This window comes from Balaenoptera physalus (assembly GCF_965194825.1).
Source record: "Balaenoptera physalus genome assembly, chromosome: 1".
NCBI classification, from domain to species: domain Eukaryota; kingdom Metazoa; phylum Chordata; class Mammalia; order Artiodactyla; family Balaenopteridae; genus Balaenoptera; species Balaenoptera physalus.
In genome coordinates, this window is record NC_138882.1 from 187,999,276 (window position 1) to 188,243,133 (window position 243,858).

Genomic DNA, 243,858 nt, shown 5'->3' on the forward strand with positions numbered 1-243,858 from the left:
AATAAAATGTGACTATGGGATTGCTAATACAGACAGACTAATGTTTCCATCGCCCGCCTCTTTTTTTTGCGTCCTAAGCACTTTTGAAAAGGCTCCTTTTATATTCCTAATAAAATTATAGCAAAATACATCGATTTACTGGAAAAGAGTTTAGGGTCGAGGTTGAGTTTTTTTCTCCCCCTCCCCCTGTGTGGGCTTCTTCCTCCCTCCCCAAAGGCTGATGAATATTCCGAATCAAAGCTTCTAAGTGCTTTTTGACCCTTGACCCCAGGTTGCATTCACCCGCAGTTGGACAGACTGCACTGATCACCTGGCCCCCAGCCAGCTTCAGGACAGGGCTGTGCGTGTGCTGAGGACTTGGGGTGTCAGGAAGCGGGGTGTGTATCTGTGCCGGGGCGTCCATGTGTTGAGGTGTGTGGGGCTATGTGTAAAGATGATTGCGGTCTGACTGTGTCTGAGGGTGTGTGCTAGCGTGTGTGCCCGTGTGATTGTTTCTGCGTAGGAGAGCTGGGGAGTTGTGGGTGTCGAGGTGTGTGTGCTTGTGTGTTACATTATTGGGAGGGGTGCGCTGGGGGCGGGATGTGGTGAGCGCTGGGCTGTGGGGTGTTTGTGGGCTTATGGATGGGGGGTCATGAGTCTATTTGGAAGACACTGAGGCCACTGATCATTAGAGTCAGGACTGTGTGGCAGTGCGGGGTGGGCTGAGAGGTAGCAGCTTAAGTCAGGGATCGTAACTGTATTTCTGTATTTGGTTCTTTTCAAATGCATGTTGCATGTTTTCCAAAAGACTACAAATCCAAGAGTCACTTTCCATCTGAAAAATGGGCTGTCACCTCAGCTGGCCACTGGTCCCTTTTCACTCTAGTGGTGTGTATATGTGCGTGTGTGTGTGTCTACACAGGGCTCTGTAAGGTCTCGGCGTATATGAATGGAGCATGCCGAGGGGTTCCGCATGTACGGGGACCACTGCCAGCTGTGGCTGTGCCGGGCTGGGGTGCTGCCTAAGCCGACAGGCAGACATCAAATCTCTGGAAGGACGGGGAGGGGCAACCCTACAGCTGCAGGTGGCCTCCTGGCAGGGGTGGCATCGGGGCAGCAGCCAGGGGAAGGGTCCCGGGCCACACAAAAGAGAAGCTGTGGATGAACAGAAGGAAAGGGGGCCCAGGGCGGGTGGGGGCCGGCACACTCATCACCTTGGCCAACATCAGCACCCAAGTCTGGGCAGTAGGTCCTGGTGGCCTGAGCAGGAGGAGGTGGCCTAAACCTGCCCTGGGTATGCACCTGGGGGCCCGACCCAGATTCTGGGGGCAGGGGCAAAGGCTCTCCTTCTAGCTCCTTATGTCTTGGTTTCCTGGGGCCAGACCCCACCAGCTTTCACCCTGCCCCAGAATCAAAAGTCTGGGAAATAAAGAGACCTTCCTACACCCCCTCCCCAACCCCCATGGTATCTCCCTTTAGGGAGTCGCAGCAGCAGATTCCCTGAGAACCTCAGGAGCCCCCTGGCCAGAGGGCTGCTTCCCGGGCATGGAGCGCAGGGGAGGAGCCCACAGAGAAGCCTGGATCCCCGGCGCCCCAGCCGGGATGAGCTGAGTGCCCGCAGCCCCGCCTGCCACTCCAGCTGAGCTGCCCTCCCTCCCCAACTCTGCCCCACCGCCCTCTCTGAGTGTATGTGGATTTGCACAATTCAGAAACAGGGAAGGAAAAAAAAAAAGGAATTGGGTTTTGTGTACTAAGCACTTTTGAGGGCAATCTGGGGCCCCCTAATCCAGAGGTTTATAACCTCCCCAGCTAATGCTCTCTGACACTGTGTTTTGATATCATTACTACATTATACTCACAATTTTTGAGTGAAAAAATACAGTACTTAGAAAGTCGAAATTCATAAATAAATTCATGTCAAACCGCACTTAATATTGATTTTGTTAGTGTTCAGATTCAATAATAAGGTACTGCGTGCATGAATATTTAAATATAATCATCATTTCTGCATCTCCTAATGGCCTCTGCTCCTCTACACTCAATTTAAACACAATTTAAAAACTATAATGTATTGAAAAATACTAGGATTTAGCAATAAATCATCATCGGGAGATTCCAGGCCTCTTATAGGGTGGCTCGATATGGGTTTCTCCGGGGACTGTACAATTAGATTCATGTTTTTAAACTTCTCAATTATCCATATACCATAATTTTATGTGAAAGTTTGTTTCGCTTCCCCCCCGGCCCGCCCCTGCCCCCTCCCCCCTCCGCCCCCTCCCCCAACCTCTCTCTGTAGGAAGCGGTAGGATATCGCTTAAGTGTTCTCTTAGCCAGAGTGGAGTGGGGTCAGAGGTGGCCGTCCTCAAACTGAATTAGAGGCCAGGCCTGCCAGAGGCAGCCGGCGCTGAGTCACTTAATCACATTATTTGGGAAAAATATAGGGGGGAAAGAGATAAAATGACTTAAAATGAACTTGCCAAGGAGGAAGTGGAGTTTTTTAGATTTACTTAAAAAGCAATCCTTGGCCTGATGAAATAGAGGCAGGGCTGCGGCAGGATGTGGTAAGAGCCAGCGGACGGGCTGGCCGGGCAGGCCGGGCGGGGGCCGGGCTGTGGGAGCAGAGGGCCTTCCAGCCTGGTCCCTGGGCCCCAGGCCTTCGTGAGGAGCCCCTGGGGATGCAGAAGGCCCTGGGGTGAGGATAAAGGGGGTGCCCTTGGGATGGGGGGAGGCTGCTGGGGTCCCTGCATCTGAGAGCCTGAAGGTGGGCTGGGGCAGTCAGCGGGGGAGGACAGGGTGTGGCGGGGTCCCTGGGGCATCTGGGGCCCGCAAGGTGCCCTGGTGGCGGAAGGCAGCAGCTGGTGCTGACAGATGGCTGTAGAAGCGGCACAGCAGCGTTGATGGATGACAGGAGTGGACGGGACCCAGGGGCCTGGGGGTGGTGCCCGCTGGCTCAGAGTGTTGAACTGCACCCCCAGTCCATAGAAGCGGTCATCCTCCACCCCACTTAGCCAGCACCTACTGGGTGCCTGGTGCTTTACACATAGCCCACGTGAGTCCCACATCCACCGTGCGATATGAGGCACGGTCATGCCCGTTTTATAGATGAGAAAGCTGGAGTTCAGAGTGGTGAAGCAATTGGTCCAAGGTCACACAGCTGGGACAACAGGAGGATTTGAACGCAGAGCCAGCTCACTCCAGAGCCAATGCTCTTTTTGCCTGGCTCCATGTTCGCTTGGAAGATACAGTTGGAGGGTGGGTACGATGTTGGCCCTGAGCCATGGCCTCTGACACGCTCCAGAGTTGCTATGCAGCTGTTTACAGCCCGGGGAGACAAGACCAACATCTGCCCATATGGCGAAGGGGCAGGGACTTGGCCCATCTTGATTCTGGAAACCTGTCTGGTCCCTGGGGAGCCAGGGAGGGTCATTCAAGGGATTCCGGAGCTGGACCTCTGGCCTTGTTGCTAAGGAAACCCACGTGTTGGACAGTGAGGGATGCCCTATGACAGTGATGTCCTTGGGACCACTCTGGAACCGACGGACAGGCAGCTGATGGGAGTGGACACCTGGTATTCTAGGTGAGGCTTTCCACACTGGACAAAAATGCCAGGACAGCAGCTTGAACTGGGGAGGGGAGGGCCACGAGAGGAGTAGCGCCCTGCTGCTTCATGAGCCCGGAAAGGACTGGCAGGAGGGTCCAAGTCATCACCAGGGATGTTTTCAGGTACATGGGCTGCAGTCCCAACCTGCCTCTCAGTCTCTGAGTCTTATTCTACATCTGTGAAATGGGGAGAAAGACAGCACTTCCCGGTGGTGTATTGTCCCGGAGAGGAAATGACACAAGCATGGTGCGTGGCCACAGTAGCCGCCATTACGATGTCATATCTGGGATCCGACTTGGGCTCTAGACCCCCAGAGAATAGGGTTTTTTTTCTGCTGGTTTGCATTGCCCCAGTCCCTTTGTGTGGGTTTGGGGCTGTGGGGCTGAATGACAAGAAACCTGGCCTCTGATTGGGTGACAGCCGGGTTCCCACCCCTGTCAGAGGCCTTTGCCGCGGGGGAAACCCGTAAGGCTGTGTCAGCAACTTGCCTGCTCCCAAGCCGAGGGCACAGGGAAGCAGGGAGGTCAGGAGAGGGGGCATCAAGGGCCTGAGCGCCTGGACCCGTGGCCCAGCCTCTCCAGCAGCCCACAGCTGCCGAGGCCATTAGCTCATTCATTCATTCATTCATTCACTCACTCTTTCAGCAAATACCTACTGTAATCCAGGCACTGTTCTAGGGACAGGGATATACAGCGAGCAAAGCAGCGCTCACAGCCCAAGACAGAGTCCCTGCCTTTTGCCATGAGCACTCTGCCTCAGTTTCCTCACCACTTTCCAACTCGCCTCCAGCCAACACACTTTCATCAGCTTCCCTCTTCCTGCAAACCTCAGTTTGCATATCTGTCAAGTGGAGCTGCTCAAGCAGAGTCCCTCCGTAGGGCTGCTGGGAGAACCTCACACGGCAGGCAACACGAAGGGCCTGGTGAACAGGAAAGGCCGTGCGGGACCCCTGAGAGCCCCGTGGACGGGTCCGGTTTCGAGGCCACTGACAGGCCGCTGAGGAGGCAGGCCATGCCCTGGTCCTCAGCCAGGGGAAGGGCCGGGCGCCTCCCTCCACCCTGTCACTCTGCATCCAGAGCCCGTTTTTTTCTGGAAAACAAGCGACATTCATCAAGAGTGACAGCCAGGCCCTAATGCAATCTCAGCTGGAGCCATGAATTGTAAATATGCTGCAGCGAGGAGGCTGATCCGTTAGGCCCCCAGGGAGGTCACACGCCCTGGGCCCCCGGGGGCGGGAGGCTGGCTCCTGGTCAGCGGTGGGAACACCTCGCAGACCCGGCGGGTCCGGGGCTCCCCGCAGTCACCCTGGGCCAGGCCCCAGCTGCCTCAGGGTCCTCGGGTCCTTGGGGTAGGGGCAAGGGTAAGGCTCCAGAGTGGGCGGAAGCGGGGGCTGGTTCCTGGTGACTCAGAACCTGCTTTTGTCCCTCTGTGAGATTCACAGGGAAAAAATAAAACTCCCAGGCAATTAACTGGAGCAAGTCAGGTGAGTGGGGCAGGGCGGGTGGGGACCTGCCTGGCAATCAAAAGGGCCCTGTCCAGGCCAGGAGCACTCACGTGACTGGGGGAGCCCTGCTCACTGCCACCCTGGGGGGCCCTGGGGCTCTGCCCCTCACCCCAGCAGACCCTGATCCCCCACCCCCATCTGGCCTCCTTCTAGCTGCCCACACACGCATGCCCGCATCCTCCACCAGCGAGCCCGGGCGGCGCTCCGTTCCCAGGGCTGTGCCGCCTCCGCACGTGCGTGCCTGGTGCTCCCAGCTCTGCACAGGTCTGTGCTGCCGCTCTCCATTCACTTGCGTGTGCCCGGGCCTCACGTGTGTCCCCAGCTCACTGCCAGCCCAGCCCTGAGTCAGGGCGTGCCAGCCTGCCTCTGGCACCCGGTGTAGCCTGTGTAGACTGTGTAGACGGGTGGGTTTGTTTTTCCCTGTGTGTTTTGGGTTCAGGAAAAAAAAAAAAAAAATCCCTAGCTGAGCTCCCCCTGGGGCGCTTTTCCCTGCATTTTTCTGCCCAGGTGTCAATAAAGGGAACGTCATTGTCTGTTTCGAATTCATTTGCACTTAACTCATCTAGAAGTTTTGCAAGAGCTGTTTGATGTCCAAGAAGCCTCTGAGCCCCCCACCCGTCCTCCCCACCCCTGTAATGAGCCCTTTAACCCTTGGAGACCCAGAGCCGCCTTTGGGCCTGAGTCAAAGATCCGCTTTCCCCTCCCCTCCTGGGCAGGGGAGGAAGAGTTCGGGATGGGGTGGGCTGAGGGAGTGCCATGGGTGGGGAGGCTCTGTCCAGCTGGCCGCTCCACCCCACATACCCACCTGGGCACCTTTCAGCACCCTCATCCCACGGCCCCAGCTCCTGCTGGGGGCAGGGCCTGTTGGGGTTCTGAGCCTCCCCCACTAATTAATGGGTGCCGGTGAGGACCGACCCAATCTGGCACCCAAATTAATCTCAATTACAGCGATTTGGTAACTGCAGCGCTAGCCAGCCCGACTGAGCTGGGATTTCATCACCGAGAATGGAGCCGGACAGCTCAGCCTCGATGTTCTCAGCGGGGGTGGAGTGGGGGGCTGGGTGGGGCTCAGGGGCTCCAGGCAGCCCAGCCTTTATCAGCACCATCAAATTAGTTCACACCAGCTAATATTCACACTGGCAGCCTGGACTCCCCACGCCCCCTCCTCAACCCAGGATCCGAGGAGGGTGGAGGGAGCTCCCCGTGGATCTCGGGCTGCCGTTCTCTGTCGCCACCTCAGCCCTCGAAGCCTGGAGAAGACAGTGATGGGCGAGCCAGATGGGGCTCAGAGGTGTGTGGCTCTGAGACTCCAAGCCGGGAAAAGTTCCAGGTTCTACGACCAGGGTCCAGCTGGGTTGCCTTCTTCTGGGCCCAGAGCTGCTGGAAAGCAGACGTGGGCTGATTACTCCTACAGGCTGCCAGCTCCCTGCAGTTTCTAAAGCCAGTTCCCAGCCAGTAACACTGGTTTGATCCCTGCAACATCCCACAGGGCAGGGCTGGGCAGGGATTATTAACTCCATTTTACAGAGAGGGAAGTAGAGGCCCAGGGAGGAGATGAGGCTTGCTCAGCGAGCCAGTGCAGGAGCCAGGGCTCAACCCAGGCTGCAGGACTTCTAGTCTGCTGCTCTTCCCAGGAGAACACATCTCCTGGGAGCAGGTCCCCCAGCCCCTTCAGCGCCCCACCTCCCACCACATGCCCCACCCTCTCAGGCTTCCTCCCTGCGCCTCTAGCTGTTCTAGCCCATTGCCATTTGCTCATTTGTGCAAACAGGTGGACTTCCCTGAGCCTCAGTTTCCTCATCTGTAAAATGGGTGTGAAAATAATAGTGCCTGCTCCCCTGCCCATCCTCACAGGGCACTTTTCACCTGCTAAAGCCCAGTGTAAATGTTAGGCGTTAATCGTGGTCTTTACTAATAGTGATGATGGGAGTGGAGGGTGTAGTCGAGCTGACAGCTCCTCGTCTGTTCCCCAGCCATGGGGCATTCCCTGTAACCGAAGAGGAGCAGGGGTGGTCACCCTCCCTGGGGTGGGGAGATGGCTCTCTCATGGTAAAATCCAGGCAGCAGAGGCCAACCGCCAACCGTGGAGGAGGTGCCTGGGGCTCTTCCTCCTTATCCCGGCCCAGCCCACGCCCACAGTCGAGACTTCTGGGTCATAACCCGCCAGCTCCGGGAGGGTGGAGAGGGCTCCTCGGTCTGCCAGGGCGTGGGGAAGACTCCTGAACCCATGAATGAATGAATCTGATCTAACTTCCCACTCGGGGGACACCTAACACGGCTTAAGCAGTTACACTCACCCTTCCCCTCACCTCCCTCCAGCCCCGCCTCCTGGGGGGCCTGTTCTGGGTCCAGCCTGGTCTGCCCCACCCTTGGCCACACCCCTGGGGTAACTCCCACCCACTCCTCTCCTTATGCTCAGGGTCTGGTTCCGCCAGCAGGGAAGGGGCCCAGAGCCGGGGATGCGGGTCTGCTGGGAGTGCTGGTGCCCGTGAGCCCCGTTCACTGCCCCCACTGGGCTGCCACCCCACTGGGGAGCAGGTACCCTGCAAGCCTCCTGCCCCACCCCACCCCCACTTCCCGCAAACACAGTGGCAGGTTGATTGATTTTGCGGGAAGAGCGGCCACAAGGCGGGGAGCCGGGGCGCCAGGGGTCCTCACTGCATTTGCTTGTGGCTGCGAGTCAAAGCTAGGTCCCTGTAGGCAGGGTGGAAGGTGTTCCCCAGCTACTCAGCCCAGCTGCGGGGGGCAGGGAGGGCCCTATGGGACCCACCACAGTGAGTCCTGGACCGTGTGGGGGACCCAGTAGTATTGCCCAGCCTCTGACACCTTGGGCTCCTGGTCAGCCCCTTAGAGGACGTGGCTGGCTGGGTTCAGGGACCAGGTTATGCCAGGACACATGTGCATTGGGAGGGGTGGTCTCCTCAGCCCTCCCTTGCTTGGTGGGAATTTTGTAGTGTCTCTCTGGGCAGGGCGTGGAGGAGTAGGGGGTTGAGGTTCTGCCTCACGCCCCCCTGTAGACCCCAGCCTGGCTGGGACTCTGGCCTTGTGATCCAGGCCCAGAGACCTGCAGAGCTCAATAGGGACCCAAGACACACACACACACACACACACACACACACACACAGCACAGCACAGCAGGATTCACAGGGACAGAGTCAGGTCCTCAAGGCATCACAGCCACAAAAATGAACACTTTACACAGATGTGCTCTGTTGCAGGATGGCACTCAGACAGATCCGTGTACCCCAAGAAGACACGTGGCGGGAATAACTGGCCCCCTCCAGACCAGTCTGGGTATGTGCACACAGACAACAGGGTCTTCAATGACTAGAAATGGGATTTTTCCTCCCTGTTCCTACTGGAGAGACAGGCAAACCGAAACCTAGGAAAGGGAAGTGATTCAGACTCCGGGTGAGTCAGCTCCAGAAAAACAGGCCAGTGCCCCTCCGTGTGTCACATTTGTCTCGGTGCCCCTGGACCTGGCACAGGTGTGCGTTCAGAGAAGCAGCTCTTTCTAGCAATGACTGAGAAGGGGATGACTTCTGCCTGCCCGAGGATCCTGGGGGACTTTTTGAGGAGGGGGTGGGCAGGGGGTCTTCAGAAAGGAGGAGAGCAGGAACTGGGGGATGGGACCCTGCGAGAGTTGGTGTCAGCTGAGTGCCTTGGCTTGGGCAAGCAAATGGAGGCACCCTCAGGGAGCGGTGGGCAGCAGGGATGCAGTGGGCTTCCTCATGGGGCATCTGCACCTGTCCAGGCTGTGCTGGGTGCCCTGTAAGACCTGGGGAAGCCCCCAGAGGCAGCCTGGCCTCTGGGGTTCTTGTAGGTCATCTGGGAGGACAAATCACTTCCCTCTTCCAATCATGAAACCATTGTGGAGGCATTGATAACCGCCCAAACCCAGTCTGGTAACTCAGTCCTTGTCACTGGCACTCAAGGGTGCTGGGCAGCCTTAGGCTTCCAGGGGGAGAGAGGCCCTGAGGATGGGGAGGGTTGGGGTTAGTGCAGAGGAAGGACATTCCAGATGGACAGAGGCTTGGCAAAGGGACCAAAAGAGGCAGACCCAGGCCCAGGCTCCAGATCCTGTGTGGGGAGTCTGGAGAGACCAGCACAGAGGCCCCACAGCGGGTAAGGGTGGCACCAAGCCCCCCCAGTGCCAGTTCATACCCAGGTATTCACCATGAGCTACTGTGCAGCAAAGGGCCCCCCTCTTACTGACAGCCATCACGGGTGCTACAGTAAGGGCTCTGAGACGTCCTGCAGGGGTGAAACTGCTTGTACTCCCTTTACCCTACCGTTGTCTCCTTTCTCTGACCCTGCAGAACTTATGTTTCAATGATCACCTATTAATGTGCTATTTGGAAAACTCTGACCTGAATCTTTAAAAACCCCCTTTTTCCTGATTACTAAAGCATTTCAGTTTTTCACTTTCATTGAAAGAAATCTAAAAAATAAAATAAGGAATAGGAAAGATTGTTTAGCTCTTTCAATACCTGATCACCCAGAAGGAGCAACTGTTAACACTTTGGTCCATTTCTTTTCAGTCTTTTTTTTTTTTCTCTGAATGTGTAGGGGTGTAGGAAGGTGCATAAAAACATGTAAATCTAAATTGGGATCATGTAGTTTTGTGTCCTGCTTTTTTTCCTGCATTTTTATGAATTAATACATATGAAAGAGTATATGTACATTTTAAAGAACAATAATAAAAAAAACCAGCCAGATATCCACAACTTAATTTAAGAATTACATCCTGTTTTTTCACTTAGCATTAGGCTCTGAACATTTTCCCATGCCATTAAATATTCTTTGAGAACTTGAGTTTTAATGGCTGCCTGGTATTCCTTCAAAGGGTGTACCATATTTTATTTAACAAATCTTATCTTCTTAGAAATTTAGATTGTTTCCAACTTTTTACTATTAAAATAACACAGTGATGAACACAGTCATATGTAAATCTTTGCCCATAATCAAAACAACCTCTCACTATTTCTTCATTTCAGTAGATAGAAGTTGAATTGTAGGGTCAATGTTTTAAAATAGTAATAGCCAACGTATGCCAAGCATTTCTTTGCCAGGCATTGGACAGCTTTAAATGCATTAGCTCATTCAAATTTACAATTCCACATGGTAGGTACTATTCTATTCTCATTGTACAGATGAGCAAACTGAGGGTCAGGGAAGCTAAGGGAATTGCCCCAAATCACATGATAGTAAATGGCAAAGCTGGGTTTTGAACACCAGCAGCCTGGTTCTAGAGCCTGAGCTCTTAGCCACTATGCCGTGCTTTGGTTTGTTCATTCATTCAACAATGTTTGCTGAGCACCTACTATATATGCCAGGCACTATTACAGATAATAGGTACACAGTAGTGTGCCAGACGGATAAAAATCTCTGCCCTACATTCTAGCTGGGGAGACACATGGTAAACACAATAAGTGAAATCCTTAGGTTTTTGGCAGTTAATAAGTTTCCTGGCCAAAAACAAACAAACAAACAAAAACAATAGAATGGGAACGCAGAGGTGGGTGTGCAATTTAAAATAAGGAGGCCAGGCAAGGTCTCACTGAGAAGGGACATTAGAGCAAAGTCTTGAAGGAGGAGGATGAGGGAGCTAGGCTGGGATCTGAGGGGAGGGCACGCCAGACAGAGACCTGCAAGTGCAAAGGCCCTGAGGCAACAGTGAGCTGACTGTCCAGGGAGTAGCAAGGAGGCCAGTGAGGCTAGACTAGAGTGGGAGGTAGAGGGTGGGAGCAGTGAGGTCAGAGAGGTAATGAAGGGGGTACAGATCTCGGGGCTCTGAGGGCCACTGTAAGGACACTGACTTTTCTCTGAGGGAGGTGGGAGCCATGAGGGTTCTGAGCAGAGCAGTGATGTGGTCCAGCTTACATCTAACGAGATCCCTCTGGCTACTGGGTGAAGAATCTCTGTAGAGGGCCAGGCTGGCGGCAAGGAGGTCCCTGTGACAGCTGGGCTGGAGATTATGGTGGCTCAGACCAGGCTGGTGGTGTGGGGTGGAAAGAAGTGGTTTCCTTCTGGATATATTTTGAAAATGGAGTTGACGGGATTTGCAAATCGCTTGTCTATGGAATATTAAAAAGAGAGAGGAATCAAGGATGGCTCCAAAGTCTGGAGCTTGAACCCTGGAGAGGGAGAGATGCATTTAGCACAGCTGAGAAAACCCTGGGAGGAATTCGGTTTGGGGAGCTAAGGCAGCCATCACTGCCAGCCTGATATCCTGTTCTTCTCCATTGGGTGTACAGGAGGATGGCACTTCCTGCCCCCTTGAAGTTAGATGTGGCCAGGGGATGAACTCTGGCCAGAGAGTTATGGGTGGGAGTGATATGTGTAACTTCCGGGCTGGGGCTTTAATCACTTCCGGCCCTGCTGGTCCCCTGTTGAGAATATCTCCAGAGCTTGGCCGAGGTAGAAGCTCTATCAGCCCGGGACCCTGAGTGACTCATGGAGGAAAGCCCTCTGTCCACCTGCCCTGGACATGTGTCATCACAAAGAAATAAATGTTTGTTGTTCTAAGACACTGAGATTTAGATGTTGTTTGCTAACACAACATAATTTATCCTATCCTGAATAATACAGGCACCTGTTAGTAGGACTGCCATGTAAGGTTGCACAGGTTGTACACTGTACAACGGCAGCATCTCCGAGGAGGTTTCATTATGATCATAGACTTGTCTAACTTCTAGATTCTGCACACGTGTGAAGGATTATGTCCTGTTGCAATCATGCTCGGGGCATCCCCTGAGGCTGCTCTTCTTGTTTACCAGACTCAGAGGCCTGATTTCCACTCCCTACCCCTACCCAACTCTAAACAGGCAACAGCCACCTCACAGAGCAGGGGCAGTGGAAGGACTATACACTGTGTGACTTGCCTTAGCGCCTGGGTACAAGCGAGCAAGAGTGTGGATACGAGCCCCAGCCAGGGCTGTCGCTCCCAGGAAAGTCTTCTGGGGCAGATCCAGGCCAAGCTGAGGGGATGAGCAAGGGGGCACAGCCACGCTCCAGAAGCTTCACTGCTTCCTAACGGGAAGCATATGCTCTGGCCACAGATTTAACAAGAAGTCTGATTTATGGACCTGCCATTCAGATGAATCTAAGCTGGATGCTACTGATTAAACCCCAGACCCAGTGCCCCCTCTACCTCTCCCCGTCCACCTCTCCCCCTCCTGCCTCTCTTCCCTCTCCTCCCATCCCCCTCCTTTATACAAGAGCCAGCCTGGCGTTCGATGCCTAGCAGGGCCTGGAGCGGGCCAGTGCATTCTGCTTTCTCCTGGCTGGCCTGCCCACAGTTGGACAGAATAATATGTAGTATGAAGTGGTTTTTTTTGTTTTTTGTTTTTTTAAATTACTTAAGAAAAGCACCTTCTCCTAACTTGCATGGGGCTGTACGAGTTAGAGGCAGCTCTGCCTATTACCCAAGTGAAGATGTTGAGTAGACAGATGTACAGACAAGCGCGGAGCTCTGGGGAGAGGGCTGAGCTAGAGATATACATTTGGGAATTGTCAGCATATATTGGCGTTTAAAGAGCCATGGCACTAGGGGGGATCACGGAGGGAGGGGGGCACATGGAGAAGACTCAGAAGACCAAGCCTCTGATATTGCAGAGGAGACAGGAAGGAGAAGCTGGGGAGAAGGGAGAGAACCAGCGGAGTAAGGAAAGCATTCCAAGGAGGACAGAGGGACCACCTGGGTCCAGGGCACTGAGGGGCCAGTAAATCGAGAGCTGAGAACTGACCGTTGTTGGACTTCACAATGTGGAGTCATTGGTGTTCTGGGCCAGAGCAGTTGCATGGGGGTGGGTTCAAGAGAGGATGGAAAGGGAAGAACCAGAGAATAGTGGGCTCAGGGGCACCTCTCACGGAATCTTACTGGGTAAAGGGCAGAGAATAGGGTGGTAGTTGGCAGAGAAGTGGTGTCAAGGGAAAAGCGATGCACGGGAGAAAAATGAGGTTGATGAGAAAGAGCCCTAAGAGGGAGAGTCACTGCGGCCAGAAAGTCCCCCATCCCTGACCCCCACCAGCAGCAGCATGTGAGGATGGCCTGTTTCTCCTGCATGCTCTACACCCCCGTGAAGCACTTCATGCCCCTTGCAGCCACCCCTTATGGGGTTTCCAGTCCCCTCCCCAGCTTGGGTATAGATCTCTGGGGGTCTCCTGTAGGAGCAGGAATTAGAATACAGACCTTGATAAAGCTGCAGATGGGGAAATGGAGGTCCAGAGAGGTTAAATAACCTGCCCACGGCCATGCAGCCGTTAAGTGGCAGAACTAGATTTCGACCACAATTATGCCCAACACCGTCCTCCAAGGATAAGTAATGGGGGACAAGAGGTCCTTGTCAAAGGTCCCCGTGGGCTCTGCAGGTTTTGCCTCCTGACTAGCTCTGGTGTTTACTCTTTCATTTACAGGTGTGCCAGTTGGGGCCACTACTGGTGCCAGGATCCCCAAGATGCGACACAGGGAGAAGCCCCCAAAAGACTCACAGACCACCCGGGGAGGTCAATCCTTGATCCCTGTGACTAGCCCCCAGCTTTCATGGGGGCTGTTCAGGAGGCCGGTGCAAAGGTGGGCACCCAACTGGGTCTGGGGGGTTCCCAAGGAATCTAGGCTTCCTTAGGAATCTACTTCCAAGCAAGAGCCAAAGAATGAGCGAGGTTCAGCTGGGTGAGGAGCGATGGGAGATCGGGTCCCTGCAGAGGGCACAGCACGTGCAAAGGCCTAGAGGCTGGAGACGAGTTCAGGAAACAGAGGAAACCAGCTGTTCCGAGCGGGCAATGGGGCGAGGTGGCGCTTCGGAGGCTGCTGCATCCCCTCCCCGCCAGCCTCGCCCCGCCCACGGTGGTCGCGCGGCCGACCGGCCAGGGCTTCTAATGGGCTGTCCGGCCCGCGTTCCGGGGAGTGGTCCCCGGCCGCGCTAATGTGCGGTCGCCTCTCCCGCCGGCAGCTGGTGCCCCCGCGCCGACCCCGGGCGCCGATCGATACGCATCAGGCGGCGGGCGGCCGGGAGCGCCCCCTTCCCCTGGGCGCCTCTGACGGTTGTTCCGGGGCCTCCCGCGCTGGGGGTGGGGCGGGGGCGGGCTGGACGCGGGGAGGGGCGCCCCGCGGTGGGACCTTCGGCCCCGCGCCCGCCCGGCTCCTCTCCGCCTCCCCCGGCTCGCTCAGACTCTCTCCAATCTCTCTCTGTCTCTCTCGCCCCCTCTTCAGGTTCCGTTTCCCCCTACATCTCCTATCTCTCTGTGGTCTGAGTCTCTTGGTCTCTGTCTCTCCGTCTCTCCCTATACAGGTCTTGGGGGGGACGGGTCAACCATCGCAGGCGGGAAGCTGTGGCCTTTGTCCACAGCCTGGGACAGTGGCATTGCAGCCTCCCACCCCCAGGCTCCACTTTCTAGCCGCTGGGAGCCTGGGAGTCCCAGGTGGCACCTCTGGGGACAAGGGCAAGGCCAGGGGCACTAGTCCTGGGACCCAGGACAGAGACAAGGGTGGGGGGAATGAGGCACTCGGGTGCCAAACTTAAGGAGCGCCCCCAAAACCTCTCAGAAACCAAGATAAATGATACTTTAATGCAATAGTCTTAAAAAGAAATATTAATGCCAAAAATTCAGTGGTGAACAAAATATCAACACTTTAAAGACAAGATCGGTAACCGCTGAACTGAGCCATGTTGGAGCCTGTGACAAATGAAAAATCAGGAATATGATCCTGTTTTATTCAAAATGTTGATATTTTGTCCATCATGGTTTGTTCACCTTGATTTTAAAGGAGACTGATAAAGGGGGTACTGCGACTGTGGGCAAGAGTCTATGGCCATGATCATGGTTAACTAGTTAGAAAGTATCAAATGCAAGCATCTTAATTATCTTTTTTTTTTCTAAACAGCTTTATTGGGATATAATTTGCATGCCATATGATTTATCCAATTTAATGGCTTTTGGTATATTCAGATTGTGCAACCATCACCACACCAATTTTGGAACATTTTCATCACCCCTAAAAGAATCCCTATACGCACTAGCAGCCACTCTCCATTCCCCTCAATCTCCCCAACGCTAGCATCCACTAATCTTTCTAGCTCTATGGATTTGCCTATTCTGTGTATTTGATATAAGTGGAACCATACAAGAGGTGATCTCTTGTGTATAGCTTTTTCACTTAAGTATAATGTTTTCAAGGTTCATCCTCGCTGTAGCATGCACCAATACTTCATTCCTTTATATTGCCCAGTAATATTCCACTGTATGGCTACACCACATTTTACTTATCCATTCATCGGTTGATGGGCATATGGGTTTCTACTTTTTTGCCATAATGAATAATGCTGTTACATACATTCATGTACAAGTTTTTGTGTGGACATAACGTTTTCATTTCTCTTGGGTATATACCTAGAGTAGAATTTCTGGGTCATATGGTAACTCCATGTATAACCTTTTGAGGAGCTGCCAGACTGTTTTCCAAAGTGGGTACACACGGTTACATTCCCACCAGCAACGTATGAAGGCTCTGATTTCTCCGCATCTTCACCAACACTTGCTATCATCTGTCTTTGATTATAGCTTTCCTAGTGTGTGTGAAGTGGTTATCTCATCGTGATTTTGATTTGCATTTCCCTAATGACTAATGATGTTGAACATTTTTTCACGTGCTTTTTGGACATTAGTATATCTTCTTTGGAGAAGTATCTGTTCAAACCCTTTGCCAGTTTTTCAAATACCTTAATTATCTTAAGTGGCATCACACCATGTTTATTGTTGTCACTTGCTTCTATGTACTTGACAGTATGCTATGGCGATCTCTCCATGATCTTTACATATTTTTATAGATCTACCTCACTATTTTTAAGTACCTATTCAAGGTTTCATAGTTCGGCTGTGCCATAAGTATTTATCCAATCTCTGATTGATGGAGATACATTTTTTCAAAAATGTTTTCTATTGCAAACAAGATAATAACCATCCTTATACACATCTTTGTGCACCCAAGTGAGTCTTTTTGGTAAAGAAAGCCCTAGAAGTAGAACTGCTGGGTGAAATTTTTTTTTTAATTTCAATAGATATTAACAAATTTTCTCTGAAAATTTGACTCATGGACCCTTCATCAGCGTTGCATGACAGTGCTTTTTAACTGCATCTTTACCAACTCTTGATATTATCAGTCTCCTTAATTTTTGCCAATTTGTCAGGCAAAAAACAAACAAAAAAATCCATTGTTGTTTTAATTTTCATTTGCCTGTTACTGAGTGTGAACTTTAAAAAAATATGATTATTGGCCATTTAAATTTCGTCTACTGTGAAATGTCTGTTTATATCTTTTGTCCATTTTTCTAACGGCCTATTTTTATATATTCTGGCTAGGGATCATCTTTCTCCCAGCCTGCTGATGATCTTTTGTGACATAAAAATGTTAAATTTTGATTGCAGCCCTCTTCCTTTTTGGCTCCTGGGTTTCATGTCTTGTTTTTCCTACTCCAATTTTGTGAAAATATTTTCCTCTAATATTTTTATATTTAAAAAATGGAGAGATATATTTTGGATGTGATGACAATATTGAAATATAATAAATCCTTAAAAGAATTAATAAATCTAATGCAGTCTCAGTGAAGTTCTTGACATAAATTGTTGTCAAACATGATAGTCCACTTGTAGAGTTTGTATGAGAAAGAAAATGTGTAATAATATTGAAAAAAAATTCAAAGGTGAGTAGCCCTAACAGTTGGCAAAACATAAAGTCATAGTAATTACAACAGTGTAGTATTGGAATGAGATTAGATAAATCAATCAATGGAAAGAAACAGATGCATGTTTATATGAAAGTATAGTTTATGATAAAGATGACATTTCAAATAAACAGAATTCAATAAATGGTCTTGGTTCAAATGGCTATCCATTTAGTGGTGAATGTTTATTCATTTCTCCATCAAATATTTATGAATGCCTAACACAGGCTAGGCACCATGCATGTGGACGCTGCTGAGGTGGAATAGTGAATAAAATAGACAAAAGGACAAAAATTCCTGGCCTTGTAGAGCTAACATTCTCGTGAGAGATGCAGTCAGTCAAATAAATAGGTAAATTATATGTATTAGAAATAAAGGAGAAAATAAAAGAGGGGTAGGGGATGGGGAGAGAAATGGCAGTTTAAAGTAGAAAGATCGAGAAAGACTTCAATGAAAGGGTGATATTTCTGCAAAAACTCAAAGGAGATGAGAGCATTGGCCCTGTAGATATCTATAAGAAGGGCCGTCTGGGCTGAGGGAACAGACAGGGCAAAGGTCCTGAGGCAGGAACATGTTTATGTGTTTTCTGCTTCATGGACTTGAACTTTCACCCTGAGGGAGATCGGCAGCATTGAAGGGCTATGAACAGAGGTGTGACAGAAGCTTACTGATGCTTTCACCGGACCACTCTGTGATCTGGGTGGAGCATTGTTTGTAGCGTCCAGGGCAAGAGTGGGCTTGAGAAGACCAGGGAAGAGGCTATTTCATTTATCCAGGTGAGAAGTGTTGGTGGCTTGGACCAAGTGGCAGCAATGGAGGGAGTGGGAAGTGGTCAGATTCTGGATGTATTTTGAAGACAGAACAGACAGGATTTGCTGATGGATCGGATGGGGGACCAGAATTGGCTGGGAAGAAGAGTCAAGTGTCACTTCGAGGATTTTGATCTGAGCCTTGGAAGGCTGGAACTAACATTAATAGAGGCAGGAAGGCGGTGGGTAAAGCAGGTGGGGGGAAGAACAGGAGCTCAGCTATGGATGTTTGGAGATTGCGATGCCTCTCAGACCTCCAAATGAAGACTCTGGGTAGGAGTAAGTGTCCACCACTGAGACGTGAGATCTGGGCTGGAGATACACGTTGGAAACGGTCAGCGTAGAAACCTCTGCAGCCCCACACAGTAGCCAGGAGCCACACGTGGTTACTGAGCACTTGAAGTGCAGCTGGTCCGATCGAGATGTGCTGTATGTGTAAAATGCACACCAGATTTCACAGGCTTAGATGAAAAAAAAGGTACACTAGCTCATTAATGATCTTTTTATATTGATCATTTATATTGGAATGACAATGAAATAATTTTGGATATATTCGGTTAGATAAAATACAGTTATTTACCTTACTCTTTTTTTTTTTCATTCTTAAAAAATGTAGGGACAACTTCCCTGGTGGCGCAGTGGTTAAGAATCCGCCTGCCAATGCAGGGGACACAGGTTCGAGCCCTGGTCCGGGAAGATCCCACATGCTGCAGAGCAACTAAGCCCGTGTGCCACAACTACTGAGCCTGTGCTCTAGAGCCCTCGAGCCACAACTACTGAGCCCCCATGCCACAACTACTGAAGCCCACGTGCTTAGAGCCCGTGCTCCGCAAAAAGAGAAGCCACCGCAACGAGAAGCCTGCACGCTGCAACGAAGAGTAGCCCCCGCTCACCACAACTAGAGAAAGCCCGCGCACAGCAACGAAGACCCAACACAGCCAAAAATAAATAAATAAATTAATTAATTAATTAATTAATTTTTAAAAATGTAGGTATCCAAAAATGTTAAACTGCCTAAGAAGCTTACATGCTATTTCTATTGGACAGCATTGGTCTAGATGGTCATTAAAGTGCGAGCAGGATGGGGTTGCCGTGGGAGTGACTATGGGAGAGAGAAACCCCAAGGACGGGCCCTGGACCCCCTTAGGTGAAGAGGGTGAGGAGGAAACGCACCAGAGGTGAGAAGGAGCAACCTAGGACGTTAGAGGAAAAGTGGGAGCCGGGAAGCCAAGGCAAGAAAGTGTTCCAGGGAGGAGGGAGGCGCCCGTGACCAGGGCTGCTGATGGGCTGAGAACTGACCATTGAAATTAGCAAAGTGACCAGTTGACCAAGCATTTCTTTTTTTAAAAAAATAAATTCATATATTTTTGTTTATTTATTTTTGGCTGTGTTGGGTCTTCATTGCTGCGTGCAGGCTTTCTCTAGTTGCGGCGAGCGGGGGCTACTCTTCATTGAGCTGCTCAGTTTTCTCATTGCGGTGGCTTCTCTCATTGCGGAGCTTCAGGTTCTAGGCGCGCGGGCTTCAGTAGTTGTGGCATGTGGGCTCAGTAGTTGTGGCTCACGGGCTCTAGAGCGCAGGCTCAGTAGTTGTGGCCCATGGGCTTAGTTGCTCCGCGGCATGTGGAATTCTCCCGGACCAGGACTCAAACCCATGTCCCCTGCATTGGCAGGAAGATTCTTAACCACTGCGCCACCAGGGAAGGCCGACCGAGCATTTCATTCATGCAGTTTTCTCGAGTTCCCACAATGTGCCGTTGCTGAAGGTACAACAACAAACAAGGAGAGCTGGCCCCTGCCCTCCGGGGGCTCACGATGTAGTAGGGGTGGCAAGAGGGTCCCCAAATAATGAGCTACCAGTCATCTGGGGAAGAGGAGTGTACAGGAACCAGGAAAGCCCAGGACAGAGGTTTGGAGGCCGTGCCCTGAGGGTGCAGGAGAAATCCCTACCCACATTTTGAAAACCCCTGTTGCTGGGCCCAAAGCCCCCCACCCCGACCCCCAGCATAGACCCTGGGCAAGGGAAGATCAGAAATAACATGCTAGGGGCTTTATAGTGGTAGAGAGTCCTCATAGCACTATAAGGGGACCAGGATTTGAACCCAGGGTATCTGGCTCAAAAGCCTGTGTCCTCAGCCACTCTGCTCACTGCCCTGAGGTCCATGGGAATGCAGTTCCTACAGGCTCTTCTCTGACAGCTGGAAGCTCTTGGGCTGCAGAGTACCCAATTCTGGCTTTGCAGCCAGCACCCCAAACCCCCACTTGTTCCCCAAGTGACTTTAGGGGAGTTCCTTCAGCCTTAGTTTGCTCATCTGTATAATGGAAGAGATAAAATGGAGCAACAGCATGTTAACAACCTCACCACACTACCTATGATGGGCAGAGTTAGGCTGGGAGGCTCAAGTGAGACCATGCAACTGCAAGGTTTTGGAAACGCATTCCCCAGGGAAGGTGGGCAGAGGAAGTGGCCACAAGCTCAGACAGTCCCTCCCTGGCCTGTGTCCTGGAGAGCGCCGAGCCCCGTTCCTGTGCCCCTGAAGGTCAGGCACCCCCTCTGGCCCCCACTGCCCACTCCTGCCTCTGACTGTCCCCTCTGCACTGGATAAACAGCACCTCTGCCCGCCTGCCTCCTCAATCCCTCATGCTTCACCAGAATTAAATTCATCATTCATTTTTTATGGTTTATACATGGTGTAATTTATGTCTTCAAATATATTGAGGTCAAACTTTAGCAGAAAAAAAGTATTTCACATTGAAATTGAAGGCATGTGTGTTCCATTAAATGGGGATGTTTGGGATACTTTTAAAAGGCTAAAAGTAGTAGAAAGTAACATTAAAATAAAATTTGAGAGCTGTAATTACCCCTAATCGCACCATAAAATAATCAATACTGCATTCCATTATTTCTGACTTCCCTAGTTATAGCGTTTTTTGTTAAGCTCTTGAATATTGATGAAGTGAAAGGGTCGTGTCTTCTGGCAGAGGTCTGATGGAGGTGGAATTAAGGTGGTGTCCTCTCTGATTATCCCAGGGAGACCGTGAGCGCCGCTTCTTCTCAGCTACAAATCCCTGGGGGCAGCACCAGGCTCCCTGATCTGTTCGATGATCTTCCGTCCAGCTCTTCCCACGTGGGGCTTGGTGGGAGGCCAGGTTTGTTTGGGCTACATTTTTGGAGCACTCACTGTGTGCCAAGCTCTGTGCGAGCCTCCTGGATACATTAACTCATTTAACCCTTAAAGCAACCCTCTGCAGTGGGTGTTGGCAAGACTCCCCATTTTACAGATGGGCACACTGAGGCTCAGTGGGATAAAGTAAATTACCAAGGAGTGGAGTTGGGATTTTCACTCAAGTCTGTGCTCTTGCCATTATTTATGCCACCTCCCAAGACGTCCAGCTTCTGGCTGAGGGATGGAGATGCTAGCAGGAGAGTGCAAGGGTGCTAAGCGCCCTGGGAGAGGATGACTTAGTGCCAACCTCGAGGTCAGTTGCCACTGGCCGCAGTGGCGTGAGTTTAGCTGGAAAACCTCTGGTTTCCTTTGGGGACACCTGAGAACTTCTGTCCCTTCCCTACATTTCAGACAGGGGTTCACTTCCATGAGCCTTCAAGTTCCCATCTGTAAAATGGGAATGACATTAGAACACCCCTTAAAGTGTACGGTTTAAGGGAACTTATGCTGGGAAGTGCCAGTCAACGGGAGCTGTGAAGGTGTTGGCGACACAATGAAGAGGTCTCGTCTCTTCTCTGGCTTCAGTTTCCCCATCTCTAAAATGCCCAGGGTGGGGCACTTGAACTGGACAACAGCAAGACCTTGTCCATCTCTGACATTTCATGTTCTATGCTCTAGGCCCCAAGGTCTGCCAAGTGGGCAGAGACTTCTTCCTGTGTGCTAGCCTACAAGGGTCCTCAGAAGGTCATCTCATCCAGCCCCCACCATCCCACAGGGTCACATGTCCAAGGGGTACCGCCTGCCCCTCTTTTCCCCACCTCAAGGAACCTGCACTCTTTCAAGCTGTGGATAATTTCCCTGGGGGCCTGGGCCCTATGGGAGCCCACCTTCCTAATGAGAGCACCAAAGTGGTCCTTCGGGCCCCTGAGCTGGGGGTTTGAAGCTTGGACACACTCATGTACAGTATAAAAGGATGACCTTTTATTTGCTATCCGGACATCTGTGCACGAGAATCGAGACATCTCCCTACTCAGAATGCAGATAACCGTGTGCTCAGAATCTGGACGTTATTCACGGTAGCTAAAAGGCGGCAACAACCCAAATGTCCATCAATGAATGATGGGTAAACAAAATGTGGTCTATCCACACAGTGGAATATTATTCTGCCATAACATGGAATGAAGCACTGGTACATGCCACAACATAGATGAACCTTGAAAACATGATGCTATGGGAAAGAAGGCAGACACAAAAGGCCAGATGGTGCATAGTTCCATTTATATGAGGTACCTGGAATAGACAAATTCATAGACACAAAAGTGGACGAGAGGTTACCAGGGGCTGGGGGGAGGGGGAAATGGGGAGTTGATGTTTAATGGGTACAGAATTGGCAAATCCAGAAAAGGCAAATCTATAGAGACAGAAGGCAGATTCGTGGTTGCCAGGGGGATGGGAAAATGAGGAGTGACTGCTCAATGGGTATGAGGTTTCATTTTGGGGTGATGAGAAAGTTCTGGAACTAGACTGCTCAATGGGTATGAGGTTTCATTTTGGGGTGATGAGAAAGTTCTGGAACTAGACAGCTACATAAAATGTACTTAATGCCACTGAATTGCATACTTTAAAAGGTCTACAATGTTAAATTTTATGTTCTGTGTATTTTACCACATTAAAAAAAACTTTTTTTTTTACTTGTTCAGTAAGTTTATTACTGTCTTTATCTGAAAAATCTTCGTAGAAATTGTGGTTTGGTTTATTAACTCTCAGCAGCCCATTCCTGAGCTCTAAGGAAACTTGCCTTCTTCTGAGCTACCCGATCTTTCTTCTGGGCAAGTGACATTTCAGGATGTTTCCACCTCTTCTTTTTAACTTCTTTCTTAGGCTTCTTCTCGTACACTGGATTCTCTTATATTGCAGCATGAGCTTTCTTATACATCTCCTCCATCATGTCTGGAGTTACGTTTTTCTTTATGTATTGAGAGAGTTGTTTTTTGTAAGTATCTTCATCTTCTTCAATCAGGTAACGCATATAATCTGCAACATTCTGCCCCATGATGTGCTTTCGGTGTACCTCAGCATTAAATTCTTTGCTTTCTGAATCATAACCAGGCAACCGTTTGGTACTGTGAGGGATAGACAAGCCTCCATCGACAGCTCCCTTCAGGGCCCCAAAAACTTTATTCCCAGTAGTACTCCTGGCAAGCCCTGCATCCAGGTAACAGGTAAAGGCACCAGGTTGACCATCAATGCTTTCCACATTGTATTCATCTCCCGTCACCTTGACTTGGCCTTCATAAATTTTGTCCATACCAAACCTATTAAGAAGCCTGCGTGCCAGCAGCAGGCCAGTACAATAAGCTGAAACATAATTTGCCAGGCCAACCTTCACACCATACTTCGGGAGTTCGTGAGCATAGGCTGCACAAACTATCATATCTCCTTCTATACGAGCATAAGCGATCTGACAAATGTTATCTGTGTTAGTTACATGACCTGTCATTCTGTATTTGGGTGCGTTGTACTTATGTTTACCTTGGATTACCAATCGTTTCCGAGCATAGTAGTCAGTTTTGCCCTCTCGCCGTCTTCTAAATTTCACTCGATATCTCTTGAAGTAGGCCTTATTCTTTTTTTTTTTTTTTTTTGTTATTTATTTATTTATGGCTGTGTTGGGTCTTTGTTTCTGTGCGAGGGCTTTCTCTAGTTGCGGCAAGTGGGGGCCAGTCTTCATCGCGGTGCGCGGGCCTCTCTTGTTGCGGAGCACAGGCTCCAGACACGCAGGCTCAGCAATTGTGGCTCACGGGCTTAGTTGCTCCGCGGCATGTGGGATCTTCCCAGACCAGGGCTCGAACCTGTGTCCCCTGCATTGGCAGGCAGATTCTCAACCACTGCGCCACGAGGGAAGCCCCTAGGCCTTATTCTTGACAACTTTAACAAACCCCATCCTGTAGAACAGAGGCCCTAGCCGCCACCGAGCTGCAGAACCAGCACGGCTCCAGGGGGGAAAAAGCAAAAAAAAATTTTTTTTTAATGTCTGGGCACCCCGGGGTCCAGTCCCGTGCCCTGAGTCCAGCTCACGCTCACGCAAGGCCCTGGGTAGTGACTGTTCCACGCAGCACATTAGAAGCCGGGGACAGTAGGGAGCTGATGAGCCGCCTCGCTCCCTGTGTCATTACCATTAATAATAAACAACAATAGAGTGTATTTTTAAAACTTGCCCTAATGGAGATTCCCAAGCAGCAACCAAACCACTCAGATTACCCACTGGTCCCATAAAGATACTGACACACAAAAGCCACGTATGCCACGGAGAGCTGGGGCGAGGTGGATACTTCCTGGCATCTGGGAGACGTCCCTCACTTACCTCCTTCCCCACCGGTCCCACTCCCCAGCTTTGCCCAGGTACCAGGGACAAAGGCAAGGGAAGGGGTCTTCCGTATCCTCCGGGTCCTTGCCAATGCCTTGGCCCTTTGACTCAGTTTCCCCCACAGGTTCCCTTTTCTGCCTGTCTCCCCAGAGGCTGTGCTTAGGGGTGTCGGGAGGGGACGCTAGGCCTGTAGCTGCAGGAGTGGAAAGGGCAGTGCTGACCGTTGTGTGCACCCTGGTGTCTTAGACTGGCCTGCAGAGACCATCAGTCCCCTCTGACATATTTCAGGTGGGTCCTGGGCCCTGATTGTGCAGGGGTCATGCTCAAGCCCCCCCAGCAAAGGAGCTGCAGAGCAGGGACTCGAAGTCCTGGCGGCGTGTCCACTCTTAGTTCTTCCATTTCATTCTCAGCAAAGGCAGAGCAGTTACCAACTCAGACTCTGGAGTCAGAGAGACCTCCCCCAGGGAACCCCAGGCCAGGCAAATCCTGGACTTCCCTAGCCTCAGTTTCCCCATCTGTGAAGGAGGCAAAGACAGCACCTCCTCATCAGCTGGGAGAATTACAGAGACGACACATGTGATGTCTCAGCGCTGAGTAAATGGTGACCATCATTCCAAACGTGAAGCCAAGCCTCGGCCTGCATGGGCTCACCCTCTCCCAACCTCCCTGGGTCCACCTGCAGCCCAGGCCGGCACTGGCCAGAGCCCTCTCCACACTGGGCTCTGACATGATGAGGCCCATCCTGATATTGGGCACTCACATGCTTTGTCAGATAACCCTCCCAGCAGCCCTGGGAGGGAGAGGCTGCTGTTCCATTTTACAGACAGGAAGACTGAGGTCCAGAGAGGCAGAGAGCTTGCTGGATATGGGATTCAAAAGCGGTAACTTGTGATCCGAGAGCCATTGCTTTTAAGCACTACACGATGACTGACTGGGGTCGGGGATTGCCATGGTACAGAGCAAGGTCCCTGCAATTATGTGATCCCTGTGCACATTTTTCTGGAGTGAGGGCACATAGCTCATCAAGTTCTCAAAGGGATTACAGGCAGATCTCTGTTTAAGTCCCAGCTTCTCCACATATTGACTCTGTGGCCTTGAGCATGTCACTTCCTCCCTGGTGCCTCAGTTTCCCCATTTTTCAAATGAGGGCTTTGACTGGAAAAATCTCTAAGTTTCCTCCAAGCACTGGCATTCGCTTATTCCTGGATCCTCCTATTAGATTCTCTCTTCCCTCCACCTCCCTCCTCACTCCTCATCCTAATCCTGGCCTCCCTGACGTAGCCTTGCAAACAGCTACAGGCCCAGCCGGCAACCACATCAAGGGCCAGAGGAAAGCCCATCCCTAACTAGGGGAGGTCAGAGAGAAGGCAGCTGACACCCAAGAGCTTGGGGCTGGGCCTACTCTGCCTCTTTCTCCCCAGAGTTCCCTGATCCCATTCCTCTTCTGTGGTCAACAAGGACCCCCGCTAGACCCTGTCCAGAGGCCCCAGATCCCCTCGGTGACCCCTGAGCCAGCCACAGCCCACCCATCCGGTGAGATTTAATTGATTTCAATTGACAACCATAACAAGAAATCTCTTTTGGGAAACTTCGGAAATGGACTGGAGGCCATTAGGAAATTTACTTTTGCGAATATGATGTTTAATTAGCAATACCAATAAATTAATAGGAGAATCTTGCTGCGGTTCTGGGTTCATAAAACACCAGCCTCAGTCGGCAGGAGAATGCAGCAGCCCGAGGCTGCCTGAAGGGAGAGGACAAGGCCATCGGCTCATTGCCAGCAGCGCCCCCGCCCCCTCAGCCCCCAGCCCATCCCTTGATGGAGTGGGGGGCGGGGCAGGAAGAGGCCAGCATGGACTGGGGAAGCGGGAGGGTCTGAGGTCATAGCCCGGCTCAGCCACTTATTCCTTGGAGAAACCACTCAGCTTCTGAGCCTCTGTGTCCTTATCTGTCAAATGGGGACATTGATCATAATATCCACCTCCCAGGGTTGTCGTGAAGATTAAAGGAATTAATATGGGTAAAAGCACAGAGAACAGAAAGAAGCTGGCACAAAATAAGTGTTACTTATTACTGCTGCTGCTGCTACTATTATTATTATTAATGGGATAACAAATGGGAGGCACCTGGCATGGAGGAAGGGCTTGATAAATACTAGGTGTTACTGGCTTTTAATTTTTCTTTCCTGAGCCTAACCCGCTCTTCTGGGCTCCTGGGTACCTAGCATGGTCACCCTGATGGCGCTTTTACTACCAGAGTCACTGGCTCTCCACGGGCGGAGACCATGTCTTGCTTATTGACGTATCCCCGGCCCTGAGCAGGCATTGGAACACATTTGTTTGTTTTTTTGTTTTTTTAAAAGTCTGTTAGGATATTTTTTTTTAAAAAAAAATATTTACTTATTTGACTGTGCTGGGTCTTAGTTGTGGCATTCGGGATCTAGTTTCCCGACCAGGGATGGAAGCCAGGCCCCCTGCACTGGGAGCACGGAGTCTTAACCACTGGACCGTCAGGGAAGTCCCTGGAAGATGTTTGTAAACAAGCACAGATACTCAGCTCTGACAGTCGCCTCCCCAGCCTGCAGACCGTCCATGACTGCTGATTACTTCCAGGATTTCGCTCAGGCTCCTCGGTGCCGCCCCCGTAGCCCGTGTGATCCGGTCACCTGTCTCCCACCTCCTGGGCCTAAGGCTCCATCTTCTGCCACGAAGCCAGGCTTCCCTACTCCATGCCAGCTCCCTCCTGCCCCTAGGTCTCTGCACGTGCGGGGTACTCTTGGAGTGTCCTTCTCTGGCTGATAAACTTCTGTTCCTTCACCAAGACCCAGCCTTATCCAGTCCCCTCTGACTCCAAGCCCTGGGGGGGCTTGGAACCAGGAGGTCTTAGTCACCAGACCCCCTCCCCCTCCTCTCTTTCCATGCCACCACCACTGTGCGCAGCACTTGTAACGGGGACTTGCTGGTCCATCCCTTCAGAGGAGCTGTGCATGGCCCCTGAGCCTGTCCCCTGGAGGCTCAGATGACTCACCTTCTCTGGGTCCTGGAAGACCCGCTCCATGCCTCCTCTCAAGGAGAAAACTTCCCTGGCTGTTTCTCCAGCTTCCACGCTCCCACTTGGTTCCTACCTCTACCACCATGTTTCCCACTGTGTTGTAATAATTCGGCCGCCAGTTGTCTCTCCCCCTAGGTCTTGGTTCAGAACTGGGCCTTCTATCTCTTGTTCTCTCCAGGAATAGAGCCTGCTCTGCCCAAATGGATGAATAAACAAATGAATGAAACAGGGAGTGGGTTTAAATGTTGCCTCCTCCAAGAAGTCCTCCCTGGTCATCCTGGCTCTATTTGTATTCATCGCATGTACTTATCGTCTGTCTCCCCCACCAGATTGCCAGCTCTTAAAAGGCAGGTACCTTCTTGTTTTATTTACCATGACCTTCCTGGCCTCTCTCCTGGAGGCTGTCACATGGCTTTGCTAATACATATTCACTTGATAACTGAATGAATGAATGAGTAAATGAGTATCCGAATGCATGAGGGACTGAGTGAATGAATCAATGACAAACTGACTGGAGAATGAATGAACAAACGCGTGAAAGAATGAATGGATGTGACCATGAATGACAGGTGGAAAGTGCTTCCCAGGGCTGGGGACAGAGCCCAGCTTCTCCCGAGCCCTGGCCGCCATGAAGATCTTGTTTCCCCAACTGTTTATTAAATTGTGTGAAGTGTATAGAAAACACAACAATAATTAAAGCAGACACAACAACAGGTAATTAATTGCATTTCCAAAATTTGATCCAGGCATATGAATGAATGGGAGGTCACCGATTCAGCCACAGAGGAGCCCCCATGCTCCCCCGCGCTCTCCAGGGAACAGAGGTGGGGGGGGGGGGTCTCTGCAGGGTGGAGCTTGCAGAGGTAGAGAGGACATCCCTGGGGAGACCGTCTCCTCTTTCTCACCCCTTCTCCTTGGCAACACAGATCCAGGTCGCGGGGGATGATTTAGGTGATGGGGAAGATGAGTACGGCGGGAGGGATACTCCCAGGAGATCACAGCCACAGGAAGTCCCTCGCGGGGGGAGGTGACCACTAGCTCAGCACAGAGCAGCAGGTGAGTCCCCAACCCAAGTCCACTGGCAGCATGAGGAGACCCTGGGGTGCGTGCTTAAAAATGCAGAAGCTCAAATCCTCAACCGGATACTCTGAGCCGGAAGGTCTGAATTAAACCTGTATCCAAATTTAAAGCAAGCTCTCCAGTCATTCTGGAAGCTTTGGGAACTTCTTGCTGGCTAACCTCTGGCAGTCCCTCAGGTCCTAGGCCCAGAACTACCCTTTCTCCTCACTGCCTGCTGCCCACCCCCCCACAGTGCCAGGGGCAGGACAAAGTCTGGTTTGGAGGACAGATGGCCTGGAGTCCAGGATGATGGACGGCGCAGAGCTGCCAGCCCCACCCAGCCATTCAATATTAAGTTACCACGGCCGGAAGGAAGTTTGGACAGTGTGGGGGGGTGAGGTCCCTCTAGGCCCCAGGACAAAGAATTGAGTTTCTGGCTCAAGATTCTGCTAGGAAAACGGCCCCTCCTCCAGGAAGCCTTCTCAGACCCAGGCTAAGTTGAATACCCAGTCTCTGGGCTCCTAAAAAAGACCAGGAGACCTACCTCTCTCTCAACACTCATTCTGTGGAAAAGTGAGCTTCCTTCCTCCCCCTTGACAAGGCTGGGGCTGAGTCTGGCCCACCTCTGACTCCTGAGCCCGGGTGTGGCCTAGAGTGCGCACTGGTGCTGACAAGTGTAGCAGGCAAAAGGAAGGGAACTGGGGTGGGCACTGGGCCCTGCCTTGTCCTTCCGCCTGCCCCAGAGGGCACCCGCAGCTTCTGCCAACAGCCCCCATCACTCCGACTTGAGCACCCCGAGGACATCTCTCTGGCCAGAGGAGCAAGCTTGGCCCCCTGTGACTCTCATTCAACCAATGAACCAGTGACAGATGGGAGTTGGTGGATAAATCGCACCCCGCCCCCTCCGCCCCAACACTCTCACCTTGGGACAGTTCTGAGCTGTGCTCTAGTCTCTGCAGGAGTCTTGAGCCCTGGCTGCTCACAGTGGCAACTGCTCATTGACACATTTTCCTCGTCTTCTGCACCCCCCCCCCCCGTTCTCCTTGGAGATCCCTCTCAAATGGCACTGATGGCAGAGACCTTCAGTCCTCTCTGACATATTTCAGGTGGGTCTGCAGGGTCTGCAGATCCCTGGTCTGCTTTTGGGGAGACCCAAACTAAAAGAGCCACCAAATGAGGACCCCAACTTACTAACAAGAATTATCCTGGGAGGACCCTGGGTTGCCCTACAAAGCCCTGCACATCCCTCCACTCGCCTGGCCCATGCAGCCCCCTGTGATATGGGTACTGCTTTTATTCCCAGTCTACAGATGAAGAAACAGAGGCTCAGAGAGGTCAGACTTGTTCGGTTGAGGCAACAGAGCAAAGCAAAGGGAGACAGGGGCTGGAACCCGGGCCTCACTTGAAGGAGCAAGATTCCAGGGTGAAGGTTGCTAACAGGTTGTCAGGTTTCATCACCCTGAACTGTCGTTTTCTTAAGAGTCAGAACTATTTGGGAAACTATTGGAGGACCATATATTTCCTGTGTGTGGTTATACCTGCCATCCCTGGGGCACTTAAGCTTGCAACCCATTTGTAGTGAACCAGACCAAGTGCTGCCCCAAGATTCCACAAGGAGGGCTGTGATCCAGCTCAGGATTCAAGTCAGATCTCCTGGGGGTGGGGTCCAGGACACAAGAGGACTGTCTGGGAAGAGGCTGGAGTTCCTCCTCCCAGCTCCAGGCCTCTTGGCTCATCCCTGCCTCAGGCTCTGAAGAGCGTAAGCCTGGGTTCAGATCTGAGCTGTGTGATCTTGGGCCCATGACTGTACCTCTCTGAGCCTCGGTTTCCTCATCTGTAACATGGGGCTCAGAGTCCAAGTTCCCAGGGCGTTGCTGGGACTAGAGATCCTAACACGTGCCAGCCTTTCAGCAGGTGCTCAACAGATGGGCTGGAGACACTTCCCAGATGCCCAAGGTCCCGGCCTCTGGAATGGTCGCCCCTCCTTTCTGGCTTATTAAGGCTGGGCAATGGGTCAGGCGACAGGAGGAATGACTGGGGGTGAGGGGGTGTCAACAGAGTCTGTTCTCAAGGAGGAGAGGCTGTGAGGCCCTGCTCCCCAGGGGCTTGCATGACTGGGAGTAAAACAGCCGCTCAAGCTCAGCAGAGACCTCTGGCTCCCTTCTCATTACCTGCCTGTTAGGACACAGTGGGCCTGGGGAACAGGCAATCGTGGTGGTGGAACCCCAGAGATCACAGCCATTGGGGGACACTCCAGGCCTGGTGGGGACCTGCTCTTGATTATCACCCTTGACCTGTGCCCTCTGCCACCTGGCATCTCCAGGTGGAGGGCAGCCAAGAAGGTCCATTCCTCCCCAAAAAGAGGTTCCCAGGAAGACACTTCCAGGACCCTTATTCTAAAATGACAGACACCCACATATACATAGTGGGCTTTCCTGTATTTCAACTTAAAAAAAAAAAAAAAAGCACCTCAATGTTCTAAATGTTCTACAGAAACTTGGAAACACTTGTGATAGTGTTGGCATTAATTTTTTGATAACATTAACTTAATCAGATAATTATATATTTAGATATTTACCATGAGCTATAGAGACCAAAATGTCACCAAATAATTTGCACTAATTTTTATAAGCAGATTAAGCCGCGTTCTCTGCTCTCCCTTGCCTTCCAGCTGGTCTTTCCTGAGGCTGCACTCCCGGCCCAGCCCAAATCCGGGTGCGGAAGCCCTGGGGTGAGAGGGAGTGGGCTTCTCCATCCCACCTCCACCCGGGGATCGGATCCCTAAGAGACCACGCAGGCCTGCCCCAGGCTCTGTGCAGCCTCCCCGACCGCCCCAAACGCCCCCAAAAGTGGCCCTCCGTCTTGGGGTGGGTGGAAGCTGCTCCCCAGACATGGAGGGAGGGAGGGAGGGTGCCCTGGAGAGGATGAGGACTCGGCGGCTGGATCCCGGAGGCAGGACAGGGAGGGAAGTTCCCTCCCTGGATGCCCTGGGCGGGGAAGTGAGATCTGCCTGGTCCCGGCGAGGTCCGGGGCGCGGCGGGGCCGTGTCCCCGCGGAGCCCGCGGCCGCCGGTAGGGGGCGCCTTGGTCATGCATTATTCATCGCCGAGCCGCCCGCCCGCCGCCTCCCTCGCTTTCCCGGCGCAGGCTGCGGGCTTCGCGGAGGAGCGGGAGCGCGTAGCCTTCACAATATTGTGGCAGCTCCGCGAGTGACGGCTCAGGGGAGGCGGGGGTGCGCAGCCTTGGCGGCAGGCAGCGGGCGCTGGGGCTGGGAGGGGTCCGGGGGGTGGGGGCGATGCTGGGTCACACGGCTCAAAGGGGGCTCAGGCCGGGAGGGGGTGGTGAGCGTAAGGGCACAGCCTTTAGCGTCTGTCGCTCTGACCGTCCATCCATCCTTCCATCAAGTCAACTAACGCCTAGGAGCATCTGCTCTGTGCCTGGTGTAGGGGATATAAAGGTGAACGGGGCAGGCAAGGTCCCTATCCTTAAAAACTTAATCTCCAAGTCGGGGGAAGAGAGATAAAAAGCACGTAAACGCAAATTAAGATAATCCCAGTTACTGACAAGTGCTCTGCTTAAAACACGCAGGCGTGATAGGGAGTGTGTGTCAGTGGCTGTCTAGGTGGCCAGGGAGGGCTTCTGTGAGAAGGTGACCTTTGTGCAGAGATCTGAAGAACGGCAAGGAGGCGCCTGACCTTGGCCAGTCCCTGGGCCTCCGGGGCCTCTCCTTGCCCCGCCCCTGGCCTTCTAGGGGTGCTATAAGGGTCGACCCCCCACACACTCCAAGAAGCAAGGAGGAAGGTGAGGCTCCAGTTCCGGCTGAGGGCTCAGTCAGGGGGCACCCCTGCTCAGCCTGCATCTGGGCTGCAGGTACCAGCCCAGGGGGAGGCAGGAGGCCAGGCAGCCAGCCCTGGAGCCGTGGGCATGGGTGTTGAAGGGAGCGGGTTCCAGGGGTGCCCTCCCTACCCCGGCGCGGGGCCTGGGCTGGGGAAGCTTAGAGTCACGGAGCCTTGGCATCTCAGCCCTGTATGGGGGTCTCACCACTCCACACCCCTCCCCCCAGGCCTCCCAGGTCTCTGCTCCAGGCCGGCAGGGGGCATGGAGGGCGTGGGCTCCAGGTCATCACCAGCATCGGATTTCCTTTCACTTGTGCAAAGACTGGTTGACGCCTGAGCACATCAATATCCTTAATGACAGTGAGAGGAACTGGGACTCCAGTCGGCCGGCGCCCCCCTCCGCCTCCCCTCGCCCCCTCCCCTCCCCGCTCACTCTTCCCCTCCTTTCCTGCCTTCCTTGTCTCCTCTCCCCTCTCTCCCTCCTTTCTCACTCACACCTCTCTGTCTCCCTCCTTCCCTCTTTCCTCTTTCTCTGTTTTGGTATCTTTCCTCTCTTCTTTCTTGCCTTTCTCTCTGTCTCCCTCTTCCCCCCTCCTCTCCCCTCCCCTCCTTTCCCCTCCTCTCCTCTTCTCTTTCTCTCCGCCCCCCTCCCAGGACCCCACAGCCCTTGTGCATTCACAGACTTTCACCCCACACCTCTGGGGGAGCCCCAGCTGGGCCAGTCCCTCTATCTGTCTGTCCATCCCCAGCTGGGCCCCGATGCCCCACGTTGGGAGGCAGCCAATGCCTGGAGGCAGGGCCCACGTGGTGAGGCCCAAGGAGAGGAGGCTGAATCTCGGCAACCCCGGCCCCAGAGGCACACGAGCTTCTGCCTTCCGCGCCCCACGCCACGCTGAGAAATTAAAAGGCCAAGTTAGGGTGTGGGGCACCACGGGAGAGGGGAGAGTTTGGGGAGGATCTTCTGTTTTGTATTTTTTATGACCATATATAATTTCGCATTTCTCCCCTCAGCCCCCTGCCTCCTTGGCTCCCAGATGTGTCCCACATTGAAGAATTATCTCTCCTCCCTAGAGTGAAATAAATGCAATCAATATGAGTATTGCTCTCAGGGCCTTGAAATATTACATTAATGTTCCATGTGGTGACATTTTAGCTGGAATTTTCAAATACATTATGATGGTTCAAATTAATATTTATCAGATCAGCTTTTATATTTTGCAAAAGAGAGAGAGAGCGAGAGAGGGAGAGAGGGAGAGAGAGAAAAGGAAAGACAGAGAGAGCATTATTAAAATACAAAATGCAGATCAAGTCTAAAATCGATGGTCCATTTTCCCAGCACTTTCCAGGGGCTGTCTTTAGCTTTCTGGGTTTGTTTTTAAATTTATTGGTGTTTCAGGCAAATCTATTGGGCTCCCTCAGCCCCCTGGTTGGCCTCCCCTCCTGACTGCCTCTTGCAGGCTTACCGGCCCTTCCTTTTCTGCCTTTCTCTCTTTATTATCCTGAAATGTAAATTACGACATTAGCCCGGTCCTTATTTTTTTTTAAACTCTCCGATGATTAAATCTGCTACACGACATCCTTGTCCTTTCTATAAATTAAATCATCTTGGCTTTGCACCTCCAGCTCAGGGCAGCCGTTGCCCGGGTGTCACGGCACCGGGCAGCTGCGGCTGAAGGCTGGGTTCCTCGTCCCTCTCTGGAGCGGGACACTGGGGGCCTTTGCGGGGGGGGGGCAGGGAGGCTGCCTTCCTGGCTCCCCCTTTTTCTGTAAATAAGAAACGTGGACTGGAGAGAGGAGGTGGTGGCAGTCGTGGCTTCCACTTTATTTCAGTCACTTCCAAACTGATTACTCTGTGAAGTGGAAAATCTGGGCAGATTAATGGTTTAATTCTCCTTTTCTTTTGCTTTTTTCCCCTCCGCCTCCAGTTTTGTTTTGGTTTGGTCTGGTTTTTGCCCCGTCTTCTTTTTGCATCTTTTCTCCCTTCTCGGAGTTGCATTCATAAAATGACTCAGAAGCTCTTTTTCACGAGGCGCACGCGTGGCAAGCCAGCTGGGAGACGTTCCCAGGCCCGACCCGGCTCTGCCTGGGAGCTGCAGGGGTTAACAATGCCCGCTCCAGCCCTCCACTTTTTCTCTTTGATGATTTTCTATTTCCTCCCTCCTCAAGTTCTGGGTGAGAGTTTGAACTAGCATGAGCTTTTATGGTCATGTACACAAAGGTACATGCACACACACACACACACACACACTCATACACTCACCCCCCCCCCCACGCACACCCAATGGCAGCTCGCACGTGTGCACGCGCAAACGCGCACACAAACCCAGCAATATAGACCTCTGAGAGGATCTGCATAAGAGAGCTGCCCTCCTGATTTCTCTCCGCTGCTGATCCGGCCAAAAGAACGACAGGAAACTTAAAAAAGAAAAGGAGGAGGGATCGATTATTCGACCTGTACTTGAACCCGACTGAAAGAGATAAAGCAGAATTTTCAATAGGTCCCCTGCCCTTTTCACCAGGAGGGAAAGAGGAGAAGAAAAACAAGAGATATTTATATGACAGCAGCTGCTGAAAATAGCATTTCAGAGCCATAAAAAAAGGCAAAAAGAAATTCAACGGTAGAAAAGGCAAGAAACTCCTCGTCTGCTCCCCAAAAGGCCAGGCAGGCAGCGAGTGTCTGTGGCTGGAAATGCACGCATGCCTTCTATAGATCTGTTTGAAATTATACTTGTCATTGAGGGGGAATTTATGCTTCTATTGATCTGCAAAAGGAAAATATTAAATGGTTTGGTTTTGATCTTTCGGTGACCCCAAGGTCAAGGGTAGTAGCGGATTAGTATTCATAGAATTCATCACAGAATTGCAGCCTGCATCCACTTTATGCAAACATGCTCAAAACACGCCTGGTGAAGCAGGCAGCAAATGGCCAATGACAAGGAAAGAGTCAGCGGCACCCCCTCCCACGCTGTAGGGCTTGCCTGCTTCCCACCCCTCGGGGAGAAAAAGAAAGGACCAGCACTGGCCCGCTATCCCCTTGGATGGATGAAAACACCCCGGGACGCAGGGGCTTGTACAGAAGGCGGGGTTCCCCTTTGGAACACAAGGAAGTTCAGAAGATCACCTGCAGTGGGGGTTGTGGTGTGGGTCTGAGAGACCCAGGAACACCGATAGGGGGGGTCCAGGCAGGTAGGAAAGGGCACCCATACCTGGAGCAGGACACCGCCCAGAAGGCGATGACCAGACACACAGGTGACACGCGTGCACACACACACTCAGCCCGTGGAAACCCGGGTCTTTCCTGGAGGGACGGATACGGCGTGCTGGCCAGCAGGCTGAGAGCTCCACTCCTCTCCAAGGGTGACATTGCGTCTCGTTCCGCGCTGAGGAGCGTCCTTAGTGAAAAGGAAGAGAGAAAGGCCAGGCACACGTGCTGCCCTGCTCCACCCAGGCCCTTCTGCTCTCCGCCAGTGGCCACGGAAACTGTGTCCAAATGTGTGTGCAAGGGGGACACGCGTGGAGCCCCTGGGGACGGGCCACAAACACCCCTCCCCACCCTGAGCTCAGCACACAAGTGCCCTCTTAGCAGAGTCTGTCCCCAGTGGTGGGAACATTTGGTCAGTAACAGTCACTTGCCAACGAACTAAAAATAACCCACCCAGCGTATCCCTGCAATGGCAGGAATTCTGGCTGGCCCTTGTTCTGCCGGCTGATCGGCAGAACCCCGCCGGTGGGGCGTACAGATCCCGACTCCCATGGGGGCCAACAGAGCAGACCTCTGGGGGCAACCTAACGACGCTTGCTGTCTTGACGGGGATGCTGGCTGCTTCTGCGCTTTACCAGCTTATCATCTCACTGACCACTCACAACAACCCAGCAAGGCAGGGGTTGTTAATATCCCATTGTATAGATGAGGAAACTGAGGCTCAGAGAGGCGGAGTCACCTGCTCAAGGGCTTGGCTCTGTCCTGACGCCAAAGACCACACTCTCTTAACCGCTTTGCTCTAATGGCCTGGCACCATTTGGGCAAATTCCAGGGTTGGTTCACATTTCAGGTTCAGGAGGAGGGGAGTTTGGGATGAGGACGGGGGCGTGGAGGCCTTTGGGGATCCGGGGGCTGTGGGGAGGGAGAGGTAGAGTGGCCCCCAGCCCTGCCGCCCCGTCCCTGCGAAGGAAAACAGCGTTCTGCCTATTAATCATGTTTCATTTATATTAGCTTGACTCGATCTACTGTATATTTGAAATGGATTTAATTTTAGATCACGCACTATGGAAGGGGGCCAGTTTGGTGTAAGGAGCATTATGAATATTTTCCATAAGCTGGATATACATTATCCAGGGACAGATATACGAGCAGAGGCCCAGGGCTCCTGGCTGGGGGAAGGGGCTGAGTTCTCCTGCTTCCCCGCCACTTCCCTGCAGCCCAGGGTCACAGGGCTTCAGAGGGAGCCCTCTCTGGCCCTTGTCCCTGTGAGGGTGATGGGGGTATCTCAGCCCCATCTTTCCACCGCCCATGAGCTCATCCCCACTGACCTTGAAGTCGCTGCTTCTCCTGGCTCCTGGTGGAATTGCCAGCCTGGGAGGTGTGTGTAAGGAGGGAGGACCCCAGAGCCGTGGGAGACGCAGGGCCCTGCCAGAGGTACAGGAGAGGGTGTGGGATTGGAAGGAAGGGGACCTCCGGAGCCCCACCTTCAACCCCAAGCTCTGATGGAGACAGAGGAAGCCCGGCTCCTGGCTACCCAGCCAGTGGGTGGGCAGGTCCAATCCAACCTTCCCCAGAGCCCCACTGAGCCTGGGCTGAGGCCCTCCCTTTCCTGGGAACAGGCCTTGGGCCTTGCCCCTTTTCCAAGGGCACCAGCGCCAGGGGGCCCCCCTGGAGGAAACGAGAGCTCGTGGGGGTCAGGGGACAAGCCCATGGACACACAGCGGGGGAGCAGCAGAACGGGGTCACAGCCTCCTGCCCTGCAGCTCTGGGTTCTGCCCTCCCCCTGCCCACCCTGCGTCCCCTGTCTCCCTCCCCTACCCCAGGGCTCCCACCCCTGTTCGTTCTCTCTGCTCCAACTTCCCCGCCTGGGAGCCAGGCATCGCGCAGCGCTTTACAGATGGAGGAAACTGAGGCTCAGGTGGGTTGTGACTTTTATACTCAAACTTAAACCTGTTCCCTCCCTCCACCCTCCAGCCTGCATCCCCACCCGGCCTGCCCATCCAGGCTCCCCAGGCTGCACACGCTCCAACTCCAGCATGCTCACCGCCCCCATCACCACCACTGCTCCATCCTGCCACAAATACCACTCAGGGCGGTCCCTTCTCTCCAATGCCCCCCGCCCTCTAGTCCAAGTGGCCACCGTCTCTCTCCTGGAGTACTGTGAGGGCCTCCTGGAGGGTCTCCAAAGCCCCCTGCCAACTCCAGTCTGTTCTCTGCACTGTGTCAGGAGAGACCTTGTTCGAAGCAGCATGGTTACACTGTACACTCCTCCCGGGCGCCTACCATCAAATCCCAAATCGTACGCTGGCCAAGAAGGTTCATCGGGGAGTGGACCCTGCCGACTTCCCCAGGGTCACCCCCTCATCTACAGCTCCATTCCCGATCTCCATGGTCTAGAAAGGCTCTTGACCTGCCATGTGCTGTGGTCCCTCCACCACAGGACATTGGCACAAGCCAGGCCCACTGCCTGGATCACTGCCCTTCCCACTTCGCCTGCCTAACTTCTCTTTAACCCTCAGGCTCTACTTCAGCTTCCCCAGGAAGACTCTGATCACACACCTCCCCCCCCAATACAATCTAGGTCAAACCCCACTTTTGCCTTTTGCAAATCCTACAGCCATAGGGGATATGTGGGGTCCACACCCAGCAGGCAAGACTCTGGGTGGGCACTGGGCCCGTGCCATGGGTGGGTACCAGCTGAGCCGCTGCCTCTCCACCATCCCCACATCCATAAGTTCCTCCATCAGCTTGGCATATAATACACCCGTCACCCACCCCAGCCCGTCTGGCAGCCTTTCAGAAGTGGCATGCGACGCTTCCCTTATTCACTCTTAATTTAAGGTTTTGTGAGTTGTAATAACCCCCCTTTCCCCCAAATCACTGGGGATGGGACCTCCACGTCAGCCCAGGGCCAGGGGAGCTGAAGGGTAATTGCATTGCACATATGCTAATGGTTGTCTGGAGAAGACAATGGGGACTGGGATGGGGCCTCACTCCACCCAGACTGCCTGCCTGCATGGTTGGAGGGGGGGCCTGGCGGGGTTGGGGGCTGGAGTCATGAGCCAGCTGGGAGCATCTGGGGGACTGTGGGCCCACAGTCCACAGTAGAGGAGAAGATGAGAGGGACTAGCGTCCCAGTCTAGAGGGCTTGATGGGGGACCGATGCCCTGGGAAGGGGGGCAGAACACTCTTCTTCCCCCAATTCCTCCTGCCCCACCTGCTCCCTCTTTTCTGGGGCCAGAGATGGCTCCCAAGGAGAAGGAGAATCTGGGAGAATGGACATGGGGGAGGTGGGGGGTCACACAAATCCTGCTTCTGCCTCCCACAAGCTGTGTGACATTAAACAAGCCACTTAACCTCTCTGAGCCTCAGTTTTCTCATCTTTAAAAGTCTTATTTTATGAGTATCTGCCTCTAGCTTGTTCCGTATATCAAAAGAGATAATACATAGAGGTAAATTGCAGAGGGCTTGGCACACCTAGGTCCTCAACAAGTTAACTTATCGCTGAGGTTTTTATACTATTAATCCACTGTGGATCTGCCCACAGTCTGTGATGAGGTAGAGTGTGGGATCCTGGCTTCCTACCTGGAGAGGAGGTGCCTCCAGGATGGAAGGAGGGTCTTGAGGCTCAAAGGTCACCTCCTCAGAGAGGCCTCTGCCACCACCCCTCCAAGGAACCTCCCTTTTAATCTCCGTGGTGGCATGCTCTTGCCTCCTTCGCTGAGCTTATTCCAGCATGTACTGTAACTAAATATTTGTTTTCTCGCTTCTTGTCTGTTCCTGTCTCTAGACTGTGGGTCTATCAGGGTACCTGGAACAGTGCCTGACACATAGTAGGTGCTCAATGAATATTTGCCAAATGAATGAGTAATTGAACGAGGCCCGGGCAAAAATGTGGGAGGCCAAGGGTATGTGGATAGGGGGTTCACGTGGGGTGGGGAGCGGTCTCTTGGGCCCACCTTACCTCTGTCTTTGGCCTCAGGAGCAAGCCTTGCCCACCCAGGTTCCCGTCCCTGTTCTGTCACTGGAATAGACCTTTCCTGCTTCCCTGTGGTTTCAGGAGCTGGCGAGAAGGGCTGGTGGAGAGCTGGGATGACCTCTAGGTATGAGTGTGGGATGGAGGGCCCTTTCCAGGTTGGGTGCCCCCAGTGTTCCCTCCCAGGCTCTTCCAACTGCCTTAGGCCACACAAGGTGTCTGAGGCCCCTCACCTCCCTAGCTCCTGAGGCTAAAGCATCCCCAGGGTGGCTCAGCTGTCCCTCGTTAGGGTCTAAACAGAGACATGACATCCCTTCCCTAGGGAGGCTGCAGCCCTTGAAGGGAGAGACAGGGCCCAGTATTTTAAGCAGATTTCACAGGGTCTGGGCACGCCTGGGCGGCTCATTATGGTGGCCAAGGATGATGATGAAGAAGCTTTGGCTGTGCCCCCTCGCACGGCCCCTGCCCCACTGCCATGGTCTGCTGGGTACCAAGATACCCAGATCTCACACCCAGGGCCTCCCCGACTCCAGCACTCTGAGCCAGGCCAGCCTCCGCCCGCCAGGTGGGGGAGGCCTGTGGGTCCTCCGTGGGCCACGGGGACACCAGTGACTCCAGAGAGCTGCCCGCTCCACCTTACAGGCCCCACGGCGAGGCCCAGGCTGAAGTGTAGCTCCTCTCAGAACTTCTGAGGAGTGGGACTTCCCTGGTGGTCCGGTGGTTAAGACTCCGTGCTTGCACTGCAGGGGCCATGGGTTCGATCCCTGGTTGGGGAACTAAGATCCTGCATGTCGCGTGGCTTGGCCAAAAAAAAAAAAACAAAACAATTCTGAGTAGTGAGGCTGAGGGAGAACACAGATCTGATGATGATGACTCCGGAGGATGTGCTGGAAGGGTGGGGGTTCTGTGCCAGAGAAAGAGCCAGAGGGAGTGGGGAGAGACAGGGAGAGGAGAGAGGGCGAGAGAGAGGGACAAAAAGAGGCAGATCTATCTAGAACAGGATAGGGAGAGAGAGAGCAAAGAGAAAACAAGGGAAACAGACACACTCTGAGAGATGGCAGGGAGGAAGGAGAGAGAGAGTAGGAGTCACTCAGAGACAGAGAGACACACGCTTGAGGAAACCGAGGCAATGAGCAGGAGGGGGAGGCCAGCGGGGAGCCTGTGTGTGCGCGAGGCAGGCTGGGAGATGGAGTGAGCGTAGGGCCCAGCGTGTCTGGGCCTGTGCACGAGGGGTCTAGTACCGTCTGAGCACGCTGCCAGGCACGGAGTCGTTTGGACGACCCTTGCCGGATTTGATGGAAAATGGAGCTGTGGGGGAGGCAGGTGTTTTGCATCCAAGAGAATGCGTGCCCTCCTCATGGGACTATTCCTGCGTGTCTGTGATCACACGTGCGGCCTGTGCACGCGTGTAAGTGTGTGACGACGTGCAGGAGGGCAGGGTTCCGTTCCCCCTCAGCTGTCCCCACGCCCCCTCGGTGAGGAATCCATGTGTTGTCGGCCCCGGCTGGTGGGCTGCAGGACCAGGATGGGTGGGCAGCCTGACACGTGCCCTCACGGGCTGTGGGGGGAGGAGGCCAGAGAGCTGTCAGCAGCCAAGAAGCGGCGGGCAGCGAAAGTGAGCCATAAAAGGGCCACTTCTCCCGGCCGCTGTTCACTTGACACTCTCTAACCCAGAAGCCACCTGTTCAGCCATCAGTCACCCAAGGAAAACACAGCTTTCCTGAAAACGGGAATTGGACAGACAGTCCCAGGAGGGGGTGAGCATGGGGGAAATGACTGCCCTCTGCCACTTCCAGGGGGCCCCCAGGCTCACCCCTAGGTAGGGTCAGGCGGGGTAGGCTGGAGGGTGGCATCGGGCCTCAGAGAGCCAGAAAAACCAAACACACACCCCACCACTCCCAACTTGGCACCAACGTGGCACGTTTGGGGGGCCCAGAATTGCTCACCTTGGGGTGATGAAGGAACGGCCCTGGATGGAGTGGCTTAGCAAGGGCTGTGCCCTGGAGGAGCTGTCACACAGGCTCTGCGTCCCCGTGTGGGGACGGGTCAAGGGCAGGCGTGGGGTAGGGGTGTCATGGAGGGAGGCTGGACCTTGGGGGGCGGGCAGGGCTGCTGGGGCAGGGGAGGGACCTGGCTTGGAGGCAGGCCTGGGGCTCTGCCCAGCAGTGGTGCCCGGCCAGTGGAGGCCCCGCCATGCCCCGCCGTGCCCCGCCTCGTGTAGCTTGTTAATTTCATCGTTTAGCCCGTTTATGGTGTTCCCAGTTGCTGTTGCTTTTATAAACAAGCATTTTGGTGACCTTCCCCTCCGGACATCAGCTCCGCAAGAATCCCGAGCCCTGAACATTTATAAATAAGCCTTCTCTCAAGTTCCACAACAGGTGTGACCTCCCCCCCGCCCCCCTCCTCTGTCCTGTCCGAAAACTGAACAGTTTCAACCAGCAAAGGGAGGCCGCCCGGGCTGTCTTAAAGGGGTCGAGTGGAGGCCACGGTGCATGTGGCTGCGAGGGGGGCTGGCCTGCCTCCTCCCCCTCCGCTTCCCCCAGGCTGAGGGTCTCCAAGGAGAGGGCCAGGCTGGTGGGCAGTTGAACCCTTGACCCCACTTCCCCAAACATCCAGCTGGAGGCAATGGTCTGAGAGGGCATCTCAGCTGACAGAACGTATCTGAGTCAGGCCTTCCCCAACCAGGGAAGTTTTACCAAGCAACACCCCCATTCCCCTCCACAGTCTGATCCCCCATTTTCTCGCCTCCTTGGAGGAGTAGAGAACATTTCCCCCTCTTCTTTCCTGCCAAAAGCTCTCTGATTCATGATTTGCAACATTTCATTTGTTTATTTAACAAGCATTCATCTATTCAACAAATATTTCTGGAGCTCCCACTCTGAGCCAGGCTCTGCGCCAGGAACATAAAGCTGCAGAAGCCTCAGCCCTGCCCCCAGGGAGCTCACCATCGAGGGGGCAGACAGAAGAGCAGTAAGACAGGGGCACCACGGGTGCCGAGGTTCCCGATCTAAGGCAGCAGAACAGGGCTTGGGAGCAGCGAAGGGGATTCCAACCCAGACTTGGGGCTGATACGCTTCCTGGGAGTGGGGGCTGGTTTTCGAGTCAAGTCATCCCCATGGAGGTGTCAAGGGGAAAAACACGCCAAGCAAAGGAAACTGACAGGGCAGGGGCACAGAGGCAAACGAGCCTGGGCTGAGGATGGCGATGACGGTGATCATGTTGATCAAGGGTGGTGGTCCTACTGATGGTTGTCGTGGTGACGTCTGAATCAAACCACAAGGAGTATTTCCCTCGGTGTAGACCAAGGCAGGAAGGTGGTAGATCCTAATCGTACCTGGGAGGGGCCGTCAAGGTCACAATTTGTTCTACGTGTCAAGAGTGATGATCAAGGTAAGGATGGAAACATAGCAAGAAGCAAAAGGCCTCGAACCAGGGGGACTGGGTGCTGAACTAGGCGAGGACCTTGGGGCCCAGATACAAGTGTGTCGACAGGGGGCTTGGTGCACATTGTCTTTTGCCCAGTACCCAGTGTGGGTCCGGGGTGGGCCTGGTGACCTAGGGGACTCCTGCAGGGCCTGGACCCTCGGGTGGACAATGGCGTGAGCCATGGCAATGTGGGTCCTGGGCGTACCCAGGGACTCAGGCCTGGGGGCCGTCTAATGGAGAAACCTGGGGACCTCAGACCCCTACCTATATAAGGGCCTAAAGAATACTTCCTCGCATGCGCATGTGTCCTGTGATTCCCAGTTTCAAAGAACTTTCCCCTTCCTTCTTGTAAAACACAACACCCTTTGAGATGGGTGCTGTTATTCATTTTATAGACCAGGAAGCTGCTTTCCCTGAGATCTCCTTTCTCTTCTGCTTACCCTTAGTAACTCCGCTTGTCCTTCTGGCCAGCACAGTGGGTCACCTCCTCAGGAAGCGTCCCTGACCAGCCTCAGATGGTTGGCCATCTCCTCGGGGATGAATGCACCATGTTGTAGTGGCCTGGTCCTCTGTCTCCCTCCACAATTAGACTAATCATGAGCTCACTGAGGGCAGCAACCTACCTTTTACCTCCAGTCCCAGGGGCCCAGCATAGGGCCTGACTCAGAGGGTGCTGGGGAAATGTCGGATTTATTGACCTTGGTCACCAGCTGACTCAAGGACCCTCTGCTGCCCCCCGGGGCTCCCCAGAGTTGGCACCCCCGCTCAACTCTCACATGGGCACCTGCTGGGCCTCAGGAGGGAGTACAGAACGTGGGCAGGCCTGGCTCAGCTGCCAGTCTAGGGCCTGCGGACAGAGGATCTGGGACTGGGAATGGAACAGCTGGGCAGCTCCTGTGGGCTGAGCCCCTTTCAATGCTCCGACTTTCTGTCCTGAGGGGCTGGCACCATGAATTTAATAGCATCAGACCCAAACCAGCCATGTCTGCCCTTGACTCGTCCCTCACCACAGGGACTGGGGGCTCCACGGGGGCCTGCCTTGGAAGAATCAGCCAAGCTCTGGGCAGCTTGCGTTGGATTTTGGCCAGGAGACCTGGGGGGCATGAGAGGGAGGGCTCCCTGGGCCCTGAGGGTGGGTCTATCTGGGCCATGGCCATGAGCCTTAGGACGGACAAGCAGCTTTACCTCTCTAGGTCCTTGAAGGTCAGCTAGAGTCCTCCCTGCTCTCCTATTTCTCAGGGTTGTCTGTCAGTGTGGATGGATTTTAACCATCCTATTTATACCCTTTGGAAGGAAGTCCATGAAAGTACAAGTTCATAATGTCCTTATTATTGGTAGTGACAGTAAAATAGGGCCCTTCACCTTTTCCACTGTGCTGTAGATTCACAAAGAACAACGCACTTTCACACACGCTGTCACATCCAAGCCTTAGAACAACCCTGAGGGTAGACGGGGAAATAATAATAGTAATAGTAATCGCTCCACTGGCTGCAGCACTGTGCTGAGTGCTTTATCCTGGCACATGGGGTCTTCTGAGGCTCAGACACCCTCCTCTTGGTAGGTCTCCTGCTCAGTGGCTCTGAAGAGGTCATCCCCACCACCTCCCAGCCTCAGCTCACTAGAGCAGGTTGATGTGCTCCAACACTCAGCCCACCAAAATAAAACCCATTGTCCTGATGTGGAAACTGAGGCTCGGGGAGGAGGAGTGTGTGGCAGGGAAACAAGTCTGGGGTTCAAGCCCTGCTCTGCCTCAAACTCCCCAGGGGATCCTTGGCAAACCCCTCCCCTTTGTGGTCCTCAGCCGCTCCCCACCATCTGTGTAATGGGCTAGGCAGGGCACTTGACTGAATGATTGTTGAGGGTTCTTTGGCTTCACCCAGTTAACCAGTATCTTCTGAGCACAAAGACCCTGCCAGGCACTGCCCTAGGTGCTGGAGACACAGTGACGGAAGACAACCACGCAAGCGCTGCCTTCACGGAGGTTACAGTCTGTAGGGAAGACGTGAGGCAACGAGGAAAGGGAAACCAGGTAGTGATCAGCCCTGTGAGGCCGATAGGACAGGGAACAGTGACGGTAACCCGGGGCTTCCATGGGGGTGTGGTCAGGGCTTTCTGGGAGGTGACATTAGTCTGAATGACAAGAGTGACCATCTGAGGTCATGCGGCCCGGAAGTGACAACGGTAAGACTTGAACCCGTGTCGGGGGGCTCCCATCCCTTTCTAGGGAGCCCCTGGGCCAAAGCTGGCGGGGCCCTGTGGGACGTGGGTCAGCGTGCTGGTTAAGACTGAGGCTTGGTTTTGAATCTTGGCTCCGCTGCTTACGAGTTTTTTCCTTCCTCATGCTGTAGTCTGGAAGCTCTCCAGGCCGTCAGCTGGGGCAGTTGTGGGGCCCAGCTTGTTTGTTTTCCTTCTCTTTGGGGTCATTGTCCAGTCGAAGGGTGTGACCTGCCCAGGGTTTCAAGGGAGGCAGTGATGCAGCCAGAACTGGAACTCGGGGCTCTGGGCTCTTGGCACAGTGCTCCGTCCTCTGCCCATGACCCTATGGCAAGTGGTGGTGGTGGGGTCCCTTTGCTCTGGGCTCAGCTGTGGGGAGTCCAAGGCCTCTTGGGACAGAGGTGATGAACATGGGATGGAGAGTCCAGATCCCTGGCTTCACAGAGCCAACCCAGAGGCTACTCCAGGGCAGAGCTTCTGTCTCTTTCCAATAAAACAGCAGCCTGGGGCTTCCCTGGTGGCGCAGTGGTTGAGAATCTGCCTGCCAATGCAGGGGACACGGGTTCGAGCCCTGGTCTGGGAAGATCCCACATGCCGCGGAGCAACTGGGCCCGTGAGCCACAACTACTGAGCCTGCGCGTCTGGAGCCTGTGCTCCGCAACAAGAGAGGCCGCGACAGTGAAAGGCCCGCGCACCGCAATGAAGAGTGGCCCCCGCTCGCTGCAACTGGAGAAAGCCCTCGCGCAGAAACGAAGACCCAACTCAGCCAAAAATAAATAAATAAATAAAAATAAAATTTATAAAAAAAAAAAACAGCAGCCTGTAGGTCAGCATCAGGACAAGCCATGTGCCGTCTCATATAAATCCCACAACCCCCTAGTGGGACACCATCCATTTCACAGATGAGGAAACCAAGGCTCAGAGAGGCGAAGGAGCTTTCCCCAGCTTCCACCGTGGGAAGGTGGCTGAGCTGGAATTCGAACCCAGGTCTGCTGATGTCACACACACACACACACACACACACACACACACACACACACACACACACAAACATACTTATTTGACTAAGCACAGCTCAGTGCCAGGCAGGGGCACAGGCTCGGCTCTGGAGGAGCTCAGTCTGGTCAGGCGGCAGATGCTAGACCAACAGCAAATAAACCTCTCCCTTACTGTAAACACCAGGTAGCTCGTTCTCACAAGGTTTTGACACAAAAGTTACCGTCTCAGTGAGACTTACCTGGACAGACATCTTATCCAAGGCTTCACCTGCCTCCCCTTTTTGGCTTTGTTGTTGTCGTTGTTGTTTTTCTCCTTGGCACTTATTTAAAATACCATATTCTTAATTTATTTATCTTGATTATTTTCCATCTCTCCCACTGGATCAGGGGTTGGCAAACTATGGCCCATCAAATCTGGCCCGCTGCTGTTTATGGACGGCTGGTGAACTAAATGGTTTTTACATTCTTAAATGGTTTAAAAAAAGAATAGTATTTCATGACATGTGAGAATGATACGAAACCCAAATTTCAATGTCATAAATAAAGTTTCATTGGAACACGGCCATGCTCCTTCATTTATGTGTGTCTATGCTGCTTTCACGCTATAAGGGCAGAGTTGAGCAGTGAGCGCAGAGACTGTATGTGGTGTCCTCCACTGCTTGTGTGCCCGGCTTACTGCAAGTGGTGGCAATGTGGTTATGACTTGATTTTTCCTCTTGGCCCACAGAGCCTAAATATTTACTATCTAGCCTTTTACAGAAATTTGCTGACCCTCGCATTAGAATGCAAGCTTCAAGGGCAGTGGCTTTTTGTCTATTTACTCACTACTGTGGCCCCTGCATCTAGAACAGTGCTAGGACGTCTGCTGCTGGACGTGATGGAGCAACAGGACCAGATTTACCCTCTCACCTTAAAGTACTAGAAAACTGGACAAAAATCTATGAAACAATGGTTTTCAACATTGGGCAACAGGCAGCACAGAACAGTGATCCCTAAGAGAAGGAAAACATAAGGTGAGTCTTACGATTGCTCCCAGCTTGCCAGTTAGAGAAAGATACCAGGCCAGAGCATAGGGAAGGCAAAGAGGAAGGCAAGTGGAGCCTGTGGTCTCACTGAATTGAGGAGACACAACTAGAGTTCAGGGAGGCCAAGTGACCAGAATTCGTGGGGCAAAATAAAGAAGAGGGAGTTGCTGCACAGAGAGTACATGCAGAGATGTGAGAAGGGGTCCCCTCCAACACCAGCCAGAGTTGGAAGGACCTCCCACTACATGGGGCATTAGGTAGAGTCCTTGGAAAGGCATTGCCTTAGCAGAGGGGCCAAGTGAGCCCTAGACTAAGGCTGCTCTAAACTAATGCTAACAAAGTTAAAAACCAAGCCTTCTTCGATGGTATCAAGCCAATTCCATGTAACCTAGCTGCCTCTTGGAACTAAGCCAGCAATATTTAAAGGAATACAACCAAATCCAGTCCTCAACAATGTACACTTTTAAATGTTGGTTGAACAAATAAGTACATGGAAGGTGGATGGTGGGAGCCAGTTTTCTTGTGGTTGGAGAGGGACGTTACAGATAAGCAAGGAGGGGAAGTTAGAATGAACTCTGTGGGTTAGAGTTGGAGACATCAGTATGAAGTCATGTTTAGTGTAATGTAGATACAGATGGATAGATGCAGAACCAATTACAGACATGTGTGTATACATGGGTTATGTCTGCTGAGAGGGCCTAGAAGCAATGATAGGCTAGTAGCAGCAAGCAAGGTCCCAGCTGGACCTTGGTTTTTAATACCATTCTCCAATTAAAAAAAGGAAATTGAAATCTAGGACCACAGTGGGGAAAATATAAGATGAGCGACACCATCTTTCAGTACCGTAAAGTAAGGAAGAGCTCCAAAAACAAAAATATGGGGCATATCACAGGGACACAGGAACTAACCTGAAAGAACTCCCAATGGCCAAAGCTGGATCAATTTGGACAATAAAATAGTGTAGTATTGGACTGTAATTCAAAGTATAAAATAAATATAAATGAGTCCATATGGATGTAAACACATGATTGAATAAATAAATAAAGGGGGAGAACAGGGAAATCTGTCTTACAGAAGAATTCCAATAATATATGTAGATATTCTTCCTACAGGAGGTAGTTCCCATCCTCTTGAGGGTGGGTTAGACTTAGTGATTTGTTTTCAGAGAATAGAGTAGGGAAAGGAAAAAATAGTAACTTTACAGTGGAGAAACCTGGCCAACACCACCTTAACCAAGTGAAGAAGCTTAACATCACTGGTGACATCATGTGGATATCATCTAACTCCTAATATGATGTGATGAGAAGGGCACTTCACTTTGGTGGTATTCTTTCCCCAAACTCTAATCTAATCATGAGAAAAACAATGTAAAAATCCAGGTATTCTATAGGATACCTGGCAAGTACTCCTCAACACCATCAAGGTCAGGAAATAAGAGATTAAGAAATTGTCATAGACCAGAGAATACTGCGGAGACAAGACAATTAAATTCAATGTAATACTCTGGATTAGATCCTGGAATAGAAAGAGGACATTAATGAAAAAGCTGGTGAATCCAAAATGTAGTCTGAAGTTTAGTTAATAGTAATATGCCAATGTCAGTTTCTTAGTTTTGACAAATATATCATGGTAATGAAAGATGCTGACAGTGGGGGAAAATGAGTATGGGGTGTATAAGAACTCTCTGTACTATCTTTGCAACAATTTTGGTAAACCTAAAATTATTCCAAAGTTTAAAGTTTATTTTTAAAATGTCCAGCATCTAATAAAAATTACCAGGCAACAAAGAAGGAGAAAAATATGACCCATAACCAGGAGAAAAATCAATCAATAGAGATAGACTCAGATGATACAACTGGCCGACAAGGGCTTTAGAACAACGATTGTTAATATACTCTTCATGTTTAAGAAGGTAGAGGAAAGCATGTACACAATGAGAGAAATAAAAAATATAAGTCCTCATCAATATCAAAAAAACAAACTACCTAATGAAAAAATGGGCAGAAGACCTAAATAGACATTTCTCCAAAGAAGACATACAGATGGCCAAGAGGTACATGAAAAGATGCTCAACATCACTAATTATTAGAGAAATGCAGATCAGAAATACAATGAGGTATCATCTCACACCAGTCAGAATGCCCATCATCAAAAAGTCTACAAACAATAAATGCTGGAGAGGGTGTGAAGAAAAGGGAACCCTCTTGCACTGTTGGTGGGATGTAAATTGATAACGCCACTATGGAGAACAATATGGAGGTTCCTTAAGAAACTAAAAGTAGAACTACCATATGACCCAGCAATCCCACTACTGGGCATACACCCTGAGAAAATCATAATTCAAAAAGACACATGCACCCCAATGTTCATTGCAGCACTATTTACAATAGCCAGGTCATTGAAGCAACCTAAATGCCCATCGACAGATGAATGGATAAAGAAGATGTGGTACATATATATAATGGACTATTACTCGCCATAAAAAGGAATGAAATTGGGTCATTTGTAGAGATGTGGATGGACCTAGAGACTGTCATACAGAGTGAAGTAAGTCAGAAAGAGAAAAACAAATATCATATATTAACACATACATGTGGGATCTAGAAAAATGGTACAGATGAACCTATTTTGCAGGGCAGGAATAGAGACACAGACATAGAGAACGGACATGTGGACATGGGGTGGGAGCGGGGGGTGGGATGAAATGGGAGAATGGGACTGACATATATACACTACCATGTTTAAAACAGATAGCTAGTGGGAACATGCTGTATAGTGCAGGGAGCTCAGCTCGGTGTTCTGTGGTGACCTAGATGGGTGGGTTGGGGGGGTGGAAGGGAGGTCCAAGAGGGAGGGGATACATGTATACATACAGCTGATTCACTTCGTTGTACAGCAGAAAGTAACACAACATTGTAAAGCAATTATACTCCAATTAAAAATATGTATAAGTGCTCAAATTAAACTTCTAGAGATGAATAATGCAATATCTGAAGTGAAAAATACACTGGATGCAATTAACAGCAGTTTAGACACTGCATTGCTGAAGAAAATATCAGTGACCTTAAAGTCATAGCAATGCAATAGAAATGATCAAAAATGAAATATAGAGGGGGAAAAAAACGACTGGTGGGGGGAAACCCAACAGAGCCTCAGTGACCTGTGGGAAAACATCAAGAGGTCTAACATATGTATAATTGAGTTCTAGAAGGAGCTGTGGGGATGGAGAAGATATTTGAAGAAATAATGACTACATTTTTACAAAATTTGATGAAAATTATAAACCCACAAATCTGAAAAGCTTCATGAACCCCAAACAGAAGAAACCTGAAGAAAACCACACCTAGGAACATCACAGTCAACTTAACTGAGAACCAGGGATGAAAGAACAGTGCCTGGCAGAAATATTCCATAAATATTTGTCATTATTGAAATGAATGAAAATAACAAATACATAGAATGTCAAATAAAATTTATGGAGAGCAATAAACCAGGATAAGGGGAAATGGGAGTGCCAGACCCAGAGGAAGGAAGTATGCTGGTCTCTATAGTGTGGTTCGAATAACGTGACATTTGAGCAGAGCCTGAAGGAGGTGATGGAGCAAGTTGCGTGGATATCTGGGGATGGAGATCCCAGGCAGGAGAACAGCACCATAGGGGGTAAGATTGGAAGTAAGAGACTGTTTAGGAGGCCATTGCAATAATCCAAAGGAAAGTGACGGTGATTCAGACTGGGAAGCGTCCATGCGGATGGTGAGAAGTGGTTAGAGACACCAGAATTTGCCAAGGGTTTGGGTGTGGGTTAGAGAGAAAGGGAAGTAAAGGAAGACTGTAAAGTGTTTGGCCTGGGCGCTTAGAGGAACTGTGTTGCCATTTATAAGAGGGGAAGACCTGGTGATGAGCAGGTTTGGCGTGGGGTGAGGATCAGGGACAGCAGATACATGGCCATCTCCTCCTATCACAGTGGCAGACATCACTAATGGATCACTGCACTCTTTCTCATGGATCTTCTCAGCACAGTGCATGGAGTAGGCCCTTATTAGTTCACTTAGGAGGCATTGGGTGTAGCCATTGAGAGTTTGAGTTTGGGGGCCTGGTTCCCTGGTTTCAAATCCTGCCTCCACCACTAAATAGCTGATGACTTTGGGCAAATTACTTCATTACTCTGAGCCTCAGTTTCCTTATTTGTTAAATGTTTCTGAATTTCCTAGTTTCTTAGTGTATTAAGTGGGTACTACTTGGCACTTATTCAATTTTTGTGAAGGTTTGATAAGAGAATGTATAAAAACCCCTACACACAGCGCCTGCAACAGAGTAAGGGCCCCATAAATGGTGGCTGGCACAGGCCAGCATGATTATCTACCAGTTCACTGGTACTTTGCCTGAGGAAGGGCCCCAGGAAGCGGTGAGTAGGGGATAGGGGAACCCAGGAACAGGAGCTCAGGTTTGATCTCTGCTCTATCTAGGTCCTTAACCAGAGCTCTGGAGAACGCCGCGTGGGCCCAGATGAAAACTCTGCCATTTTTGGACAGAGTGGGCTGTCGTTGAAATACGAGAAGTCCCTGTTGAAAAATGTCCCTGCTGTGAGCACTGCTGGGTGGATTAGCTGGCATTCCTTCTCCTCCATTGAGTGGAGTCACAAGCTAATAAATATTTCAGAATTGGCTGTATTCAATCCAGCCCTCGTCCCGTTTGACGTCTGTTCTCTCAGCTTTCAGAAGGAGACAGGTGCAGAAGGATGAAAAGGGATTTAATTACTAAACATCCCCAATTCCCGATATGCAAACACATGCTGTCCTGTACACACACCTCCCCACACGGTCACGCAGACCCCATGTGCTCCCACATGGGTGTGGGCACAGCCCTGGGCACACGTGTCCCCTCCGGGCCCGAGGCGCACCCAAGCCAAGGGATGTGCCAGGGCAGTGCTGCGTTCACACATCATGCCTGCACACAATGCACACAGGAGCCACATATAAGCGCACTGGCAAAAAGGACATGTGGACAACCATGTGCCAGACATGGATACAGGGGCTGCGGGTGTTAACAGGAGTGTGTTTACAGTCGGTGTGTGTGGATGTCCATGTACACATGCATTTATCACACGTGCTCACACCTATGTGCATGTACCCAATAATATGGTCACGCACATGTATGTATCTACACGTATGTATGTGTGATGTGTTTCTGATAAAAGGAAAATTTAAAGGCCCTATCATTGTCAAGCCGTACTGTAGGGGAAAATGAGGTACTATAGGTAAAAAGACAAATGGAAGCGGAGCATATGGGCCTTTCACACTGGAAACCTCTATTTCCCTTGACACATTATTGAGCACGTACACACAACACATAAACTCACACCTGTGCAGCTGGGCCTGCAGGTCCACATCCGTTCCTGGCCCAGGATGCACGCCTTCTCCCCTGTTCAGAGACTATACCATGCACACTCACAGTGGTGAGTGACACGCACACACGCACACACACTCACCCTTCTGCTGGGCATCTCAGTTCTTTCCTTGTCTCTGAGAACTCACCCAGTCTCTTGCTGCGTGCACTTCGGGCTGCTGGGAGACTCAGAGGCCTGGGGAAACAGGGGTGTTTCCAAAAATGCTTGACCAGGCATCTGGCCGTGATGAGGAGAGAGGGGGTCATGCCTCCAGATCCCATCTTAGGTGGTGGGGAGGCAGGGGCAGGAGGGGGAGGGCTGGTTGGGATGGAAGGGCAGAACTCTGGAGTCAGGCTTCTGACTAGCAGCCTTCAGATTCCCCGACATCCATCCTCAGGGCTGGTCCCCGCTGGCCCAGGGGACCAGGCCCCACCTCAGGTTCTGGGGACCCCATGGCTAAGACTCCACCTGAGGATTTGAGAAGCCCAGGTAGCTAGCACCTGCTTTGTCCCCATCCACAACTTTGCTTATTCCTTGATGGAATAGCCAGTAAGCACCTTCACAGTGTCAGGCAAGACCTGAGGAATGCTATTTGCTCTGTGCTAGTGAGCAATCCCTAAGGGCCAGTATCTCAGTGAGCACCAAGTCCCACCCAGGCCAGGCCCATGGGTTACTTAGCTTCAGCCCTGGGTCAAGCAGAACCTAACCTTGATTTTTTTCCAGGCAGGGCCGTTGCAAGCTGACAGGGGTTGGGAAGGATGGGGGCTTTCAAATAACCAATCAGTGGGTCCTGTGGAAATGTATGCAAATGAAAGATGCAAATCAGCACTGAGTCTCTTTGCATCTGCAACTAGCTCCACCTGCCCTAGGTGAGCACTTCCTTCCCTTTGACAGGAAGGATGGGCGCTCCAGTGGCAGCAGGAAGCAGGCCTCTGGCTGGAGGTCTGAGGTTCCCGCCTGCTGGCCTGGGGGCCATCCCCCCCCCCTTCCCCTCCCCCTCACCACTGCCAGGCCCAGCTGGCTCCGCTGCTTGGGAGTGGAGGTCCCCCCTTCTCCTGTCCCAGCCTCGGGTGGCCGTGTCCGCACTCAGTCACACCCTCTCACACTTGTTTTTAGTCCAACACAAACTCAGCCATGCACAAATGCACACTGATGTATATACATCTATACACATCTGCACACTCATTTATGCAATCATTTGTGTTACCGGCTCACATATGTGCTCACAGACTCATTGTACACACTCATCTTTGCACATTCTCACTCGTATTAATATACACTGCGCTGTATACACATACACATTCATATCTTCGTACATTCTTATGCACTTAGACCTTAGTACACTTGTTCACAGATGTGCACATCACTTCCACGTGTTAACATACACCCCTACGTATGCCTGCACGCACCTCTCCTTGACCCCTTGAGAGCCCATGGATCTGGGTCCCATCCAGGCCCAGAGCCCAGGATGCTGGGAGAGGTAAGGGGGTGGGGCCGTAGGGCAGGCCAAGTGCCCCCGCTGGAGGGCCCAGTTCCTGAAGGCAAGGTCAAGGGCCCGGCCTGCCCCCTGCGGGCTTCCCTGTACGAATGGGGACCTCAACAATAACCCCCAAGAGCCCCTGGGACAGGCAGGAGGGCAGGATCTCCTGGGATAATGCCTCCCTCAGGAAGCGGTAATTGCGGGGTAGAGAATTAGATAATCAGCATCGCCAGGAAGTGGGGCTGTGCCCGCGTTGCCTTTGTTCCTAGAATGAGCCAGCGGGGGATGGGTGGGAAGGAACCCAGCCAAGCTTGGGGATGGCTGGGAGGGGGAGCGTGGCGCCCTCATCCCTCATCTGCTGCACGGTAGGTGCCACTAGCTGCTAAGAGTAAGGCAGCCCTGTCAGTCCCCGAGCCCACAGTCGGGGTGTCCCTGGGGAGCCAGCTGGGCCTTGGAGGGGGCTGGGAACCACCTCATTTCATCGCACCTGAGCCCCATCCCCGACTTCCCCTGGGCCTTCCAATCCACCACTGTGCACCAGAGAGAGCCCAGGAATGAGGTAGACCTGAGTTCAAATCCTGACTCTTTCACTTGTTAGATGTGTAACTTTGGTGAGTCCCTAAACTCTTCAGTCCTCAGCTGCTTCTCTGTGACCCTGCCTGCAGGTACGATGCTCCTTCCGGGCACTAAGGACAGTGCCCACACCCAGCGCTGACCCTGTGCCCAGGCTGCGAGGAGGACCTTGCATGCAGTTTCATTGAATCCTCCTCCGAACCCCATGAGGCCAGTTCCCATTCTACAGATAGGGAAACTGAGGCATGGGGAGACCGTATGATTGTCTGGGGTCGCACATTAGTAAGTGGCAGAGCCTAGGTTTGAGCCCAGGTGTCTGTGACTCCAGGGCCCATGAGTTCCACCTCCAGCAGCCTGTCACCCCTTGCCCGCCTGCATCTCCCCTCCTGGTCCAGGGAAGAGCCCCACAGTCTTCTTGACACCCCTCCAAGGAGACTTTGCTTGAAGAGCATCACCCAAGGAAATGAGGCAGTCACACTGGAGTTTAGCAGTGGGCGGGCCACCTTTTCCAGCTTCTCCTTGATCCCCATCTGCATCACCGCCAGGTGTACCGCCGTTTGCCTTCAGGCCTGCAGGCATACTCACACACTTGTGAGAGCTTCCTTGTCCCAAGGGCCCTCCTGTGTGTGCCAGCGTCCACAGCCAGAACGCCCCTTCAGACGAGTCTTCCCACTTGATCTCTCAGGCTGTCCCTTCCCGGCCTTGGATGGAGGGAGTACTTTCCACCCCTGGGGCAGTTGGTATTTTATATCCATTACAGCCCCAGTCCCATTGCACAGATGCAATCACTGAGGTCAGGGATGGGCAGAGGCTTTTCCGAAAACCTTCTCTGAGCCTTGGTTTCCACTTCTGTAACATCAGGGGTTTGAACTTTCCCCCCTCCCTTCTCAGAGCCTCCTGTCTTCACCCCCATAGGCATCTGGTGCCTCAAAGCCAAGTTCAGAGTGACAAGGAAGTTTTCCCGAAGCACAGGGGCACTAAACTCTCCCCCAGACCCTGCAAAGATGGGCCGAGCATGACCCGGTTGTGGGGCGTTTGCTCCTTCCCTGACTTCACCATCCTGTTCTCCACCTGTCTGGTATCACGTGGGCAGAGCACTGGAGCAGAAGTCCCAGCCAGGATGGCGTCCTGACTGTACCATGTCTCACCTCTGACCTGGAACAGGAGAGCTTGGCACCCAGCACACAAGGCGTGACTTATTTCCTTTCCCTTCGCAAGCCTCAGTGTTCTCATGCGTAAAATGAGGATAATGATGCTACTTTCAGGAGCTCAGAGGCTGCGGGGTAGACAAATAAACTGGCACAGAAGTGTGGTAAGTGCCATTGTCAGCTCTGCTCTTCGTGCATCCTTTGTGAGCCCAGACTGTGGGCCTGGCCCTGTTCTGAGCCCTTCACCTGCCCCCTCCTCCAGCCCCAGAAAAATCCTACAGGGCAGGTACTCTTAGCATCCATCTGCTGTTCCCTCTGCCTGGAATGTTTTTCCCCCACATCTGCCTGGCTGATAACCTCTTTTGGGGATTGACCTCTTGTCTCAAGTTGTAACCCCCTTGCCTACTTCCTCTACTACCTTCCATATCCCACTAAGTATTTAATTCTTTTATCTTGATTGTTGTCTGTCTCTTACACTAGGATGTGAGCTTCAGAGGTGCAGGGATTTGCATTTCTTTTGTTCACTGCTGCTTTTCTGGCACGCCCAGCACACAGCAAGTGCTCAGTATATATTTAGCAAGTAGACACCCATTTTACAGATGAGGAAACTGAGGCCCAGAGAGGTTCTGTGAGCTGTTCCAGTGGGTGGTAGGGCCAGAGTGCAGCCTTCTCAGGGCTCCCCAGCCCTATGAGAAGCCCACCAGTTCAGTCCTGGCCTGGGGACTGTTTCCCCTCCGCCCTGCTCTAGGTGGCAGTGGTGGTGGGCAGAGAATCCCCTCCACCCCCCACCCTGTCCCTCCCACCCTCCTTCAGGGACCAGAGGCTGGGAGGGGCCATAGGGGGGCGGGGAGGACCCTGATCCTTCCCCTTCCCCCTCCAGGGCTGCCTGCTCCCCCAACCCCAGGCTGGAAATCTGACACCCGAGGCCCATCTGCTGCCCTCCTGTCCTCCTGCCCCTGGAGGCCGCTAGGCCAGCGGCTGTGGAGCAGTGATTGTTCGGGGCTGAATGGCCAGGCCTGGTGCCCATGCCAGGTGCACCATTGTGAAGGCCCTGACACCTGCCTGGCGGGGCGCAGGCCCTGCCTGGCTGAGAGGAGCCGCCCCCCCCGCCTCCCAGGATGGGGCTGAGGGCCAGGCTCCTGTCGCTTCCCCCAGGGTAGAGCACCCACGACACCCGAGTCGCCACCCTGCTCGTGTCTGTCTTCCAGCTCCTCCACCCCCTCCACCTCTCTACTCCTCTCTTTGCCTCTCAGCCCCGTGGGAGCACATCCTGGGGTGGGGTGGGGGGAGTCAGTGAGGCCACTTCTTACTGTCTGTAACGGGCAAGAGCCACAAGTTCTCTGAGCCTCAGTTTCTCTCATCTGTAGAATGGGAATAGTTAGAACCCACCACATAGGAGCGTTAGGAAGATCATAGACTGTAGTCCATGGGCCACCCTTAACATATTGTGGGTGACAGAGAAAAGCGAGTGTTATTACTAAGACCTAGCAGTGTGCAGACGGGAACCCAGGGGAGCCGGTCTCAGCCCCCAGCAGGCCCAGCCCAGGGAGCCCCCAGCCCGCCCCGCTGCATGCCTCCCCTTGCCTGGCCTCCCGCCCGCTCTATGAAAATTTAATGCCGGGTAATGACAGTCTGGGCTAATGAAAGAGGCTTCTCTTCTGGCAAAAAGAGAAAAACAAACAAAAATCAACAACCTGCAAGGGGGCATTAACTTTTCATGAGATGCTCTCCCCGCTGACACCCCACCCCCCTGCCCTGGCTCACCCAGGCAGCGCCAAGCCCCCTCCTTCCTTCCTTCCCTCTGGGCTGGGCAGCCTGGGCTGGGGGTGGGGCAAGCTCAAGGGGGCCTGGCTCTTTGGGGGACATCTTCCCCGGGGCTCCTCCACGAGGCATCTGCCAGGCCTGGGGATGGGAGGGGAGCCCCTGAGGAGCCCGTGGAGGGCTCTGGGATGGGGCCGCAGCCCAGAGAATCTTCTCTGGGCCGTGGGCGGGGTGTGGGGTTGAAGGGGGACAAACCCCAGAATGGGTGGGAGAGAAGAGGAAGGACTCAGGGCCCCCCTCCCATCTGCCAACAGCCTCCTGTGCAGAGAGACACTTCCCCAGCTCGGCTGTCTCTGCTGCCAGCTGGACTGGAAGTGTTCGAGAAAAGGGCATGAAGCATCTCTTGCTCTCTTTCCCTCTCTTCGTGGTATCTTGGAGAGCCATTGGCTGCTGCCTGTGATATCCTGAGAGATGCGACAATTAATTTTCTTTTAATCAAGGTCGGATGAAGTAAACTGGTGCGGTTCTGCAGCCCTTCATTTTCTGTTTTTGCAGTGATGCAAAACAAATATGATCAAATTATGCTTCTTCTCACCTTATTGAATTAGGAAGCATGACCGATCAGAGGGAGTGGAAATGCTCTATACCGTGCAGTCCCTACCTTGCTCCCTCCCCGCCCTGGCCTTAGTCTCCCTGGTTTCACCTCCCCAAGGAACCCCAGGGCTTTGGAGGATGAACCCAGCATGGTCTGTGCTTAGCAAATGAGTGACTGAATGAATGAATGAATGAGTGAGTGACAGATACATATCATTAGACAGAGCCAGGTCAAGCTAAGAGAAGACTCACTTTGGTGAAGACCAGAATCACATCTGCTCAGGGTCTCTACAGAATATCACCTTGTTTGCTTCTTCATAGGATTGTCACCATCTGAAATTATCTTGTTCACGTGTCTGTCAACACATATATTATTTCTCTCCCCTTCTCGGATTTGTGCTCCATAAGCTCGGGACCTCATGTTTCTCATTTACCATGAGTCCTGGCACATAGTAGGTGTTCATTAAATATCGGTTGACTAGACGAATGATTCTAATACATCCCAACTGAGTGGCTGGACTTCTGGTTCAGCAAGGGTGACGGGTATCGACAATCCTAAGATCACGTCATTGGTGCGACACAGAGAGCTGAATGCAGGGCCACCAGAACTAATTCTGCGTGGTGGGGTTGAGGAGGTGACATTAAATCTGTGTCTGAAAAAGTAAGTAGGAGTTGGACCCAAGGACAAACAGAGTGAGAACTTTGGGGCAGAAGAACTTTGTTTGTAGAGGCTGGTGGTCAGCAATGGCAGGGCTGACTAGCTTACCTGGCAGGAGAGGCTGCCACAAATGGGACAGTGTGGCTCGTTGGTTAGGGCTGTGCCCTAGGGCACTAGCTAACCTGGGCTCAAGTCCCAGCTCCTTTCTGGGACATTTCAGATTTTCTCTGTTGCCCTCTTTACAGTGAGGATGACAATTGACACCCCATCTCAGAGTCATCCAAGGAATGAATGAAGTGACAACCATGTCAGGTGTCCTCAGGCAGTAGGCACTGGGTGAATGTCAATTACCATCTCACCATTGGTTTTGTTTCTTTGTTTGTGTTTGTTTTTGTTTTTTAACCATAGCTTTTATTTCTATTATGAAAGGCAGGTTGGAGCTAGATTGGGAAGGGCCTTGACTGCCACACCAAAGAGGGAGAGAGAGCAAACAGGTATGTGGGCTTCTCAGGCTGCCGGTGGACCCAGCCCGTGATGCTCAGAGCAGGGCAGGCAAGTTGGATCTCTGTGGACAAATCTATTTTTTAGGTACCAGGAAAGCTGGCTGTTTGAGGGACCCCGCTGAGCATCCTTTTCAAAAGCAAAGACCTTCTGTAAAGTAAATGACCCGCCTTGGGCATCGGGTTAGTAAGTCAAAAGAGTTACTTTTGTTTACAGCGAGGCTGCCCTGACCTGTGCTGGCACACTCTGACCCTCCTCCCCCACTACCTAGGGCCCTGTTGTAGGTAGTGGGGCTGGGAACGGAGGGCAGTGATGATGCGGTTCCCACCCTGGGCAGCTTGGAGCCTAGCTGGGGGAGAAGACAAGCACACACGTGATAAATGCCAGGAAGTAACAAACAAGGGGATACACACATATAGACGCACTCCAAAGAGAAAGAAAAAACAGACTGGAGAAGTTACCCAGCCCCCCAGAGTCAGGCATGCTGATTCCAGGGCTCCGGGGCAGAGGGCCAGATGGCACAGGGAGACACAGGGGGCAGCGAGTCTGCCTGGAGGAGGCCACAGAGCTTTAAATAGGGATGCAGGTGAGGCGTTCCCAGCGGAAGGAGAGGTGCTTGGGGAGGCTCAGGAACAAGGCAAGGCCCTAAGGGCACGCGGGCAAGTGGGATTGTCCATCTCTCGCTCCTGGGGGCAAGGTCTGCTGTGAAAATGTCCCACAAATATGGTCCTTAGGAGACTCAGGGAAGCCCCCTGAGCACCCAGGCCCACGGAACCCCTCCTCGTGAGCATTCCGCAGCCCCGGGGCTTTAGGACTAAAAGGCTTGAGCCTCACAGTAGCACCATCTCCAGCCAGACTCTGGGCAGCCTGCTGTCATGGGCCAGCTTTAGGCTTCCTGGCTCTATCATGTCTGAGCTGTGTAACCCTGGGCAAGTGACCTGACCTCTCTGGGTTTGGATGAGATGAACCTCACAGGACTTGCTGTGTGGCCCCAGCAAATTCCCTGATCTCTCTGGGCCTGCCCAGCCTCGGGGGAGTCACTTAGCTGGCTGGGGGTCCTCATCCTGGGCTGCGTTGTAAAGAGGCCAGGGGGTGCCTGAGCCCTTGGGCTAATGGGTGACTCTGGGCATTGCTCCACGGGACTTCCCAGTGTGTGCCTGCTGTGCCCGTGGGCCTGGGCCACAGCCTGTGGGACCAGTCTCTGGGTGGGGACTTCTCAGCAGCTGAATCATGACTCCTGGGGTGCAGCTGATGACCAAGATCATCTCCAGTGCCTCCCCTGCCCCTTCTTCTTCCTGTTCTCCTCCCCTTGTCTAGTCATTGGGTGAACCAGACTGACACTGGGGCCACTCAGCCCCAAATCTCTCCTATGCTAGACAAGGTCTATGGCCCTCCTAGGCCTACTGTCTCTTCTTCCCTAAGTTCAACGACAATAGTAATAGCTGACCAGTGGCAGTTATGAAGTACTTTGCATATATTAAATCTAATCCCTCCATTTGCCAGGTGACGTTATTACTATTATCCCCATTTTACAGATGATGAAAAGGAGGCTCAGAGAGGTGAGTGGCTTGCCCAAGGCCACAGAGCTAGAAATGGCCAGGCTGGGATTTTAACTGGGTGTCTCTGATGCCGGAGCTCGCGATCTTTCCATGATGATTTGTGCAGTTTGTCTTTATTGCATCTCTTCTAACTCTCTAGTGGTCCTCCCTCTTCTCAGAGTCCCAGGAGCCTCCAACTGGTTCCCACGAAACTGACTTGTCCCAATGCTAGTCCGCCAGGGCTCTGTTCTCCCGGCGGCTGATCCAATCACTTCATCCAGCCAGTTTCACAGGTCGCGTCTCCAGGAACGTGCTAACTCTATCAGAGGAGCTTCTAGAGATGCTGCCTAAGTGCAAAGGAACGAGACCAGCGTAAGGGGTGTCTCTAGCAGCCTCCTCAATCTGCTCTAGGGCAGTGGATGGGGTAGGGGACACCTAGGGCCTTGTCCCTGGACTGGGCCTGGGATGCAGGCGGGAGGTGATGAGAGGGAAGGGGCGGAGCCCGGGGGGGGGAGACGGGCACCCAGCTGGTGAGCAGTGATCCTTCTTATCCTGGCATCAGTGCGTCGCTGCTTTTCCAGGCTGAAGTTTCAGATCTCGTTTTCACTTTGGCCTTTGATCACACCCAGAGGGGGTGGTGGGTGGGCCAGGGAGGGGTGGGGGTAGGGGCCTTGAGGAGTGGAGAGGAGAGTGGATTCCAAGGCAACACCCCCTCCCTGGACATGTACCAGTATCTGCTGTCAGAAGGGATGCTCTGAGGATACATGACAAGCGGCCTGAAGCTGGCGCTCCGACAGCAAGGTTCCAACCTGGGCGTGGCTTCTGGCCCGCTCTTGGAGCTGCTCCTTTTTTGTTTTCTAAATGAAAATAGCTTTGCTGTCTTTCCCCCCCACCCTCATTATTAAAGGCACATATGTTTGCTCTACAAGGCTCAGACAATATGGAAGAGAAGTCCCCAAATCGTCCCTCCCCGTTGCAGACACTGGGGGGAAACTCAGCTGTTTCTATGCATGTATCCACACAAAGATCCTTCTCCACTAGGAAAAACAGGATGCTACGCCTCAAACTGTTTTGGAAACTGCCTTGTTTACTTCCAATGTCTTTTGAACATTTCTCCACGTCAGTACATATTGAAAGCTACATTCACTGACTCCAGAAAATTCCTTACTCTATGCTGTAATTAACCAATTCCTATAGATACCAAAGGGGGAAGGGGGGATGAATTGGGAGAATGGGACTGACATATATACACTACTATGTGTAAAATAGATAACTAATGAGAACCTACTGCATAGCACAGGGAACTCTACTCAGTGCTCTGTGGTGACCTAAATGGGAAGGAAATTTAAAAAAAAAAAAAGGAGAGAGGGAATATATGTATATGTATAGCTGATTCACTTTGCTGTACAGCAGAAACTAACATAACATTGTAAAGCAACTATACTCCAATAAAAATTAATTTAAAAAATCACACACACACGCACACACACACGCTCATTGTGGAGAAATCAGACAACATATAAAGATTCTAAGAAGCAAATGTAATTTCCTGGCCATTCGACCCTTGTGAATTAACTACTGAGAACATTTTCTGGTCATGGATTTGAAAGGCAGGGCCTTCCCGTCCCGCAAGGTCCTCCACTACAGAGCCAGGAGGCTGGACTTGGTCCACAGTAGAATTTAGGGTAGATTCGGGAGGGACTGTCCCAGCTGAAAGGGTCAGCATCCCTGAGCCAGGTGATGGAGGGGAGCAGAGGGGAACTGGGTGCTCCGGGGCCAGATGCTGGGGGAGTCCCTGGCTGGGGTCCTCGGAAGTGGCATTCTTGGGGTCACTGAAACTTGAGAGGGGAAGAGAACAGCCGTGGAGTGAGGCAGCAGCATTTGGGAGGAGAGACTCTTACAGAGGGGAGGACCAGGGAGGAGAGAAGAAAGGGGGCAGGGAGGGACCGTTTGCAGCCAGAAGCCTGTGTCTGTGAGTGGGGCTGGTGGAATGAAAGATGGTGGTGGGCTCTGAAAATGTGTGTGTCAGCAGTGGGCAGACCCCACCAACACTTAGAGCTGCCAGGCAGGGAGGAGCTTTCAGGGCGAGTGGAGAAAGGGCCAAATAGCCGGGTTGAGTGATAAATCTCTGCAGAACCTACTCAGGACCTACTCACGCCCTGAGAGCCCCGTCTCCCCAGCCACCCCCAGGGGGCCGGGGATCTGGGGGCCCCCTCCGTCCGTCATTCTTCATCATCCCCTTGCCGTCACTGTCTCCTCAGGAACGTCCTTCATCCGGCCCGCAGGATTCATGTCACCCCATGGAGCGCGGGCTCCGTGCCACTGTACACTTCGGAGAATCATTAGCAGAAATCATTAGCTAGAATACAGCCTCCCCCATAAATCTCCCCTGCACCTGGATCGTTTGTCCGTGCCTAATTTCCATCTCCCGAACTTTATGATTTGTCCCTCGTTTGATGAGCGCTTCTCCCATCAATTGTGCCGTAAGTGCTTGCAGAGAAAGACCCCCTGCACTGACCCCATCTCAGACGGACGGGCTTGGGCTCCCTGCCCTGCGTGCTGGGTGGAGCCCCCCCTCCCCAGCCCCCTCCTTGGCTCGTCCCTCAAAGGGCAGCTTAAAGACGCTGCGCCCGCAGCCTCCCTCAGAGATGCGAGGCAGAGCTGGGCCCAGAGTGTGGCTGGGACAATGAGGGGACGAAGGAGGTGGGAAGGGCCTGTGGCTGGCTGGTGTCGAGGGGGAAGAGTCCTGGGATAAGCGTCAAGAGGCTTGCATTTTCATCTCTGCCCTCAACTCGCTGCGTGACCTCATGCATGTTGCGTTCCCTCTCTGAGCCTCAGTTTCTTCATCTGACACATGAGGATAATGCTGCCCATCTTTCATGGTTATGGGGAGGGTGGAGGTCATTCATTCATTCATTCATTCGCTGATTATTCTCTCACTTGTGCTTTCACACATTCAAAAATCACTCAGAAAGTTCATCCACTGTGGAAGCACTCATTGGACACCTGCTATGTACCAGGCTGCTCTGAGCGTGGACAGAATCAGCAAAAGCCTCGCAAGTTGGCAGAGCTGGAAGAATCTTGATGGCTGAGAACCAGGGCCTTTGTGTCCAGGAGATGTGGTTTTTGAATCCTGGCTCTAACGCTGACTAGCTGTGTGACCTTGGGCAAGTCACTGGACCTCTCTGAGTCTCAATTCCCTCATCTGTAAAAAGGGGGTGAAACGAGTGACCGTATGGAGAGCACCTAACACACAGCACGTGCTTGACACACGACGCCTGTTGCCATTGTTGCTGTGTCGCTATGAGGACACAGAGAGAGACAGTGGCTTTCCTAAAGCATGGAGGGAATTGGGAAATGCGAATGAGAGGATTTAGAGAAATGTGAAGAGGGGACAGAAGCACGGGGCGAAGGGCTTTGGCCTGGGGAGGGAGTATTTCCTGCCTTACCTCATTGCCCAGCTGACGCATTTAGAAATGTCAGATGAACCCCAGGAAAGGGGCTGAGAGGAGGTTAAACTGGAACTCAAATTTTTGCACCCTACAAAGGAAGTCTGATCTCAGGGACTGTTCTCAGGAGGCCTTGGGGTCCCAAGGAGCTGCCTGCTCCCCAGGCTGGGGTGAAGATGTGGAGTCTGGGAAATTGAGAAACCCAGCCGGCGGCGCCTTCCCAAGGCAGATCTACAGATCTGGAAGGCTTCCTGGCTGTGATGAGTGTACCTTTCAGTTTGGGGACACAGAGTTCAACCCTGTCCGCCCACGGGAGGGTGCTGGGAGTTCCATCAGGACCCATGGCAGGGTTGGGCCCTCTGGAGACGAAGCCGGTGAGGGGAGCACCTAGGACTGGCCCCCACCTGGAGGGCGGGGGAAGGCCCAGTCAGCACAGTGGTCACTGCGCCTGGCATTTGCAGGGATGTCCTTAACTCCCACTGTGGGTGGCCAGGGAGCCTGATGGTTGGGTGTATAAGTCATGTGGCCTCAGGAGAGTTGCTTAAACTCTCTGAGCCTCAGTTTCTGCCTTAAAAAAAAGGGATAATAATCTCACAGACTTCATAAGGTGGTTAGAAGATTATAAACCTCTTAGTTGGGCACCTGGCGCATAGTAGGCGGTCAATAAATGATGGTTATTGTCATCATCCCACGCTGTGACCCTCTCTTTTGCTTTATCACCTTCTTGCAAAATTACAAAGGGCAGGATTTTTATGCCCATTTTAAAGGTAGAGAAACTGAGGCCCGAAGTGGCTCAGAACGTACATGATTTCAAGCAGCTGGTCGGTGGCAACATTGGGACTAGAACCCAGGCTTCCAGGGCATACGGTATCTGCCCCAATGTGTGAATTCCCAGGAGCTGAAAACAAAGAACAGGGATTCAGACTCATCAACACACTCCCACAGGGGTGACTCACCGGGGAGAGGAGAGCCGGGATCTGCCCCAGCACATTTCTGCCCCCTGGCCTGGCAGCAGCAGCCCTGCTGACCCGAGGGCCCGGGAAATGGGGGCTCAGAGGAGGAGGGGGAGGAAGGGGCCACACCACTTCCACCCACCTTGGCAGACCAGACCGTAGGGGCTTAGGCCGGCTGCTTCCTTCAGCCCAAGGGTCCCTGATGCTCTGAGGGCCTGAGCCCCAAGGGACACTCAGGGCAGTGCCCTCGGCCTGAGGGCAGGAGAGTGGAGCTGGGGGTGGGAGTGGGGCGTGGGTCCCAGGCACCACAGGCTGGGAAGCAGCTTGCAGATTTTACAGGTCACATTATCTTTTATGGGCATCCTAAAAAGAATGTCAGGCACTAGAGGGTTTTTTCCCCCTCCTCTCTCTCTCTCTCCCTCTCTCTCTTTGACTCTCATCACTGCAATCACCACTGCAAGATTTTTATTGCCGGCCTGGCCCCAAGGAGCTGGGCAGCCCACTAGCACCAGCTGAGCTCCGGGTCCGGGGCAAAGTTGGTTATCTCTTCCTGGAGTGGGTGGCTGGCTTCCAGGGCATACGGTGGCATGGCTGGTGGTAACAGCACGCTCCCTCCCACTTCAGACTGGAAAGGGCCCGTGCTTCCCCCGTCTAGCTAGGGCATCAACTAGACTTCCAAGTAGTCTTTCCCCGACTTCCCTCCACTTGTTTCTGCCCACAGGAGAATTCAGTCCATGGGGTGGGGGGGGGTTGGCGAATTTGCTTTCAGCATCAGCTCTCTGGTTCTGCTTATCCCAGATTCGGGGGTAGGGGGCAGGGGCTTGGGTCCCCATGCAGACCCTGCCTCTCCTCACCCTCTCCCAAATGGCTCAGTTTCTCCTTGGCCCCATCATTAGTTGATCTTGATCCCAGAAAGAGGCCCAGCCCTTGAGGTCCCCAGAAACCAGCTATTGGGCCCAGAAGTCCTGCCCGGGCAGCCTCACCTCCCACACCTTTAAAATGGGTTGGCTCCTTCAGCTCTCACTACCCCAAGGGCATTGTGGTTTGGGGCTTTGGTTCCTTGCACTCGAGGAAAATACACCATTCTGGAAGTGACAGGGAGAGGTCTAGAAGACAAGGGTGTGTGTGTGGTGGGGCATGCATTTAGCCAGGAGAAGGGCATTCATAGGCTCTTTGAGTCCGTATGGAATGGTGGTTAGAAGCATTGATTTTGGGGTCCCAGTCCCACAACCTGCCATCTCTGAGCCACGATTTCCTCATCTATAAAATGGGGGTGATAATAATAGTCCAAACCTCATAAGGTTGTTGGGGGGAAGTTACTGGGTTCACAGGGCCTGGCACATAGTAAGTGCTCGGTAAATGCTAATGGTCATAATTAGTGTGATTATTAATCAAGTCTGGGTACATCTGAGCTGCTGCTCTCCGTCCCTGGGGACTCCAGGAAAAGGGGACCTGGGCTGACACGGCAGCAAGAGGCACTGAGGTGACACAGCAGGAAGAACTCCAGGCCATGATACCAGCAGCGAGGGGGACGGGGCGTGAAGGCTGTTTCCTCCAAAATGGTTAAGACAGAGAGACTCGCCAAGACAGCAAGTGCCGCCCAGGAAAATTAGGCAGCAGGCCTAATGAAAACCAGGCAGCGGGCCAAGTAAGAAATGTGACCTTCCTCCTGCCTCCCCTTTCTCTTCCCTCTGAGCCTGGGGGTAAGGTGGGGCAGGGTCTTTGCCTTCAGCTGGGTCTCAGGCCTGAGGCACCACTAGGACAGATGCTGAGGGTTGGGATGCGGGGGTGGAGGGAAGACTGTGGGAAGATGGGATGGGACCAGATGAAGCTGGTCAACCAAATCTGGCCTTAGAGTCTGACAGGTTTTTCGGGGCTCCTGGGACCCTAGAGAAGCTCTAACGCAAGCCCACCATTTTACCCACAAGGAAACGAAGACCCAGATTGGGGAGGAGGCTTGCACAGCAGGCAGGATCAGAGCCTGCCTTGAACCTGGCCTCCCTGGCTCTGGGCTCGGCCAGAGGAACTTAGCCCCAGTCCTTTGGACACCTGGCTTTCTCAGGCTGGGATAGCTCCATCGTGGGGCACGAAGTCTCAAACCTTCTCCCCCAAAGTGCTGCTAAGGGCAGCCCCACACCAGGGTGGCCTGGTGGTGAACCCTGGGGACCCCCCTCAGTTTACAGAAGTGTGATGTGCTATCCCATAATGGATCTGTTGCTTAAATAAAAGGTAATTCTCTCCCCACCCACCTCCCGCCAAATTTAAGAAAGAAATTGACCTATTGTGATGATGTGCCAGGTTTATCCTGCAGCTTCACCTCCCCCCAACACGGGGCAATATCTCCCCCAGCTAGAGAAACTCAGGGTTCACTGATCCACTCTGGCCGCCAGCCCCTTGAGAACAGAGGATTTTGTCAGTTCTGTTCACTGCTGTGTTGCCAGCACCCACGACAGTGCTTGGCACATAGTAGGTCCTCAATAAATAGGTGTTGCCTGAATGAATAAGCGAGGCTGTCCGAGGAGGCCTGTCGGAGGCAGTTACGTTCCAGCTGAAATCTGAGGAGGTGGAGAGGAAAGAGAGAAGCCCTCGGGTCAGCGCGTGTGAAGGTCTTGAGCGAAGAGCCCAGAGTGTTTGAAGGGCAGAGATGATGCAAATGTGGCTGGAGTGTGCTGAGTGGGACACAGTGAGGTGGAGGCTGTTCAGCCCAGTCCCTCTCCTTTCTAGCTGTGACCTTGCACAAGCTGTTGGTCCTCTCTGAGCCTCAGTTCCCTGACCTGTCAAATGGGATAATAAAAGGAGCTACCTCATCGGGACTTGGGAGGATCCAGGGATCTATGCACAGGGCCAGCCCATGGCCAGGCTTGAATCCTCAGTGGCTCCAATAATAATAATTTAAAATGAAATTAATAATTAATAATAATAATAATTCCAACTACCGCCAAGAAGCTCTGTTTTTCATTTTACACCATGCCCCACGCCCCATTTCAAACCCAGGCCAAGCTACAGCCTGGTGGGGTGCCCCCTTCTCACCCCTGCCCCGCCTGAAGGTCGGGCCTCCCCAAGGTTATCTCTGTTTTTCTCTGGATTCTGTGAAGTCGCACAGGTCACACTCTGGGGCTGAAAAGTGTTGCTTTTTATAGCCTTCCCTGATGGCAAGGAATGCCAGTGGGGCCCATCCTGGGGAGTCCTGGTTCCTGGGCCGAGCTACCTCCGGGGGCTGGGGGCCCCTCAGCCATGCCGGCCTGACACCCCGGTGCCCTGAAGCCCTTCTAGGCCAGGCCCCCACCCCTGCCAGGTCACAGGGCCAGGGATGCTGGCCAGGAAGGTGGAAGTGCCCTGAACAGAGAGCCAGGACTCCCCGATTCCAACTCTGGTCTTGGGCAGGCCACTACCTGGCTCTAAAATTCACTTTCCCCATCTGTAAAATGGGACTATCGGGCCTTGCGTGCCTCCCATGGTGGTGAAGGGTGAGGAAGCTTTGGGGAGAATGGGGCAGAGGGTCAGCAGGTCCCAGGGCCAGGGCCCTGTGAGGGCAGGAGGGAGAGGCAAAGGGACCAGGGGAAAGGGAGGCAAAACAGTTACCGTTTCAAAAGAGCTGGCGGGAGGATGGAGGAGTGATTCGGTGTGGCAGGCACTCCACCTCCTTCACCTCATGTAATCCTGAGCCTTGGAGGGGGCACAGCGATCAATATTACAGATGGGAAAAGCGAGGCTGGCACGGCTGAAGTTGTTGGCCCAAGGTCACCTGGCTTATAAGTGGCGGAGGTGGATTCGCACTCAGATCTGTCCCTCCCTTTGGTCGCTTCAGCAGGCCGCCCCTGGTGACAGCTGGCAGCAGAGAGGACCAGATGCAGGACCGTGTCCCCGTGTGGGAGCCCTCAGCTTGCAGAGATCCTGCCCCCTTGTTCCACCAGGTAGCTGCTCTCCAGTCTCTCCCAGGGCCGCCGCCCACCCCCGAGGAAGGGGCTTGGCTGCGGGGTCCTGGCCAGTGCCCCAAGAGCAGCTGAGGGCTTGCTCAGCAAGACCAACGCTGCCCTTTGCTTCTCCCCCACCCCCTCACCCCCGCCTCTGCCTCCCCCTCCCTCTTTTTAATCTGGTTCTTATCAAGGATGATAACATTCAGCAATAATAAAACCCGGGTCCACTTTCTAACAGCTGATTGCCCCCACGCCCTGATTCAGCGATAGGAAGCCTGTGTCTTGTGCTGGCCCGAGGAGACCTCCATGAAGCAACCACCCTGCCCCTAACCCATGGGACTTCTACAGGGCACTTTGATCACTCCTGCCCCTGGCCAACTCCCTGGGGAACTTCTGGAGATGGGAGGAGGCAGCCTCCCATCTCTCCAAGAATCTCAAAGCTGCTTCCTTTTCACCAGGACCTGCAGAGCGGGCTCAAGACCAACCTGTGGTGTCCGTCTGTCCATCTCTCTTTCCAAAGAACAGCACGTAACAGCTACCCTTATTGAGCACCTACTTTGTGCTAGGTTCTGTGGTAGTGTTTTCAGGCATTTTCTCAAGGAATCATGAATAATAGGTATTATCCTTAACCCTGTTTTACTCAGCTGTGAGCAAACTGAGGCTCAGAGAGGTTAAGTCGCTTGCCCCAGGTCACACAGCGGGTTAGGGGCTGAGTCAAGATTCGAACTCAAGACTACTGGACTCCAGGGTCCACATTATCAAGTGCCTTGCCTCCCGCCTCCTGTCTGTGCCCTGCCAGGTGGAGAGCACCTGCCAAGCAGCATCCTGTCCTCACACAACTTGGGGGGCCCTGCCCCAAGGGAAACAGACCCAGGACTCTGCTCCTTTCCTCTCTGCCCTGAGGTCTGAGCTGGTAGGGCTGAGAGTAGGGGTTCTTGCTGTAGCCCAAGCCTGGGCCAGCTGCCAGGGCTGAGCTGGGGTGCCTGCACCCCATGAGGACCTTTGTCCCTTTAATAGGTCCTCCTTGGTACAGGACGTCCCAGGGTGGAGGGTGCACTCTGAGTGCCAGGCTTGGGCAAGCCCTGCCCAGGGCACTCCCCATGTTCTGGGGCTGGGGGCAGGGCACCCATGTCTTTGACTACAGGCATTGGTTTCCCTGCACACAAGAACTGGGACTCCCAGTCACCCCCAGCCAGAGCAGGACTTAGGGGGTCCCAGGAATGGTGGTTACCAGATGGGCAGCCTGGATCTTTCCTAAATGAAATTCATAGACAGGACCCTCGCCCCCCAGGTTTGTGTAGATGCCTCATCTGCCCCCACCCTGTTTTCAACTCCACACCCCTGTTCCTCCCACCTCTATCCTAGCCCTCACCATGCCTGGAAAGTATCCCCCCTCCTCCCTGCCAACTTTTGAACCTCTGCAGTCTTCAAGGCCCTGCTTCTGACACCTCTCCCAGGAAGTCCTCTCTGACTGCTGCAGCTCACAGTCATCTCCCTTTCCCACCTGGAATCCACAAAGCCCTTATGTAGGACACACACTATATTTCAGTTCTCTTCAACCCACACTGACTGAGCCCCTACTGTGTGCCAAGCCCTGTGCTATACTTGACTGGGTGCAGGGAGAGAAAAAATTGTTAACACACAGTCCTGGCCTTGTGGGTGCGCTCAGGCCTGTGGCGGGGGGGATCACATCATACATTCCTGTAGCACTTTGCTAAATAGCATGATCCCCCTGCCCGTGCCCCCCAGGTCCCCAGTTCTCTAGTCCCCAGGGGTGCAGGCTCCCCAGGCTCAGCCCTGGCAGCAGCCCAGAGCAGGTGCCCAGTAAATACTGGTTGGATAAAGAATGAATTGAATGAATGAATGAGCCAGTACCTGGGGGCTTACCTCATTTCCTCCCCTGGATGCTAAGCTGCTCAAGGGCAAGGACCAGGTGGTCTCACACTCAGGAAAAGCAAGCGTTTCTGGGAGCTTAGAGGAGGGACACGTGACCAAGACTACGGCAGGTGGTCAGGAAAATGCTGTCTCATTTGAGACCTGACAACAGAGGGGTAGGGGCAGGGACCAGGCAAGAAGAGCATTCCCGAAAATGCCACGCCACAAGCAAAGGCCAGGGCCAAGACCACATGCCACTTTCGAGGGAAAGCAGAAGGCCAGTGTGTTGGGGCAGGGGGAGCCGAAGAGGAGAGAGTAGAGGGTGGCAGGGTCACACCAGGAGGGACCTTGTGAGTCATATGAAGGAGTCTGGACCCCTGATGGCCTCAAATCCAATGCTACGTGGACAGCAGGTGGGCAGGACCAGCCTGGGGCCAGTGCCCTTTTAGGAGGCAGCTGCAGAATTCCAGGGGAGCCTGAGGGTGCCCAGATTTACTGTTCCTCCTTCCTCAGCTCAGGGAGTCTGGGGCTCCCAGATCTTAGCCTCTGGGAACCCTTGGGGTTCATTCGGTCTTATCTTCAGATGGGAACACTGAGGCCCAGAGCCGGGGAGAGCCTTGCCTGAGTTTGAGAACAAGCTGGGGTGAGAATCCAAGGCCCGGGTCTCAAGCCAGGGAGGCCCCTCCCCACCATGGAGCAGGGAAGGGTGAGGCACCTAAGAAGGCAGGGGTCCACTGGGAGATACCTGCTCAGGTCACAGGCAGACAGTCTTGAGTGGTCCTGGCAAGACCAGGGCATTTAGAATGGTCCAGAACTTGGGGTTGAGGATGAAAAGAATCCTTCCAAGCGGCAGGGGTTAGGCAGCTGCTGCAGGACCTGGTTCTAGTGTGATACAGGATCCTGAGCCCAGAGAGCCCCCAGTCCTAGGGGGACCCCTGCCTGAGTCATAAAGAAGGTTATTACTCTAACTGCAGGTGGTGACAGCAATGGCCACCCTCTGTCAAACAGCTCCTATGTGCCCGGCATTATTTCATTGAGCCCTCACGATAACCCTGTGAGGAGGTTGTGTTATTGCCCCATCTTACAGATGAAGAAACAGAGGCACAGACCAGTGATGTCATTCATGTGACAGCTGGGAGTCAGAGATTGAGGATTTGAAGCCAAGAGGCCTGACCCCAGAACCATCTCTTAACGCTGGAGGGCCAACCCTGGTTATGCCCAGTTGAGAGTCAGGACTGGGTTCAAGACTGCCATTATGTGACCTTGAGCCACTGAACCCGCCTCTCCGAATCTCAGTTTCCTTTCCTCACTTCCCAGGACCTGAGGATGAGGACGAGAAGACCTCAAGTGGTTGCCGTGAGGACACAGGAGGTGTCGCATTTAAAGTGCCTGAAACACAGAGTGGGCTCGGGGAGCACCAGCCCTGGCCCTGCCTGGCCTCTGTTGGTTGCCTGCACCCCTCCCCAGGCACATTCAGTCTCTGCCTCACGCCCATCTGCGTGACAAGCTGCCAGCCTTGGCAGGCAAGCCAGGCCTGCCTCCTGCCCTCTTCCTCCCGTGCACCGTGGGGAAAGAGCTGGGCCCCTCCTGTGGGGCTGCCCTGGTGGGGGCTGGCCTCCTCCTGGATGGGGCTGGGGGAAAGGAGGTACCCGCACAAAAGGCAGCCACACTCTCTGAGGGCCCAAGAGTTCTGGAGAAAGGGGCAAAGCCCCCCTGCCCTCATTTCTCCAGCCCACTTCCTCAGCCCTTGATAAAGGTGTTTAATGAGCAAACACATGTTTGAAGAGAAGGCCCATTTCTGGGAAGAATCTGGCTCCCCCGAGATGCCAAATAGAAATTCTCTCTCTCACCTCCTCTGATTGACCTTGGTTTTGATGTTAGTTCAGGTGAGTGCTCTGAACCTCAACTACCCCATCTGTAAAATGGGGATGAGACTTCTTTCCTGGAGAGTTGGGAGGCTTCAATAAAAGCACCCTAAGGTGATAGCTATTTTAACCTAACCAAATATTCTCCTGTCTCATTCAGCTCCCAGTCCGAAGTCTCCCCTTTTGAGCACCTGGAGAAACTGAAGACCTACCCCCAAGTTCCTGGGGGGTGGAAATGGGGAACAGAAGCCAGGTGTCCCAACTCTCGCTTCTGCCTGTCCTTGAGGTGGCAGTGCCGAGATACCATCTCCCCTCCCAAGGACCCAGAGGAATTTGGAAGGCAAAGAAAAAACAAGTCCCAGGCCAATGTTTTTCATTTTTGTCCTGAACAATGCCGTTTCTGGGCTGATTGTTAAGCAAATATTGCAGAAGGCGGGCCCCAGAGCTGACGCAGGCTGGGATATTATCAGAGCTACAGCCCCAGGGCCCAGGGCCCTGGGCCCTGACACCCACAGATTCTGCCTAGGACTCCAGGTGCCACTTTTGGCCCTTCCCGAGCCTAGCCACCTCTGAGGAGGGGGCTTCAGGGTCCGGGGTCCGAGGGAGTCCTGACTAGAGAGAAGGCTTTATGGAGAGCAGTTCTGTCCAGCACTGCCAGTTCTCCCCTCCCCCTCTCCAACCTCTTTAGGGCACAGGGTGTTTGACTGACTGTCCCATTTCGCTCTGGACTGTGGGGTTTCTCATGACCAGGGACTTTCAGTGCTAAAACTGAGACAGGCTCGAGTGAACCAGGATGATCGGTCACACTACAGGGTCAACGAATTGAGAGTCAAGTGGGCAGATTCCTTAAACGACGATGATGTTAACAATATCTGCTAGGACTACTCCCACCATTTACTGAGTGATTACTATGTGCCGGACACCCCGCACAAGGTGCTTGACGTGTATCACCTCACGTATCTCCACAAACAGACCTGTGGAGAACTGTGAGTCCCATTGTACAGCTGAGAAAACTGAGGCTCAGAAACTGAGTTGCAGGAGGTCACGCAGCTGGGAAGTGGCAGAATAGGGAGTCAAACCCAGCCTGATTCCAAAGCCCTAGCTTTCAGTTACCCTCTGCCCCATGAGGTGGATTGACCTTGGCCAGCCACAGATGGTAAGACCAAGGTCAAGAGAGGTGGGGAGAGCCCAACCTCAAGCTGGCGTTCCCTCAGTGAAGCCAGCTTTAGGGTGCCTCTGCCAATCAGTATCGGAAGACCCGATTGCCCCTTGGCCTAGCCCGGGAAAACACATTCCAGCTGGCTTGGGGTGAAGAAGATGCCCCCTTCTTGTCTCAAGGGCCCCAGAAACTGCCCCCAACACAGGAGGTCAGCGCCGCCCCTGGAACTTGGCCTTGTCTTTAGAGTCTGTTGCTGAGTCGGACAAATCCAGGCTTGCTCACCATGGGACAGTCTCTTCCAGAGCCCCGGCTGAGTCAGGGTCCCAGAACTCCAGCCCCCACAGGTTTCTGAGGACTGGAAGGCAGGGGTCAGAGCTGGACTGGACCTTATTCTCACCAGAGGCTGGGCCTGGCACTTCCTGGGCAGCCCCCTCCTCTCTGTCCCCCTGTGCTTGGCTGGTGCCTTGGCCTCCGTGGCAGGGAGGGCGCCGGCGCTCTGGGGGTCTGTTTGAGGTTTCCTCCAGCGGCTGGTGGCAGCGGGTACAGCTCACTAATTAATCAGCGCTTAAGTACTTAGCACCCTCCTGCATCGTGTCAAACGAGGATTTGAGTCTTAATTCCCTGTGTAGGTAACGGTGGGAATGTGTCAGGGAGAGCGGTCGGGACTTAGAGGAAACGCTTCCCCTGGCTTGGATGCTGGCTGGAAGCGCTAGTGACGCAGAGGGAAAAGACACCCACGGGGGCAGAGCTCCTGGACCCCCATACCTTCATCCACCCCCTCACCTTATCCACCGTGGCATAGAGGGGTAACAAACACAGACCCTGCAGCCACGCTGCTTGGGTTCAACTCCCAGCCCCCCTGCCTGCTACGTGTGTGCCCCTGAGCGAGTGACTTAATCCCCTTGAGTCCTGGTTTGCGCGTAGAAAGGTGGTGAAGGTGGTGACGACCCATCGGATTGCTGCAGACGGTAAACAAGCTACCGAAATTCTGAAGAACGTGGCTGGCAGGTGGTAGGGCCCCCCCCCCCACCATTAATAGGAGCTATTTTCTTTCATTTATTCACTCTCTTGGTCATGTTTCTGTTTATCCCACAAACATTTATCAAGCGTCTACTATGTACCTGTCGGGCACAGGCCCAGGTGCTGGGGGGCACAGAGCTGTCTTTCCACCTCTCTGACCACCTACGACATGGGGATGATGTCTGACCTTAGTCTGACCACCTATGACATGGAGATGATGACAGACTCTGTCTATGAGGCTTAAATGAGATGCTGAAGGTCAAAGGCTGAGCCCCACCGACCTCTGGCTCTTAGTGGGTGGAGGAGCAGCCCCAGCAGAACCGGACTGGGGACCGCAGAGCGCACAGGACGGCCCCCCCTCCTTGGCCCATGGCCCAGCATGGCTCACAGGACCCACCTGGGAATGTGGCTCCACCCCTTGGCTGCCCAGGTCGTACCTGAATGGAAGGCTGCCCCATTCAGTGCTAGGACTCAGGGACACCAGGGGAGGGTCGGAATGGGTCCTTGAAGGGGGAGCCACAGGGCAGGTAAGACCAAATCTGACCCTTCTTTTTCTAACACTTTTGGCCTGTTCACACTCCCTCAGCATCACCTGGAAAAGCTGGGCCCCAGAAATGAGCGGTTTCCACTGTTGCTGTCACAGAAGTGGCATTGGCGGGGTCTCCAGCGTAAGGCCCCTCTAATGATGGGCCTGCGTGGGGCATCTCAGCCCCGCAGAGTGCCAGTTGACCCTTCAAGGGTGCTGGAGGAGGCCCCAGGCCACACTCGTGTAAGTAAAAGTTATCTTCAAGGGGTGGGGAGGAAGGGGTGGGGGGTAAGGCAGAGTAGAGAAATGGTAGAGGAAAGTGCTAGAAATGGAGTCTGAGGTTTTTAGACTGGCCACAGTCTAAAATGTGCTCTGCTCTGTGACCTGAAGAAAGCCACATGGCTCTGCTCTGTGACCTGAAGAAAACCACACAACCTCTCTGAGTTTTGATTTTCTCATGCGAAATGAGGATAGCAATCCTGCAGGAGACAGCATCTCCAGCTCAGTGCTCTGTGAATTGACATCATGTCATAAAACTTCAGGGACTGTGTTATTTAGGTACCAGAGTTGGCTAATGGTTCTGCAGAAACCTTTTTCCATGGCAGAAACCTTTACAGGCAGAGACTCAAATTCAGCCGCACCATCTATGGTCCTCATACCGAGTTTTGCCTGTAATAAAAACACGTGCCATTTATGCAGGGCCTACTATGTGCCAGGCTCTGTGCTAAGTGTGGGCATTCCTTAAGTCTCATCAACTCCTCACAATAGACCCACAAGCTGGGCACTCTTACCCCTTCTTACAGATGAGGAATCTGAGGACCAGCTTGGTTAAGTCACTTGCCTAAGATCTCCCAGCTAGTAAGCGGTAAAGCCAAGATTCAAACCCAAGTCAGCTGCACTTGACAGTCAGCAAAGATTTGTTGAGTCAACAAATGAACAAATGCATGCATGTTTACAGGAAAATAGTTGGTTAGGGGAGAATGACTAGGATCTTCCTTTTTAGTGAAGCTATAAAGGCAGGGGCAGTGAGGAAAGAGTCCCCCATGGCTTTTGTCTGTCTTGAGCTATTACCTGTTATTGCACAGAGCCCCGGAAGGATAAAAGAGATGGAAAAAGAAAAAATCCCAGCCCAGAAGGAAGAGTGCAGCTCTAAGGACAATTTGAGTACTCACTGGTCTCTGCGGAGAGGCAGCTACAGGCCAGGGACTTGGATAGGAACTAGGGATGCAACCCTGGAGGGACCAGACATTATCTTGCCCTCATGGTTCTTAAGGCAACTGGCAGTGGAGCCAGACGTGAGGGCCGTGTGGAAGATAACACAACTGGGACGGCAGATGGGGGGCTTGGGGCCAAACTAGGTCTCATCACCTTTCTAAGCCTATTCTCCTCCGCGAAATGAAGAGCTTGAGAATTAGGGTGTTGTCTAATCACCTCGCCTTGCTTACATGTTGAGACCCAGAGCCTGAAAGAAATGAGATGGTGACAATAAAAAGCAGGAGCGTGGAAGAATGAAAGTCATACTAAAGTCTACAATCTGCTCCTGGACCAAAATGATAGCTCACGTCCAGTGAGCACCCGCCAGGAACTGGGAACTGTGCTGAGACCTTCACCTATGTTATCTCACTTGATCCTCGCAACAACACTCAATAATTGAAAAGCCGAGGCTCAGAGAGGTCACCTTGCCCAAGGTCAAACTCGCTAGTAAGTGGCAGAGTTGGGATTCAGACCCCAGGGTGTGTGACTGCAGAGGATAAATGGCCAGTGTGAGCTCTACTTCCCCGGGTGAGCCTATTCCTTGGGTTGCAAAAGCTCCCTGCAGTCTGACTTCATACAGAGTGGTGGCATGGGACAAGTAGGGAGAGGGCAGGGGTAAGTTCCCAGCCTGGTAGCTGGCGTTCTATCTGCAAGGCTGCCTTAGCACGGGTGGCCCCATCCTTGAGGCAACTGGAAGGAAGGAGAGGGGCTGAAATAGAAGAGCTTGGGAAACTCACTGTGCTCCAAGTTAATGACAGCTTGGAAAACCTCTCTGAAGGTTCCTGGCAATGTCCCTGTGGGAGCCAGCTCACGTATTTTAAGAAAAAAAAAAAAATCATTAAAGAAGTTAGGACTGTGGAGAGGCCATAAATGAAAAATATTGGTGGTTCGACAGTGTATCCCTAACAGCTGCAAGCAGAGCTCCTCTTGACGAGCCAGAACCCTGTCCAAGAAGTAAATCATTCTGTTTTCCCCAGATGGCTCTCCCCGAATCCATCTAGGATGTCTACTCCAAAGTTTTAAGTTGCCCACCTAGCTTGGGACCGACCAAGACTGTGGCCGCACCTAGCCAGGAAAGGACAAAGTATTGGCAGAGTTATGGAGGGAGCTGGGTCCCAGTTGGTAGCTGGAATGGGTGCCCAAGAGATCCACCCCCAAGTCTTCCCTTACTTTGGTTGGCAGCAGTCATAACGATACACCAAAAGCACCTCACTTACTAGACATTCTGGTGGCAAATCTGTTACTTTGGCACCTACCTGGCACTCAGTGGGTGCTTATTGGTGGCGGGAACAAGTAAATGGTTTGGGCCATAGGCATGGCACCTGCTTGTGCCTTTGTCCGATGGGTGTTTTGTTCGCTTCCCTTTGCCCTGATTCCCCACAGCAAAGAAGGTACCATTACCCAGCCAATCTTTTATTCCGCTTCCTTCTTCCTTTGGGGAGCCAAAGAGAGGATTAGGAGTGAAGGGATTTAAAAGTGTTGGGGACCACCCCTGCCGCCCCACCAGCCCAGGCCTGGACCCGGCTCAGACAGAGGGTCTGAGGCTGGAGGGAGGGTTACCAAGGTCCTAGCATAGCCCCCAGCCCCACATCCAGGGTGACTTCCAACAAAGTACCTGACCCCTCGCCACCTCCCCCTTCCCAGCTGGGAGACAGGGAGGGTGACATTGAACGCGGGCTCTGGGGCGTCCTAAGGGTTAACTAATTAATGGTCGGAAAGTGCTTTGAAAAAATAAAGTGCTGGATAATGGGAAGGGCAATTATGTTGGGAGAAACTCCTAATTTGGCTGGAATTGATGTTAATGATAAAGTATCTGAAACATGTAGCAAGCAAGCGTGATTGTATTTTATATGACAGAGAGAGACACTCACACGCAGGGGACATGGAGAGCAGTTAATTTGGTTAAATAAAGTGAAAGATAAAAGGAACGCAGACGCCACGGAACTTGCTGTTTATCTGGACTTGGTGTAACACTTTGGAATTGGATCGGGCCCTTTGGCTCCTACTTATTTGTTTGTGATTGAAATAAATGGGGAAGTACAGGGTTTATGGCTCAAAAAGAGCCCATGGAAAGCAGGCCCTGATTAGGAGGCCCCGAGCAGGCACAGGCTGCATTCCCGGAAAGGAGCCAAGGTCTCCAAGAGAGTCAAGGTGGGTGAGGATTGTCCCCACTGCACCCGGTCCTGCAGGCAGAAGCCTCGCCCACCGAAGCTGGGGGGAACTTAGAGGGCGGCTAGCGTAGCTCTCTCACGTTCCAGAGGGAGAAATTGAGACCCGGAAGAGGGAGAGGGAGTATTCATCGATACAGGAGTCAACATTTATGGAGCACTTCTGTTTGCTGGGTCCTGTGATAAGATGTTATGATCCATTTGATCCTCAAGGTAACCCTATGAGGTGGTACCATTCTCATCCCCATCTTACAGAGGAAGAAACGGATGCTCAGAGAAATAAAGCAATGTGCCCAGGGTCACACAGCCAGGGAGTGGTAGAGCAGGGAGTCGCAGGCAGCCTCACTCTGGGAGTGAAACTCTGTGATTGTGACTTTTGGGCTAATCAAGCGCTCTCCACGTTCATGGCTCTGCTCTCCTTGACTCCATCTGCTGAAGCAGGGAACCAGGACGAGGAAGTGGGCAGACTTCTACCTCCATCCAGCAAGGACTGAGTGATGGGGCCCTCTGGCCTAGGACCCTCTTGGGAGGGTTTGAGCCATAGTTTGGGGCCTGAGAAGACAGCATGAGGTTGCCAGAGGGAAGAGCAGGAGCCTTGGTTTCTGGAAGGTCTGTGAGGTCCCCGCAGGTCCAGATTAGTATTCAGTATTTATAATATTTCCATAATGGTAAAACAAAAGAAAACAAGCAGAGAGAATGCATTTTTAATCACCAATCATTTCTCTTTGTTTGTTGTGAATGAACAGCGAGGTGAAATAGTATTCCATAATCACCCCATTCAAATTTTCCTCCCCACAAAGCACCGAGAAATCTCTAAATAAAATAAATAAACAAGCTAAGACCTTAAAATAAATTCCAGAGGGCAGAGTGCTACGTGTGGGTTATCACAGCTTCGGGAGACAAGAGCTCAGAGGTGGGGAAGGGACGACAAAGGGACAGGGGCCTTGTCAGTTACCTGGAATCAGAGATCCAGGTCTAGGGGACCCACAGCAGGTTAAGGAAAGCAGATCAGGGGCTTCCCTGGTAGCACAGTGGTTAAGAATCTGCCTGCTAATGCAGGGGACACGGGTTCGAGCCCTGGTCTGGGAAGATCCCACATGCCGCGGAGCAACTCAGCCCATGTGCCGCAACTACTGAGCCCATGTACCACAACTACTGAAGCCTGGGCACCTAGAGCATGAGCTCCGCAACAAGAGAAGCCACCGCAATGAGAAGCCTGCGCACTGCAACGAAGAGTAGTCCCCATTCACCGCAACTAGAGAAAAGCCCACGTGCAGCAACGAAGACCCAACGCAGTCAAAAAATTTTTTTAAAAAAAGCAGATCAATGGTTTGAAGATCCACACAGTGGAGTGGAGCTGGGACAGACTCCCCATCCTTCATCTCTTTGTCCTTATTCTTCCTGAATCTTCTGGGCCTCATCTTCTCGCTGTAAACCAAGGGAACTCCTGTCCCCTGCTCCCCTGGAACTTTACAATCTTCCATTCAAAAGGCTACCCATCCAGGGAATCTTCTCTGTAGAGTGTCCACCTGCCCTCTGAGCTAGTCCGACCCTCTCAATTGATAGAGGAAGAAACCATAGCAAAGAGAGAATAGAAGGGACATACCCAAGACCTTCCAGTAAGCTAGTGACAGAGCTGGACCTGGAACTCCAGGAGCTTGACTCCCTGTCAAGTCACCCTCATCTACCTGCACTTATCTCTAGGTGTCTTTGAGAAGTCTCCTATGTCACGAAAATTTTCTTCATGGGCTGTTCCCAATATTTTGTTTCGCGCATCTCAGCATCTCCAGACCGTCAGGTTCTAGCAAGGTGCCTGGCACATGGGGCACTCATTCAGATGTTTATTGGATATATGGATGTATGAGTGGATGGATGGATGACTGGATGGATGGATGGTTGGATGGTGGATGGATGAGTGGATGGATGGGTAGGTGGGTGGGTGGATGGATGGATGGATGGAAGTTTGGATAGATGGACAGAAATTTGGAGGGATAGATGATTGGATGGATGCATGGATGGATAGATGAACAAATAAGAGGCTAAAGCTGATTTGGTCCCCTCACTGGCCATTAGCTCTCACTAGATAGATAATGCTTATCATAGTGTAGTCTAGTTAATATCCGGGGTCCTGATGCCTTGAAATTATGTCTCCAATCCCCTGAAGGACCCGGGAAAAAAATCACCTTCTAACAAGTCAGAGCCCTTTCAGGTAGAAATTTGAGACAAAGCTCTAGGGCCAGGCAGACCCCCATTTTCAAGTGAGTCATGTGGTGGTAAAGAGCATTGGCCTGGCATCAGGGGACCCAGGCTCTGCTCCCACTCTGCCACTAATTTGCTGCATGGTCATGGGTGAGTAAGTGACTTTCTCTCTCTGGGCCTCAATTTCCCACTCTGAAATGTTCTCTGTTAAATGTTCTGGGCTCTGAGACCGGCCCCTTCTATGTGGGCAACTCAGCCAGAGCTTGGAAGAGCTCTACCTCTGGAGATCCTGTTTTGTAGTCTGGGCAACCCCTCTCCCTCTGTCCCTAAGCCCTTCCATGTTTAGGAGCACTGCTCAGCCCTCTCCGGCCTTTTCCCTGGTGGGCCAGTTGAAATGGGGGTAGCTCAAAGCATCAGGATATTCTCAAAGCTTGGCTGGTTGTTCTGGCCATGGCCAAGGCTTACACTCCCTCTGAATCCTATTGAAAAAATAATAAAAAGGTAATAACTTTGTCATTACTGAACATTGGTTTGTCTTTTCTTTTTTTTTTTAATCCATGACCATAAATAACCAGTGCATTACCCTTCGGAGTGGACACACACATCTACACAGGACCTGCCTCCCTGTATAGGCTGGGTCTCCCCCTGGTACATACCACACATCCACACACACGTGCACATCACACACATAGATACTGCTCGTTCGCTTGACATTTTCTCGGCATTCCGCTAGACGCTGGGACTAATAATAACAATGGTTATTATGTGTGAATCCAGGCTAAGTGCTTTGAGTAAATGATCTCAATTAATTCTTCACTGTGAGGTAGATACTTATCTTGTTGCCATTTTAGAGACAGAGACACTGAGGCTGAGGGAGGTCAGGAACTTGTCCAAGGTCATACAGCTAGTAAGTACCAGAGCTGGGACTTGAACCCATGTGACCCAATTAGAAATCCAGGCTCCAACATGCCAATTATTTAAACATAGGTTTAAAAACCACACACACACATAGTCTACTAAGATACATATAAAACAGTGTGATTAGTGCTGTGACAGAGGAAACAAGGGGGCTGCGGGAACCCACATGGAAGCATCTAACCCAGTTTGAGGCAGAAGGACTTCAGGGAAGGCTCCCTGGAGGAGGTGATACTTGCTTTGGTCTTAATGGGTGAGTGGGAGGAGGACAAGTAAAGAAGGGGAAGAAAGGCCTTCTGGGAACAGCCTGGATGAAGGCCTGGAGGGGAGACCCAGCAGGGTATGTTTGGAGCTCTAAGCAGCTCCGTGTGGCTGGGGCAGAGGGTGTGTAAAGGTGTGACAGAGGGAGCGTTGAGAGGTGAGGCTGGAGAGCTGGGCAGGGCTGTCGCTCACATCCGGGCCAGGTTGGCACAGCGGGACAGCCCTCCCCCACCCACAGTCGGCTACCTGGCACGCCTGTCCGTGTGACACGAGGGCCCCTCATCAGCAAAACAGCTCTTTCCTGCCTCCCCGGCCAGCCCCGCCCTCTGTGAGACACGGTGCCATGGGCGGCGGCCAGCACCTGCACAGGTGCCAGTCGGGAGCCAGCATGGCCACTTCCGGAGTCTCACGGCGGGTTCTTTCTGCCCGTGGCCTGGCCACGCCAACCTCAGGCGGGATTGCATCCTGGGACAGAGCAGCACAGCCATGACTAGTCCATTTTGCTTCTGCCCTCACAGGTCTGTGCTGATTTCAGATCTGGGAGAGGTGGGAGGAAGGAGGAAGGGGCTGGGGCTGAGATATGAGCCCACGTGGTACATGGCGGGAACCACCAGGCCCCGGGAGTGTGGCTTGTGCTCTGAGGACAGGTGGTCCCGTTGACTTCTCCATCACTTGGTTTCCCTTGTTCCACAGGGCTCTGGTGCCAGGCCTGCCCCTCCCTGACAGGCATGGGAGGGGGTAGGTATCGCCCATGGATCTCTTTTTTAAGAGATGATGTCAGCAGTCAGCCCTGCCCCTCACCTGGCTGTACTTCTCTGTATTCAGGTGTCTGCTGACAGCATGGGCATAATCTTCCAGTGTGCAAATAGAGCGCAGCTATACCTGCATAGACCCAAACCCTCCTTTAAAGGGATACGTGTCCCACAAATGTGTGCGCATGTGCATGCGAGCACACACACACACACACACACACACACACACACACACTCTCATACAGATAAAATCAGACACATACCTCACCACTTGCCATGAAAGACACTCCTATCCAAACACATCCTTAAATCTCCCAGGCAGACTTCTGGGGTGGGCTCAAAAAGATGTGCCTGGTGGATTTCACTTACATTCATTCTTTTAACTTTTCAAGTCCAACTCAAACCCAAATACAGCACTCTCAGATTGTGGGTGTTTTGAAATTTTCTGCATTATATTTATATTTGTATGTTTCTGTGTTTCCTGAACTGTTAGCATTGAATGCGAATTACCCTTCTTTTCCCCTAGAAATTTAAAGCTATTTAAGAAATAGAGATGTTCAGAGGATATTAAGGCTGAAAGGGATAGAGAGGTCAGAGACTCTGGGATTAGGGAACATTCCCTAAAAGGAAAAAATTACTCACCTGCAATTCTTTCTTGTTACCAGATAGGGGTAAACATAAATACCAAAAAAGTAAATTAATTAGAACCAACTAGAAAAAGGAAAAGGTTGAACCAGAGAGCAAAACAGCCTGTCCCTTGACTGGAGCTGGGTGAGAGCTCAGACAGGGAAATGAAAGGAGGTACAAAGTGTGGATCCTGAGCTCGGAAAACAGGTAGTATTTATGGCATGGAAATCCCGAAGGCTCCTCCGTCCAGAGAGGTTTCTGGAAGGTGTGGGTGGAGAGGTAGGAGGGAGCATGAGCTCATCACGGCTGAGGCTGAAAGACGAGGATAGACCCCACCCCTCTGCCCCCAAGAGCTGAGCAGATGCCCTAGAAGCCTGGGCTCAGGTAGACGTTCTAGAGGCACCCCCAGAAGCTGTAACAGGGCTCTGCTCTCCACTCCAGCTCCCGGCTCCTAGGCAACTGTCCTCATCTCTGCCCGAGGTGGTAGGTCTGAACAAGGCCGCTCAAACCTTGAAACAGCCCCTGCTTGTGGCCAGCACGGTTCTAATAAGGATTCATTACTAGAATCACAGACTCTTTCACCCATTAAATTAACAGGGGTTTAAAAAAAAAGAGTGAGAATACCGAAGACTGGAGAGATGGGGCTGACTCACACGCAGCTGGTCGGAGGGCAAGTTCATACACCTTCTGGGGAGGGGGCACTCTGGCAACGGGAGTCAAAGCTCTGAAATGCACGCTCGCTCTTTGACTCGACAATTCCACTTTAAAGAATGTGCATGATTATTTAGGGACAAGGATATTCATTAGCGTTCTTTATCTTAATGAAATGAATTGGAAATGAGTTCGATGTTCAAAATTTCCAATAGTGGGGGACTGGTTAAGTAAATTGTGATCAAGCTCTACCATGGGTCCACAAAACATCATGTTGTACAAGAGTGTTTAATGACGTGAGAAAACCATGTTACGTACACATAGCCAGCCGGCTTAAAAAAACCCCAGAATGTTCAGTGTGCTGACTTTATAAAACAAAACAAAAAACAAACAAAGACCCAAGACTGGCAGGAAATACAACAAAATATCAACAGTGATTATTCATGGGTGGTGGGATTACAGACGATTAAATTTTTTTCTTCTTGTTTATCTGTATTTTCTGAATTTTTTACAATAAACACGTATTATATATATTGTCAGAAACAAATAATCATGTACTTTGCAAAAAGAATGAGGGAATTTGGGGGTGGAAGGGCTTGTCAAGTTTTTCAACTTGGATGGGATTTGGGAAAAAACCCCTCTTCCATACTCCCTTCCCAGGACTCCCAAGTGAGACATTCCTAAAAAAAAAAAAAAAAAAAAAATGCACTCAGCTTTTTTTATTTTTAATTACAACTTGCCCAGTAATCACCATAATCACTTATCTTGGGCATTTGTTTAATTATTCAGTCACTAAATGTCTATTGAGCACCCACTGTGATGCCAGAACCATGAGAGGCCCAGTGAGCTCGAAAAACACAGACCTCACCCAAGGAGGACCTCAAACCCAGCAGCAGCTTCGGAAAAAGGGAAACAAGTACATAGTCTGTAATTTTTAAATTTAAAAATAGTGATTGTTTGCCAACACTTATTGAGTGCTTCATGTATAGAAAGTCTGGTGCTTGATTCTGTGATTTCTTTGATTCCCTTTGTCTTTTATTAGATTGAAATAAGATTTATGGTTAAAAAGCAGATTTGTTCTACTTCCTTCCTCCTCCTCTCCCAACGCACTCACATTCAAGTTTCATCTCAGAGTAAAGGTAAAAATGCTTGTTGCACTCGGGTAAGTTGGGAAGTGAGGCTTTGGTCACCTCCCCAGCCCTGCAGCTGGTCCTGGGGGTAAAAAGCATCAGCTCTGGAGTCAGACAGCCTAGTTCAGCCTCGGGAAAGTTATTCTCTGTGCCTTGGTTTCCTCACCCGTATAATGGGTATATTCATAACAGTAACCACCTGGTACAGTTGTTGTGACGATCTAATAAGATAATACGTACAAGTGTTTAGCGAGCTGCCTGGCACATAATAACCACTTGGTAAATAACAGCTATTGACGTACGATTAGGTGTTGCTTTCCATCACTGTAGAGGACCAGAAACCAAAAAACTGTGACCAGGAAGCCGAGTTGTGATTACTTTCAAGGCTGTCCCGATCACACAGACTGAGACAGACTTAAATTTATTTGTTCAACAATCAATCATTGAGAGGTTCCTGGGTGCCAGGCACTGTGCTCGGCTCCTCGGCTCCTGCGACAAAGGCACAGACCCTAAGGCTCACAGTCTAGTGGGGAGGGACTTCCCTGGAGTCTTAGAAATGGGAGAGGCTCTTAATCACATGCAGCCCACCCGCAGGTAGGGGGCTAGAAGGATGGCCTCCATAGGGTCCTTAGTTGACCCCACCTCCCCTCCTGCCTGTGCAGCCTCCTCTGTTGAGGCACAAGTCACCAGAGCCATCTACTTCCCCACTGTCAACCCCTGGCTGAAAGCCAGGGAGTGGAAAACTTGGCAAAGCCACCATTTCAACTTGGCAACTCCTGGCGACTCCCAGGTTGTACCAGCTCCTCCTCCCTCCCCCAAACTTTGTCCTAGACACTTTCTACTCATTCTCCTAAAGCTTAAGTCCCTCAAGGGCAGGGACCGCAGAGGCTTATCTTGATTCACCCCAGAGAGCGAGGGCTTACTAGGTGCCAGGCTGAGGTGCGGAGGACACGAGGGGACACAGAACAAAGTCCCTGCCTCCAAGGAGCTCCCATTCTAGCAGGGGCAGCTGGACAGGAAATACGGAAACAAATGAATAAGCAAAATCTTTGTAGACACTCAAACAGGGTAAAGTGAGAGAGGAAGGCTGGGGAGCTACTTTAGGGAGAAAGCCTCCCTGAGGAGGTGACATGCGAGCAGAGGCCTGAATGATGCAAGGAAGCAGCCGAAAGAGGGGCATTCTAGGCAGAGGGGACAAGTGCAAAGGTCCTGAGGTAGGGACAGGCTTGGTGATTTCCAGGGCAGCAAGAAGCTAGTGTGTCGGGACAATGTGACCGAGGGGAGGGTGGAGGGAGGTGAGGTCCAAGGGCAGGCAGTGGTCAGATCTTGCTGACCATGGGAAAGAGTTTGTATTTTATTTTAGGGAAAGCTCAGGAAATGCTAAAATGAAGCAAATGAGGAAAAGACCATCTGATTTCAGTCCCTGCAAAGCGAGTTGGGTGTGGGGAACAAGGCTCTAGAGGCTTTCGAGGCCGGGGCTGCTTTTCGGGTGTGGTGCTTTCTCCCAGCCTTTTGCTTTGTTTTCGGTTTTTTTTTGAGTGGGGGGTGGTAGTTGGGAAAGGAAGAGGAGGCCTCCCTTCTCACCTCACGCCAATGTCCTCCTTCCCCTCCCAGGCTTGCCACTGTTTCCAGCTTCCCCCACCCCAGATGCGTTTCCTTCACAGGAGGTAGAAAGACTCCTTGGCGGGGGGGTGGGGGGGTAGGATTGTGAAGCATCTGAGAAAAAATGGAGGGAAGAATAAATGTTTTAATAAAAGCGTGATGGGTGAGATGCAGCTGTTGGCTTGTGTGTGGGGGGGAAGAGCCTTATAGTGGGAAAGGGGGGAGGGGAGAGACCAGCAAACTCCTCAACCAGCTTCTCAGAGGCAAGGCCTGTTGGTTCATTTTTTTTTTTTTTAAAGATTTAATTTTATTTATTTTTGGCTGAGTTGGGTCTTCGTTGATGCGCACGGGCTTTCTCTAGTTGCCGCGAGCGGGGGCTACTCTTCCTTGCAGTGCACGGGCTTCTCACTGCAGTGGCTTCTCTTGTTGCGGAGCACGGGCTCTAGGCGCGCGGGCTTCAGTAGTTGCAGCACGTGGGCTCAGTAGTTGTGGCTCCCGGGCTCTAGAGCGCAGGCCCAGTAGTTGCGGCACATGGGCTTAGTTGCTCCGCGGCATGTGGGATCTTCCCGGACCAGGGCTCAAACCCGTGTCCCCCTGCGTTGGCAGGCGGATTCTTAACCACTGCGCCACCAGGGAAGTCCCTGTTGGTTCATTTTTGTCTCCCCAGCCCCGGTGAGGATGTGCTCTTCACTGGGGCTCGGCAAATGCCTGGGGAATGAATGAATGAGTACAGGACTGTTGCTGGAGAAAAAATGGACAGAAGAGGAGAAGAAAGGGAGAGAGGGCAGGAAGAAATGAGGAGAGGGAACACTGGATATCCCAAGGAGCGACGACAATTACTGGCATTTATCGATCACTGTCTTGGCCCAGGCACTTTTCCTGCATTAACTCATTTTAGCCTCTCAACACACCCGGGCAGTAGTACAATTATTATCCCCATTTTACTGTTGAGGCAACCGACGCACAGAGGGGTCAAATGCCTTACTCAAGGTTACCCAGCTGGTAAGTGGCTGGGGTCTGACCCCAAAGCCCAAGCTGTTAACCATGTCTTTACACTGTCCCAGGAGTGGAATGAGCCCAGAATCAAAAGTTAGAACACCACTTCTCAGGTCATTACCCCTCACTAGTCCTGAGAGGCTTTGCTGAAACCTTGCAGATTAGGCCCCGAAGTCTACCAGCCTGCAACAGTGCTTACCAGCCTGTGGCATTTCCTCCTACTTTAACGCATTCTGTTGAACACTTCTCAAAGCTGCTGGTCATACTTTCAATTTTTATTCATTTATTCAACGAGTCATTTAGCTATTTGTTTACTATTGTGGTCAATTTCTCCTTATCTCATCATCTGAGTGTTTCCTCCTTTCTTTCAAGTCTATTTCCATTCTGTCCTTGTTCAGAAGGGAAAACAGGTACAGTGATTGGTCAGTCCTGGGATGGGCACTGGCCAGGCTGAGAAAGCCAGGACCAGAGCCATCGCTGCTGACCTCCAGGCTCAGCCTGGCGTGGCCACCTCAAACCTCCTGGGAGGTGGGCAGGGTGGGCAAAGGGAGAAAAGGGAGGTTGATCTCCAATGGAGTATGAAGGTCCCCCCTCAAAGAGGCCTTCTTTATCACCTGGGCCGGGGAAATTAGCTCTCCCAAGATACCCTTTATCCTATTGCCTTGTTTTATTTTCTTCATGATCCTTTCACTCTCTGAAATAATATTATTCTTTTGTTTTAATGTTCATTATCTGTACCCCCCCAACCCCCCACCCCCCGCCCCACGGCCCGGCCCCAGGTTCATTCTTCACGGCTTATCTTGTTCACTTAAGGATTTATTTCTTGCACAATGGACTGAATGAAAAACTCCCTTGCAAAGAATAAGTGCAAAGCGGATATCAAAACAGTGAGGACATCACGTTCTTTTGGGTTCGACAATTCTAACATTCTAACTTGCAGGAAAGAGCTAGTTCTTCAGAGGAAAAGTGGGAAGCAGACTGACTCCCGGGGTCCAGAACAGGTGAAAAGTAACCCACTCCCGTCTCTCCTCTCTTGTCACACACCCCCCCCCCCCCCCCCCCCCGCCTTTGCTCCACTCAGTCCGGGGTGGAGAAAGCTTCTCCATCTGCAAAAGGGAGCCGCGCGCTCAGATCTGCTCCGCAGGCCGCGTCTCGCCGCGCGCGCCCGCCGAGCTCCGCGGGGCGGTGGGTGGGAAGAAACCGGGAGGGGAAGGTCTGGGGGTGTGAGGGTGGAGCGGAGCCCGGCCCCGCGATCCGGCCCGGGTTTTGCATGCCACCCACTCGCCCGCTCGGCCGCGGAGAATTCCTTAATCACAGCGGGCGAGAGCAGAGACTGGGAGCGAAAAATCCGGGATCAGGCAACTTTGGGCAGCGCATGCGCGCCCGCGGCGCTCCATCCCAAACACACACACATTTTTCTCCCGGACTTGGAAAGTCACCCAAAGCCGCCCCAAGTGCAGGTAAGAGACTCGGCGCTCCCTCCGCCGCGGCCCCCCCCACGCCCCTCAGCTCCGCGGGCCTCCCGGGGTGCTTCCCCGCCTCGCCCCCTGTCCGGGTGCAGCCCCCCACCCCCGGGGCTGCCGCTTGCAGCCGGGAGCGGGCGAGCGAGCGAGCGACAGAACCAGCCAGCCAGCCAGCCAGCCTGCGAGCGGCGGCTGCCACCCAACTCCGGCCGTGCGGGAGGCAGGGGGCACGGAGGGCTGGCACCCGGGAGCGGGGCGGCGCGTCGCCCGCCGCGGCCAGGGAATGCCCAGTGCGCGGCTCCGGGGGAGGGGAGGGCTGCTGCGCCTGGGGGTCACTTACTCCAACTGAGGGGGCGGCGGGGTAAGGGAGAAGAGGGGGAGGTGCCAGGCGCGAGTGCAGGACTTTGCAAATAGGGTGGGGGCGCCCCCCGCGCTGCGGGCTCCGGGGGGGGCAGGTGCTCGCCAATACCCAGTAATCACTCCTTCCCCCGAAGCTCCCCCCCTCAACCTCCCGAGCTGCAGGGGTTCGTGCGCTCTCCAGGGCAGAGAAGGAGGCAGGGGTGAGGGGCGCCTGGGGTGACTTTGCAAGACTTTGCTCAAGGGAAGGGGGGTGGGTGGGGAACCCCTCCAGCCGACTCTTGTGCCCCAGTACCAGGGTGTAGGTGCTACCGGCAGAGGTAGGCAGTGTTCACTTAGGCGCGGGGTGCCAGGGGGTGCCTCATGGTGGGAAAACGAAGGCAAGAGGTTGCTTGGCTGGGGGGAGCGGCGCCCCCTTTTTCATTTGTGCCTGGGAAGTTTGTCTCAAGTGCGCTGCTCCGGGCGCGGCAAGTGGAGCTCCTCACTGCCCCCCCCACCCCCACCCCAGCCTCTCCGGGTGCAGGGCTGGCAGTGCTGGGCACAGGGAGTCGGGATGCCGGCTCAGGGCCGTGTGACTGTCGGCCGGAGCCCGCCTGGGTCCCGGGAAAAGTTCGGGGGAGTTGCCGCGGTTGTCGTGTGCTCTGGGAGAGAAGTTGCGCCCGGGGACGTGGGATGCCCGGCTGGCGGGCCGGTGGGCGGGTGGAGCCGTGCACTCTCAGGGGGCTCGGCCGAGGTGGGCGAGGGTGTGGTGGGGTCTGTGCCCCCAAGGGTGGGCTGAGGGTGACCCCGGGGCTCAACAGTTGGGGAAAGGGAGCCCTGAATCCAGGGGCGCACGGCTAAAATAGGCACCAGGCGGAGGACGTAGAATGGTAGCTTGTGGGAACACGGAGGGGCACCGAAGGGGAGAGGGCCGGGCTGCCCGGTCACTTGGGGTCGAGTTTCAGGGCAAAGGAGCGCGTGGTGGCTGGTGGAGGAGTGTCGGGGAACGGGGCTCCAGGGGGCGCACGGGAATGGGGGATCGGCCGGACCGACAGTCCCGGGGCAGGGGGCCGAGTCGTGCGCCCTGGGTGAGCCGGCCGGGCGGAGCGGCGGCCGGTTTATTTTTACTCGGTGGCATTTGCAGAATGTGCAGCTGATGGCCGTCGGCCGCCAGGAAGTTTTGCTTTCTGTTCTTTCTCTCTTTCCGAAGCCAGCGCGGCCGGCAGCGGACGGGCTGGGGAGCCGGGCCTGGGAGGGGAGGGGGCGGCCGCTGGGTTGGCAAGGTACGGGCAGGGGCGCACTGGGGCGGCGGGCGGGGGCTGGCCGGGCGAGGGCGGCGGACGGGCTCTGGGCCGCTGCAGAGCTTTTGGGCGAATGTCTGTCCCCAGCGTTGGAAGCTCCTCGGCAAGGGGAACAGGTGTATGCGCCGTCAATCACGGCGGGAGGGACACTTTGGGGGCGTAGATTAAGATAATAATAATAGATTTTTCTCTAGGGGGTGGGCGCAGATTCTTCCTACAAGTCATCCCCGACCCGGGTCCGGAGTTGGGGGAGGAATGGAGTGCCGAGGGAGGCAGGGGGACGCTTCACCCTTCCACACAAGTTTCTTTCTCCTGACCCGGCTTCAGCTTGGGAAGCGGGCCCTGGGTGCGGCGAGGACCTCCTTCCAGTCACGCTGGGGAGGGTGCGGGCGCGTGTGCGGTGTGTATGATTTGTCCACCAGCAAAGCAGCAAAAACACCCCTCCAACGGGCCTGGAGCTCCCCCAAACCCGGCTGGATCAAGGGGCAACACGGGGTTATGCGTCGCTGCCCGGGCGGAGCCTGGGGCCACGACGCTCAGAGCGTGTGGTTGTGCCGCCAACACCCCGTACACTCAAAGAGATGGGGGCGGCGAGGGGGGAAAAGCCAGGATAATCGCCGGGCAAAGATGGTAAATTTAGGGCGCCTCTAACCTGGTACAGACGCGCGATGAGAGCGCGCGAGGAGACTGGAAAACAGATCGCCGGGTAGATTGGTGCGCCTGCCCGCCTACCCACCCCACGGCGCGCGCGCGGGCGCACACGCACACACACACACACACACGCACGCCACACACATGCACGCCACACACACACATACACACACACACACACACACACACACACGTCGCCGTCCTAAAGGGAGCTGTCCGGGCTGAGCAGGAGCAGCTGCGCCGGGCGTGGTGAGGGGGGTAGTTGGTCCCCGGGGGCTGCGCCCGGGCTGCGCTCCACGTGCCCAGAGGGGGCGCTGGGCCGTTCGGCGCCCGAGCGCAAAGCTCCGGGTTTGCGCCCTGGTGGCGGCGAGGCGGTGCGTCCCGGGCGGGCGTCGCGTCCCGCGCCATCTCCGGCGACTCGCACTGCCTCCGCTGACGCCCAGCTGCTTTCCCACTTCCCAAACTTCGGCATTATGGCTTTCACCTCAGTCGAGCTCTGAGACCCTCTCCAGGGCAGGGTGGGGAACTTTTTCCTTCCCGGCAGCGGCCACGGTCTCTCTGCCCGGAATCCGGCGAATTGGAGAGATTGACTCGCCCCCCCCCCCCCACTCCATCTTGTTAGCCACCTTAGAGGCGGTTAACGAGAGTTTATGGGGAATATTGTTGAACTTCAGTAATCAGGTTTCCAGCGATCTTATGCCTCGTGTTTAATTTATTAGACTAGTTATTTATTCTGTTGATGATAATCTGTTGCTGGTTTCTATGGAGATGTTAAACTGATCTCTTTCAGAAATCAAACTCCATATGCACTAAAACGTTTAAAGGGGCAGTATCTCTCTCCTTTTTCTTTTTCCCTGACTTTTGTTTTGTTTTGTTTTCTAGACTTTGCACCTTGCAGACACTTTGCGTCTTTCTCTGAGTCTCGGTGCATTTTATGTCCTTCTTACGAAGGAGAGAAGCCCGGAGACTCACGCTTTGTGGCAAGTACAGCCTATTATGGCTAGAAGAAAGCCAAAGCTTTGATCCCTAAGTTGCATCATCATTTAAAACAGATCATTTCACCACCACCCCCTTCTCCCCCATAATATAAGAGCAAAATTCTTTCAAGATCAAAGAGTTCAATCTAAAAAAAAAAAACAAAAAAACAAACTGTTGTGAAAAAAAAGGAAGTCAGTCAAATGTGAACCTCTCCTATATATCTGCTCCCCTTGTGTTTAAAGAATTTTTTGCATAAGAAAAACAAAACTTGTAGCTCAGCTAATTTTTCATACTTATTAATAGTTTATCTTGCCCCCCCACACACACTTTTTTTAATTTAAAAAGAAGTTCAAAGTTAGATTTCTCTGCCTGCGGGGGTTGAGGTATATTTGCTTCTCTTTTAGATCCTGACCATCTGTTTTTGGAAAATTAGCCTCTGGGAAGAGGGGAAAAGGAGTTTTTACTCAAACCTAATGGAGTGCTTTAAATTTTTTTAAAAAATTCTCACCCAAATATTTTAAAGTCTCAATTTTTCTACTTTTTAGGGGAATATCAGTAACCTCTGGTGTATGAGAGCATATCAACTTTTCCTCCTTTTCCCTCTTCTCCTCTCCTCAGGTATTTTTCTGTAGACTTGTGACTTTGAGGGGGTGGGTACAGTGAATTAAGAAAGTAAGGCAAAAAAAAATTATCTTGGTTTGTGACACTCTGAAAAATTGCAAACCCACTCTGAACTCAGATATTTATCACGCTGACAGATATGATACAAAGCGATTGCATTTCCTAATGATCCTCTGGGACTGAGTTGTAGGTAAAACCATTTAATGCATTTTTAATATTAAAGTAAGGCCTGGGTTCCATTTTCTTGGAGGTGAGGGAGTGGATGTCCCTCTCTGGAGCTGATACTTTCTGAGTGTACTGTTTTGCTTTTTCAACTAGAGCCCACCACCTCCACCCCTTCACATTTCCACTTACTTTGGGGAGGGATGAGCCGCACACAGGGCATTTGGCTTTTATAAATAAATTTGTATCTGGCCAGAAGAGCCAATGCTAAATAAGAGCACACTTAAAAAAAAAAGAAAAGAAAAGAAAAAAACAAACCTCAGACTCCACCCCTGCTATAGGAAATAAAACAGAGGCAATACTTGACTTTTTTTTCTCCTTCTGCCATCCTGGTTCTCTTTTATATTATTTTATTTTGGAAGAGGGTGGAGTGGTTGTTACTTCTCAGCTCAGAGGAGAGAGGACCCATTCCTGTTATTTCCCTCTCTGCTATATTTTAAAAATGTGTTTGATTTGGATTGCAAACAGAACAGGCTTACCGGTAGAAAAGAGCACTGTGGCTTTAAACTCACGAGTTTGCATATTCTCCTTGTATCTTTCCCCTTTGCTAATTATTGTGTTGTTTTCAGAGCAAATATGTCATATCCATGGCGACCGGGCAGGTTTATTGTCTTTCTGAAGCAATAGCTCACATAAGTAATTAATGACTTTCTTTTTTTTCCTCTGGCTTAGGTTAAACAGATCATTCAAGGAAAGTCATATCTCTCTTCTCTCTTCTCTCTCTCTCTCTTTCTCTCTCTCTCTTTTTTAGCCCAGTGACATAAGAACATGAGTTAGAACAAGAAAATACTTTAACCAAGAAGTCAACAGCTTATTTTCCCCCATTTCTTTTAAAAGCTAAAGTGTCAGCTTTCAGACATATGAGGCTGTCATTCTTGCAGCCGAGGGCAGTGCAGTCCACGCCTGGGTTGGAAATCCATTTGAAGGTTGTACAGCAGGGGAAGTGCTGGCATGGGGGGAGTAACCTGAAGGAATTTGTTTTTGAGGTGGGGGGGAGGCACTCCAAAATGAGTATTTCTCCTGTATTTAGCGGAATTTAATTAAATTGTGTACAAGGAAGGAATTAATGAGTCGGTAGTAATGTCCCGTCCCCACCGCCCCCCCCCACCCCGCCCCCTTTTCCCAGTCTGGTTAATTGGAAAGACAAAGTTTTTCTTTTCAATTCACCTTGAACTTCAGCTTTCTCCAGCCTTTGTTTCAAGTGCTTTTTCCTAGAAAAGTGCCTTTTGGAATCCCTTCTGTTTAGTATTTCCAGCATTATAGCAGGGGTTTGTTTTTGTTTTTTTCCCTTAGACCTACAACTCAGAGCTGGTTTCTGCTTCTCAGGAATCAACAGCTATGATGATTGATTATGACTTGGATTTTTAAACTTTTTTCTTTTTTGGGGGGGTGGGCAGCTTTTGAGGATGTAAAATGATATAGATGGCCCATCTCGCTTCCATATCGGGGAGGGTAGAAGCAATGTTTTCCTTTAAAAAAAAAAAAAATCACCATTTATGTTCCACCCTTTTCAAATGGACCTTTTGCTAATAAGCCTTATGATGTCACCCGGTAACTTTAGAAATATCCTATGCGTCCAACTGATATTCTCCAGCAGCCCCGCAACAGACATGCATTAATTAGGCACATTTATATGCTGTTGCCCCTCTTTTTGAAATTTCAGGTGTAGCCAAGGATTTGTGTGTGTCCTTAAGAAAGGGGAATGAAATAAAGAGAAAAGCATTTATATTATATTTATACCTGGACACAATGAAAAAGGATAGTTCCCCCATCTGAAGTAAGTTAAAAAAGGCTGTGAGTCAACTGAATGAATCTTCAGGCTTTTGGCATTAAAAATAAAAATATAAAGCAGAAGAGAGATTTATATGGTATCTGGTTTCTGAAGAGGAGAAGAGAAGGCCAGGCAAGTCTGATGCTGAGACTCCAGCGGACTTGTAATTGAGCCCGTAACCTCTTGATGTCTATATCAGAAAAACAGACACGAGCAGAGGGAACGGAGGAGAGGCAAACAAGCCTTGTAGAGGAGGGAGCTCAGGGGGAGATTCGCAGAGAGAGAGAGAGAGAGAGAGATTTAATTTATAGACATTTTAAAAACCGTAATTTCATTAGGATCTGTTCTTCTCCTTCTCTGAAGGGCAGCCCGGCAGACCGATAAGGCCGGTCCCTCTGCCGGGATGCGTGGTGTGTGGGTGGGCGCGAACGTGGGCATCCTTTTCAGTTCCGAGGGAGCGTTTGTTTCCCTTCTGCCTACTTTCTGCTGGCTTCCTCATTTTGGAATTTAAAAATCCCAAATCGCCAAAAGTTAGCCGTGGCTTCTGGCTGCCTGGTGGTCTCCCCTGTGGGTGCCACGCCGCTCCATGAGCGGGTCTGTCTGCTGCCTGGCCTTTGGCATCAGTGCGTCTTCCTTCTGTTGCCAGGTGGCCCGTGGTTCCAGCCACGTGAGACCACTGGACAGGGTGGGCACCCCCATCTCTGCCCCCTTCAACTTCACCAAGTTAAGTTGCTGTGGTTCGGAGGCCACAGTGTCGGGGGAGCGGTGGCGGGGGGGAAGCTAAAGCCTGTCATAAATTCTGCAAAAATTAATCAACCGTTTAAGAGCTGCACGTTAACAAGGGTGTACAGGCAGGCCGGGCCTTCTTCTGTTCCCCCTGTTCAAAGTCCAGCAGAGCCAGGGTGGCCGGGACGGTGGGAAGGGAAGGGGGAGTTTGTTTTTTGTTTTTGTTTTTTTATCTGAATAATTGAGAACAACTGGAGAGGGAAGAAGAGAGAGGGATTTGTTGAATATAAATCCTCAAGTGCCCTTGTTCCATATTGTTGGAATTTTTTTTTTTCCTTTTGGTCTGGATTTGTCCTATGTGTCTTTGGTGGAAAAGATACGTAGAGAAAGAGAGCAAAGGAGGGGGATGGGGGGGCGGGGAGAGAGAGAGAGAGGGAAGGATGGAGAAGAGAGAGAGAGAGGGAGATGTGTGGCTCCTTCGGAACTCATTATCATTCTTAATAAGTCTTAAGGAATAAAGGAGAGCATTGAGTGTAAATGCTGGGTAATCCTAACACTTCTCAAGGTGAGAGGAGTCTTGAGGACACAGAGGAAAGAGAGAGCAGAGGAGGGGGCGGGAGGGGGCCCAAGCAGCCCTGGGGGAGTGGCAGGCCCAGGATCTGGGGGGCTCTACAAGAGGCCTGGAAGCTGGGGTGGGGGACACCCAGAGGAGCCCCAGTGAGATGGTGTCAGAGATGACACTGGGGATCTCCAGGAGAGGGTGACTTGCTGGGACAAGGAGCAGGGGTGATGGGAACCTCTACCCTGGGCCTGCCCTGCTTTGGGTTGGGGTGGAGGCCAGGGGCCACAGGGCCTTTGCTCCCTCCTGGGCACGGGCTCCCCAGCCAGCTCAGCCCCTGCCCCCTGGCCTCGGGTTCCCGGAGAAGGCCCCGGGGTCTTGTCCTGCTCGTTCTGGCTCCCTTGCATTGTCTGCTCTGGGAAGCGGGAGGGACAGAGCGGCGGCCAGAGCTCAGCTCCGGACACTAGGTGGCTTAGAGGATCTTCGAGGTTTTCCAAGACGAGCAGCCGCTGGCTTCCTCTCTCCTCCCCGCTGGTGGGCTCCGCTGTGCCCGTCCTCTGCCGGGTCCGGGCAGCCCTGGCTGACCGGCAGGAGGGCGAGTGGGCACGGGCCCAGGGGCCATGGCATGGCTCCTGCGGCCGGCGCTCCCAATGAGCAGCTTCCAGGCAAGGCGAGGAGGAGGCCAGGGGTAGCTTCCGTGGGGGGAAGGCAGCCGGTCAGGGCCACTTACAGGAGGGCCAGTTGGAGCTCAGCCCTGTGTTCTCTGCCGCTTGGGCATGAGGCACTGCTGAGCCCATGGTGGGGGGGAGGGCAGTCTCTGCTTCTTCCCCTTTTGAGTTCATGTGCCCCCTTGGAGAATCCTCTTAATAAAAAAATCTCATAAGTATAAATACTGCACATACTTGGAGGGGTTTCACAGATCTTATAAACCCAGCCAAGGACCCTCTAGGGTCCCTTGCTCTGGTGGACTTCTTTCCAATTCTCCAGGACTATAGGGGGGAGGGGGGCAGTGATGAGGCAAAATCAGTTCTCACCGCCACTCCCACCCCTGCCGGCCTCAGTACCTGGAGAGCAGAGCCATGTCAAACTGTGACACCCACTGGGCCCCCGCAGGTGGATCAGGGCCAACGCTCAGGCGCCCATCTGAAGCACCACACCTGATAGGTAGTTGCCCTTCTCTGGGCCAAAGGCCACCTCCTCCTCATCCGGCTGGCATTGTCTCGGGTTCCTGGGGTGTTTGAAGGGTCTTAGCCAAGGTCATGTCAGAACCACTGATTGTTTTCTCTAGGGACGGTGGTGGGCAGGGAGACACAATTCAGGTTTGACTTACTGTAGTCAGGTTTTGTGTGTGTGTGTGTGTTTTTAAACTCTTTCTTTTGGAGAGTAACTTCTGGGGAGCATGCAAAAGGGGGTGCGTGGGAGTTAAGAGATGAAGGCTGATGACTGAGCTGGTGAAGCCTGGAGGGAGAGCAGGACGGGTTAATGGCGGGTGGATTCTGCTTTTCTGCTGTTTAAAAGCAGTAATGACCAAATTGCGTGCCCTACGTGTGCCTTGCTGACGAGATTTACCGAAAGGAAGCTGCGCTGCCTCTCTGCTGCTGGTCTCGGGGTGGGTAAGCCTGTGTATGTGTGTGTGTGTGTGTGTGTATGTGTGTGTGTAAATGAGAAGACGGGGTGGGGGAATTAGCTCTGCCAGGCTGGCACCCTTCCCCAGCACTAATTGCTGGCAGAGTACCCACGGGGGCTGTGCCAGCGTCTCCAGCTCTGCCCGCCCCCCTCGCCCCCGGGGAGCTCAGCTGTGCAGCTCGCTATGTGAGGCCCATTTCCGGGCCCACTAGTCCTGGAGGCTTCTTTGGGAATTTCAGGGAAATCTGATCCTTGGTGGGTGGGGTGACCATGGGCCAAGCCCCAGCATCCCTGGTCTGGCATGAGGGGACAGGGTAAGACTTAGGTGGTCCAGAGCTCCCCTGAGGTCTAGTTGTAAGCATCAGGAGACCCCATTCCAGTTCTGATTCTGCAGTAAATCATCGTGTGGCCTTGGGCAAGTCATTCGACCTCTCTGAGCCTCAGTTTCTTCTCTTATCAAATGGCCTCTAACACTATTGCCCTCACAGGGTTGCCCTGACCGTCGGCTGGGCTTGTAGCTGTGAAAGTCCTTTGAAATAATTAAGCGTGATGAAGAATTTATCATGGTCGCGTTGTCAAGTGCAGGGTGCCCCCAATGTCAGATGAGCCCGTTTTATATAATATGGTATTAGTCTCAAAGAGGACGCCTATGAATTCCATTCCAGAAAACTTTGAGCCTGGATGTTGCATGGTGCTGGGGTTGCATTTTTGTACCAGGTTGTGGGTTGGTTCTTTTTTTGGGGGGGAGGGTGGTAAATAAGTTGTGTAATTCAGTCTTTAGAAAATGAACAGTTAAATGTATCAACCTGGATGAATCTCAAAAACACAATATTAAGCCCCAAAACAAGTCACAGAAATCGCTGGGAGCTTGGGGCTGAGTTGGGGGTGGGTGTTGCTTTTCAGGCAGGGTGGGGGAACGCATTCAGGATGTGCGGTGTGCTTAGCTGTTTTGAGCCATGGATTCAGTGAGGAGCTGTGTATATTGTAGATTATGCATTCTGGAGCCAGCTAGCTGGGGGGGTCAAAGTCGTGCCCTTACGTCGGTTACTTAACTAGCCTGTGCCTCAGTTTTCTCACCTGTAAAATGGGGATAACAGGACCTACCTCGTGGGGTTGGTGTGAGGATTAGATACGGTACGACGTGTAAAGTGTCTTCCAGACCCAGGTTGGGGCAAGTGTGGTCGTATCTGCTGCCCTCCAGGGAGTGCTGTGGATGGGAGCGTGGGGCAGCCGCTCTCTACGTATCTGGGGGCTGGGACCCTGGTAGGGGTGGTGCACGATGGTGTTGGTTGGAAATTCTGAATTTTGTGTTTTACCTCTCTGGGCTGCCTTGGTATTTTTGGTGATGAATCAGAAGGGGATGAGAAGTAAGACTGTGCCCACTTTCAGAGTCAGAGCCCAAGTGGGGCAGGGGCCATTGGTCTCTCTTTTCCACTGTGGCCAGATTGGCTGTTCCTGGAGCTTGAGGGGTAGGGTGGGGGCAGACCCTGGGAACTCACTCCGGGTGCCGGTGGCCTCCACCTGTGTTCCTGTGGCCCGGGAGCCTAGTGCTGAATGCCGGGGGTCCCCGGGGTCCGCGAGTGTGCAGAGGCTCTGCTGTGGTGGAGACATGTGGCTGGCAGAGGGTTAAGAGCTGCTGCTGGAGTCGGGCTGAGCCCGGTGTGAATTTTGTTTCTCTCAACTGGGCAAATGAATTCCTTTAATTCTTTGTTTCCATGTCTGTAAAATGGGAGTTGGAATTTCTACCTTGTGAGAATTAGGTGAGAGGATAGTGATTGTAGCTGCCACGTGCTGAGGGTTGATGTGAAGCTTTCTTTCATGAACCGAGCTTAGCCCAGCGAGCAGCACACAGTAGGGACCACAGGATAAGGATCAGATGATTAACAGACCAGCCTCGGGCCAAGCCTCAGGTGGGTCACTGGATGACCTGGAGCTAACTGGAGTGCAAGAGGGCCTAGCCAGGGTAGCTGGGCAGGGGCGTCATGTGGATGGAGCCAAGGTTTAAGCCCACCCTTGGGTGATCCTGCTCCCGGGGGGGGGGGGGGCACTTCCCAGGCATGGGTGGAGGTGGGGAGGGAAGGGCCCGGAGCAGAAACAGAGGAGGCCTGGCGGCAGTGACCTAAGGAGGCAAGGGCATAGGGGCTGTGAAGCGGGAGCACTGGAGGGGCGAGGGGCACTTATGGAAGACGAGGTGTATGAAACTCCATGGGCCTCTCCCATTTCACTGTGCTATGCCCAAACACCCCGGTTCTTGTTTCACTATCTGAGATCTGGGAGCAGGTTAATTTCCATGACGAACTCCAGGCCACGTGCTCTGAGGATTTATCTAATTAAACTGATGCTTTTTTCTAAGAAAGAAAGAAAGGAGGGGAGGGAGGGAGAAAAGAAAGATAGGAAGGAAGCAAGGAAGGGAGGGAGGGAGGAAAGAGGAAAGGAGAGAGGGAAAAGAAATGGAGGAACAGAAGGAAGGAATGAGAGGGAGGGAAGAAGGGAAGGAAGGAAGGAAAGATAAGAAAGAAAGACGGAAAGGAGGGAGGGAGACAGATTAGCTGGAGGCAGACCAGTGGTTTTTGAAAGGCCATGACAGAGTGGAGGAGATGCTTGGTGGCTAAGGTGGGTGTCTTGGGCCAGGTTTCTGTCTTCGGTTACTTTTCATGTATTTCCAACATAGCTCTTGGGCTGGGAAGGAAAGGGCTAGCTAGAGGGATTCTGGATCCGTACTGTTCACTACAGTAGCCACTAGCCCATGTGGCAATTTAGATTAAGTTAAATGAAAAATTCAGTTCTTCGGGAATTCACTGGCGGTCCAGCGGTTAGGATTCCGGGCTCTCACTGCCGAGGTCCCATGTTCCATCCCTGGTCGGGGGAACTAAAATCCCACAAGCCGCGCGGCGTAGCCAAAAAAAAAAAATTCAGTTCTTCCATGAGCTAGCCGCGTTTCAAGTCCTCCATAGCATGCAGCACAGAGAAGGAACATTTCCGTCTCATAAAGTTCTATTGGACAGAAGGGTGCTTCCCTCAGAGCCTGGGCTAAACGGATGAGCCCCCAAGGGACAGCGAAGGAGGTTGGTGATGGGCGGCTGGGATGTACCCACATGTCAAAGGGACCTCCCTGTCTGGAGCCAAGGCCTCCGTCCTGCTGGGGCTGCCTTCTGTATAGATTCCACGCATGTTTCCTCTCTCCCAGGGCAGGTGGGGCTAGAGTTCAGCAGAACAGGGTTAAAATCCTTCTCCCACTTACTGTCTTTGTGACCTTGGGCAGGGGTCTTAACTCTCTGACCCTGTGGAACTGGGCTAACGGTGGATAGTACCCATCTCATTGGGTCCTTGCGATCGATAACTGAGTTGATGGGTGTCAGCCCTTAGTCTAGTGCTGGGCACACAGCGAGCACTTGAGAAATGGGGACCACTCTTATTATAATCATTATAATTATAGTTGTTGATATTATTTTCATAATGATTATTGAATAGCTTTTGTGGCTGCTAAGTTCTTAGGGACACTGCTTGACCAAATGCTGATTTCTCCATAGTCAGCACTTTAAATGAGCCCCCTCCCAGACCCCCTTCTTCTGAGATCCCAATTTGGATCCCTTCTTTCCATCTCTCCCCATCCCTCCTTTTTCCGGCACAAGGAAGAGCTGAAACTGCCCCAGAATTAACTCTTGCAGGCCTTTGTATTATACTTGTGAATTAGACCCCCTACCCCTTCCAACACATGTATAAGCGTGCCCGTGTGTGTGTGTGTGTAACACACACACATACACACACACACTCTTCTCCATGGGCCAAACTACATTAAAAAAAAAATAGTTTTGGGGGGAAAATGGGGGAGAGCAGATGTGGCCCTGACGGGGCTAGCTGGGTTGTTTGCGGGTGGAGGTGGGGTTGGCGGCCTCTGGGAGGGACGTGTGTGTTTATTCCTGGAAATTGCCCAGTGCCCTGTGTGCTAATGTGGAGCTGAAAAGTCCCCTGCATTGTGCAGGCTCCTTTCCCCGTGAAAAGGCAATTGAGTCAGTGAGTTCCGAACGGATTGGAGCTGACAGTAAATGAAAATCTGGCAATGGGTAGAAAACAAGCTCCCCTGCCCGTACCCCCCACCTAACACACACTCGCTCAGCCCTCCCTGAACTCCCAATGCTTGTTTGGTTTTGAGAGGGGGTTTGAAAATAATTATGATTCCTTTTGGTGTGTATCAACGTCATCAGCCGGGGTTCTGCCGCAGCCTCCTGCCCCCTTCTCCAGGGATGGCCTAGCCCCCTCCCCCAGGTTGCTGTAACCCCACCCCACCCCCAAACTCCCCTTCGCCTCCGTGGCTCCGCCAGCGATCCCGAACGAGTTAAGGGCTGAATCAACTCTAGACCCAGCTGTACATTTCACTCTGGGTTCCTGAATGAAGCGATGTGCTGTGCTCAGCACGATTGGAGACTGTCTGCCTCGGGTGGCCCACCCGGCCCCCACCCTGCTGGGCTCCACCAGCTTCCATGGGACCTGCTGCTGGCAGCTGGGGAGCTGGTGGCCCGTGCTGCAGGGATCTTGTCTGGTGCCCTCCCCACGGCCAGCCCCCCATCAGAGACGTGTTTTAATTTGAAAAGAAAAGGTGCACCATTTGGAATTGGCATCATCCCTGGCTTGCAAGGGAGGCTTGCGATTTTGAGGGTTCGTATGTGCCGTGGGCCCTGCCCCCCCGTATTTTCCGTCTCCACCATGTCCACACCGGTACATCAGCCGACAGATATTTATTTCTACCTGGCTCTTGCCAATGGTCCCGTGTCCCTAGACCCCCACCCCCCTGCCACTTAAACGTTACCAAGAGAGCCAGGGAGGGAAACACTGCCACCTCGCAGATGCTCCTCCAGTCACCCCGTGTTTGTAAAATGGCATCTCTTTAGTCTGGCTGTCCTCTCTCGGTGGAGGTGTGGCATCTCTCCTCTTCCTGGGGGGCGAGAGGCAAGGAGAAGCACTCATTCTGGCAGAACTCCAGCCTGCTCTTCGGGGTGTATATATCCCCCCATGGCCGGGGATGCCTCCCAGGGGCCCCCTTCTGGAAAAGGCCTGGTGGAGTGTCGTTACTTTAGCAGCTGTGCTGGGAGAGGCCCCCATGTGGAGGCACCAGAGAACAGTGGTCAGATGCACAGGTTCAGATCCCTAGTCCCTCATTCATTAGTGCTGCGACTTTAGGCGCCTCCCTAAAGGCTAGTGCCTATAGTATGGTGTTGCTGCAAGGATTAAATGAAATAATGCTGGTAAGGCACTTGACACAAGGCCTGGCACATGGTAACAAAGGGGAGCTATTATTGCTACTATTACTGTTACTACTCCGTCCTCCCCATCTGTCATCAGGAAGGCAGGAAGGGGGAGGGCTCAGGCCTGTCCCTGTGTTCGGGCTCCAGGACCCCCTAGGCCAGGCTGGAGCCGTGGCCCAGTGGCTGTGGCCCCTGGAATTTTGCTGAAGCATACTTGCCAAACCAGCAAAGCAAACGTGTTGGTCCAGTACGGAGCCCTGGAGGGAGCAGGGAGGAGGCTTGCCATGCCCAGGGCTGGACTCTTGGATCCCCAAGGTGGCAGCCCCTGGGCTGGCCTGGCCTGCCTGTCCCAGGGAGGAAACGCCTCCCAGACGCTGGCACCATCTTGCTTCTCTTTGGCTTCTCCTCAGAGTCGGGAGCGTGGCCCCTGCTCTCCCCCAGGTGCAGGTGGCCTTTGCAGCCTGGCACCTGTTCCTGGAGGGCGGCTGCCAGCAAAGGTTCAAACCCCGGGATCACCCTCTGCGTCCTCCGGGTCCTTGCACGAGGCCTGTTTGCTCCCGGAGGGACTCGCCTGGGCCGGTCCTGGGGGAGGGGGTCAGAGAGGGGCTCGTCCTCTCGTCCCAGAGCCCCCTTCCTCGCCCTCCAGGTGAGTCACAGGAGAGCCAGGACCAGCATCCTCAGATCTGTGTGCTGGGGCCTTGCTGGGGGTGGGGCAAGGGGAGACACGTGAAAGGATGACGGATGTGGAGGGAGTCGGGGAGGAGGTAAAGCGTCCTGCTTTTGTCTCCAAGGGTCAGCAAGCGAGCTGAGTTGGTTTTACATTTTCATTTTATTAAAAGAGGAAGGAAGTAGACATTTACCGAGCACCAACTACGTGTCAGATGCTGTGCTGTGACTTTCTGTGGGATTGAAGGACACAGGCAGGTAGTGGTCCGATTCCCATTGTCCCAATCAGGAAATAAGGCTCAGAGAGGTTAAGTAATTTACCTGAGTTCACCCTGCTGGTTAAAGGAGAATCGGAGTTTGAATGCAGGTTGATATGACTCTGACACGCATGCTTTTCTCCTTACACTGGGAAAATATAACCATTATTTTAAACGGTTTTTGAAAATACGTAAAAGGAAGAAAATTCACCCATAATTGAACTATGGTAACACCACTTCATTTAGTATTTAGTGTTTTTCCTTCCTGTGTTTTTTTCCTTTGCTGTCTGTATATATATATGTATGTAATATACATTTTACATAATTATAATCATAAGAGAATATCATTTGGGTTGAGACCCAGGATGAGATGGGAGGGTCTCCTGAGCTGGGGCCGCTGGAGAGTGATTGATTCTCGGCAAAATGGAAACCTGGTTTTGGCCCGGAGCCATCTTTTCGGTAATGAGGTTCCTGAAGTTGCACTGGAGAAAGCAAACTGGGTGAATGGGGTGGTGAAAAAGACCCCTGTATTCCCTCCTGGGTTGGTTTTGCTCAGTTAAGTGGTAGAATTTTCCTTTTAACTCACTTCCTTCTTGCTTTTGACAAATGGGAATATTTGTACCATTTTCCCGAATGACCTCCTCTCCTTGGGGTAATGAGAAAATGAAAGTCTCTGCTAAGTGCTTTGAGATATTCAGATATAAAAATGGAGAGCCGAGTGTTGTCATGGGCCTTTTGCTGCCAGGGCGCTTTATAAAGAGGAAGTGCAGTTTGGGGGGGCAGTGAAGGTCAGCATGGGGATGAAGGCCATTGCTAGAAGCAGCATTTCTCTGGGCATGGGGGCCCGGGCGTTTGGGGCCCCGCAAAGGATGGGCAGGGTTTCAGTGGAGCTCCCTCCACCTTCCTCCAGGTACACACTCCAAGTCCAGGCCCCCACGGTCAAGGTGATCTGGATCACTCAGGCAAAGCCCCCACCTTGGTTCGAATCATGTGGATAAATGATCCAGTTCAAGGAGAGGTCTTCCCCGGCCCCCTTCTCCCCATCTCGCCTCATAGCGTCAGCCCAAGAATAACACGACAGAAGAAATACTGTCACCTATGCAAGTAATGATCCTGCAGATGATTTCGAAACATGGAAAAATGTTTATTACGTGAGTGAAAAAACAAAACAACACACTGAAGGCCAAGTATTGTGAACGCCATGATAGAAACTATATAAAAATTGCAAATGCGTATGGACAAAGCTTGCAAGGTAATCCTCCGAAATGAAGATGATAGAGTGAGGGTGATGGGACGACGGTGATTTGTTTTTTATTTCACAACATTTTCTTTAAATTCCCCCCATGATTAAAAACCAACAAAGCCAACGTGTAGGCCCAGTAGGGGGCCCAGTAGGGGGCCCTGGGGAGGGGGAGGGGGCGGGACAGTGCCAGGCAAGAGGGCGCCTGCACCCATGGCTGTGCCAGCCCCAGAAACCTATGAGATCTCCAGAAGCCGAGGCGTATCGGTGACTCAGACCTTCGTGTTATGCTGTTCAACAATAGCTTTTGTCCTTTGCCCAAAACCCTAGGCCAGTGTATTAAAAAAAAAAATTATAAAATTATGAGATAGTTTGTACTTTCCTTACCAGCCTGTGCCAGCTTCGGGTGCTTTATTTATTCAAGGTGGGGAGGCAGGGAAGGCGGGGTGGAGTGGGGGGCAGACAAAAAGGAAAAGAAAAACAAGGTAGAACTCGGACAAGGCCCAAGAAACGTTTGCGCCTCAACAACAAACTTTCTTTTGTTTCCCCAGTGGGAGAAAAAAATAAGGAGGAAAAAATGCAGAGGACCAGTTTGAACCGAATAAAACGCCTCACGTTTTGTGCGTGGGGTTGCCTCTTGCAGGGGGGTTTGCCTTTTGTTTGTGGAACATGAAAGCTATTTCGTGACACTCATCTCTGGGCTAGAACTTGACGGGGGTGGGAGTAGAGGGACCCAGGCAGAAAGGGCCGGAGCAAGGACGGCCAGGTTGGGCTCTGGTGAACATGAACGTTTCACTTGGCTGTTCTAGCCAGTACCGCCCAACTGCCAACAGCCTTTGCCCTCACTTCCGGTTGGGTTTAAAGAAGGTTCCGACCTCCTGGTGTCCCAGAAGCAACTCTGTGCTAGTGTTCAGAATTTCGTGTGAATCAGGGGTGAGGACAGGTTTGCCTTGTACCAGTCTGGACCAGAATGTTCCTCCCAGTGTCCATTGGAAGACATTTTAAGAATAAGATTTAGGAAGAAAGACCTTGGGAGGAGAGAGTTGGGAATGGGTGTGTGTGTGTGTGTAGTTGTGTGTGTGTGTGCGTGATTGTGTGGTTGCATGTGTTGTACATGTGTAAAATTGTGTGTGAGTGATTGTATGTGGTTGTTTGTAAGATTGTGTGAGTGATTTGTGTGAATGGTTGTGTGAAATTGTATGAATGTGTGTGACTGTGTATGTGAGATTGTGTGTGTGATTGTGTGTGAGATTGATTGTGTAAGTAATTATATGTGAGGTTGTGTGATTGTGATATGATTGTGGGTGATTGTGATTGTGTGTACGTGTGTCCCCTTTAGTCTTAATCACTTTTTCCCCCAGTTGTAATAGCCAGGCCAAGTAAAATTTATGGGGGCTTACATCTATTTTTTCCCATATTACCTTTTCCCCATCCCCCAAACCAGTTCTCCTAGTGAACCTGTCAGGCAGCCCGGACCCTGGGCTGATTGGCAATTCTTTCTTCAGAATTAGTTCAAAGGATTTTGTAGGAATAATCCAGGCTCTTTGGCAACAGGGTGACCAGTAAGAGAAGGAGGCTTGTGGGTTAAAGGCAGAGTCACAGCGGTCTGAGGTGGCCTGGCCTGGAACTCAGGTGCCCCAGTCTGAGACCCTGATGAGGATCCCAGCGCTGTCGACCTTATTCCAGGGCTCCCATCTGCCCTTGCCGAGGCCATCTCGGAAGCGGATTTGCTGTCAAACCTCCGAGGCTACGTGGGCTTTAATGTGACTTCCTGATCTTTCAGTCACTGTGACCATTCCTGAGAAGGCAGCACAGGGATGATTGTGCTTGTTTTACAGATGAAGAAACTGAGGCCCAGAGAGGGGAGGTACCTTGTCTAAGATCACACAGCTAGTCAGTGACAGATTTGGAACCAGGACTGAGTCTTTGTGCCACTTGGAAACATGGTCATCTCTCCCGATGGCTCAGGGCAAGGCTGACCAGTCCCCAAGGACAAGGAATCCTGCTTGCGTCCACTTACAGGAAACAAAGGGACCCTCCCGGTGGGTCAGACGCTCTGTGGCTGTGGTTGGGTGACTGGTCTTCTGGTTTCAGGGACTGTCTCTGCTGAGGAACGTGTGCTGGACGGTGAGACAGGATGAGGGGGTTCTAGCCCCACCTCTGTCACCCACAAGCAGCCACTTCCCAAGACCTCAGCTTTGCTGTCTGTGGATAGAGTAAGAGCCTGGACCCAGTGGTTCCTCGTCCCTTCCTACTTTTGGACGGCGGAGCTTCCTGCCACAGTCCAGAGTCCCCAGCTGCGCCATGCAGCAAACCTGTCAAACCAGAGATGCCAGTTTTCCCAGGGCTCCCATGAGCTAGCTCCCTGCCCCTTTCTTGTGCCGGGGACAGCCTTTAGAGGCTCATCAAGCAATGCCCCCGGCCCATGCCCCGTGCACCTGCTTACTGATAACTGCATGTCTGAATGTGGCTCGTGTCAGAGCCCTTTGGTTTGAGTACTCAGAGGCTGAGACGTGAGAAAATTAAGAGCAGGGGAGAGAAGTGGTACCCTGTGACAAGAGGCAGCTGTGGTGAAAGGGGCAGGCGCCATGCCCAGCGTGAGCACCATCTGGGCAGGAGGCCTGGCTTCCAGCTGTGGTGGCTCCGGAAGGGCAGAGCCTGGGAGGGATGATTTTGAAGCCACTACTATGGAGATTAAGGGGATGAGAATGTAAATCTCAAGTAAAAAGGTAATTGAATGTAATAGCAAACACTGCTCGCTCTATGTTAATTTTAGCTCTTCCCCTGGATACAAGGCGCTGTATTAGTGTTTTATTACCATTTTGTTTGCACTAATAAAATAGTAAAATTTATTTCAAGGAAGTTGAAGGATGGTTTTACAATGCAAATTTGAAGAAATTGGACTTTTCATTTATGCCTCTGCTATTTTATACCCTGACGGGTGTAAATTAGCTACAGGGACCTAGCAGACCCCACTGATGGTGACTTGGGAGGCGGGAGCCCTGGCAGAGGTTCCAGACTAGCTTAGGGCATAAAGCAGAATGCCCCACAGAGAGGCTGGGGGGACATGGGGCGTATGATTGGGTGGGACGGGGTGGTGGGTGAGGGTGTGTCAGGCATGAATGACAATGGTTGTCAGCAGACACATCACACACTGAGCCTGCAGGGAGACACACGTGGCCTCAGACCTCAGGGCTGTGTCTTTCCTCTCTGCCCTTTGGCCTCCTTCCTGTCTTGACATTGAGCCTCAGTTAACCTGGTGAACCCCCAAGGGGAACTGAGCAACTTCTTTCCTCTGCTACTCCAAAGGAGGGGTAGACCAGGTGTCCAGTCTACACAACACCCTTTTTAAAGGGGCTGCAGGTTTAGGGGAGCCATGGGAATGTGAAAGAAAGACACTGAGCCTAAAAAGAGCCAGGGAAAAAGACCCAGGCCAGACACCAGTCTGGCAGAGACTCCCCGGCACAATCCCCTTCTCCATTCTTCTTTCTGACCCGGGCATACTTGAGAAACTGGACAAAGGATGTTTTCAATAAGCCAGCATTTCTTCAAGTTGGACCAAATGGTAGTGTCCATGAACAAAAAAGGCTAGAGGACTGAATTTTCTTTAAAAAAATCAAGTTGTCTGAATTTTAGGGAACTGGATGATAGCACAGGAAGGTGGAGAAGGGAAGGAAAGGGATGATGAGAGAGTTTCATTTTGAGTTTTGGGTAAAGAATTCAGGTTGGTTCTTGTTTTATCCAAACCGGTTTGTTTATCTCTGAAAAATTATCAGCAGCAATGGCCCAAAGCGCTGCATTGGGGGACCAGCTTCCAAAGGGTAGGGACCCGAACAAGTGGTCTAATGTCTGGCGAGGTCTGTAGCTTGTATTGCCCTGGTTCTCTAGCTGCCTGCCTGGTGCGGGGGAAACGGTGAGCCAGTGACGCTGGTTTCCAGCCCCAGCCCTAGGTCTTGTGGGGTTTTTCTCTATGTGTTTTCGCTCCCTGTTCGAGAGTGATGTGTGTGTGTGTGTGTGTGTGTGTGTGTGTGCACGTGCGTGTGTGTTTAATGCAAAGATTCAAACTGTTGATACTGGCAAGGCCAGAGTTGAAAAACTGGAACAGAAATGGCGGCAGAAGACACTTGAGGCTTCCCTTGACTGCAGGCGGTGTGAGCTCTGGGTGTTAGCATTTTGCTCTCGGGCTGCAGGGAACTTGGCACTGGGGCAGGGGAGGGTGGGCACAGGCTCCCAGCCTCTCCTGGTGGCTCCTAGAGGGCCTGCAGGCTCGCATTTGGAGCAGAGGGGTCTGCATTGACTTGGGTGGTAGGAAATGTCTGAGGGTCAGGCCGGCCTCCAGCAGCAGGGCCAGCGTTCCGTGTGATTATGTTTGGAGTAGGAAAGTTCTCCATCTGGGGCTCTTGGATCAAGGGGCTATGGGTGGGATTTCTTGGGATCGTGGGGTTTAGAGGATGTGCAGAAGGCAAGGGACTCCAAGCCCGGACCCATAACAGGCCAGGAACCTCTTCCTTCCCACTGCTGGGAACACGGGAGGCCCTGTGGTTCTGAGGGGGCAGAGAGGGAGGGCCAGTGCTAGTGGAGATGGCCAGGACAGCTTTGAGAGTGTTGCTGAAAGAAACCAGAGATGAAAACATTTAAAAGTGGTGCGTCTTTTAGCTTTGGAAATGGTTCCCGATTCTCTGAGAGCAGGGAGAGTGCATCAGGCAGGAGGCAGGGGGGTTACACTTTGGGTGGATTTCAATCCAAAACTGTAATTATATCAAGGAGCAGATGGAAATGGGAAAAGAGGATTAGTGGTGTGGCCTGCTTGGGCCTGGTGGTAGAGGTGGCAGGCTTGACCTCTGTGCTTGGATCACAGCAAAGGTGGTTTGCCCCGGAAGACCCCAAGGAACAGCCTGGGTACCTCTTCTCTTCTGGTCTACTCTTCACTCTCCCTGAGCCATCTCTGGAGAGCCGGGTCCCCCTCTGAGTAGCTCAGGGCTCCTCCCCACCCTCCCTGCTTCTTCTCAACACCTGTTGTCACATGTCAGCTCCAGCCTGGAGTAGAAGGAAGGTCCATTCTGATTGATTTGACATTCTTTTCGGCATGGGGTATATGTGTGCGTGTGTTGGGGAGAGGGTGACCCTAAAGGATACCAGCAGATTGCTCTCATAGGTGGCCAGTAAACCCTGGAAGCTAGCCCCCCACTTGCTGCTTTGTCCTGTTTGGTTTGGAGGAGCCTGTGGCCTGGGTTTCTCCTTTAGGTGGGAGAAAAGGCTGCCAGAACTCTTAGGTCTTTGGCCCACAAGCCTCTGACTCTGCCTCTCATCCCGCTGAGCCCCCTGGGGTGTGACGGTGGCATCCCCAAGTATTGTGAACCCCCAGCTCACCTTTCTCTTCTCCCTGCCCCCCTGCCTTGCACCTGTCAGCTGTTTCATTGACTGTCTGGCTTGGCTGCCACCCATCCCATCCTCCCAGGCCAGCTCCTCCCTCCCCTCCACCCCTCAGGCCTACACTGCCCCCCTTCCTGTCTCTGCCCACGTCTGTCTCTACCTGCCCGTCGCCGGCACACCTGAGGATCCGAGGCTGCCTAACGGAGTGTGGGGATGCTTCAGGGTGTTTACCAGACAGCCGGGATAAGGTATTAAATCCCGTTGCTGTCTTCCCAGGGCCAGGTTCCTCAGATGGTTTTCCAAATTCCTAATCTCAGTGCCCACATCCCTGCCCGGCCCCTGTTTGATGGGAGCCTTCCGTTCCAATTGAAGCTGAACCGAACAGACTCTGTCGTGAGGTTGGGTCCGGGTTCCTACCGGGGCATGATGACATGGAGGTCCAGCCCCTTCCTCCCTGGAGGAAGGAGGTTCTTCCTTCCTCTCCTCCTTCCTTTCTTTGGGAATCTTAGGGAGTAGGGGTCAGGATTCTGCCACCAGGTGTTCTAGAGCCTTCTTGAGTGTCCCCCTCCCCTACCAGTGTGGTCATGAGGCAGGAGCAGGTAAATGACAGCCCTTCCTGAGCCCAGCGTTACAGTTCTTCCTGCTCGAAATAAAAATGGCCAGGGTGGGGTTTTGCCCACGGTACTGAACACCCTGACTTGCCCCAGAAGAGAGTCTGCAAAGCAAACCTGTTTCTCCATGGCGTCTCTGCGCTGTTTTGGGAGCGCTAAGAAGGAGGCGTGCTCCTGTCCGGTGCTCTGGGTGGACACCTGTCCTCATTAAGCTGGCCTGGCCTCTGGGGTGACAGGAGGGCTCAAATGTGCCCCAGTGAACAGCGACATTGAGGCGCCCCGTGGTATCCACTTGTGATGATGGGCAGAAGCAGCTTCCGGGGGGTCTTCCCTTCTCTAGGACATCTGAGGCTTGTCTCCCCTTCCTGGGATGGAGCAGGGAACTCTGTCCCCATCCTCAGCCTTCTCTCCCAGAAACTAGACCGAAAGAGGCAAATTAGCCTCCTTCACTGCCCCCTGTCCCCCAAGCTGGGAACTTTCTATGAGGGGTAGAGCACCCTTCAGGGGGTGCTTGGGACTGATGGATGTGTCCTTGCTCTGAGCTGCCACGTGACCTGGACAGACCTTTCTAGTTTCGGCTTCTTTTTCTCTGGCTCTGTGTTCCCTCTTCCTTTTCCCTCCCGTGCCCCATCTCCTCCTTCCTCCAGGCAACCCGAGGTCTCTTGGGTTTCACAACACCTGGAGCTTCCCTCTCTCTCCAGGTCTCTTCACCTCATTCCTGCTCAGGCTCCAGGTGGCCGGCGACTCCACCCTCTTCCTGTTGCCTTGGCACTCAGCACTGCACTGGGCTTTCTCCTCTCTCCCTTCCTGAGCTTAGGGCACTGACAGGAGCAGGGGGATCTCTGGGACCCAGCAGAGAGGGGTTTGGCAGCAGTGAAGCAGGGCTGGGGCCAGAGCAAGGGGCACCGCGACAGACTTCACGTTGGGTCCTCAGCCAGGACCCTCACTATCAAGGCTTCTTCCGTGGTCATACAAGCCGGGGCTCCTGTAAGAGTCCTGGGTGCCAGGGTTCCTGATGTTATTTCAGGGTATTCTTTTTCTAATATGTGTTGGGCAAGGACTAAGAAGTGGAGTAGAAAAAAAGGAGGGCAAAGACAATCTGGAAGATGACATTTGCCACGAGGATGAGAAGGAGGAGGAGGGGTGGGGGAAGAGGAGGAGGGAAGAGGTGAAATTAATTCATTAGAAAAACGTGTTTACTGGCTTTGCTTAGGCGCCTCCATTTTAAAAGTCTACGTTTACAATAAGTCGCTAATTAAAATACAAAATTAAGCACCAGCTATGTTTTTTTTTCCCCCTTACACTTTAACTGCATGATTTTTTGTGATGTAATTTCTGGAAACACCCAGTGTACCTCACAGGGCTGATTGTTTGATAAACTAGGAGCACCTGAAACCAACCCCCAAAAATAAATATATAAATCCAGGGGGAACTTAAGGTAGATTGGAAATGACAGAGAACTGCAGACAGCACGGAACCAAAAATCCATAATAATAATAATAATAAAAACCTTCTAAGTAAGGACATTTATCCTGCCTACCCCGAAACCAGCACTATCTGTGCATCTCAGGGAAAATAAAAAGCTGAAATGGAAACCAGATCAACTGGGGTAATCGCTCCCTGTCCCCCACCCTCCAGGTTAGTGCTATGGAAAAAAAGCAAAAACAACTCAGAATCCTCCCTGATTCCATTTCAAGCTGGGCTCAGTACTTGCTGGGCCTTTTTCTTTCATCACGGACTTTTCAAGGGGAATTTCTTTTTCTTTTTTAAAATAAATTTATTTATTTATTTTTGGCTGCGTTGGGTGTTCGTTGCTGCGCACGGGCTTTCTCTGGTTGCGGCGAGTGGGGGCTACTCTTTGTTGCGGTGTGCAGGCTTCTCATTGTGGTGGCTTCTCTTGTGGAGCACGGGCTCTAGGTGCGCAGGCTTCAGTAGTTGTGGTGCGCGGGCTCAGTAGTTGTGGCTTGTGGGCTCTAGAGCGCAGGCTCAGTAGTTATGGCTCACAGGCTTAGTTGCTCCACGGCATGTGGTATCTTCCTGGACCAGGGCTCGAACCCGTGTCCCCTGCATTGGCAGGCGGATTCTTAACCACTGCGCCACCAGGGAAGTCTTCCAAGGGGAATTTCTTCATCCCCCTTGTTCTGAACCAAGATGCAGTCCCAAGAGTGGGTGAATGGGGGCAATGACTGTCCCCCCTTGGGAAAAACAAGCCGCTCCATGCCCACAGAGGGCAGACAGTATGTCCCAGGCTTGGTTGCTGGCCGAGTTCCTGGCTGTTCTAGAAGGTAGTGGGAAAGGGTGGTCCATGGTAAGAATGGTGTGTGTTGCCTTTTGCAGACAGCCCCATGGCCTGCTGCCTTCTTTAAGATGCAGACCTGGGTGATGATTGCAAAACTGCTGAGAAACCTGTCAGGAACTGACTCCAGGGTGGGGCTGGGAGGAAACTGGATCCCACTGGCAGCCTGGCTGCTGGAGGATCCTAGGCCCAGCATTGTCTGTGGGCCCGAGGCCTCCTGAGTACTGGGCATCTGGGCAATAGGAGGGTCAGGGACAGAGGGGACTTGGACCACACTGCCTTCGCCTTTCTCTGATCAAAAGCTGGAGGCCCAGCTGGCCAGGGGCCCCAGTAATCTCTTCATAAACTTCCCTCCTGGGGAAAAAGGATTTGCCTCTTTTTAAGGTCTTTTTTAAAAAGACATGTTTTTCCTGATTGTAAGTCATGCTCATGGCTCATTGGGAAATACAAAAAACTGTGAAGAAAATAATTTTTAAACATGTAGTGTAGTTAAAAGTACAGGTTAGGTGAACAGAGTGACCTGGGTTTGAGCCCCAGCTTTGCCCCCCAGCGCTGTGACTCTGGGTAAGTTACTTAACATTGTTCAACCTCGGTTTCCTCATCTATAAAGTGGGGATAACGATCGTATGTATCTTGGAGGGTGGTGAGGATTCAGTGTGATGATCTGTATGAAATATTGAGCACTGAGCCCGACACACAGCATACTTGAACATTAACTATTTCTGTTATTGTAGTTAATAATGATTGTTCTACTGCCTTGAGATAATAGGCTTTTTAATTTTTTATATTGATGAAATTCTCTCTCTAAACCTGTGCTGTCCAATACAGTAGCCTCTAGGCACATGTGGCCATTTAAACTTAAACTAAAATTAAATAAAATTAAAAATTCAGCTCCACAGTCACACCTGCCACATTTCGAGTGCTCCATAGCCACACACGGCCAGTGGCTACTGTACTGGATAGCGTCGAAAGTTCTACTGGACAGCATTCTAAACGATAGAGTCATATGAGTTCTGTCTCCCCAGTTTCCTGCTTTCTGTACTAGTCTGTTAATGGCTGCATAGTGGTCCACGATATGGCTGAGTCGCACTTCTTATTGGTTTCAGTCTTTGTTCCTGGGATGTTGGAGCATCCTTTGGGCTCTGATTGGGCCCTCTGGGGTCGCCCTTCCCGGCGCTGGTGATGTGCCGCTCTCTGATTGGTGCCAGGCAGCAAGGCATTCTGGGAGGAGCAGGGCCTCACCTGCTGATTGGCTCCCAGCGGTGGTGCCAGGGCAAGGGACGGGGCTCTGTTTCCCCCCCAGTGGGCCCTGTCAGAGCAGGAGGGGGCTGCCCCTCTCAGCCCCCCGTGCGTCCCCTCAGGCTGGCTCATCCACACCCTTCACCTCACAGGGCGGAGACCAGGGAGAGGAGGGATGTGCTCGAGGTAGTAATAATGAGCAATCGTGATCCGCCTCCACTGACCCGAGGGTCCCAGGTGTTCTAGGAGCACCCCCAGGGAACCCCCCAGGAGCGGGTGGCCTTTCTTGGTGGGGAGCGAATGCCATGGTTGGGGCTGGCCTGGCTCCCTGAGGCCTGCGCAGACCTCCAGGGCCTGGTGAGGGTCTTCAGGCTTCTGGAAGGGCCCTGACTGAAGAGGGTTGTGAGATTCCAGGGAGGGAATACCAGGGTCCCAGGTCGGGGGCAGCTCCAGAAAGACCCTGGAATGGCGGGTGACCATCCTGTGCCTGGGGTTCGTGGAGTGAGCGTCGGGGTGCCGGGGTGACGCCGGGGTGGTGGTCCAAGCCTCTCTTCCAGCTGGGCGGTCCACACCCTCCTGGGTGGCCAAGGGCAGAGCCCTGGGTGAGGGGCTGTGGGCAGGGCCGGCTGGATAAGTAATCCCCGGGGCAGTGGGCAAGACAGATAGGGAGAGCCGAAACCGGACCTGCTGATGTGGCCCTTTCTGCTTGCAGCGGATCATAAAATATGGCTCAGATTTTCATTACGGGCTCTATCGATTATCTTCTGGGACGGATGAATTATAGAGAACATTAAATTTTTTAAAAAAAGCAAGGGAGAGAGGAAATATCTGAATGAGTTTGGGTGGTCGATGGCAGAAAGGGCTGAGCCACCAAGCCTGTGTGACCTCTGTCTCCGAGCAGGGTGAGAACCAGACGGCTCAGGGTGGACAGCCTCTGACTGCAGCTCTCAGCCTCCCAGGCCTCCTGGGCCTCCGTGGGCCCGGCCTCGCCACAGGGGAGGCCTAGGCTCTCCTCGCCTGTGCCCTGTCCCCTGCAGGAATCTGCCTAAGTTCTTAGAAGGCAGACGCTTGGGTTGTTCACAGGATTCTGACCCAGAAGTAGGACCTTTCCCAGGCTTTGGGCCTTCAGTGATGGGAGGTGGGCCCCAAACTCTGCTGCTTCCCCTCCAGGACCTCCTGATTCTGGAGAGCATCTTTTGTCTCCTGGGGTCAGGACTGGGACAGGACCTCCTGAGGAATGTGGATACCTGAGCCCGTTGGCCATCTCAGCTTTCCCCTACTTCTTGTTCCTTCCATCGGCAGTCACTGGCTTGGAGGATTTCCGTTTTCCTTTGTAAGCTTGGGGAAAACGCATCTGGGTTGCACTGCTGTGCATCTAAGTCCAGTCTGGAAAGAGAACCTCCTGGAAGCTCATCATCCCTCCCTTGCTTCCTCCCCACCGGCTTCCCTCTCCCTCTCCTTGCCAAGCAGCGTGTTGCGCAGGTGTCAGGCAGGCCTGGGTTCAAATCACTTCCCGGTGTGTGACCTTGCGTGGGTCACATCCCTCTATGAGTCTTAGTTCCTCGACTGTCCAATTGGGATAATAAACTGTCTCATTGGATTCTTGTGATGATTACATGCATTAATGTATTAAGGTCCTTGGTACATAGTACTTAATAAATGTGAACTATTATTATTTTCCTCCTCTACAGGGGCAGAGGCTGGAAACCTTTCCCCCGTTCTCTTCATTTAGCCCTTTTGATTGATTTTATTTATTAAGTACTTATAGCACGTACTATGTGCCAGTTACTTTTCTCAGCATGCTACACATAATACATTATTTTATCCTCATAACCGTATGCAGGAGGTACTATTATTATCTCCATTTTATTGATGGGGAGACTGAGGCACAGAGAAGTTAAAGTAGTCTGCCCAGGGTCACACAGCTTATAAATGGCAGCTCATACCTGGCAGCCTGGCTCCCAAGCTTGTACACTAAAGCACTAAACCACTGCTGTCCCAGTGATCTGGTGGGGTGGCATGTGTGTGCACACGAGTGTGTGTGTGCACACTTGAGTTCCAACAGCCCTGCCCTTGGTGGTGGTCTCTGGCTGACCCTATTTCCTGACCCTCTGTACTAGACGTGGCTCCCTCAGCTCCTCAGTGACCCCAGCATTAAGCGGGGCCCTGTTCTGGGTGGAGCTTATGAGCCCACGCCCACACTGCCCCCCTCCCACTGGCTTTACCTAGGCTACTGTGAAAAGGTGGTGGTTTCCATGGATATCCGTCTCCCTCTGGTGACACGCCCTTTTCTGTATAACTCCGTTCCCTAGAGTTGATTGTTTTTGGCACACAGCTCTGTAAACTCATCCAACAATTAAAAAGGGGGAGGGGTGGGGCAAAAAGGAGACAGACAGTAACTGTGGGGTGAGTGACACACAGGAGGGGCCTCTGGTGTGTGGGTTCCCTCTCTGGCCCCTGTCGGCAGCAGGGCAGCACCGTAAGTGCAGAAAGCCACATAACCAGCTGGCCCGGAGTTCCGCCGGTGGAGTTCTGAGAATTCACAACTCCACATGTTTCTTTCCATTTGAGCTGTGTTCTTGCCCCATTTATTCCTCTCTCAGGAATCTAAAGGGGCCCATTCTCGGAGCCACCGTAGCCATCTCCAGAGGCCACTTGAAGCCATGAGATGCCAGCTTGGACCAATTTGAATATTTGCTGTCCTTGCTTTGGTTGTGTATGTGTTTGCCCTGTTTGTGTACCATCAAATACCTGCTGCGTTGGGCGTACCCATCGTAGGCTGTGTGAGATCACAGATGAAAAATGCAGTGAAAAACACTTTCGTGCCACGACACATCATGTAGGATTTTTGTATTAAGATGTGGATTTTTTTATTGTTGTTTTTTTTTTTTTCCCTTTTCCATACAGCCCTGAAGTTGGGCAATGTGCACGTCTGCGCTTTTGTTTTCACTCCAGGTGGTTTATGAAATCTGCTCATTAGGGCTCTGTCCTCTCCCCGCCCAGCCTGATCTTCCACCCCTTTATCCTCTCGGGTATAGATCTTTTCCTGCCACCCCCCCAGTGTCTTCTCGCCTTTGGGGAGATGATGGGTGCCACCCCGCCCCCCCCCCCCCATTGCACATTCATCCAGTGAAAAGCAGGGGATCTTGTGGCCCTGCTTCTCAGTCCTGCATCTCTGAGGCAGGTGTTCATTGCAGTAGGAGGTACCGCTTTGGGGGAGGTAGCCGAAATCTCTGTGTACCCACCCACCCCCCGGGTAAAGCCACTTAGCTTACCCTTTGTCTGGAGAGAAGAAATAGAAGTTGTCCCGTGCCCACAGGGCCTCCTGACTTAGAGTGGCCCTCTCCCGACTGGCTGCCTTGTCCTTATCCCATCAGGTGACAGCGTTGGGTGGCTCAGCCCCCTCTTTCGCCAGGAGGTCACGCCCACAACTGGGACCCTGTTTACCAGGTGGATCCAGGGGTTCCTCCTGCTCACCAGGTGCGTCACCATAGGCCTCACCTCCCTCCAACCTGCCGCCCAGCCGGAAGGAAGCGCCTAAGCCTGGCCTTTGCCTTCCCTCTGGTTGTGATCTCTGAGTGCTTTTGGGTGGCTCTGGGGGATTTGATGGAGACCTGTTTGGAGGTCAGGAGAACTGAGATTCAGGAGGGGAAACAGCATGAGGTGTGGGTGGGTGCTGAGGTCATGGGTGGGGATGAAGAGGAACTTTCAAGTGAGTTGGGCCTTGGAGTCTGTCAGCCCGAGTCCAGGCCTGGGTCCAGCACTTGCGAGTTGTGTGACCTTTGGCAAGTCCCTTCGTATCTCTGTGCCTGCCCTCCCTAATCTAGCCACAGGGATCAAAATCCTTCCTACTTCGTGTTGTAAAGATTCAATGAGATCATACAGCACTCAGCATGTTGCTTGGCGAATAGAAGGCGTCCAGAAAAAGAATATCATTACTTCTCACATAAGCCTATTGGCAGAGGGTGTGCCCTCCACTCCCAGCATGTTCTCTGGCACATAGTAGGTGCTCAGTCAATTCTTACTGGAATCAGCTGGAGAAGGGTCAAGTAACCAAGCGGTCTCCTTGAACCTGAAAGTTATTAATTCACGGTGTTGATGGAGGAGTCGGGAGAGCCCAGGACACAGGTTGGGGCTTAGGGAAGCTAAAGAGAAGGGAGCGTGAAAATAGGTGATGAAGTTTTCTGTCAGAGGAGAGGGATGAAGCTGAGCCAGGCCCATCTGATTCTGACATGAAATCAGGGACTAGTTCAGTTTCACAAACACACTGCCCACCGTGGGCCAGCTGTTGTGCTAAATGCCGGGGACGCAACAATAATTAAGACCTGGTCTCTGCCCTTGAGGAGTTAAAAATCAATGGTGGAGACAGACTTGTGAACAAATGACTTTAGTCCAGTATGGATTTAAATGCCACAGGGAAGGCTGCATGAGGAGCAGAGTAGAGGGGCATATGGGCCTGCTTGGGGTAGATTCTGGAAGGTTACCTTGAAGAGACTTGGAAGAAGAGGGTGCTGCTAGTCGAGAGCGTTTCTGGAACACTCTTATCGCCTTTCACGTCTCTTGTTGATCCCCCATGTCTGCTAGGTAGGAGGGAAGAAGGTGTTATCTCCACTGGACGGGCGAGGAGATGGGCCCTGGGGAGAGTACATGGCTTGTCCCAGGGCCTACAGTGACTTAAGCGGCAGAACTGGGACTGAGACCCCTATCTTCTGATTCTTGGCCCAGTGTTACTTCCGTGCCTGCACCTGGCTTCTCACCCCTTCACCCCAGAGCTGCTGGCCAGAGAGCTCCGTCCTTTGGGCTGTGCACCTACTGACCAGGATTCTTGCTGCTGCCGTGGCCCTGGGGCCTGTGCTGTGGGAGGGCCCTGTCCACGACAGGCCCTGTGGCCTGCGCCCCGGTTTGGTAACTGGGTCAGGCTGCTTGGATGGGGACAAGTCCTGGAGCAAGGCCGCACCCTGGCAGGGCTGGAGGATGGCAGGAGTGAGGAGGATAGAGGAGGAGGAGGCCTGGACACACCCTTTATTCAGTTGTCCTTGATGCCAAAGCTGAGAAGGTTCCTCTGCCTTGGGCAGGCCCCTCGTCAGCTGGCAGAGGCCGGACAAGGACCCCACCAGGGTCTGGAAGACCCTCTTCCCCTGTAACTGGAACCCCCTTCTGACCAGGACGTAAGACCCTGGTATCATTCATGTTCACCATTTATGTGTGGTCAGACTCTGGTCTTTCTAGCTCTTTGTCTTTTCTCTGGGGAAACGTGTATGCCTGGAAGCGGGGGGAGTGTCAGCCGGCTGTATAAGCAGCTGGCTGTCAGGTAGGGTAGCGCTCATTCTGATGGGATATGGGAGTGGAGCACCCCGCCCCCAGCAGAAGTGTGTTCTGGGGGTGGGGATCTGTAGGTGGTCAGAGGCACCCCTTCCTCCAGCTCAGAGATGTTTGGTCGGTGGGTGGGCTGCCCCGGGCTTTGGGGATTCTGGACCAACAGTCAGGGGAGTGTCAGAGCCCAGAGGAGTGAGTCTCCCAGTGGCCCTGAAGTTCCCATTAAAGTGTTTTTTCCTCTTTTTTAAAGAAAAAAATATTCCCAAACTGGAAAACAAAGGAAATCCACTTCCCCCAAATCACACGAAACTCACATTAGGGGCCTGGCGGGAATCCATGGAAACCAGGAAACCCGCTGTTAACCCTGTATGGTGCTAAAGGGTGGGGTGGGACCTGGGCTGCTCCAAGCCCGGGACCACTGTTGCAGGCCCTCCCCGATGCTTCTCCCGGGGAGCTGGTCTCGGTGGCACTGCCCAGAGCGGAGGTAGGGTGGAGCTGATGCTGGAAGCTCTTGCCTTTGAAGCACCAACTCCCCCTTCCACTCATGGCCCAACCTTGGGAGGCAAGAGAGGAGGGGTTCATGCACTCCAGGGAGGCCCCAGGGGATCCAGGGGCTGGGCCAAGTGGGAGAACCTGCCAGGCAGCTGCCCACACCGTGCCACACTGTGGAATCGGGGCCGAGCCCACTCACAGGCTTTGGGAATACACAGACCAGGCGCTGTGGGTACTGCAGTGCCCTGGCAGAGGGGGAAGGAAAGGACTGGCATTTCAGCCGCCACCTTCCCTCATGCCAGCCTTGTACGCAGGGTGGGTGTGCGAGCAGACGGACAGCGCCCTCGGGGTTCCTGCACCCCACTCTCACATCCATGAGGCTGGGACTCCAGGCCTGGGAGGTTGGTGTGCCGAGGTTGGTGGCGGTGTGTCTGTGTCTGCATGCACGTGGGCTAATTTTTCTAAAAAGGCTGAAAATATTTACAGGTTTGAAGTTGAAACGCAAACAGGAAAAGCCCTTTAAAAAGTGAGTGTAGTGGATATTCAAAACAGGAATCACCATGGAAACACCACAATATTTGCTTAAATTGACACAAAGGTTGCCGGTAGCAGGGCACCAACTTTTTTTGGCCACATTTTTTTGGCTCAACACCTATCACAATGGAATCTCACCCTCTTTTCTTTTTTATGAGATGTAAGGTCACAGTACCAGAGTGGGGAGGGGGAAAGAAAGAGAAGTAGCCAAAATCACCATCCTGGTAGCTACGGGGACACCTGTTGATTCCATTTTTAGAGACTTCCATAAGGCCATCAGGGGGTCATGGGAGCAGCTGGGAGCTGGTGGAGGGAAAGTCTGGAGGGAGCAGGAGGTTGGGGAGGTCAAGGGTTAGTTTGGTTGCGTGGGTCTGATCTGGTTTCCAGTGTCAGCTTGATTCACTGTCAGGCTGACCTTTCACCTCAGGTGCCAAATCTAGGGTGTGATCACTCTGTTGTTACCTGGGGTGGCACCTGATTGGCCTATTTTTGTTTCTACCTGTTTGATTCTTTTACTAGGTGCGACGACTGCATAGCAGTTGGCTAATAATTGTGCAAAGGGTGCATTTGTTGTAGGGTCAGGCATGGCATGTACCACGGCAATGCCATCTGCAGATTGGTAGGCAAGGTCCAAGAATCTCTTACCTTGCTGGCCTGTTGCCGGGCAAGGTGTCCGAACCTTACCCTCCATTGTCCTTCTCTCTGAGTAGCTTTGTGGGTCTCAGTTGTAGCCTAATAATCTGTTTTCCTTTCTCCTTTTGGTAGGTAAACAGACCTCGCTGAGTGAAGGCAAAGACCCTCTCCAGCCCACCTGCCTTTCCCGCTGTTACGGCGTCGACCCATCCTGTAGAAGGGGGTCCTGCAACTCTTGTGGTGTGTGTTGGAATGGACTTCGGACCCCGGCTTCTTGGGATGCAAAGGTAGCTGCTCCCCACTCCCAAGATGCCACTGGGAAACGTGGGTGGGAGCTGTGATTGACCAGGTCAGGGCTTCCTTCTTAGGGGAGGGACTGCGTAGGCCTTTCTCAGCGGTGGTAGCTTAGCCACCCCAAGTGAAAGTGAGAATTTGCAAATTCGAGAAAAGAGCCGGGGCCTAGGAACAGGATATCTGCATTTTGGCCCTGGCTGTACTGTCAACTCACTGCTTTTTCCCCTCTGGACCTCTGTTTCCCCACCTGTAAAATAAAGAGGTTGGAATAACTGACCCTGAAGAATTCTCCCAGCATTACCATTGTATGACATTGAATGGTGCCAGCAGCGTGCAGGTACTCCGGGTGAGGCCTGTGCCCTGGCAGACACTACTCCTGGAGCTACGTGTCAGGTCATTTATGAACATCACCTCTGGGAACGGTAAGTCCAGCCTGTCTGTGTGTCCAGCGGCTCCTGCTCTGCTCTGAGCTCATGCATGACTTGTTGGGGCTCTCCTGGTGGCGCGCCAGCCCAGGCAGGACCCTCCTTAGAGAAGAGGCCACAGGTATCTTTTGACCCCGGCTCAGAAGTAGCCCTTGCTTAAGGCAGGTACTTACGCCTGGGGTGGGTAGTCTATAGGTCTGGTACTGTCAGATATTTACCTGCAGGTGTCAAACTTGGCAGTTCTTGGGGTGGAGGGTTGACACACAACAGGTGACTTACCACGTATTGATCATTAGTCAATATTCTCTTAAGATCCGGAGGGAACTGGCCCAGAGGGGTTGGGCGTTGGTAAAGTTGATGGACAGCGTCTTAGGGTGGGGGCTGAGGCTGAGGGCCTAGAGCGTGGCTGGGAGGGCAGGGCTGGGGGCTGCTTCTCTTGTGTGTGCCAGGCTGGAGTCCGCAGCCCCAGCTCACCCACCTGTGCTCTCCCTCCCATGGGCGCCAAGGGCAGACATGTCCTGCCCCTCCCTCCAGTGGCCAAGTGCTGCAACTCTGGACTTTGAACTTGCAGGGAGGAAGCACTTGCAGAGATGGGCGCCTTGGTGCCCACTGGGGTTTGAGTGGTCCCCAGAGCTGCAGTCCTGGTCATTTCGGGCCATGCCACCTCTGGAACTAGCAGAAACCCTGGATAAGGCCTAGAGATTTGCAAATCAGATGTAAATGTGGCCTCTGGTTGTTGTGGTGGAGCAATCATGTGTCTGAGACTCTTCTTCCTGGTGTCCAGAATGCGATCACCGTCCGGGAACTGGTCCATCCACATTTAAGATGCACGGCTGTTGTCCCCTGATGGCGATGGGGCCGTGTAGACTGTTGGTTGTGCAGCCCTCTGGCTGGGTCAGCACCGGCACCTGTACTTCTCTGCTCCTTCCTGGGCTCTTCTTGCTCGACTCTACTTCCTTGATGATCACAGGTCTTAGGATGGCAAGCCCACGCGTCTTTGAGCCTCTGGATGGTCTCCCCGGCTCCCTGTACCCTGTGCGCGAGCAGGTTGCCAGAGTGCCTGTGGAACCCCTTTCCAGGGGGCAGTGTTTGCCGGTTCTGTCCTCAGTGGCAGGCTTTTTGTTTTCTTCATTCCCTCGGCAAAACACGCCCATTAGTTTTTCCCTTTCTGAAGTTTCCACTCACTGTTGATTCCCAGGGGCCGTGCCAGCTGGGATTTGCACCCGGCATGGGGTATGGGCTCCACGAGTCCTCTGGGACTCCCGCATCCTGGCACCGGCCATCTCGGGCTTGATAATGAAGCTTGGGAACTCAGAGGGCTCCAAGTGGGAATGTCATGGCCGAGCCCCTTCTCACTCACCCGGCCCTTTGGTCACAGGCTAGGGTCCTGTGTGGCAGGGGTGACCCATGGCCTCAGAGGTGGCCTGCCTCACCACACCAGAGTGTGGGCTTGGGGCAAGTCTGTGCTCAGGCCTGGTCTGCAGGCCTGATCCTGTCTGACTCAGATTCTCCCTACTTCTGGCTACGCCACAGAAGATCTGGTTATGTTTATTCAACAGTTACGGAGGGCCTGGTGTCTTCCGATCACTAGGAACAGAGTGACAAGACGACCGGCTCTCATAGAGTTCTGGTTGGGTAAGCGGACAACAAACAAACCCACAGAAAGCAACAAGGAAATCATTCGTGCGGAATGGAAATGGATGAGGTGTTGGGAAGTGACTGGGCAGTCAGAGGAGGCTCCTTGGAGGAGGCGACAGTTAGCTGAGATGGCAGGATAGGAAGTGGACAGCCATCCGAAGAGCGGTGGAATATTTCAGCAGGGGAGGACTAGTCTGGAGGAGCTGAGGCCGAGAGCTCAGGGAGCTCAGTGGACAGAGAGAGGCCCCAGTGCTGGGAGGTGGATGGGGTGGGGCTGGGGTATGTAGGACGTGATGTGCCAGGGGAAGTTGGGACTTTATTCTTTGGGTGACAGGCAGCTGCTGGAGGGTTTCAAGCAGGGAGGTGAAGTGATCTGATTTTGTTTTAAAAAGATGGCTGGGGCTGCCGTGGGGAGAACGGATTGGCGGCAGCACGGGCAGAGACGAGGAGGCAGCTGCCAGCGTGAGAGTCTGAACTCAGCCACCGGGTTAAATTCTGGGACGGGGCTTTTGGTGATTTTAGGAACCAAGTGGAACCTTTCTCTTCACCTGGGAATGTCCCACAGACAGGTTTTTGTTCTTGTTGTTGTTCCTTTCCTCCATTTGACATCAGTAAAAGTGGCTGAGACAGAAGGGGGAAATGGGGAGAAGGGGGCAGGGTCCATGTGTGTTTAAAGGGAGAGTGAAGTAGTCTTGCTGATGGATTGAATGGGGGAAGAAGAGACAAGACCCCAGGGTGACTCTGGCATTCCAGGCCCCCGATGCCTGGCCCTGTGTCTCCTCTCTCACCTGACAGTGCCAAGGGGAGAAGCACCACCCTGGGCGCTGTGCTGGTTGCTAAGAAAGCTTGCTGGAGTGCATTAGGCGCCCCTGGGTCAGCACCATGTGGAGGGAAGGCCCAAGGCCTGCTTGTATCTGGCACCGATTTCAACAGGGACTTTCCAGCTCACTGTCCTTTGGCCCTAAGGTGCTGCACTGAAGCCTGTTTTGTGCCTTTGCTCCACGGGTTCTGTGCTGGGTCTGAGGTTGGGCCTAGAAGCTCATATAGTTCCTCTCACTGTGGCTTTAAATGTGATCTCTGTGCCTGGGTGCACAGAACCTCAGTTGATCAGCTTTGAGAGCTGAAAAATGGGTTTGTCTAAGACCCCCTCATTTCCAGACGGCCAGCACAGTGTCCAGCCCCAGCTCATGGGCAGGGATCCTGGCCGTCTTTCCACATGGAAAGTCTTTCCACAGTTCACAGTGTGAATTGCCGTAGGTACCTCATCAGACTTGACCTAGGCCACTGTCCCTTTTTCCAGGGATCCTGAGCTGAGGCTCCGCTCTCCTGGGCCCTGGTATCATCTGCTTGGGCCAGGACAAGGCAGGCAGTCCCAGCAGCGATGCTGTAACAGCCAAGCCATCCCCGACCCCCCTGGGTGGGCGCTGCGTAGCCCAGACAGCAACCAGAGCCTGGCTGGAGTGAGTGTGAAGCTGTCACGGCCGGCTGTGGAGGCCCCAGTGAGGACTTGCCCGTGCTGGCAACATATTCGCAGCAATATGGGCCAGCTCAGCCCTCCAGGAAAGCTCTGGAGGCCTGACCTTCAGGGGGAGTGACGGGAGGGAGCAGAGGGGCGGGCTGGTGATGACGTCGTGCGGGGGGTGATGGGGATGTCCCAGGCGCGCAGCTGGTGCCTCTGGCTCCAAGGGGGTGTCAGCCAGTCTTCCTGGGTGTGTCTGCCGGCATCAGAACACTGGGCTGAGCCCTGGGGGAGGGTGCGTCTGGGTGGGCAGGCCTGTGTGTCCGTGCATGCATGGGAGGCTCTTCTGCTTTCTGCCTCCATGGCCTGCACTAGATCCATGGCCTTCACTCCTAACTGGACTGGACAGTTCTAACTCCGTCCTCCAGGGCTTTGATCTGGTGTGGGGCTGGCCGCTCCAGAGCCTGCAGCGGCAGTGGAGGCGTGGACGGGCAGGATCTGGAGAGGGAGGTGCTGGCTGAAGGGAGCGGGGGCCCCTGTCCTCCACCCCGCCACCGGGTGACACCCTGGATCAGTGGACTCCAAGGTCGCAGCCACTTTGTACTGGACAGAGACGTGATGGGGAGGTGGTGTGGGAAGAGTTACTTATCCTTCTGGCTTCTAATCTGTGTGAAGATTCTGCCTGGTGTTGCCGACATCCCTGCCTTGGGCCTCCTTCCCCAGTTCTCCCTTGTGCCTTCCGCCTTCCTAGCAGCGTCGGAAGCCCCTGGGTTCCACCAGGTGCAGACCCAAGGGGTGAGGGATTGGGCAAGGCTGGCAGCGCCTGCCCGCCTGGAGCTACCCAGGGTGATGTGCTCGCTCCAAAGGGGACAGCGGCCCATGGCTTTGGGAGGGTTAACATCTCGTGGACGAGGGGAGAAGCACTCAGCGCTGCCTCCGTCCTGTGACCTTGGAGCCTCCACAGGGAGAACACGCTGGCGTTGGAGAAGCGACGGCAGGTTTTGCACACGAGGGGAGTCCCAGTGGCTGGGAACGCGTCGTCTTCTCTTGCACATCTTCAGGTTCCCCCGTTCTGTGTTCCCCCGGTGTCCCTGGCCTCTCTGATTCCAGAATCCACCCAGGTATAGTCCTGGTCCGGGAGAAAGTCCTTCAGCTGCCCCCCCGGGCCTCCCCACACCGTCAGCTGCTGGTTCTCTGTTAAATCAGCCTTGGGGATGGTCCCCACCTTCCGCTCACCACCCACTTTAGTTTGGTTTCTTGGCCCTTCAGGAGCAGGAGCCTTTTCTGACCCTGAGCCTTCTTCTGGTAGCCTGGGCTTGGGACCCCTGTGGCCCTGGGCGGTTGAGGGGAGGGAAGGTGTAATTAATCACTAGTTTCTTCTCCAGAAATGCTAATCGGGAAAAGCAATTAAAAGCAACTTTTTTCCCTTAGTAATCTGTGTTGAGAGCTGGTAATGAAGTTTAGGGCCGTTGTGACTCAATATTTCAGCTTCACCGACTCAAGTCAAAACAATCCAAGCCCAGGAGTTTGCCGGCAGCAGAGCTGGGCCCGGGCAGCAGCTGGGAGCCCTGGTGTTCCCCCTCGTCACCATCGTCCCACCCCGTGCTGTTTCCCGGGCAGAGAGAGTAGCAGTCCCAGCTGGTAGGGCGGGGTTGGGGTGACGAGGAGATGGGTCCCCTAGGACATCCCTGGGAGGCCCAGAACCTGGAAATGCATCTAGGGGATGCTAGGACCAGGATACAAGTAACACTTGGTGTGCTGCAGAGCCAGGGAAGGGTGGGCTCGAATAGGGTTGGGGGGGGGAAAGATGGGTGTCTGGGGAGCCCACTGAGGTCGGCCAGGGCTCAGCCACATGGGACTCAGAGCCAGAAGAGGTGGTGGTCCAGATCCTGACCTCTAACCTCCGGTCATTCATTTTTCGTTTTCGTCTATTTGTCAAGCATTACTGATGCTTGATGACACTACAAACCGGGTCGGAACTGCAGCAGTGAACCAGCAAGGCAAGAATTCCTGTCCTCGTGGCATTAGCATTTTCGTGGAGGGAGGCAAATGATAAATGAGATAAAGAAATAAAGTAGATGTTGGATGGGACGTGTGTCGGGGAGAAAATTGAAGCACGTTTGGGGAATAGAATAGAATAGGGAGTGTGTGTGGCGGTGGATGGCTTGTCAGCTTCGGTGTGGCCTCTGAGGAGGGCGTCCCTGGGATGGTGACTTTTGAGTAAGGACAGAAGGAAGTGAGGGAGCGAGCCACCCTAATTAATATCTGGGAGAAGAGGGTTCCCGTTGGGGAACAGCAAGTGTGAGCTCCCAGAGGCGACAGCACCCCTGGCACGTTGGAGGACAGCAGGGAGGCTGGTGTGGCTGGAGTTGGGGAGATGTCGTGTGAGGTCAAGGGGGTCGGGCGGGGGCGCCCCCAGATCCTGCAGGCCTTGGAGCCATCGTGAGAACTCAGGCTTTTGCCCCGAGTGGAATAAGAAGCTTTTTGAAGAATTCTGAGTGACATGATCTGCTTAGGCACAAGCTCTTTATTAAAAAGCAAGACCCACTGTGGCTGGCTCCTGCTCTCACGGGCCGTCTGCGCCCCTGTCCAGGTGCGTCTGCACGAACCCCCGAGCCCCCTCCGAGGTGCTCTCCTGAGCAGACATGAGGAGCGCAGAGGGGCTGTCAGCAATCGCCCTGCCCCAGCCCTGCCGGCCGGCACAGCCCCACCTCGGGGAGCAGTTCAGAAACGGGGTCTTGTCGCTTTAAGCCGCCCCCGGCCCGGCTTCCCTGGCTGCTTTATCTGAAGTCCAAGCGCATGTTGTTCCAGGACCGATCTGCTTTAGCTAATTAATAATCTGACAGGAGCCACCCAGGGGATTAGCCGCTGAGCCGAGCTCCGCCAAGCCCCAGCAAATGAGTCCTGTACTCCTTGGGGACATGGAGGTGACTTTGGGGGGTGCGGGGAGAGGGGACCCCCACAGGTGAGCCATGGTGTTGGGCAGTGCAGTAGTGACCAGTGAGGGGAGAGGGCAGGTGGGGGACACTTACGAACAGGGCCCCTTGAAAGGAGACTGCTGTCCCTAGACGGCGGGGATCTCTGCTCTCCCTCGCTGCCCCTTGCAGTCCTGGTCACCCACCAGAAACCGTCCCCACCAGCCAGGTGCTACCTGCTGAGGAGTGGGAGAGCATTGCCAGATTTAGCGAATAAAAATACAGGATGCCCAGTGAAATTTGAGTTTCAGACAAACAGCAAATCATTTTCAGTGTAAGTATGTTACATGCAGTGTTTTGGACATACTTACACTAAAAAAAGTATTCGCCGTTTATCTGAAACTCAGAGTTTGCCAGTGGTCCTGCGTTTTCTCAGGCAACCCTGAGCACCTAGGGCCAGAGGCTGTGGGACTCCCTCCCTGGAACAGCCTGGAGCTCCCTCTGGAAGAGGCAGCGCCCTTGGGGGGCTGCTTGGGGGCTTGGCAAGCAGGGTGGGGCTGGGGCACAAGGACCCCCTCACCACGGTACTGGGAGAGGAGGATGGAACGAAGGTCAGCCACCTGCCAAAGTCTCCCACCTCTGTCTGGGCCCAGGTAGCCCTTGGCTGAGTGGACTCCAAGTTCCCTCCAAAGGCACTGTGGTCCCCGGGCTGGGGAGCAAGTCCCAGGGCCACTTCCGCCAGGTGAGGCTGTCGTCTGGGAACAGTCCGTGGCGTCTCCTGAGGTCGAGGCCTGAAGTTCCTGGGGTCATCTGGGTTAGGTGGTCGTCCGCTAAGGGCATCTGCTCTGAGCCCAGGGAGAGGCCGGAGGGATGGCTCCCTGTGTGGGAGGGGGCCAGGCCAGGTCAGGCACGAGGTCAGGGACAACAGCCTGCCCTGCAGGGCCACCTCCATGTTGTGAGGCCTCGGGGCACTGACCAGAAATACCCGTCTGCCCACCTCTCTGAGTTACCCTGAAGGCTGCCAAGCAGCCCCTTGCCAGCTTCTTAGGGAGGGTGTGCCATCCCCTGGGACCAGGCTGCCTGGGATGTCACTCCAAGGGTGGGGGGGCGTCTTTATTGGAAGATGTGATGGCGTCCTTACTGCTCCCTCTCATGACCTCTCTCACCCGGGCTCCATTGCCAGGGTCAGAGAAGTCAGGGCGGCGAGAGGGGCCTGCTGCCAGCTGGTGGTAGTCCAGCTCCTGCAGCCAAGGGGCCTGATGCCAGGTGGGCACTGCCCCTGAGGTGCGAGCTCTGGCTCCCGCTCTGTCCTCTAGGAGTTAACAGCATCCTGTGTAGGGAGGCCTCTTCTCCCCCAGCCCCGGCTGCCCTCCTCCCAGCCTTTCCCGGCACAGCCAGCTGGGGAGTCTTGTGGTGGGAGCAGAAGGGGACTAGGGGTGCCGAGCCGGGGGGAACCTCTTCTGCTTCCCGAGCTCTCAGCCTCTTCCGCAGCGTGCCCCGCGGTTTGGCCCTGTTTCGCAAGCCGTCTGCTGCCCCTGCTGCCTCTGACCGACATCGTTAGCCTGGGTATTTATATTTCATTAACGACATTAAGCCCAAATGGCATTAAAAGCAAAGCTGGTGATAAATAGCTTATTAATAAACAGGGAGTGCTCCGTGCTGCCTGGCCTCTCCCAGCCCTGCATTAACCCTTGCTGCCCCAGATAAAGATGCTTCACCCCAAAGATCATCCCCACGAAGATGGGCCCAGAAGAGCCGGTCACCTGTCTGCATTCTCCTGACAGCTCTGAGGTCAGTGCCTCTTGGATCCTGGGCGGGCCAGTCCTGGGTCACTCGGGCTCACGAAACCCGGCCAAACCCCTCACAGCTTCTGATCAAATCATCATTACCCTCTCCTCACTAGTTTTGATTCTGGGCATAAAAAATTCAGGAAATGTGGCTTTCTGTGCTGTAAGCTCAGATCTTCCCCATTACTTTGGAGCGCTGTCTGAAAGGAAGCTTACAGAATATTTCGAATCAAAAAGAGTGATGCTTATGAAAATAACAACAACAGTCATGATCTCAGCGGACGTGTCCTGAGCGTAACTGTGAGCAGGCCTTCTGCCCATCACACCACGTGCACCAGCTCCCGGCCACCCCAAGGATCATCCAGCTCAGGCTCATTTTTAATGTGGGAAAACCGACGCCCAGAAAAGTGAAGCAGGGTCACCAGCTAGAGCCCACGTCACACAGCTGCTGGCACCGGGGCACGGGCTGCCGAGCGATGCTGGGCTCCAGTCCTTGTGCAGTCTCCCCCGAAGCAGGACCTGTTGCAGAGGGCCATCCCGCCTCCTGGGCCTCGGACCTTCCAGGGCTTCTCAGCTGCGGCTCCAGCCTTGCTTGACTCCGACTCCTTGCCCTTGGGACCCCACTGCTCTGTTACTCTGCACCCCTGCCTGGGCCCAGTGTGCCTGCACAGGCTGGCCGTCTAGAGGGCACAGCCATGCACCTTGCAGGCCACCACCCCTCCTCGGACCTAGAGGTGCCAACAGAAAGCCAGTGGAATGTCCGTGGTGCTGTAGAGGCCCCAGTGGGCTTCTGCTTTTGGTTGGAGCAGCTTCTATGAGGTGCCCTCCTGCGGGGGAGGGGGTACCGGCCAGGCCTTATTTGTTTGGGGTTTTAAGTTGGAGTCTCTTGGATGTAGGGCCATCTCTTAACATTTCCAAGAAATAGGGGCAGACTCAGCCCTGGGTCCCACCCGCACCGATCCCACTCCAGCTCCCTAACTGAACTGACTGAAGGCAGGAGGAGAAACTGGAACCTGTCTGAACTTCGGCCCCACCTAGAACTCTCAGTCCTGCAGACCTGAACCAGGGTTCTCATTGTCCTCCCTGCCCATCTGGGGCCATCTGGGCCCAGGCCTGGCAGAAGGGGAGAAGGGGCTCTCTCGGGGTTTTGCAACACAGAAGGGAAAAACGGAGGGGAGCCTGAGGGGAAGATGCCGTGTGGTTCCAAGGGGAGGATGGCGGTAGAGGGCGCGTCGCTGGGACCATCTGGTTGTGTCTGGTGAGCACCTGGGGAGGATGGAGAGCTAATTAATTAGCAGGACTCCTGCAGCCTCTGCCGGGGGCCTGGACTGCTGCTCTCAACACATTCCCAAGCTGGGAAGGAAGTTGGTGAGCAGAAGCCACAGGGCTCCTCATCCAAGAGGAATTCCACTTATCCCAGTGGATGGAAGTCTGACCACCCCCCGCAGAGCAAAGCAAGCGGGAGGGGAGCGGGCAGGGAGGCCCTTCCTGACTGACATGATAACTGGGACTGCCTCGGAAGGTCGGATTCACTCCTGCTTCTCCTCCTGGGAAGACCTTCCAGCTTGCTGTGGCCGTGCAGGCCTCGGACATCCGAGCAGGGCATGGCAGGTGGCTGGGAATGGGGTCATGCTTGTCACCTACATTACACTTGGCATACATTAAACCGGCGCCCAGAGAACCCAGTACAGAGCAACAGGGGAAAAGAGGTCAGCCGGGCCTGCCCCTGCCTAGATCTAGTGGTCAGACGGGAGAACTAGTTGGGAGAAATGTGTGATGGAGAGAGACAGACTTTGGAACCAGGCCGACCTGAGTTGCAGTCAGGCCCACCGTTGTGTAGATGTGTGGCTGTCACTTCACCACGCTTAGCCTCAGCGTCCTCCCCTGTAAAATGGGCACGGTAGTACCTTCTTTGCAGGGATGTCATCTCTAGAGTGCCTGCGACAGGGCCTGGGACCCTTAGATGCTGAATGAGGGGTAGCTGCCCCCGTATTGCTGTTAGACCTACTCCTAATCTGTTGTGTTAAAGTTCTGTTTGAGAAAGGGGAGAGGAAATGGCTGAAGAATACAATGTATAATACAGCAGGGCACGGCCTGCCACTCTGGCTGGGAGGCCAGTCCACTCAGTGGGCATTCCGGAGCCTGTCCTCCTGTGCTCGGCTTCGAAGGGGCAGGAGCAGAGGAGAGCCTGTGAAAGGGAAGCACAGTGTACCCCACTCTCAGCGAGTGCCCGTTCTCAAGGGGAGCCACGTGTGGGGGTGACGCCTCCGATTCCAGGCAGCTGTGGGGAGCAGGACAGGGGTCTTCAGCGTGGTTGCCCCTGCTGCCTCTGATGCCAGCTGCGGTGAGGCAGGGTCTCCCTCTCCCCCACTTGATTGTGCCCACTTGTAGCGCACTGGGCTTTGGTTGTGAGCCCACGTCACCATCCTGCCACCGTGAGAAGGCGCAAGGACCGGGACGCCAGCGTCTGCTCCCTCCTTCACGTGGGCTGGGATGTGTTCTCCTCCTGGGCTCCTTCGCAGACTCTGGGTGGAATGCCTCCCTTCTGCCCCTGGGACCTGGCCTTTGTTATAACATCAGTGGAAGCCATTGCTTCCGCCACATCTGGCACATGCTGGTCTTGGCACTTAGCAAGTTCCCCCCACCTGTGGGATTTGATTGGCCCACTGGGTTCTGTTTGTATGAGAGGCAAGAGCTTGGACACCCACCCTCTGCTGGCCGCCACCTTCCCAAGCATGGCGTATCCTTTTCTTCCCAGCCCCACCCTTAGTCCAAGGTCGCCTGTGTTCTTCAAAGGCCAGAGGCCGGATGGGGACTTGGGAGGGGGTCATGGAGTGGCTGGTGCCTCCTTGCTTTCCTTGCCTTGGTGGAATGGCACAGCGGCTGGGGGTTTCTGCCACATGCCACTTGTCACCCAGAGGATTTCTGAGAGCGCACCTCTGGTTAGGAGGGTCCCTGCGGGGAGAAGCCTGCTTTGCCCACAGGATCTCAGAGCCACCCAGCTAGCTCCACACGGGCCCAGGAGAGGGGCTGGGGAGAGGGGTCGCAGCCTGAAGACAGCTCCAGGGAGTGGGGAAAGTGCTCCTGAGTGGGAAGGTTGGTCAGCGGCCAAGGAGCTGGGCCTTGTGGCTCAGTGGGCAGATCTCTGAGTGGGGCAGAGTCCACTCCACACCCAAAGCTTTCTCCTTTCCTTGCTGCCTTGACCGCAGGGCTGGCAGGGCTGGTAGCTCACTTTCCCCTTGGCCCACGGCGCTCTGACCCCAGGCCAGCCTCCGTGGGCTGGAGCATAGGGAGGCCCTGGGAGAAGGACCCAGGACCAGGGCTGGCCCTTGCTCGGGGTGTACAGTGCCCTCTTGGCTCCGTGCCAGCCCCCACAGTGGGCAGTGCCTGCCTGTTCAGGGCACACTCTGATGCCCGTCACAGGCAAGGGTAGCCTTCATTTGAAGCCACTGGACTTGAGGGGAGGGAGGAGACCACATGCATATTCCTTCCTCCGGGAGCCTTCGCCTACTTTCATTTTCTTTTCGCCACTGTTTTTTCTTGGGGTCTAATTAAAGACTTGGAGCCACTTACAGCCTGCGGTTGGCTTTTTATTTGGGTCCTTGGCAATTACCTCCTGCCCTAAAATAAGTTTCAACGGAGCAGGGGTAGGAGTTTTCTTTTTAACCAAGTTCTCAGCTTTAATTTTGCCGTGTGTATGTGTGTATGCGCGCGTGTGTGTGACGAAGCGTAAAGAGGCCTTTCCTTCGTCCCTTTTCCAAATCCTACCTCCTTCTCACTGTCCCCATCTCAAGTGTCCTGCGGCCAAGGCCGAGCCTGGACAGCAGGAACAGTATGTCCTCAGCATCGCCCTGCCTGGAGGCAGCTCTGTGACAACAGGCAGGTCAGCTGCTGACTCTGTCCCAGTTTCTTCACCTGTGAATGGGGACAGCAGGGCTGGGCCCGCCAGAGGCTCCCCTGCTATGCTGCTCTGGAAGGAGACCTCTTGCCACAGTGGAGTAGGTCATCCCTGGGGTGTGGGAAGCAACCACCAACGCCAACAGGCCGTGCTTTCCCCTGCCGCTCAGCACGCCTTGTATTTGAATAGGAGCGTGTAATCGTGTTCCCCAAGCTCTCTCCCCGCTTTACCCTCCTGGTCCTCCCGGCCACCCTGAGAGCAGCGTGATCACCCCCACTTTATAGACGAGGCTCCCTGCAACCAGAGATAATTAGTGGCTTTTCTGATGTCACTTGGCTTCTAGGGGATAGAGCCTTGGGATTCAAACCCAGGTCCTCTGATCTTCCAAAACCCACACCCGGAACCAGCTGCATAATTTGCGGGACCCAGTGCAAAATAAAAATGCAGGGCCCCTCCTTCTAAAATTAAGAATTTTACGATGGCAGCTGTAGGGCATTGAACCAAGCACGTGCCCTTCTGAGCGTGGGGCCCTGTGTGACTGCGTGGATTGCCCGCCCAGCAAGCTGGCCCTGCCCACACCCCCTTGAATCGCCTTCACCTGTTTGCCTCTGTTCCCACCTGCGTGGTGAGGGGCAGGGAAGTTACATAGGGGCCACCTGTGTTCTGTGTCCCTGGCCTCTGCGGCTTTTCCCTGCAGATGCAGTGCTCGGGTCCTCCCCGGTCTTGGCCTGTTGAGGAAGCACTGTACCTTAGCATGACACAGGCTTTCTGGGGTTCCCTGAGCCTCTTAGGGTCCTCCAGGCCTATTTAAGGCCACCTGAGACTTAAGGTCAGTCAGAGGTGAGGAAATCAAGAAAAAGGACAGAGAGGATTTGGCAAGAGCTCTCCTTGGGTGGAGGGTGCAGATTTGGGGGGATCAATCCTTCCAGTCCCATTCAGGAATTCTACAAGGTCTCTGTCAAGTTTAAGCGTCAGGTGACCTGCCAAAGTATCCAGGTCATGCGGGGCTCTGATTGCTGTGTTTGGGGTAGAAGGTCAGGCAGCCATCATTGGGCTAACCTGGAAACTTCCTAGCTGGCTGTTGGGGACTTGGAGTAGCCTCGGAATCTTGTGGGGTTCACAGAAGTTTCCCGACAATGGGTGGCTTGATGGAGCACATGGCTGGGCGTGTGTCCATGGGTACACTGGCATATGTCTGTGTTCTGGTGAGGACGCAGCTCTCTGTGTGCTGGGCAGCTATTTAAATAAGAGCTGTCAGACTCTCGCCAGCTTCCCTGGAAGGAGCAGCCTTTGCCTGCCCATCTCGGGACCACGGACCTTGTCAGTGCATGCCTGCCCTTCGTCCCTCCTGCTAAGAAGGAGAAGAAACCTGGGTACCAAAGTCCTGGAGCTAGCACCCCACCCCCGGCTCTCCCTGCTGTTCTGCTTCCTTCTAGATTCTAGACCTTGGGTGAACTTCAGGATGAAATGTGTCCTAAAAGCCACAGCAGCTGTTTTTATAAGGGGGGGGATCAACTTCATCTAAAATGGGGGGGACGGGTGGGGGTGGGAATCCCATAGGTGGAAGTTCTGAGGCGCTTTGATCATAGGAGGGAGAGAGTGCCCGAGTTTCCAAGGACTGATTAGATGGCATGCCAAGTGTATTAAATTTTGCAGACATTTTAACAGCAATATGCTAGATAGTTGGGTGTCCCCTGAGGCAGCTGGATTTTTTATATCCTTCACAGAAGGTCGGAACCCTCTTCTGCCTGCCTCCCCCCTCCACCCCATGCTCCGTGCTTCTGTCTCTCTCTCACCCTCCCTTTCTTCGACAATTTTCCTTGCTTCTTGCTCTCTGCTCATAGAGAAACTAAATGACACCTCTGGTCCCTGCCCAACAGAGGGCATTCCGTCCCTCCTGCCCTCCTGTCAGGAGATCGGGGGTCTCCAGGGCAGGGGGTAGGTACGAATGGGGGGGCCTGATTTCTATTTTTTTCTTCCGTTTCCCCTTCCTTCTCCCATTTTGGAGACGGTCATAAGACCTTCTCCCTCCCTGCTTATTTTTATAGGAAAAAAAAAGGCAGGAAAAGAATCCATCTGGCATATGAATAATTGAAATGGCTCAACTCTGTTCCTGTTGCTGCTGTTTGTTCTCAGCTCCCCCGGCCCCCAGCCCATCCCCCTGAGTGCGGGTCTCTGAGCAGAGGATGTGTGGGCATTCTTAGAAGGTTCTCGGTGGAGGCCCGGGGCCCTCCTTAATCTCAAGCCCTTTCTCCCTGTGAATCTGTAGGTCTGGGTGGGGGGCATTTGGACATGTGGTTGGTTTTCCTTCTCGTGCGGACAGCCAGCCCCTGGCTAGAGTCTCTCCAAATACCACTCTAGCTAGAATGGTTCCTTCGGCCCTTGGGCCTCAAGGGACAGCTTCCCCTGACCCTGATTTCCCCGAGGGTCCTCCTGGATTGTCTGGTCCCAAGCTCCTTTCCCCCGGTCCCCACCCCTGTGCCCTCGGCTTCAGCAGCCTGGGGGCTCCCGTTTGGGGAACTCAGGCCTTTGCGGGGCTCACTGCACTGCTGTCTTAGCACTGCCTCCAGGGGGCTGCTGCCAGCCTGCACCCCGCGGCGCGAGCCCTAGCACCTTGCTCAGAGGTCTCGAGTCCTTGCCCACCCACTCCTCTTCCTCTCCCGCCCCTCATCCTGCCCAGCCAAGGGCTTTCGCATTCTTCACTCTGTCTAACACAGCCTTTGGGTCCGGAGCCGTGAAAGCCAGAGATTTTTAAACTTCTTTCCACCGAGTTGGAAAGTTGGGAGAGTTGGGAGAAAGCACAGTGGCCGTAGGTTGGGGCAGGGGCAGGGGTGGGCAGGTAACGGACTCAGCCTGGCTAGAATCGGCTGCCCATTCCTTCCCCTTGCGGAGGCTGGACCGGCTGCGCACCGAGCCGCCATGTCCGGGCTGAGAATCCACTGTCTCTTTAAAACCATTTAGAGGAAAAACAAAAGAACTTTAGTGCATTAATTCTAGATGAAGATGGGTCTCCAGATGACAGGCTGATTCACGTTATTCCCCATAAGACAACTTCCCCTCTCTCCTCCTCCCCCTCCCACCTTCCCGCCCCCTCTGCCCAGCGCTTTGTCGTCATCCATGGCTTGTGGACGCTGGCCCGGGGAATATGTGCTTTACGTTCGAAAAGTCAGTACTTCTGTGTGTCTGTCTGGGACCTCATGTTTGTGTCACGTGTGAGGTATTGACGTGCAGCCGTGGGTCCTGTGGTTGTAAAGTGCTGTGAGCGAGTACGTGTGCATTTCCGAATGGCCCTGGGGGGGTGGGGGGAACGTGTGGGTCACTGCAGAGTGGTACGGGGCGGGGGGGTCCCTTTCTCCGGAGCTTTCTGGGTCAGGCACATTAAGGCTCATAAAATGCCCCCACAGAAAGAGGGTGTGAGCAGCACCGAAAACATTCTAGCTTTTCTGGGTTTGTAAAAAAAAAAAAAAAACAGCTACCCACTAAGCAAAAAATAATTCAGATGAAATTCAAATCAGATTTGTTAATATATAACTATATATATGTTTGTGTATGTGTGTATATATGTCATTTATAAAGACTCCTACACATGTTGTAAAAGCTGCAAAATGTCTGGCATTCCAGGGCCTGGTACGAATAATTAGATATTTATATCCAATAAAACTGGTTTGATGGGGAAATCGTTTGCCTCCGTGCGGATTCTCAGTTGAGGACGAGTTTCAGTGGTTGGGTTTGTTTTTTTCCCCCCCGACAGTAAAACCAGGCATTTGGCACCAACAAATGTATTTCCCGTAAATATCTAAATCTCTCTTTTTCCACCGTGGGCTCTGCTAGATGAGCCCTGTCCTGCCAGCTCAGCATTGCTCTCCTCTCCTGCCTTTGCATTTTCGCTGGAGAAACGTGTGCGAAGCCCCTTCCCGTCACCCTGAGCCCGAGCTCCAGGCCTCGGACGGGAGTCGGAGCTTGTGCCCCTCGTGTCTGTCCCAAGTCCCCACCCTCCACCCACTGCGAGCCTCGGGGCCCACGCCAGCGGGTCTTCTCTCTTCTTGTCTTTGCTCTTTTTCCTCTGAACAGTTCCGTGGAGTGGGGCTTCTGCTCTCGTTCCTTAAGGCCCAACCTAAGTACTTTTCTGATTTCTTTAATTACCTTCTACCCCCAATATTCAATTTGTCTCCCCGCTTGCCTGAGCTCTGCTTGACCTCCTGGCCATTGCCTGCAGGGCCTCTACCGCAGTGTGGGGCGGCCCTGGGGAGCCAGTCTGCCTCCCTGCCCGGCTCAGGGAGACCCCCACCCCACCCTTGTTTCTCTTCCATCTGTTTCACAGTCGGGAACAGATGGAGCCAGAAGGAGCCGTGGATGGCTGTGCCCGCCCTCTCCCATTCTACGGATGGGGAGCTGAAGCCCCGAGTGGGGCAGCTGGGGTTCCTCATGCATGGTGGGGGGGCAAACTGGGGTGGGCGGCGCAGCCCCCTGACTTTCAGCTCGTTCTGGGAGTGTGGAAGACACACAGACCTCACTCTGCCCCTCGGCAACCGTTTCTGTGAGACTTGGAGCCAGTGGCCTCACCTCTCTGAGCCTTGCTTCTCTGTATTTGTGACTTGGAATTGGTCATTCTCGTCTGTGCAGTCACTGAGAAGAGTAAATGAACCAACACATGACAAGCTCCTAGGCCCTTCCCCATAAGCTGGCGGTGGTCGGTGTTCACCCTGACTGTAAAACAGCAACTCGCTGTGACCCGTGGCTGAGCCTTGCCCACGAAGGCGACACCCACGTGGCAGGATTGCCTTTGCCCTGCCCCTTTCTCCCTGTGAGAGGCCTGTCACCCTTTTGGGAGGAACCCGGCTGGGATCAGAGCACCTTGCAACTTCCCGGAGGTCAGGCCCTGACTAGCTTCAGCCAGGAAGGAAAGGCCGGGAACAGTGGAGGAGCTGGCAAAATGCATGTGCTGGAGTACTGAGGTCTAATGAGGAACTGTAACCCCGAAGAGAGGGTCCTGAGGAAGGGGAGGGGTGGGCTGCAGCGCAGTTCAAGGGCTGGCGCCATTGTTCTGACAAGGGCCCTTCATTCAGATCCAAGATTTGAAGTCTCCTGAAGGGTCTGTGGGAAGACAGAGTGGCCACGAATGCTGGGAGAAGGGGGAATGGGCCCAGTGGGGGTGGGGGGCGCCCTCTGGAAAAGGTCTGTTAGCCCAAGTGGGAGCAGTGAGTTTAATTACAGAGCAGCGAATGCAGTGAAAATAGACAGCCCTCAATGTGCGGCTGGGTGCTGAAATGGGCCACACTGGCCATGCCAGCCACGCGCCCACCTCCACCCCCCCCACCCCCCCACCCCCTGCTCTGGTGCCCGCCTGCCCTCCTGCACCCTCACCAAGGGCACTGTCCTCCCAGGCGGTTCAGGCCCCCGGGAGGATGTTCCTGCCAGTGGCACACACAGAATGGCCCCGTGTGCTTCGTCTGCACCCGCTCCAGAGAGCAGGAGTGACCACAAGCACACCCAACCAGATCGCACGCGCGCATCTCCCGCAGCTGTAGGTTTAACACACACTTTACGCAGAGGGGATCGGTGCCTGGCCTGAAAATAAAAGCGCCCTTCGAAAGACTCTTGGGTGTCCTGTTTTGTTGTTGTTTTTTTCTGTCTTTCTTTCCTCTCCCCCCAAAATTAAAAAAGAAAGGAAAAAGAAAAACTCAACGAGAAGCAGAGCCTGAGCTTCCTATGACTGGCTCTCAGAGAAGCCAGTCAAATCTCCCCTTGTTGAGAACATTTTGACAGCATAAAATAGCTGCAGGAATGTGACTTTAGTGAAAAGTAAAAAAAAAAAAAAAAAAATCCTTCCTTCATGCATATGGAGTTTTTTGGAAAAAAAAATGGTATTTTAATGCTTTCTATTAAATTGGGACTAAAAGTGGTGTCTTAATTTGCATTCATTAGCATATTTGCATATAGATCACTGAAATGGTGGAAGAGAGAAGAGCCTTTAAATGAAAATTCTTTTAAAGGCACAGGCCTGCCTCCCTCTTCATCTCCCTCTGCGATTTATGCCTGATCTTTTCTTCTCACCTTCCACCCCACCCTCTGTGTCCTCGCTGTGAATGGACATGGACGGGAGAGTCAAGGCCCTAGTCTCTGGAGCTGGCTCAGGGCGGAGTCAAGGGGCTGAAGACAGCCCTGGCCCTTGGTCACCCCATAGCCCTGCAGCTCCCAGGGCAGGCAGGACCCCATGCAGGCCTGGCTGGGCTCCCTTGTGTCCTGGCAGTGGCTCTGGAGGAGGGGCCTGTGTTCACAGCCAGCAGGCAGGTGGCCTCGTGCCCTTGGTCCTCTGCCAGCCATTGTCCTTTCTCCTCTCCTACCCCCCCGCAGGCCATGTTGATGCTGTACCAGCCTGCCAAGGGGCACTGTCCTGCTAGCCACTGGCCTGAGCCCTTGGCCACCTGGCACCAAAGGAAGGGAGTCTGTGGGTACTCCTTCTGGCATCTTCCCCTGTGTCAGCTCCTGGAACTGAGACCTTCCCCACCCCCCTTCCCACCTTCCTCAGCCGGAAGGCCCATTCACTTATCTCTGGTTCAAATGTCACCTCCTCAGAGGTTGCTGAAGTAGCCCCACCTCTCTCCTCTGTAACTCTCTATTATGTCCCTTGTTTTATTGTCCTCTAGAACTCTTTAGTTCTTTAGTTATTTGTCCCCACCCCCGCCAAGGCTAAACCTCCTGAAGGCAGGGCATTTGGGTGGCTTTGCCTCTTTCACAGCTGTACCCCTGGGTCAATGTCTGACACGTGGTGGTGTTTAGGAACTACTTGTTAAATGAGTGAGGGGGGCGGGGGCAGGACCCCTGTCAGGGCTGAGACTGCCCCTGGAGTCACTGCCTGGCTGGACACAGTGCCCCCAGGTACTGAGCCGCAGCCTGCTTGAGATGTCCTCAGCCTGGCAGGAGGAGCAGAGGCCGGGAACTGGTCACACCTTCCAGTCTGATCTGAGGCCCTGAAAGACAGTGCAGCAGTTCACTCTTGTTCCTTTGGATGGTAGGTTGGAGCCAGGCCTGGCCCTGGAGGCCAGGAGGCCAGGGTGGCCTGTATGTAACTTCCAGCCCAGGGGAACAGGGGTCCCCTTGTGGCAGCCTCAGGAACCCCAACGCTACAGCCAATGGAACTCCCTCTCTGGCACCCTTCCCCCAGGTGTAAGGCGTTGGAGGCCCCCAGAAATTTCCGGGTGAGCAAAAGAGAGCCCCAGTGTTCTGTAACGACGTCGCCTTTGCCGGCTGGCCCTGGTATGGGGGGCGGAGTCCTAGGGAAACCCCACCTCCCTCTGCGTTGCGCAGTGGCCAGCCAGGGAAGTGAGGTCTGGCCGCTGGGCTCTGCACATCTCTACTTCACCACTCTGGTCAGCTGGGCTCTCTGAAAAGGCCCCTCCAGGCTGACGGCAGCCTCGGGCTCCATGCCCAGCCCAAGCAGGGAGGGCCTAGGAGGGTGAGGGGGACGCCCAGACTTGGAGCGGGGCTGTGCCTCCACCGCTAATGAAAATCGGAAACCAATTGAGCAGGACAAGGTGCCCAGCCAGCAGGTTGTGGGAACAAGGGGCCTAATGGATGTGGCTCGGGGGGAGCGGGGGGGCGGTGTGGAGCGGATGCCTCATTGATCGCCCAGGGGCTATATTTATCCACCTTGGGTCTGTGGCCCCAGCAGCTGGATGGTGCAGGGATAAATAAATGGCCACTAAAATATTCATGAGCTGTACATGCACCTCCGTGGTCGGGGGACCACCAAGGGCCTTCTCTTCCTTCCTTCGCCCCATCTCTCTGCAGAAGCCTTTCAGGAAATTCCTCCCACCTGGGCCAGGTGAAGTGTGGCACAGCCCTGCTGGACACTCAGCCGGCCCAGGGACCCTGAGGGAGCGCCTCCTACCCTGGGCTGGCTGCCGGTGCATACTGGCCCCTGCCTTTCCTTTGTCCCCACCTTTGCTCCCGTGCTCCCATGTCCCTGTCCCTTAGTGATGTATTGGGCATGCTGGGCCTTGCTGTTTGCTTGACACTCTGTGTCTCCACTAGGCCGTGTAGCCCTCAGGGACCAGTTTGTGGTTCATGGTCCCTATTTCCCACGTGGCCTGGCAAGGTGCCTGACACAGCCTTGAGAAGGCATTGCACAGGATGGGTAACAACTCAGAGGTGGCTTTGAATCTCAGCTCTGCCCTGTCTTCAAAAGTGACTTAACCTCCCTGGGACTCAGTTCCCTCATCTGCAAAATGGGACTAATAACTAGAGTTGCTGGTGCTTCCTAAGTGTGGGCCTGGGACTGCCGGCATCAGATTCCCTGGTGGAGCAGGTTAAGAACTTGGATTCTGGGTCCCTCCAGATCCAGAATCAGAATCTCCGAAGCAGGGGCCTGAGGACTCTACAGGTTTAGTGACCTTCTCCGGTGATTCACTGCTCACTAAAGTTTGTAACTCCTGGTCTATTGCCTCATGATACCTGTGTCCGGGTAGCAAATGGGGTTCTCCTCTGTGTTCTCCAGAACCCAAGAAACAGGGCCAGGAACGTGAGGAGAGAGGCATGCTTCTGAAGCATTTATTGACTGGGCATTCTGGTGAGGCTGCCTGGCCTGACCAAGCTGAATTTGGTCCAGCAGTGCTCCATGTCAGGGCCTAGGAGTACTGCCAGCACTGCCCATCAGCGACGGGTGGGTGGGACCAGGGCTAGGGCATCTGGGGCACGTTCCACTTTCCAGCTGTGGCCTCTTCAGTATTCCCATGACTTGGGCAGGGTAGTGCCAGGCAGAGCCCCAGAGGGCCCAGACATAGTGCTCTGTGGGGTCTCTTTGGCCTTTGGCTCTCTGCAATTCTTCCTCATTCAAGGAAGGCACGTTCACAGTGTCTTGCCCCTGGCTACGAGGGAGTGAGGTCAGTAGTGTAGTTGCCTGATCGGAGCTGGCTAGCCGGAAAAGCTCATCCTTCAGCCAGATGTGCCTGCCGCCACCCGAGGCCGTAAGCTGCTGCCCCTGGGTACCCTGGGCACCTACAATGCACCCTGCCCACCTGGTGCAGCCCTGACCATGTGCTGTTTGCCTGTCATGTGGCAGGGGGCCTGTCCCCTGGTAGGCAGATGCCTGTGACTCAGAAACCGTTTGACCCCATTTAACTGAAGAGAGCAGGGTTAAGCCGGCCATCTGTGGTGGGTTCTCTGAGGGCTCAGGGCACAGAAGCCGGGAGTCACTTGGGATGGGTGAAGGTAGAACTTCTGTCCCTGGCACTAAGCTAAGAGGCACCAGCCGCCGTCCCTCCTTCTTGCGTGCCCGCCCCCTCCCCCATCCAAAGTTTGATCCAAACAGAAGCAAACTTTGGGGACAGCCCTGGCGCTGCGTGGAGCCAGCTGAGCCTGAGAGTGGCAGCGGGAACAGAGGGAGGCAGCCCCGGCAGCCCTGGTGCCTGACTCCACTGGTCCCCCGTCCCCTCCAAGAGCTCCCCATCCGTGCCCGAGCTTGCAGGCGCCTCTCTCGTCAGCTCAGAATGCAGCTTGGGGCCCGTGGCGGCTCAACCTTTCTCTCTCCCAGAGCCCCGGTCTAATCAACCCCTATAATTTATGCAGAAAATATGATTTATATTTAATTTCACCACACTTGCATTGTTAATTTGAGATGTAATTAACCCGTCGCCATGACAACTAATTTTGTGATGCCGTAAATTACCGCCGTCTTTTCATCAAAATTCAGTTACTTTGGCTCCTGTGTGCAATGTACTGATGCAATTAGGTTGCTAAGGGCAACTCAAAAGTGTTCAATTTCTTTTGTGCAACTGCAATGGGGTAGAAGCTCCCTTGCGTCCTCCCAGGGTCCCGTTGGCCGTGGGGCGGGGAGTTGGGGGTATGTGGCCCGCCCTGGAGGAATGCCCTTGGAAAGCCGGACTGGGTGGGCGCCTGCTGCCCCCCATTTCTCCCCCTCCCATCCTCTTCTCTCCAGTAATTATTTTTAAACAGTGACCCCTGGACACATGCTCCCCTTGCCCCCCACAGGACCCCAGGGCAGGCAAAGGGCCTCCCCTCCAAGACCCAGACCCTCTCTCTTACACTTTCCTGTCCCAAGCATTCTGGTGCTCCAGTTACAAAAAGAGAGAAACCACCTCGTCTTTCTTTTCTCCTGGTGTCTAACTTGTTTATATAGGTCTTCCCTCTCCCTCTCTCTCTCTCTCTCTTTTTTTCTTTATTTAAAACAAAAACCCTCTGTGTTGCTTTTGTCACGTTAATTCCCATTTTGCCAACACCAGGGGCCCAGGCAGACGAGTTACCAAGGAACACAAAATTTTAATTAGTGTATTTTAATCATTCAGGCTTTCCTAGCTAATCCACATGCCCTAGAGAATTCCCGAGATGCAGCTCTGCCCTGCTTTACCATTTATTGTTGAGTCTATTATAATTACTGTTAGCAGGTGGGGACTGGGAGATGTTTATTATGAGTTTTTCATCTTTAGTATAATTACCGAAAAAAAACAAAATAAAAAGATGTCGTTGTATTTTGTTTCCTAGAATTTTTTTTTTTTTCCAGGGGAGGGCATGGCCGTGGGATTTCTTCCACTGCTTCTTCCCAGGCAGGTGACTTGGAGTTTCTGTGCTGGAAGATACTGCTCAAGATCAGCACTGAGTCGTGCTCAGCACCCCACAGGCTCAGGAGAGGTGGGCAGCGCCGCCTCTGCCTGTCGTCTGCTGGACTATGCTCTGGGGGTATCCCTCCTCCTCTTCCCTATATACGTGGAGAGGGTCAGGGCTGAGGCTGATAGGGCCAGGGGTCTATCAGTGCTTCTGCATTGGGCCGGCAGCTCCACCTGGTACGGGCTGGTCTGGGGGGTCTGACCAGGGTGGACCTGTCAGGAGTGAGAATATAGCTTTGCGTGGTTATAAATACAACATTTATTGAGTGTTTAGTATGTGCCAGGCCCCATGTCATGCTCTTTACCTGCATTATTTTACTTAATCCCTCAGCAACCCTATGAGGCAGATGCTAATAACATCTCTGATTTATAGAGGAGGGGGCCAACGTTCAGGATCAAGAGCTAAGAAGTAGGATTCAAACCCAAGTCTGTCCCTGGAGCCCAGGCTCCGACTGCCTATACTGTACTATCTCTTCTACTAGGTCCTCCAGATGCCACCTCCTCCCAACAGCCTTCCCAGATTGCCCGAGACTGAGTTAGCGTTCTCTCTCTGTGTCCACACAGCTTCACAGTCCTAGCACCTGTCTCACTGTCCCCAGTTACTTCTCTAAGAGCAGAGACCAGTGAGGGCGGAGGGCTTCTGCCATCGTCCCTGACGGACTCCTAGCATGTAATTTGGTGCCTGTACAAAGCCGGCTCTCGGTGCAGTCTGTGGGGTAGGAAGGCGTGCAGGTGTGTCTGGTAGGGTGCTGCACCCTGAGCCTCCACTTGGGGTGTCAGGTGGTAGGGACTCGATGTAGACATTCGGCTGGTTGGACGTCCAGAGGTACCCTCTTAGATGCTGCTCTCAGCAGAAGCCACAGGGCCTGGGGGTCCCTGAGCTTCAAATCCCAGGAGGAAGGGATGACCTGGGGCCCCAGGTCAAGTTTGAGTGCTGTTCTGGGGACTCTGTGCATGAGATGAAAACACATAGCTTCCGCTTTCGCCTCCCCAGCCCTGGGGTCCTAGGCATCCCTGGGAAGCCTGGCCTGCCCTTTCTTTTCTTTCTCCTCTTCAAGATAGTTTTCAAATGTCTTCCCCTCTCAGTGATGATTCTGAAGTTTTCCTGGAAAATTCCACATCTCTGCACTAGAGCCAAGCTTGGGGCTGAGGACCACTGGTTTTCCCAGGCAGAACAGAGCAAAGTGAGTTGGAGCCGGCCTTTGCTCATTTCCAGCCTGGTTGCCCACGGGGACCAGTGGGGGAAGATAATTAACATGTCCCTGGGAAGGGGCCCAGAGCATCTTGTGAATTGCACACTGGTGGCAAGAATCCCTGTTCGGCTCTAAATTCTTGGGCATCCCCTCCACCAGCTCCTCTTTACGTTCTGATGGGGCAGTGGGGCTCAGGCCCCCATGACCTCGCCTACCTCTCTGGGCTGCCACCCCACGGGGCTAGGGCCTCTCAAGCCAAGGGCGAAACTGGCCGCCTTCTCTCACTCTCCCTCTGCTCCTCCAGGGCCTCTGGGTGGTTCCTTCAATATTTGCCAGTACCTTTTCACCCTGCCTCAGCCTTTGCCTTCTCCAGTCACCATCCTGCCCGCTGTTACATCTCTCGCCATAGGATGTGATGTGTAATTCTCCTCAAATGTCTTGGCAGTGCTGAGCAGGCAGCCCTCACCCAGTCCAAGGCCAGCTGCAAGGGCAGAGACTTATCCCTGCCGAGCCCTGCTCCATAGAGCCCGACAATGGCATATTCTCTGCCCTCTTTCTCTCTTTTCCCACTGCCCCAAGCCAGTGGTTCTCAAACTGTTGGTCCAGCACCCCTTTACACTCTTAAAAAGTACTGAGGATTCCAAAGAGCCTTGGCGTATGTGGGTTATTGCGATCGATACTTTCCATATTAGAAATTAAAACCCAGAAATTTTAGAAAATGTATTTATCAATGTTAATTCATTTAAAGATAATGAAATAACAAGGACTTGCAGCATAGGGAACTATATTCAGTATCTTGTAATAACCTATAATGGAAAAGAATCTGAAAAAGAATAGATGTGTATATATGTGTGTGTGTGTGTATGTGTGTGTGTGTGTGTGTGTGTGTGTGTGTGTGTGTATATATATATATATATATATATATATATATATATATATATATACACAGCTGAATCACTTTGCCATACACCTGAAAGGAACACAACGTTGTAAATTAACTATACTTGAATTTTTTTTTTAAATAAATTTATTTATTTTATTTATTTATTTAATTTTTTTTTTGGCTGCTTTGGGCCTTCGTTGCTGTGTGCGGGCTTTCTCTGGTTGCGGCGAGCAGGGGCTACTCTTCACTGTGGTGCGCAGGCTTCTCATTGCAGTGGCTTCTCTTATTGCGGAGCACGGGCTCTAGGGGTGCAGGCTTCAGTAGTTGTCACTCGCAAGCTCTAGAGCGCAGGCTCAGTAGTTGTGGTGCACAGGCTTAGTTGCTCTTCAGCATGTGGGATCTTCCCAGGCCAGGGCTCGAACCCCTGTCCCCTACACTGGCAGGCAGATTCTTAACCACTGCGCCACCAGGGAAGCCCTATGCTTGAATTTTTAAAACGGTAAAAAAAAGATAACGGTGATAAATCCATTACATGTTAACATTAAGAACATATTTTCATGAGAATATCTGCATTTTCCAAAACAAAATTTTAGTGAGAAGAGTGGCATCGCTTTATATATTTGCAAGTTTCTTTAATGTCTGACTTAACGGAGGACAGCTGGACTCTCAGATGTGCTTCTGCATTCAGTCCTTGCTGATGTATTGTCTACATTAGCCTATGAAGAAAATCCAGTTTCCCACAGATGTGTAGCTGGGTAAGAGAGGACTATTTTAATAGCCTTTGCACATAATTGTGGATATTCTCCTTTGATACTATGCTAAAACTCGCCAAGTGATAGTTTCTCAAAGGTTAGCTGCAGTGTGGGATCTGAGACCACATCAGTGAACTTGTGTACTGTTACGTGAAAACCCATTGGTCTGTCTTGCACTTTGAATGAATCATTCCCGCATGCGTGATATTTTGTAACCTCTTGCATGGGTCATTTGGAAAATACTGGTTCACTGAGGAAGGCAGATCTTCCAAATGTTGACACATTTCATTACACGACATTTAAAAAAAAAATGATGGGGCTTCCCTGGTGGCGCAGTGGTTGAGAATCTGCCTGCCAATGCAGGGGACACGGGTTCGAGCCCTGGTCTGGGAAGATCCCACATGCCGCAGAGCAACTAGGCCCGTGAGCCACAACTACTGAGCCTGCGCGTCTGGAGCCTGTGCTCCGCAACAAGAGAGGCCGCGATAGTGAGAGGCCCGCGCACCGCGATGAAGAGTGGCCCCCGCTTGCCACAACTAGAGAAAGCCCTCGCACAGAAACGAAGACCCAACACAGCCAAAAATTAATTAATTAATTAATTAATTTTTTTAAAAAATGATGTTCATTACTGTCATCACCTGTCTCATCAGAAAAGTTGTTCCGTTTCAGGACGCTGTCAGTTGTTCAGTTTTTAGGACGCTGTCAGAGTCACAGTGGCAAATATTTTTCCAAAAGTCTGATTCTCACTTGAAAGCTCAGCTTAGCACTGGCAACAAATATTGTCAGTTTTTTACCCCCGCGAAGTGACAGTCTTACTTTGTTCACTTTTGAGAAGATGTCTGCCGAATACTCAAATCTGAAAAACCGTAGTTTTTCTGTCAGTCGCTCCTTCGAGTAAAGATGGGTTCTGTGAAGAGAGCAGCCAGTTCAGCCTCAGCCCAGTCACCCAAGTGCTTTCCTGGAGACAAGCGTTAGACTGTGGGATGCAGCACGAGTGCTTTATGTGTACTTCCCTTTTCATCCCTCAGAATATTAAAAAGACACGTACTCAGGGGTCAAGATTTCATAAAAATTAACAATTTTTATAGCTTCATCAAGAACATTCTTAAGTGAATATGGCTTTTTTTTTTTTTTAACTGGAAGTGTATGGCACTGAAGAACGTGGTGATTGCCAGCGCTGCGCTGTGATCTGTGCTAGGGTGCCAGCCGTTTAACCCACCATTGCTTTTCCACCATCAATGCCAATGTCACCACAGCAAAAAAGGCAAATTGCGTCTTAGTAGTATTACGAAAGGGTCTCGGGAACCCCAGAGGCCCGCAGACCACACTTTGAGAACCGCTACACTCTTTTCCTCTCTCTCTCTCTGGTCAGGGCCAGAGAAAAGCCTTTGCTCTGGCACTCGGTTTCTGGCCTCAGAAAGGGCTAAGTTCTTGGCCTCGGTCAGCACCTCCTCCTGGCTCCTCTGGCCTCTGTCTGGGTGCAGGGCCCGTCAGGAGCTGCCATGGGGCGAGACAGCAGTGGGGTCCTTCCTCATGGGCAGCCTGGGAGAGGGGCAGGAACCACCCGGCAGCCCGTTTCTGTGGGCACCAGCCTCCTCCTGGCCCGTGGCGTGAGTCTCTCCTGCAGAGCCTTGTCCTCCCCCAGAAAACCCTCCCGCAGCCTCTGGCTCCATCAGGGCTCGGCCCGTCCTGAGCTTGGGCTCTGGCTGCCCCCGCCCTGCACGGCCCAGTTTCCTATCGGCCACCTGCCTTCATGCTGAGGGCCGTGGAGGGGCAGGAGCCAGAGGCGGGCCTGCCGCCTCCCTCTGCTTCCCCACTCCGCTCCCCCAGCTGCCTCCCGGTCCCCCAGCATGGCAGCCTGTCCAAGACACTGGGTTTTGTCCCCTCGATCCGGGCACCCTGAGAGTGAGAGAAAATAGCTGTCCGGTGAGCGGTGGGGGAAGGCCTCTTGTTTTCACCCCTCAGCGGCTGGTTTCCCAACTTTCCCATCCCAGCTCCCGAGGAACAAAGGGCCTCCGGCCCCCGTGTGCTGGGCCGGGCCCAGCGAGGGGACTCACCAGCTACTCTTTATTGAGTCTTCAAGCGCCGGCCAGGCACTCCATTAAAAAGCCATTCCCCTTTGTGCTGCCCGGCCCCCAGCTGTCCCCCCTCTCATGTGACGGTCGGTCACAGTTGTAAAACAACAACACACAGAGTTGGCAACTAACGAGGCTTTTTTTCAAGCCAGGGTCTCCATGGCAACCCCCGTCAATCACCCCTCAGGAGCGCTTTAACCTGACCAAGAGGGGGAAATAAAAAATAAAAAATAAAAAAAAGCCAAGAAAGAAAGACTGGGAAAGAGAGCGAGAGGCCAGTAGACAACTGGGGAGGGAAACAATTCAGAAAGTTTCTGGGGTTTGCTTCATCAATTGGAACACAAATGAAAATTTAATCAGTTGGATGGGATTGTCCCAGTGACCGGAGGGGAAGGATGTTCATTTTAATTTTTACATATAGTTTGCACGTTGCAACTCATTTTGCGAAGGCTTCTGGCGTTTTCCTGTGGTCCATAAAATGATGGAACGTGGTTGTCTGTGGGCAGAGTGGGAGGGAGGGAAGTCCTATGGGCTGTTATAGTGAATAGATGGTACCATGGGCCCAAACCCAGAGATGCCCAGTTCATGGCCTCAAGCCAGCGGGGAGAGCCATTCAGAGCCTGGCTGGAGTCCAGGAGAGTGTCTGGGTCCTTCCACGTGCAGCCCGGTGCCAGTGGGGATGGCCCGCGGTATGTGGTGGGCATGGTGCCACGGGGACATTTGAGGGCCCCCATGCACCACGCCATGCAGGGCAGGAGTGGATGTACCCCCGTGACGTGTCAGGGGGAGCCCAGAGTGACAGGCGATGGCGGAACCCCTCGTTCTTCATACGATGCCGTGCCAGCAGATGCCCACTCCCTGGGCACGTGGCATCCCGCCAGGGGTGAGTTCAACCTTCCACATGTTGGCGTGGTGCCGGGGGCATGGAAAGCCTGAGCGTGCCCCCCACCCCCTGGCACTCATACATGGTGTCTGGCCGCTAGCCAGAGGCTCCACAGGTTCTGAGGTCTGCACGGTCTGGGCACGGGCACGGTCTGGGCATGGCAGCGGGCAGCCTGGCAGCTGCTGCCAGGCCCTCCTGAGAGCTCGGATCAGGAAGGAGGTGAAGGCCAGCTTCTCGGCCCAGCCCTCATTGCTCAGAGCTGCGGGCACCTGAAATTGAGAGCTCAGGCTCCTTTTCTCCATGGAAGTGTCGGGGGGACAGAGTTCCCATCATGGTTCCCAGCACCTTGGGGGAGGTTTGTCTCACTCATGGAGTCAAGAAATCCGACTTGAGGCCTGAGGGGAGTAAAGAAGGGGACCCTAGAGCAGAACCTTTCAGAGAGTGGGCACTGGGACCGCGTCATCCCGGACACTGTTGGGCCGTGCTGCATCACCAGGCCCTGGGGATAAAGGGGCTGAGATTCTTGAGTCTGTGAGTTTCTGGGAGGCTGGATTTTCTTCTGGACTTGCAAGGCCTTGCATGAACCTGACACCCAGAATAGCAAACGGCAGATAGTTGTGAATGGATAGATGGACGGATGACCCAGCCAGAGTAGGCATTTCCCTGGGCCATTTCCTGTCCTGAGGGCTGTAGACCAGGCTTGAAAGACACGGGGTCGTGGTCTTGCAGCCACTTCTCTGCCTTACACCCTGGTTGCCCAGCTTTGCCCGGCCCAGAGCTGCTGCTGGCCCCTTCCTCCCTCCGCCCGTGCTCTTCCTGCTCCGCCCTCCCTAATAGGCTGCAGGCTTGACGTTGGCTCCCACAGGTGCCCCCGCTGCCCTCACTCAGCCCTCAGTCCTTCTCACTCGCGTGCTCAGAGGCTCTGTTCACTTCCAAAGCGATTCAAGTCAAAACCTTTCCGGTGACGCTCCAGTCCTCCTCCCGGCCATCTACTCTCTCCTTTGTCCCTGCTTTGATGGCAGAGAATCTGGCCTGAGGCCCCACCCGGTGCCATTTAACGTGACATCTCAGTGGGTTGGCAGGGGCTGACTAACCCCCAGAATCCTTTGCCCCCAAGATGAGGAGAAGGCCAAGGACAGCCCCTGGTTTCAGGGCAGCCCTGTCCAGCCTCTCTCTGGCCTCCCTTCAGAGCCCTGGATCCCTGCTGGAGTGAGGACCCTCCAGGGACTGGGACGGCCTTGGCCGGGGCCCCATCTCTGCATCTCCTTTCCTGGGTGCCCTGGAAGCTCCTGCAGGAAAGGAATGCTAACACTCTGCTGCTGTAGTAAGCTGGCACGGTACCCAGGCAGGGGCCGCTTAGTGCCAGAGCCTAGTAAAGACGCTGGCGAGGGCTTCGCTCCCCACGCCCGGAGTTTCCTCTGTCCGGATTGGCGTGCAGCCTTCAGCCGAGCCCAAGGCAGCACAGGGAAGAGGTGGCATCCTCGGCAGGCCCTGGCCTGGCCAGCCCGGAGGACCACACCACCTCCCTCTAGCTCCAGCCAGAAGGACCATGATGGCAGTAAATCTTTTGTAGCATTTTGTGAAAGGAGAAACAAGGTGTGAGGCGAGCCAGGGACCTGACTTCACCTCTCTGAGCCTCATTTCCTCCTAAGTAAAATGAGGATAAGAATAGTGTATCTTCTTTACATGGTTTCTGTTACCGTTTAATACCTGGGACGGGGTAAGCCCTCAAAAAACGTTAACAATTAATATGATTAGTATTAGTAGTCGTGGTGATAGTAGCTATCCCATAGGTGGGGGTTTTTGGGGGTTTTTCTCATTTAAGTTTACACATTTATTTATTTATTTATTTGGTCGCTCCGGGTCTTAGTTGCGGCAGGCGGGCTCCTTAGTTGTGGCACGCGAACTCTTAGCTGCGGTATGCATGTGGGATCTAGTTCCCTGACCAGGCATCGAACCTGGGCCCCCTGCGTTGGGAGCTCGGAGTCTTATCCACTGCGCCACCAGGGAAGTCCCCCATAGGTGGTTTTGAGGTGTCAGTGAGATAATGCGTGTACAGCACTCCATACATTGCCTGACATACGGTGAGTGCGCAGCAAATGTTAGCTGTCGTCGTTATTATTACTATTATCATTGTTATTTCCTGACGCGCTGAGGTGGAGCCTCACGCGTACCCTGAGCCCTGCTGTTGCTGCTGATGGACCTGGGGATGCTGCCCTCTGCTGAGTCCTGCCTGTCCTTCTAGAATGTTCAGCAGGCCCCCTTGCCGCCACATTTACTCTCCAGCACCTGCCCTGCTGTCTTACGGAGCCCCTGCCATCCCCTGCCCGCCCCATTGTCACTGTCACTCACCGGTCCAGGATTCCCCAGGCACCACCCTTTTGGGGTTTCCTGGCAGAATGGGGTCCCCGGAACACTGCTTTTGCCTCCTACCCCAGCCTGGCCTCCCCCAGGCCTGGAATCTGACTGGCTATTGTAACATAGTAGCTGAATGAACTCCAGTTTCAAAGGTTAATATCAAAATCTGGAGTGGATTACCTAAAAATTACTTACAACACCATTAAAATTCTGAACTCTTTTTGTTGTGGCTATAAATTAATTTAAAATGTCAGGTTTTTTGAGAAATCCAATAAGAAATTGAGCCAACAGAGCAATCTGCAAACTGTCTGGCAAAGAGGAAAGTGTGTCTCTTCAATCGACAAGGAAAAATATGGAGCTTAACTGGAACCATATGGCTTAGTACTTGAGAGAAATCTGCTGAAGAGGGAGGGCGGGAGGGGGGAGAAGGGAGGTGGGAGCTCAGCTGACAGCCACACACATGCAGCGCGAGGCCAGAGGGGAGCAGGGCCAGTGCTGCGGCGTTGGCGCGGCTGAGGGGCCTGGCAGGCGCCTGGCACACGGCCTACTTGGCTGCCCCCGTCCGCGGTCACCAGGCTGCCCCGGGCGGCGACTTGGTCCGTCCACCGTCTTAACACTTTCTCGCTGTGTCCATCCAGGGCTCCCTGGCCAGCTGGGAATCCTACCCCTTCCCCTGGGGGAGCCCAAGCCCCCTCCTTCCAGGGGAGCATGGGCTTCAGTGTCCCTGCCTGGGACAGCCACCTGCGTGTCTGAGGGGGCCGCCTCCCCTCAGCCCTCGGTGGGCTTCCTCCTGCCAACATGTGGTCCCCATTACTCCTGACTTCCCCCAGATTTACAACACATTAAGTAATTTGTAGGTTATTTCAACTTCAATCTGCTAAAGTTGAGAAAATCAAAATTAAATTCAAACCACAAGGGAACTTCAAAGAAAGAGGAAGAGGAGGACGAAAAGAACACTCGAGTGCGTTCTCTTTCTCAGGTCCCGTGTGTCCCCTAACGTCATCTTTGGGGGCCTGCCTTCCTCTGTGCCTCCCCTCTCCCTACCAGAGGCCCCCACCTCTGGATTAGGGCGGTGTCCCAGGTTGCCCCTCTGAGTGAGGATGCAGAAGGCCAGGGGCAGCTGGAGGAGAAGCACCTCTAACTTGTGGCACTCTCTCTGCTCCCGCTGCCCGAGCCCCCGCCCCTGCTGGTTGGGATAATCCAGAGCACCAAGGCCTGTCTGTTCCCTTTTCTGACCCATTTTGGGGGGAATCTACACCAGTGCTGTTCCAGCTCCCTGTGTGCCTGGGACAGCTGACAGCTGGTAGGTACCACCTGGCCCCCTTGGTTTAATAGCTCAGGTTACCTTATTTTGCTTTCTACCCTTTAAAACAGCCTTGTAAATAAGCAAACACTCAGTGCCAAGCACCTTCGGCACCTCGCCAGGCTGGTAAATATTTTAGTAGTGACTTGGTAACAGTTGTGCTCACTTTGATTTCCTCAGAAAGGTTCTTGGTGCTGGGGAGGGGCTGTGGCTCTGGGATGTGATTGGCTGGTTATTTATAGTCCGGCGCTGACCACGTGGCCTTTGCTCTAACCCTGTGGATTGTATGCTGGGGTATTTTTAAAGCCGGTGTGGCGTTAACGTTACACCCCTTTCTGCAAAGATGGGGGAACTCTTCCAGCTCTCTGAAAGTACCCCATGGAGAAAGAGCTCCGAGGTCCTGGATTTGGGAAACAGATTCTACATTTGTCCCCACCAGAACTGGAATGAACAGAGAGACTTGGGCAGGTGCAAGGTTGGGTGTGAGTTGGGGGCTGACCCGTGCTCGTGTGGCTTGGACTTAGGGAGAACCCCAGGGTCCAGGGGAAGGAGGGCTTTGGGGTTGGGGTGCATGACGCTGAGGCAGTGCCACCTGAGATGGCCAGAGTAAAGCTGACTGTGAGAGCAGCCAGGTTGTGGGAGGGAATTAGGTGGAAATGCATCAATGGGACGTGTTCTCTAGGCATCTGGTCCTGGAGGAGCCGTACCACGGGGAAGGAGGGCCAAGGAAGACTGAAGGAGGTAGGGAGCCTCCAATATGATGCCCTGGGGTCTGGGCCTTCCCTCTAAGCTGTGAAGGGGCCCCTGCAAAGCACAGGGCCTCTCTGCCCAGTGCTAGGAAGCTGGTCTCACCCCACCCGACCTTGCTCACCACGCCTCCCATAGCCCAGGCCGCCCTGTGCTGCCCCAGGCTGGCACCAGGGGGAGGAGGAGGTAGTGGGGTGGGGGCGGGCATCTGGCTTTGATAGACCACTCAGAGCCACAGCCACTTACTCCTCTGCTTTATGGGAGGTTTTAGTGTACAGATGGGTTGGTTCTAAAGGGGCTCAAAATCATGGCATACTGGGACCATCTCAACGTTCCCTGAACCCCAGTGCCCCATAGGTTGTGCTTGTGAGTGCCCGCAGGTGGGCACAAGCTAAGTAGGAGCAAGGCTTGCCTGCTCTCATCGGCTAACGGTGGCGAGGAAGGCTGGGGAAAGTGGGTACTTCCAGGCTGCGTAAGACAGGCTCAGTGTTCCATGAGGACCTCTCTTCTGGTCCCAGCCTGGGGGTGGGGCCTTCACACCTGGAGCTTACAGCCGGAGCACCGCTCAGCTGGCCAGCCAACCTGCTGCCACTCCCCAGCCGCCCACCCTTCCCCCGTTGGCTCCTGGCGCCATGATGCTCGCCTCCCGTCTGCACCCACACACACCCCATTGGTGCTCAGCCGCTGTGGGCGCAAGTCAGGTGAGCCGCAGACGGAGTGGCGGACCCGGCTCACCTCCTTCCCAGCGGGACTGGGGCCAGGGCTGCACTCTTCCCGGAAGGCTTCCAAGCTCCCCCGCATGGCATCCTGTTGAGCCTGTTCCCGGGGTGCGGGGGCAGGCCTTCTGGGGGGGAGAGTGTCTGCCCTGTGCTGCCCTGGCGCCAGCTCTCCCTGGAGGCCGTGGTGGGGCTGCCAGAGGGAGACAGCTGGGCCAGGGCAGGAGATTGGGGACATCTGAGATGGGAGTCAGTGGGATGAGGCCACCTTCCCACCACCACCATGGCCCTCCTGGGGGCAGCCTCTGGCCCCTGGGCTGATGTGCACTGGTGTTCACTAGATTGCTGTTGCTTCGCTGACCTTCAGTGACTTTTCCTGAAAGATGCAGAGCCCTCACTGTGCCCTCAGCTGGGCCCAGCACCCACAGAGGAGCTCAGGGACCCCCATGGCTCCTTGGCCTTGCCACACTGGTTCCCCAGCCCCCAGTTTTCAGTGTCTGGAATCTCTGGGGAGTTCCACGGGGGAGACAGGGAGGTAGAGAGGCCTTCTTTGAGCGCCCAGAATGTTTGTGCTCAAGTGGTAAGGGATCAGCCTTCCAAGCTACTAGGGCCCTAAGTCTGTACCTTCTAGTCTCCTCTTGTCCGCTGGCCCCTGTGTGGAAAAGAAAGCTGCTTTAGCAGATCTTCTTCTGCCCCTTGGCCTTGAGTTTGGAGCTGTGTGGCACCCGGAACCCTCTTGTCCTATGCCCGGTATCTTGAGCGAAACATATCTTTTCCAGTTCCCCCTTGGCTTTTGGGAACAAAGATATCCATCAACACTCACTCCCCTCCCCTGTCTCCCTAAAGGAGACCCCGTGGTCCTACTGAGGGGTCTGAGCTGCTCAGGGAGATGAGGCTGTGACAGCTGACCCTCCCACTTCAGTGCAGTCATGGGGCCTGGGGGTGACATGCAGGTATCTGCCCAGCTGCAAGGGGTCCCTGGTCGTCTTCAAACATGTCCATAGAGTCCCTGTGTCGTCTTAAGGAGAGGATGCCATGCCATGCCTCAGTTTCCCCAGGTGGCTTCTCTCAACAAGTGCTGCAAGGACCTCAAGATGAAACAGCAGGAGAAGTGAGGGAGGAGGCAGTGGAGGGCAGTAACCAACAGCACCCAAAGAGGCTTTCTCTCCTTCTTGGAACACTGGCGGGCCTCCAGCTCCTAGCAGGTAGGAGCAGGCGGCAAAAAAGCAGTTGGCCTGGAACGGGGCAGGAAGGTGTGCGAGCTGAGGCCTCCCCTGGCCTATCAGATCCAGTAGAGACCAGGCCTCTTCCCTTCCGGTCTGGACATCAGCGCCTAAGTGGTGAAGTGCGTTGCAGGAAGGGAGATGAACTGGTAAGTTCTGTAGATGGTCGGGACCACCCCTGTGGGACCGAAACCAGTCAGAGCCTCCACCCTCATTGGCCCCAGACACAGTTCTGGTGGGAGGGGCCACGCCTCCAGGTAGCTGGTCGCCCTGTTTCTCCTTGATGCCTCGTGGGTAAGTCCTGGTTTCAGGCTCCCTGAGAGCTGGGGATGGAGGAGATCCTAGGAAAATGATGATATGTGACAATCAGTCACAGCAATTAGTGTTTTGGTTAACAGGCCTTTTTTGTTTTCTCTCACCCAGACAGAATGTCACAAATAAATCCTCTCCTGCATTTGCATATTAATTGGATCGGAGACGTCAAGCATCTTTCATTAAAGAAAATGATCTGCATATTTGGAGACATAAAATAGTTATTTTGATGGGGTTTTTTTCCTAAGATCAGGGGGTGGGGGAGGTAGGTGATGGGAGCAGTAGAAATTGAGGTAGAGTGAAGGCAAAGCCAGCCAGCCCTTCCATCTGGAGTTAACCCTGTGCAGCCTGGAGTTGATGGGCCAAGCTTGGGCAGAAGATCATTTATATGTAAATAAATCCAGGAGCCAGGGGCCCCCAGGCATCGAGTGGTTGCCCAGGGCCCAGGAGCCCAGCTTGGCCCTTGTACTAAAGGGGTCCCCACTGGCGTTGTGGGTGACGAGACGGGCTGCAGGCCCCACTGCTGTCCTGCTGGGAGTGGTCCAGTGCCCACCTGTGTCCTGGAGCTCTGGCTGGCTTTGCCCAGCTCTCTGTCCCTCCTCTCTCGGCTTGACCCCTGGGTCAGCCCACTCTTCCCGCCTCCTGCTCTTCCTTTCCCCTCGGCTTACCCATCTGTGCCTACTTTCTGCACACTCTCTGACCTTGGACTTCCCTGTGCCCTTCTCAGTCTTTGCCAGCCGTCATCCCTTTCCCCAGATGGAAGGTTTTCTGGGGGCAGCAGACACAAAGCCTGGAGTCATTATCACACACACTCGAAATAACCCAGAAAGCTGCTGGGCCCATATTAGGGCATGAGTCCCCATGGAAAGCTGAGTGAATGTATACTTTTGATAGGCAAATGTGACTGTCACAAGTCATCCTGGTTTCCCCTCCTGCCTTGAACTCTAGGCCCTCGTCAGCTGCTTTAGCCGGTGTGCCGGGCAAGGCCTCTTCTAGACATTTCTGAGCTTCCTCAGTCTCTCTGCCATCACCAGCTCCAAAGGCACAATCCCAGGTGCCGTATCCCAATTAGAGAGGTGTTTAGGTGATGATGGTGACGATGATGATGACAACTGCCACCACTTTTTGCACACAGAAAATGTGTAGACACTTTGCTAAGAGCTTTGCACTCATTGCGTCCGCAGATCCTCACCCCAGTCTTCCGAGATCGGCACTATCTTTGCATACGTTTGATGGATAAGGAAACTCGACTTCAGGGAGGCCAGATGACGTGCCTATCAATGCCCATCAGGGTTCAGAACTTGCAGTCAGAGCCAAGCTCTTCACACCAGATTGCGGGGTCTCCGGGCCGTGGGGACCAGCGGGAGTCTGGCTCCTGGTTTGGTGGCAGCCAGCTATAATTCTTGGCCATGAAGTCAGAGGACTTGTATTGAGACTCTTGTCTCTGCACTGCTGCCTCCTCTCACCCCACCAAGAAGCCCTGCCCATGTTCCCAAGATTTGCCTTTCCCTGAGGGGCGGGGAGCTGACTCCAGTGTGTTCTGTGGGCTGTTGGACCCTGGAGGTGCCCCTTCCAGACCTGCCAGAATCCCCCATGCTCTTTGTGTGCAGTTTGGCTTAGAATTTTGGTTGTAATGCTGGTCCTTGTCTTGCAGTGCCACAGGCTCCTGGACGCATAGGGATTGAGCTGTACCCTAGGGCATGGCCCAACTCCCTGGCTGAGCTGTGCATCTGCTCACCTGTGCCCCTCCCCCCGCCCCATGCCCTGCAGGTGGGCCACCTTATGCCCTGGGGTGGGCCTGGGCATTCTGTGGAAACCTGTTGGTTTGGTGCTACTGCCCCACAGGGCCATCACCTTGAACTTCAGGGTCCTTTCTCTTCTGCCACCTTCTTCCAGTAGCCACGGCACTTGGGCAGGAACACTATTCCCGGATCTAAGGGGTATGGTCGAAAGGAGTTTTCATTCAAAATGAATCAGTTTGGATTCCAGCCTGGCTGTGTTTCTAGCTGTGCACCTTGGGCAGGTCATCTCCCTTCTGTGGACCTCAGTTTCTTCCCTTGCAAAAAGGGGGCAGTCGTTCCTATGGGCAGGGTCTGAGGAGTGATCTGGCTTATCTATGTTGAGCTCCCAGTTGCAGGCCTGGGATAGAATAGGCCCCCGCAAATGCCAGCTGAGGGGCGTGTGACTCCCCAGTGGGTCAGGACTCTGGAAGGGTCTCCTGGGCTGGGGGACGGAGGTGACTGTTTCCCAAAGCATCTGGCAGCTTGGCCCCAGCGTGTTCCTTCCCATTCTCTGGACCTCGGCGACTTTGGCTGCATGTGCTTCTGGCAGGGCAGCTGGGAGGCCTAGTGGTCCTCAAATTTGGGGTCCTTGGAGAAGGTGCCCCGGGTGCCCTCCTTGGGAAGCACACGGACAGGCCGGGCATTTATAGAGTGTGGGAGGGTCCTTGGGCAGCTGTATCTGTTTAATGCCAAGAAGCCAAGTTGGTTTAATATGATTGTAGCTGCTGCTTTGATAAATCAAAATAATTAAAAATAATAAATTTGATTCCTCAACCAACAGGCTGTGTGTGGGCCCAGGGGCTGGACTGACGAGCTAGGGCCGGGGAAGGGGGAGGGGGCACTGGGACACAGGAAGGCCTGTCTTTGTATGGGGAGGTGGGCATGAGCTCTGCAATCAATTAAGGAAAGAGTTTTTCAGCAGAGCTGTTGGCCAGCCTGGGCTGGAGCCTCAGCTGGGCCTGCCGCTGGCTCTGTGGCCTCAGGCCAACCTCGATTTCCTCATCTGTCCCAATGGGGTGATAGTTCCGCCCACCTTGCAGGGCCGTGTGAGGAGTCAGGGCTCTGCTGAACCCGTGGTCAAGCATGATGGGAACATTGGTCGGCCCCGGGTTGTGGGCATCAGTGGCCCCTCTCGGCCCCGTCCTTGTACCCCGTGTGGACACTGCAGTGGCTGAAGCCACCAGATGTGTTCACAGCAGTGAGCAGCCCTGTAGGCCCAGCAGTTTACTGGGGGCTCCTCCTGCAGCTGCCGGCTGGTGTCCTAACACAGGACTGTGCTGTTTGTGAGGACATCCCGTCTACTGATTGCTCCCTCTGGTTCCGAGTTGGGGCAGGAAGCACGTGCCACCTCCCTGTGGACCTGAGGCCCTGGTCAGGGTGCCGGCGGCTCTGACGTGGGTGGGTGGGAGTTGGAGAGGGCAGCCCGCCCCTTGGTTTCCCCCACTCCCCACATCCTCCAGAGCCGTATTTGGTGTCTGATCCACAAGAGCCTGAGCAGCTGGAAATCTGAACTGAGTGGAGGGGGCAGGGGCTGGTGGGAAGGGAGGGACAGGGTGTCTGTCTCTTTAAATGCACTTTGTGTCAGTGTGATAAGGAATTTGATGGCTTTATCAGAAATACCAAAGCTTTATTTAGCAGGGTGAGGCTCACACCACTCAGCTCCACACAATCTGCTGATAAATTGCAAAAAAGAAAAAAACCCAACATCTCACCAACACCCAGCACAGCAAGAAAGGAAAGACGAGGCAGAAGGAAGGGCAGGAAAGCAAAGTTGGGAGTTTGGGGGGATTGTGGAGTTGTCGGGAGTGGGGCGGGTGCGCTGAAACTTCAGGGACTTCCTTGCAAGGACTGATAGGCAGGCCTTCTTCTACTCTCCACCGGTGACCTTTGTAGATTTTTCTGTTATTAAGTAAAAAAGACAATAATTATTTTCAACCTTCTAGAGAAAGGGCTGGTTACAGAGACGTGTCATTTATCTCCTGCTCCTGACCCTCCCCCCAGCCCAGCTCACCCAAGGCTCTAGGTGAATCCTTCAGGTTTCCCGGCTGGCTGTGCTGGTGAAGGCAGAGCCAGCCTTGGGATGGGGGGATGGGGGGATGTAGGAGGGACCGTCAGGGAGTAAGGAGCTGCCCCTCATTGCAGCTCTGAGGAAGGTGATCCCCACTCCGTACAACATGGCCGTGGCCAAGGAAGCTGGGGAGGGGAGGGCGTGAGACAGCCTGTGTAGGACAGAACTCCATGCCCAGGGTGAGGTCTCCACCCAGGTCACAGGGGCAGCCGAGGAGCTGTGGCATGGACCTGCCTACCTGCCACATTCCAGGACTTTCCTGCCAGTTGGGCGGCTCTGGGGGAGCGCCCCTACCCTGGCCACTCAAGGTTTCTTGTGCCTCTGGAGGGTCAACAAAAGAGGAGAACGACATTCCCATTTCTGTTGTCAGCCTTGAGCCTTCTCTCTGCGCCCCGTGTGTGTACTCCTGCCCCTGCTTTGTCTGGAGGAGCCCCATCCCCTGCTCTGGCCTCTGGTCAGCGCACAGGCTCAAGTGCAGCAGCCCTTGCTGTTCCCCTTGACTGTCCACACTGCTCCCCGTGCCCTCTGTTCCCCCAGGAGGCTTTTGATGTGAACCAAACAGATTTAAGCTCACGGTCCCCCATCCACGCCCCTCTGAACGTGCTGTAAGGTTTTACCTCTTCCGACCAGCTTGTGCATATGATTTCCTCTGGAAACTGAGTCAGGCGTCAGCGCTCTGGGTCCACCTGAGAGCCGTGTAGAAGGGAAGCTGGGTGTTGGGCGTTGTGAGTAGTGGAGAAGGAGGCCCCTCTGCTTCCCCGGCGTCCTGGGGGCCTGTCCTCTGGCTGGCTGCACAGGAGTGCTTCTCCTGGCCCACCTGCCCAGCTCCCGCGCTCCTCACCCCTTTCTAATGGCTCCACAGCCCGGCAGAGCCAGGGCTTGGGGTTCTCACCGCAGGCCCTGCCCACCCCATGTTCAGGGCTGCTTCTGCTGTCCCTCCACCCAGTGTTCCTCTTGGGGCCCCCCAGGCTCTGTTGAGGAAGGGAGGTCTCTGCCCAGAGGGGTGTCCCCAAGCATGGCCGAAGGGCCAAGGCTTTCCAGAGCCCACGAGCTGACCCCTCAAACAGGATGGAAGCTGGGCAAGGCCAGAGAATGCTTCACGGGCAGTTAGGGGGCCCAAAGTCAGGCTGACCGAAGGCAGGGGTAAGCAGAGTTCGAGAATAACTTTGCACCCTCTCCCGAGCCAAGGAGGTCTGAGCCTGTGCGCTCCCTAGAGGTGGAGAACCAGAGGGAGCCCCAGCCAAGGTGAGGCCGGCAGGCCTAGCGCTAGCGGCAGGTCAGTCTCATAGGAATTCCTCGGCTTTAGATAGTGGAGCAACAGGATTAGCCCAGCTGCTCAGAGAGGGGAAATTCGGGGCGGAGAAACAGGGGAGCTTGGAGGAGAGGGTGGAGGCTGAGCTGGCCAGGGAAGGGCAGAGGGTGGAGGAAGCTGCAGAAAGGCAGCAGCTGGGAGACAGACAGGAGGAGTAAATGGAAGTGACAGGGTCAGGCCAGACCTTTGTCCTGCAGCCTGATTAGAGAGTCTGCCCTGGATTTCTGAAACTTTGGGATGTTGTCCGACAAACTGGAGCTTAATTCTGTCAGAGCGCTGGGGAGATTAGAATTGACATCCTGGGAGCACATTCCTGGCTGGGCAGAAATCCAGCCCCTGCTGGGAAAAACCTGTGAAAGCATGGCCAGCCCAGTGGTGGTGGCAGGGGGTGCCCGTCGGCCCTAGTGGCCACTCCAGGCTCGTGGGCCAGAGCCAGGAGCCTTTGGAAGGCTGGACTGTGTCGCTGGAAGGCTCTGGCCTAGTGGAAAGAATGGAAGCCCAGCAGAGCCACCTCTGAGTCTAAATCCTGGTTCTGGGCCTTTTCCTAGCTGTGTTGCCTTGGGAAGAAAGCTTCACTTTGTTGAGCCTCAGTTTTCTTGTCTGTAGAATGGGCCCACTAAGTCTGCCTTCTGGGTCCACTAAACCTTCCTTTCCTTTGAAGTGGGAGGCATAACCTTGGGGAGCCGAGAGGGATGGGTCAGACTTTTTTTTTTTCTTTCTTTGTTTTTTTTGGCCTCGCTGCGCGGCTTGCGGGATCTTAGTTTCCTGACCAGAGATTAAACCCAGGCCCATGGCAGTGAAAGCGCCAAGTCCTAACCACTGGACCACCAGGGAATTCCCGGGTCAGACTTTTCTTCACGCTCCGCCACAGCAGAGCCAGGGCCTGCTGTAGCACAATGAAGATTTCCCTCGCTGAGCCCCCTTTGCTGGTCGGGCAAACCCAGGGAGTGTCATCCCGACAGACTGCTCCAGCTCAGCATGTGGAAGCTTCCTGCCCCTTCACCAAGGGGGTCGCTTCCAGCAACCAGCCCACGTCAGCCATGAGAGGCCCGCAGGAACCCTTGGAGATGGCCGCATCCCTCTTGAAGAGCTCCCAGGAATCCCCTGCTGAAACTAAGTGAGCCCAGGGAAGCAACACAGGCCTGCTCGCCATACCAAGAGACCGGCTTGGGGGACTGGAGTGAGGGCCTAGCACCGTAGCCCCAGAGCAGGCTGTTTGTAGAAGAACAGAGTACCCCTCCCCACTTCCCTCCTGATTCTAATGGCTTTCAAATATTGGTAAATATTTTGGCTAATGCAGGCTCTCATGGCAGAGAGCAAAGCTGTCTGCAGTTCAGGACCTACAAATTATTTATTAAAGATTTGAGATGCAGTGCAATTATGTGGAAAGAACCCAAAAAATTAAATAAATAAGTAACAAAATAAATAAATAACAGCCATACTGGCCTCTTGAAGGCTTGGGGAGCTGCATACATGATTGCCGTCTTGATGAAATCCCCCCGGATGTAATGAGCTGATTTTCTGCTGTTAATATTGCATCTGCTGATGAAGGATTCGTTAGGATAATGGAACGAAGCTAAAATATAAATGACTCCCTGTCAAGAAGCAGCTTTTGTTTGTTGATCTCCTGACAGTTCCCGGGCCAAGGCAGGGGTTTCTGTGCGCACACGCATTCGGAGCAGCTAGGAGGGCAGGCTGAGGGCTTGGAGGGCTGTCCCAAGGGCCTGGCTCCCTGGTTATCCTCAGCTTTTCCTGCAAGGTGGAACTCCCCATCCTTGGGGAGCCTGAGAGCCCTGTGGGTGGGGAAGTCATTGACTCAGACCCTCTTTCCCCACGTGGGGGGCAGCGTGTTGCACTAAGATGCTGGGCAGCAGCACAGGTTGTCTGGGGAGCCCGGCGGAGAGATGGATGGAGTGGGCCGTGCGTGTTGGGATTCACACGCGAGAGGAGCCAGGCCATGTGTGCACAGAGGAACGGCAGCGCTGGGGAGACGGCATCGTGGGCTCTTGAGTGACGTGTGCCTCCATCTCTGGAGGCACCCTAGCCTTCCCATGTTGTCTTTTTCTTCAGCGCATCTGTGAGACCTAGGAACGCCTCGGGCGGGAGCGCACGCCGTTCTTGAGGACAGGAAGGAGAGGGGACCCGTCTGAAATTAGGATGATTCACTTTCCACCCCCTTGCTTGGCTTGTCTAATACTCATGCTGAGCTGCCACTTGGGAATAGCCTTCTCCTCGCCTGCTGCTGCTGCCTTTTCTCCTTCTCTTCCTCTTCCTCCTCCTCCTCCTTCTTCTTCAGCTATATCACTTTACTTTATTGTGGTAAAATGCACATAACATAAAATTTACTGTTGTAACCATTTTAAACTGTACAATTCAGTAGCATTAAGTACATCCACAGTGTTGTGCAACCATCACCAGTATCTGGTTCCAGAAGTTTTTCATCACCCCGAACAGAAACTCTATACCCATTAGAAGTCACTCCCTATTTCCCCCGTCCCCTGACAACCACTAATCTGTGTTCTGTCTCTATGGATTTGCCTATTCTGAATGTTTCATATAAAGGGAATCGTATAATATGTGGTCTTTTGCGTCTGCCTTCTTTCACTTAGCGTAATGTTTTCAAGGTTCATCCGTGTTGTAACCTGTATGAGAACTCCATTCCTTTTCACGGCCGAATAATATTCCGTTTTGTGGGGACCCCGTGTTGTTTATCCGTTCATCTGCGTTGTGTTCACCTTTTGGCTGTTGTGAGTGGAGTTGCTACGAACATTCGTGTACAAGTTTTTGTTTGAGTCCCTGTTTTCCAATCTTTCGGGTATATACCTAGGAGTGGGATTGCTGGACCTCTCCCCAGTTTATTAAATGCAGGGCCCCTGAAAGCTAGTAACAGGTGATATTTGTTGAGCACTTACTGTGTGACAGACCACGGTGCTGTGTGTTATCTCAGCGGGTCTTCACAACAACTGCAGAACGGAAGCTCCGTGAGGACTGTCTCTGGTTACCAGTGTTCTCCAGGTCTAGGACAGTACCCAGCATATAGTAGGTGTTGAAGAAAAATTACTGAATGAAATGCATTTGAGGTGGGGCTCATACCGCGCCCCCCCTTCAGTTGAAGAAGCTGAGGCCAAGAGAGGTTAAGCAGCCTGCCCCGGCAGACACCATGGAGGGTAAGTGGCAGAGGCAGGATTCAGACCTGGGTCTCACCTCCTCTGCTGTTTCTCGTGGAAGCTGTGTATTTTATCTTCCTCGGGCCTAGCACAGTGTCATGTGCACAGGACGCACTCAGTGTACGTCCTGACGATCACTGTGGAGCCGGGACGGGGAGAGATCTAAGCCAATGACCTGGAGGAGGGCTGGGCAGGGCCCGGAGCAGGTGTTGTCTTTCCGTACATCTGTCTGGTGGAACGCGCCGTCTGTCCAAGGAGGCACCGCCTAGCCCACATTGAGCCCTGAGCTGCAAAGACCGCATTGGACGCACCGCTCCCAGCACCCCAGAGAAACCTTCTTGCCGACATCTTCGCCAGATCTCTTCCTCACCTTGACCTCCAAGGCCCTTAGACGGGGAAGAGCAAAACCAGCCGCTCACCTGGACCCGTCTTTCTGGGGACAGGATGGGTCCCACCAGGAAGATCTTAGCCACCTCCGCCTGGAGTGGTCAGGCAGGGCCTCTGGGAGATGGAGGAGTTTCTTCCCCCTGCGGGGGCTCAGGAAAGGTGGGGAGGCTGGCCCTTCTCCTGCAGCCCTGAGAGAGTAAGGCACAGCCTTCCATCACAGTCCTAGTTCATGGCGGGGCCTGTCTCAGTTTCTGAGACGGGAAAAGAGAGAGGGCAAGCCAGGCGTGAGGACCACACAGGGCAGCATCCAGTAATAAAGGAACTAAGGGCCTGGGCAGGGAAGGTGTGAGACCGAGAGAGCAAGCTAGAGGTGTTGGACCAGCAGAGGCTTCAGCCCCCGCGGGACGGGCGGGTCAGCTGGGTACCTCTATGAGCCAGGACTTCCGAGAACAAGGTGGGAAAACCCCTTTCCTGCCCCCAGACTACTAGATCCTTCCTCTTGACCCTGTACAGGGTTTTAAGGAGCCTGGCCAAATTTCAGCCCAGACTGTGTTTGCAGACCACTGCCTGCCTCCTCAGAGCCAATCCGGAGGCCTGGCGCTGACCCCCGGCTGTCCCCGGCCTGCCTGCGGCTGTTGGGCTCCTTCCCCTACGCGGACGGACAACCTGCCCCGGCCGCCGCCTCCTCCAGATTCGGCACCTGCTGGATCGTGCGTGCCCTCGGTCCCTCATTGTCCTGCTAACCACTGTGTAGAAGTTTGGGGCTTCCTTTGACCTTTCCGTTGTGCCTGGTTCTGCGGCGCCCACCGGGCTGACAGCCGGCCCTGGCGTCATTGCCGGGGCAACAGAGTGGCCCCTGCCCGTGGCCCTGCGCCCACAGCACTTTCATTCTCTTTCTTTCTTTCCTCCTCGTTCCTCTCTCTCTCTCTCTCTCTCTTTCTCTCTCTCTCTTTCTCTGTCTTTCTCCTTCTCACTCTCTCTCTCTTTTTTTTTTTTCTTCACTCTTTTAACATGGTTTTCCTAAAAAGTTTTTTAATCAATCAAATTTGAGGCAGAAAATAGGTTTTGTCACGCCTGGTCCCGGGGTGGTTTGGCTCTCACTCAGGCTCCTGACAGCTCCTCAATGCAGGAAGGAGGCCAAACAGAATATTTCTCGGGGAAAGTGCCCGTTTCCATGACACTGCCCCTTGTTGTCTGTGCTGCCCCCCTCCTCAAGCTGCCCGCTGACACGGCCTCAGCCCTGTGAAAGGGCCCGGCCTGGAGACGGACGGGGTGTGTGCGGGTGCCGGAGGGGGCAGGAGACAGCGTGGGGGGGCGGGGTAGATGGGCCGCGACAGCTGCCCCGAGCCTCCCCTCTGTGGCCTGCGAGGGCTGGGGAGCAGGTAGGGGCGGCAGGGTTGAGGAGCCTGGCCCGGTGCTGCGTAATCAGCTGCGCCTCATAAATGTGGAGCCGGGGAGCCCGGGGTGAGACGCTCGGAAGCCACGTCCCGGATGGTCGGTGGCTCCAACCAGAGGGGACTGCAGGCGGATGAGGCCTCTTCGGGTCCTGGTACGCTGGTCACAGCAGCTTCTTCACCCTTCCCTCTCCCCCTTCCCTCCTCTCCAGCCTTTCCCTCCACCCACCCCCCCCCCGCCCGCGGCAGCCCCCTCCCTACCATCTTTGGTGCCCTTCCTGCCCTCCCTCAACTCCAGCACCTCCTGTGCCTCTGGTCCCCTCCAGCTCCCAGGCCCACGGTCCCCCACTCCGAGCTCCCTGCAGGCCCTCCGCGTCTTCCCTCTCTACCCCACTTTCCCTCTCCTCCTTCCCACCTCGCCCTTTCACCCTCTCCCCTCTCTTCTACTCTTCTTGCTCTCTTTTATAATTAATGATTAGTTTTAATTGGTTTGCTTAGGCAGCCTGACAGCAAATGAACAGAAGCCAGCCCAGGGCTGCCAGGCTCGGGTGAGAGACCACTGCACTTCCGAACCGAACCGGCCGGGGGAAGGCAAGGGCAAGGCTGACCTGCAGACTCTGCCTCAGGCCCCGGCTCTCAGCGGGTGGGTCAGGCCACACCTGGGCTGGCGCAGTGGCCAATGGGAAGAAGGCAGGAGGATCTTCACACACAATCCGGGCTCTTGGGCTCTCGTCTGTCAACTTTCTCTGTGTGCTTTGTTCTTATTCTCCTCCTCCTATCCCCCTCCATGCTCTCATTTATGTAAGACATTGTCCACATCTTCCGAGATTAGGGTCCGGTAAAAGGAGAGCAGGGGCCCTGTCTTTAGACTGGGACAGGGCTTAGTTCCGATGCCTCCCTGTGGACCTATGGGGTTAGCAGCTTGACACGTCGGGGCCAAGGTCTTGCTTTGTCACATAGACAGGAGGGAGCAGGTAGCAAGGCTTGTGGTCACTGTTAGCTCAGCTGCCTGCCTACAGTCAGCCACTACAGCCCGGAAGCCAAACAGACCTGGCTCTGTTTCTGATTTACCGTGGACCTCTGCATAGAACTCAACCTCTTGGTCCTCCGTTTTCTGGTCGGAGCACTTAGGTTGAAGAACGTTGGATGAGTGCAGGATGGGTGGATGGGTGGACGGCTGGCGGAGAGTGGCTGTGTTGGCCGGGATCCCTGAGCACGTTACTTCTGTTTCTTAGCCTGGAAGGGTTGCACTTAACTTCAGCATTCCTAAGTGTTGGGGCTCCTGGTCTCCTCTGTGTTTCCCACCCCGGCCTTGCAGAATCCTTCCTTAACTGCAGCAGCTTTCTGGTTCTCTGCCAGGCCCTGGCTGTGCCCAGTCACTCACTCACACAGGCCAGAACCAAACAGCGGGAACACTGAGAGGCAGAGAGTGACAGGGGAAGATGCCCGGGCAGGATGGAGAGAGAAAGTTGAACTTCTCAGGTCCCCACGGGGGTTCCAGAATCCACCCAGTGTCCCAGATCCCACCCAGAGACAGCCTCCCTGCTCCCGTCCGCCAGGCCGCCTGCCCCAGGGCCAGGTGAGGGGCAGGACCCCGGTTCACGTCCTGGTCCCCGCACGGTAAGCATCTCTGCCCCTCCCCATCCCTCGTCCACCCCCAGCCAACTCCTGGAAAGTTTCCTCCCCGATTGTTCTGTGTGATCAGATCTGCAAGTTGCTCTCTAAGCTTCTTGTCACATTTTGACTTAATGAAGTGCAACTGCTGAGGGATTTGGGTTCAGCGCTCCGGTCTCCCGCGCTCCCGTGTTGTCAGAAAACAGGGGTGGTTGGGGACGGCAACACCGCACTGCGAGTCGTTATCATTCCGGTCAGTCTGTTTAACACAAAATTAAACAAAGAACTAATTAGTGCCTCATGAATTAATAAATGCACAGTTGCTGGGGAGGATGGGAGGGGAGAAAAAGGTGCTGGAAGGGAGATACTGGAGTTGTGGAGTTGGGGGGCTTTGGAGGTTCAAGGGAGGCTGGCCGGGGTGCCTTGAGAGATCTCAGGCGGGCGGGTGTGGGATGGACCGGACAGCGATGACGCCCCGCTGGGCCCCTGGGCGGGCTGGCTGGGCTGTGAGCTCTGACAGCCAAGCCTGCCCAGCGCCTCTCAGCGGAGGCCCAGGGTCTCTCTCCCTTGCCCCGTGGCCCAGCCCTGTTGGCCTCCACTTCATCCAGCTCTCCTCTCCGACTGCTTGTTTTTTCCACTCTCCCCACCTCGGCCCCCTCTTCCATCTCAGCAGGGCTCCCCTTTCCTCTCTGCTGCCCCGTCTCTCTGTCCGCGCAGCTCTCTGCAGAATCTTAGCTTCCTACCATCTGGGTCAGATGGGCATCAGAGGCCCATGGGGTAACCCCGCCAACGGCTCGATGCCCACCAGAGCCCGGTGTCCAGCAGGGTGGGCTCTACCTCAGTGGGCACCCTCCGCCCAGGCAGCCCAGCAAAGGCAGCGAAAGCTGGCAGAGGACCCAGCCCTCCTTAGGCGGATGCGTCAAGTACAATTAGCATTATCTGTCTAAATATGCCCTGGGAATGGGAGGGCGGGCGGCAGAACTGGGTGGCATTCCCGGAGCCCTGTACAAGGTCACCTCACCTCTCGCAATCCCCCCAATCTGATTTGGGGATTACACAGCCTAAGGAAATTGGTGTTATTCCTCTTGCATCATTGATAAGCCACAAAGGAGGGAGTAGGGAGAAAAAAAACCTAATAAACAGAAAACCCTTCCCGAGTATGGGTGGAGTTCTGAAGGCCCACGGGGTGGGAGTGGGGTGAGGTGGCCCGGCCTGGCTCGGGCAAGGGCAGGTGGCCCCAGGTCAGCAGGCAGAAGGCTCCTTGGGTTTTCTGTCCACACGAGGCATCTGTCCCATTTGAACCTGGCTCCCCAGACTCACGCGCTGGGCAGGAGGGCCTGGGCCTGGCAAGCTGGGCTGAGTCACGTGTTGGCTAAAGACCCCCTACCTTGCTGGGCCATTTTCCCTCTCCCTACGTGGGCCCCCGGCATGGCTTGTGACTCATCAGTAGGACCCCAGGGTGGAAGGTGCTGTCTGCAGCCTATTCCTGGGAGTTGAGGCCTCCTGGTGCCCTGGCCCCTGGTCCACCCTTGCCCCTCAGTCACCCATCTGCTGTAGATTTTCAGGGGCCAAGGGAAGAGAGTGAGGGGTGGGCGCTGCTGTAGCCTGTCATCGTCCCCAGGCCCTGCTGCTCAACCACTGCAGCTCCAGGGCAGCACCCCGACCCGCACGCCCGCACCTCTGCCTCCACGGAGGTGTGTGCGCTATGCTCTGACTTCCCTCTCTTTGGGTAGGGGTGTCCTGAGGACCATATTTCCACTGGGATCAGCCCCTGCTGCTTTCTGAATTTTTTCAAATTTTGGTCGGCACGTCCTTTCAGATGGGCCAACATCAGTGCCCACTCCGCGCGTCTGAATTTTTGACACCCTTGGCCACCCTGGAGCATCAGCCCCTTGGCCTGGGGGTGGCAGGGAGCCCTTGGGCACACACTGGGGAGTTGTACGCGTCCTGCCTTGAAAGGCTAAGAGGCTCTTCTCTGTCCCTCCCCAGGATGAAGTGACGCCCCCACTGCGAGAGAGGAGCCTCTAGGACCCGCTACAAGGTAAGGCCTGAGCCCTTCCCTGATCCGTGGGTCCTTCCCCCCAGTGGTGACCACGCACCTGGTACACGTGTCACCCTGGGCTGGGCCCAGTCGTGCCGAGCCCCCAGGGTGGGTCTGGAAGATGGAGACAGGGAATTGGAACCACACTGCCCATTTGAACCTGGCAGGAAAAGATGACCCCGGTAGAAGAGTCTCAGATTCGTTCTTAGGCTGGAAATGGGCTGGGGACCCGTGGATCGCTGACTCTGGGCGTGGAATGTGTTCAAGGCAGCATGAGGCAAAGGGGCATCTGTGGTGCCAGGGCTCAGCCGCCCGGCAGTACCGTGCCCAGCTCTCTGCAGTGCTGTCTGCCCGCTGTGGCTGCTGCCAGCTCTCCCTGGAAGCTCTGCTTGTAGCTCGTGCTTGGGGAACCGCGTGGACTTGAAAGCCCTAGAAGTCCTCTCTCCTGGGAAGCTCCCGGCCCTCCTTCTTCCGTGGGAGGCTGGCAGGGAGGAGGCCCCAGGCCCTGAGCCCAGACCAGGCTGCTGCCCTTCCCTTCCCCGGGCACTGGGCTCCCCTGGCCTGGCTGGGCCGTCACAGGCTGTCTCAGTTCTCGGGTGGCTCGAGGAACCTCGGGGCCACCGGGCCTCGGCCCCAGGCAGCGCTGTGTCAGAGGTGACCGGTGGAACGCCAGTGTTATGTAAATAGCGGGGCCTGCCCGGCGGGCGAGCTGGCTGGCTGCAGCCATCCATCATCTGTGCTCGGCGGGGCGGGGGACAGACACGGCACCGTGCGCCTGGCTCCAAACCTGTTTGTTTTCCCTTTGTCTCACGCATTTCGGGGGCCCGGCTGTGACCGGCTCTGGGTTTTGTCCTGCTGGCCCCCTCCCCCGGGAGGATGGGGGAAGGGAGGAGATTCGCGAGGCTCCCACCGCGGCATCCCTTTTGGACTTCAAAGGCTCCCCCAGCATTGTCTGTGCCGGCGGGCAGTGGCCCTGAAAACGTGATCAGAGGCGGCCGGTGTAGGGCAGGCCCGGCCCGCGCCCTGCGCTCTCACTGGGGCCTGTGGATTCCTCCCTTTGCCGCCAGCACCACCCTGGTTACAGCTCTGCTCCCTGGGCCTCTCTCCTCGCCTTTCTCTCCCCTGGCATCCCTTCTGGCCAGCCCGACCCTGCTGCTGCCCCACTCCCGTCCTCTCTTAGCCAGAGCCCAACACCTCTCTCCTGGCATCAAGACTCCTAGCATGTTGAGAGCTTCAACTCTCGGCCCCTTCATATCATCCCTGAGACTCTGAAGCACAGTGGAGGGCTTAGGATGCTGGGAGCTGGGATGGACCGGTTCCTGGACATCTGTTTCCCATCCAGCCCTTGTTCTCTTTCCCTTCTTTTTCTCCATCCTCTGCTGGTAATGAGAACCTGATTTCCTCCTGAGCCCTCTGCCCAGCCCTTCCTTCCACTTCTTGGCAAGGTTCAGATTGGCTACTTCTGTCCTGAAAGTCAGCCCCAGGTGCTTCCATTCTCTGGAGCAAGGCTTGGCAAAGTATGACCAGAGGGCCAAATTTGGCCCACTGCCTGTTTTTGTAAATAAAGTTTTATTGGGACACAGCCACACCCGCTCATCTGCATATCAGTTATGGCTGCTTTCACTCTATGATGGCAGAGCTGAGTAGCTACAACAGAGCATGTTTGGCCTGCAAAGCCTAGAATATTTATCTGGCCCTTTATAGGAAAAGTTTATTGTCTCTCCCTCTGGGGTTTCTGGCTCCTGCCCTTTGCTCTTTTTTTTTTTTCCAGTGGTAAAATATACACACCATGAAATTTACCATTGTAACCATTTTTAAGTGTGCAGTTCCCTAGCATTAAGTACGTTCACAGTGCTGTGCAACCATCATCCTGCTCTGTGCTCGTGTCTTGCTCTGAGGGGCCCAGGCCTGTACCTGAGGTTGCGGGGCTGCTTGCACTCCTGGTCCCTTTGGGGCTGCCCTTTCTCTCTCTACTCTTTGTAGGACCTCATCTCCTGCTCAGTCCCACCTACCTGGAAGTCCCGGCTTGTCCTCTCCTTGACAGCCACTGTCTCCTCAGATCTCTTGCTCCCAGGATCTAGGAGCCTTGTGTCTCCATCTTGTAGCCTTTAGCAAGTTCTCAGATCCACAGTTTCCTCTTCTGCAAGGTGAGCAGAATATCTACTTTGCAGGGTTATTGGGACAAGCGAGTGAGTTAATGGGGCCGAAGGTGTCTAGCCCGGGGCCTGACAGGTAGGCAGCGCCTGCGTTCCCTCCTTCCTTCATTCTTTTTCACCTGCCAGAGCCTGGGTCTCCACCATGCATGTAGGAGCCAGCAGTCATCCCTAGGCAGGTTCCATGCAGTCCCCCACCCCTGCCCCGGGACCACTGAGTCCCTCACCTTGGAGAAGCTGAGGCTCCTCGCTTGAGCGAGGGCCGTGGAAGAAAACGCCGCACGGGTGGTGGACGGGGAGTCACTGGAGTTCTCAGGTCGGTCCCGGGTCCTCCATGTCTGCTGCAGGGCCCTGGGAAGTCGCGTAACCTCTCGAGCACCAGTTTCTCTATCTGTAAAACGGAGCCCTGACCACCACGCTCTCTGCTTTGCAGGCTTGTTGCAAGTACGAACTAGGATGCGTAGGGGAAAGCTGTGGGGTCTGCTGAGAGCAAAGCAAGCCAAGGGAAGGGTCTGGGTCTGAACTTGGGCCCATTCTGGGGCAATTGGGACCCAGTCTGCAGTTCTGTGGAGAAGGCCCTGGACGTTACATGGTGGGCACACGCTCAGTACAGGGGCAGGGACCAAGGTTGCACATGACTAGCGCTGTGAGCTAATCTGGGAGCCAGGCTCCAAGCCCTAGAGGAAAGGCTGGCAGGGAGGGGGAAGGGGGGAGCGGGAAGGAAATTGAAGCTGCGCAGCAGTCAGGGGTCTGAGACGGGCTGGGAGCCGGGTCCCTGCACAGCTCACTAGTTGCCCTTTCCTGCTGCTTCTGCTGCCGTCTCTCTTACTGCCCTCTTTTCGCGGGCTCCTGGCCCTTTGTAGATCTGTTTTCCCCTCCAAGCCTTCTCTCTGCATCCCATTAGTTTCTCTTCCTCCTCACCTTCCCACCGCCCGTACTGCCACCCCCAACTCCATGGCGCTCTTTCTTTCTCCCTCTCTCTCCTTTTCATCTACTCCGAAGGCTTTACTTTACTTCCTTGTCACCCTAATTGATTGCATTAACCTTTCAGCGTATTGGATTTCCTCGGCATCGTGCAGAGAGCCCTGCGCAATATGCTTATAATCTGAGCCATAATGGACAGTTTGCAGTCAACAAGCCCCTTCTCCCATCTCTGCCATCGCTCCCGTTGACATCTCTCTTGCCCAGGCCACCATGGCCACTTCCCCTGCCAGCAGGGGTGGGGCAGTGGACTAGGGCTGGGAGGAAGCAGGCAGAGCTTGGACCCACCAGTGGATTTCCCTGCCTCTCCCCTCCTGGCTCTGCCCCCGGCCCTGCCTCTGCTTTTGCGAGCCCCCCAGGTCCTTGCCTTGTGAGTCTCTCTGCTCCTGGGACTCTCCGCCCAATGAGTGGCTGATGGAGCCAGCTTGGATTTGGCGAATAAGAGAGTCCCCTGTTTCCACCAAATGGTCCTCAGAGGAAACCTCGCTTGCCCGGGAGGCTTTGGGGAAAGGTGATGGTGACCACTTCAGGAGGTGGAGAGTAGCTGAGAAGAAGAGTCTGAGATCTCTGGGCTTGCCTGGCCCCTGAGCTAACCAGAGGCCTCTTTGGATCTTCTGGAAGCTGGGCCCACTCCTGGAAAGGTGTGGGAGTGCAGAGGAGACAGAAAGAAGGGGATCTGTCGAAGGCAAGGGAAGAGAGACAAAGACCCTGCTGGGGCTGGCCTGGGTGCTCAGGGCAGCAGCGGCCCCTCCCACTGGGCGAGGAAGCAGACTCGTGGCCACATTTGGGCCCTGGCTCCTACACTGGTCCCAGGATTGTGTGATTGGGATCCTTGGTGGGCGATGTCTCAGTCTCTGTTTCTCATCTGATGCTTGTCAGTAGCTTTGAGCAGACCCCCCTGGCTTTATCAAAGGAAGAGAGACGTGATCCCGGCAACAGGGCTGTAAGCCAGAGAGAAACCTCTACAGGGCAGGAGGGCTTGGCCTGACAGGAGAGTGGCACGGGAGAGGCGGGAGGAAATGAGAGCTGGCTTCTCAGGTTGGTAAGAATGGGCTCCCTCTGGTGAGTTCCCAGATGGGCACCTGCTCGTCCAGCATCAGGCAGAGGAGCCAGCCCATGCCAGCTGCCTGGTCCTGGGAATCTTAGTGAGTCCTGGCCCCGGAGGTCCTGGGCAGGGCTGCCAGCCCTCAGACCCGCAGCCCAGTCAGCTGAGTCTTCATTCATAACGGGATGGACGTCAGGTTGAATACATTAGTGTCAGGCCAGAGGAGCAGGATGGAAGCTCCCCTTAGCCCTGGTGATACTTCTTCTGTCTCGTACTGCTCTCTCTCTCCGCCCTCTGCCCATCATCTTCTCCTTCTGACCAACCCCCCTCCTCCCATCGCTCCATCACTCCGAAGGGCAGGCTTTGGCAAGAGGGGGCCAGACCTACGTTCTTCCCATCCTCTCCCAGTGATTTTGGGGGTGGGCAGAGGGCGCAGCAGGGAGAAACCGAGCAGCGAATTAAAGTTTGGTGATTGTCAGTGTCAGGAGAAGCTCAATAACCCTGTAACTAGTATGAAGGTGAATTCACGGTCTGCTGCACGTGGAAAATATGAGTGCTCTGTGAGACGGGGAGAGTGAGCACAGAGTCTGCCTGCCACGGGGGGCAGCCTCCTCTCCAGGGACGCGGGCGGGGAGGCAGGAGGAGGGCCATGCACTCGCCCATCCCTGCCAGGGAGCAGTCACCCAGGAGCCCCAACCAAGTACTGGGGGCGGGCAGCTCAGCTGCTTGACAACCTGCTGGCCCTGCCCCAAGGCCCCAGGCAGACATTTGTAAGCCCCAGCAGTATGAGTTCACGGATACCAGCCCAGGCCCCAGGATGCCAGCCCATCCTCCACGATCCATATGAGTGACTACTCGTGAATCCTTAGTGAGTGTTACTCTGTGCCAGGCTATGTGCTCTGTATGCCCTTATGACAGCTCGATGCAGTAAGTGCTGTTATCATTCCCCCTCTTTATCCCCACTTTTTTATAACCACTTTATTGAGACATAATTCACATACCAAGTGTACAGTTCAGTGGTTTTTAGTATATTCCCAAGGTTGTGCCACCATCACCACTATCTAATTTTAGACTATCTCCATCACCCCAGAAGGAAAGCCCGTACTCATTAGCAGTCACTCTCCATTCTCCCCTACCCTCAGCCCTCGGCAACCACTAATTATTATTGACTGTGATGCTGAGAAAATGGAGGCTCAGAGAGGGTCAGTGACTTGATTGAGGTTGCACAGCTGGCGAGAGATAGAGCTAGGCTTTGAACCCAGGTAGTGGGACTCCAGCGCCCGTGCTCTGTGAGGGACTGCCCGATGTCCTGGCTGCCTACCCCCCACCACGTGCCCTACCAGATGTTTCTAACAGCATGGGCTCAGGCGTGTATGAGCACCATGCAAACACGTAGGCCCAGGTGGCAACACGCATCTCTCTCCCCAGGTATACTTGGGATTCCACATAGAAAAAGTCACACGCCTCAGAAGGACAGCCAACCTCCCCTCTTCCCCAGCCAAGCTCCTGGAAGGGAGGGCTGGCGCACGAACTCGCAGCAGCAGGGGAGCCCAAGTGGCCAGTGAGACCTAGGTGGTTTGGAGCTTTAAGATGAAAAATCCCCATTATCTCCTGTAGCTGATAATTGCAACCGAAATAAAATGCCAACATAACATTCCAGAAAAGGCCCCTGCCCAGGTTGGGGCCACAGGCTGGGCCGTGTCCCTGGGGGCAATGCAACGAGCTCAGTTCCCCGCATCACACTTTCTCTGTTTTTTCTTCTCTCTCTTTCCTTCTGTCTTTTTGTCACTCCTTCTGCTTCTGTCCTGTTTCTTCTCGCCTTTTTTCCTCCTGCCTGCCTCTTTCTTCTTCACATGCCCACTTTCCCACCCCAAAACTTTAAAAAAAAACAAAAAAAAGCTTTTTGTGACCACACTCTTGCACTTGCAAAATTTGGGAATTAATGTGAAACTGTTAACTGCCTCTGATAAGAGAGAAATACAAGGATGAGAGACAAAGGGAAAGGTAGAGAATGAGTCTGTTGGATTTGGTTTGGGGTTTTTTCCTCCTTCTTCTCTCTCCCTCCAAAGCGGAGGATCCGGCCGGGCCAGTTTGGATATTTATTAAGAAAAAGCCAAAGATAATTAACTTTTTTGTTTTTGTTTTGTTTGCGGGTGCCTCCCCTGCTGGCACTCCTGACTGCCTGGCAAATTAAACCTGCTCCCTGCTCCCTGGGTGCTGGGCTGCTGGCAGCTTGGCTGCTGGCAGCTCAGCTCCTGGCTGCCCTGAAACTGCCGGGCCCAGCAGCTGCCCACCCAGCCACCCACCTTGGGTTTCAGATCTAAAGTCCCTTTATGCTACCACCGGTGCCACCTCCCCAGGCTCTTCTGACTCCTAGAGCAGGCTTTAGAGTTGGGTAAGTGGCCTGCGGGGGCGGGAGGGGGGTGGTGAGAGAGGAGGGGCTACCGTTGGGGTTATGGCCAACACTTCCCTAAAAGGAGATGGGGGCGAAAGAGTGAGCTCTCCCGCGGGGCAAGGGTATTCCTTCTGGCCAGTTCAGCCGGTCGGCTTCCCAGAAGAGGGTAAGAACAAGGAATGAGCTGGAAGTACAGGGAGAGGCCAAATTTGGGCCATGTCCATCCCCAGCTCTTCTCTCAGGAGGCTGGTACACAGCTAGGACCCATGGCTCCTGGGAATGCTCTGGAGAAGGCTCGGGGCCACGGAACCCTCCCATGATGTCTGGCCACCCTCAACATGGGGTTCCATCCTACTCCCACCTCTGACCCAGCCCAGGCCATCTGGGGGGCCCGCTGGGTGGTCAGAGAGCCGGCAACTAAGTAAGAAGCCGGCTGCCTCTGGTCTGCTGCCCTGAGGCCAAGCTGTGACCTGGGCCCGAGCCATGTCCACGGGCCATGAAGGTAGCATTTATAGACCTCACTCTCCGTGGGGGACAAAGTTGAGGGCATCTCAGGAGCCAGGACAGCCAGTGAGGACGCGGGTCCTCTCCAGGGGCCAGCCCAGCTCCAGCTGCTTGGGGTTGGAGGTGTGCTTTGCCCCTCTGTTAAATTAATACGCCTCAGCCCTTCCCCTGACAGGGCCCTCTCCTCCGCCCCCCTGGCTTCGTCCTCAACCTGGCAAGTAGGCAGCGGTGTGCTGTCCCTCCAGGTGGGGAACCTGCTTTGGAGCCGGGCACAGAGAGTAGGGCATTTTCCGAGGATTTTGCTGGCCCCCCTTTTTTTTCTCTGAAATATAAGGATGTGCAATTTTTTTGGTTTCAATTTAGCATTGGAGAATTTTATAATTTAGTAATTAAAATCTCTGATAGGCTTTAGAAATTGCGGCTAATTGAATTTAATGGGAAGATGATTTTCAATTTTATTTGATTACCGGGACCCCTGGCATCGGTATTTATGGGAAAAAAATGGGAAATGTGCTGTGTGGGCTAAGATGGCATAATTGAATTAGGGATAATCGGATTTCTCCGTCATGAATTTCACTATAATTTTCCTATAATTTTCCATTAGATATCTAGTTTACAAATATTCACAAAGAAATGAAGCTCTTTCGGAATGGAGATTGCTGGCTAACAGGATTACGGGGCTGAGCGTGCGGCCGTGCCAGCCCCTAGACCGCCATAATGCGATCCCTGTATCTGCCTTACACTTAGCCCGAGCCCGGCCTCAGCCCGTCGCTCCGCCACCCACTTTGCTGTGCCTGTCTGCTCTTTGTTTCCTCTTCATCCCTGTTCACCCCCTGCCCCGATACCCACCCATCTGGGGCCCATGACCTCTCGTGCCCTACTGGCAGGCTATCCCATCCCCGTGCCATGGCATCTGGGCTCTGCCCTCCATCCCCACCATCCTTCCCATCCACACTTCGCTCACTCAAGGCTCCCCCTGACCCCTCCCGCCGCCCGCCTGGGGAGTGCAGTCACACGCAGGCACACAGACTCCCCCGCAGGTGCGAACATGCTTGCTCACATGCACCCGCAGTCGTCTGGCCAAGGCTCCTGTGTCCTGGCCCAGTCGCCTCAGAGGGAACCAGTTTATTGGGATCCTGGGGTGGGGTGCAGGAACAAAAGGAGCTTTGTTCAAGTTTATGTGAAAGTTACAAATTCAAAATGAGAGCAGATAAAGCATGAGATACCTGGTGTGTAAGTAGGCTGGTGAGTGAGAAGGCCCCGGGCTCGGGAGGGAGAGAGAATGAGTGGGCAAACTGGGGATGCGAGGGCGCCGGGAGCCAGTGAGGGAAGGTTGTCCTGGGACAGCTGACAGGTTCCCCTGGACCCATGTGAGGGGCCTGGTGGGTGGCATTGCTGGGCAGGGCTCCACGTTTTCCCTTGGAGGCGGGGTGTGAGAGGAGGAGCTGGTGGCTCTGGGCCCAGGGCCTCGAGACCAGGAGGGATTGTGGCACTGGGCTTTCCATTCCCCGGGCCCGAGGCACAGAAGCTGTGTCCTGGCCTCAGGGTCGAAGAGGTGTTACCACATCAGGGTCCGCAAGGCAAAATGGGCCACAGGCTCAGAGGTGCCAGGGTCCTGGGCCTTGGTATGAGTACACACACGGAGAGCCAGAGAAATCGGGGGACCCCTCCATGACACGGCCTCAGCCTTCTCAGATGTCAAATCATAACATGCTAAGATGGCCTCATTTTCTGTGCCTCTCAGGAAGGCCCCTCGCTCTTGGGCAGAGCCTCTTAAGCCTGCAGTGGCTGATGGTGGCCATCGTCTTGGCAGAGCTGAGGCTCTCCGAGCAGCTCACGCCTCCCTCTACCACTGGCTGTGCTTGGCGAGCCCCTCTCGCCCGCCCTCCCTGTTCCCGCCCTCCTTCCGGCTCTCTCAGTTCTATCCCTTCAGCCATTCCTCTCCAGCCTTTGTCCACCAGAGGCCCCCAGGTTATTGTGCAGCCAATCCTGTTGGCCCTGCGTAAGTGACTGGAAGGCATGCCCTCCCATGCCCTGACCGCCATCAGCAGAAGCCCAGAAGGACATTCATAGGGAGCCCGTAGGCTGTGTGGGTCACATATGCAGGGAGCTCCCCATACGTGCACATTTCAGACGCACCCAGAAATCACCCTTCTACCCCTATGTCTTCAGGCTTCCTTCTACATCCCAGTTGCTCCGATGGGGAAGCAGACACTTCAGGATTGGGATTTGGGTTTGACTGACTGCTGTTACAACCCAAAGCTGTAAGCCTTGCTTTGGGGAGTCATGGGTGGGAGAACCCAGCGGCATGTGTGTACCCCAGAGCAGTCCTGGACACCGCAGTGCCCTCTCTGAGACCCCACCTGGGGAGAAGCTCATGGTCCTTGCTGCCTGGTTGCCCAGTGCCAGCAGTTGTACCAGCCTCTGGGGAGCACAGGGCTTGGTTTGTTTAAGGAGCTCTGCTCCCTTGTTCAGGGTTTTAGGGCTGGGGGACACTCAGAGCTCCTGGGCCTCTCCAGCTACTCGTCCTCCATAGGCATGGGGCAGGTCTGAAGGGTAGAGGGTTGTGTGACAAGCAGGAATGGGGGTTGCCAAGAAGGCAACAGGGAGAGCAGTCGAATGGGGGAGGGATGCTAATCTCCCTGTGAGGCCATTTGGAACTAAAGTGCAATTTAAAAAGTAAATAAGTAAATAAAGGGAGAAGAAAAATAAGGGGAACGTGGGAAAAAGAGTAGATTGTTAACTCCCTGACTTGCCCCAAGGCCTCCCTGGGCCCTTCCCTTTGCAAAATAGAAATATTGCAAAAATAGTCCAGCGCCATTTTGCTGAATGCTGCCCAAAGACCAGAGAAAAGAAAGCCTGGGTTCTGGTCCCCTCCCCTCATTGAAGGCAGTGTGGCCTCCCCTGAAACAGGAGAGGGGAGGAAGGCAGCAGGGGGGCTGCAGAAGGGACAGAGGGAGAGCTGGGGACAGTGAGATCCAGGTACTTCACAAGCAAAACTGCCCACCTTCCTGCTCGCCTACCTGCCTCCTTCCTTGCCCCCCACCCAGTGGGTAACTTAGATGACTAAAATTTAAGGAATCTCAACATATCTGGCTGCAGCAGGGACATCTGGGGACCGAAAGATACACCAAAGTGCTTTCTCTGAGGGGAAAGGAGGGCAAGGAGAGAAGTTGCCCTGGTCCAGCGATGAACTGGCAGACAGGAAATGCGGCGATGTCAGAGGGGCAGGTGGCAGGACGCTAGCTCCTTGGTTGAGGGTTGTCTGTGCCCTGTCTGCCAGGGCCCCGCATGGGAGGTGGCAGAGGCAAGAGGGCCGGTTGGCAGCCCAAGTGACAGCGCGGATCCGTGGTGGGGGCCCTCGGAGGACAGGCGGCCAAGGCAGGGTGAGGGATGAAGGAGGTGCCGTCCCCACTGCGGGCCTGGGGGCGGAACTGCGGGGCAGCGGGAGGAGGACGGCCTGGAGAGCAGTGATGTGGCGCGGAGCCGGGGTCCACCCGCAATCGGGGTGGGGGGGGGAGCCAGGGCGCATTTAAAGGCGAAGCCAAACCAAAGTGGCGGAGCCCTGGGGGTCCCCGCACTCGTGAAGCCTGCGGCGGGCACGGTGCGGAACAGCGCGAGGCCGATGCGAGTGTTCCCCGGGACGCCCAGGCTCAAGGCCCCAGAGTCTTTCCTCCTCAGAGCTAAAAAACACCACCAACAACAGCAACAGGAAGAGATTCAGGGATGGGGAGGAAACAAAACGCCTGGTACCCCAGCACCCAGAGCCCGGGGGGCGCACCAGGGCGCGCGGCTCGGTGGGCGCGACCCCGCGGCGCTCACACCTGCGCCCGCCGGCGCGGAAAAGTTTGCTCGGCTGCGCGCGGCGCGAGCCCTCGGCCGGCCGGCGCCGGGGAGTGAGTCCGCGCGCGGCCGCCATCGAGTCGCGCTCGCGGGGCCGGAGCGCCGAGGAGAGCGTGCGAGCGCGCGCCCGCCCGCCGGTGTCCGGCCAGAGTTGGCGCGGGGGCGCGAGCGCGGGCCGCCGGGTCCTCTAGGACCGCCGCGCCCCCCTCCCGCCTCCCCCTCCCTCCCGTCCCCGGGCGCCGAGTCCCCGCCTCCCTCCTCCTAAGTCTAAGGTTTGGGCAGTCGCTGAGCCAATAAGGCGGGCCGCCCGGGCCGGTGCGCTGAGGCCGCGCGCACGAGCGTGAGGGAGCGGGCGCGGGGCGAGGGCGCGCGTGTGAGGAGCGCGCGCGCGGGAGTGAACAGACGGAGGCGCGCGTGAAGGAGCGGGCGCGGGGCGGGCGAGCGCGAGCCCATTCACTCCAGCCTCCCGCGGGCGGGCGCGCGCGCGGGCGGGCCGAGTTCTGCTCTTTCACCTGCCGGGGCGGTGCGGGCCGGGCCGGGAGGAGGCGGTGCCGCGGCCGCCCTGCCAATCACCTCGGCGCCTGGCAGCGCCCCCGGCCGCTCCCGCCCGCCCGCCCGCTCCCTCCTGCCAAACTGTTACCCTGAGTGTTACCGTCAGGAGCAATGACATCAGGGCTTTAAAACAACTTGTTATTCGGGGAGTAATCAGTCGCAATTAGGCATTAATTAAGTATTATGAAAGTTGATTATTTAAGTGAATTAGGCTTTCGACTCTCCGACTATGGTGAGTACGGGAGTGGGGCGGGGGAGGGCAGGGGGCGCCGCCGCGGGGTTCCGACCCGGGGGCGGGGGCGGCGGGAGCAGGGCCGGGCGCGGGCGGGGGCGCCCCTCGGCCTCGGGGGCCGGCCGGGCCCCCCGACCCGGCGCGCGTCTATAAATAGTTTCTCTTTTAGTTTAATAAACTCGAGAGCAGAGAAGAGCTGCTTTGAGTGTGCAGTGCCGGAGCGCCAGAGAGAGAGGGGCGGGAGGGAGAAACTTTCGCTCTCCCTCCGGGTCTCCCTTCTCATTTCTCCCCCAGGCCCGGGGACTTGACCGCCCCTCGATGGGGGGAGGGTGCGGAGAGCGGAGGGGGAGAGCTGGGGTGGGTAGCGGGGGGCACTGCGAGAGACTAAACAGATTTTTTTTCTTTCCTCTTCTTTTTTTGGCGTTCCTCGAAGAGTTTGGGACCAAAGAGAGGAGAATGGATCTTGGTACAGGTACCGGCCGGTGGGAACCAGGGGTGGCTCTTTCACTTTTCTTTCGGTTCTTTTACGGAAGTTATTATTTTTAGCCCAATGAGGTAGCAGCTGAGCGGGGCGGGGTGGGGGAGTGGGCTGGTCTGGAGAGGGTCTGGTGCGGGCTGCGCTTCTTGCCTTGGTTTCTGGATTGTGAGGCTTCCGATGATATTATTGTTATTATTTGTTACTTGCTTAGTGACTGTGACTAATTTGATGCTTGTCATTGTGAAAGAACCTAGGGGAGAGGGAGCTGGGGGGCACCCAGAGAGAGGATTTAGGGGGTTTTCGTGGGGTTTTTGTTTTTTGTTCTCCGTGTTTTTTGAACGGCTGCGTGTTTTTTCTGTTTTTTTTTTTTTTTTTTCTTCCCCAGCAAAGATCTCTGTGTGTCTGGCTGTGGGGTGTGTGTTTTTATTTTTTTAGTGGGGGATGGTTTAGTTTTTGAAAGCAGCGTCCTGTTGGGAAAGGCGGTTAGTCTGGTTTCGGGGCGACTCTCTCAAGGTAAAGGAATTTAATTTATGTGGAACAAGGCTGTGTCGGATGATCAAGCTGCTTATTATGGCTAATGAGTATTTTTCACCTGAGAATCCGTGGGATGAGGCGGCTGTTATCAGTTCAAAGTGAGGGGCCCAGGACTCTCTCCCATCCCCCTTAGCCCCTACCCTGGGAGAGGGTAGACCAGACAAACTACTGAATTTGGACGTATGGGTTTTGGGGGGCCTAGCATGGCGCCTAGGTTAGGGTCCCACGTAGCATAGTGCTGGCCTGGAGCAGAGTTTATCCTGAGATTTTGGTGTTTTATTGGTTTTAATCTAATTGTATTCAACATTTCTCTTCTCTTCCCATCTGAGATTCCAATCTGAGTCCAGAGTGAGGTTTACTTTACGTTCTTCAGGCTTTCCCTTAGCCCTCTGTACTGAAATGGTATTTTGACCAGGACCCTCATCCTATGCTGTCTTCTTGCTAAATGTCTTTAAAAGAAGTCAGTGATAAACAGGTTCATAATTCATTGAGATTGATCTCTGAACCCTTCTGTTTCATTTTAGAAGGTGGTATGGGTGGCTGTTAGAGTGGTTGTTTATAACTGCCCAAGTTCATGGCATTGCCCCTTGGGATCCATGGGCTGACATTTGACCTCCTGAAGTCAAAAGGGAGTGGGCAGAGAGGGCAGGAGGCAGCACTAGGGGGCCCAGGATGGGTGACAGGACATGGCAGTGGCTTTGGGAAGGAGGGAAGTGTGTTTGTTGGGGAAGGAATATTAAGACTATGTCCAGCCAGGTGTGATCTTGGAGAATTCGATGTGGAGGTCCTGGGGACCTCTGTGCCCAGGAAGGGTGCAACAACCCCTGCTGGGCAAAGTGGTTAAGGAGTCTAAGGCCACTGCTGCCACCCTGCCCCTCCCTGCCCTTCACTCCCACAGAGAAGCAGCCCCCCCCACCTCTAATCAGGTGTCTCATCGCCTCCCTCTCAGGCCCCACCCCCTTTCTTCAGAAATGGGCCCCCCCCCATCCCAGCTAAGAAGCAGACCTTATAGATGGGCCAGTGGTGGTAACGCACCACCCCCTACCTGGGGCAGGTGAGCCTCTGCTTGTGGGCAGGCACAGGGGACCTAGGCATTACTCGGCTGGAAGTCGGGCCCTCAGCTTCCTCCTTCTAACCCAGATGCCAAGTGGAGCTGGAGTCCATCCTCCTGCCCTATACCCACCTGCTGTCGGGGCACGACTCCAAAGCCCTTCCGTAGGGTGTCCCTGACTGGAGACAGGGCCTCCTGGGCCTGCAGGTGACAGAACCTCTTGTAGCATCTTTCCCAGCACTTACTTCTCCCAGCCCTCTAGGGACAGGCTCTGGAAACTTTTCCTAGAAGTTAGAAGGGCCCCTGTGGTCAGCTGGTCCCTCCCGTAGCTGGAGCAGGGCCCTCCCAGCAGGACCCAGGCCTGGACTCTGGCCGCTCAGTGAGGGGAGGTCCAGGGTGTCAAAGGTCTGACTGTTTCCTGGAGAAGTCATCTGGTGATACCGTCTCAGCCTTTTCTTCGAACTTGAAAGTTTCCCTTAATCTCAGAACTTCAGAAGAAAAGCACTTTTTCCCCTCTTCACAAAAAAAGGGAAGCAGGTGGGAGCTCTGAGATCCCCCTCTGAGCCTGTCTCTGGGCTCACTGCATGCTCATCTTTCCTCAACCTCTGGGATGTACTTCTGCACACAGCCAGGGCCAGGGGCCTCATTTCTGGCCTGGACTCATTGCTGATGTGATGAGGGGCTCTCTTCTTTTGGGGGACCACAGGCAGCTTCTGCCGAGGGCCTCTCTAGCACAGTACAAGGCTGGAGACACAGGCCCCAAAGGGTTGCTGGCACCAGGGACCCAGTAAGCGTTGGATTGTGGGTTAACATCACTCCAGGTCTAGGTTCTGAAGCACTGCAGCCATAAGTAGTTCAGTGGTGGGAGAACCAGGGCTTCTCAGGAGGGGACAGCAGGACCTCAAGACCCTCAGGGGTCATGTGGACCCCTTTTCTTCCACCATAGTTCAGCCAAGGGCTGGATCAATCTGGACGTCTTTAGCAATAAAAAATGCCGATGTCGTCCTAATTCACCAGGCCCCGAGATGACAGCAAATTTACATTTTTTAATTAAACTAGCAGCCAGTTTTTATGAGAGGGGGTTGGGTTATGCAAATCAAATGGTTGTGTACGGAAGATTAGGAGAGTTTGGGAATAAATTCCACAAATGCTAATAAAAAAAAAAAGGAAAGAGAAAGAAAGGGAGGGAGGGAGGAGAGAGAGGAAGAGAGGAGGACATAGTTCCATTAGGCCCTTTTAGAGTGATTTCCCTGGGGGAGGGAGTCAGGAGGGGGAGGGGAGGAGGGAGGAAGCTTTCAGACACAGGTAAATCCATGCTGCAGTTGGGGAGCTCCCCAGGATTAGGCCCCGCTAGGCTGATTCCTAGGCCCTGAAAAAAACTGGAGGCCAGGGCGAAAAATGGCTCTGAAACAGCAGTAGAGCTTTGAGAAGGAACTTGCCCTTGATTCTTAAGGATCTGGTTGTAATTGCCCCCGCTCTCCCTAGGGAGGTCTTGAGGCGAGGGGGAGGGGCTGTCCAGGGTTAGAGCTGTCCATCAGAGGATGCAAGGTAGGCTCTGCCAGGTAAAGGGCCAAACAGGCAAGAGAGCAAGTTCAAAGGGCTGACCAGGGACCACAGGGGGAGCCGTGAGGGGCACCACTGCCCACTTGGCACTGTGGCTGTAGCTGTGTTGTCGGGGTGAGTCAGGGGGAGGGATCAGTGCTGCTCACTGCGCCCGGCCTGCTTCTTTTTCCCTGGGATAAGCTCTGCTGGGACTCCAGGCCTGGACCCCCTTGCATTGCATACAGACCACCCCCCCACCCCCACCCCACATTGTATCCTGGCCCCCAGCCTCGGCTGTGGACGAGGCCAGGAATGATGGGGTCAAGGGAGCTGAGACATGTTGGCTTAGTAGCCTGGTTCTTGGAGTGGGATGTCCACATGCTGGCCACGTGCTTCGCGGACACACAGTCTCGAGGAGTGGAGAGGAAAGGCCACAGGCTTCTTCCAGGCAGTAGCTGACCCCAGAGAGCAAAGAATTTGCCTTCCCCAACCCAAAGTTGCTGCTCTGAGTGTCAGCCCACCTCCAGACTCTCAGGACTGCTGTGGGCCACCGGTTCTAGGCCAGGGCCTTGCCAGGAGTGGAGGCTTCTAGGAACCTTGTTGGCTCTGGTCACACTGGGGCCTGGGAAGGTTCTTGTGCTGTTTCTGGAGGAAGAGAGTCCATGCTGAGTTTGGGCCAGAGCAGGTTGTCCTCAATTTTTCTTCCTCGAGCCTTTACTTGGCCAGGTACACCCACTCAACCAGTCTAAGCTGGGGCCAGTCCCTACGGTCAGGTTGGGCACCGGTTTTGCCAGTCTGCTGCAGGGGGTAGGTGCTTCGGTGCCATCTTGGCAGGAAGGAGCAGTCAGAGCCAAGGACAGAATGGGCTGTCTCCAAACTCGCGAGTTTCCTGGTACCATTCAGACAGAGGCTGGCTGTGATGTTTGGAGGGGCGTGAGCATCAGATGACCTTTAAGGTCTCTGGTTCTCCAGCTCCCAACCTGATTTTACTGAGAGCGTTCAGTGGGGCATCTTGGGGGACGGGTTGAGTGGACAAGGTGAGAAGCACACATTTGGACCTTCTCTTTGGAAGAAAGCATTCGAGACAGGCAGCTCTGGATTGCGAAGTGGCCCCTTGAACCAGCCCTGGCACTGGTTATAAGATAATCAGAGCAAAACTCTAGATATAAGGCCTGGAGTAGCCATTCTCCAACAGGAGGCAGAGGCAGTGAGGGCAGGTCTGAAAGATCCCTAGAGGGACCCCACCCCGGGCCCTTTTTCCCTTGGGGACCAACCAGGGGAACCCATTAACTCTCCTGTCTAAGAAGGGCACTGGGTCCAGTTAGTCAGACCTCTCTGAGGGCTTCGCCGTCACTGCTGGTGTTCCCCCATCCCCCAGAGCCAGGGAATCTGGCTGAGTTGCAGCTTGGGTTTTTATGATGGAAAAATAAAATAAATGGAGGCACCTTTGGAGGGCTGAGTCACGGCAGCAGCATCTCCTCATTAAAGCTGCTGCCCCTGGCTCAAGTCCCTGCGCAGAGGATTGGGTGGGACCCAGGAGGCTCTGGGCCCAGGCTCCTCCTCTTCCTGGACCCCGCCAGGTTAGTGATGCGCCTGCCCCCTCCGTCAGCCTCCTCTGCCTGGCCCACCGTTCTCAGAAGAGTCAGGCCATTTCTTTACCCCTGCTCCCCACCCTCACTCCCCCACCCCAGGCCCCAAGGCTTGTCCTTTACACCACCTTCCCTGAGCTGGTTTTTAAACCTCGACCACCCTGGCTGCTACCACGTCTCCTCTTGCTCCTCCTTTTCCTTCTCCTCCTCCTCATCTTCAGGGGGGAAGGAAGTTGCTCTGCAGTAATTACAGCCTGTGGGTCCCCACGGCAAGCAGCAGCTGTTCCGGGGTAGCTGGGCCAGAGTACAGCAGGAAGAGCAAGGAGCCAGGGAAGAGGAGGAGGAGGAGGGCTGGTGGTCCCAGCGAGCAGAGGAGAGGAGACTGCTTCTCTGGGATTGACTGGAAAACGTGACAGCTTGGTGGTCCAGCGTTCACCCCTCTGGCTGCCTGACCACAGCATAGCATCCTCATACCCCAGACGCATCAGGACATACCGTGCCCTGAAGGGGAGGAAATCCCATGCAAGTAGTGAGGTCTGCAATTCAGTAAGCACTGGGGAGCTGCAGAAATGAAGGCCGCCTGGTCCTTCCCAGGTTTCTGGGGTCTGCCTGGTGGAGGGAGACAGGTGCGTTTATCTGTCACACCAGGTGGGAGTGCTGGGGCCGAGAGCCCAGGGAGCTTTGTGAAGGAGTGGCCTTTGAACTTGACAGAGGATGGGAGGTATTGGGACAGATAGAGATAGACAAATGATGTTTCCTGTTATCACCCACACCTTCTAGACTTCCACCGGCCTCTCCTCTCTCTTGCCTTGTCCTCCTCTCCCTCCTCCACCCCACAGCCCACCCACCGCCCGGCTGCTTCCCATTGTGCAACCACAGTTTTCTGCCTCTTCTGGCCCAGGCCGCCCAGCTCCCTAAAGCCAGACCCTCCTGCCTACCTTCTTGCCCCTCCCCCTTTGCCACCTCACACCCAGTTGGCCCTGGAAAGAGACAAGAGATCAGAGGTTGGCTGGGGACCTGCTGCTCTGAGCATCTGGTTATACCCATGACGTTGGTGTGTCAGGGCGGCACTCGGGCTTCTGTACGCTGCCCCAAGAGACCAAGGCCAGGAACCCTGCTTTCTTCTGCTACTGCTTTTTGTAATGGTGACCATTATTAGAGTTAGCTCTGCGTTCACATCTCCTCCCAGTGCGCGGTACAGGGCTGGTCTCGCGCCTTCCCACTGTTAGTGCTGATGGAATTGATTGACTGATGTGCCTCTTCGCCAACTGCCTCGCCAGCTTCTTAGTGGGGGCAGCAGGAGGCAGGCAGGAAACATTTGGTGATTCCCTTGGGACCTGGGCCTTCGCTCCTCGAGAGCTTTCTACGCCTGGCTTACAGGAAGGAGTGGGGCTGGGATGAGGGATGACACGAAGGGGGAAAGTGGGCATAAGGATGAAGGTAGGCGTGCGTGGTTGATGGGGGGGCCCCATTAGCTGCTAACCATGACTGGGTTTGGGGGCGCGGGGTCTTGCCGTGGGGTCACACTTGCACACACAGTCTGCTGCCCTGGAGGGGGCGGGGGCAGTAGCCAGTGGGTGGTCCGGGACTTCCCTCTATCTCCTCCCTGGCCCGTCGCCGTCTCCCCCACAGCGGACCTCGCTGTGCCTTGCTCACCCTTTCTAGGTCCTGCTTACAGTCCCAGGACCCCCCCAGCTGGGTAGACGCAGTGCAGGGAGTGAGGCCAGAAGGAAGGGGTGGCCCGTACTAAGGCCCACCCCACGTTGCCAGGGCTTTGGACCTCTGCCCCCTGGCCTGGTGTTTGGGCTGCTCCTGATCGGGCTGTGGGGTCTGTTCTTAGAGCTTCCCACGGGCTGCCTCCTGGAGGCTCTTCTGGACCCACAGTCTTGGCCAGTGCCAAGGGGCCAAGGAGTCCTTCCTGAAGTCAAGAGGGCCCTCTCTTGTAGCCTTCTGACCTGAGGCTTTGTGGGAGCAGGTTGGTCCAGGATGTGGCTTTGGAGCCACACAGACACATTGTGTGGCTCCAAAGACCAGGGATTCCCAGAGGAAAGCTTCCCGAGTTGAACCTTGACGTACGTTGGCCTTTTAGTATAGGGCTTTCTCCATGAACTAAGGGGCCCCTGGAGGCGGCGGGGAATATACTGTGTGAGAGTAGGAGATGCATCAGGTGGGGGACTCCAGCCCAGTGAGAAAACAGGAGGAGGCATCCAGGAAGACCAGCAGGGAGCGAATTCTAGAACTTTGTGTCACCAGGGAGTGCATCTTCTCCTTGGCATTGCCCTTCACCTCCCTCTAGGCCCGTGCCTTCCTCCTTGCCACCCCTCAGCCAAAGAGCTCAAGGCCCAAGGCCAGCCAGGAGGGCTGCCTGGGAGATAGGGGAGCCTGGGGAGGGATTGACCAGGTGTCCCACTGCCCGGCAGGGGGCGCCCCACTGCATCTGCCCCAGTTCCAGGGACGGGGATGTTGGTCCGGGGTCTTGTCCAAGCCTTCTGGCCAAGGGTGAGGGGAGGAGGAGCCTACCCTCCCCACCCCCAGAGGTTCCTTGGCTGAGTTTGTTTTGCCAGGGTGACCTGTTTAATCATCTCATTTTCTGGTGGCCGTTTATTCCTTGTTTCCACGGTTACGGCCCCATTAAGGGGAGAAGCAATAAGGCAGTGAGTCAAACAGGTAATAAAAACATTAAAGCCCATGTGCACAGAGGAAGGGCGGGCGGGTGGGAAGGGGGCTCAGCGAGGTGAGACGGCCCAGAGAGAAGCAGAGGTAAGAGGCCACCCGGCCTCGTCCTCCAGAGGCCACTGAGAGAGCTCCTGGCAGGAGGAAACAGAGGGCCGCTCCCCACGCCCCTGCCTCTGCGCCCTTTGGGGGCCAAGACCCAGTACGAGCTTAGAGCCATCCCCAGCCCTTGGTCCCCTGGCAACAGGCTGTATGTTGGGAAGTAAAACAGGAAGGAGAAAAGTGAGAGCCAGAGCGACAAAAGCCTCCCCCAGGACTCTGGCCGCCTGGTTGTGTGACCTGTTCGCAGCCTCACACTGTGCGGGTGGGGGATGTTTTCTGACACTGTTTCCAGCTCTAGAACTTTTTTCTGCCAACTTTATCAGAAAGCATATTTGTGGTGAGTGCTGCTAACAGGGCCAGTCTGGTGAGTAAATATTCCTGGTGTGGACAGCCCTGTGACCTTGAGAGGGAAGAGCATGGCAGGGGGGCCAAGGGCATGGAGGGCGAAGAGGCCAAGTGGCCCCAGTGCTGGGTCGGGGGCCTTCCGAGGACGGGTACGGGGGCCACCGGTGTTAGGTTTGTCCCCAGCAGCACAGGGAGCGACGCTTAGCTCAGGCTGAGCAGGGTGACTCTCCCATCGGGGCTGGGCCTGGAGCCCTTGGTGTTGCTCCCGGGGAGGGCTGGCTGGCAGGTTCTCCTGTGGCTCCGTGGAGAGGCTGCCCTCTCTCCCTCCCTCTCAGAAGTGGAAGCTGAAAGGAAAGTCAGCCTCTGGCCCGGCCCCTCTGAGCCCAGGGCCACGTGCCTCCCTCCCGGCGCCCCCTCCCTGGGAGCCTCCTGAGCGTCCCCGCCCTCGAGGTTGACAAGTGAGCAGACTGGGTCAGCGGGGCTGACCGGAGGGGAGAGGGAGAGGCTGGCCAGGAAAAGCGGGGTCAGGTGGGAGCAGCGGGGCATTTGGGTGCTTGAGCCACCTCCCCTGCCTGGTGGCTCAGAGGATGGCTCGGGGCCACCCTGTGGCCGGCGAGGACCATCTTTCTTTCTCTCTCTGGCGTGTTGATCCCTTGCAAACTTGCAGAGGTCTGTGTTTCCAGTTATTAATTTCAAAGTTGATTTCTGACTGGACCGGGATAGAAGAAGGTCTGGGGAATGGGGGAAACCCCCTGGCTGGGAAGTGCGTCTTGGGAACAGACCTAAATGAGTTAATATTCCGATCAAACACTTAAAAATAGAAAATGCTCCCACGGCACCAGCTGCTGAGGCTTTCAGCAACTGTCCCCGGTAGGGTCATGGGGCAGGTGGTGCTGGAGAGGAGTGTTTTCACAAACAGCAAATAGCAGAGATGACGGTGTGCCCCCCACTTTCCTCCCAGGACCCAGGACAGTTGTTTAGGGGCTCCCGGTTCTCCTTGAACTCCCCTGCGGGGCCGGGAACCAGGGGTCTGTGCAGCTTCAGGGCTGCCCTGCTCCTCTCCAGGGCCTGGCCGCAGCGGTGAAGTCATCGCCAGATGCCTGGGTAATTGCTTTAAGAATCTAACTTAAAATAAGATGAAAACTTATATTCCTGGGTAAGGAGTAATTTCCCATCGAATAGTAAATTAATGAAAGGATTATACCAGGGGGCCTGGCCGGGAGGCCGTGCTCATCTGATAAATCCAAGTGGCTTGGACAAAACAGTTCTGGACCAGGGGGCTCCCCTGAACCTCAGGCCAGGCCCTGCTTCCTGGCTCCGCTGGGGCTCCGCCCTGGCCTGCTGAGTTGGGAGGACACGTTCCATGTATGCTCAGGGTCCCCTTCAATGACGGGGACCAGCTTTTCAAATCCCCAAGGTGGGAGGGGCTCCAGTCTGACCTCCCTCCCCACGTGGGCAGTGCACCCAGGAGGTGGAGCGCTTCTCTTGACACCCAAGAAGGAGGGGCTTCGGGAGCAGTTTCCAGCTGTCACTCCATGTAGTCAGCGATGTAGTGACCACCCGCCCTGGTTTGCCCAGGACTGCAAAGACCCATGTCCCGTGAACCCCCTCAGGCCTGGAGGCAGAAGGCTGGGCTTATTGACACAGCCCCTCCCTCAGGGTCCTGGCGAGCCTGAGCACCTGAACTAGAATAGTCTCAGTCTAGGATGGGTTACTTAACAACCGGCACCACCAAAAACCACCTGGCTCCGGCTCCGTGGGCTGCGTTCAGCCAGGTGCATGTGGACCCGAGCGGGTGTGCACACACACCTCCCCAGGCACGACAGGCCACTGCCTGAAAACCTCTGCTGGGCATAGGAAAGGTCTTGCAGCTGAGGCCCCACTCCCCCCCACCCTGTTAACACTGAGCCCCCTCCCCCCGTAGTGGATGGGGTGCAACGTGCAGAATCATGACGGCAGAAACCCCGTGAGTTTACCCAGTGCCCTCCTTCCAAGAGACTCCAGGCACACCACACCTAGTATCCATTTCTTCTCATCGGTTCCCTCGGAGAAGGACACAGGGAGTTGTCCCGTTTCACCAGTGGGGAAACAGGAGGCCCAGAGACACTTAGGGATTTGTTCCCAAGTGCAGGGAGACAGACCCAGAGTAGGGCTTCCCCAAGGACCATTCCAGTGGCAGCGTGGAGTGGAGGCCGCTTTCAGCCCTGGTTATTGACTGTGCTGCCTGGCCCACATCCCCATCTCTGGGCTCCACCTGTATCCCAGCTGTAACACGTGGACGCATCCCCGGGCCTTCCCTGCGAGGTAAAAGGCAATTGTTGATGCAAATGCGTTTTGAACTTTTTGGAGGAAGCTTCCTCTAAAAGCATTCATTATTGCCTATCTCCTGAGAAAGGGGTGCTTCCGTCTGTTTTCAGGGAAGTATCAAAGGGGAGTTGAAAAACATTCTGACTTGTTTCTATTGAAATGGGAATGGACTGGACAAAGCGTTCTTCAGGAAGAAAGTCTAAATGAACGGGTGTTCTCCTGGGATGCATGTTTGTCAGATATGTTTCTGTGTAAGCATGGATTTTGTTGGAAGGAAAGATCGGGAGACCCTTGCAGCTCAGCTCACCACTGGCCCTCACTGCTTCTAGAAGTAACGGGGCTACCTCGGGAACCGTACAGGATCAACTTGCTGCTCTGCAGACAGCTGTCCCTGCATGGGGTTTGCGTCTGGGGGCTGTGTTGAGTTTGTGTAGGTGTCACCTGAGAGAGGACCCAGCCCTTTGCCTGGTGTTAACCATACCGTGCTTTCAGGGGTGCGGAACAGCCAGGTGTTCTTGGGAAGACACGTGCTGCTTGAGTGGCCTACTCCACCCTCCCACCCCAGAGGGAGGAATTATGGGGCAGTAGGACTGAGAATTCCTAGTCTAAACAACCTAGCAAAGCGTGCTCCGAGAGAGAGCCAAGCCAGAACCACAGATGGTGTGATCCAGGATGGTAAGTGGAAGGATGGTGGCTTTGAATGTTAGATGTTATGTGGCAGTTGCTGTTCAAGCAGACAGATTGGTGAATTCCAGGCTGCAGGGATTCTGAGAAGGCCCTCTTTTATTTATCTTCTCTTCCACCCGGGGTGGGGGCACAGGAGTGGATTAGACAGAATGGACAGACAACCCTAGAAAGGCAGGTGGAAGGGGCAGGAGAAAGGTAGTCAGCCTGGCAGCACCCTGGCTCTGGCCACTTGAAACGTACCATCCCTGGCCAGAGGTCCTAGCCCCTTGCTAGGACCATCTGGGTCCCTTTCCTTGGCCTGCCTGATAGGAAGGGTCACTCTGGGGCTCCTGGGAAACCTTCAGATGGATGGCAAATGGAGCTCCTCCCTTGAGACCCTGAGGCGGGACCAAGAAGGAGATGGGGATGTTTTCTGTTTCCTCGTCCCTTGGGGGCCCAGGGGCAGATTGAGACAGGCTCCTTGCAGGGAAGGTGTTAACAAACAGCAGGTGATTAAACATGACAAGCGGTGACATTTCTGTGCAGGGTTCTCAGTCCCGGCAACGCCAAGAATGAAGCTATAAACCCTGACATTTTGTGTTATGCACTGAGAGGTTTTTAATAGACCTCTCTCCCTCTTACCCAGTCAACTTCTCTTCCCCTCCCTCGCCTCCCCTCACTGTACCTGCTGCTCCCACAGAAACCTCCTGCCTCCCCATTCAGCCTGGCCTCCTGGAGCCTTCCTGGGCCCTCTGGTTCTGGGTGTCTCTGCAGGTCTCTGGCCTCTCCCTCCACTCGTCCTCAGGGCCCTTTCCCGCGACTGCTGGGCTGGGCATTCACTGCCCTCCAAAGTCTCTCCGTTTTCTTTGATCTATCCTGTTGCCCCATGCCCCCCCCATCCTTCACTCCCTCACCTCCTTTTTTTGGGTCCTGATCTCACAGCCTCACCCTTTGCTGCGGCTGTCCCAGTTGTCTGCAATGGCAGGTGGCTGTCCCCGTGCCCTCTGTGTGTTAACATTTTCAGACGGACTTGATAGCGGGGGAAGGGAGATCTTGGGGCTTGGGATGGGATTTTTCCCCCATCTTTTTTTCAATTTCCTTTTCTCCTTTTTTGGGACAGAGACAGGAGTAGCGGGAGAGAATTGCACTGTACTGCAAACAGTTGCTGGATTTATTCAGCAAGGGCCTGGCCGGCAACAGTTGTTCCTCTCCCAGAGAAATGTGGGAACAACTGGGGCCTCTTTTGTTCTCCAGGCAGAGCCCTGCGAAGGGCATTTGGAGGTGAGCCTGAGGCTCAAGAGGGCCAGAGACCCAAGAGAAGGGGTTTCAGACTCAGTCCCACCCAGTCCTACCCTCGCAGATAGGAAAGGTCCTGGAGCTCCACAGGGCTTGGTACAGAAGTCAGGCCACACCCCCAATCCCAGCTCTACCCCTAATGAACTTGAGAAGCACTTAGTTTTCTGTATCCGTTCAGTAAATATTTATTGGGTCAGGCGCTGTGCTAAAACAGTGGTCCCGTCCCGCAGATCTTGCAGTTTAGCGAAATAGAGGGGTCATTAAACAAGTTATTACAGAAGTGCTATCTAATGGAGCAGGGTGTGATGAGAGGGCAAAGGAAGGGGGCCCTGCACTTTGCAGGGCTTCCCAGAAGACGTAAAATTTCAACCAGGACCCCTGAGGGATGCATAGGAGGAAGGGTAGCCAGGTCCAAATCGAAGGAGTGTTTCCTGAGTTGAAGGAGTGAATGGGGCGAGAGGCAGGTGCTCCTGCACCACAGGTGCTGGCTGGCAGGCCGGAGATGGGGGGGAACCTCACCACCCCACTGTGGCCATGCCCCTTCGAGCTCTGGGCAGCTGACCCGGAACTTTCTCTGCCAACCACCCTTCTACCTACTCGGCTGTCTGTGCCAGGCATGGTGCATCAGGGGCAGAGCCAGAATTCAGCTCAGCTCCACCCCAGGGGGAGGGAGAGTGACCAGGAAGTCTGTAAGTGCCCCCGAGGCCTGGGGCTGCTCCTGCCTTTCCTGGGTTCCCTAGCCTACTCTGCTGATGACTCACGGAGGAGAGGGCAGGAGAGAGGATGCAGCCCTGCGTGGAGGGAAGAGTGGCTGGAGGAGCAGGAGCCCAGCGGAGCCACCCCCCTTTCCTTCTGCACCTGCTGGCCTCCCAGGCATAGCCTGGGCCTGGACACCAGGAAGCCTTCCTGGAACTCACAGTTGGCCTCCCCTCTGTGCCCTCAGTGGTGTGGGGAATGCTTTGGAGCTGGTGTGTCTTCCCCATCAGAATCTGAGCTCCCTGATACCTGAAACCGTTCTCTCTGGATCCCTAGGGCCAGCGGGGTCCGTGCCCATAAGGTACTTGGGATATATTTGAGAAACTCAGCTGACCCAGGAAGAGGAGGACTTGGGTTAAATAACCCTTAGCGCAAGATCCGCGAGGAGCCTGCAGACTGACCGTGGGTCCCTGGTGTCCAGGAAGACTGGCTCCAGGTTCAGGTCCAGGTCCAGCTACCTCACCCAACCCCAGAATCCTTCAGCCATAGCAGTGGGGCAGCCCTAAAGCCTGCCCCCTGGAAGGGCCTCCCTGAGAGCTTCCAGAAGTCAGACCCAGGACACCCCACCTCCATGCGGGTCCCCTGAGAGGGAGGACCAGGTTGGCTTCCTGTCCCCGTAGAGGGTCTAGGGCAGGTTTCAGCCCTAAATCCCCTTCCTCACCCCATCCCAGTCCTGCCTTCCTGCCAGACTTGGCCTGAGTCCCACATGCTACCCCTTGTCATCCAATTCCCAGCGTCCAGCCAAGATCCCATGAAGGGCCCAGAGGCCCAGCCTTTCTTGGCCCTCAGCATCTCAGAGGGAGGAGGCGTGCCGAAAGGGGAGGCAAGGGGGGTCCCAGAGCCCGACTTGGCCCTCTGCCCCTGTAGATCCGGAGCCAGGTTTTACTGTAATCCTTACATCCTGTTGCAGATCCTTAATCAGCTGGAGCCCAGGTTGGGCTGGACCCTGTGGTGACACTCAGGGCTGTAGCCTGGAAAACCTGAAGTGGAGCTTCCGGAGTTGAGGTTGGGGGCTGTGAGGAGGAGGAGGCGGAGGGGAGAGAAGGGAGCTGGTGCAGGCACAGGATGTGGACAGAGCCCAGACCTGCCACCCACCCCACCCAGGCCGGGGGTGGAGGAGCAGAGCAGCTGTTGCAGGCTGGGAACCGGGGATATGGGAGGATGAGCAGGGGCCCACGTGGGGCCCCCTGGAGAACACGGGAGTCTGTGGGGGCCGCCATGTTGCCTGTTAGCACCATCAAGACAGCTGGCCCTGGAGTCGCTCTGATAGTGAGCGACTTCAGCCAGGAAACAGCAGAGAGGTGACCCTGGATGATGTTGGTTCCAGGGGTCTTTACCTACTGGGCCTAAGTCCAAGGCTAGAAGTGGTCCTGCTCTGCTGGGAGCTCTGCCTCGTGAGGAGGGATGAGGCAGAGAGCCCAGGAGAACTGTCTACCCTGGGTTGGGTGCAGCAGAGGCCCCTTAGCAGGGTAGCAGGATCCCAGGATCGCCCCTCCTTTTGCCAGGGGCAGCCCAACCCTGGCAGTCCAGCCCAGCTCTGCAGTCCCTGCACGAATCAGGGGAAGAGTTGGGGGCAGCGGGGGAGTGTACCCCTTCTAGACCTCACCTCTTTCAACCCAAGGAGCAAGGACGGAGGAGAATGAGGGGAAATGCACAGGCCAGAGATAGCCATGGAGCGGAAGCCAGGAGTGGGCTGGCTGGCAGCGGGCGGGCACATGGGCGTCTGTCCTGCCAGGGGCCCAGGCTGGCTATGCAGACAGCCTCTTTTCTATATGGAAATGAAGAATTTAGGCTAATGGAGCTCAACCATCTCTAATTTTGCGATGGCAGGAGGATTTTGATTGAAAGTAATTAAGCAAGCTAGCTGTAAAATTAATTAAAGCAAAAGGGGGGGATTTTTTATTGGATTGGATAGCGATATAGCGTCTGTCAGGCGGGGGACGGATGGGGGTGACCTGAATCCTCTGCCCTCCCCCCTCCCACTCGGGACGTTTATGTCACTTTAATCTCCTTACAGCGGCTGCTGTGCATTTGTTTGAAATAATCAAGGAAATATGGTCAGAAATTGTCAGCTTTCAGATCTAATTTACCTGACGGCCCCTGCGCGAGCCGGCATGGCCCAGGGAGTGAGCGTGCGTGAGCGAGTGGGAGAGCCCGCGTGGGCACAGAGGACACCGGGCTCTCCGGCCCCCTCCCCCGGCCCCAGGCCCCCTCTGAGGGTGAGGGAAGGTGCTTCCTGGCCTGTGGGAAGCCCCGCCCTGGAATGGGCCCCGTCCGTCCCCCACCCACCTGCTGCCTCCCCCCTTGAGCCGTAGCCAGCTTTGGGTTTAGGGACTATAGGATCAGGGAGGTGACAGTAATTCCTCACTCCAGATGGCTGACAACTGCTAAACCCCTCCACCAGGGCCACAGTTTTAAAAATACTCCTAAATTAGGCCCCTCATGTCATCGTCATTGGCCTCAGCAAGGGGATTGTGGAGACGGGCTGTAGGGAGGGTGGGGCGGCAGGTCATCCATAGCACCTCTCTGCCACCTGCTGCCGTCCCCGCCGCCTTCCCTGGGGCTCCTGGAGGCTGTGCTTACCTGCCCGGGGCCCGCCTCTCCCATGCCCTTCCTCCAATCCCAGAATAGCGCTTGCCCTGTCTTCCCTTCAGAGCACAGCTCACAAGTTCTGGGGGTCTCAGTCCCTGAAAGAGGAAGCCCCTCCCGCCAACACCGGCGCGCCCTCCATGTGCCCAGGCACTCCCTCCCACATGGTCAGCCACCCACGTGTCCTACCCATTTCCGGGGGTTAGCCAGGTCATAGAGCCAGATGCCACTTGTGCTTCCCTGGGAGAGTTGAGGAGCCTGAATTCCAGGCCCTGCACCCTAGGGGTGCTGGTTCAGAACCATCTGGGGTGCTTGCCTAGGTGGGCAAATGTGGGGCTTGAAGCCTCTCCAGCAGGGAATCCGTGGGGTGTTTGGGGCTGATGGGCCCTGGAGCGAGCGGTCTCCAAGGTCACAGAAAATTCCCTTTTAAAACACAGACGTGGAGCAATTTGATCTGCTGGTCATGACAGGGCCTAGGTCAGGAAATGGGCCTCTGGATTTGTTTGGTCCTGACATGTGAGTGACCTGGGCTTTCAACAAGCCTCTCCACCTCTCGGGCCTCAAACCCCTTCCAGTTCTAAAGTTCTGTACAAATCTATAGCTGCCACCCTCAGGAGCTCCTTGTCCAGCCAGAGCTCCTTGCCGTGCCATGGGGGCAGGGGAGAAGTTGGGGGTTCTGGAAACAGCAGATTAGGATGAGCAGCCTGCTCCCAGTTTGCCCACCTTAGAGCATACCAGTTAGAAGGCCTCTGTCCCCACCTGCCCTCCCTGGGGCCCCGCCTTCCGCCAGTCCTTCTCCCAACCCCCAGCACACCTTCCCTGCCCAGCCCCCCAACCTTGGGCGCTGGGCGACTCCGTCAGCCTCCTCTGGCGAGGGGGTTGGAGCTCCTGTCGTTCTTCGCAGCCTGGCTCCTGAGCAGAGCAGCTGGGTGCTTGGGAAGCATCGCCTGCCCCCTTCCTGAGCTCTCTCTGCCTGACCCTCTACCCTCCCCTCACCGAGGGTCCCTCATCTTGGGGCAGGGGGTGGAGCCCCAAAGAGCTCTGCCTGGAAAAGAGGGAAAGGAAAGCTGCTGGCTCTTCTCCACGTCTTTGGAGCAAAGTTTGTGCCCAGATCCCAGGTCCTTGGGGCCTTGTGCTCTCCGGGCCGGCTGTGCCTGCAGGGGCCTTGCTGAGAGGCGGTGGCATGGGCGGGCACCATGGAGGCCCAGCCAAAGCGAGTTCCTGCCCTCTGTGCCCACCAGCTGCCCAGGAACCAGATCCTAGGAGACACGAGGTTAGAGCCTCTGGCCTCAGCCCAGCGTCTCACCTCCACGTGTGGCTTGCAGCTGCTCACGTCAGCCCCTGCAGCTGTGATGTGGAGGAAAGAGCAGGGGAACCTGTGCCAGGGATCTGGCGGGGCTGCTTGCCTGGGCCAGGGGCTGGCTTCTGGACTTGACACTGGGCCAGGCTGCCAACGGCAGGCACCAGGGTAGAGGGAGGCTACGGGCAGAACTAGGATCCCCAGGCAGGCCCGGGCAGGTTGGCACTGAGAGAGATGGAGAAGGCCAAGAGGAAGGTGGAGGGCACCGTCCTGTTCCTCACGGTGTCCCCGTGTCGCACCCTTTGCTCTGCCCTACTTGGGAGAGCCTGAGTTGGGGATGCTATACTGAAAAAACACTTTTGGGAACTAATGTTCTGTGGCGAGGAGAGAACATTGATTTTCCAGAGGCTCTCCTTGGAGAGCAAGGACAGGCGAGGGCAGCAAGGCTGGCCGTGGCTTCTGGGTTGCAAGGTCAGAGGACGGCCCTGGGAGAGCACCCCACCAACGTAGCCTGTGGCCTCTGGCGCCCAGGGGGTCTGGGAGAGGGAGAAGTGAGAGGGCAGCCTGGGGGCTGGTAGGTCTAGGGCCAGCCCGGCGGTGCCTTGGTGCCCTTCACCTGGCTGGCATGAGATAAAACACGTGCGCTGTTTCGCCACTAAGCGTTCCTGCTGTCCCTTCTTCTCCAGCCCCCAAGGCTTTGAGGGAAGAGTACTGAGCGCGCTGGCCTCGTCCAGGTGGAGCCCCTCCTTTCTCCGAGGCCCCTCCCTGCCTCCCCCCACCCCTCCCCACCCCCCTGCACCCAGCCCAGGTGTCTGAGCCTCTGGGTAGAACTTGTGCAGGGAGAACAGGAGAGGCGAAGCATGAGTGGCCTGGCCTGCTAGTTGCAGGGCGTCCTGGCCTTAGGCCAGCCCCCCAGGCCCGGCTCCCTGTGGACCTTTGCAAAGGAGGACTCCACCAGTGGGGCCCACCTCGGCCTAGTGAGCCGGGTGCCTCCTCCCTTCAGGTGGGGCCCAGCATTAGTTGGGCCATCTGGTCTCCCCCTCCCAGAGGATGGAGAGGCAGACTTGTCCCCTGAGTCCTAACTCATGCTTAGTAGGGGCCAGTGGCTTCAGGAGAGTTCTCAGGGGTGTACACTGCACTGCCCCGGCCACGGGAGCAGGGAGAGGTACTTGCCCCACTGGGAGAGAAGCCCAGAGTGGCTGGGGTCCAGGCCCAGGAATCATTAACCGCAGGGTCTAGCGATGCTCATGGTGCCTGGGTACCCAGTGCCTCCCCCAGTCAGGTCCATGCCGGAGTTGGCTGGGTGTGACCAGGCCACTGGGCTCCCAGAAAGTGCCTGGGGCCAAGCTAGGCTCTGGCATCGCAGAGCCTCCACAGCCTGGCTCGGCGGATTTCCTGCCAGTGTCAGACCTCCTCTCCTGCTCCCACCGTGCCCACCCTGCTACCCCGGATCCCAGTGGGTCTGGTGGCCCCGTACAGACTCCAGAAGGGCTTCCCGGACCTCATCCCCTCCTTCCCGTCTGCCCTCAGTTTCTCACCCTCTAGGCCTGGAGTCTCCCCAACCCAACGCTGGCCCGGTCCTCCGTGCCCCCTGGCTTCACAGTCGCATTTTGCTGCCAGCGCAGGGCACTGAAAAACTGCTGGCACTGCCAAAAACCCTGTGTGCGCTATGACTCCCCAAACATCCCTTTATTTTTATTGTTCTGTTAATTACTGTTTAAACTTTAATAAGTCACTTCGTCAGGAGGGGGGACCTGCCGTGAGCTTTTCTGTGCAAACACGGGCCCGGGAGTGACTCGGGTGTAATATAACCCTTTATGCGATGTGGGAATGTTTAGATTGTAACAGAAACTTGTTATTTTAATGACAATTGGGGGGGGGTGGGCTGCGCACCGAAGAGGAGGAGGGTGGGCGCAGCCCTGTTCCGCTTGCGTCCCACGCGGGCTGGGGGTGGCCTGGCCTTACCAGTGCTCCCGTGCTGGTGCCGCTGAGCGTCTAGGACACCGTGGGGCCCTTCCTGGGCTGCCCACGTTCAGGCTCGCCCAGAGGGTGGGATGCGTCCTGAGAGAGGCTCAGGGGCTCCAGGGTGGGAGGGCCCAAGGAGAAAGTAGGGCTTTGTGGCAGGTGGGGAAGCAGGAGGACGCCGAGGGTTCCCAGGTCCCCGGGCAAAGGCAGGGCCGTGCAGGGCTGGACTCTGCCCTGACCGCACCAGCACTTCCTGCTCCCGAGGGCGGGGACCCTGTCCACGGTCACCATCCAGTACGGTGGCAGGCCCCATGCTGCACGGCTCTGTGCCAGACATGTCACCCCACGTCCTCCTTTCAACAACCCTGCATCTCAGGTGAGGACACTGCTGTCCGGGGCAGAGATGCAACTTGCTTAAAGTGGGAGGTTTTTAAGAGGGCGGCCAAGTTCCTAATGTCAGTTTGTCTTACTTGGAAGCTGCCAAAGTCCAGCTGCCCAGGCGTGGTCTCAGCAGGCTGGACGCTGTCCCGTAGTGGCAGGGAAGGGCCCACCCTGGGAACCAGGGTCATCCCCCTCAGCCCTGGGACAGGGCTCACCCCTCAGGCCCCTCCACCTACCCCCCCACCCCTCTCAGGAGGAGGGTCTACGAGGTGAAGGGGACATGGAAATAAGGATTGTCCCCAAGTCTGGGCACGGGCCGTTACCCTCTTCCTCACAAGGGCTTGGCTCCATCTCAGGGCGTTAGGGGCTCGAGTCCAGGGTTGGGGTGATGGTGGCCAGGCCACCCCCTCTCGCTCTGGTGCCCCCGATCCTTTACACCCAGAGGTACTCCTGCCCCAGACCCACTTCCAAAGCAGGTGACCCCTGGAGAGGGAGCCTGTCCCCAGCACCTGTGGGTCTCCTGCACGGACCCCAGGCCATCTGGGCCCAGTTTCCTACTTCATCTTCATTTGGTCCCTCTGTCTGACCATCCATCCACAGAGCTGAGCTTCTGCTCCGCGACAGCACTGGGTGGCAGAAATGACGAGTCCTGTGCTTGCCCTCAAGGGCCCACGCCCGGCTGGGGTGAGCGAAGGGGTGTCGGGGGAGAGCACGACCCAGGGGGCCCCTCCGCGCTCCCTTCCGGGCAGGGCCAGAGGTTCAGGGTCCCGCTCCCTCACGCTGGAGACGGCAGCAGCCCCCCAGATGGCAGCGGCAGCGTGGGCCACGAATCGCTGAGGTTTTCCTTTTCCGAGCAGCGCGTTTCCCTAAATTGTCTTTGACTGCGTGCATGGGTAATGAAAGTTTATGCCCTTGTTAGAAGGACAGGCGGCCAGTTCCAGTTAGAACTGGGGCTCTCTCCCGGCCAGCCTCCCCTCCAGCCCCCTCCCCCGAAGGAGAGAGAGCTCGAGCACAAGTGTGCGTGCGCGCACACCCCCCTCCCTGGTGGATAAGAAGGCTGTTAGGGGATGGGAGAGGGGACGGGGAGAAAAGAAAAAAATTTTCCGTATTTGTGTAAGTTGCTTTAAAAGCATTTTATCATGTCATAAAAAAGGGAAAGTACTCTCAGAAATTGATCCTCTCCGCCAGCCCATTGGACAGAAGGACGTTGGGATGTTAATGGCCATCCTGCTCCAGGGTGGCTTATTAAAAAATTTATACATAAATGCTTAAAATTGCATAAATTATTTAAAAAAAACCAACAAAGTGAGCAATCTGAATTCCCTCTTTTCCTCCCCTTCGCTCGGTCCCCCTTCTGTGTCCCCCCTTTTCCAGCCCCTCGTTGTGGACCTCCCGGTCCCGAGCCTCATCCGCTCCCCAGGGCGTCCCCCCTTTCCTCCGCTTCCCACTACACCCCCAACACCGTCCACCCTGCCCTCCTCCGGGGTTTCCCTGCCTCACCCACAAATTAGTGAAACAGCCAGCCCACCACCGAACACTCACATGCACACGCACTAATAAAAACACCACTAATAATGCCCCAAATCGCGGAATTAAATATTAAGGCCAGAGGAGGCGGACGTGGAGCGGAGCTGCCGCCACCGTAGCCGAGCTTGGAGCTGATGAGTGTCTCTCGCAGGCGTGGAATGTCACCCACACATCCTGGAGACTGGAGTGGGGAGTTTTATGATGGTTTTTCATTGATTTGTTTCCCCAGCGCAGCTGCCGACCTCTATTGAGGGACAAACATAATCAGCACTGACGCAAATTAGATGGTTATTCGTTTTGAAAATTGACAGAAAAACAATAAAAAAGATGAAATGCTCCCAAATCAATAGATATAATGAAATTCAAATAATCCGAGAGATGAGGTCTCCATGGCAACTGATAATGTGGAAAAGAAAACAATTTAATAAAGGACAGACACACTTTGAAAACAGATTGGGCCCAGGGAGGGGGGCGGGCTGGCGGGCGGAGGGCTGGAGCGCGGGCTGGCGAGTGAAGGATCACTGTCCGTCCCAAGGACACCCGCCATAATTAAGCGAGGCTTTCGGCCCCAGAAAGTGCAGATTCAGGTTTTAATACACAAAATTATTTCAGGAGCAGTGAATCGGAAAGTCGTTTGTAATGACCTTCCTGAGAGGCCCGGGCGCAGGGCATGTTGGAGGCTGGGCGGCCGGGCCGGCTGAGTTATGGCATATTTGTGTTTTTATAGTGCGGAGGGGAGGGGGTGGGGGGGGAGGGGGGGGAGAAGGTTAAACAGTATTTACAGCTCAGTTGTTTTCAGAGAGGAAAGAGAAATAGAGTTCATGGGGAGATGCAGCGGGCAGGCGGGCGGGTGAGCCGGGGAGGCCTCTGGGCGAGGTGGGAGAGGAGGTGGGCCTGGGCGGGTCTTCCACCCTCGGGCTGCCTGGCCTGGCCTTGGGGACCCCCAGGGGATGCCAGGAGAGGCCTCTCCACCCCAGTTCCTAGTGGGGCCTTCTAGGACCGGGGCCTCTCCGGGGACGGGGTGGGAGCCTGTGTCCAAGCTCTGTGTGCATCCAGCCACACCTACTCGAAGAGAAGGTGAGGCATTCCTGAGGCCGCTGCGGAAAGGCCGCCTTGCCTGGGCACCCTCCAGGGCTCTGCACAGCAGCCGGTTGCTCCTCTGGTTGGTGCTGCCCTTCTGGAGTCCTGTGCTGTGTGTCTGGGGTGTGCCCAGCCTTGGGCACGGTGGGCGAGGACCTGTCAGTGGCCTGCAGCTGACAGCCTCCCTGCCCCGTCCCTGGGCTCCACCTCCCTGCCCCTGGCGCACAAAAGGGGAAAGCTTGGTCCCTTGGGGTTTGGCAGAGGCAGGGGCCACAGAAGGGGAGGGGACCCAGCAGAGCCCCCTTGCCGCCCTCCAGAGCTGCTTGCCTGGGCAGGGCAGCTCAGGCACGGAGAGCCCGGCCCCGGGGGGTTCACCCCTCCCTCAGGCTGTGTCCCCTTCAGGCTGCAGGAGCCGCATTTGTGCGTTGTTGTCATGACACACACAGCACAGCCGGTTTCCGGGCCGCTCTTCGTGTGCACGTGTGAATATAATATGATTGTACAAATACAGAGACGCCCAAGCGTGTGTGCGCGCGCACGGTCTGTGTGTGCACTGTGTGTGTGTGTGTGTGTGTGTGTGTGTGTGTCTTAAATCTCCCCTGGGTGGTAACTCTTCTTTTCTCCCCTTCCTGTTTGGCTGTGACCTGGGGGAGATTGATAGCCAGCCTGTGCGGTGGATGCTAACAGTTCCTGATTTATAGAGTTACTTACGCTAAGTGAGGCCACTTAGACGCGTCTGGATAGTAAACCTTTTAACTGGACTAAAAAATCATAATAAATAAATAAACAAAGTGGGGCAAGGAGGGCCCAGCGGCTGGGCCCCCCACTTCCCGACTTGGAGCTGTTGGGGACCAGGGGACCCAGCTGAGAGCCCTGAGAGGCAGTGGCCACTCCTCCCACCTGCAAAAACGAGGCATGGGATTGGGCCCAAGAGGGAAGGACACCCCTCTTCTCGGGGACAGGTCCTGTCTGGGGAGATGGGGCGGGAGCTGTTAAGATGGAGATGGGCTGTGTGGTGGGGGAGGGGGAGGGGGCAGGGGGGCCCCTGAGGGAGCTCGTGGGGAGCAGGGCCGGAGCAGATGTCTCTAGGAACCCTTCCTTGCTTCCCAGACTTGCCACTCCTGTGGTACCGAGACTTTTCACCGCAGTGATCACGTTTGTAATGACTTGAACGTCTGCCCCCTCGTCTAAAGTGAACAGTCCGTCATGGCAGGAACCAGGACAGTCCGCTTGCTCATTTCATATCCTCAGAATTCAGCCCAGAGCCTGAACATAGGCTCAGCACCCCAGCACTGGGGCTTGTGGCCTGTCAGGTTCAAGTTCTTAGGGGCTGCAGGGAAGCTCCAACATTGCTGCCACCCTCGCTGGGAGGCTGTGGGAGGTATGTGTGGGGTCTCAGATGGTGAGACATCGGAGCCCAGTGGGAGTCCGGCTCTGGCACACTCTCTGGGTGACCGTGACAGTTGACAACCTCTGTGAGCTCTGCTTTCTCACCCAGAAACAGGGATAGGACAGCGGCCGTATGGGGATGCTGGGGGACCACTGAGGCGGGGATGCTGGGGGACCACTGAGGCGGGGATGCTGGGGGGCCACTGAGGCGGGGATGCTGGGGGACCACTGAGGCGGGGATGCTGGGGGACCACTGAGGCGGGGATGCTGGGGGACCACTGAGGCGGGGATGCGGGGGGACCACTGAGGCGGGGATGCGGGGGGACCACTGAGGCGGGGATGCTGGGGGACCACTGAGGCGGGGATGCTGGGGGACCACTGAGGCGGGGATGCTGGGGGACCACTGAGGCGGGGATGCGGGGGGACCACTGAGGCGGGGATGCGGCGGGACCACTGAGGCGATGCTCTGAGTTGCCCAGCACTGTCCCCAGCACAGGGGTGGTGCTCAGAGGGTGCCAGCTGCCATATTGCTCTAGGCAGTGTGGGCCAGGGCGGCCACCAGAGTGGCCCAGCGGTGCCCATGGCCCCCGAGCCGCCTGGCAGCAGGCAGGAGGGCCCAGACCACCCCAACCCGAGGGGACGGGTGCCTGGCCCCTGCCTCGCCACTTCTTGATATACAGCGGGCATTAGGCCGCCCAAAGGGGACACTGCATCCTTAGGAAGAAATATGTCCTCATTTTTCTTAAACACCGTTTCCACTGAGTGAAATGTTTAGAAGGGACACGCAGGGAGAACTTTATTTCCTACCAGGGAGTTCAGAGCCGCCAAGCAGAGCCCATAAAGCACCCGGAGCTTGGTAGCTGACAGTCCGCCCGGCCCCAAAACACATTACTCACCGGTGGGGAGGGGCTGCCAGGCCTGCCCAGCCCCTGGGGACTAACCCCCACCCCCAAGGCAGGACGAGTGACTCTGAGGTACCCAGCCGTGGGCAGTGGGCACTGGAGCTTCTCGTCCCCTTGAGCCCAGGCTGCCCAGGGCAGGGGAGGACCTGGCCCTGACCAGGCGAGGAAGTGGCCGTTCCAGCCACCCCCGTAGTCCCCAGGGATCAGGGATGAGGGGCCCAGGTGCAGCTACAGGAGCCCCCCTCTCTGCCTCAGAACTGGCAGGAGCCCTGGCCTTCCCCAGCCTTTGGAGGGAGTGATGAGATTCCTGCCGTACCGGGCCCTTCTCCCGAGGCCCTCCCTTCATTCGATTTCTGAAGCTGGCTGATTTGCATATTTATAAATATCAGTAAATTATTTATTGTAGCAATCTGCTGCACCATTTTACCCATCACAGTTAACACTTTAGGGGGCTCCGTGTTATGGGAACCGGGAGTGAGGGTGAGGAGGAGGTGGGCAGGGAGGCCTGGGACTTCCTGGAGCCTGCCTGGAGCCTTCGTGGGGACATGGTGGCGGCCCCGCACCTTGCTGAGCCCCGGCCTTCATGAGCTCGGGCTCTGGAGTGTCTTCACGGCTCCAGGATCAGTCTCCTCCTCTGTCATATGGGACGACGACAGTACCTGCCTCACGGGATCATGGTGAGAGATTGCGAGCTAGCGTCCAGCAGGTGCAGGGACAGTCCAGTTCTCGCCCCTCCCTTTCTCCACCCTGAGCAGGACCCACTCAGCTTGGAGACAGAGCTGCCTGCCTGCTGGGGGCTTGTTGCATTTGGAGCCCTGGGAGGGGAGGCTCAGACTGTGGGAGCCGGTGAGGGGCCATTTGTTGCTGAGTAGGCAGCCTGCCCGCGGCCCATCCCTCCAGCCTCTCCTGTTGCTTCTGCCTCTGCTGGGCCAGGTGTGGTTTCCTGGTCTAGGGATCTCGTGCCCAGATGTGGCACCACACTTGCCTGTTTGTCCCCTCCCAGGGCTCAGCTGCCTTTCCCCAGGTCCTTGACTGTCAGGCCCTGTGCTTGGCACAGACAAGCACCCTCTCTCATCTTACAGTCCTGCAGCCCTTTTCACGGCGAGAAAGCTCGACCAGGGCCCAGGGCTAGTGAGGGGCCGGAGCCAGGCTGTGAACTCACGACTGTCTGACCCCAAAAGCCAGGCCATACCATGGTGCTGTGCCACCTCCCAGGGTTCGCCCTGGCCCATCCGGCATCGCTGGGGCCCGAGGCAGGAGGCTGGGGGAGCCCTGGGCTGGCTGCCTGCATGCAGATACTGACCCGCTCCTCTCCCCAGGCCTGGCTGGGCTCCCTGCAGCCGCCCCGCCCCTCGCCTCCTCTCTGGAGCCCGGCCCTGGGTGAGCGGTACGGCAGTCCCCGTGCCTTCCCACCCTCCGGCCCAAGCCTGCCTCCTGGGCAGTATTGTTCCCAGAGGAAGTGTCCAGTGTAAATAGAGCAGCGGGCAGGCTGGTGGCGGGAAGGAGATGAAAGGGGCAGTGACAGGGCCGGGGACGGATGGCTTCCTCCCATTGAGGCCTGGCCACGGCGTTTATATTTTAGGGAAGAAAGTCAAGGGAATGTTTACATGGATGGGAGCCTGGGGTCAGACCACGAGGGGGGTAGTCTGCAGGTCCCAGGGCCCTGATGGGGGGGGGGAGGGGAGAAGGCCCCACAGGGTGGGCCGGAAGGCGGGCGGGCAGGCACCTTGGCCCTCAGCTCTTACACACACACCCCAGCTCGCAGCCCCAGACTCACACGCGTTTGCACTTTTGAGCAAGGCCTGCTTTTGCCTCCTGCCCTGCACCCCAGGCCCACACCCCTTCTCCACCGCCACCCCTGGGACCAGCAGTAGAGTCAGAGGGAGGGCAACATCTGGAAGGCAGGTGGGCTGGGGCAGAGCAGCAGCTGGAGGGCAGGTGTAGGGGGCATGGGCGGAGCAAAGGGGCCTGCGGGCGGGGGGTGGGCCCTGGGTGCACAGCTGCATCGCAGCTGGCGGGGGGCCCGTGAGGGACCGAGGCAGGCACACAGCCGAGATCAGGAGCGGGTGGGCGGGGCTGGGTGGGCCCAAGTGCCAGGAGGCTCCAGGATGGGTGGGGGCCCAGGGAGGGGGTGTCACCAGCAGCAAGTGCAGCCCTGGGAGCTTCTGCTTCCCTCTTCCTTGGGATAAATATTTATAGATTCATTTGCCGTCTGCCATACACACTTGGCTGCTTACCTCCCGGTAAAAATAGAGCAGGCTCCGCACTCCCACCCTTCCCTTCTCCACCAGGGCCGGGGACAAAGGGGGCCAGGTGAGGCCAGCTCCCCATAGGCCTGCTGGAGGAAACTTGGTGTCACGGAGCCTGGCGGCTGGCCCTGAGGCCGGGTGGGATGGCATGATGAGGGGCCCCATCGCTGAGCTTTGAGAAGGAACCCATGATGATGCTTGGAGTTTTAGGTGTGGGCAGCACAGACTTGGAGATGCGGACAAACGTGGGCAGAGTGGGCATCCAGCTAGGGGTGAGGGTGGGGCCCGGCAGAGCCAGGGCTGCAGGACTGGGAGAACTGGGCAGGGCTGGGCTGGGCTGGGATCCCTGGGCAGCTGGCTTCGAGGCAAGGGTCTGGGGCCGCTGGGCATTGTCTGTATCGGGGGGCAACCATCTGTGTGTACAAACCAAGTCTGCTTGTAGATGAGGTCCTGGCACAGGTGTGGCCGTCCCTGTCTGAGTAAGCCTCTCAGTGCGTTCCAGGCGTGTGGGTTTTTAGGGTCTCGATCCATTGTAGTGAAGCCCCTTCTGACCATGGATCTGGGAGGAGTCCCCTTGCTTAGCCTTCTGAGCTGTGTGGAGACTCGGCCATGCCCACCTCTCTATTGAGGGCCGCACGGAGGAGCCCTGCCTTGAGAGCATTCGGTGGGGCTCCCTGTGCACGCAGAGGGAGTGTGAGCCAAGACGGTCTGCCATGGCCACCGCCCTGCCCCTGGTACCACCTCGGGGTCTGGCAAACAGTAGGAGCTCATTACGTGGATGGGTGGACAGACAGGATGTACAGGTAAACAGGTGGAGGTGTGTCCACTTTTGTTGGCCTTTGTGGCGGGTGCCAGGCTGTATGGTTAGTGGTCTTGCCATTTACCCCGCAGGACCCTGGGCGCCCCCGCTCAGCAGCCGTGAGGGAGGTGGCTAGCGCTGGGGCAGCCTAGATACAGTTCCCGGCCGGTTGCGTTGGGCTGTCGTGTTGAGGGATTAGGCCCTGTAACTGCAGCCTCTGGGCTTCCCGCTGGGGATCTGAGGAATCCCAACCTGTCCCAGCTTCTCAGGGCTGGAAAGTGGGCCTCATGGGACCAGCCAGGCCTTCCAGGGCAGCAGGAGCTGGCTGAGGCAGAGAAGGCGGAGCCAGGTCCTGTGGCATATCTGTCCTGCCTCCTGGGGCCAAACAAGGGGGGGAAATGCTTCCAGAAGCCAGGTGCTGGGAAGAAGACTGCCCCTTGCGTTTGAAGAGTCATTCGTTCATTCATTCGTTTGCTCGTTTACAGAATATTTCTGAACCCCCTAGTATGCGCCAGGCTCTGAGGATAGATCTCACGTTCTAGTGAGGGGACAAACGCACCCTGGCCTTGGGGCGGGGTGGTGGAACCGTCACTGGGGAGACCTCTGGCTTGGGGGATGTGGGGGCAGAGCGTCCGCCCCGGCTGTCGAGGTGGGTGGCCAGGCCTGGCACACACGCCTCTGACCCCTCTCCTCCATCCCTGCAGCTGAAGGCACCCGGTGCCCCGACCCGCCTGCAGGCAAGCCCGCGATGGCGGCCAAACGCAAAGGCGGCCTGAAGCTCAACGCCATCTGCGCCAAGCTGAGCCGCCAGGTGGTGGTGGAGAAGGGAGCGGAGGCCGGCGCCCACGCCGAGGGCAGCCCACTGCGGCCCCGGGACAAAGAGCGCAGTGGCCCTGAGTCGGGGGTGGCCCGGGCCCCCCGCAGCGAAGAGGACAAGAGGCGGGCGGTGATCGAGAAGTGGGTGAACGGGGAGTACAGCGAGGAGCCGACACCCCCGCCCGTGCTGGGGCGGATCGCCCGGGAGGGTCTGGAGCTGCCACCCGAGGGCGTCTACATGGTGCAGCCCCAGGGCTGCAGCGACGAGGAAGACCACGGCGACGAGGCCCCCAAGGATGGCAGCGTCGTCGAGGAGAAGGACTCGGACGGGGCAGCCTCCAAGGCTGATAGTGGCCCCAGTGCCAAGCAGGCTTCAGGTGGGTGTCTGAGCCCCGGGCGGGACATAACCCCACGAGGAGGGCAGCCCGGCGGGGAAGGAGTGGTGTGTCCACAGCGCATGCCCGCTTCCCTCACTCTTGCTCCAAATAGTGACCCCTCACTCAGACCCAGGGAGGACCCCTGAGGAAGGGCAGCAGGGGTGAGGAGGGAAGGGCCTGAGAAGGCAGCTTCCCAGACGTGCGAGCCGGGCTGGGGTGGGCTGCCAAACACACAGTAGGTCTTCAGGAAGCAGTGGATGGACGGATGGACTGGTGGACAGGCTGATGGATGGATGGATGGATGGATGGACGGACGGACGGACGGACGGCGTGTGCGTAGACGGCTGTCCACACGCACCTGCATAGGGAGGAGCCTGTTGGGGGGCGCAGTACCTGGACATGCGTGTGGGGAGCGACACCCAGCCGGCATATCCCGTTACACCCACCTGCCCCGGACGCGGTCCCCTGGCTGACCTCTTTCCCACGAGATGGCTAAGAGCTGGCTCTTCTGGTGTCTGCTTGTCCTTCGATGCAGAGCTCCTTCTGCCCTGGGGAGGGAGGGCCTAGGTTCTGGGTGGGAGGGTGTCTCCGCTAGGACTGGAACTCTGGGCCTGGGGTCTTTTTTCAGCTCCCCAGCCTCATTCCCAGCCTGTGCCTGGTGTCCCGAGCCTTCCCTGCCCGCTTCCCGATCCCCTTCCCCTGCAGTGAGGGGCGCATCTCCTCCCTGCGCACGGAGCCCTGCGCAGCCACATAATTATGCATATAAGATATAAACAGAGCTGTTTAATTATCCTTCGCCACATCAGTGACAGAGTAATTAACAAACATTGCAAGATCAATGAGGAAAAGTGTGACCTTCAGTTTCCTCTGATAGGAAAAGCCCTTGCCGTTCCCAGACACAAGGTGATTGCGCTGGGCCTGAGGAGAGGGGAGGGACAGGGACAAGGCCCACTGTCCCTTCAGCGCCCCAGCACCTCCCGGGGGAGCGGAGAGCTAGGATGGCAGAAGGCAGGGCTAGAACTGCCAGTGGCCTCGTGGCTGCAGGCCTCGCCCCTCGGGTTTGAGGCCCAGTGGGACTGCAGGGTGACACCCAGGGCGGCCTGCTCAGCCCGGGCACTGGAGCCAGGCAACCGGAGCCCAGGCTGCCCACCGTGGGCTTGGGAATGCAGGCCTCTGGGCTGCCCCTGGGACCCCTGCCTGGCCCCCTCCCTGCTCTAAGCCGCCTGCCCTTCAAAGCCTTCTGTTTCTCTGCCATATATAGTGAGGGCTCAGCTGCCTCCAGCTATTTTTAGCCCCTTTCCCTGGTCCCTGAGCCACTGAATCTAGCAGCCAGGGCCCACTCCTCCCAGACTGGGTCCCCAGCCCCAAGTAGCTTGAGGTCAGGACAGCAGCCCACCGGCCATCCCGCCCAGAGGAACAGCTGTCCGTCGGTTCCTTGAGTCGCTCTGCCCACCTTGTGTGCCAGGTGCTGCCCGTGACTGTCCTGTCCTCACCTGGCGCGTCCCGGTCCCCACAGGACTGCCCTTCTCCCTGTCCTCCCAGGAGCTCAGAGGCTCTTTCTACATGCTGCTAGGTTCTCTCTTGTGCCAGAGCCCAGCCCCGCTCTCAGACCACTTCCAGGTAGGGGTGGGAGGAAAGCCCTCATCGGCTGCCCTGTTGGGTCCTGGTCCGCCCACCCCTGCTTCGGCCACGCCTTCCCCTGGCCGTGCTTTTAGGACCCCCAGCCTGGGGTCCTGCCGCTCTGTGTGCCTGGGTGTGCAGGCTCAGACATGAGTGGAGAGAACACGCATGTGCCCTGGGGCCCAGGTGAGTCCCACCCACCTGTGTGTACCCACTCCTGATTCAGGGTGTAGCGCACAGTCGGTGTTCAGCGAGTGTTGTGTGCAGGAAGGCACGTGCTGGGGAGTCGCAGGCCTATTGTGGCGGAAGGTTGTGTGCGGAAGGGGTTTGTCTCCAGTGAACAGCCCCAGGCAGAATGGGGTCATCTTGCCCCCGCCATCCTGAGACTCATCTTGGGGAGCTGGCTGTGGAGTTTGGGGTGGTTTGTGTACACGTGTGTGTGTGGGCGGGGAAGGTCGCTAGGGCTGCGAGCTCGAGTGTGCACGCGTGCATGCGTGTCCCTGTGGGGAGATTGCTTCGGGGGATTCTCCTTGTGCCCCGCTGTGGACACAGTGGGGCGATAGATGGGCCGCCCTCAGCCACTGCCTCTACGGCCTTGACTCTCCTCGGGGTGGCCCACCCTCGTGCGTGAGCACAAGTGACCAGAAGGTGGCAGGGAGGTTTGAAGGACTCTCTACGTCATTAAGTCTTGGCTGGGGTGGGCGGGCCCTGAGGGAGTCTGAGTGAACACATCCGCAGGCTCTCTGCCCCGTCGGCCCTGTTGTCTGGGGCCATCAGCAGCCTGGGGGGCCGGGAAGGGCCAAGGGGACAGGTCCTGAGGAGGCTTGGGGCGAGCCTCTCATCCTCCCAGGGATAAGGGGCCTGTGTGTCCATTTGTGGGGGCCAGGGAGGGTCCTCCAGGCAGGCTCAGCCAGGCCCACCCCTGACCCCATCCCCAGTGGCTCCCTCAGCCCCTGGGGTCCCTCCTGATGGCCCAGCCACTGGCTCAGAGCCCTACCTGTCCCCAGCCCCCATTCCCACCCCCACCCTGGGAGGCAGGTTGGGATCTGGCCTTACTTCCAGTAAAATGACTTCTCCTTCATATTAGGCCAAGGCGAGAGAGCGGAGACATTTATGAAACTTTGTTTAATGTACTGAAAAGCCATCGGCCAGAACATTTAGGAAATTGATTTTCCTGGCATTGATGAACTCGTTTTATTTTACCCCAGTATTAATTACTTTTTTTTTAAACAAATTAATTTAAGAGTCGTAAAACCTAACAAGTGAGCCAAATGTCCATAGATCATGTCCCGCTCCACCCCTTCCCCAGGCCGGCCCCCTCCCTCTGTGGGCAGGGCGGTGGGGGGCGGGTGTGTGTGGGGGGGGGGGGCGGGTCCTGTCCCTTGGCTACCCTGCTCCCTCCCAGAGGTGACAGCCCCTCTCCTCCCTGCCGTAGGCGAGGCCTCCTCGCTGCGGGACTACGCGGCCTCCACCATGACCGAGTTCCTTGGCATGTTTGGCTATGACGACCAGAACACGAGGGACGAGCTGGCCAGGAAGATCAGCTTCGAGAAGCTGCACGCGGGCTCCACACCCGAGGCGGCCACCTCCTCCGTGCTGCCCGCCTCCGAGGATGCCCTCAGCAAGCGGGCGCGGTTCTCCAAGTATGAGGAGTACATCCGCAAGCTCAAGGCCGGCGAGCAGCTGTCCTGGCCGGCCCACGGCACCACAGCCGAGGGGCGGGCCGGCAAAGAGGCCCTGGGCTCACTGCCTGGCCTGCGGCTGCCCAGTAGCACCGCGCACCTGGAGACCAAGGCCACCATCCTGCCCCTGCCCTCACACAGCAGTGTCCCCATGCAGGGCCTGGTGGCCCGTGCCTCCAAGTACGACTTCTTCATCCAGAAACTGAAGACGGGTGAGAACCTGCGGCCCCAGAACGGGAGCGCCTACAAGAAGCCGTCTAAGTACGACCTGGAGAACGTCAAGTACCTGCACCTCTTCAAACCCGGGGAGGGCAGCCCCGACATGGGAGGGGCCATCGCCTTCAAGACGGGCAAGGTGGGGCGCCCCTCCAAGTACGACGTCCGGGCCATCCAGAAGCCGGGCCCCGCCAAGGTTCCGCCCACCCCCAGCCTGGCTCCTGCACCCCTCGCCAGCGTGCCCACTGCTCCCAGTGCCCCCGGGCCAGGCCCTGAGCCACCTGCCTCCCTGCCTTTCAACACTCCCGAGTACCTGAAGTCAACCTTCTCCAAAACAGACTCCATCACCACGGGGACCGTCTCCACTGTCAAGTAAGGCGTGCACCACCCTCACTGCCAGCCCTGCACTCGGGACTGGAGTGGCCCGGAGGCCCACTTCCTGCCTCTGAAGCTCACACTTATGGACACACACACCCATACCTTATGCACATCCACTGTGCACCCAGATTCTCACACACATGCTTCCGCACACGTGCGCACGCACACACACATGCACGCACACGCACACACACTCCTCTGCCTACATAATCGCTCAGACTCGGTTCATGGACCCGCACACTATACATCTTGCTGTGCGCACACACGCTCTCACAGCGGGTACAGGCACACCTTGTTTTATTGCGCTTCGAAGATATTGCGTATTTTTACAGATTGAAGGTTTGTGGCAACCCTGCACTGTCGGATGACGGTCAGCATTTTTTAGCAATAAAGCGTTTTTTATTTAAGGCATATGCATTGCTTTTTCAGACATAATGCTATTGCACACTTAATAGACTACAGTATAGTGTAAACGTAACTTTTCTACGCTCTGGGAAACCAAAAAAATTCGTGTGACTCGCTTTATTGCGATATTCACTTTATGGCGGTGGTCTGGAAGTGAACCTGCAGTATCTCCAGGGTCTGCCTGTACTTCTGTGCACGTGCTCATCTGCTAACACACATGCCACAGGGTACTGTAACCCCCATGTGCCCGTGACAGGCTTTCTCTGCCTGCCACCATGAGGGCCATTTGCGGGCTTATGGTTGGCTGGGAAAGCCCTACTCCGGGCTGGGGGTTCTGGGTTCCAGGCTGGTGGCCAGGGCTCCCAGGTTCAGAGCCTGCGCCATGGGGAGGGCAGCAAGAGAAGGTAGGAGGCTGGGGTGGGGTGGGCACACCCAGCGCAAAGCCCCAGACAATGGCAAAATAATTGATGGATCAATGTGTGGGGCTGAGTGAGACCCTTCCCCTCAACCATCCCTCCTGGAGGCGGGTCCAGAAACCTGGGAGTAGATCTAGGGAGCTGCCCTCGGCGTCGGGGAGGCCTTTCCAACCACCCAGCCACACTTGCTTGGTGCTGTTCTTGCCCTTTCCCCTGGCGTCTTCCCCAGTGGTACCTGGTACCCCTCTTCAGCCAGCAGCATCCTGACTCTCTGTGTGCAAGGCGGCCAGGCCCCAGCTTCCCAGGCTTCCTATGCTGTTGGACTCTAGGTCAGATCCACGCCCAAGGTAGGGCCCTCCAGCCCTGCCAGCTGAAGACGGCCCAGCCCTTGCCAAAGGTGGGCTAATTGAACCTGTGCTAGTTTTCTGCCGAAGGACTTTTCCAGTCCCACCCTAAGTGCCCGGAACACTACACAGTGAGCGAGAGAAGGGCCAGGGCCCCAGGGCAGGGAGCTGCCCCCAGACACTCTTGGGGCATGAGACCACCTCGTCTGCTAATCAGCTGTGCCCTGTGTGTCTCTCACCAGGAACGGATTGCCCACAGATAAACCAGCTGTCACTGAAGATGTAAACATTTACCAGAAATATATTGCCAGGTAGGCCCCTGGGGAGGAGACTGCCATGGAGAGAAGGTGGGTGGGGGCAGGAATGCCTGGGGACCATGGGACCATACGTCCATGTGACCACTAGTACCAAGGTGCCTGCTGCCTCCCCGCCCCCATGCATTCCTGCTTCCAAACCCTCCCCAGGCCTGCCCTCTGCCCCATCTCAGAGCCCCCGCCCCCTTCATGTGGTCCAGGCCACATGCCCTTAAGCAGCTTGTACCCCAGGCAGGACTGGGGTACCTGAAAGGGCCCGAAGGCAGGGCCCGGCCACAGGTGAGTGCAGGCCCCCCCTCCACAGCTCACTGTGGGCTTCCCTGGTGGCACAGTGGTTAAGAATCCGCCCGCCAATGCAGGGGGAATGGGTTCAAGCCCTGGTCCGGGAAGATCCCACATGCCGCGGAGCAACTAAGCCCACACGCCACAACTACTGAGCCTGCACTCTAAAGCCCGCGAGCCACAACTACTGAGCCCGTGTGCCACAACTACTGAGCCCGTGTGCCACAACTACTGAGCCTGCGCTCTAGAGCCCGTGCTCCGCAACAAGAGAAGCCACCACAATGAGAAGCCCGCGCACCACAACAGAGTAGCCCCCGCTCACCACAACTAGAGAAAGCCCGTGCGCAGCAACGAAGACCCAACACAGCAAAAAATAAATAAATTTAATAAATAAATAAATAAAATAAACATTTTAAAAAAATTTTTAAAAAGGGCTCCACTTGGGGCCGGGTGGGGGTGGGGCAGGGGGGGTTGCAGGCCCCTGTGGAACGGTTGGGGATGAGAAGGGATGTGGGCGGGTGGCCTCAGTGTGCTCCCCCCTCACCACCTAACTCCAGACCTGCCCCTTTACATCCTGAAGGCAGTGGGATTGGCATGTGAAGAACCTTCAGATTCCACCCGCTCCCCGCCCCGCTCAAGCCCCCAGCGGCCAGCCCCTGGGGACGCAGCACAAGGCCGGGCTGTGCCCTGGCAGCCGTCTTTCTGTTGATCTCCCATAGTTTTGCCGTCGCTCTCTGTGTCTCCCTCCCTGTCTTTTCAGCTTTGCTCTGCTCTCTTTATTATTATTATTGCCATTATTATTAGTGCCTCAGCAGATGGCCCTTTTGGCAGCTTCAGCTTAAATATTTATTTGCAAGAGTTTCTCCCCTCATGAGGGGCTTCCCTCCCTCAGCCCCACACCATGCGCAGCGCACTGGGGCAGGCGGGCTGAGCCCACCACCTTGTCCACAGTTGTCACGGGGTGCTGTCCCCCGTGGCCATCGTCCAGGCTGTGAGACCCCCGCCCTGGCAGCATCGGGGCCTGGAGAAGGCCTGGGGTACTCTGGAAGGGCAGGTGGTGGCCAGGCAGCACGGAGCTCCTGGCTACGGAGCTGGCCGGAGAGCGCGCTCCCTGCCACGGGAAGCCAAACAGATGCTGCGCTTTAAAAATTCATGACTCTTGGACTGTTTCAAGTGTCAGGAAAGCCCAGAACAGAGAGAGCCCTTTAACACCTCTTAGCAACAGAGCCCTGGGCTGGCGCAGCTGGAGTCCCCAGCACCTGGCCCAGCACTGAGTCAGGGGTGGGCGGGCAGCACCTGCAGAAACGGCAACTGGGCCACCTCGGGGGCTCGTGCCTTCAGCATCCCATCCCATCCCATCCCACCCCAGGTCTCTTCCCCTGACCCTGCTCTGGCTTCTGGCTTGGCCTAGCTTCCTCGTCCCATCTTGGTGCCAGGACTCTGTGCCCCACCTGGCACTCCCTCCCGGGGCAGATAAGGCTGGGTCTGCAGCTCAGTGGGTCTGGGATTCCCAGCGGCCCCGTCACTCGCCCTAGCCTTCTCAGCCTCTGCTCCTTCACCCCAGCAGACCACCTCTGCCCCTCCACATGTCCACCCAGGGCCCCTGAACCGCAGCAGCAGTTCCCTGGAGCACGGGCACGGACTCGCCGCTCAGGCCGAGGACCCTGGAGCTGGCATCCAGAGAGGCCTGAGTCCACCCCCTCTTCCCTGCAGGTTCTCAGGCAGTCAGCACTGTGGCCACATCCACTGCGCCTACCAGTACCGCGAACACTACCACTGCCTCGACCCCGAGTGCAACTACCAGGTATGTCCCACGGGCACCCGCCCCGCTCCTGCGGGCTGGCACAGCAGCGGAGGGGCCTCTTGAAAGCAGGACGAGGTCACTCGGTTCTGCTTGGGCCACCTGAATTTGACTTGGGCAGGCAGAGAGCCCAGAAAAGCTCCCAGCCTGTTCTCGTTCCCAGATTGCTGCCCACAGGCATCTGATAGGGTCTGGAGCCACCTGCGTCCCCAGTGGTAATAATTCAAGCTCCCATTCGCTGAGTCTACCACGCACCAAGGACTGTGCAGACAGCCTGCGAACCTTATCTAATCGAGTCTTCCCAGTGTCCTTAAGAGGCTGGCATTACTGCCCCATTTTATAGATGGTTGTGTTGAGGTTCAGACAGATCGGCCCTTACGTTCAAAGCCACCCTCTGGTAGGTGCAGAGCAAGTGAACGAGAGGCGGGAGGTGGGTGCGGGTGTTGTGCAGGAGGCCACTGCCTCCATCTCACCAGGGAGCCCAGCTTGGCGGAGCCCACAGGTGGCAGTAGACACAATGAGTTGTCACCTATCAGAGCTCCTCCCTGAAAGGCCTGGCCCGATTTATCTTCTCTGCTTCTGGGCCTGCCGATGGGGAGACTACGGGGAGGTCAGGGAAGGGTCTGTGGCTCTGGAACCTTTGGAACTGTTCCCTCCAAAGTCCAGGGTGCTGGCCTTGGGGCAGTCTGGGCTGCCTCGACCCAACAGGATGACTTATAAGGAGACCGGAGGGCCCTGGGGCCAGGCCCAGCCTCCTGCCCACCAGGCCCTCTCCCGGCAGAGGTTCACGAGCAAGCAGGACGTGATCCGGCACTACAACATGCACAAGAAGCGGGACAATTCCCTGCAGCACGGCTTCATGCGCTTCAGCCCGCTGGACGACTGCAGCGTCTACTACCACGGCTGCCACCTCAACGGGAAGAGCACCCACTACCACTGCATGCAGGTGCCCCGCCCTCCCCTCCCCCAGCCGCGGAGGCAGGCCAGCCGCGGGCAGCGCCGCTCCCTGTGTCCCTTCCCAGGGCCGGACGGCCAGAGGAGAGAGTCCCGGGGGCTCAGGCTTGGGCAGTGTCCGGTGGGCCAGGGTGGGGCCTTCCCCATGGCCATACTTGGTGCGGGTGAAATTCAGCGAGCTGTTTATACAGACCGACATTTTTCAGCCTTTAACACCAAGAGCAGCATTGCAAACGGTTCCTGAGGAGGTTTTTGTTTAATTCTTTGCTTTAATGCCACGCAGAGTCTGGGCTTTTTCAAGGTGTCAGGTCCAGGGGGAGCGACTTTGGTTTGCAAATAGCAGCCCTGCGCCTCCCCCGGTATTTGTCAGGGGGTTGTTATGGCCTCCGTGAAACAACCTGGGCCAGGAGGAGAGGGGGGCTCGCTCTCTGGGCTCTGAGATGGTGCAGACACTGGCACGGTCCAGCCCTCAAGAGTGTTCAGATTCCACTGGTTTTTACTCAATATGGCAACGTTGCCTGCCTTGGCCCAGCCAGGGTGGGGTAGGGAAGGCCCTGTGCCAGAAACTGTTTGCCAAACAAGTCCCCGGCCTACAGGTGACCGCCAGGCCCCAGGGTCCAGCCCTGCTCACCCCCGGGGGCTTTAGAGGTAGAGCCACAGACTGGGGACCCCCAAGCCACCTCCTGCAGGATGGGACTCCCACGCCTGTGTGGGGACGTATCCAGGGCTCTCTGAGGACGGCCCACGCCCAGCACGGGCCAGGCCCTGGGGGCCTGAGGGGTCGTCCTACCTTAACCTCGGTGCCCCGAGTTGGACGTTTACAGGTGCAGAAGCTCCCCCGAGCAGGCTCAGCTGCACCCAGCAGCACAGCCGCTCTGACCTCGCCGTGGTGCCTGGCCTCGGTTCCCCTGACTGCCACTCTGGCCCCTGCAGGTGGGCTGTAACAAGGTGTACACGAGCACGTCGGACGTGATGACCCACGAGAACTTCCATAAGAAGAACACCCAGCTCATCAACGACGGCTTCCAGCGCTTCCGAGCCACCGAGGACTGCGGCACGGCCGACTGCCAGTTCTACGGGCAGAAGACCACGCACTTCCACTGCAGGTGAGCGGGAGGCAGCCGGGGAGGCCTCCTGGCCTGGGGAGGGACGGCAGGCAGGGCCCCAGGCCGTGGGTGGCTCGGGGCCCCACCTCCTCAGGGGAGTAGGAACAGCAGCAGAGGGCTGCTCAGAGGCCCCGCCTTAGTTTCTGGCCTGGTCTTCCATCCAGAGGCCCATCCCTCCCAGGGCCACCGTGGGAGCAGGGCAGGGCCTCCCCCTGGCCCTGTGAGGCCCCATGACAGCCTCCCGATGTCCTGCCAGGCGCCCCGGCTGCACATTCACCTTTAAGAACAAGTGTGACATCGAGAAGCACAAGAGCTACCACATCAAGGACGACGCCTACGCCAAGGATGGCTTCAAGAAGTTCTACAAGTACGAGGAGTGCAAGTACGAGGGCTGTGTGTACAGCAAGGCCACCAACCACTTCCACTGCATCCGCGCCGGCTGCGGCTTCACCTTCACCTCCACCAGCCAGATGACCTCCCACAAGCGCAAGCACGAGCGCCGGCACATCCGCGCCTCGGGCTCGGGCATGCTGGGGCTGCCGCCCTCGCTGCTGGGCGCCAAGGACACGGAGCACGAGGAGTCCAGCAACGACGACCTGGTTGACTTCTCTGCCCTGAGCAGCAAGAACTCCAGCCTCAGCGCCTCCCCCACCAGCCAGCAATCCTCCGCCTCCCTGGTCACCGCCACTGCCACCTCCGAGGCTGGGCCCAGTGCCACCAAGCCTCCCAACAGCAAGATCTCGGGGCTGCTGGCCCAGGGCCTGCCTGGATCCATCCCCCTGGCGCTGGCCCTCTCCAACTCGGGCCTGCCCAGCGCCGCGCCCTACTTCCCCATCCTTCCGGGCCGGGGCAACACCTCCCTGCCTGTGGGTGCCCCCGGCCTCATGGGTACCATGTCATCAGGGACAGCAGCCTCAGTAACCCCCGACACGCCCGCCCTGGCTGCCTCGGGAGCTGGCGACTCGGCCGCAGCGGCAGCTGCCTCTGTCCCGGTGCCCCCTGCCTCCATCATGGAGAGGATCTCTGCGAGCAAGGGCCTCATCTCGCCCATGATGGCCAGGCTGGCTGCGGCCGCCCTCAAGCCCTCTGCCACCTTTGACCCAGGTGAGCAGGCTGGGCCCTGCCTGGGAAGCGAGCACCTCTCCAACCCCAGGAGCTCTCTGGCCTCGGTGCAGAGCCGAGCAGCGGGTGTTTGGCAGAAGTGTCTTCTGTTCCCTGCCCCCCGAGACCCCTGCCCCCTTCTTTGCCTGGTCTCTGCCTCCATCCTCTTTATTTCCTATTCGGGGCCCCTCTTTCTGGCCCACCCACCCCAGGCAACTCTTGTTTCTGTTTTTTTCAATCTGTGAAGGGGAAGCAGTAATCCCGGCCTCACGGGGTACCTGTGCATCCCGGGGCAACCGCTAGCTCCCCCCGACCCTGCCGTGTCGCCCTGGGCTAGTAGGGGCTCCCAGCCCCTAGTGGGAGCAGTCCCAGAGCCCCAGGTTTCCCTGGGACCTCTTCCAGGTGACTGGGAGGGCGTGTGAGTCCAGCCGAGTGGCAGGGTGGCCGCAGTACAGGGATGCTCAGGGGATTCGTGCCTGGACAGCCCGTCAAGGCCAAGGATGCCCTCCCAGGGTCTCCCTGTCCATCAGCGCTTTCCAGTCGCACTTCCTGTGGTAGTGGAAACGTTCTGTTCCACACTGTCCAATATGGTAGCCACTGGTCACATGGCTGTTGAGTGCTTGAAATTGGCTAGCGTGACCCAGGACCTGGATTTCAACTGGAATTTCTTTCACTTGAGCCAGACCCGGCCACTGGCTGCCATGTCGGAGTCGCCAGGTCACATCTGTGTCCTTCCTCTGGCTCATCGTGGAGAGAGGTTCTCCTTTCTCCCAAGTTTTCTGCTCTTGAGAACATTTTTTACTCTTTTTCTCTGGATTTTTTTTGGCTTTTCTGTTTCCCTCACTCCTCTCCCTCTGTTCTCCCCCATCCGGGTAATTAGCATTAGTCAAATTCTTAAGAAGAGTTTGGCTCAAATCTGGGATGTGGCTCACTTCCTTCCTTCCTTCCTTCCTTCCTTCCTTCCTTCCTTCCTTCCTTCATTCCTTCCTTCATTCATTCACTTATCAACCACTGGTGCTCACTGAGGGCAGCTTGCTGGCAGGCCAGGCACCAAGCCAGTGCTGGGGACACGGCAGGGAAGAAGAGAGACAAACACTCCTGCCTTGTGGAGCTGATGGAACAGTGTGGGGCATAGTCTGTCCCCAAGTATACCCACTGGGAGGTGGCCAAGTCGAGACTTGGACCTCAACAGCTGGCTTCTGAGCCCGGGCACCCTGCTCCTCTGTGAGACTGTCTCGAGACCCGCCAAGACTGAGGGTCCCCGCAGCCCACCCAGGGCTCTGCGCAGTGCCCCCAGAGAGACCAGTGCTTGGCAGGAGGGTCAGAGCCCTGTTTCCCTAGGTACCCTGGGCAAGTGGCTTTGGGGAGCTCCTGGAATGTGGACTCTGAATTCTGAAAACTGAATATCATGTTCCCAGTGGGACGCTCCTATCAGCTGTGACACACCTTCCACTCCAAGTGTGGGTGTCAGGCCTGACTGCCAGGGGCCGCGCGCCTCCGGCGAGGTGCCTGCAGGCTGGGACCACGCTGGGCTCCGTGGCCAGACTGTCAAGTACTTTCTTTTCTTTAGAAAAAGCTCCTTCCCCGAAAAGAAAGGTCAAGTGAAGGGAAGGGGGCCATTTTCCTTTATTTTTTAATAAAATGCCACTTGCTGTCTGTGAAGCAGCTCTCCGTCAGCTGCAGCGCCTTGGGGCAGATTAATATTTCAGTCACTTGGGGATTGTGGGGAAAGGCTCGGTGGACATGTTCCTGTCAGCAACTTCTTTTGCCCTGTTCTGCTTGGCCTCCCGAATCCTCTGCCCGCTCAGCTCCGGCCTTTCCCCGCCATGCCTACACCCCGCCAGCTTCCCCCACCCACCCCGTCCAGCCCAGCCTGGCCAGGGTGGGCCTCATATCCCTGCCCTGGACAGCTTGACGGGCGAGGTCACATAGTTTGAACCGCTCTGATTGGCTGTCAGCTTCCATAGCCCTGACACAGCAGATGCCCCTCCTGGGCATGCTCAGTGGAAGGCAGGGCTGTCGCCCCGGCAACAGTGGGGACGGGACCTGCGGAGGGGGCGCAGCTCCCAGTCTCGATCTGCCACTTTCCCTCAGCATTAACAGAGTCTTTAATAAAAGCCTAAGCGGCAGCTCCACAAATTGACTGTGACAGTCGGTGGAGAAGAGGAAGGGCCCCCGCCCCCGTCCCAGCCCCCTCCCCATCCTCCCGCCCTTCTCCTCCAGGAGGCCCTGAGCCAGGACAACTTTGACATAATTTTGCAATAATTATCACTTGAAGAATTGCCACACAGGGGGAAGCATCACAAGCGATCATGTCAGTGGGGAGAACCGCTGACCAGCAGCCAGGGCTCCCCAGGGGCCCCAGCCCACCCGGCCCGCTACCCTCACTTCGGGGGGCTCCGGTTTGTGCCCATATGAAGCCCTCAGTCCCTCTAACACCATCTTCCCTCCCCCCTCCCCCATAGGAAATGGGCAGCAGGCCACCCCTGCCAGGTTCCCCCCAGCCCCGGTGAAGCAGGAGCCCGGTGAGAGTGCTGGCGCCCCAGGTCCCCACGAGGCCTCCCAGGACCGCAGTTTAGACCTGACTCTGAAGGAGCCCAGGTGAGGCGAGGCCCAGGCCTCCCAGCTCTGCCCCTCTGCAGGAGGCTCTGGGGACAGCACCCTCAGAGCCAGACTCCATGGGGCCAGGGGCCAACCCCTCCTGACAAGGGGTCATCCTCCTGCCCAGGCAGATGTAGCAGGCGGGGCCAGAGCCCCAGGGGCCAGCTGGGAGGGGTGAGTCTCTGGGCCCGGTCCCACGTACTGTCTGAGCTAAAGCCCCTTGGTTTGTGTGTTCCAGTAATGAATCAAATGGCCACGCAGTCCCGGCAAATTCATCTCTTTTATCCTCGCTTATGAATAAGGTAAGAGCCATCCATCACACGCCTCCCATTCCCCCACCCAGAGAAATTAAAGCTGTGCTGGGGGGGGTGGGGGGGATGTGTTTGTTTTTTAATGTTTTGCCTCTAATAAGATGAGTTTGTACCATTTAAATTTTGAGGCCATTTTTCATCGGATATAATTTCAGAGCCACTGCTTACAAATTAATTTAATGAACTGGCTGAAGAAATATATTCCAGCCTCTGACACCCTTTTTTTCCCTTCACATGGAGGGCTCCAAAAGCTTTTCCGGAGCCCTCTAACTTCTTTCACTCTTGGTTATTAATTTTATTAATTTTATATATTTTTTTGTTTGTTTATAAAGGTGGAGGGGGAGACCAAAGTGGGAGCAAAGCATCAATTTCCACTTTTTGGGTTGAGTAATGGTCTCGGACGCCTTCAGCAGAGGTCGCTCCAGAATATTTATTTTAAATAATGCAGGGTCTTTGTAAATTATACACCATCGCAAATATATTTTCCCCCTTCACGTGATAAATTTGACTACAGCAAGATTAATTAGGTTACCGTACACAAGTGACTATTGAGGAGGGAGCTGGGCCCGGGCCGGACCTCACGGAGTGGGGTTCCTGCTGGGCCCATGGCCTCCCACTGGCTTCTGCCCCCCGTCGGTGCGCATGCCCTCTGCCTTCCACCCTTCCCTGCTCGCTCTCTTGCTCCTCTTTTCCGTTCTTGGGTCACTGCTCCCTGCACCCCCTTGTTCCCTCCTGTCGGAGACCCACACCCCACGTGGGTCGAGACTTTCCGCGGACTCCCCCGCCCCCTCCTCTGCCAGCAGCAGCGAACCTGCCTTGGTCTCACCCCACGAGCCTCCTTCCCTCCCTCTCTGCTCCTCCTTTGTGTGCCTTCTCTTGTTCTCAAGGAATTCGTGCGTGTTCCCCCCATGCCTCCTCCTCCTGCACTTCTTTTGAAAACCTGGCAGGAGAATAACCAGGGAGCCGCTTAGTCTGGGGAAAGCTGGGCTGGAGTGTGTGCCCTGAGTCTCGGCCTCAGATTGAGTGATGGCTCCTAGCAGCATGGGGTTTGTGTGGCAGAGCCCCGGCAGCTCCACGGGGCCGGGGCAGCGCCGCAGGCCGCCCGCGGCAGCGTCCACTCAGTGAGGGCTCTTCCGTAGCCAGAGCCGTGTGGGGTCGGGCCTCCTCTCCTCCCGGCTGCCAGCACCGCGATGCTCTGGTCAGTTTGGAGAGGCCCGAGTGGCCCAGAGCTGCCACTCCTCCCAGGGCAGTCGGGTCAGGTGTCCTGAGGTCCCCAGCCTGAAGCACGGGCCTGTCCTCCTCGCAGATGTCTCAGGGCAATCCCAACCTCGGCAGCCTGTTGAACATCAAGACAGAAGCGGAGGGGAGCCCCGCCGGGGAGTCCTCGCCCTTCCTGGGCAAGGCCGTGAAGGCGCTGGTTCAGGAGAAGCTGTCAGAGCCCTGGAAGGTCTACCTTCGCAGGTGAGGGGCTTGCCGTGTGAGCAAAGGGGGAGGGAAGGGCCACGCCCACTCGTCCCGGGGGCACGTGTTCCCCCCACGAGGCTGTTCCCCCAGCCTCGCCAGAGCGCCAGGGTCTCCTCTGAGTAGCCGGCCCCTCTGCCAGGTTTGGCACCAAGGACTTCTGCGACGCCCAGTGTGACTTCCTCCACAAGGCCCACTTCCACTGCGTGGTGGAGGAGTGCGGCGCGCTTTTCAGCACCCTGGACGGGGCCATCAAGCACGCCAAGTGAGTGGGGGTCCGGGGGGCCCGTTTAAACCCAGCCCCACTTGTCCCAGCCTGGCTCGGGGCTGGGTGGGCCGGGGTGGGGCTGGGGGGTGCACAGGCCTCTAGCAGCCTTCCAAGCAGGACCCGTGTGCGGTTCCCACGAGACCTCAGAAGCTGAGCTGGCTTCTCAGAAGGTGCTGCCTGGCAAAAGGCAGGCTTCCTCATCTCCCACTGGCTCAGCCCCCAGCCGGGTCCTCTGAGCCCACCCAGGCCCCGCCTTGAGTAAGAGCTGCTTCTCCCCGCCGGGCCCATGCGGCCGTCAGCCCTCCCTCCCACAGATGCTCCTGCAGAGGCAGCTGGAGAGACCCAGCTCTGACCCCAGCAGGGACCCTAAGTGAAGGCTTTTCCAAGCCACAGTACTGCACTTGTAGATTCTCTTTGACCTAAAAATAATGAAATTAATTTGTACAATTCGTTGAGCAGCAAGCTCAGCCGCCTACTGTAATTGAACCCAGAACTGGTAAACGTTTACAGCAGATCTTCACCGCTCTCTAAGCCCCGGGTCAGACTCTTCTCACTGCTTAGGCAGCCCCAGCTGCTGGTCTGAGACCCCCCCCTTTAAATGTCGGAGCAGGTTCTGGAAGGACGGGCTTCATGAGCCAGGACCTGCTGTACCCAATCCCTCCCGAGTAGGGAGAGGCTAGGGACAGCACATCAGGAAGGTCACGAGTAGGAAGGTGTAGTTAGGGCAGAGCCAGGAGCCCAAGTTCAAGATCAGAGGACATAGCAGTGTGTTCTCAGTCCTTCCCTCCTGGTGGGAGGCCTCTGGCACCTGGCACTGAAGATGCGGTGGGGACACTGGCCCCCTAGGCTTCTGATGGGGTCATACATAGGCAGGCAGGCAGGCAGGTGTGCCAGGGAAAGGCCCTCTCCTCCCCCACCTGAGACCCCTCTCCTGTCTCTCGTAGCTTCCACTTCCGGACAGAGGGAGGAGCAGTGAAAGGAAATGCGGAGGCTTCCTTCCCGGCCTCGGCTGCTGAGACCAAACCTTCCTTGGCCCCCTCATCCCCTCCAGCGCCTCCCATCACCACGGCCACGGCTTCCTCTCTCGAGGGGCCCACTCCCAGCCTGGCCGCCGTGCCCTCCAGCCCCACCCTGCTCGCCTGGAAGCAGCTGGCTTCCACCATACCCCAGATGCCTCAGATTCCAGCGTCAGTGCCTCACCTGCCCACTTCGCCCTTGGCAACGACTTCTCTAGAAAACGCCAAGCCCCAGGTCAAACCCGGATTCCTCCAGTTCCAGGAGAAGTGAGTCCCTCGATGAGCCGGGAGTCCTGTGTCCCCCGTGTGTCTCGGGAGTAGGCGCTAGTAAGGGCAGCTGAGGAGGCCCTGCTCCTTCCCCTGCAGTAGCCCCTCTGGGACACGGTCACTGGGTGATGTCCTTCTAGCCAAAGTTGCTGCTGCTCAGACCTCACTGCCTGTTCCCGGAGCAGGTGGCCGGGGTGGGGGGAGATGGTGGAGGTAGTGGCCACTGTTCCAGAGAGGCCAGTGGTGGCGCTGCGAGGACCAGCCTGGGTGGGCTGGGAGTGGTGGTCCTCGCCCGGCAAGGCGGGCTGCGTCTCCCTCCGGGTCCCCTTGTTGGTCTCTGTGGCTCACACCCGTGGCTGAGTCTCTGCAGGGCAAGCAAAGTCATAGGTGGGCGGCGAGGGGGCTAGGCCCTCCTCTGGGCGCGCCACCCCCCCACACCTGCACAATGGTCTGAGCTCTCAGGGGTGGAAGGGACCTTCCTCGCTGGATGGTGGTGTCTCCCTGCGGCGAGAACGGTGACTCTGTATCATGATATGTGCGGCTTCCTGTTCTCAATAAAAGTAATAAATTGGACGTGAACACACACCGCCTGAGTGGCAGCTGTCCTCCCTCTCTGAGCACCTGGGGCTGGGCCCACGGCGTGGAAGGGGACCTGTGCTCCTCTCTCTCCCTTTCCCAGCTTCCCTTCCTCTGTTCGCCTCCCCAAAGTGGCAGCCCGCTCAGCATCCTGGCCTTGGTCGGAGTTCCCACCCCAGGTCCAGTGTGGATGTCGGGGGCGGCCGTGTTGTCGGCCAGGGCAGAAGCCGGTGCAGCCCCTCCGCACCTGCCTGGAGCCTGGAAGGCAGAGCTCTGGAGCCGGGGCTGCTGCTCGGGGCAGGCCAGCCATGGGGGCTCACCCAGCACCCCTCCCCACCCCCAGCCGCCCCACCACTCAGCTGGCTTGTGAGGTTCTCTGAGTGGGTGGCAGCCCCGAGCCCCGAGCTGACCCTGGAAGCCCCAGCAGCTGAGCCTCAGCAGGACCTGACGCCAGGCACACGTTCCCACTGGCCAAGGCCTCGTGGTGGCAAAGCCTCCTGGTAGGGCTGCCCACCCATCTGCACCCGGTCAATCGGCCACAGCCAGGGCACTGCCCATGCCACATCAGCCAGGCCCGGCAGCACCATCGCTCATTTTCATATCCACGAAGTGATTGCGGCCATCCTTATCTGTAATCCTGGGGTGTGGCCACGGAAACTACGTGTCCCAGCATGCAGTGCTCTGGGCAGCCTGCATACCGCAGTCCCTTCGGCGCCATCAGAGCTCTAAAAAGAAGGCAAGACTGCATGCTGGGATCTGTAGTCTCTGGCCGAATGGGCCTGTTGAGCAGGAGGGCAGCCCAGGGGCCATTCCTCTTGATTACACCACAGGGGAGTGGGGAGCGGAACCCCAACATGAGCAAACGTCAGGACACCGGCGGGGAGGGCGCCGGGAATGCCAATGACCTTCTGGGCCGTGGTTTCATTCCAGCGATCCTTGCCTCGCAACGGACTGCAAGTACGCCAACAAGTTCCACTTCCACTGTCTCTTTGGGAACTGCAAGTACGTCTGCAAAACCTCCGGCAAGGCCGAGTCCCACTGCCTGGACCACATCAATCCCAACAACAACCTGGTGAACGTGCGAGACCAGTTTGCGTACTACTCCCTGCAGTGCCTCTGTCCCAACCAGGTCAGCAACGTGCGGGCAGGGTGGGGCCTGGGGTGGGGGCAGCGAGGCGCAGGGCTCCGGGCCAGCTCCTCCTGGCCGAGGCTCCGTGTCTCACACCCTTTTGTAAGTGGCCTCCTCCAGAGTCTGGGAAGGACACCGTCTGCCCCTAGGTCCCTGGAGACCCCTGGGCAGGAGTTCAGCTTGGTGCTCAGTTGGCGAGGTCATTTCATCCTAACCCTCAGTGATGACTGTATGCTGGGCAGCCACCGTGCACTTGGCATCCTTCTGCGCGTCCTGGAACAGCTATGCTCCCTTTCCCCAGAGGCCTAGGATTTTAAAATAGGCCCATTAGACAGATAAAGAGATTGAACTGTCCATGCCCCAGACAGGAAGGGCAGGTCAGATTCATTATAAAGGCTACTCCCGAGACTTGTAGGGGCTGCCTGGCAGAGTGCATTGGGAAGCAGTCTGAGCCTCCATCTGGGCACACGGAGAAGAGTGCTAGGATAGATTAGTGACGTCTGCCTAGGTCTGGGCACACAGACAAGAGTGCTCAGGTAGATTAGTGATGTCTGCGCTGGGTGTGGGTTTAGAAAGAGATGGAAACAATACCAGGTGGGATGTTTTAATCAAATGACAGAAGGGACTTACTGCTTTTTAACACGTGAAAGGTCTTTACACAGTTGTGTTTGCTGATTCTGAGCGTGGAAGGACGCACGCCTGCCACAGCCCTCTAGAGGCCTGGAGCAGGTGGGAGCTTAACGGAAGTCGCCTGCCTGGCCCTGACTCCTGTCCCTCCCTGCAGCACTGCGAGTTCCGGATGCGCGGGCACTACCACTGTCTCAGGACTGGCTGCTACTTTGTGACCAACATCACCACCAAGCTGCCGTGGCACATAAAGAAGCATGAGAAAGCTGAGCGGCGGGCAGCCAACGGATTCAAGTACTTCACCAAGCGTGAGGAGTGCGGCAGGCTAGGTACCGAAGGCCAGGGCTGGGGGTAGGGAACTACAGCAGGTGGCAGGGCTGCGGCTCTGGCGCCTGAGGCCCTGGGACCCACTTCTTGTCCCCGCACATCAGGCTCCATGTTTTGTTTTTTGAAAATGTCACGATATCACAGGCCAGGCATTGTCAAACCAGGAGAACAGTCAAAACCCTAAGAGCCTAGGAAAAGGGGTGAGGGTGACTCCCAGCACTGCACCCACCCCAGTGAAAATGCCCGGAGCCTCGTCTCTGGCACCCAGGGCTGGTTCTTTTTCCTTTTCTTTTCAAGAGAGCCTTGCAGGCAAGTCTTAGGAGCGCCTGAAGTTACTAGGGTTTTATCCCAAATGGACCGTGGTGTGTTCATTTGTTCATTCATTCACTCAGCAGACGTTTATAGAGGAGCAGCTGTGTGCCAGGCTCTGTGCTGTTGCAGGAGGTGAGGGGTGGGTAGAAGTGGCAGCTACGGTCTTTTTTGAGCGTCCACTGTGGCCGGCACTGTGCTTGGTGCTGGGGATCTGGTGGGAGAAGCACGTACATTGTGGGCTCAGCACACAGCATCTGTGACCTGGGGTGACCTGGAAGGAGGTGGCCACGGGGCAAGGAAGTGGCCTTGAGCTCAGGGGCAGTTGCCTCGGAGTTAACTCTGCTGCTGAGAGCTGAGCCCTTGGCAGGGAAGCTGCCCCCCAGCCCTGGAACAAGGCCTCCCCGAGGAGCTCGCTGGCCCCAGCTTGCCCTGGGGATGCTGTGGGGAGGGGGCTCCAGGACCAGCAGAGAGAGGGCAGAGCCCATCCTCCCGCCTCAGGATGGAGCCACGCGTTCACGGGCCTGCAGATGTGGGGCAGGAGTCTGCCCATGAGGAGACCGGAAGCTGGAAGGCAGGTGGGAGGCAGGCAGGCCGGGTGCAGACACCTGGGCTGCATGCAAGGCCTGCTGTGATTCAGGTGGTCATGGCAGCAGGGTCCAGGGGGAGAAGAGGTGGGGCCGCTGCCTGCAGCCGACGGCCATTGCATAGGGGGAGGATGAGGCAGTCAAAAGTCAACTGCCAGAAAAGAACGGGAACAAACCTTTCCTTCAAGAATTAATTCAGAAATCATTAATGGCCTGAGAGAGGGCTGGTAATCACGGCAACAGATGTCAACCCTCGGTGGCCTGTGCTGTCCCTGGGCTCAGTTTACAGGTGTCAGGGTATTCCGCAGTTGCCGTTATTTACTCAGTTTGGGTGTTTTGGGTGGTAGCTGGGGCCAAACAAAGCTGGGGGATGATATAAGACACCTGGCCGGCTCAGGTGCCATGGCAACGGGCAGGCCTTCACCTGCCCTCTGCTGATACCGTTTCAGTCCGACTCACTCTATTTGTTCTCCGCCCAGAGCAAAGCCGAGGTGGGGCGGGGCAGGGCAGAGGGCCAGCCGGCTCGCAGCCATCTTGACAGGTCTGGGGGCAGGCAGCGCCTGGGCTCCCCAGAGGAGATGTGGGGACAGGTGGCTTGCTGGGAGGTGGCTGACCTAGTGGACAGGTCATTAGGGTCCCCTGCCCGGGGGCCTGGGCCCAGCCTGCTGTTGTCCCGTGCGTGCAGGCTGGAGGCGAGAGCCAGGCTTTGGACAGCCAGTGGGCCTGGGACTTTCTGGGGTTGGGGTGAGAGGGTGCTAGAAGCCCTCCTCACGGGAACACCACCACAGGGGACGCGCCCTTTCCCCAGAAGCCATTTGCCTGGTTGGCCACGTAGGCCCGTGCCCAGAACAGTGCCCGACACGCAGGGGGTGCCGTGAGCGCTGGCCGGCGGCGGAGGCTCACGGCCGAGTGGGGCTGTGTCCACAGGCTGCAAGTACAACCAGGTGAACAGCCACTTCCACTGCATCCGGGAGGGCTGCCAGTTCTCCTTCCTCCTCAAGCACCAGATGACCTCCCACGCCCGGAAGCACATGAGGAGGATGCTGGGGAAGAACTTCGATCGCGTGCCCTCCTCCCAGGTGAGCCCGGCGGGCAGGCTGCCGCTCCCCGACCCGGGGTGGCAAGAGGCCATCACTCGTGTCCCGCTCTTGCTTCCGGGTGGTGGGCCAGGCCGCCCAAAGCGACAGCCTGCCCCTGTGGGCAGCACAGCCCCCAGCCCAGCTTCCTCAGGGCCCCCGCTTCCTTTCAGGGCCCCCCGAGCTTGATGGACACCGAGACGGACGAGTACATGGATTACACTGGCTGCAGCCCGGGCGCCATGTCCTCTGAGTCCTCCACCATGGACCGAAGCTGCTCCAGCACCCCTGTGGGCAACGAGAGCACCGCAGCAGGTGAGCGGGCGGCCAGGAAGGGACAGCGGGGGCCCGGGAGCGCCCAGCCTGGGACAGGCCCCTCCTTCCGAGGCCCAGCAATGCTGGGTCTGGCTTAGGACAGGAGGTTCACGTTCAAGTGGCCTCAAAGGAGGACGGGCCAGGCCGTGGCAGAGCTGGCTGGTCTGGGGGACGTGGGTCCCCGCCTGCTGCCACCCTGCCCATCTCCCCAGCACTCTGCCCTCGGCTTCCGTTTCCAGGAAAGAACCCGGGTTTGAGCTGTGAGCTACAGAATAAAGCAGCACAGCCCCCAGCCAGAGGGGCAGGTGGGCCCCGCCCAGCCCCGGGCCCTCTTCTGGCCCCTCTGCCGTTGTCCCCAGCACGGTCCCTGGGCCCCAGAGTGGGGTCCTCCGCAGGCTGGGCTCTGCCGCAGGCCCTCCCCAGCCCGCCGTGGCCTCTCCCTGCACCGCCTCTCCCTCCCATTCGCTCTCCTCTGCCACCTCCTCCCCTCTCTTCTTCGTGGCGTCTGTCTGCTCCTCCTCTGTCCACGTATTTTCATATCATACTTGCTTCTGCCATTGGGTTTCTCATTTTGGTTCTTTTTTGTTTGTTCTTTGTTTTGGTTTTTTTTTTTCTGCTTTTCTCCACCCTCTCCAGGCTGCCCGGCTCCTCCTCCTCCTCCTCCTCCTCCTGCCGCCGCTGGTGACGAGGCTGCCCGCGTGGCTCCGCAGCCCCCACTGACCCCATCCTTCTCTCCGGCCGTGCTCCGGGCGCCCCTCCCCTCCCTCCCATGCCTCTTTTCTCCACCCTGTCTCTCATACTCTCTGCTCAGTGCTACTCTCGGAGCCACCCGGGGCCTGGCCCACCCCATCAGCAGCCCGCCCAGCTTCCCGCCCGTCACTGCCACTCCAACTCCAGTAAAAAGTGACGCCCCCCTAGTTCAGGACGCCGCAGGTAACTCACACATGCCTTCTCCACCGCTGTCTGTCACCCTGGCCGAGCCTCGAGGCCACGGTCCAGGATCTGACCCTTTTCTGTGGCCTGCTGGGTCAAGGACACGGCCACTCTGCACCCCTCACAGCGCAGCACCCGCCAAGACCAGAGAGCCTGGTCCCTGTCCCGAGGACAGTGCCTCTCGGCTCCTGCCCAGCACTGGGCAGGCCAGAACATCACTGCCAGGGCTCCCTGGGGTTCACCCCAGCTCAGCAACTGGCCAGAACCCCACGATGGCCGTGCCCGCCCCACCCCCCTAACCCTGCGGCAAGGCAGAGCCTGTCCTCCTGCTCTGAGGACGTCACCCGGGGCCCAGCACGAGAGAGGGGCAGAGATGTTCTTGGGAAAGCTGCTAGTGCCTGGGACCCGCCCAGGTTTGCAGGATCCTGACACCAGCCTGAGCCCCCAGCCCCGGAGCCAAGCAGGAAGAGGCCCAGGCCGCGGGCAGTGCTCCACGGCAGAGGTGCCTCCCAGCCCCACCCTGTACCTGCCACCTGGCAGGCACGGGACCTGCCCTCCCCTGCCCTTTGGTGCCATCACCACCTTGGCTCTGCCTCTTCCTCCATGCATTCTTACCTCACGTTCTGCCCGACTGCCAGGCACTGGGCCAGCCCAGGGGAATGGCAGGGAGCAAGGCAGGGGGTTCCTCCTCAGGGAATTCAGCCCCTGTTCTGTCGCTGGCATAACCAGCCAGAGCCCTGTGACCTCCGACCCAAAGCAGCCACTCCTCACCCACCCGGATCCCCAGGCCCCAGACCCTTCCTTGCCCCCTGCTGGCTACCCCAGCCCCTCACAGTCCTTGTTCTCTCCACCTGCTGAGGCGGGGACTGGGTCTGTTCCCCAGATGGAAGGGGCTGGTGCCTGGGCTGAGCCTTCTCAGCAGGTTCTGGGAGGGCCGGGAGGGTCAGCGTGTGGGAGAAGCCCGGAGGGTGCCCACCCCGCATTCTGGGGAGGGCTAGGCCTGGGGCGTGGAGCAGGGAGTCCCGGGACGGCCACCCCTTCCCCGGCTGCCTGTGCAGAAAAGGAGTAACGGGAAGCACAACCACGCAGTGGATTAAGCGGCCCCGGCAACGGGGCATCCTAAGCCCAGGGAAGCAGTTGGGACCAGGAGGGGGAGGGCACAGATGGAGCCCATCGCGGGCCGAGCCCCGGCTCCAGTCCTGGCCCTGCAGCAGAGCTGCCCTCTCCCAGTCCACTGGGGGCGGGACACCCCAAGACCTGAAAGAACCCTCTGGTACCTAGGAGAAGGTGTGCCTCGGGGCGGGGAGTTACAGCCCCAAACAGCCCCAGGGCGCTCTGCATCCCGGTTGCGAGTAGGCTGGTCCCAGGCGCAGACAGGCCGGCAGCCCGGGAAACTGGTTAGCCGGCGGGGAGCAGGAGCCGGCCTGTCCCTCATTAGAGGTGGGTGCGTGATGGCGTCCTGGCCCCCGTCCAACTTGGGTAATTACACTCTGCCGACCTAGATTCCCCCTTCAGCTTCAATTAGCGCCAGGACGTGTCCTCACTTCCCACCCACATCCCCCAGAGCTGCTTGCTCCGCCACCCACCAGGGCGGGCCGGTGCGGTCAGCCTGCAGATGCGGATGACGAAGGGGGAAGCCTGGGGCTCCCCAGCTATCCTGGGGGGGGAGGGGTGGTCTTGGGAGAGGCCCCCAGAGCGACGGGAAGCGGAGCTGTCCCCGAGGGCAGCCCCCCCGCCCACCGCGCCGAGATCGGGGACATCGCGTGGGTGTAATCCTGGGTAGGGTGCGCACGTGGGCGCTGACCAAGCCCCCCTCCCCAGGGAACACCATCTCCATGCCGACAGCCTCCGGGGCCAAAAAGCGCTTCTGGATCATTGAGGACATGTCACCGTTTGGCAAGCGGCGCAAGACGGCCTCCTCGCGCAAGATGCTGGACGAGGGCATGATGCTGGAGGGCTTCCGGCGCTTCGACCTCTACGAGGACTGCAAGGACGCGGCCTGCCAGTTCTCGCTCAAGGTCACCCACTACCACTGCACGCGCGAGAACTGCGGCTACAAGTTCTGCGGGCGCACGCACATGTACAAGCACGCGCAGCACCACGACCGCGTGGACAACCTCGTGCTGGACGACTTCAAGCGCTTCAAGGCCTCGCTCAGCTGCCACTTCGCCGACTGCCCTTTCTCGGGCACCAGCACGCACTTCCACTGCCTGCGCTGCCGCTTCCGCTGCACCGACAGCACCAAGGTCACGGCGCACCGCAAGCACCACGGCAAGCAGGACGTGATCAGCGCGGCGGGCTTCTGCCAGTTCAGCTCGAGCGCCGACTGCGCCGTGCCCGACTGCAAGTACAAGCTCAAGTGCTCGCACTTCCACTGCACCTACCCCGGCTGCCGCCACACGGTCGTGGGCATGTCGCAGATGGACTCGCACAAGCGCAAGCACGAGAAGCAGGAGCGCGGCGAGCCGCCCGCCGCCGCCTCCCCCGGCGCCGAGGGCCCCGCGCCCGGCCCGGCCGCCAGCCTGGACGGCGCGCCCCCGCCCGGCGCCGAGCCCGCCGCGGCCCTGCTCTTCCTGCCCGGCCCGGGGCGGGGGCCGGACGACGCGGGCGACCCCCGCCCGCCCGAGGCCCCCGGGCCCCGCGCCGGCCCCGCCGCGCCCGGCCCCGCGGCCGGCGAGTCGTCGCAGGAGGACGACGAGGAGGAGCTGGAGCTGAACGAGGAGGAGGCGGACGACGACGAGGACGACGACGACGAGGACGATGAGGACGACGACGAGGACGACGACGACGACGAGGACCTGCGCACCGACTCGGAGGAGTCGCTCTCCGAGGCGGCGGCGGCGGGGCCGGGGGCGCGGAGCCTGGAGCTGGCGGCCCTCGGCGCCCCCGCGCCCCCCGGCCCCACGCCTGCCGCCGCCGCCTCCCCGTAGCCGCGGGGCCCGTGGCGCGTGGGGGTCCGGCCGCGCCCGGCGCCCTCGGGATCTTGCCGCTTTATCCTATTGTTATTATTAGTATCAATTTTGTAAGAAACGGTATTTATATGTAAAGCTTCCCTTGTACAGAGCTAGGTGTTCGCCGCGCCCCGGCGTCGGGAGGCGCTCCGGGCCCGGGGCCGCCCCGCCGGTGCTTCCGGACCCCGAGTCCGTCTCAGGACAGAGGCGGGGGGCCTCCCTCTGGTGCTCCGGGGCTGCCCCCCCGCGCCCGCCCGCCCCGCCCGCGCGGCAGCTGGGCGGCCGGAAGGACAGAGGCTGCCCGGGACCCTCCTCAGCCGCAGTTCGGGGATCTTCTTCAGGGAAATAGAAGGTGCTCTTGTCCGGGGTGGGAACGAGGGGCAGGAGGCCCGGAGGGTGAGGAGGGCGGCGACCCCGGGCGGCTGCCCCACGCGCCCTCCCCGCGCCGGACCCCGGGCCCCCCGAGCGCGCCGGTGGGATTCCTCATTGCTCAGGGCTGGGACGGGCACCGGGAGTCGCCGCGACCCCCGCCCCTCACCACCGGAGGCGGGCCGGCACCTGTGGCACCTGGCAGGGCCTCCCATTCGTGCAGCTAAGACCCTCCCTCCCGGCCCTGGGGGAGGGCGGGGCAGGCGGCGTCCGGCGGGCGACACTACAGGGACCGCGGAGGGAACCTCCTGGACTCGGCAGAGCGGGGAGCTCCGGGTCACTCTGCCCCCAGCGCGGGGCCTGGTCGGGGTGTCCGTCCCGAGGGCTGGGGCCTGGGAAGGGGTGCGTCTGCTCGCTGGTGCTGGGCTGCTGGGCCCGCAGGGCGTCTCTGCCACCCAGGTGGTGAGAACAGGAAGGATGCGACTGTTTGGGGCTTTAATAGTCAACATGGAAAAAAATACGAGAAAGTTGTACAGTATTTTTCCTGTAAAGGTTATTATTCTACATAGAACAAAAGAAGAAAAAAAAAAAAAGCAGGCGGGCGGCTAGAGCGCAGACCGCCTCCGGACCAGCCCTGAGGTTGGAGACCCGAGTGCAATTGCTCACGTGGGGTTTTGTTTAGCGTTTAGAGGCCTTACCAGTTTGAGGCTGTCCGTCTTTACACTAGCACTGATGGGAGCTGCGTGATTCCAACTTTTAACTTGAATTTCGTAGAGACAAGAAAAAAGGACTGTTATTACTGATACAAGTTTGTAGTTAATTTAACATTTGAGTTTTTTCTCTATTGGTTATGCGTGTGGCTTTATAGGGCTTTTTCTTCCCAGTTTGTTTTATTATTTTCTTTGGGATACTTCTTTGCTGGTGCAACCCACCCTGATTTGGTTCCTTTTGCAAATCCCAGCCCCCCACCCCTGCCACCCTCCCTCAGCGATGAGGTCACCGAGCCCAGAGCCGGGGCCCACCTGGCAGGTACGTGCCCGGCCAATGGCTCTGAGGGCGACAGGGACGGAGGGCAGGCTGCCCAAGGCCACTCCTGTTCATCTTCACTCCAGGCCGGGCCACCAGCCCTGTCTCAGGTTGGGCCCTGTGACATGGCCACAGGGAGAGCGCGAGGCCCAGCCTGGGGGAGGGGCCGTCTCCCAGAGCCTCCTCCCCAGAGGTCTCCAAGGGGAGCCTGACCAGCTGCAGGGGGCAGTGGTTTACTTTTTTTTTCTTTTCTTTTTTCTTTTTTTTCTTTCTTTCTTTTTTTTTTTTTTTTTTTTTTTTTTGTCCTCTTGGCTGCCCACAGCCAGAAAGCCAGGACCATCTGAACTGGAGAGGGAGCAGGAGGGAGGAGTGGTCAAAAGGAGTGTACCTGATTCAACAGGAAACAAATGGTTTTCTACAACAGCCCCTACCAGAGCCTCCTGAATTCTGTGGGCACCACGTGCTGCTGCTGAGCATTCGCCCAGACTTTGTGCCCGACCACAGAACCGGGGAGTCTGTGGAAGGAGTTTTGTAAAGGAAAAAAAAAAAAATTTTTTTTCAATGTAGCAAAATCAAACAAAAAAAAAAAAAAGAAAAAAGAAAAAAAGAAGATGCCGACAGTGCGAAGTCTAGCCTTTTGTAACCTTCATATTGCACACTAGGACGATAAGCCATTGCTAGCTCATTTTGAATTTTAATGTGTAATTTTTGTTTTATTTTCTTTCCGTGGGGAAAACAATGCTTGATCCACCAATGCTCTTTTTAATGTTTTATAACTATGTATGTGTATATATATAAATATAAAATAATATGTATGCACATATGTGTGTGTATATATCTATATGTATATACATATATAGATATATAGAGATATATAGAGAGGTTTTGAGACGAAAACGCAGAACGTGAAAACCGAACTGAACAGCGTGTGCTCTGATTACTTGAATCTGGTCTCCTCGGCACCTGGTTATTAAGAACTGAATATTTTTCCACTTGAATTTAGTGCTATTAGAAATTTAATATATGTGTTTTATTTATTTGATTTTTTTTTTTTTTTGCATGACTGATGCAAGGTTTGACATTTTCACTCAATAAAAACTGGAAAAAAAATCTATCAAGTTATCTTTTATTTTTAAAGTCAGTCCCGAGCGGCTGGCGGGGACCCAGCTGTGCAGGGTGGCACGGCCACCGTGGCCAGCCGGGCTCCACGTGCCAAGGCAGGGAGGGGAGGAGGGTGTCGGTCACCCTTCAGCCCTGGCAGGGAAGGGGGCAGACCGGGCTCACCCCTGGGAGGGGGCCACGTCCTCCTGGGCTGCCGGGAACAGATGGTGGGGGGCTTGGGCCCCGCCCGGCCTCCCGCCCCAGCCCTGCCTGAAGGCCCCACGGAGGCTCAGGAGATGCCTGGCACAGACGCCTCAGGCCTCCGGCAAGGGCTCCAGAGGCCCCCCAGCCTGGCCGGCTCTCTCCCAGCGCAGCCAGGGCTACTGGGCAGGCGCTTGGCAAGGGTCATCCCTCTGCCTCCTCCCTCGGCTCCTTCCTCCTTCCTGCAGGGACCTGCCCGGGCTGGGAACGGCGCGTACCCGGATCCGATCCGGAGGCTGGCTCGGCTCCTGCCCGGAGCACGCAGGGGCAGAGCCAGCGGGGGCCAATTCCTGGGTCCGTAGCCACCAGCCCCAGGCCTGCCTGAGTTGGCGACCCCGGTGGCACCACGGCTGGGGCTCCCTCAGAAGCATGGGTGGCTAGAGCGCTACGGCCAGGCCCCGTCCAGAGTGCAGGCCGCACATCTGCCCTGACGCTTCTAGATGGTGACCCCCTCCTCAGTAAACCTCCTCATCTGTGCCATCTTGGCAGCCTTGCCCTGAGCTAACCTCCTTCCAGGTGGCCAGGTGGCCCAGGGCCTTGGGGAGGAGATGTGTGTGCCAGGCCCTGCACGCTCCTCCGCCTCGTGGAGAATCTCAGTGGATGTCACATCCCTGCAAGGAGCACACCCCTTTTTCCTGGGGAGGTGCAGTCCCACCAGCGGCGCCCCAGGTGTCACCACCGGGACAGCAGGGGGAGCGAGCGGTGCAGGGGCTACGGGGCCCTGCTCAACGTCATTTCCACCACAAAAGCCTCTTTTCTAACCCAGGCCCCCCCAGCACAGAGGGCCCTTCCCTTTCTTCTTTCCTCCTGGCACGCGGCCCACAGGCTATTTACATAAATACGTTTGTAACAGACGCGAACATATATACTTTTTTCTGTCTCATTAAAATGTTCAAGTTGGAACTCGCCTATTGTTTGTGGATATCTCGATTCTGTTAAATAAAACAGTGACTAATTTATGGGATAAAACACAAGTTCAACAAATTAAAACCATTACTGGAGCTTCCCAGGCCCTCCCGCAGGGCCCGAGGGGAGGCAGGGAGCCAGGCCCAGAGCGCAGCCCGCCGCTGCCGCCGCCGGCTGGGTGGGTGGTGCTAACACAGAGCTCCCTCTGGGCACTGCTGCCGGGCCGGGGAGACCCCCAAGACTGCCCCCTCCCCAGCGGCCCCCAGGCCTTCTGGGGCCGGATGGACCTCAGCGGACCCATGCGTGGTCAACAGGAGGCCCAGCCTAGCTGAGGGCAGGGCCAGCTTCCAGGCTCGGCTCAGGACAAGACGGGGCCCAGGGAAGGGGGCGCTTGGTCTCAGGGCAGCCCTCAGCCGTGCCTCGGGGAGACGCTGGCCCGTGACACGTAAGCAGGCTGCGCACAGGCCAGCCCGTAGCTCTCAGTCCCAGGCACTGCCCACTGAGACCATGTCCCCCGAGCCCACTGTGACCCCAGGAGGGCGGGGCCCGCCCCAGGGGTGCAGAGTGGGCCCAGGCCGCACCGTGCTTGCTCCCTGTGGCTTGTTGGGCTCGGTAGGAATCGCAGTAAAACATGTTTTCATTCCGGAATTTAATTAGCTGTGGTGGTGTGATGCTCCTACACCCCAGCTGGGGCAAATTCAAGAGTTTTGTAACCTCTTGGAAAGAGCCCGAACCCGCGCACAGGCTCGCGCTGAGCTCAGTCACCTGCCCACCTCCCACACACCTGGCCCGGCTTAGGTGCTACCAGCAACTGAGTCACCCAAGGGAGTCGGGCCTCGGCATTCACAGCCCACCTGGACCCACCGCACCAGGGCAGTGCCCTCCGGGTGGCGTGGCCCGCGTGTCCCGTGGCACAGACAGCCTGTCGTTCTGCTCGCCTCCATGAGAGGCGGCCTTGGCTCAGGGCACAGGGGTAGTGGAAGTGCTGCTGCCCCCAGGAAGGCCTCCAGGAAGCAGGGCCCCTCGGACCAGCTGGAGTCCTGGGGACCTTGCCGGGAACGAACAGGGCCAGGCCTGTGCCACCCTCGCCGGGAGGAGCCGCCCCACCCTCTGCGGGGTGGGGGCAGACAGGAAGCGCCTCCCAGGGTGCACAGCCAGCGCAGGGCCAGACCCAGAGGCTTCTCTTCCTGTGAGCCCTGCACCCACGCCACTCGGGGGAGACACCGGGACCTCGGAGAGTCCAAGGCTTCTTCCCCATCAAAGGGCCCCAAGGCCCTGCCCAGAGCCTCCCTGAGGTCCGGCTGCCACACCCTGGATCTACAGGGAACCCTGGAAACATCCTCCCAGAGCTGCCGGGCCGGGACGTGGAGGGCTGGGCACCTGAGTTTCCAAGATGTGTTTTAAAATGTGACCCCTTCACTATAAAGAAGATCCTCCCAGGATCTGTTGGGCAAGGAAAGGCTGCAGGCATCCTCATGAAATGATAATAAAATCTCATCTCCTCTTCCAGAGCAGTATGAGCTTTAAAGTGCTTGATGGAAGTAAACTATTAAGGTTTGTTCACTATTCAGGGAAAAGCACCCGACACGACACGGCTGGAGATTTAAACTCCTCTCTGAGTTCGAGCGCGTGCCTGGAGCCCAGGGCGGGGCTGGGAAGCGGGGGGAGGACGTGCCAGCTCTCGGTGGAGAACGTGGGGGTCACCCACCAGCACCGCGGGCACCCTGGAGGTGTCTGTCCCTGGCGGGGGGTGGCCGATCCCCGGGGTGGGAAACACCTGTGCAGCGTGAAGGAGCAGGGGCCAGGGAGGTGCCCGGACAGGGAGGGGTCAGCCAGGACTGGGTCCACCCTCAGGTGAGCTGGAGCCACGGCAACCTTTGGGGTTTCACTGGCGCCTTCTTGCCTGCTTTGTGTGGAGACTCCGACCCTCTTCTCTGGGTGCCTTGGCAGAAGCAACTTTAAGCAAACAGACGAAGAAACACTAAGGATTAAGTAAAGTCCTGAGAATCAGGTTGTCGGCCAGTCTCCCGCCTGCTCTTCCTCCGCCTTGGGCAGAACCTGTCTGGGTCTGGGGCAGAGGCGGTGTGAGGCGGGGCTGAGGCTGGGGTAGAAGCTGAGCCTGGGGCAGGAAGGGACAGTCTCCAGAGGAGAGGGAGGTCCTGGGCCAGGCCGAGAACCGGCACCTCGCTGTCCTGGCTGAGCACAGGGGGAGGCCAGGAGAGGCGCCTTCTAGAGAAGCCCTCTCCTCCCACCTGGTGTGAGCCCCCCGAGGACACACGCTTTACTTTCAGTGAGAAAAGCAAGTCACACAACACTGAAGAGGAACTTCCCGTTTTTATTAGAGAGAGAGAGAGAGAGAGAGAAAGAGACAGAGAGAGACGACGCGTGCACACCTGTGAACCGAGTGGAGGTGGGAGAGGAATTCTGTATCCTCTAGCCCCTTCAACAGCGATTGGATGTTTTCAACAGCTGATGTGTGCTCCCATGGTATGAAAACAGAGAACATGTACAAACTCAGCATCCCTTTCCCCCGACCCACAACGCTGCCCTTCCCCGCCAGGGTGTCCCAGGACACCGGCTGCCCGGCTCCTGCGGAAGGAGGCCGACCCGGCCAGGCAGCAGCCTCGCCCGCTCCACTCCGGGCGCGTCGCAAAGCGCCGGGGAGCCAGGGCTGCCTGAGGAAGGACCCTGCCCAAGGCAGAGCCCACGAACCTCCCGGGGCCAGCTGGGAGACCTCGGGGGCCAGAGGGCCGTCCTGCAGCCTCTGCGCACTGGGCGAGTTCTTTCTTAAAAGACTCTACAAAAATACTTTGTAATTGAGTTTAATAATCTTCTCCCTTCCAGAAAGGGCCCGACAGGCGCTGCCTGCTGCTCACTTCTGCCCCATTCCAAATATTTTTACCTTATTTGGATGAAATGCATTATTTTTCTAATGAAAGGCTTTTTTTTCAAAGGGCTGTTTTCCCTCCGTCCAGCAGCTGCCTTTATTAGGCAGCACTCACGCCGTTTTGGGGAGGGGTTTTTCCCTCCCTGAAATCACGCCAGACTCTCTGTCTTCAAAAGCTGAAATCGGGCGCTCAGGACCCGCAGGGCAAAAGGCCCCCGGGCCCAG

The 243,858-nt window shown here is 55.4% G+C and overlaps 1 protein-coding gene, 2 long non-coding RNA genes and 1 pseudogene across 28 annotated transcripts; 2 read left to right on the plus strand and 2 right to left on the minus strand.

Moving 5' to 3' along the window:
- Window positions 1-22,460: 22,460 nt before the first annotated feature.
- LOC309664210 (large ribosomal subunit protein uL18 pseudogene) lies at window positions 22,461-23,435 on the minus strand (annotated as a pseudogene). The gene has a single exon. The product of its transcript is annotated as a large ribosomal subunit protein uL18 pseudogene (transcript).
- Window positions 23,436-33,269: 9,834 nt separating this feature from the next.
- Window positions 33,270-41,373, minus strand: LOC309642457. Its single transcript, XR_014253219.1, has 4 exons — window positions 41,217-41,373; window positions 36,623-36,719; window positions 34,430-35,484; window positions 33,270-34,182 (listed from the first exon to the last, which is right to left on the minus strand). It is a non-coding gene; the product is annotated as an uncharacterized lncRNA (long non-coding RNA).
- Window positions 41,374-82,494: 41,121 nt separating this feature from the next.
- Window positions 82,495-239,050, plus strand: CASZ1 (castor zinc finger 1). 25 transcript variants are annotated; one of them, XM_082416743.1, is made up of 22 exons: window positions 82,495-82,651; window positions 85,206-85,302; window positions 122,178-122,332; window positions 122,600-122,761; window positions 211,222-211,710; window positions 214,766-215,600; window positions 217,014-217,082; window positions 219,081-219,171; window positions 219,830-220,114; window positions 221,056-221,228; window positions 221,485-222,332; window positions 224,795-224,930; window positions 225,169-225,232; window positions 226,548-226,702; window positions 226,845-226,967; window positions 227,915-228,253; window positions 229,760-229,958; window positions 230,743-230,914; window positions 232,736-232,887; window positions 233,058-233,199; window positions 233,836-234,132; window positions 235,954-239,050. In XM_082416743.1, the coding sequence occupies exons 4-22, from the start codon at window positions 122,647-122,649 to the stop codon at window positions 237,060-237,062; spliced, it is 5,793 nt and encodes a 1,930-aa protein (XP_082272869.1). In that variant the 5' UTR covers window positions 82,495-82,651; window positions 85,206-85,302; window positions 122,178-122,332; window positions 122,600-122,646; the 3' UTR covers window positions 237,063-239,050. The 25 variants fall into 25 exon arrangements, with proteins under 25 accessions (XP_082272869.1, XP_082272862.1, XP_082272870.1 ...); XM_082416745.1 differs by lacking the exons at window positions 82,495-82,651; window positions 85,206-85,302 and adding exons at window positions 89,132-89,351; window positions 118,448-118,550; XM_082416731.1 differs by lacking the exons at window positions 82,495-82,651; window positions 85,206-85,302; window positions 122,600-122,761 and adding exons at window positions 89,136-89,351; window positions 171,241-171,292; window positions 183,433-183,469.
- On the plus strand, window positions 138,788-159,279 carry LOC309639566. The gene is made up of 3 exons (XR_014251748.1): window positions 138,788-155,271; window positions 157,018-157,365; window positions 157,640-159,279. It is a non-coding gene; the product is annotated as an uncharacterized lncRNA (long non-coding RNA).
- Window positions 239,051-243,858: the final 4,808 nt, after the last annotated feature.

Excerpts from the sequence above, each read along its gene's own strand:
- CASZ1 (XM_082416743.1), top strand. The coding sequence starts at position 122,647 with ATGACATTGAATGGTGCCAGCAGCGTGCAGGTACTCCGGGTGAGGCCT. Across the intron at positions 122,762-211,221 it reads GAACATCACCTCTGGGAACG|CTGAAGGCACCCGGTGCCCC; the intron begins GTAAGTCCAGCC and ends CCATCCCTGCAG. Across the intron at positions 219,172-219,829 it reads ACCCCGAGTGCAACTACCAG|TCCAGGGTGCTGGCCTTGGG; the intron begins GTATGTCCCACG and ends TTCCCTCCAAAG.